Consider the following 244,124-nt stretch of genomic DNA (forward strand, 5'->3'; position numbering starts at 1 on the left):
GAGTCTTCCGAACATCAAGTATGTGCCATTGATTAGTGGTTTTATGACTTTTATTTAGCAAAAGAAAAGAAAAAATTGTTAGGAGTCATGTGAACGTCGAGCACAAACCATAAATTAGAAAATGTTATATGATGTGATATATATATATATATATATATTTAGAAACTGTTATATGATGTGATATATATAATGCCCACCTCCTCCATATGGGTGGGTATCACAAACATGGGACTTATTCCTATAATTATCAGGCGTATTAGGCATAATTATGGCCTCCCTCACATGGGAATAAGATGAACCTCACAAGCATGAGACCTATCCCTGTGAAGGAGCACTATATATACCATTACACATCAATTAGTTGTTTTATTTAGCAAAAGAAAAGAACATCTTCTTTGTACTTTTTTAGATTAAAATTCCTCCCTCCTTCTCCATCACCTATGTCTTCTGTCTTCTGTCTTCAGTCAATATTATCTCAAAAAAAAAAAAAAAAAAGTGGTCTAAAATACCACATCGGTTAGCTAGTGAGTGAGTTTTCGGTTTGTAAGTGCTAGTGTTGCAAGTTTTGTCTTTCCACTCCCTCTGTCCCCATCCTCTACGTCTTATGTCTTCTGTTTATATTATCTCCACACGCACACGCACACACACACAAACACACAAAAAAATCCAAATACTAAACATACATTTATGTCAAGTACATTCCAATAGTAATACTTGTGATTTGTGAAGGTTGCCATTAGTAATTATGATTAGGACTAGGTGGTTTTGGCAGGATGCATGAGAGTGCAATATCCACCCACAACCAAAAACAACCTAGCTCTACCAACATCGGAACTTGAATTTAACTATTGTTTTCTTATTAGTAATGAGCAAAGACTTATTAAAAGGGAAATGTTAATAAATACAGTAAAGATATCAGTTTAAGAATTATTTTTATAAAAAAAATTTATGAAAAAAGAAAAAATAACTAACTTTTTGGAAAATTTTTTATATTTTCCATAAAAGTGGAATTAAAACTTTTTAAAAATATTTTATTAACAAATTTTCTAAGGATACCTGGACTCAATAAATAAATAAATACTAATGGCTACTCATTTGTGGCGAGAAAAGACTTGAAACAAGAAGTCAGGTAGGAAAAGAACTCTTTTTTCTTCTTTTTATGAAAACGACAGCTAATCTGAATTTATGGTATAAGAAATGTCGTCCACCCATATCCTAACAGAAACTCTCTAGAGAGCCTCTTTAGCTATAGTACATGAGAAGCACGGTTACAACAGAAGACTCTTAATAGTCTTATTACGTTCAATTAGTGGTTTCATTGAAAAAAGAGTTTTATGGGAAATGAGCTATGGTTCACACATAAAACATGAATGTGATTTTTAATTTTATACAATAATAATAACAAATAATAATAATAATAAATCTAATCATATAAAAAAGAAGGGACTAAATTATAATTTGCACCTTTAAAATTTGGAATAATTCTGAATTTATCCCATAAAGTTTTAAAATTGAACTTGTATTCTTAACGTTACATATAGTTTGGATTAAAGTCCTACCATCAATGTGCTATAATAAGTTGTCGGTTAAGTATCAACTAAGCTCAAAACAACGTTGTTTTTTTGTTCAAAACTACATTGTTTTAAATTTTTAATTCGTAGTTTGCAATTTACACTCTTAAAGTTTGAGGTAATTTTGATTTCATACCCTAAAATTTCAAATTTTAAATCCATGGAACTATGTCATTTTAAGTTGAGATAGCACTTAATGAACACTTTATCAAGGCAAATTGATAGAATTACTTAAATCCGAATTATATATAATATTACAGGTGTAGATCCAAATTTGGAAACTTTAAGGCAAAAATCTAATTACCCCAATTTATTAAGATGAAAAAAAAAGTGTTGTTTCAGAGGACATATCACCCTTTCAATCGTTATATTTACAATTTTCTTTTCCTCTCTTTTTGAGACTCTTTCCACTGGTTTGAGGGAAACGTACAAATCAATTACATCTATTTTTCCAGAACAATCACTCAGTTTTTGTCTTTTTATCTGCTTCACATACCTCTGCATGCAGGAGTGCATGGCTCTTAAATGTTGTGCCGGACAAAGAAAACCAAGAAAATAAGCCCTCTAAACTCACTTGAATTATGAATAGTTGGTCGATACACCAATTGGAAAATCAATGAAACTATGAAAGCCTTTTCAGCTCTGTTTGTATATTCTATCTTACTCTCCTTAAGAACCTCCACTACACTAGACACCCTCACTCCAAGTCAATCTATAAGAGATGGTGAGACTTTGATTTCAGCTGGTGGAAGATTAGAAATGGGATTCTTCAGCCCAGGTAGCTCGGAAAGCCGATACGTGGGAATTTGGTTTGGGATGTCCAACGAGACAGTTGTATGGCCGGGTAGCCAACAGAGAAACCCCCCTTAAAAATTACCATGGAGTGCTCGAGGTTATCAACATGGGAATTCTTGTCCTTCTTGATAGCACAAATACTACTATTTGGTCATCCAATATATCAAGAACTGCAGGGAATAAGATCAACAATCCAACTGCACAGCTCTTGGATTCAGGAAATCTTGTTGTGAAAGATGGAAATATTAGTGACCCAAAGCTGCTTTTTTGGCAGAGTTTTGATTATCCTAGCGACTCATTACTATCAACAATGAAGGTTGGATGGGACTTAGTGGTCTAGATAGGTATATAACATCTTGGAAGAGCGCAGAAGATCCTGCCCAAGGTGAATTTTCAGGAGGGTTAGATCCTCGAGGGCTCCCACAATTAGTTGTTATGAAGGGAGACAAAATAAAGGTTAGACTCGGGTCATGGAATGGCCTTCATTTTACGGGGCTGCCATGGTAATGCCGAATCCATGGTTCAACTATGAATTTGTGATGAATGAGAGAGATTTATTTTGAGTATGAAGTCCTGAACAATTCTTTTATCTTGAGATATGTGTTAAATGTTTGTATTATGATTAAATTTACAATTTCTTAACAATTTTAAGTTTTTGATATAATTAGTAATTTATAATTTGATAATTACAACAATGGAGAGTATTAAATCATGGTTCTCCTTATAAAGGAGAATAGACAATGTCACCTAGGGGGAGAGTATTTTTATATTTATTTATTATTATTAAGTTCTTATTACTCGTGAATTACTATAATTTGAGGAGATTGGATTTGAATACTGGTTCTTCTTGTAAAGGAAAGCAAACAATTTCACGTGGGAGAGAGTGCTAAAATAATGTTAGATGTACTATTTTCTAATAACTTAAGTTTTTGGAGCAATTGGTAATTTGTTAGAATGAGAAAAATACTTGTTTTGAGAATAAACTTCTAACTTCTGAAAATTTTGTTTTCTCAAGGTATGAGTTAAACCCATCAGGCATTGGACAAGGATTTAAATGGGTGGATGACACCAAAAGTTGGGAGCTTGGAATTACAACCCAATTAGATGAGTGTGAAATGTATGCCCATTGTGGTGCATATGCTAGCTGCAATATCAATAAGCCTCCTGTACGTGCATGTTTGGAAGGATTTATACCAAAATCTCCAAAAGAGTGGAATTTAGCAAATTGGTCAGGTGGGTGTGTTCGAGAGACTCCACTAGCTTGCAATGACAGAGATGGGTTCCTCATCCATAAGAATGTAAAATTGCCTGATACATCTTCTTCTTGGTTTGATAAGAACATGAGTCTCAAGGAATGTGAAGAATTGTGTCTGAAAAACTGCACATGCAAAGCATATGCAAATTTAGATATTAGGAATGGAGGAAGTGGTTGCTTGCTTTGGCTTACTGACTTGGTTGATATAGTAGTACTCCAAGTGGGTGGGCAAGACATCTATATTCGTCAGACCGCTTCAGTACTCATGAGTATCCCCTTTGCTTTTCTTTTATTTTTTAGTAATTTTATTTTCAAGTAATGCTACGAAGACAACACTTTTTGACAACTTTTATTCACAAATATTACTGATATATTTTTGGAATACCATTAATTTTCATCTATGTTGTCAAAAGTCTTGTAACTTAACTAGCACATTTTAATGTTTTCAACAAAGACGTTTAGGAGTTAAATCCTCATTCCTCAATTTTAATTATTGAGTTGGTTTTTTTTTTTTTTTTTTTTTTTTTTTAAGCTTTCACCTATGTCCACTACACAACATTGTTATTATAAACTAATCATTACAAAACCACACGTTCTGTCATCATTTACTATGTAAAAAAAAAAATTCTTATAATTGTGCCAATGTAAATGTCCTTTATGTTTCTAATCCTAATATTTTCTTGGGATAATTATATTTTTCCACCCTAAACTATATCTTATTTTACACTTTGCCTCATAAACTATTGAAATGGATGAACGACTCCCCACATCGTCTATTTTGGTGTTGAGTTTATTTGAATGTAGTATTAAAAGACCAATTTACCCTATACTTTTTGCTTTGGAGGAAGGGGTAAATTGATATTTTAATAATAAATTTTGTTATACTTAGATAAAAAATGACAGTAGGGGATTAAGTGTGACAAAGTTATAACTTTTGAGGTCAATCATGGATTTTGATGGTTCAGGAAACAAAGCGTAAAATGGGGCATGGGCATATTAAAATTATTTCTATAAAACTCTATTGTTGTTACCGAAAGTTTCATAAAATGTCAAATAAGTTTTACCATGCATTTCAGAAGTTACCCTAAAATTAAAAAGAAGAGAAAAATATATATGGCACATCATATAGTATAAAAATATAAAAGAAAACACAAGAAAATTAATATGGCATATCATATAGTAAAATATATAAGTTTCTTGACTCTACTTTTGATCTTTCAGATCATATTGAGAAGAAAAGGCACCTTCACGTAATAATCATAGCATGCAATGCAATACTACTCATGGTAATGCTTGTACTGGGGCTGCTCTTATATGTGAGGAGAAAGAAACTTACAAAGGAAGGTAATTTATAAGACATGGATTCTTACAATTTTCTATGCATAATAATAGACTTTTAGCCTTATATAAGATGGTCAGCAATTTGCTTTTAACTATTCAATTGTTGAACTTATTTCTACTCAATAATGACTCCTTGTTTCAGGAATGAATATAAAATGCCAAAATGATTATAACAATGATGGTTGGGACGAAGATATGGAGTTACCCATCTTTGATTTGATAACCATATCTAATGCAACTCATAACTTTGCAAGATACAACAAATTAGGAGAAGGTGGCTTTGGATCTGTATACAAGGTAAATAACAACCTAACCAGTTGTTATTTTCTTTCCCAAACTTAACTGGACTTTTTCCTTTTAGGGTACATTGTTTGAAGGGCAAGAAGTAGCTATAAAGAGACTTTCAAAGAATTCTGGACAAGGATTCAATGAGTTCAAAAATGAAGTTATATTAATTGCCAGACTTCAACACTGCAACCTTGTGAAGCTGCTTGGTTGTTGTATTCAAGAAAATGAAAAAATGTTAATCTATGAATACATGCACAACAAAAGCTTGGACTCATTTATTTTTGGTTTGAACTCTGATCCTCATTATTGAATCAAGCACATTCATGTTTAGCCATTTCATATTTTATTAATGAATTATGTTGTTGAGATTTTAGCAGGGTATATATTAACAACAATATGAAAATCGACAGACCAAACAAAGAGTAAACTGCTTGATTGGCGTATGCGCCACAACATTATCAGTGGCATTGCTAGAGGGCTTCTTTACCTTCATGAAGACTCTAGATTGAGAATTATCCATAGAGATCTCAAAGCTAGCAATGTCCTACCAGATAATAATATGAATCCAAAAATTTATGACTTTGGCCTTGCTAAAACAATTGGCAGAGATCAAACGGAGGCTGATACCAAAAGAATTGTTGGAACATAGTGAGTATTCTTAAACTTCTTTTATAGTTTATGCATGGACTTTTTATTTTTTATTTTATTTTTACTTTATTTTTATTTTTACAATGGTTATATGCCTCTTGAGTATGCTGGATATGGATGAGTCTCTGTGAAAACCGATGTTTTTAGCTTTGGACTTTTATTACTAGAGATTGTGAGCCGAAAAAAGAGCAATGAATTGTGTAACTCTGGCCAATGCCTTAATCTTCTAGAACATGTAAGAATTAACATTGACATTCCACTATTTCAGTGATATAGGATATCTCCATTTGAAATGGATACATTTCATACTTCAAAATAAATATTATAAATTTAAAAAGTGTATCTAATACCATGTTATCAAAACTTTTATATAGAAAACACTTGTACAAAAAAAAAAATATTATTCTTGTAATGAACTCTCTGTTTCAAGTGAGTATTAACATGTGAAATCATTTGGTCATACAATGTTCATGTAATTCTAGTGTTCCAACAATATCTGGTTTTTGTTTTAGGCATGGGAATTATGGATTGAAGATAAGCCAAGGGAACTGATAGATGAATCCTTTATCTTAGACGACTCGTGCACTTTATTTGAAGTGTTACAATGCATTCATGTGGGTTTGTTATGTGTACAACAAAGACTGGAAGATAGGCCAAACATGTCATCCGTGGTTCTAATGTTAAGCGGTGACAATCCATTGCCCAATCCCAGGCAGCCAGGTTTTTTTACAGAAAAGGCTCTACTTGGAGAAGATTATTCATCAAGAAATGTGATCACCTGTACGGTGTTAGAAGCAAGGTAGTCTAGGTAGGTAGATCGAGTATCATCACTTGAGACTCAACAGCAAAAAGGAGTGACTGAAAAAGAAAGTTGCAAGGCGCTGCTGTTCATATTAGAAAACTGGAAATGTATGAATATGAACTTCATTGATTAGAGAGGAATATGACCTCTGTTTATATACAAAAGGGAAGAGCATAACTGCCACCCAAACTAATAACAATGGTAAAACTACATTTGTTTAGATCTATTTATTCAACTTTCACTTAATCTTCTTTTCAGTCTTGTCTTCTTCAGGCTATTGTTTCTTCTTTCTTCCATTATTCTGATAGTTGGCAACAGAACATACGGTTTAATATCTTTTGTTTAGAGAAATGGAGCCTTCATACCAAACGATATCATGTATAGTAAAACTCATGAATTCCTTGTCAAGTAGTGCTTATTTTCGCTAAACCTATATTGCTGAATTGTTCATCATTGTATCATACATGTTCCCTAGAAAGTAGAAACTGTTGGCCTTTCAAGTTTCAAACTATTATCCCCATTCCACATAAATCATCAATTCCTTAATTTGTACTCCTTACTGCTGATAATAATAATAAAAGCTATTAAATGATTATTACTTTCTTCCCTTTTTCCTAATTTCTTCTTGTGTCACACGCTTAAAGAGCTTTTTTTTTACCTGCGCTTGAAGAGCTTATGTTTAACGAAATCCAATGACGCATTTATTTTCCCTTTCAAAATAATTTTTTGCATTTAGGAAACTTACCCTAAACATGTTGCATGGTTCTAGTTTAAACAATAATTAAGCTCTGGCTCAATGGTGGAGTATAGTGTTTCTTTTTTTTTTTTTTTTTTTTTTTTTTTTTTTCCAAAAGTGGCCAGGCTAAATATATCAATAATTTTAAAGTAACACATATGTATAATTTATATTTAAAACATAGAATAATTACAATAAACCCACTTATGATTAGGCTATGTATACCCACTTATGTTTAGGCTGATTATAATAGTGTTTAGTTGTGGTTTGGATTTTATAGCTTTACTCATTTGAAGTAGGCTCTGTTAGGCATCCGTGAACTCACCTCATCTTTTCACAGTTAAAAACAGAAAAAACATAACAAAAACAAATAAATGAAGATCTAAAATTTAGGGTTGTGTAAAAGTTAAGAACACACCTCTTTCAACAACCATAACATATATTCAGACTCGTAAGCACATAGAACAACACACAATCAGCCACATCCTTCAACCCTCTGCACATTAAACCCAAAACCCACATAATGTAGATTGTTACATAACCCGAAACCCACATCTGAACTCATTTAGAAAGCAAACCCAAATCCCAGGACACAGAGAGAGAGAGAGAGAGAGAGATCAGCTAAGGTGGGGTTTGCATGATGTTAAAACGAGATGGGAGGGTGGATCGGTTCAAAGGTCAGAGGGAAAGAGAGAAGAAGACATGGTTGATGAAGAAGGACAGGATGATGATGGTGATGACGGTGAAGAAGTCGGGATTTTGATGCATGGGAATGAGGATGTTCTGACATTTTTCTCTTTCTCTCTTATATATCGAATCTAGTCTTTGTTTTAAGGGGTCAGAATCCAGTGTTTGCTTATATATCAAATCCAATCTTGCTTATATATATTCAAATCGTCAATGTGGACCTTTGCCTAGTGCAAAAATGCTAACTGGGTTTTGCTTAAATTTGTGAAATTGCTATTGGTTTGTTTAATTTGTGAAATTGTCATATTGGTTTTGTTGATTAATTTCTAAAATTGCTATAAAGGTTTTACTCAGTTAACAAAGATGGTTAAACAGGAGCTGTTACGTGTGAGGCTAAAAGGTGGCTCGGGCATGCTTTCTAGGGTTGTAAATGAGCCAAGCTTTGTCGAGTAGTGAATGTTCTGAAAGTTCAAAAACGTGTACAAAAACACCTTTGAACGTTTAGACCCCCAAATAACAACTTAATCAATTCAAGCAATATGTCAAACAACTAGTGTGCGGAAACTTAACATATGCTATCAAACGAAATTGATTAAATACTATCTAAGCCATAACAGATTAATATCCACAGCAGATAAATAAAAAGGCAAAGATAGAGAGGAAGGAAGATACAAACACAAAGACAACACGCGATGTGTTATCGAAGAGGAAACCGAAGCCCTCGGCGAAAAACCTCTCCGCCGCCCTCCAAGCGATAATCAATCCACTAGAAAATATAGTTGGGATACAAGGACAGCAATAGACCCTCCAAGCCTAATCTACCCAGTGCACCTAAGCCCTCCAAGCTTCTTGCTCCAACGAGGTTACGCCGAACCTTTTTCTTTTCTAGCTTCCCGGATTCCGCTACTAGACCGTAGCATCAACCAATGAAGATTGGTTCCTTCCTAACTGCTTCCCAGAAATCCAAACAGCAGTCTCACAATGATGATGATGGTGAGAACCTGGTTTGGTATAATGCCTCTCAAGGATTTAACAATGGAGAGGAAGAGAGTTGAGGAATTTGAAGAGTCTCTAAGGTATAGATTGTGTGTGAATCAATCTAGTTTTTCTTTAGGGTTTCTCTCTCAAAATTCTCTCTGGAAGCTCTCTTTCAATCGTGGGTAATAGGTGTATTTATACTGGAGTGGAGAGGAATGTGAAACGTCAGGTTTTTACAAAACAGGGGTGGCTCGCGGCTTGACCTCGCGGCTTGACTAAGTCGCGAGATCCAGTCGCGAGATAACCGTATGGCCAGTTGTCCTGTTTTGTCCTGTAGTGCTCCAGCTAGCATGACTGTTCATCTTCCAGCATGCTTGGCACGTGTGCAGCTTCTGGCGGCTTGCAGCCGCGAGTCACCTGCGAGTCCCAGCCGCGACACTCTGTTTTCTTGCACACTCTTGAGCAAACTTTACTCTATCTCACTCACTACCCTTACATCAAACCCACCTAAATACAGGGTTACTAAATGCTGAATTACAAGCAAATTTGGCACGAAATAAAGCCAATAAGATGGTTGAATGAATTCAACCTTACAATCCCCCCCTTTGGCTATTCCGTGACAAAACCCTAAAACAGACTCTAGACTTAACATGTGAGTTGGGAACAGTTGAACAAAACTCACTCACGCCTAACTCTAGAAGCTGTGAAGCACTTGAATCATATGAACATAATACTCCTGAAACACAACAATACACCATGATCATTGTAAGCAGAGAATTATAAAATGCATATGAAACAGGCAATAAGTGATCAAGCAAAGATGGAGTTATGAAACAAACCATGGCTTGATCAACTAAGTGAACACCACAAGGTAGTGATCACAATGCTCATTCACACTTGGAATGAACACAAGGACATACAAGTTAACAAGCACAAGGCAAGACACTTGTATGCTCAACACTCAACCAATGCATATCACACAAGTCATATGCATCTAGGAACAATCCTACAAGGGCACAAGAGTGACAGTACATAAACCAAAATGCATACCATTTAGATTAAAGTACTGATTTCAACATAGCATAAAGGCTGCATTAAGCAAGGTACATACCATAAAGCCTACAAATATGCATAAAAACATAACCCTAAAAGCTTACATAAGCACATGGGTACAAAACACAAACAACCTTGAATAACAGTTTACGGGTACAAAACACAAAACATCAACTTAAAGAGAAGAAGAATGTAAAGACACTCCCCCTTAGATAAAGACACTCCCCCTTTGATCATGCCTATCTCTCCCCCTTTTTGTCATGGAATAGGCTAGTCATCCTCTTCCAGCTTTCTCTGAATTTGATCCAGTTGAGTTTGAAGAGAAGTAAACTTCATATCCCACCGAGTGTTTTGATGGTGAAGAGAAGCAGTGAGTCCAGACATCTTTGTATTCAACTCGTAGACAGAGGAGACAATGCGATCAAGTTTCTCATCCAGGGAGAGAGTGCCAAACTGAGAGTCATTGTGAGATGCAGAAGTTTCTGGTTTGGCTCTCTTCCGACTATGTCCAATGCTGGCATTGAATGTATGCATGTTGATTGGACTTGGTTTGGGCATAGGGGATTCATCAGCCATTGGATAAATTCCCTTGAGCTTCAAGATCCGGGAAATGAGACTGCAGAAAGGAACGCATATCCGAGACTCAGTTCGAAGAACCGTTTTGTGCAGAACATGAAAGATATGAGCACAGATGTCTATTTCCACATCAGAGATTAGATCATGAAGAAATAAAGCCCGTCCAAGGTTCATATACCCAGTGCTTGACAAAGGATACAAATTGTGAAACATTACAATTGTAAGCACTCTCAGCTTTGGAGAGAGAGAGGAAACACTGATGGATTTGCCATTTGGCGAGAACTCCAAGTCTTGACCAAGACTTTCTTTAAGAAGCTCCTCATCAGGACAGAGATCATCGTAAACCGGCGAATGTCGGAAAATGGGTCTGTTGATGTGAAGAATTTCTGCCAGATATGCAGGAGAGACAGAAAAGCTCTTTTTCCGAACCCAGCACTTAAGTTCATCTCCTTCCACAATAGCGTTGGCATAAAATTCTTTTACCAACTCTTCATACGCGTCATCCGGATCAGAGAGAAGGTAATTCCAATCCTTGTGAGCAAACCATTTCGGAATGTCAGTGTCATGAAGTGATGGCTGATCCAAAGCTCTTTCTAGTAGAGGTTTGGCATGAAGAAAGAAATTCTCATAAGTCTGATAGGCTGCATATGATCTGAACCTGTCGGGATCGAATCTCTTTGATGAAGAGCGAGTCCCTTTTGGTTGAGGAGAGAGATCATCAACATCTATTACCGGTTCCTTCCCTTTGGAACTACCTCCTTTTACAGCAGCCTTTTTGAATGGTGACATGACCAGTCTGCATTATGAACAGGGGAAACGACAGAACACAATCCAACAAACTTTATTAGCAGTGGGTTAGGGGAAATGTAGGGACAATGTAGAAACCCTAATAGCTGGATGAACATGGACAGAAAATAGTAATGAGGGACACAAATTGCTCAAATTGAACTACACTTAATAAGGAGTCCAAAGAGAACCACATAATCAGCTGAAAAAGGACCCACATTCAACAACACAACAACAGGATACTACACAGGATCATAGAGAAACACGTCATTAACAGCAGATCAGACAAAATATTAGCTAACCCTAGCTAAGCACATGATGAAGAACAAAATCACCCAAAATAAACTAGCTCAAAAACAGAAACACAAACTACCAAAGGCTAAACAAGGACAAAGAGTAAAAGTTGAGCTAAAACCCATCACAAAATCACAATAAAATGTGAAAAATCCAGAGGGAAAACCATCACACCAAGTGAAATAGAGTTCAAGACAGAACAAACATACCTGTTAGTCGACGATTTTGAGTTGACAAGAGGCAAACAACGGAGATCGAAAATGGAGGCACGGTGAGAAAGGGTAAGAGCAAATGAGAAAGACAATGAACAGTCACAAAAAGATCGAGGGAAAAACAAAAAGTTTAAAAAACTGCCCCTGTATGTCTAAAACACGCGATTTTTGCGACTGAGACGAGTCGCTAAAAAGCCGCCAGATCGAGCCGCCAAAACACCCTAGGACTAAAATTTGAAAATTTTTCTAAGTGTTTTTCGCGACTGGAAGGTCTACCCGCGAGTAAGTCGCGAGCTGAGCCGCAAAAATCTCTAAGTGAACCTCGCGACTGGACCTTCCACTCGCGAACAAGTTGCCAAAAATGACCAGCGAAGATGCGACTGAGGCTCGCGACTTGACATACCCGCGACTGAGCCGCCAAAACAGGGCAAAACTGGAATTTTGAAAGTTTCAGATTTTTCAAACAAAATACTTTCCAAAATCACCTAAAACACTCAAAAATCTTTTTGCGCTTGAAATAGCAAAGATTGAGCATGTGAAAACACATTTCATCAAGTACAATCACACAAATGAATATGGCATTTATTGAACATAAACTTGTGTGTTGTGTGTGGATAACAACAATGAGATAGTCCGTCGTCTAATATGAAGCTTCAATGATCAATTCAACCAAGGCATACACAATTAGCACTAGATCATGTGACCTATCTCAATTATAGAAGTATGTATATATGACCTCCCACAAAACTTGATAACATGATTTGGAGCTTTACATTTGACTCCACTTTCAAACATATCAATTGACCTTTTTGATCTTTTGAGTCAATCACCTCTCATTGTGAGAGTGATATAGGATATTTCACTTTAATGAATAAGCCTTTGGCTTTTTGAATGAACAATCACTTCAATATAAGGTCGCTTACCCTTTTTCCTAGTCAAATACTAGAGTGTGCGACAGGCTTTTGCAGCTCAATATCTCTTTTCATTTGAAGATTTACATTTAGAGAGCTCTTTTTAGCAAAACAAAAATAAAGAGTGGGAAGATATATAGACACAAGTCTATGCAAGTCTCAAGATCAACAAAACCATTCACTAATCATTCATGACAAGTTTGAAGATCTATTTACAACAATCACAAAGATTTCAAGATTTTTCCCATAGTGATATAAGTGCATAAAGACAAGCAATGCTCGAAAATGCACAAAGCCATTAGCACAAAAGTACAAGGCAAAACAAGTTTTGAGACAAAAGCTCAACAAAGTCAATCAAGCTTTTTGATTTTCTATTTTTTTTATGTGATTTTTGGATTTTTGACATAAAATAAGAAATATGATATAACAATCAAAGAAAGGAACCGACAGAATTAATCAGAAGGACAAACAAACAATAAACATGTTGCACAAAAGGCTAACAAAGAAGTGTGTGCCACATCACAAGCAAACATATCAAATTATAAATATGTGAAGTACACAACACACAAGAGGATCAAGGAATTGTACCGACACCAATGGTCTTACGGAGTGATTCAAACCGTGGACCATCGAGAGGCTTGGTGAAGATGTCCGCCTTTTGATTGTCGGTGTGTATGAACTCAAGACACACAACTCTTTCCTCTACCAAATCCCGAATGAAATGATAGCGTATCTCTATGTGTTTAGACTTTGAATGCTGGACAGGATTCTTGGAGAGATTGATGGCACTGGTGTTGTCACAGAAGACACACATCGTTTCTTGAGGAATTCCATAGTCATGAAGTAATTTCTTCATCCAAAGAAGCTGAGTGCAGCAACTTCCAGCAGCGATGGATTCTGCTTCTGCAGTAGATAGAGACACTGAATTCTGCTTCTTGCTCATCCACGAGACAAGGTTGTTACCAAGATAAAAACAGCCGCCTGAAGTGCTTTTCCGATCGTCTACACTGCCAGCCCAATCAGCATCTGAATACCCAGCAAGACAATCATTTGAGTCTTTTGAATACCACAGACCATAGTTTGCAGTACCATTCACATATCGAATGATTCTCTTAGCAGCAGTCAGATGAGATTCTTTCGGATTAGCTTGGTACCTGGCACATACGCCCACACTGAAGGCAATGTCCGGTCTACTGGCTGTAAGGTAGAGCAAACTTCCTATGATGCTCCTATACAATGTAGGACTTACTTCAACTCCCGACGAATCCACATTCAGTTTAGTGGAAGAGCTCATGGGGATGGAGGCGTGTTTTTTGGAATCTAGTCCAAACTTCTTGACAATGTTTCTGGCATACTTTTCTTGAGATACAAAAATACCCTCCTTCTGTTGTTTGACTTGAAGACCCAAGAAAAATGTGAGCTCCCCCACCATACTCATCTCAAACTCCTTCTTCATCTCTTCAGAAAATTCAGTAGCACGATCTTCATTGGTTGCCCCAAACACTATGTCATCAACATAGACTTGTGCCACAAGGAGATAATCTTCATCATTTTTGACAAACAGAGTTCGATCTGCATACCCTCTCTTGAAACCTCTGTCTAGAAGATAATGTGTAAGACGATCGTACCAGGCTCTAGGCGCTTGTTTTAAGCCATAAAGGGCTTTCTTCAATCTTAGTACATGATCTGGAAAATGAGGATCTTCAAATCCTTTTGGTTGCTCAACAAATGCTTCTTCATTTAGATATCCATTCAGGAACGCACACTTTACATCCATTTGATAAAGTTTGAAATTCAAGGTGCACGCAATGGACATGAGGATACGAATGGATTCGAGTCTTGCCACCGGAGCAAAAGATTCATCAAAATCCACTCCTTCAACTTGAGTGTATCCTTGGGCTACTAACCGAGATTTGTTTTGAATTATTTCTCCATCTTCATCAGTTTTTTTTTTAAAAATCCATTTTGTGCCTATAACATGAACGTTCTCGGGCCGTGGAGCAAGTTCCCACACATCATTCCTCACAAACTGATTCAGCTCTTCATGCATTGACTCGACCCAATTCTCATCTTGAAGAGCCTCTTCAACCCTTTTTGGTTCAAATTGTGCAAGATAACAGTGATATGTTACATGATTGGCTAGCAGAACGTTTCCTTTCCTGAGGCGAAGACCGTCATCAAGAGATCCTATGATATTACTTTCCGGATGATTCTTGATAACTCTTGAAGATGGCCTTTTTGAAGTGGAAACTTCATCACTACGAGAGATAGGAGGATGGACTTCCGGAGGAGTAAGAGGGCTTGATGTTCTAGACATCGATCTCGTTTCCATTCTTGGGTTGATGGGAGTCGTTTCTACTTCTAGTATAGGTTCTTCTCCTTCTATATCTAAAGCTTCTACCTCAACATCGGCCTTTTTGGTGCTTGGCCCTTCTACATCATCAATCATTTCCACCTTAGGTAAGGCATCATCAATCTTGACATTTATGGATTCCATCACAGTTTTTGTTCTCTTGTTAAACACTCTATACGCTCGACTTGTAGTAGAGTAGCCAAGAAAAATACCCTCATCACTTCTCGCATCAAACTTCCCAAGATTCTCTCGATCATTTAGGATATAGCATTTACTTCCAAACACCCGGAAATACTTCAATTTTGGCTTCTTCCCATTCCATATCTCATAGGCAGTCTTTTTTGTACCAACTCGAAAGAAAATCCTATTGCCAATGTGACACGAGGTGTTGACAGCTTCTCCCCAAAATCTTTGAGGTATTTGCTTGTTAAGCAACATGACTCTTGCCATCTCCTGAATCACACGATTTTTTCTCTCTACCACTCCGTTTTGTTGTGGAGTTTTGGGAGCTGAAAATTCTCTTTTAACTCCATTCTTCTCACAGAAGGACTCGAATTTTGCATTCTCAAATTCCCTCCCATGATCACTTCTAACTTTGGCTATTGGAATCCCTTTTTCGTTTTGTAGTTTCTTGCACAGAATCTCCAACCTCTCACAAGCCTCTGATTTTTCTCTAAGGAAATCAACCCAAGTGTATCTTGAGTAATCGTCCACAACAACCATAATGTATCTCTTACCCCCTAGGCTTTCTGTTCTGGTAGGCCCCATTAGATCAACATGAAGTAACTCCAAGCACCGAGAGGTGGCTATCACATTCACCTTGTGATGACTTGCCTTAGTTTGCTTCCCCATTTGACACGCACCACAAACGGTCTTCTTCACTTTTCCAAACTTAGGAAGTCCCTCAACTACTTCAAGTTTTGAAACTTTCGCTACTTGTTTGAAGTTGGCATGCCCAAATCTGTGATGCCACAACTCCAACGTATCCACACGAGCACTTCTACACGATATGGGCGCCGTGGGAACAATTCCATAGCAGTTATCAGTAGTCCGATTTCCTTCCAAAACCTGAATCCCTTCTTCATTGATGATCAAACATCCCTTCTTAGAGAATTGTACCAGAAAATCATCATCACAAATTTGAGTGATGCTCAGCAAATTCGCCTTCAGCCCTTTTATGTACAACACATCTTTCAAAAGCGGCAAACCAGGTATCTCAATGGTTCCTTTGCCTAGGACTTGAGCATGGCTTCCATCACCAAAGGTCACATAGTCACCAACCTTTTCTTTGAGTATCTTGAACAGAGACTTATCCCCTGTCATATGGCGAGAGCACCCACTGTCAAGATACCACAAACACGCATTAAACACCTTCAAAGAGGTATGCACAAATAGGTTCACATGTGATAGACATTCTTGACCTTCAAACACAAACTCATCATCAGTTTTTATGCTTCTTTCAGTTTGATTTTTCATTTTCAGATTCTCAATCATCTCACACAACATTCTATTCTTTCTTTTATATTTCTTAATCAATGATTTAGATTCAGATATGCTACTGTGTAAGACATAATTCTGATTTTCTAGATATTCCAGCATGTGAACAAAAGCTCTAGCATGTTTCTTAGTTTTTAACAACTCTACAAACACATCAGTAAGACGCCTTTCAGACATATGCATAGAGTCATTTTCACAAACACTTAAGCTACAATTCAGCATGGTATAAACCAAAACAATCAATCACAACACAGGGGTCTAGGATCACACTAAGGTAATAAAACCACAACAAGTGTACCTGCTCTGATACCAATTGAAAGTTCAAAAACGTGTACAAAAACACCTTTGAACGTTTAGACCCCCAAATAACAACTTAATCAATTCAAGCAATATGTCAAACAACTAGTGTGCGGAAACTTAACATATGCTATCAAACGAAATTGATTAAATACTATCTAAGCCATAACAGATTAATATCCACAGCAGATAAATAAAAAGGCAAAGATAGAGAGGAAGGAAGATGCAAACACAAAGACAACACGCGATGTGTTATCGAAGAGGAAACCGAAGCCCTCGGCGAAAAACCTCTCCGCCGCCCTCCAAGCGGTAATCAATCCACTAGAAAATATAGTTGGGATACAAGGACAGTAATAGACCCTCCAAGCCTAATCTACCCAGTGCACCTAAGCCCTCCAAGCTTCTTGCTCCAACGAGGTTACACCGAACCTTTTTCTTTTCTAGCTTCCCGGATTCCGCTACTAGACCGTAGCATCAACCAATGAAGATTGGTTCCTTCCTAACTGCTTCCCAGAAATCCAAACAGCAGTCTCACAATGATGATGATGGTGAGAACCTGGTTTGGTATAAAGCCTCTCAAGGATTTGACAATGGAGAGGAAGAGAGTTGAGGAATTTGAAGAGTCTCTAAGGTATAGATTGTGTGTGAATCAATCTAGTTTTTTCTCTAGGGTTTCTCTCTCAAAATTCTCTCTGGAAGCTCTCTTTCAATCGTGGGTAATAGGGGTATTTATACTGGAGTGGAGAGGAATGTGAAACGTCAGGTTTTTACAAAACAGGGGTGGCTCGCGGCTTGACTAAGTCGCGAGATCCAGTCGCGAGATAACCGTATGGCCAGTTGTCCTGTTTTGTCCTGTAGTGCTCCAGCTAGCATGACTGTTCATCTTCCAGCATCCTTGGCACGTGTGCAGCTTCTGGCGGCTTGCAGCCGCGAGTCACCCGCGAGTCCCAGCCGCGACACTCTGTTTTCTTGCACACTCTTGAGCAAACTTCACTCTATCTCACTCACTACCCTTACATCAAACCCACCTAAATACAGGGTTACTAAATGCTGAATTACAAGCAAATTTGGCACGGAATAAAGCCAATAAGATGGTTGAATGAATTCAACCTTACATGTTCAAGCTCGGCTCAATAGCAAAAGTAGAATGTTCAACCTCGGCTTGAGCTTGATATAAGCCTACTAATAATATTCAAACTTGAGCTTGTTATAAAGTATAAAAGCTTGAGCTTGGCTCGGCTTGGCTTGGCTTGGTTCATTAGTCAAGCCAAGTTCGAGCTCTATATCAAGTTTTTGAGTTTGAAATCCAACACAAGTATATTATCAAACTTATACCAAGTTTATTATCTAGCCTATTTGGTTTGATGAGTGGTCTCAACTTATAATTAATTAAAGTCTTAGAAGAATATGAGTTTATATGTCAAGCTCATATCAATTTTAATTATTACCAAACTCATAAATAAGCCTAGACTCAACTTATTTTGTTACTTTTGTATCGAGTCTTGGTGTTCACAAGCTTGTTCATGAACAATATTTTTTACTCAGGCTCGGCTTGTTTATTAAACAAGCCTAAAACCAAAGCTTAACCTTGACTTGTTTATAAAAAAACAAACGTGAACGAGCTTTTTATCGAACCAAATCCAAGTTGTTTATGAACAGCTTGGTTCATTTACATCCCTATTGCTTTCTATGCTTGAGGACTGTAGAGTAAGAGAGACGAACATTATTCTGACTATAAATAGATCCGTAAAACCATTTATGAAGATCTGGGGTTTTGAATTTAGTGTTCATTGAAGATTTAAAATTTTCAAAATTTTTATAAATATCATTTTTAAATCTTGATTTGTTTATTTTTATGATGTGTTTTATATATGTTTTTAACAGTAAAATTCCACAAGTGAGTTATGGAATCCTAACGGAGCCTACTTCAAGTGGGTAGAGTAATAAAATTCAAACCACAAGTAGTTATTATTAAAACTGGACTAATTAACCACATGTGAATTTACTGTAATTACCTTTAAAACATACATGTGAGTTATGGAATTCTAATAGAACCTACTTCAAGTGGGTAGAGTGATAAAATCCAAATCACAAGTAGTTATTATTAAAACTGGACTAATCACATGTGAATTTACTGTAATTACCTTTAAAACATGTCTTTAACATGCTTATTATATATATTATTTTCATGTATATAATAAAATTCCATCATATCAGTTTTTATATAATTCAATATAATAATTTTTTTTAAATATTAATCACAGGTAATGTTTATAGAACTTTTTAAATCCAGTTTTTTTTTTTTTTTAGTTAATAAACTAAAGATTACACGTTAAAATATAATAACAGCTTTAAAAAAATTGTAATACTAATATGTTATCTTTGTCGAGAGAAAGTATATCTTATATCCGCTACATGTAGCCTCTCTCTCTCACAACAAATGGGTTCAATGGTATAATTTTCCCTTTGTTTGGGACTCTTTATTGTACTTCTTTGGTTTTCAATTTGGAATGAAAGTCACAACTTGGAATTTAAAAAAAGGGAAAATTATTAGGTATTCCCGGAGTATCATAAATGCGTAATCCCCCCTCTTACATGAATAGTGGGTCTCATCATGAATTTAATTAGTGGGACTCACCATTCATATGAGAGGAAGGAGTATGCATTTATGGTACTCCGAGAGTACACAATAATTTCCCTAAAAAAAGAAGAAATATGACTATTATATGACTGAAATTTAGGAGAGAGGGAAAGACCAAACCATGTCTAATGTCCAAACCTAAACCCAAAGTCAAATTAGAGAAAACTCCAAAGATTAAGGGCTTGTTTGGATTGAGAGGGGGAGGGGGAGGGAGTGGAGGGGAGTAGAGTAGAATTGGTTGAAAATATGCTAATTTTAGGACAAATCTACTCTACTCCTCCTCCCTCTCCCTCGATCCAAACGGACCACAAAGAATCTTCCGAACATCAAGTTTATGCCATCAATTAGTGGTTTTATGACTTTTATTTAGCAAAAGGAAGAAAAAAAAATTGTTAGGAGTCTTGTGAATTTCAAGCACTAGCCATCAATTAAAAAATATTATATGTTATGAGCATATGACATATATATGCCCCCTTCATATGGGTGGATCTCACAAGTATGAGACTCATCCCTATTATTATTAGATGTATTAATTATGTGTATTTAAGGCCTCCCTCACATGTTGATGGGGTGAACCCCACAAGCGTGAGACCTACTCCCCTGTAAGGGGGCACTATATTTAGCATTACACATCAATTAGTTGTTTTATTTAGCAAAAGAAAAGAACATTTTTTTTTTTAATTGTTTAGATTAAAATTCCAAATACCTAAACACACATTTATATCAAATAATAATACTTATGATTTGCAAAGATCCCAATTAATAATTATGATTAGGACTAGTTGGTTTTGGCAGGATGAGATCAGTGCAATATCCACCCCCAACCACACAAAAAAAAAAAAAAAAAAAAAAAAAAAAAAAACCTTAGCTCTTCCATTGTCGAAACTTGAATCTAACTATTGGTTACTTGTTTATTGTATTGAGCAAAGACTTATTAAAAGAGAAAAGTTAACAAGTAAAGACTTATTAAAAGGGAAATGTTAACAGATATCTTAAGTGTATTAGTTTATAAACTATTTTTAGAAACTTTTTATAGAAAAAGGAAAAAAGTAACTAATTTTTTTTTGTTACAACTTTTTATATTATCCATAAAAGTTTTATTAAAATTTTCTTAAAATTGGTCAATAACAAATGTTCTAACACTTTTTAACAAGACCAAATAAATAAATAATAAAGAAGAAAAAAAAATACTATTGGTTACTCGTTTGTGGCGAGCAAAGACTTAAAACAGCAAGTCAGGTAGGAAAAGAACTCTTATTTTTTTCGTTTTATGAAAACGATAGCTGTATGGTAAAAGAAATGGTCGTCAACCCACGGGCCACATCCCAACAGAATCTCTCTGGAAAGTCTCTTTAGCTATAGTACATGAGAAGCACGGTTACAACAGAAGACTCTTATTACGTTCAATTAATGGTTTCATTGAAATGAGAGTTTTATGGGAATGAGCTGTGGTTCATAGACGAAACATGAGTGTGATTTTTTTTTTTTTTTAATACAAAAAAATAAAATAAAATAAATCCAACATTATAAAAAAGAAGAAAGTAAATTATAATTTGCATCCTTAAAATTTGGGAATATGTTACATATAGTTTGGATTTAAATTCTTCCATCAATGCGCTATAATTTTTGACAAAAGTGATAGAATCAATGCGCTATAATGAGTTGTCTGTTAAGTACCAACTAAGCTTAAAACAAAGTTGTTGTTTTTTTCATTCAAAACTATGTTGTTTTAAATTTTTAATAATTAGTTTGCAATTTACACTCTCAAAGTTTTAGGAAGCACTTAACAAACATTTTATCAAGGCACGTGGATGGAATTACAAAAGTCCTAATTATATATAATATTACTGGTGCAGATCCAAATTTTAAAGATGAAAAAAATGTGTTGTTTAAGAGGACATATCACCCTTTCAGTCTTCTTGTCTTCACTTTTTGAGATTTTTTTTTCACTGGTTTGGGGGAACAAATCAATTACGCCTATTTTTCCAGAAAAATAACTCAATTCTGGTCGTTTCATCTGCTTCACATACCTCTTCTGGAGTGCATGGCTCTTCAATGATGTTCCGGGCAAAGAAAACCGAGAAAATAAGCCCTGTAAATTCACTTCAATAGTTGGTAGATACACCAATTGGAAAATCAATGAAAGCCTTTTCAGCTTTGTTTGTATACTCTATCTTACTCTCCTTCTTAAGACCCTCCACAACACATGACTGCATCACTCCATGTCAATCAATCAGAGATGGTGAGACTATGATTTCGCCTGGTGGAATCTTTACACTAGGATTCTTCAGCCCAGGTAATTCGGAAAACCGATATTTGGGAATTTGGTACTCAGTATCTAATAATGACGGAGTTGTATGGGTAGCCAACAGAGAAACTCCCCTTAAAAATCACCAAGGAGTGTTCAAGATTACCAACAAGGGAATTCTTGTCGTTCTTGATAGCACAAATACTACTATTTGGTCATCCAAAACATCAAGAACTGCAGGGAATAAGATCAACAATGTAACTGCACAGCTCTTGGATTCAGGAAATCTTGTGGTGAAAGATGGAAATGTTAGTGACCCAAAGACCTTTTTGTGGCAGAGTTTTGATTATCCTAGTGACACATTATTACCGTCAATGAAGATTGGATGGGACCTAGATAGTGGTATAGATAGGCATATGACATCTTGGAAGAGTATGGAAGATCCTTCCCAAGGTGAATTTTCAGGATATTTTGATCATCGAGGGCTCCCACAATTGGTTGCTATGGACGGAGACAAAATAAAGGTTAGACTAGGGTCTTGGAATGGCCTTCGTTTTACGGGGATGCCATGGTTAGTACCAAATCCGTTTTTCACGTATAAATTCGTGATGAATGAGAAAGAGACTTATTTCCAGTACGATGTCCCAAACAACACTTTTTTCTTGAGGTATGTGTTAAATGTTAGTATTATGATTACATTTACCATTTTTTAACGGTTTAAGTTTTTGAGATAATTAGTACTTTATTATAGTATCAATGTTTTTATTTTTTATCATTTTTTTATAATTTGATAATTACAGAAATGGAGAGTAGTAAATCATGGTTCTCCATATAAAGGAGAATAGACAATATCACGTGGGGGAGAGTAATTTTATCTATTTGTTATTATTAAATTCTTATAATTCGTTAATTACAATCATTTGAAGGGAATGGATTTGAATCTCGAGTCTCCTTATAAAGGAGAGTAAACAATTTTGCCTGGGAGAGAGTGTTAAAATAATAATTAAATGTATTATTTCTTAATAACCTAAGTTTTGGGGGCAATTGGTGAATTGTTGGAATGAGAAAAAATACTTGTTATGAGTATAATAAACTTCTAACTTTTGAGAAATTTTGTTTTCTCAAGGTTTGTGTTAAACCCATCTGGCGTTGGGGAAGGCTTTAAATGGATGGATACCACCAAAAGTTGGGAGATTGGAATTACAACCCAGGCAGATGTGTGTGAAAATTATGCCCATTGTGGTGTCTACTCTACCTGCGACATCAATAAATCTCCAGTATGTTCATGTTTGGATGGATTTAAACCAAAATTTCCAAATGATTGGAATTCAGCAAATTGGTCTGGTGGGTGTCTTCGAGAAACTCCACTGGCTTGCAATGACAGAGATGGGTTCCAAAACTACAAGAATGTGAAATTGCCTAACACCTGTTTTTCTTGGTTTGATAGCAAAATGAATCTTAAGGAATGTGAAGAAATGTGTTTGAAAAACTGCTCATGCAATGCATATGCAAATTTAGATGTCAGAAACGGAGGAAGTGGTTGCTTGCTTTGGTTGGCTGACCTGGTTGATATGGTAGTAGTCCAGGTGGGTGGGCAAGACATCTATATTCGTCAGCCCGCTTCAGTACTAGGTATCCACTTTGCTTTTCTTTTATTTATTTGTTTTTAGTAATTTTACTTTCAAGTAATGCTAATGAAAACAGCACTTTTGGCAACTTTTATTCACAATTACAGATATATTTGATAAGATTGGAATAACATTAGTTTTCATTTATGTTGTCAGAAATTTTGTAACTCAACTGACACCTTTTAGTATTTTCAATGGAGACGTCCACAGTTTAAATCCTCCTTCCCACACTGTAATTATTGGATTAAAAAAAAAATCACCTATGTCCACCACAAACAACATTTTTGTTATGCACAAATCATTACAAAGTCACATGTTATGTCATCATTTACTATGTAAAATAAAAAATAAAAAATAAATGTCTAATAAGTCATAACTGTGCCTAATGAATGTCCTTTATGTTTCTAATCCTAATATTTTCTAGGGATTATTATACTTTTCCACCCTAAACTATACAATATTTTACACTTTACTCTCTGAACTATTGAAATGCACGATTGACCCCCATGTTGTCTATTTTGGCGTAAAATTCATATGGCACATCATAAAGTAAAATATATATAAACAAAAAGGAGAAAAATTAATATGGTATATCCTATAGTAAAAAAATATAACTCTTTTGACTCTACTTTTGATCTTTCAGATCATAATGAGAAGAACAGGCACCCTCAAGTAATAATCACAATCACTGTATGCAGTGCAATACTACTCATGGTAATGCTTGTAGTGGGGCTGGTCTTATATTTATCGAGGCTGAAACATAGAAAGGAAGGTAATTTATAAGACATGGATTCTTACAATTTCATATGCAAAATAATAGATTTTTAGCCAAGTAATTTGAATATGAAGTCTTTGAACTAGAAGAAACCTCAGATAAGGTGGTCAATAATTTTCTTTTAACTATACAATTGTTGAACTTATTTCTGCTCAACGACTCCCTTACAGTTTCAGGACTGAATATAAAAGACCAAAATGATTATAATAATGACAGCTGGGATGAAGATATGGAGTTACCGATATTTGATCTGATAACCATATCTAATGCCACTCATAACTTTGCAAGATACAACAAGTTAGGAGAAGGTGGCTTTGGATCTGTATATAAGGTAAATAACAACCTAACCGGTTGAACTTTTTTTTTTTTTTTCAAAATTAACTGGATTTTTCCTTTTAGGGTACATTGCTTGGTGGGCAAGAAATAGCTGTAAAGAGACTTTCAAAGAGTTCTGGACAAGGATTCAATGAGTTCAAAAATGAAGTTATATTAATTGCCAGACTTCAACACCGCAACCTTGTGAAGCTACTCGGTTGTTGTATTCAAGAAAATGAAAAAATGTTAATCTATGAATACATGCACAACAAAAGCTTGGACTCATTTATTTTTGGTTTGAACTTTGATCCCTCATTATTGAATCAAGCACATTCATGTTTAGCAATTTCATCTTTTATTAATGAATTATGTTGTTGAGATTTTAGCTGAATATGTATTAACAACAATATGAAAATCAACAGACCAAACGAAGAGTAAATTGCTCGATTGGCGTATGCGCCACAACATTATTGGTGGCATTGCTAGAGGGCTTCTTTACCTTCATGAAGACTCTAGATTGAGAATTATCCACAGAGATCTCAAAGCTAGCAATGTCCTACTAGATAATAACATGAATCCAAAAATTTCTGACTTTGGCCTTGCTAAAACAATTGGGGGAGATGAAACAGAGGCTGATACCAAAAGAATTGTTGGAACATAGTGAGTATTCTTAAACTTCTTTTATAGTTTATGCTTGGAGATTTTTTTTTTTTTTTTTACTTTATTTTTATTTTTACAGTGGTTATATGCCTCCTGAGTATGCTGGATATGGACAAGTCTCAGTGAAAACTGATGTTTTTAGCTTTGGAGTTTTATTACTAGAGATTGTGAGCGGAAAGAAGAGCAAGGAATTGTGCAACTCTGTCCAATGCCATAATCTTCTAGGCCATGTAAGTATTAACATTGACATTCCACTATTTCAATGATATTAGGATTTCTCCTTTCAAAATGGATACATTTCATACTTCATATTAAATATTATAAATTTAAAGGTGAATCTAGTGTCATGTTATTAAAAACATTTAAATGACAAACACTTGTACAAAAAGTATTATTCGTGAAATGAACTCTCTGTTTCAAGTGAGTATTGATATGTGAAATCATTTGGTCATACAATGATCATGTAATTCTAGTGTTCCAACTGTATCTGGTTTTTGTTTAAGGCATGGAGATTATGGAATGAAGATAAGCCAAAGGAACTGATAGATGAATTCTTAATCTTAGACGACTCGTGCACTTTATTTGAAGTGTTACGTTGCATTCATGTGGGTTTGTTATGTGTACAACAAAGTCCAGAAGATAGGCCAAACATGTCATCCGTGGTTCTAATGTTAAGCAGTGACAATCCATTGCCCAATCCAAGGCAGCCAGGTTACTTTACAGAGAAGGCTCTACTTGGAGAAGATTATTCATCAAGAAATGTGATCACCTGTACAGTGTTAGAAGCAAGGTAGAGTATCATCACTTGAGACTTAACAGCAAAAAGGAGTGACTGAAAAAGAAATTTGCAAGGTAATGCTGTTCATATTAGAAAACTGTAAATGTATGAATATGAACTTCATTAATTAGAGAGGAATATGACCTCTGTTTGTATACAAGAGGGAAGAGCATAACTGCCACCCAAACTAATGACAAAGGTAAAACTACAGTTGTTTAGATCTATTTCTTCAACTTGCACTTAATATCTTTTGTTTAGAGAAATGGAGCCTTCATACCGAACGATTTCATGTATAGCAAATTTCAAGCATTCCTTGTGAAGTAGACACTTTTGCTGAATTGTACATCATAGTATCATACATGTTCCCTAGAAAGAGAAACTGTTTTCCTTTCAAACTATTATCCCCACTCCACACATACATCATCAATTCCTTAATTTTTACTCCTTATTGCTAAAAATAATAATAATTGCTATCGAATGATGATTACTTTTTCCCCCCATTCAAACTATTATTTTCATGTATATAATAAAATTCCATCATATCAGTTTTCTATAATTCAATATAATAATTTTTCTTCATTAAGTCATGTGTAAGTATTTTTTTTTTTTTTTTTATATAGAATATTAGTCACAGTTAATGTTTATTGAACATTTTAAATAAAGGTTTTATCTTTTTATTTTTTTGTAAATAAACCAAAGATAACACATTAGAATATATCAATATAATAATAGTTTCAAAAAACATAAAATGTTTTTTCTAAAATGAAGGAGTGTCCAAAGGCAACCGTCCATAAAGAATTACAAGCGAACATTCATATAATCCAAAAAATCAACATTGGAACTACATGACGACCCTGATCTAAGTATAATATTCAAACAAAGATTTCCAAAAAAAAAAGGGATAATTACAGAGATTTCATGAAAACTCTTCTTAATTTCCTCCAAAGATAGCTTTCAACAATTCCCCTCTCCATATCGTCCATATGAGACAAGGGGCAGAGTGGCTTGCCAGACACCTTGTTCTTGTGATGGCCAAAACATTCCTCTCCACACAACAAACAAAATCTATCACCTGCCTTCGCAACACAAGTATTACCCTGAAAGCTGTGAATACAGAAGACCAAACCTCTTTTGCTAAGAGACAATGAAGTAAAATCTGCTCATTGGTTTCACAACTGCACTTGCACATTAAACATCTTTTAACAACCACCATCTTCCAATGGGTGCTCCCATATGAACTCTGTAAGAGCTCCTAAATTAAAACCAAAGAATTACAGAATGATTTAATAGTCAAATTCAAATGAATTTTACACTATGCACGTAGTTGATCTTCACATCTACCTGCACCGGATATATACATATAAAATGCTCTAATTTCTCTCTTGGGAATAAGAACTAACCACTTACTCCAGTTTGAACATTTTGATCCCCAGTCCATACACAGAAGACAGATGATTTCCTGAATAATAAATTATGTATTAATATGGATTATGGAGTGAAGAGTCTAAATCTTGGTATTATATGATAAATTGTCTACTTTCCTCGGTTTTGCCTGCTTTAAGCAATAGCATTCAGACATGACAAAAAGAAAAGAGAAAAACATATATATAATAAAGTAAAAACTCTTACCATCTTGGTTATTCAGAAATCAGAACCCACTGAGACCAGCCGAGAAAGGCAGACAAGTAACACTGTACTTGTATCAAGCACCTAAAGAATAAAACATCCTTGTCAGCCTCGTAAATATTACATCATGAATCACAACCGCTTATAACCCAAATCACATTTAAAAAAAAAAAAAAAAAACCCTTACAAGCGCAAGCGCACAAACACAGCTCAATTATAACAATAATTATTTTATACATTGAATGTAATGCATTTTCCCTCTCAAAGTGGATGGGTCTTACAATTATATGGGACCCACACTTTGTGAAAGGGAGAATGCATATATAGAGAGCATACAAAACTCAACTATAGTAAATTAGTAAATAATCATCTCATGTAACAGATATATACATCATCTCTCTAACAATGTACGGGCCTCACAATGGGACCTACACGACACGAGAGATGCATAGAATAGCTTCTTCAACTATGGGCATCATTATAATCATAATCATGATCATGATCATATTATGACATACAAAGCAGCGTATGGTTAATGCCAAGTCCACTCTCTAATGCTTTACAAAACAACGTTCAATTTTGTCAAATCTAACGAATTCGGAAATTTTGAATCAGATCAAATAGTATTATACTCCACAAAGTCCAAAAAAATATTGCAACATTTTCAATAGTATAATAATGTTTACAATATTAATACTACAAAGTACAAACAAAACTTGGTGTGGTTAAAAACAAAAAACAAAACAAAACTCAAAAATTGCAGACGAACCAATCCGGATAGCTTAAAAGTTTAGTTTGGTTGCCAAGAAAATGTAGGAAAATAAAAGAAATACTCATATGAGTAGCACAATTCAACGACTCCGCCGGCTTTACATTGAATTGAATACTACGAAGAGAGTACTGAGGAAAATGAAATAAAGCCTATGAATAAAATGAGAGAAAATTCAGAGAGATAAAGATTGCTGAGATCTGAGAAAGAGAGCTTACCAGCTTGATCTACTTGGTCTTCCTCTTCTAAATTATAATTCTCTTTGAGAGAGAGAGAGAGAGAACGAAAACGAGTGGGAGATGACTATGAAAAAAAAAAAGATATAGGAGATTGGTTTTAATTATGGGCTTTTCTGGGCCTAGTGCTTAATGAGTAGCCGATTATGTTATCAATTGGGTGCACTTTAGCATGCAACCCAAATTTTTTGATTGGGCTATTTGTTTAACACAGTTCATCACATACATAACTTAGTGTATGTGTTAAATGGTGATTATATTACTTCTCACCAAGTATTGGTGGTGGTCCATGTGTAAATGATGTAATTCAACTATAAATTGATAAATGTGCAAGTTATAGCAAAAATATGTATGGAGTGTGATATTAGAATTATTTCAAAATGAATGGCAAAATGTGTGTCGCTATTGGACCCCATTATCTCTTGAGCCCACACACAGTGGCATCTCTGTCTGTCAAATCAAATCACCACCTTTCAATTGCTGACCGAGTCAAAGGCAGTGACAATTGACCAAGTAAGGTACAGGGTAAGTAGACTCTAATTCTGCCAATGCCGAAACTTGAATCTAACTAGTCCTTACTCGTTTGTAGTGACAAAGACTTGAAAAATCAATTCATTCAAAAGAAAGTTTTATGGGACTTGGAAAAGCAAGTCCTTACTAGTCGAAACCTGAATCTAACTGGTCCTTACTCTTTGGTGGCGAGCAGAGACTTTGAAAAGAAAGTTTTGTGGGAATGAGCTGTCAAGCCAGACAATAAACGAGATAGTGAATGTGATTTCTTTAATGTAAATCTAATCATTTAAAAATGAAAAGACTAAATTACATCTATTTTACCAGAATAATCTAGGGTATTCTCCTTCCCTCTCACAGAGGGCCCAATCCCTCTGTGAGAGGGAGGAAGTATACTCCCAGAGTATACGAAAATTTTCCCCAAGTTTGTCTTTATAACTGCTTCACCTACCTCTTCAAGAGTGCATGGCTCTTATACGTTGTGTTGGCCAAATTAAGAAAACCAAGGGAATAAACCCTGTAAACTCACACGATTAGTTGGTTGATACACCAATTGGAAAATCAATGAAAGCCTTTTCAGCTCTGTTTGTATACACTTTCTTGCTCTCCTTTTTAAGAACCTCCACTACACTAGACACCATCACTCCAAGCCAATTTATCAGAGATGGTGAGACTTTGGTTTCAGCTAGTAGATTCTTTGAATTGGGATTCTTCAGCCTGGATGGTTCGAAAAGCCGATATGTGGGAATATGGTTTGTGGTATCTAATGACACAGTTGTATGGGTAGCCAACAGAGAAACCCCACTTGAAAATCACCATGGAGTTTTAAAGGTTACCAACGAAGGAATTCTTGTCCTTCTTGATAGCACAAATACTACTATTTGGTCATCCAATACATCAAGAACTGCAGGGAATAAGATCAATAATCCAACGGCACAGTTATTGGATTCAGGAAATCTTGTTGTGAAAGATGGAAATATTGAGAGTCTTTTGTGGCAAAGTTTTGATCATCCTTGCGACACGTTATTACCGGAAATGAAGCTTGGATGGGACTTAGTTAGCGGTCTAGATAGGTATTTAACAGCTTGGAAGAGCGCAGAAGATCCTGCTCCAAGTGAAATTTCAGCAGGGTTAGATCGTCGAGGGCTACCACAATTATTTGTTATGAAGGGAGACAAAATAAAGGTTAGACTAGGGTTTTGGAATGGCCTTCATTTTAACGGGATGCCATGGTTAAGACCGAATCCATTGTTCAAGTATGAATTCGTGAGGAATGAGAAAGAGATTTATTACGAGTATAAAGTCCTAAACAATTCTATTTTCTTGAGGTATGTGTTAAGTGTTAGTATTATGATTAAATAATTAAATTTATCATTTTTTAATAATGTAAGTTTTTAAGATAATTAGTGATTTATCATCGTATACTTTGTTTTTATTTTTATTTTTTATAAAAAAAAATGATAATTACAATAATGGAGAGTATTAAATTTTGGTTCTTTTTGAGAATAGACAATGCCACGTGGGGGAGAGTTTTTTTTATTATTATAATTAAGTTCTTATAATTTGTTAATTACAATAATTTGAGGGGAATGGATTTGAATATGATACATCTTATAAAGGAGAGCAAACAATTTCGTGCGTGAGACGACGTTGAAATAATTATTAAAAGTAATATTTCCTAATAACTTAAGTTTTGGGGGTAATTGGTAATTTGTCAAAGTGAGAAAAATACTTGTTATGACTTATGAGTATAAATTTCTACTTCTAACATCTGAATTTTTTGTTTTCTCAAGGTATGTGATAAACCCATCAGGCATTGGGGAGGGTTTTAAATGGATGGATCACACCAAAAGTTGGGAACTTGGAACTACAACCCTATCAGATCAGTGTCAAAATTATGCCCACTGTGGTGCATATGCCAGCTGTAATATCAATGAGTCTCCTGTATGTGCATGCTTGAAAGGATTTATACCAAAATCTCCAAAAGATTGGAATTCAGCAGATTGGTCTGGTGGGTGTGTTCGAGGGACGCCACTGGGTTGCAATGATGGAGATGGGTTCCTCACCTACAAGAGTGTGAAATTGCCAGATATATCTTCTTCCTGGTTTGATAGGAACATGAGTCTCAAGAAATGTGAAGAAATGTGTTTGGAAAACTGCTCATGCAGAGCATATGCTAATTTAGATATTAGGAATGGAGGAAGTGGCTGCTTGCTTTGGTTTGTTGACTTGGTTGATTTAGTAGTACTCCAAATGGATGGGCAAGAGTCGCAAGACCTCTATATTCGTGTGGCCGCTTCAGTACTGGGTATCCTCTTTGCTTTTCTTTTATTATTGGGTCATTTTATTTTTAAGTAATGCTACGACAACAACACTTTTGACAACTTTTTTTAACGACAACTAATATATTTTGTTGTGCTTGGAATAACGTTAGTTTTCACTTATATCGTCAAAAGTATTGTAATTTAATTGACACTTTTTAATATTTTCAACGGAAATTTCTAGGATTCAAATCCCTCTCCCCATTGTAATTATTGGATTATAAAAATAAATTAATTAATAAAAAAATAACCTTTGTCTGCCACAAACAACATTTTTATTATGTCCCAGTGATTATAAAATCATATATTACATTATCAACTACTATGTAAAAGTAAAATAAAAATAAAATAAATAAAAAAACAATGTCTTATAATTGTGCTAATTGACGGTCCTTTACGTTTCCAAACTTCATATTTTCTTCTTTCCCCATGTGGAACAATATAGACGTATTAAAATTTTAAAATTGTTTACGTAATATGCACTAAGTAAAACTCATTTGCTGTTGCCAAAAGCTTCTTAAAATGCCAAACAAGTTTTACCATACATCTTAGAAGCTTACCATTAAAAGAAAAGAAAATTTCATATGGCGTAAAATTTATATGGCACATCATAAAGTAAAAAAAAAAAAATACAAGAGAAAAGTGAGGAAAATTAATGTGGCAAATCATATGGTAAAAAATATAAGTTTGTTGACTCTACTTTTGATCTTTCAGATCATACTGAGAAGAGCAGGCACTTCGGCCATAAAAATCAAGTAATAATCACAATCTGTAGTGCAACACTATTCATGGTAATGCTTGTACTGGGGCTGGTCTCATATGTAAGGAGGAAGAAACTTAAAAAGGAAGGTAATTTATATGACCTGGATTCTTACAATTTTTTATGCATGATAATAGATTTTTAGCCCGGTAATTTGAATCCGAAGTCTTTAAACTGGAAGAAACCTTAGATAAGATGGTCAAAAATTTGCTTTTAGCTATACAACTATCGAAGTTATTTCTACTCAATGACTCCCTTGCTATCTCAGGAATGAATATAAGATGCCAAAATGATTCTAACAGTGAAGGATGGAACGAAGATATGGAGTTACCGATCTTTGATCTGATAACCATATCTAATGCCACTGATAACTTTGCAATAAACAATAAGTTAGGAGAAGGTGGCTTCGGATCTGTATACAAGGTAAATAACAACTTAACCAGTTGAACTATTTTTCTTTTCCAAACTTAGCTGACCTTTTTCCTTTTAGGGTATATTGCATGGGGGGCAAGAAATAGCAGTAAAGAGACTTTCAAAGAATTCTGGACAAGGATTCAATGAGTTCAAAAACGAAGTTACATTAATCGCCAAACTTCAGCACCGCAACCTTGTGAAGCTGCTCGGCTATTGCATTCAAGAAAATGAAAAAATGTTAATCTATGAATACATGCACAACAAAAGCTTGGACTCATTCATTTTTGGTTTGAACTTTGATCCTCGTTATTGAATCAAGCACATTCATGTTTAGCCATTTCATCTTTTATTAATGAATTATGTTGTTGAGATTTTAACCAGGTATGTACTAACAATAACATGAAAATCGACAGACCAAACAAAGAGTAGACTACTTGATTGGCGTATGCGAAACAACATTATCGGTGGCATTGCTAGAGGGCTTCTTTACCTTCATGAAGACTCTAGATTAAGAATTATCCATAGAGATCTCAAAGCTAGCAATATCCTTCTAGATAATAATATGAACCCAAAAATTTCTGATTTTGGCCTTGCTAAAATATTTGGGGGAGATCAAACAGAGGCTGATACCAATAGAATTGTTGGAACATAGTGAGTATTCTTAAACTTCTTTTATGGTTTCTGCTTGGATTTTTTTTTTTTTTTCACTTATTTTTAATTTTACAGTGGTTATATGCCTCCTGAGTATGCCGGATATGGACATTTCTCAGTGAAAACCGATGTTTTTAGCTTTGGAGTTTTAGTACTAGAGATTGTGAGTGGGAAGAAGAACAAGGAATTGTGTAACTCTGGCCAACGCCTTAATCTTCTAGAACATGTAAGTATTTTCATTGACATTCCACTATTTTAGTGATATTAGTATATCTCCATTCGAAATGGATACATTTTGTACTTCAGATTAAATAATATAAATTTAAAGGTGTATCTAGTGCCATGTTATTAAAACATTTAAATGACAAACACTTGTAAAAAAAAATACTATTCATGAAATGAACTCTCTGTTTCAAGTGAGTATTAACATGCAAAATCATTTGGCCTCATGTAATTCTAGTGTTCCAACAATATCTGGATTTTGTTTTAGGCATGGACACAATGGATTGAAGATAAGCCAATGGAGCTGATAGATGAATTCTTAATCTTAGGCAACTCCTGCATTTTATCTGAAGTGTTACGATGCATTCATGTGGCTTTATTATGTGTACAACAAAAACCAGAAGATAGGCCAAACATGTCATCCGTGGTTCTAATGTTAAGCAGTGACAATTCATTGCCCAATCCAAGGCAGCCAGGTTTTTTTACAAAAACGGCTCTACTTGGAGAAGATTATTCATCAAGAAAGCTTGTAATGGCTTCAATAAATGAAATCACTTTTACAATGTTAGAAGCAAGGTAGAGTATCATCACTTAAGACTCGAGAGCAAAAAAGAGTGAATGAAAATGAAAGTTACAGGGTGCTTCTGTTCACAACAGAACATACAGTTTAATATCTTTTGTTTGGAGAAATGGAGCCTTCATACCATGTATGGAAATTCATGCATTCCTTGTGAAGTAGTGCTTATTTTCACTAAACCTATATGCAATTATAAGGATGGAGTTTGACACTTTTGCTGAATTGTACATCTTGGTATCATCCCCACTCCCCACTCCCCATGCATCATCAATTCCTTAATTTTTACTCCTTACTGCTAATAATAATAATAAAAGCTATTAAATGATGATTACTTTTTTCCTCTTTTCCTAATTTCCTCGTGTGACACACTGGAAGAGCTTATGTCTAACGAAATCCAATGACGCATTTATTTTCCTTTTAAGAATAAATTTTTGCATCTTAGAAACTTATTCCAAAGACAAGTTGCATGGTTTTGGTTTAAACAATAATTAAGCTCTTGCTCAATGGTGGAGTAAAAAAAATTCTAAGGAGACCAAGCTAAATATGTCAATAATTTTTAAATCCTTAAAATAACACACATATGTGTGTAATTTGTATTTAATACATGTCTTTATCATGATTTATTATATATATTATTTTCATGTATATAATAAAATTCCATCATATTAGTTTTATATAAATAATTTTCTTTCATTAAGTATTGTGTAAATATTAAAAAAATATATATTAATCACAGTTAATGTTTATTGAGCATTTTAAATAAGGTGTTTTTTTTATTAATAAACTAAAGATTACACATTAGAATATAATAACAGTTTTAAAAACATAAAATGTACTATGGATCAAAGGTTTGTCAAGAAACATTGGTCAATAAACACAATGATAATGGAACTTTGGGGACTCAAGGATGGTCTGCCTGAATATCCATAAGATTATCATTGAAGTAGATGCTAAATCAACTTGATATCCTCATTTCAGGTACTAACCAAGTTTATATGTCTAAAACTTTGAGATAAATTGATGAGGATACTTGAATGTTTTATTTTAACTATTACCTAGTAGTTGGCTGAGCTTTCCTATTTGGGGGCTCCTATATGAACTCTGTATGAGCTCCTAAATAAAAACTGAAAAATTACAAAACGATTTAAAAGTCAAATTCAAAAGAATTTTGCACTATGCACAAAGTTGATCTTTACATGTACTTTGGAATAAGAACTTACTACTTACTCCAGTTTGAACATTTTGATCCCCAATCTATGACTCTACATGCCTAGAGGACAGATCATTTCCTGAATAATAAACTATGAATTAATATGTATTATAGAGTAGAGAGTCTAAATCTTGGTATTATATGATAAATTGTCTACTTTCCTCTGTTTTGTCTACTTTTAGCAACATCAGAAATGACAAAAACAAAAGATTGAAACATATATATATATATATATATATATAATAAAGTAAAAACTCTTACCATCTTGGTTGTTCAGAAATGAGAACCCAAAGAGACAAGCTAAGACTTGTATTAGCACCTAAAGAATAGAACATCCTTGTCAACCTCATAAATAATACAACATGAATCACAACCACTTATAACCCAAATCACAAAAGGAACCCTTACAGGCACAAACACGCATATAGAGTTCAATTAATTATAGCAATAATTATTTCATACATTGGATATATGCATCTTTTCTTTCAGAGTGGACAGACCTTACAGTTATATGGGACCCACACTCTGAGAGGGATGATGCCTATATCAAGCTCACACAATGTCATTTAATGAATATATGTATCATCTCTCTAACAATGGACCCGCACGACACGAGAGACGCATTAGATACCTTCTTCAACTATGGGCATCAACATCATCATCATCATCATTATCATCATATCATGACATATAAAACAGCGTATGGTTAATTCCAAGTCCACTCTCTAATGCTTTACAAAACAACATTCAATTTTTTCAAAATCTAATGAATTCGGAAATTTTGAATCAGATCAAACAATATTATACTACACAAAGTCCAAAAAAAATTATATATATTGCAACATTTTCAATATTATACTAATAATTTTACAATATTAATACTAAAAAGTACAAACAATACTTGGTGTGGTTCAAAAAATACAACGAAACTCAAAAATTGCGGCCGGACCAATCTGGATAGCATAAAAGATCGTTTGGTTGCCAAGAAAATGTAGGAAAATCAAAGAAAAACTCATCTGAGTAGCACAATTCAACGACTCGGCCGGCTTTACATTAAATTGAATACTACGAAGATAATGAGATAAAATTCAGAGAGATAAGATTGCTGAGATCTGAGAAAGAGAGCTTACCGGCCAGCTTGATCTACTTGATACTCTTCCTCTTCTAATTTCTAATTCTGTGAGAGAGAGAGAGAACGAAAACGAGTGGGAAACTGTTATGAAGGGAGAGAGATATAGGATATTGGTTTTATTTATGGGCTTTTTTCTGGGCCATGCGCTTAATGAGTAGCGGATAATGTTATCAGTTGGGTGCTCTTTTGCATTCAGCCCAAATTCTTTGATTGGACAATTTGTTTACCTAAAAGTCTACGGTCACACACACTTAGCACATGGTGATTGAATTGTTCTCACCAAGTATTGGAAAAAGTATTTTGTATAGGTTTCTCAAAAAAAAAGTATTTTGTATAGAATACACCAATTTATCTATATCAAAATCCAATAAACGAGAAATATGTGTGTAAAAATAACTACCAACTAATACATGTCTTTCAATTGTTAGTGAGTTATTATTTTTTTCTAATATGTCTCACACATATTAAATTTTGATATTGCTGACTTGTATCATTTGATACTAAATACCTTCTTCGGGTCAAGGCAATCGGTGTGTAATGTAATTTAAGTATAGATAAATGTGCAGGTCGTGGTAAAGTGTGTCTTAAAATGTGGATTAAAATCAGGTGCAATTACTCCATCTCACTTACAAATTGTTTTTACAGCTCTCACTTTTTTTTTTTTTTTTACTTTTTATCTCTTTTTTTATATTTAATAGTGAAAGTTACTTTTTTTTTTACTCTCAATCTCTGTCATTGATAGCTATTTTATTGTATCCGGTACACCTATTCTCAATCTTAAAAAATGTGTGGTAGTATAATTATTCCAAAATGTACTGCAAAATGTGGGCCGCTAATGGATTCCATTATCTCTTTAGCCCACACACAGCGGCATCTCAATTCAAATCACAAGCTTTCAAGTGGTCACAGAGTCACCAGCGGACAATTGAGGGTAACTGGTAAGCAGACTCAAATACCACCAATGCCGAAACTTGAATCTGACTAAACTAGTGCTTACTTGTTTGTAGCGAGCAAAGACTTAAAAAGCAAGTCATTGAAAAGAAAGTTTTATTGGAAAGAGCTGTCGAGTCATGCACGAAACGTGATTGTGATTGTGATTTTTTAAATCTAACCATTTTAGAAGGAAAAGACAAAATTACATCTATTTTACAAGAACAACTACTCAATTTATATCTTTTTAACTGCTTCACATACTTTTTCAGGACTGTGCATGGTTCTTATATGTTGTGTCGGGCAAAGAAAATCGAAGAATAAGTCCTGTAAACTCACTTGAATGGTTGGTTGATACACCTATTGGAAAATCAATGGAAGCCTTTATAGCTCTTTTTGTGTACTCTTTCTTACTCGCCTTCTTAAGAACCTCCACTACACTAGACACCATCACCCCAAGTCAATCTATCAGAGATGGTGAGACTTTGGTTTCAGCTGGTAGAATCTTTGAATTGGGATTCTTCAGCCCGGGTAGTTCGAAAAGCCGATATGTGGGAGTATGGTATGTGGTATCTAATGACACAGTTGTATGGGTAGCCAACAGAGAAACCCCACTTGAAAATCACCATGGAGTTTTAAAGGTTACCAACAAAGGAATTCTTGTCCTTCTTGATAGTACAAATACTACTATTTGGTCATCCAATACATCAAGAACTGCAGGGAATAAGATCAATAATCCAACTGCACAGTTATTGGATTCAGGAAATCTTGTAGTGAAAGATGGAAATATTGAGAGTCTTTTGTGGCAGAGTTTTGATTATCCTAGCGACACATTCCTACCAGCAATGAAGATTGGATGGGACTTAGTTAGTGGTCTTGATAGGTATTTAACATCTTGGAAGAGCGCAGAAGATCCTGCTCCAAGTGAAATTTCAGTAAGGTTAGATCGTCGAGGGCTCCCACAATCAGTTCTTATGGAGGGAGACAAAATAAAGGTAAGATTAGGGTCTTGGAATGGCCTTACTTTTACGGGGGTCCCATGGTTAATACCACAGTCAAGTCGGAATCCATTGTTAACCCATGAATTCGTGATGAATGAGAGAGAGATTTATTACGAGGTGAAAATCCGAAACAATTCTATTTTCTTCAGGTATGTGTTAAATGTTGATATTATGATTAAATTTACTATTTTTTATCTGTTTAAGTTTTTGAGATAATTGTTTTTTTTTTAAAAAAAAATTGAAATAATTAGTGATTTATCATGGTATCAATGTTTTTATTTTTTATTATTGTTTTATAATTTGACAATTACAATAATGGAGGGTATTAAATCCTAGTTCTCCTTGAGAATAGACAATGTCATGTGGGGGAGGGTATTTTTATTTATTTATTATAATTAATTTCTTATAATTCGTTAATTACAATAATTTGAAGGGGAATGGATTTGAATCTTGATTCTCCTTATAAAAGAGAGCAAACAATTTCGCATGTGAGAGGATGTTAAAATAATGATTAAAAGTACTATTTCCTAATAACTTAAGTTTTGGGAGCAATTGGTAATAATTCAGAATGAGAAAAATATTTGCTATGATTATAATTGTATAAACTTCTACTTCTCACTACCGAAAAATTTTGTTTTCTCAAGGTCTACGTTATACCCATCAGGCACTGCGTTGGGCTTTAGATGGATGGATAACACCAAAAGTTGGGAGCTTCAACCTTCAACCCATTTAGGTGTGTGTGAAATTTATGGTCGCTGTGGTGCATACGCTAGCTGTATTATGAAGTCTCCTTATCCTGAATGTGCATGCTTGAAAGGATTTATACCACAATCTCCAAAAGATTGGAATTCAGCAAATTGGTCTCGTGGGTGTGTTCGTGGGACTCCACTGGGTTGCAATGATAGAGATGAGTTCCTCACCTACAAGAGTGTGAAATTGCCAGACACATCTTCTTCCTGGTTTGATAGGAACATGAGTCTCAAGAAATGTGAAGAAATGTGTTTGGAAAACTGCTCATGCAAAGCATATGCCAATTTAGATATTAGAAATGGAGGAAGTGGTTGCTTGCTTTGGTTTGCTGACTTGGTTGATATAGTAGTGCTCCAAATGGGTGGGCAAGACCTCTATATTCGTGTGGCCGCTTCAGTACTGGGTATCCTCTTTTCTTTTCTTTTATTATTGGGTCATTTTATTTTCTAGTAATCCTACGAAGACAACTCTTTTGACAACCTTTTTTAACAATGACTAATATATTTTGTTGTGCTTGGAATAACGTTAGTTTTCACTTTTATCATCAAAAGTATTGTAGTTTAACTGACACTTCTAAGTATTTTCAACATGAACATTTAGGATTCAAATCTCTCTTCCTATTGAAACTATCGGATTATCAAATAAATAAATTTTAAAAAAAAATCACCTTTGTTTTTTATTATGTCCCCGAATCATTATTAAATTATATATTACATTACCAACTACTATGTAAAAATAAAATATAAATTGAAATAAATTAAACAAACAAATAAAACGTCTTATAACTGTGCCAAGTGATGGTCCTTTACGTTTCCAAACTTCATATTTTCTTCTTTCCCCATGTGGCACAATATAGACGTATTAAAATTTTAAAAGTGTTTACCTAATATGAGCTAAGTAAAACTCAATTGTTGTTGCCAAAAGTTTCATAAAATGCCAAACAAGTTTTACCATACATCTTTGAAGCTTACCATTAAAAGAAAAGAAAATTTTATATGGCACATCATAAAGTAAAAAAAATACAAAAGAAAAGTGATGAAAATTAGTATGGCAAATCATATAGTAAAAAATATAAGTTTGTTGACTCTACTTTTGATCTTTCAGATCACACTGAGAAGAGCAGGCACTTTGGCCAAAAAAATCAAGTAATAATCATAATCTGTAGTGCAATGCTACTCATGGTAATGCTTGTACTGGGGCTGGTCTCATATGTAAGGAGGAAGAAACTTAGAAAGGAAGGTAATTTATATGACTTGGATTCTTACAATTTTTTATGCATGATAATAGATTTTTAGCCAGGTAATTTGAATCTGAAATCTTTAAAGCGGAAGAAATCTTAGATAAGATGGGTCAACAATTTGCTTTTAGCTATACAATTGTCAAAATGATTTCTACTCAATAATTCCCTTACTGTCTCAGGAATGAATACAAGATGCCAAAATGATTCTAACAATGAAGGATGGAACGAAGATATGGAGTTACCGATCTTTGATCTGATAACCATATCTAATGCCACTGATAACTTTGCAATAAACAAGAAGTTAGGAGCAGGTGGCTTCGGATCTGTATATAAGGTAAATAACAACCTAAGCAGTTGAACTATTTTCTTTTCCAAACTTAACTAAACTTTTTTCCTTTTAGGGTACGATGCATGGGGGGCAAGAAATAGCAGTAAAGAGACTTTCAAAGAATTCTGGACAAGGATTCAATGAGTTCAAAAACGAAGTTACATTAATTGCCAAACTTCAGCACCGCAACCTTGTGAAGCTACTCGGTTGTTGCATTCAAGAAAATGAAAAAATGTTAATCTATGAATACATGCACAACAAAAGCTTGGACACATTTATTTTTGGTTTGAACTTTGATCCTTGTTATTGAATCAAGCACATTCATGTTTAGCCATTTCATATTTTATTAATGAATTATGTTGTTGAGATTTTAGCCAAGTATGTACTAACAATAACATGAAAATCGACAGACCAAACGAAGGGTAGACTACTTGATTGGCGTATGCGCCACAACATTATCGGTGGCATTGCTAGAGGGCTTCTTTACCTTCATGAAGACTCTAGATTAAGAATTATCCATAGAGATCTCAAAGCTAGCAATATCCTTCTAGATAATAATATGAACCCAAAAATTTCTGATTTTGGCCTTGCTAAATTATTCGGGGGAGATCAAACAGAGGCTGATACCAATAGAATTATTGGAACATAGTGAGTATTCTCAAACTTCTTTTATGGTTTTTGCTTGGAGTTTTTTTTTTTTTTTTTTACTTCTTTTTAATTTTACAGTGGTTATATGCCTCCTGAGTATGCTGGGTATGGACATTTCTCCGTGAAAACCGATGTTTTTAGCTTTGGAGTTTTAGTACTAGAGATTGTGAGTGGGAAGAAGAGCAAGGAATTGTGTAACTCTGACCAACACCTTAATCTTCTAGGACATGTAAGTATTTTCATTGACATTCCACTATTTTAGTGATATTAGGATATCTCGATTCGAAATGGATACATTTAATGCTTCAGATTAAATATTATAAATTTAATTAAGGTGTATCTAGTGTCATGTTATTAAAACTTTTAAATGATAGACACTTGTAAAAAAAATATATTATTCGTGAAATGAACTCTCTATTTCAAGTGAGTATTGGCATGTGAAATCATTCGGTCTCATGTAATTCTAGTGTTCCAACAATATCTGGATTTTGTTATAGGCATGGACACAATGGAATGAAGATAAGCCAATGGATCTGATAGATGATTTCTTAATCTTAGGCAACTCCTGCATTTTATTCGAAGTGTTACGATGCATTCATGTGGGTTTGTTATGTGTACAACAAAAACCAGAAGATAGACCAAACATGTCCTCCGTGGTTCTAATGTTAAGCAGTGATAATTCATTGCCCAATCCAAGTCAGCCAGGTTTTTTTACAGAAAAGGCTCTACTTGGAGAAGATTATTCCTCAAGAAATGAGATCACCTGTACAATGTTAGAAGCAAGGTAGGGTATCATCAATTGAGACTCGACAGCAAAATGGAGTGACGGAAAAAGAAAGTTGCAAGGTGCTGCTGTTCATATTAGAAAACTGGAAATGTTTGAATAAGAACTTCATTGATTAGAGAGGAATACGACCTCTGTTTATATACAAGAGGGAAGCGCATAACTGCCACCCAAACTAATAACAAAGGTAAAACTACATTTGTTTAGATCTATTTATTCAACTTTCACTTAATCTTCTTTCCAGTCTTGTCTTCTTCAGGCTATTGTTTCTTCTTTCTTCCATCATTCTGATAGTTGACAACAGAACATACGGTTTAATATCTTTTGTTTAGAGAAATGGAGCCTTCATACCGAACGATATCATGTATGGAAATTCATGCATTCCTTGTGAAGTAGTGCTTATTTTCGCTAAACCTATATGCAATTGTAAGGATAGAGTCTGACACTTTTGCTGAATTGTACATCATAGTATCATCCCCACTCCCCATGCATCATCAATTCCTTAATTTTTACTCCTTGCTGCTAATAATAATAATAAAAGCTACTAAATGATGATTACTTTTTTCCCCTTTTCCTAATTTCCTCTTGTGTTACACACTGGAAGAGCTTATGTCTAACGAAATCCATTGACACATTTATTTTCTTTTTAAAAATAAATTTTTGCATCTTAGAAACTTTTTTTTAAAAATAAATGTTTGCATCTTAGAAACTTATTCCCAAGACAAGTTGCATGGTTTTGGTTTAAACAATAATTAAGCTCTTGCTCAATGGTGGAGTCAAAAAAAAAAAAAAAAAAAAATCTAAGGAGACCAAGCTAAATATATCAATAATTTTTAAATCCTCAAAATAACACACATATGTGTGTAATTTGTATTTAATACATGTCTTTATCATGATATATTATATATTATTTTCATGTATATAATAAAATTCCATCATTAAATAATGTGTAAATATTTTTAAAAGAATATTAATCACAGTTAATGTTTGTTAAACATTTAAAAAAGGTTTTTTTTTTTTTTTTGGTTAATAAACTAAAGATTACACATTAGAATATAATAACAGTTTTAAAAACATAAAATGTATTATGGATCAAAGGTTTTTTAAGAAACATTGGTCAATAAACACAATGATAGTGGAACTTTGGGGACTCAAGGATGGTCTGCCTGAATATCCGTAAGATTATCATTGAAGTAGATGCTAAATCAACTTGATATCCTCATTTCTAAAATTTTGAGATAAATTGATAAGGATACTTGAATGTTTTATTTAACTATTACCTAGTAGTTGGTTGAGTTTTCCTACTTGGGGGCTCCTATATGAACTCTGTATGAGTGCCTAAATAAAAACTGAAAAATTACAGAACGATTTAAGAGTCAAATTCAAAAGAAATTTGCGCTATGCACAAAGTTCATCTTTACATTTACTTGGGAATAAGAACGTACTACTTACTCCAGTTTGAACATTTCGATCCCCAATCTATGACTCTACATGTCTAGTGGGCAGATCATTTCCTGAATAACAAACTATGAATTAATATGTATTATAGAGTAGAGATTCTAAATCTTGGTATTATATGTTAAATTGTCTACTTTCCTCAGTTTTGTCTACTTTAAGCAACATCAGAAATGACAAAAACAAAAGATTGAAACATATATACATATAATAAAGTAAAAACTCTTACCATCTTGGTTGTTCAGAAACGAGAACCCACATAAACAAGCTGAGACTTTTATCCGGCACCTAAAGAATAAAACATCCTTGTCAACCTCATAAATATTACAACATGAATCACAATCACTTATAACCCAAATCACACAAGGAACCCTTACAAGTGCAAGCACGCATATACAGTTCAATTAATTATTACAATAATTATTTCATGCATTGGATTTATGCATCTTCCCTCTCAGAGTGGATAGGCCTTACAACTATATGGAACCCACACTCTGTGAGGGATAATGCCTATATCGAGCTCTCATAATGTTATTTAATGGATATAAATATATATATATATATATATATATATATGTCTATATCTATCATCTCCCTAACAATGGACCCACACAACGCGAGAGACGCATTAGATACCTTCTTCAACTATGGGCATCATAATCATCATCATATCATGACATATAAAGCAGCGTATGGTTTATTCCAATTTCACTCTCTAATGCTTTACAAAACAGCATTCAATTTTGTCAAAATCTAACGAATTTGGAAGTTTTGAATTAGATCTAATAGTATTATACTCCACAAATTCCCAAAAATATATATATATATATATATATATTGCAACATTTTCAATATTATACTAATAATATTTACAATATTAATAACTAAAAGTACAAACAATACTTGGTGTTGCTCAAAAAAAAAAAATAACGAAACTCAAAAATTGCGGATGGACCAATCCGGATAGCATAAAAGATCGTTTGGTTGCCAAGAAAATGTAGGAAAATCAAAGAAAAACTCATCTGAGTAGCACAATTCAACGACTCGGCTGGCTTTACATTAAATTGAATACTATGAAGATAATGAGATAAAATTCAGAGAGATAAGATTGCTAGGAGAGAGAAAGAACGAAAACGAGTGGGAAATTATTATGAAAGGAGAGAGGACATAGGAGATTGGTTTTAATTATGGGCTTTTTTCTGGGCCAAGTGCTTAATGTGTAGCCGATTATGTTATCAATTGGGTGCACTTTTGCTTTCGGCCCAAATTCTTTGATGGGACCATTTGTTTAACTAAAACTCTACGGGCAGACACACTTCTCAACGTTGATTGAATTGTTCTCACCATATGTTAGAAAAATATTTTGTATCAAATATACTATGTTACTTATATCAAAATTCAATAAACGAAAAATATGTATACAAAAATAACTATCAATTAATACATGTCTTTCAATTATTAGCGAGTTAGTTATTTTTTACTGACATGTATCATATTTATTGAATTTTGATATCGCTAGCATGATATCATTTGATACCAAATACCTTCTTGAGGTCAGGATGGTCTGTATGTAATGTAATTTAAGTATAGATAAATGCGCAAGTCACAGTAAAGTGTTTGTGAAAATGTGGATTAGGATCAAGCGCGATTACCTCATCTCACTCACAAATTGTTTTTACCACTCTCACTTTTTTACTTCTTATTACTTTTTTTATTTAATAGTTGAGATTGAAAGTTCCTTTTTTTTCGACTCTCAATCACTATCATTGATAGCTATTGTATTGTGTGTTGCTAAGGGATTCTATTATCTCTTTAGCCCACACACAGTGGCATCTCCGACTCTCAATTCAAATCACAAGCTTGCAAGTGCTCACAGAGTCACCAGCGGACAATTGGCCAAGTAAGGTGTACAGGGTAAGCAGACTCAAATACCGCCAATGCCGAAACTTGAATCTGACTAAACTAGTGCTTACTCGTTTGTAGCGAGCAAAGACTTAAAAAGCAAGTCATTGAAAAGAAAGTTTTATGGGAAAGAGCTGTCAAGTCATACACGAAACGTGATTGTGATTGTGATTTTTTAAATCTAACCATTTTAAACCACTCAGTTTATGCCTTTTTAACTGCTTCACATGCTTTTTAAGGACTGTGCATGGGTCTTATATGTTGTGTCGGGCAACGAAAATCGAAGAATAAGTCCTGTAAACTCACTTGAATGGTTGGTTGATACACCAATTGGAAAATCAATGGAAGCCTTTATAGCTCTGTTTGTGTACTCTTTCTTACTCTCCTTCTTAAGAACCTCCACTACACTAGACACCATCACTCCAAGTCAATCTATCAGAGATGGTGAGACTTTGGTTTCAGCTGGTAGAATCTTTGAATTGGGATTCTTCAGCCCGGGTAGTTCGAAAAGCCGATATGTGGGAATATGGTATGTGGTATCTAAGGACACAGCTGTATGGGTAGCCAACAGAGAAACCCCAATTGAAAATCACTATGGAGTTTTAAAGGTTACCAACAAAGGAAGTCTTGTCCTTCTTGATAAGACAAATACTACTATTTGGTCATCCAATACACCAAGAACTGGAGGGAATAAGATCAATTATCCAACTGCACAGCTCTTGGATTCAGGAAATTTTGCGGTGACAGATGGAAATATTAGTGACCCAAAGACGCTTTTGTGGCAGAGTTTTGATTATCCTAGCGACACATTCCTACCGGAAATGAAGCTTGGATGGGACTTAGTAAGTGGTCTAGATAGGTATTTAACATCTTGGAAGAGCGCAGAAGATCCGGCTCAAGGTGAAATTTCAGAAGGGTTTGATCGTCGAGGGCTCCCACAATTAGTTGCTATGAAGGGAGACAAAATAAAGGTTAGATCAGGGTCATGGAATGGCCTTTATTTTACGGGGAGGCCATGGTTAACACCGAATCAGTTGTTCAAGTATGAATTCGTGATGAATGAGAAAGAGATTTATTTTGAGTATGAACTCCTAAACAATTCTATTTTAATGAGGTATGTATTAAATGTTAGAATTATAATTAAATGATTAAATTTACAATTTTCTATAGGCTTAATATTTTAGATGCTTAATAATTTATCTTGGTACCAGTATTTTTATTTATTTTTAATTATTGTTTTATAAATTGATAGTTACAAGTTTACAACAATAAAGAGAACATGCAATGTCACATGTGGGAGATTATTTTTATTTATTATTATTATTGTTATAATGTCATGTGTTACATGTACTATTTCCCAATAACTTTAGTTTTTATGACAATTGGTAATTTGTTAGAATGAGAAAAATACATGGTTCAAGTATAAACTTCTAACTTTTGAGCAATTTTGTTTTCTCAAGGTATATGTTAAACCCATTAGGTATTGGGCAAAAGTTTAAATGGATGGGTAACACCAAAAGTTGGGAGCTTGTATCTGCATCCCAGTCAAATGAGTGTGAAAATTATGGCCACTGTGGGGCATACGCTAGTTGCAATATCAATAAGTCTCCTGTATGCGCATGTTTGAATGGATTTATACCAAAATTTCCAAAAGATTGGAATTCAGCAGATTGGTCTGGTGGGTGTGTTCGAGGGACTCCATTAGGTTGCAATGATGGAGATGGATTCCTCAACTTAAAGGATGTGAAATTGCCTGACACATCTTCTTCCTGGTTTGATTGGAACATGAATCTTAAGGAATGTGAAGAATTGTGTTTGAAAAACTGCTCATGCAAAGCATATGCAAATTTAGATATTAGGAATGAAGGAAGTGGTTGCTTACTTTGGTTTGCTGATTTGGTTGATATAGTAGTACTACAAATAGGTGGGCAGGAGCTCTATATTCGTGAGGCCGCTTCACTACTAAGTATCCCTTTTGCTTTTCTTTTTATTTTTGAGTAATTTTACTTTCAGTACTTTTGACAACTTTTATTCACAATTATTGACATTTTTATTATGATTGGAATAAAATTAGCTTTCATTTATGTCGTCTAAGTTTTGTAACTAAACTAGCATCTCCTAATGTTTCTAGTAGAGATATTTAGGGTTTAAATCCTCCTTCATCCATTTTAATTATTGAATTAAAAAAAAAAATCACCGATGTCCACCACAAACAACATTTTTATTTTGCACTAATCATTTCAAAATCACATATTATGTCATCATTTACTATGTAAGAAAAAGTTGTCTTATAATTGTGCCAAGTGAATGTTTTTTACGTTTCCAATCTTAATATTTTCTCGCGGTAATTACACTTTTCCGCCCTAAATTATACCTCATTTTACTCTTTACTTTCCGAACTATTGAAATGCACGATCAACCCCCATGTCATCTATTTTGGTGTTAAATCTTACATAATGTAATATTAAAAGACCAATTTACTCTCAACCGTTTGTTTTGGAGGGTAGAGTAAATTGGGTTTTTAATGCTAAATTTTGTTGGACTTAACCCATAAACAAACCGCGGGGGGTTTAAGTGTTACAAAGTTATAACTTTAGAAGGTCAATCTTTCATTTCGATAGCACTTGGAGAAAGTGTAAAATGGGGTATAATTTAAGGTGGAAATGTGTAATTTCTCCTATTTTCCTCTTTCTTCCTTCATGTGGCACACTTTAGGCGTATTAAAATTATTTCCATAATCTGCTATAAGTAAAACTCTATTGTTGTTACCAAAAGTTTCATAAAATGTCAAAGAAGTTCTACCATGCATTTCAAAAGTTACCCTTAAAAGAAGAGGAAAAAAAATTATATATATATATGTGACATATCACATGGTAAAAAAAATATAAAAGAAAAGGCAGGAAAATTAAAATTGCATGTAGTAAAAAATATAAGTTTGTTGACTCTACTTTTGATCTTTCAGATCATATTGAGAAGAAGAGGCACCTTCAAGTAATAATCATAGTATGCAGTGCAATACTACTCTTGGTAATGCTTGTAGTGGGGTTGGTCTCATGTGTGAGGAGGATGAAACTTAGAAATGAAGGTAATTTATAAGACGTGGATTTTGATCATTTCTTATGCCTGATAATAGATTTTTAGCTAAGTCTTTATAATAAGAAGAAACTTTAAATAAGGTAGTCAAACAATTTGCTTTTAACAATTTGTTGAAGTTATTTGTGCTTAATGACTTTCACACTATTACAGAAATGAATATAAGATGCCAAAACGATTATAACAATGAAGGCAAGAAGGAAGATATGGAGTTACCGATATTTGATTTGACAGTCATTTCTAACGCCACTGATAACTTTGCAAGTAGCAACAAGTTAGGAGAAGGTGGCTTTGGATCTGTATACAAGGTAAGTAACAACCTAACTAGTTGAATTATTTTATTTTCAAAACATAACTATAGTTCTTTCTTTTAGGGTACATTGCTTGGGGGGCAAGAAATAGCTGTAAAGAGACTTTCAAAGAATTCTAGACAAGGATTGATCGAGTTCAAAAATGAAGTTATATTAATTGCCAAACTTCAACATCGCAACCTTGTGAAGCTACTTGGTTGTTGCATTCAAGAAAATGAAAAATTGTTAATCTATGAGTACATGCACAACAAAAGTTTGGACTCGTTTATTTTTGGTTTGAACTTTGACCCTCATTTAATCAAACAAATTCATGTTTAGCCCTTTCATCTTTTATTAATGAATTCTTTTGTTGAGATTTTGGCCAGGTGTGTACTAATAACAATATGAAAATTGGCAGACCAAATGAAGAGTAAATTGCTTGATTGGCGTATGCGAAACAACATTATTAGTGGCATTACTAGAGGGCTTCTTTACCTTCATGAAGACTCTAGATTGAGAATTATCCATAGAGATCTCAAAGCTAGCAATATCCTACTAGATGATAATATGAACCCAAAAATTTCTGACTTTGGCCTTGCTAAATTATTTGGGACAGATCAGATAGAGGCTAATACCAATAGAATTGTTGGAACATAGTGAGTAATTACTAAGTATTCTAAAAAAATTTTATAGCTTATGCTAGGAGCTTTTTTTTTTTTTTTTTTTTTTACTTCTTTTTGCTTTGACAGTGGTTATATGCCTCCTGAATATGCTGGATATGGACATTTCTCAGTAAAAACCGATGTTTTCAGCTTTGGAGTTTTAGTACTAGAGATCATAAGTGGGAAGAAGAACAAGGAATTTTGTAACTCTGACCAATTCCTTAATCTTCTAGGACATGTAAGTAACATTGACATTAGTTCATTACTATTTCAATGGTATAGGATATCTTCATACAAAATTGGACACATTTCATACTGTAAAAATTATAATTTTCAAATTTAAAGAAATATTTAGTTTCACATCATTAAAACTACTAAATGACAGACTCATACAAAAATTATTATCTATGAAATGAACTCTCCATTTCAAGTGAGTCTTGACATGTGAATTCATTCGGTCATACAATACTCATGTAATTCTAGCATTCCAACAAAATCTGGTTTTTGTTTTAGGCATGGAGACTATGGATTGAAGATAAGCCAATGAAACTTATAGATGAATTCTTACTCTTCGACAACTCATGCACTTTATCGGAACTATTACGATTCATTCATGTGGGTCTGTTATGTGTACAACAACGACCAGAAGATAGGCCAAACATGTCATCCGTGGTTCTAATGTTGAGCAGTGAGATTTCATTGCCCAAGCCAAGCCAGCCAGGTTTTTACACTGAAAAGGCTCAAGTTGGAGAAGATTATTCATCAAGAATGCTTGAAGCGCCTTCAATAAATGAAATCACCTTTACATCATTAGAAGCAAGGTAGGATAACATCACTTGAGACTTGAGAGCAAAAAGAAGTGAACGAAGAAGAAAGAGGCAAGGTGGTGTTGATCATAACAGAGTGTGCGGTTTAATAGCTTTTGTTTAAAGGGATGGAGCTTTTACACTACAAGTTATGTGTGGCAAAATTTGTGTTCATTGTAAAGTACTGCTTATTTTCTTTAGGCTAATTTTTATTACAAACTCTTAATTTAACTGAAATCATGTTTTCAAAGTACGACTTCAGTTGACTTGGTGCAGTGTGTGCCACCACTCTTTTTGTTAAACCTTTTTTGATAAAAAGGGTCAGAAATATGGAATCTGACACTTTTTTGATAAACCTAATTGCAATTAGAATTATGGAATCTGACACTTTTGATGAACTGCACATCATACATGTTCTCTAGAAGGAAGAAACTGGTGGCCCATAAACTATTTTCGCCACTCTCCAACATTATCAATTCCTTCATTTTTACTCCTTAATTATTGCAATAATAATAAAAGCTACTAAGTCATGATTAACTTTTTTTTCCCTTTTCCTCTTGTGCCACATTTGAAGAGCTTATTTCAAATGAAACCCATTGACATGTTTATTTCCATTTTTAAGATAAAATTTCTACGTTTAAGAAGCTTATTCCTGCCAAGAGCCTTGTATAGCTCAATTGGCTTTTCCTCCTAGACAACCAAAATTAACACCCTTCCCAAATGTAAATATCAAAATAAGCTTATTCCCAATACAAAGTTGCATTGGTTTTGGCTTAAACAAGAATTAACCTCTAGTTTAGTGGTGGAGTAGAAATTTTTTTTAGAGGGGGACCAGTTTGTTGGATATATTTTAACAATTTACTTTTGTGATAAAGCAAAACGAAATAATACACAGATCTAAAATTAAATAGTAACACAAATAGATATGATAGGCAAAAGCAATAAACAAATACTAAATAATATAAATACAAATCTGCAAATACTTAAAGACTCACAGACCCAATACGTGAAAGGATGAACAATGCATAAAAGGATGAACAATTGAGATCAAGTCTTATGTTTTATCCAATCTCCTTAAAGCAGATTTCGCCCCTCACACTTTCACTGTGATGTTTTGAGACTCATGGATGTCTACCTTTCAAGATTAAATGATCTTTAGCACGAAAATGAAGCACACAAGGTCGTGCTTTGCGAACTACTCAATGCCTCTCTCTCTCTCTTTGACACAAAATGAATGAACAAAAATCTCACTGGAAGAGTTTTCTCTGAAAAGTTCTTTTTCATGAATGAGGGACAATGAAACTATACGTAACTTAAAACTGAAACACTGTTTCAAAGATAACTACTGTGCACAGACTAACTGACTCAATAGTAAAAATAATAAATATTATTACTAATTGGATAAGTGGGCCTAGCCCACATATGCCTAAAGCTCAACCCAATATCTAGCCCAAAGCTCATATTTTCTATTATTTCCAATGTGGGACTCAAGGATTTTCACCACTTATAATAACATATTCAAGTGAACATAGAAAACATCAATTTCTTATTCACTTCATCCTATTTTTCCAACACAGTTGAGTGTGTTCAATAAGAAATTCGAATTCAAACCTAGCTATACCAAAAACCAATTAATATCTTGGTTGAATGATAAAGTACAATCATCATAAAAGGAAAGCCAAGACAATTTTGGTCTCTAATTTTCCTTTTTTTTTTCTTTTTCATGTTCATGTTTGGGGTAAGAGGGATGATGGGGAAGAAACTTGTTAATTCATTTGCTTGCTAACAAGGGAAGTCTAACCAGTCTAAGAATATCTGTTCCACTATGTCTTACTTGGATAATATCAAGAGAAAAGAATAGCTAGAATTTTGATGGAATTGAGCTTCTATTGATTTCACTTATATCTCTATTTCCCGACAACTTTGTATGATTGTATGTGTATGCTAGTTAGTCTATGTTCTTCTTTCATCAAATTTGTTCTTCTAAACTTTGAGAGGGTAATTCTTTAGGAGTTGCTGTTGATCAAGTTGGATGGTTGTTGAGATTGATAGCAAGGGAATCAAAGATTTTTATCACTACACTCAAAGAAAAAGTGCAAGTGACAAGCAAAGAACTCACCTTTCCCGGACTTGCTTACGATGGATGCAGCAAGAACAAAATATATAACAAATGAATGTGACACACAAACAAACAAACAAAACCTTGTTCATATATATATACTACACATATAGGACCAACAAAAAAAAAAAAAAAAACTAGAAAATGAATTGAATATGCACCCAATTAGGTTCAGTCTTGAAAAAAATTGGAATGTGGTTTGGAATTAATTTCATACCATATATGATTCATTAGTTGGATAAGTTGAGTTTGTTTTTCGCAGAATATTGCGTTCCTAGTAGTGCTTCATTTTCCTGAACGATTGACAATTTTAATTGCCCAGACACCTACTAGTATTGCTATCAAATGCAATGCCACCCTCAGAATTTTAATCTCTTTAGACATTAACGTTGCCATAAATGTTTGAGTTGACAATGTTTAATTAAAATGCACTTTCCACCCTCTAAGTTTTAGGTTCTAAATTGGTTGATTTTTTTTTTGAGTAAACGGTAATACTTATTAAAACTTGCAATTTACATTTTGTAACTATTTTAATAATATTAATATGCCCTTCAGTAGTCACATTTATGTTGTTAACTCGCCTAAAAAATCATTTTCTCTTTCCTCTTTTTTTTTCTATTATTATTTTATTTTATTTTTTTGTTCTAATCGACTTTGATTTTGGGTGTGTTCACATCAAATTCTACTTTGGAGGCAGGGGCGGAGCCAAAGCCAAAGGTTTGAGGGGGCAAAGTTTGGACTTTAAAATACATATATATATATATATATATATATAAAATTGCAATATTTTAGTCATTAAGAGAGAGAATTCAGCTAATTTTGATATTGAGAACCCAAAAAGTGCAGTACTAGAACTTGATTTGTGTTAAAATTAAAAATCTTGTGTTTAATTGCTTATATTTTGTTTCATTCAAGTCCTCTATTCCTTGTATATATAAGCAAAGCTGCACTTTCCTTATTCATTTAATGAGAAATAATTTTCTCTCATCTTCATCTCTAAGTTTATCTTCTCATATGAGATAGCCAACAACATATATATGGGGTGTTGTGATGGCCCTAGTCATAACATGGCTCCGAGATTAATTTTTTTGGACTAATTGAACATTAACATTAAATATACCTATACCTATAGAAAATGTTTTCCCCAAAATCAAGGGGGGGCCCCTAGTCAAAGAGTAGCTCCATCCCTGTTTGGAGGCATCAATGACTTCACAAAAATCATGGTGAGGATTAAGAAACATCCTTCACTGAGACTTTCCAGTGATTCGAACTCAAAATCCTAGAGATCACGTGATTTGCATAATTTGGCGTTGAGGTCTTTGAGGACAGGATTAGGATGTTGGACTCTTGGACCCCAAAGAGGTTGGATTCATGGGCCTTATTGACAAAGACTTTTTCATAAGGAGAGGGTATTTGCATTAGTTATTCTAAAAAATTTTGTCTATTTTAGCACAAAAATCTACTTTTTTTTTTATTTTTTTTATTTTACACAATCATTTTTCAAAAGTTTGAGGTCTTTTTCATCTTGGTCTTTTACATTTCAAACTTTTCATTTTGGCCCTTCATTTTTTATTTTGTTTTCATACTGGCCATGTTATCCATTTCCGTTAGTAATACAATGACACCTAGCATTATATGGGTGACTTGTAGACAATACTTATAGTAGATTGATACTAAATGGCCAAATTACTTACAAAAATGGACTTATATGGATAATGTGTCTTAATGAACAACATTTAGTTGGCATTTAACATACTAGATTATTGACTGAAATGAACAATATAGGTAATATGAAATCATAAACAAATTTGAAGGAGAAAAATAAAAATGAAAAAATGAAAACAATTTTGAAAACTAAGGTTATGTTTGGTAACGGTTTTTGTTTTTTATTTTCAAAAACTTGTTCCTGAGAATATAAAGAAAAAACAAATTTCTTGTATTTTTTAAATAAAAAGCATGTTTGGTTAGCTAAAATTAAAAAAATAGTTTAAAAAATAGAAAATACTAAAATATGTTTTTACTAGGATTTGAACTATAATGCTAACTCATTAAATGAGACAGATTTATTAAATTAAATGCATGTTTTTATTTACTTTTGAAAATTAGAAACTGAAAACAACATTTTACATGTTTTCAGTTTCCTTCATAAATTGAGTTTTAAAAACAGTTTTTGTTTTCCGTCCATTTTGGGTTACCAAACAAATTTTTTAGTCTTAAAAAAAGGAATATTATTTTTGAAAACAAAAAATAATGGGAGAAAACAGTTATCAAACATACCCTAAAGGTGTACTTCTTTTGTGGAGAAAATAAATATGTATTTGAAATAACCGAAGAACTACTATTTAATTAGGTAATATTTTTACAATATGTTCATAACAAATTATAAATGAAATTTTTTCCTACTAATAATAGCTCGTCACTTAAAAAGCACCTTAAAAAAAAAAAAAGATAAAATTCTGCAAACCTACCCTGAGGTTTGTGATAATACCAGTTAGGTCCAGAACATTTTAAAACCCACCAATTTGATCCTAAAAAGACAACTTTGCCCCTAAACATACAAACTCTCTATTCTCTCTCGTCTCTCTCACTCTCAAACCTCTCTCTGACCGAAAATACCCAACCCAAATCTCTGAATCCAATAGAACAATACCAAAATCCCACTGAAGGTCCCTTGAAAATGCTACAAAAAAGCACATAAAAATCACTCTTTCAAAACCCATTAATCCGCTTGTAAACCCCATTATTATCTCCAGAAAAACCTAGCAAAAATCCTCATAACTTTGAATTTAGCTGTAAAAGGCCTTTTTCCCGGTTGACCCTCATGGAATCTGGCACAACCACAACCACAATCACGACCGTTGATCATGATCATGATCACAATCACGGCAGTGGCACTGCAATCTCAGACGTCCACCAGGACGTCATCAAGACCCACATCCTCACCAGGCTAGACGGCGCCACCCTCGCCTCCGCCTCCTGCGCCTCCTCTCACTTGCACGCTCTCTCCACCGAAGAACAGCTCTGGCGAGAAATCTGCTCCTCCATGTGGCCTTCCATCGACGACCCACATGTTCGCCACGTCATCTCCTCGTTCCCTGGTGGTTACCGTTCTTTTTTCTCTGATTCATTCCTACTCCTCCACGACCGCTCTCCGCCAAAGCATCATCATCATAACCGTTCGTTTCTGGCCTAGATAATCTCCGCCGTTGATGTTCACTACAAAGGAGAGTCTCATTTTCTCGAAGGTCCAAGAGAACGAGATCAAGTCCGATTGGTTTCACCGGTTAGAGAGAGAGTTCTAAGAGAGAAAACTCAGAGAAGAGAGTTGACAGAGAGGGAGAGTAACGAGACAGGAGAGAGAAAGAAGAGATAATAAAAATTAGGGACAAAATGGTCTTTTAGGATGAAATTGGTAGGTTTTAAATTGTGTTGGACCTAGGTGGATATTATGACAAACCTCAGGCTAGGTCTGTGTAATTTACCCAAAAAAAAAATTTGAGCCGATTATCTCTCTGGCCCAAACAGGCTCATCTCACGTGCCTCCCTCACTCTCCCACACAAACACAGCACAGCGACATCTCTGTCTCTCAAATCAAATCAAACAACTCTTTCAAGTGCTCACCGGCGGTGATAATTGGCCAAGCAAGGTTAGAGGGTAACTCTCTCTCTCTCTCTCTCTTTCTCTTCAGTTTGATTGATTCAAGTTATGGGTATCAAGATTTAGTTCAGGACTCAAAATTATGGGTCAAATCATAAAACTTTATTGACATTTTTAATCTGAAACTCTAGGGGCAAAAGGGGGCATAGGAAATCTTGATTTTCTCGCTTGTATCTAAGAATGAAATTAATGATTTTTAATCCATGATTGTTTGTTTAATAAATTTGGTCCTAATACATGATTGTCTTTAAAGGAAATGTGTTTTTGTTATTATTATTATTATTTTGATAGGTAGAAATGTGTAATATGTCTCAAATTAAAAGAATGTGAGCAAAGCTTAGGTAGAATTTGTCGATTTCTTAGGGTGCTGCAGTTTAGGTTGTCTAATTAAATTCGAAAAACATGATTGCATTAACCAATGCAGCACAAACAATGTTGTTGATAAGAACAACTAAATTCAATACAGTCATGTGTATGAATTTAACTGAGGAACCTAAGATTCATGTAATGTGCAAAAATTTATGTAGGGTTTTTTTTTTTTTTTTTTTTTCCTAAGATAGGTTCAGGTTCCTATGGCAACCTTAAGAAATCTGAAAATCAAGACAGGAACTTGTAAACGTATTGTTAAGGAGTTGCATTCGTATGAGAAAGAGGTTGAGAGAGAAGCTGCCAAAACAGCAGACATGAAAGAGAAAGGAGCTGACCCATACGACCTTAAGCAACAGGTATGATATGGCAGACTAAAAATCATACTTCAGAATGCATTGTTAAAAAACCTCAATTCCCTATTTGACTGAAGGAATGAGAATCTATTCATATTCAAAAGTATCGCCAACGACCTTTACATCAAATGGCATTTCTTGGTGTTTCCAATAGAGATGTTCAAGTTCAAATCCCCCCCTCCCCTACATAAAATGGATTTAAAAAGATACCTGTAGTATCCTACTTAGACTCTCTGCGGTTGACCCTAATTAATACATTTAGCATCCATAGCAAATCCCAAAAAAATTTGGACTAGTACTTATTGTTGTTGAATCCTACGTAGAAGTTCTCATTTTGTTGTATCTTTGAACAGGAGAATGTGCTTGCTGAGTCAAGGATGATGATACCTGATTGTCGCAAGCGTCTAGAGGCCTCATTAGCTGACCTGAAAGGAACTTTGGTATCGTATCATTATTTTCTCGAGTGCTTTCTGAATATCACCTTTTTATTGCTTCCATTCTAAGCATGCCACCTTTATTATATACCAGAATACATGGTAATTTTTTCATGCTATCCCTTTCTCCATAGCTTTCAGCAGTGGGAACATATAGGTTCAGTGCTCTAAATTTGTGATTTTAATGGATTATTTCTTTTAGGACTGGATAATTAGATTAGTGACACTGCCCTGCCCTTCTAACCGTGGGTTCTGGCACACGTAATTTTTTTCATGCTTTCCCGTATGTTGTTTTGGGCAATAACTATGGACACAGGCAGGTTGAAGGTTAATTCAATGAGATCATCACAATTTGTACTTCAGTGCATTAATGGTTGGGTTGTAGAGGAGAATGTTATTAATTCATGTTCTCCATGGCTTATGCACTAAGTATCGCAATAGGACTGGACAAGTAGATTACTGACTGTGGTCCACCCTTGTAGTCTGGGGTTGCAAGTTGCAACACATTTAAATGGGCAGGACTCTGGGTCAAGTGATTCTTGGCAATCAAATGTGTTTTAGCATCATCAAGCTAAAGGCTTCATCTATGAGATTGTTGCTAATTATAGACTCTTTATAGCATTGACCTTTAAGACTAGAGGGCTAAGGCAAGAAGTATATGAAAAACTGTGCTTTAAATGGATTGTGACCATGGGATTACTAACTCTGGTGACTGGTGACCCTTCTAATTTGTGGATTGTGACACATTTTGATGGGCTGAGACTCTGAAGTGATCACTTTTGTTCAGAAATGTCTTGGCAGGTCAAAGGACATTAAGAATTTATCATTCTCTCAATTTACATGCCTTTATACATACTGAAGTGCATCTTCTTGATTGGTATAAGCAATGTAGCATTTTAAATTAGGTTAAAATTTTAGATTTTCTGACCAGGTTTGGTTTCTTTACAAATATATTATTGGAAGGTAAAGGTAACTCCCAAAAGTGGCCCTTTTTTCAAACTTAAGTGTGTGTCTGCCGGAAAAGGTTTCTCTCCAAACTAATTTACAGAGAAACCCGTCAAACTCTGCCAATATCTTTTTATTGGATGATGTGAATTTTGAAAATGTAACCATTGAATTGCATGTTCTTATTATGTCCTCCATGCTTACAAAATTTCAAAAAGATCAACGATCAAAGTGATATCATCAATTAAATGTTTAAATTTGAAGTTTTTGTGATCTAAAATTATTCATAAAAAATAAGTATATTGATTGAATAGTACATAATATCCGATTTAAACGAAATTTGACATATGTGTTAAGAACATAAAGAACACAAAATCCAACAATTAGATTTTCAAAATTCACATCCAATATAAGAGAAGTTTGAAGGGAAACCTTGTCCTAATTTTAAAAGGGCTTTGCATTGGATAACAAGGAAATTTCTTGTTTAAGTGGTTTCATCTCCAGAATATGGAGCCTACTGGTGAGCACCTCTTGGTGTTTCTAAGGGAGACATCTAGAATTCAAATCCCCCTTCCCCACCTATTGAATTATACCCAAAAAAAAAATCTCCAGAATATGGAGCAATGAATAAGATTATTTATTTAATACATGAAAGGTAGGTTTATTTGTTTCCCACTTTTGCTTCTGACTCTTCCCTTTATGAGAGAGATGGGGAAGGATGCTGTTATACTCCATAACATTGAGTTGAAGTAGCCATTATTATTTATTTGCCAACTGAATTGCAAACTTTACAAGTGCTTTAGGGAACCAAAAGTAACAAGTTACTGTCATGTCATGTCTAAGTACTCCTGCCTTTGCTGGTGTTTGGTACATATGCTATGCTGTAGTTAGCCGCTAGCATGAATGTCTTTCCCCATTTATGGGGACTCATCATTCATGTAAATGAAGGATTAGTCAATAGAGTGAACTGAGTTTTATAAAATGCATTCTGCTTCATTTTCAGGCTGAGCTGGAGGAGTCAAACCAAAAGGAAGGCACGGAGATTGAGGAAGCAAAAAGCACTATAGTGGAGGTTGAACAGTTGTTTCAAACAACTGAAGCTTAATGTTGTGTTAATGGAGGGAGTTTGACTTTATATATAAGTTGGCCTCCCATTTACAGCCAGTTTGCATGGAGTGCATCTTGATGAGATTTGGAACCTTGCTTTTTTGTGAGCCTTATTAGTCTCTTGTCTGTTGTTGGTGTCTAAAAAAGTTAAAAAGATATTTTATGAATAGAATTTTCTCTTGCCAGATTTGTTTCTATTTGGCATGTTTACTTATTTTGTTTATACTATAAATCATATATGTTCCTTTTTGTTCCATTTTATGGGACCTGAGTGAGGGACAAGAAAACAATGGAAACTAACTTGGTTTACAAGAACAACCGCAGCGACTACCTAAAGTTTTTGTGTCATGTGATTTTAATTTTGATGTCAATATGTGGACAAAGCATCAGGGCTTCCTCTCTCTCAGCTGCTGATCATGGCTTCCTTAATCTGGCTGTTGGATTAACTAGTGAGTAGAGAGCGATTTTGAAAAAGAAAGAAAAACTGTTGGAGACCATAGTCTTTGAGAATACTTTCAAAATGATACCATTGATCCGCTTGGGATTAAAATTTCTGATTCTTGTGCATAGTATGACTTATGAAACCCTTCTTTCCCAATTTAGTAATTGAACAAACCTTGGAATTCATCAAGTTCAATCAGAATTTCAAGAATGTTCAAAAATTATTCCCCTGTACAATATATCTGTCCTTTTTGTAATCATCTTTGGCTGAAGAGCCGGCAGCAATAAACATTCTTCTACTTTGAACGCCTGAAAAGCAGCACAACACAATGCATTAAGCCCTTTCCTTTAGTTAGATGGGAAGCCCTTAGGTCAACACATCTAAGTCATACTCCATAGGAAATCAGGACAAACCATATTTCAGTTAACAAGATTTCAGTCCAAAATGCTCTTCGCTTAATTCTGCTCATATTGCAATAGAGTGGACAAAACATATTCAATTTTTTTGGAAAGAACTTAGTAAACAGGATATAAGAGAGGTTATCAATATGGATTACCCTACTCCCAGCAAGTCAACTAGTTACCTGTGTCCCAATTAGTTAAACCCTATGACAATCTGTTAATTCAGCCTTTAATAACTTTAAAAGTTTTGGAAATATCCTCTGTGGAAATATGAACAGCAACTAAGTTCACAACTTCTGGTGGATTTTGGAAAGAAAATACCACCCCCAGAAACCCAAAAAATGTACAAAAGCCCCAAGTGATGCATGGGCAGATTGCTCTCTTGCAGTCTGTAAATACTATGCTTGAGTCAAACAATTTTTGGAAGTCAGTATCTAATTAGGGAATCCTGTACAATGCCAAATATCCCAGCAATCATAGAAAAAGTATTGTGTTCGTGGAAATTAATCATCACAATTTTCTACATACATCACAAAGAATGGTGAGACCCTCTCTTGATCTTCCTACGGAAGGGCCTGCATGCCTCAATGCTGAGATCAACAGCTGCTGCAAGTGCCATGAAAATGGCAGCATCCTCCACACATGTTACATGTCGCATGGCCAGTTGTACCAATGGCTTGCTACTCTTCCCTTCCCCTTGCACTCTACAGCTCATGACAAAACCTCCAACAGCTAGAGCCAACGCTGCAAAGTCTCCACTGCTTTGCGGGCTTGGTATTGGACTTGCTGCTGCTGCTCGCATTTGTCTGTCAGTGTCTATGAAAAACTCCCCACCCTTTTCAGCATTGATAAAAATCTCAGACACGAGAAGCTCCCCTCCCTCTTGGCCATCAGAAAGAAGGCGAAATCGACAGCAGACAGAATCTCTGATGCCACGTTCACGCCATGCCTCAAGCTTTCCCCATGGCTGCCAACTCTCAGGCCTACAAATATCAGGGCGAACAATTAACCAAGCTCCTGGGTTGGACCTGGCCACCCAATCACAACCTGTTGCTGGCACAAATGGAGTTGTAATAAAGGCGGCGGCAACAGCCGAGCCAGAGAGATCATGTATCTTCACCTTCCACCCCTTCCTTTCTCTTCTCTCCATCTCTAGGTCAGAACCATCAGCAGAAACTGACCAGTAAGTGCTCAATGGATCCACCTGGGGTACCCTGTCAATTCATTATCATTAATCACTATCAAAAAATTAATGGAAAACAAAAGTTCATCCTACTCAATTACATGACTAACAGAGAAACGGAAACAAGAAAATAGTATAAAAATCCTTTTCATGCACAATATTTGTCACAAAAAGCAAGAGACCCATGGTTACATTTCCTGTTGTTCATTGGTGGTCAAATAAAGCATCAAGAAAGATCACTTCCCTTGCCAATTCTATATTTCTATTATAAGGAAGAAAAGTTTCGTGCTTCTTTCACTCAAAAGGTGCATGTCACCCAAAGTTCCATCTACCTTAAAGGAGTATCTCCTGAAACAGATGTAGCCAAAACTACACCATTCATAAAGCTTACCCATCCTACAAGAATCTAAAGCTAGCAAAGACCTTTTGAAAACTTAATAAGAATATTAAATTTTTCTCAAGATATCAATATTAGATACTCTCCACACTATAGATAAAACATTTGAAATGACACAATTATTAATGAAAAATAAAAAATATAATAATCTTCTTAAAATGTCCTTTACTCTTTATTAGAAATGGCACGACTTTTAATAATAATCTTTTCCGTATTATTTTTTTAAAAAGGATAATATAGAAAATGAAATATTCACTTTTGGAAAGTTTCATATATTTGGGATGACAACGGACAACCCAAAAAATTTTAAAAAAAAAGCTCTCATATATTTTGGCATGGAAGGTAATACTCTTATCAAGTTTGAAGGTTTTATACGACTGATCAAAGTAGAAGAGATCATGTAAATCATATCACCTTTCTCGACTAAACTTGCAACTGAAGATAGGCTGCTTAATGGAACCTTGAAGTTGAACTATTTGAGGACTCAATCTGGTCAAATCTTCAAACTTGAAAACGTATCTTGGATCAGGGTCCAGTTTCACTCTCAAATGAAGCTCTGCTCCTGGTCTTCCACATTCCTGCTTGCTTTTGCCAATACCAATCCAACCATTAAAAAGAATCACTGGCCTCCCTTCACCCCATTCAGGACCTACCTCCAGTTTAAATGTCCCAATCTGCTGCCTCTTGATGCCTACACCACAATGGGACCCCTTCCTTCCTGAAAAAACAGCAATCTCCAAACACGAATGACTGTTATAAAAACAGCCAGGTGCCAACAATGCCTTCAGATCAGATTCTTCAAGATAAAAGCTCGAGGCAATGCTGTGAGAATCATGTGTAACTTCAGGAGAGGTTATTAAGGGTACTGATGTAGTCTGCACGGGAAAACCTCGAAGACGAATTTCGCATGAACATGGCGAAGAGATTGCATGAATTCCAGAATTCACCGAGTTCAAAGCTGCTCCAGGTATCCTCAGCCACAATGAGCCTATAGACAATCTAATAAAAGCCTGAGGATCCATTATGGTCACAAATCTTTTGCCATTGTAGATCTATTCTTAAATAGTTCAAGAACCCTGTGGCATCAGGAGACAAGTGACAATTAGGCAGCAAACAAAAACTTCCATCTATGTTATCAGGTGTTCCCATTTAATGTTCCTATTCTTGAGGTGATAATTTTAACAATTTGCAGCAAGTAAGAAATACCCTTTATTAAAAATGAAAATCTAAAACAGAGAGGTGAAGAGGAGCCATCAGAATTGTAGTTCATAAAAGTAAAATGATGATAAGCTGATGTAGGATAAAAAAAAATAAAAATAAAAAGTCTTATTGCCAAACTATCAACATGTGGTCAGTTTGTTGAAAAATAGGTTACACTTTGACCAAAAGAAGAAACAGGTTACATCATTTGTGTGGAAATATACTCATACATAGATTATTTATGTATCTAAGGGCCCATGCATTGATATGAGTTTTGTCAAACATTAGGAATTTCTTGACCATTTGCACCAAACAAGCAGCCTATCAACTCATGCTAAATACTACTAATTTCAACAACCGAACAACAAATTACAAGGAGTAGCATCATCAATACAGGAAAACAAGAATTTGTTGTATGGGCCTCTGTCTGAACCTCTCAATCCAATGAAATAAAGAATCAACCAGAACCGATTAGAAAGAACACATTAACAGATTTTTAACATGCAACCAATTTTGTTCAATCAAAAGGTAACTTCTGTTTTGGCTTCTGCAAACATATGTATGAAAGATACTAAATGTGAACAAGATCTTGCTTTCTTGTCTGACATTCCTTTTGTTTATTGGCAACATTTAGATAGAAGAAAAGAATATGCTTAATAATTCCTTAAGAAAGAAAGATATCTTATCGAAATTAGGCACATCAGCTAGTTTCTCAAAGAAGGGAAGCTGTGTTAGAGCTAAAAATATTGATATCTAAGCAAGCTTAGAATCAAATCAGTTTTCGTCTTAGGTAAAACATTTCTTTTGACTTTTTTTGGAAGGGTTGGACTCAGCATACATGCGACTCCCCTCTTTGTCAAGATTTTCCATGCCATAAGTGGTTCCAATATATGTCTTTTTGTTGTAGGCATCTCATAATTTTCCTTGTGGGTATTATTTATTAAAATCTAGTAGTATTGCATTAGGTACTTCCTCTGCTTGCTTTTACACCAATATCACAAAGCAGGATTATGCTTATAGTTGTTTCATTAACATTGCTTTATTTTTCACACTTTAACTGGAACTTATATCCTATTTTGGAAGAATTGATCTTTTGCTCTTTTAAGTCTGATAACATGAGAAACTCAAATAAGCAAATGATCTAAATATGATCAGTTAAGTTGAGCTTTTAGCATAATCCATCCAAGTCCCAAACCAATAATCTCAGGACTTTCCTTTTCCTGCATTTTCTTTTCAAATAAACAGAAAATACAATTCTGAGAATTCAATTTGCACTTCAAATTATTTACAAAAGAATGACAAAATACTTATAAAATTCAACAAACTTTGGAGTGGTAAGTGGGTAAGCAACCAAAACATGCCAACAAAACTCTTGCACCCAAAAGATAATTGATATAAAAGGAAGTACTATAACTATAAGCAAAAAAATTTATTCAAACCAAGGTGTTACCTGTTGGCCCACATAGAAAAAAAATAATAATAAATCCTTCAAGTTTAGCTAAGAAATGAGCAACCCACAAATGAAATCCCAACCAAAAGTAGCTCACTACTTAAGCACAAACAAAAACCAAGAACAAACAGATAGCAACCAAAGTCAAAACCACATAACAAGCAGTTTGAAAAGAAAGAAAAGCAAAACTAGAAGATGATATGAAACTAAAACAAAACAAGAATAAATAATTAAAATAAATATATAAAAGACCCTTCAACTTACCTTTCTTCATAACAACATTTGAGAATTGGGGGCATGAGATCCTTGACTCTCTTTCCCTGTATCTAGCTCTAAACAAAGTGTTGGGTTTGGCTCTCTAAAGTCTACAGTAAATAAAAAATAATGTGGGAATTTCAATAATAGTAATGATTGCGGGAGGGATTAGTTGAACAAACAGATACAGTTCCCAAAATGAACTTTGTATTCCATCCATAACTATTACTATATAACTATTAAAGTTTTGGTAATTGAAATTAAACAATATGTCTCCTACTTACTTACAATGGGGATTATAATAATATCCTGTAGCCTGTGCACGAATCACAAGGACAACCCCACCCAAATCATCTCTCTCTCTCTCTCTCTCTATGGACTTTGGCTTCAACTTCAACCAGCTCAAGAAGGCTTAAAATCCTAATTTTCAAGACATTATAGGCAAACCTCTAGTATCTACTCCATGATAATCGTCTTTTACAGTCAGGCTAAGTCTCCAATGTAAGCGAGATTTGAACCCAATTCTTTACCAACTGAGCTAACTAAAACCCGCATAAATCTTGCTTCACACGAGCACAATACATCTCCCCATTCTCTTAAACTAGTTATACCCACTTTCCAAAATCCTAACCAAAAACAACCCATAACAGCCCAAAACAAATAATCAGCTCCCCTCTCTCACCTTTTCCTATATGGTTCCAAAACAACACAAGCAATCACCCACCCACTCTCCACTCTCATCACAACAACCATGAACTTTTGATTTTCACCTTCCATACAATACAAATTAAAAACGCTATTCATTCAAAGCATTTAACAAGTTCAGCTAAAGTGATCATAATTCAGATTCCTTAACTAACACATGGGATTTTCTCAAAAACTCCCATGTCTAAAAAAAAAGAAAGAAACATAAGTACTTCATTTTTCAGCTCTAGAGTTTACACTTTTTCCCACTCATGTTTAGTTCAGTTTCAATCAAAAACAAAAAGACTCACCTGTGTTTGTTCCCAAAGCGTCGGGTCGGGTCCTTGAGGAAACAAAAGGCTAAAGGTCAAGACCGTGGCGTTGGGTTTGAGCAGAAGTGGGTGAGTCAGAGAAAGAGCCAGAGCCAGAGTCATGAATGTGTCTGAGAGGAGTTGAATGAACAAGGAAGAAACAGAGAAGAAAATATTAAATGCAATAAGTAAAATATTTCACAACTGTAATGCACTCACATAATAATAATAATAATATTAGACACCTCTATTAAAAATGAGCTTAAAAGTACAGCTCAAAATAAGAAGAAGGAATGGGTTTTAGTCCTTGTTTTTAAGACTGGACCGGTCAAATAATTGAAAAATTTTATAGTCTTTTGTTATTATTACTCAATTGAAAATTTTTATGGTTGAATTGTTGATTTTTACCAGACCATATTAGACTCCAGTTTTCAGTGGAACCGACTAATGCAATCTAGTTTTTAAATTCATGATTTTAATTGGCTCAACTCCTAAATTTTTTGTATTTATATACCAAGTAATTATTACAGTGCAAATAGACAAGAAAAAAAAAAAAAAAAGGCATGTTCAAATTTGGTTCAATATTTCTTATTCAATAAACTGGAGTTTTTCTTATAAGTTTCCTTTTTTAAAAAGACACTAACTACTTAATTAACCTATTCTTCTTTAGTATATAGTAAAAATTATGATTTTTTTTTTTTTTTTACCTTTTCACAAATATATACTAATAATTAACAACTAAGTTTTTAGTTGAAATTATATTATTTGAGTTAATTAGATAAAAAAAATTTCATTTATGAACTTATAAAAACTGTATTCAACAACCTTGTATTGTTAATAATTATATATAATTTTACTACAAAATATATCATTTATATTATGAATAAACTACAAATAATAAGATGATATCTTATGAATTTATTTATAAACTTACACAATCTAATTTTAAGTCTATATAAGTATATTTATACATATAAACATTTAATATTATACTTATATATACTTTAATGGAGTCTTGTACTCACAAGCTTATTCATGAGTATATTATCATATCCAATAGTCAAATCTAAACTTATACTTGAACTTGACTCATTTACTAAATGAACAAAAATAAATAAGTTTTTTTCTAATCAAATCCTAAGTATTCCTTCTAAAAAAAAAGACCCTAAAAGTTCATAAACAACTCAATTTATTTATAGCCTTATTAAGATAGGCCCTCTAAGTTTGTTAATTTATGTGAATTTTTGTTGTATTCCTAGTTTTATTGGTTTCATATAGATAATTTTTATTAAAAAAAAAAAATCCTAAGTTTGATATAAAATTCCATATGTGACTCATTCTTTTTCTGCTTATTTAAAAGACCTAGTCAATACTAAAAATATATTTCAACTACAAAAATAGAACAACTGGGGATCCCCGTTGGAGATTAAACGAAAAAGAATCTTCTTGTTTTTGTTGAAAAAAAAAAAGAATCTTCTTAATAATTTGGGTTACAAGGACAAAAAAAATTTGTCTTTTAGAGGCAGCCCAACGTGCGACGGGAAAGGCCCGCTTTATTTTGTCTATGAATTTTTATTATTATTATTATTTGTCTATGAAAATATGACTTTACTTTTTAAAAGGAAAAAGAAAAGATCTGAGTCAGTCCACAAAGGACTCCCACAAAGTACCAAAGATAGAAGAACAGGTCTCCTGCCACATATTTTAGCACAATAAATGTTACAACTCATCATATAACGGACTATGATTGATAAAGAGATGATAGTGGGTCTGTATGAGAACAACCCTCCACCAACCACAACTCATCATATGAGTGAGTTGTGAGATTTGTTGTGCCAAAATGTGTGACACTAGACTTATTCAAGATAAAAAGGCATTTGGATTGGGTTAAGAGCTCCTAAACTTTGGGGTGCCCCTAACAAATTCCATATTTTAAGTTTCTACCAGAAAATTTTAATTAAAAAAAATTAGATTAAAAAAAAGAAGAAGGGAAAATTATATTTTAAACTCTATAATATTAGATGTAATTTAATTTTAAAAATAATAAATTACACTTTCCAATCATTCTCTTTTAATGGGGATTGATAAGGAAGAAAAATTGTTTTACAAAAAATTATTTACTAACTCAAATGATTGAATTGAATTTTTTTTTCAAGTGAATCAAATGGATTTCATATGTCTCAATCAAAATGACTTGTTAGGGAGGAGAGGTTGGAAAATAATATTTAAACTAATGCAAATATGTCCAACAATTATGAAATTGAAGAAATTTACTTGCATTAATCAAAGGGCGTGATACAAGTTACTCTTATTTACATTAAAGTAAAAGGCAGCAAAGAAATATAAAATAAAAAGTAATGTTACAGACATAAACTATTTTACAATATTTTTACAAACTGCTAATGTGACTTTAGCATTTTTTAAATAGTTATTGTAAGTAAAAATGTGATATTAGTAATGGACACATATTAGAACTAGTAAGAATTTGTCACATCAATTTGTAAAAATGTTGTAAAATAGTTTGTGTCTATAGCATTACTCATAAATAAAACTACAAAAACTGCGTGAATTCTAGGCTTTTGACCTTATTTAAAAAAAAAAAAAAAAAAAAAAAAAAATCTAGCAATATGTCTCTGTTTTGAAACTATTTAGGTCTGTATCCTTGTTTTGAAACTTGATTTTCTTAAAATCGAGTTTCAATGTAAAACTTGATTGGTTTAAAATCGAGTTATGCCAAATGAAACTTAAAAAAAAAAAAAATAAATAAATTGTGGAACTCAAGTTCGTGGAGCTCGAATTCCATTCAAGGAACTCGATTTCATGTAACTCAAGTTTCTTTAATGGAACTCGAGCTTCCTGAACTCGAGTTTCTTGAAAGGAACTCGAGTTCATGGAACAGTTCCATAATATATATATATATATATATATTTTTTTTTTTTTAAGTTTGATCGCCTATACTCGATTTTTTACAAATTGAGTTTTACATTGAAACTCGATTTTGAGAAAATCAAGTTTCAAAACAGGGACACGAATCTAAATAGTTTCAAAACAGGGATATATTGCTAGATTTTTTAAAAAAAATATAAGGGAAAAATCTCATTTGCTCCAAAAACAGCACTATTCATAGCATGAATAAAAGCAGACAAGTTGAAATAGTATTGATGTTGACACTTGGTACTTAATTAATTCCACAACCGAAAATAGCGCAATTAACATATTTATCAATGATAATAAAGGATTATCATAGTTACGAGAAAAGTCCTTTTAAATTGAGGAAAAATGGACCCATACCATTTTAGAAACGAAATCACATCACAAAATGACAAAATCAAATGCTAAACATAGATTTTCAATGCATCCAATGATCAAATCAACTCTTAAAATTAAAATAAGTACAAGCAAGAGCGCAACCCAAAAAAAAAAATACTAATTAAAAAACAATGGGAGAAGGAATGAACGAGTAATTATTAAATACTCTCAGAATACGATAACACGATACTTCATTCTCTCATAAGGAATCTAACTAATTAAACTTATGGTAGTATCCATGATAAATGTAAAATATGAGAGCACTACGTCACTTACTTTAAAAATATCTAATAATTATCTCGAGAAGGAACATACTTACCAGAGTCACCTAGAAGAAGATCGATGATTGGACAAAACTGCACTGGTCAACAATATATGGCCGGGGCTGATAATCAAATGGGATATAAAGTATAAACATATGGACAACTTTTCCCGCATGTGCATGCACGAAGCTGTGGGCTCCAAATTTGAACTACTCCGCTCTCAGGAACATGCAAAATGAGAAGGTTTTCAACAACTTATGGATAGTCTACTAAACAAAAAAAGTTGGAACATTTTAAAATTCAGAAATTGAAAGCTAAATAACAAAACTATGGGAGACATATGAGGATGTTGACTAAATACCATAGAATTCAGGTTTTTTAGAGAAGATATCTTATGTTTCACAGTTCACATACATGCATATCAGTTTCATACCACTATAATTTATAACGCGCACATACTATAACCGAGAATATATATATCCGATACATAAGATTATTATTAAAATCGTTGAAGGGTTAAAAGAATTTATTTGCTATTAGGTATCAACTAAACAAGTTATATTTTATATTCGTTAAAAAAAAAAAAAAAAAATTATAGCAAACTAATAGCCAAAGACCAAATCAAAATACTGATAGTCACGCAAGGACAGTCTGGCTCTGGCCTAAGCTGCTATGCCTCTTCTAAGCCAACCTACAATTTAAAAGCTTCAAAATGTTGCATGGCTTAATTATTTCTTTGTAAAAAATATAATTTAATTTGGACCAACCATCCCACCTACTCCTTCGGTATTTTATACGGTTATCATTTCTATATCAATATTATACATCCTTCAAGACTTGATTATCTGTTTCACATAGATTTTGGTATCTTATTTACTAAAGGCAAAACGAAAAGATAAAAATTCACTTATTTTTAAAAAGGTTAACTTTGTTATTTACTTAGTAAAAGGTGAGATAAAAAGCAAAAAGAGTTAATATTATCCAACACTAGTTTGAGACGTTATGTTTTCAGTATCTCTATCATTCGGTTTGAGATAAGTATGTAGAATAAGAATGTTACGTCTTTATATTATATTAATGATCTCTAAATCCAAATGTTATGAGTTATAATTCAACTTAAAATAAAACATTAACCGTGAAAATGTGAAATGAACTTTCTACATTTCAAGTAAAAAGACACAAATCATGTTTCTTAAAAAGACGAAATCTCTCTCTTTCACTTAGTGTGTGTTTAGATACCGCTTATTTTGCTAAAAACTGAAAACTTATTACTGAAAATAAAATAAAAAAATCTGAGTTACTATTCACTGTTGAAAACGCTGTAGTTTTGCCTTAATGTATTGTTCATGTCCCATAAACAGTGCAAAATGCACTGGTCAAAAAAAAAAAAAAAGGCAAAAAGGCAGAAACGTAGACATGTAGACGTGATCTAAACGAAGCTTTACTTTCTTTGGGCCTTGCATTTTTTGATAGGTTTAATTAAATAATAGATACACACTCCACTTTGGGCCATTTTTTTAAGGGTCCAATTAATGAATGCCCTTAAGGCATATATTAATTATTTATTTTAGAAAAAAAAATTATGAAAAATTGAAAATATTATCAAAAAAATTAGTCATTTTTTTTTCTTAAAAAAAAATTAAAATAGTTTATTAATACATGTTTTAAGTGCGTTAGGTAATAAAACCCTTTTTTTTAACCGGTGTCAATGTAATAATGGATATAAAGTGGCAGACCCATTTCAGCTAATCTGGGCTTTGACTTTGAGATCTGTGCCAATCATTGTAAATTTCCATGGATGATGGACCACACACACTTATGTAATTACTTTGGGCCTTATTTATCCTAGGTTTTAATGCAATAATAGACACACACGCACTTACTTTGGGCCCCTTCTTTTTTAATAGGTATTAATGAGAGTAATGGACAAAAACTGGTAGACCCAAAAATAGGCAAGGCTATGTTCAGTTAGGCTTAGACTTGGATTCCATAGGTTGTTTGTTAGATTGTTGGCTAGGCTCGGTTTCTTATATTTGGTTGCATTCTTGAAACTTAATCCCAAAAAAATTCTGTTAATTGGCTTACGTGAAAAATCATTTGTATTTCTTGTAATTCAGAATATTTTTATGAACAAAAATTTAATTCAGGAAAATATATCTCAGATGAATTTTTTTTAGAGAAAAAAAAAAAAAAAAAAAAAAAAAAAAAAAAAAATGGGAAAACATACCTCAAATTAAAGCTCTATGCAACTAATTTGATCTAAAAATGTCATTTAAAAAATTAAAAAAGTCTAACGTACATTTCAATTCCAACAAAAAAATGTTAAGAGACAAATGGATTTGAAACTATTATCTTTCACCATGCTTTCACTTTTCTTTTTTATAGGTTGTAATATAAATAATTTTGCTTTGATAGTACCATAATAAAGAAAAAGTTTTGAAAATTAAAAACTAAGTTTAGTGGCTTGCTTGAACAATGTCACAATGTTGATAGGTAAATGAATTCCTAGATCAAGAAACGAAGTTAGTGAATCAGTATTTTGGTCAAGCGAATATGAGTGAGGTGCACATACGCACGAGCAAGAGCTGGCTCAGTTGTTGCTTGAGTAAGATAGTAAGTCTGCCCAAGTAAGCTCATTCTTGCTTGATTAAGAAAATTGCAAAATGTGCGTTTTGCATAATTTTGGAGGAAAAAAAAAAAAGGGAAAGGAGGCTTATTTTTTTTCTTATTTTTGGTCCCTAACGACTAGTATCAACCAAAACAACATTTTAGAGAACTTATAATTTTATATCAATCACGGTGTTATTTCAGGTTAACATTTTCAAACGCAACTTTTCATTGATCACTATTCATCCATATTCACTTATTTACACATTTCAATGAATTTTAAAACTTTTTATAGACTCTGCAAACCATTAGAGTGAAATTCACAAATTCTCTAAAATTGCTATTTATATATTCAGTCTTAGTTAAATAAATATCTAGAGGTGATTTGCTTATAGCATATTAGCAAACTCAATCAGTGGAAACAAATATCATCTTTAGCAAAAAGATTTGATTGGTCCTCTACACTACAATTTTAAGTTTTACACTGATAAACTCCCAACATTCTTTCCTAATATTTCCTACGTAAAGTTGAGTTGGACACAGACATTTATCTCTCTGTCAATGCTGCATGTCCAACTCTTACGCACAACATCAACCACAGTCCCAAACCCAAAACTCAAATGCATTCTCTCCTGCCTTCACTCTCACTCTCACTCTCAATGCACCAATGTTCCACCACCACAATCACAGCCCAAATCCTCCACTCACTTACATGCCCTCTTAGAACCACTACTCAACCAAAACCCACCTCACATTCTCTTCTACGCACCCATTTTCCAGTTCTTAACTGGCCTCAGCCTCTCCAAACTAGGCCAACAAATCCATGCTCACTTAACCCTTCGTGGCCTCAAACCCAATTCCTACCTCGCTGCGAAGATGATAGCTATGTATGCAAGTTTTGGTCATTTTAACACTGCCATGACTCTGTTTCAAAAAATCCATCTCCCAACTGTTCGTTTATACAACTCTATACTTCGTGCTTCTGCTTTATATGGGTATTCAAAAACAGTCATTGATTTATATTTTAAAATGCACTCTCTTGGACTTAAAGGTGATAGCTTTACATACCCTTTTGTGCTCAAGTGTTGTGCGGACTTGTCGAGTAGTTGGATGGGGAAATGTGTTCATGGGATGAGTTTGAGACTTGGGTTGGTGTTTGATTTGTATGTTGGGACTTCCTTGATAGATATGTATGTGAAATGTGGCAAGTTGAGGGATGCTCATAAGGTGTTTGATAAAATGTCTGTGAGAGATGTTTCTTCTTGGAATGCATTGATTGCGGGGTATATGAAGGATGGGGAGATTTGTGTTGCTGAGGGTTTTTTTAGAACAATGCCGTGTAGGAATATTGTTTCTTGGACTGCTATGATATCGGGGTACACGCAGAATGGATTGCCTGAGCAGGCATTGTGTTTGTTTGAGGAGATGTTGAAGGAAGATTCAGAGGTAAAGCCTAATTGGGTAACTATAATGAGCGTGCTTCCTGCTTGTGCAGAGTCTTCGGGTCTTGAGCATGGGAGACGGATTCATGATTTTGCTAGTAAGATTGGTTTGGACTCGAATGCCTCTGTGCTGACAGCACTTGTTGCAATGTATGCTAAATGTGGAAGCCTCACTGATGCTCGTCAATGTTTTGATAGGATACGTGAAAAGAATTTGGTTACTTGGAATACGATGATAACTGCTTACACTTCCCATGGATGCGGAATGGAATGTGTATGGACTTTTGAGGACATGATCCGAGAGGGTACTCAACCGGATACCATCACATTTACAGGGTTATTATCTGGATGTGGCCATTCGGGCCTTGTTGATGTTGGCTTGAAATACTTCAACTGTATGAGCACAGAACACTCTATCAAACCAAGAGTTGAACATTATGCTTGTGTTGTTGATCTTTTGGCTCGTGTAGGGCGATTGGTGGAAGCAAAAGAGCTTATTGATCAAATGCCCATGCAAGCAGGACCAAGCATATGGGGTGCATTGTTGGCTGCTTGTCGGAGCCACCACAATTTGGAAATTGCAGAAATTGCAGCTAGAAAGTTGTTTGTCTTAGAACCAGAAAATAGTGGGAATTATGTCCTGCTTTCAAATATGTATGCTGAAGTTGGCAAGTGGGAAGAGGTGGACAATTTGAGAGCTCTTCTAAAATTACATGGCATGAAGAAAAGTACTGGATGCAGTTGGATGAGATAAATGGGAAAGCCTAGTTATTTCTTGGTGGAGATGCATCTCACCCTCAAGCGAAGGAAATTTATATGTTATTGGAGGCATTGCCTGACAAGATTAAGGCAGCTAGCTAAACTCTTGACACTAGTTTTGTTTTGCATGATGTTATTCAAGAGTAGAAAGAAAATCCACTGTGAAAAGTTAGCCATTGCTTTTGGGCTTTTAAACACCAGTCCTACTGTACTACTTTGTGTGACAAAAAACCTTCCAATTTGTGGAGATTGTCACGCAACCACCAAGTTCATATAAATAATATATGGACAGGAGATAAGACTGCCTACCATGACCTTTTCCAGACCTTGTAAAAGTGGGAGTTTTGTGCACTAGGTACGACAGGATAATTTTGAGGGATGTGAATCAATTTCATCAATTTACAGATGTATCCTGCTCTATGGAGATTATTGGTAATTAGCATGTTAAGAAGCAAGCCAAGTCCTTAGCTTCTTATGCATTTTCTATTTACTACTTCTCTGGTGATATGTTCGAATCATAACAGGACGCTTTTGCTCATCTTGCACCATATTTCAATATAAAATTCAAACTTTGACGTGGATGCCAGTTGCCAAAGGGAATTCTAATGTCAAAGTCCCAAAGTAGCTACGCAAAATTTCAAAAGTTTAGGCTTCAAGTTGAGCATTTTTGCTTTGGGAACTCATGGATTTCTTGGATGCTGACAGAAACCATGGCCCTACATTTAGGGAGCATTTTCCACATAATGTTGCTAATGGTTTTCAGGTATTGGTAGTTCTCAAACATCAGTATCTAGATTTAAGTAAATGATCTTATCTCTGGCAAAATTTCTAATATTGTTTCTTTCATTCTTTGCTGCATTAGCCTGATCTGGTGGCTTGGGAACATACACATGGAGTCCACATCCTTTATCTGTATCTTACACTCAAGAAGGTGACACTTGAAGCCAAATCATTAGTTCTTTTCGTAATATCTAACAAGTGTGCAGTCTGTATTTTTTGGAGTCCACGACCTTATTTGGATCTTACACTGAAGAAGGTGACACTTGAAGCCCCTCATTAGTTCTTTCGTAATATCTAACATGTTAGAATAAAGTGGCTCAACATAATATATATGATGCCTCTATTATTAACAAATAAATATTCAGTCTCTTGTGAAATTATGCAATATTTTTATGATGTAAGATATTGATATATTGAAATAGGTCTACTTGATTTAGTAGACTAAGATTATGAATGCATTCATTGTAGTCCTTGACTTGACCATATCCATCATGATGTAACCTATTCTGATAGGTACATTGTTGGACCATGATGGAAAGCAGGTGCAAGTTAAAATTGCTCAGACTATGGAAGACAATAAGGGCTAGTCTTTCGATGGTTAGTGCATAATAATCTCGGAAGTCCTTCCATAATGAGATTCATGCACATTGAGTATTGGCTTTAATAAATTTATCGTGTCAATACCAGTAACTTGAACTCCTATTAAAGGTGTTGTCATTATAGTAGTCCTGGATATGAACGATAGATGAATCCATGTATTAGCATGGAGTTGTAAAAGTAATAACACATTAATGAACTTCTTCATTAATGAATCTAATTAATAAAGTTGTTTATTAACAAATGTAGCATTTCTGTTACATGAAGTGTTATTACGATAAAAAGGATTTTATGGCTGGTCATGTCCTTTCTGAATATTATAAATATTGTCAAGGCCACACTTGCAAGGGGGTGTGAAAGAGAAAATAAAGCTCTTGTTAATCTTGACCAACTGGGGAGAGCATCCTGATTGCTTGTAAGGTCCTTGAATAACATAATCTAGTATGCAAATTTCTCACATCTTATTGTTGATTTTTATTACATATGCACATGATATAATTGTTAATTGATAGATGTATTATATTTGTTTCTCTTAAATTATTACTTTTTAAGTATAATTCCAACATAACAAGTGTGTTGTATCTATAAATTTTATTTTTAAAAATGAAAAAAATTTAAGGGGGATGAATCTTAGTCTTGGTTTGCCAAATTATTTGATATCTAAAACAGTATCAAAGGTTGAATATTAAGAAAGGTTTCTTCATGCCATGGCTCCAAAATTGCATTTTAATATGTTGGTGAATACAGTAATGTTCTTTATTGTAGATTAAACCTTTTTCTTTCTCTGTTTGGATGTTTAAAAAAGGAGGAGAGTAGAGAAAGGGCGGGAGTGTAATTCAGTTACCTTATTTGGAAGTTTTTTTAAGAAATGAGGGGTAGGGGTTTGGAGGGGTTTCAACTACCTCTAACCCCTCATTTTAATTCCCCCAAATTGAAGAGATTTGGAGGGAGAATAGAGTAGATAAATTATTGACCAAATGAATTTCCCAATTTACCCTTTCTAAATTAACAAAATTACAAACTGATTATATAAAATAAATTCACGTTATTATTCATGTTATTTCTCTCATCGGTCTCAAATTTCTCTCAACTCTCTCAGCCTTGAAGACTCCGCTGCCTCTCTCTCACACAATTTCTTCCACACTTCACGTTGTCTCTCTCTCACACAACTTTTTCACAATCAATCGTCTCTTACGCCTGGGTTTTTCTTTCAGAGGTAAACTTTATTTTTCTTTTTGTTTCATGGGTTTCTTTTGAGTTGGATCAAATAACTATGTTCTTAAAATTGTGATTTTGTGGGGGTAATAACATGTTATTTGTGGGTGGGTTTTGGATCTGATTGCTTTTTTTACTTGAATTTTAAAGCTTCAAAGTATTGCTCATAACGTGTTTGATAAAGTGCTTGAATGAGTCTAGATTATGAACTTGCATAAATTTGTATATTGTAGCTATATATGGATCTGTGTTTCTTGTTTATTTTTATTAGGTAATTTCTTGTTTTTTGTGAATGGGTTTCTGATTTGGGTTTTTTTTTTTTTACTAGAATTTTAAAGTTTCAAAGAGTTACTCACAATGTGTTTGATAAATTTTGGTTCCACTCTTTTACAATCATTTCAATTGCTTGATCATTTGTACACTAATAGTGACCTGATTGCTAAACTTCCTTGATCAGGGCCAATACAAAACTAGTTTATGCTTGTGAATGGATCTCAATGCCATTGAGGCACTCCAACACAATCTACAAGCCAGTTCAGTGAGTGATCGTTGTATCATACTTGAAGGAGATAACCAGATTACAGCACCTAAAGTACGTCCATACACTGATTTATTTTGTTAGTTAATAAATTCTAAATAGTCAAGCTGTAGCACTAGCATATCATGATTAAATTCCTATTAGGTTATTTTAAGTTAATGAAAATTTTCTTGTCTAGTGATGTAGAGAGGAAATTTTAACTGACAATGTATATTTGAAGGTCATGACTGATTAATAGATGTTGTCCTGTCAACTTTCCTATGTAATGTTTGATGAACATTATTATTATTATTATTATTTTTTTTTTGATAGGTTGATGAACATTTTTAAATGCTTGATTTGAACCCAATTTGGAAGACGAATTATTATACTTAGATGCTTCTTTCTTTTTCCTTTTTTAAGTCAAAAACTGAATTTAAGAGGTAGGCAACCACAACCCACTAATAGTTACCTAAGCCAAAGTCCGAGGAGATCTTCTGAGGTGTCAGTTGAATGTGTTATCTTTTGACACTTCAAATTAAATTTAGAAGCACATGGCCAATGGTTAAAACCTTTTATGGCTGGTTCGCAACAGATTATGAAACCATCCTTCGTTTATATAGAATACTGATGCAATGAGCTTTGGTGTATTGGTTTTAGAGATAGTGAGTGGAAAGAAGAATAGAGGATTTTATCATCCTGATCATGATTTCAACCTTTTAGGACATGTGAGTTTGAATCAGAAGATTTTCTTTCTTCGGATTGTTAAACCAATTATTTTCTTATATCTTTTTACCTTCTATATGTTACTGTTTTCATTAATTCGGAATTTTTTTAGGCATGGAAATTATGGAACGAAAACAGGGCCATGGAACTGATGGATGCTCTGATGGAAAAGCTGATACCTGCATCAGAAGTCTTACGATGTATACAAGTCAGTCTATTGTGTGTGCAACAACACCCTGAAGACAGGCCCCTAATCACTTCTGTTCTTTTGATGTTGGATAGTGAGAATTCTTCACTACCTCAACCAAAACAGCCTGGATTTTACACAGAAAGGTCTATTACAGAGACTGACTCATCATCATCAGGGAAAACTCCATATACTGCAACTGAATTAACCATTACAATGTTACAAGGTAGGTAGCATGGTGATTAGAACTCTGTATATGTTCTTCACAAAGCATACGTAGCTTTGTAGATTCAATTTATTTTCCTCCAAAATCTAAAATGTACAAGGGTTAGGAAGATATGTATTCTTTGGTTATTTCTATGTAATTGTCAACTCTTTATTTGTTGAAAATGAAGCGATTTGGAATTGATCACAATATACCTGTGAACCACTACCAAGCCAGTCAAAGCCTCCAAATACTCATTCTGTGATTAGTAGGACTAGCACATCACTGACATAATGAACAAAATCACAGGCAAATTAAAGCGACCTAACAGTTTCTATCTTTTCATATGTATTGGATTTTGTCCTCTGATATTGCAGCTTCAGTACAGTGGTTTAAGAAAAAAGGACTGAAGATTTTGAAGCCTTTTCAACCTATTATTTTTCTGTGCAGCTTGCAATATTTATTCTCACTGATCACGGAATAAGAATACCAAACTGGAAATTTTTAATTTCTTATAAGTCATATATTTGACAATAGTTATAGAAAGATATAGTCAACCCCTGTTTCTTGTTTTGAATAATTGTCAATTTTGTCACCTTATAGTTTATTGTCAACGAGGTTGAATTCTTGGAAAGAAATTATAAGGATCATGTGTTAAAAGTCAAAATTCAAAATTCAAAATTCAATATTTTGTTGATTTTTTCAATAAACAAATAAACCAAACATTTTTTTCCTTATTTTAATTATTATCAATTAAGGATGATATTTTTTTAGTATAATAAAAAAGTAGAAAAAATATTTAATCGTAGACCAATGTTGATTATTTAATTCACATCAGGAAAAAAAAAATTATAAAAAAAAATATTGCATGCTATAGTCATAATTATTTAATCTAACAAATTAATCATAGACCATTGTTGCAAGTCCATTTCAAATAGGGATAAATTTGTCTATTTAAATTATTTCCTCTCCTTTCCATTCTAATTTTTAAAACATCCAAACAAGAGAAATGACTAATTATTCTCTTACCCCTTACTAATTTTAAAAACATCCAAACAAGTTAGAGTATAACCATTCTCCTCTACTTTTCTCCGCACTACTCTCCTCCCCTCTACTCTCCTCTCTCTCTCTAAACTTCCAAACAGGCCATTACTTTTCTATTTTTGTAATGTTTTTCCTTTTAGTAGTTCTTCTTTAATGGTCTGTTTGGATTGAGGGTGAGGGTGAGGGAGAAGGAGGGGGAGTAGAATAGAGTAGAGTAAAGTAGAGTATATTTAGCACAAAATTAGCTTATTTTCAGCCAACTCTACTCTACTCTACTCTCCTCCACTCTCTCTCCTTTCCCCTTTCATCCAAACAGGCCATAAGTTTCCTCTATCTTGAGGTTGACAAGATGAATTAAGATTGAAAGCGTGTTATAGGTTCTGCTAATAAACTAGAACATCTCCCGATGTCAACACTAGGAATTAAAATCGAAATATTTTGCCTTGATCAGTCTAATCGCTGCTTCAATGAGTTCTAGCAACTTTTTTTTTTTTTTTGCTTGAATGAGTTCTAGCAATTGAGGATCAAATGGCCAAACAACAAAGTATAGGGGGACAGGCAAGGGCAACACCAGCAGCAAAATTTATATCTCAAGCAAGTGATGATACAACAATCCTTCCTGCCTTTGAATCCAGTGTTGGAAATATTTTCAGCAAAAGAGGGCTTTTAGCAATGCTGAAGTGCCCAAGTGGCTTGCAATCAGTGAAGGTGAAGACAGCATGAAAAGCATAGAAGATCTGATTGATATATTGACAGAGTTGTCACCATTGCCTAATTGTCAGATTCCATCAAGAAACGCCATAGACGTTATTGTGAAATGCACATTAGACGTCCGTCACCTGAATTTACTTACTTTGTACAAAGATCGTATATAAGGTACCATACCATCACTTTGTTTGTTTGTTAATTACCCCCAAAAACTTGTTGTACAAGGCTTGTATGCCCAAAAACTTAAAGCAGAACAAAGTTTGGATGGCTGATAAATATATAGTTACAACCTTTTATGGTGTGGCTTGTGGGGATGGATGAATGCAACTATGCAATGTCCCTAGGTTTCATGGGGAATAACTAGAATATTCCTTGCCTTTTTTTTTTTTTTTTCAGACTCTGTCCTTTCCCATCATTTTTGTTAGTTATCAATCGATGAGACTTGTAATTCACAATTAACAAACAAATTGCATCGATACTCCTTAAAACAAAAACAAGAACAAATGAATTGCATTCAGCTCAGTTAACAAATGCCTTGGTGGGCTAGTAGATCTGTCATTAGGTATAAAATTTTATCTCCTAGGTTTGAACGAAATTTCTCTAGAAAGAGATTACACAAGAAGATTCAATGTCTCCCTTATATCTCTTTTTTATGGAATTGGAAGTGTTGATCTCTAGGATTAAAAATGCAGCAACCGCCCAGCAATGAGTTTAATTTTAAAAATGTGTAAAATCACAGGACATAACTCATTTCTAAACAAATTATAGTGGCTTCTCATGTTAGAGAAGGTGATAGGTGACAAATTAAGTGTTTTGATTTTCGGTGTGGAATTATTAGTAGAAATTTGGGTAACTTAGTAAGTTTCTAGAATACTAATGAGAATAATTCAGTGATATCAATTTGCTTGATAAAAGTTTATGAAGTAATTCTCATAAAGAGTTTGAGAGGAGAAGATAGAGTAATAGAAATAGTCTATTGCTTGTTTGAATGTGTACTGTGCATGTGCACAACACCCTTGACAAAGTAATAGTTGTTGGTGGTCTGAAACCAACAACTATTAGTAATGGTCTGAAACCAAATGCCTAGCTAGTTATAAGCTTCAAACCTTACTAAAAGAAACCTGTATGTATGTGTGTGTGGGCATAAAGCCAATTATATCTCAAATATACTGACTCTTTGATTGTGCTAAGTTTTGCATTGGCATGGCCAATCTGGTATGATATTGATATATGCATTATGTTACGGACCTAACCGAATGAGTTTGTGATGCGAGCACCCTCACATGATTAGCCAACAAAGTAGTGACTAATATTGACAATAATGTGAAATCGCACAATTTGGTCAAGCTAGCTGCATTATCAGTACTCGAATTTACTTATATAATTCCTCTTTATTTATCAATAAGTTTAGAGATTTCCCATTGAACAAGAAAATCTCCAATTCATACATTTATAAATTAACTATATCATCTCTTTATTGTTCTTGGCTAAACAATTTTTTTGCCTTGGACCAATGTTGTTTAGGCAAAAGGCCTTTGACTATAGCAATCTAAGTTGTCCCCATAGCTTACTCCCAATATGTCACAATACCTCTTATAGAATCCGATCCTATCAGCCACCTTATCATTGGACCCATGGCCACATTCAAGCCCACCATTGATAATGTTGGTGATTACACCATAGCCTGGGACTCGACCAGCAGATGTGTCAGCAGCAGAAGGAGTCCAGCTTCCAATGATCACATTGTGGCTAGATGGCTTGTTTGCTTGTGGGGTCATCCAAAACCATATGGCTGTCTTGAATGAAATGGTGGGGTCTATGGCTACTAGATCTGGATTGTTTATGAGATCTGCTCCAATGGCATTACCTGCTTGACCGTAGTTGTAGTTGCTGATAATTGTCAATGAAATAATCAAAACCTCACAGTTAATCTTTTGATAAACAAAGTTACAAACCTCTTTGAGAGAGAGAGAGAGAGAGAGAGATTATGTTAGGGATGTAATACATTTTTTTTTTTTTTTAACTATTGACAGAATTTGTTGTGATTGATGTAACATCATTTACATCTAAGTCCTTCGTTGACACTAATTTTATGACCACTAATTAGTATTTATGAAATGTATTTTTTTTTCCCCTAACTTAATGACAAATTTATAAATTTATGGTTTTAAAAACTTACTGAGAGAGTTGGATAGGTCCTCGGCCATAATATTGTTTGCCAGATGCACATGGCCAATCTGTTGATGTACAATAGGTTTGCTTGTTTTCTTCGGTAATAAAGCAATATCCCCATGCATATGGCCATCTGGTGCACTTGACCACCCTCCTACAAAAAATATATATATTTTTTTTTGCAATAAAAATAAAGCCAATCCAACAAATTAAAATAAACAGCAAGTAACTTATTATTATGTATGTTACAGGTTTAGAGTTTGAGTCTAAGTCCATTTTACGTGCTATAACCCTAATTGTAATATAATTTGGTTAGTCTATTATAAAAACTAAGCCTGTATTTAGTATAACTTTAAACAAGTCTTATTTATTGGTAAGTACATATATTTGTTTTTTTCTTTTTGTGAACATACATGCTATTGAGCAAATGTTAAAGACACAACATTTTTCGCAATTATTAACCTAGTTTATTGTAGTTATCTCTGCATCCATATTGGTATAATTTTTATTATGTACCTGCAACAATCATGTCAATAGTTGTAAAAAAAATTATAAAAAATATTGTGTGAATAGACTTTTAACATTAACAACTTCAAAAGTACCGAAACTAAGTAACTAATTAACCTTCAAAAAAAAAAAAAAAGGGTAACTTATTAACCTGTGGTCTCATGAGAGGTTTGAGCTAAGAAAGCCGCAAGCTCCCTTTTACGTGTAGTGTCATCACCAGTTGTGCCAAAGCCATTGAAAGATTGGGCAGCAGCAATGAAAGCATTGTAAGTATAGAATCCATTACTTTTACACCTTGGATCGTTCCTATATTTAAGCATTTGGTCAAAAAGAGACGCGCTGATGAGGCTGCTAACATCGCCGCCACCGCCACCACTAGGAGTAGTAGGAGATGGAGTTGTAGGGGAACCACCAGGCGAACACTGGCTTTGGCAACCATTTCCACAGTAATCATTTGTGCTGCCACACCATCCAAATTGGCTACAACATAGCCCATTTGGACATACTGCACCCCCAGCCTGTGTTCCACATTGTTCTGCTGTGGTTCCAAGCAAGAAAGCAAAGAAAAGTAGTATCAAAGAAACGAGCTTCATTTTCTTATCTTTAAGAGCGTGAATGCAGCAATGTGATTTATGGAAAAGAATAGCATGGGTATGTAACTATATATAGGATTGGTGTTATGCGTTTTCCTCTTCTAGTTAAGTCAGAAGGCACAAAATATTCCACAGATGAGCCCAAACAAGAATCAACGAAAACTTAACAGCTCATTTGTTGTGAAAAGTCAAAATTGGATGGCCGAGACTGACTTTCAATTTCTAAGACCTTGACCGAGACTTGATAGTGGCTGAAACATGTTATTATGTTAACAATTAAAAGTTTGAAAAAAAGAGAAGTGGCTAGAAGGTGGGAAATTGCATGTCCTCTTCGTCGGCATATGTTAACAATGTTCAAGTAAGAAAAAAGTTCGAGTTTTTTTTGGTTAAAAAATTTGATGATGAATTAACGGTTCAGATGATTGATTGGTCAAATGGAAAGTAGTACAAGTAATTTTTTTTTTTCTTTTTTAATGAATAAATATTGATAAATAAATAAATTTATATATATATATATATATATTTGGATGTAGTGAGTGTGGGATGTCACTTTGTCTAATAGTGGAGATAATGGAATGTTATGCAATTTCTTTTTACGTGAAATGATGGAGTGATGTTGTATCTTCTTTTATTTGGTGGAATGTGTGAACTGGTGGAATATTGTATATTGGAATGATACACCACATTAGATGATAGAATGTACATAGGATGTACTATTTTGCATTATATATATGATCTTTTTTTTTTTTTTTTTACTGAAGAAGGTAGTATATATATGATCTTAGATGTGGTGAGAATAGGGTGTCCTTTTATCTAATAGAGGACATAATGAAATGTTATGGGATTTCTTTCTACATTAAATGATGGAGTGCAGTGGCGGCTCTAGGAATATTTTTTTAGGGTGGTCACTAAAAAATTTAGTAAAGTGATAACTTGAATATTTGATACAACTATAAGTCGAGTCACTAAGAAGAGCAAAATTGTTGCGACTGCAAAGCCAAAAAAAATATAATTGTGGCTACCATCAAGAAGAACTAACAACTACAATATTTTTCTTTGTACCATTTTTTGGGGAAAAATGAAATTAAAAATTATTTTTATTGAATAGGTTGAATGAGCTGCAAATTTGAATATTTAGCAATTTTTATCTTTTTGTTTTATAATAAGCTTTTTGTTGAATAATTTGATCACTTGATATTGTTTGGTCTTGTCTTGTTTTTGTTTGGTTTATGTTTGTTGTTATTTGGGCTAATATTTATTGTTGTTATTTAAGCTTTTTCTTTTTAATTTTATAAAAGGGATTAAGGATTATTTTTGGGGGGCGGAATTAATTTTGGAGTAATACTACATCCACAATATTTTTACAATAAATTTTATGCAAAAAGCTGTTATGTAAGTAAAAAAATAATATTATTATTGGGCCCAAATTAGAATTAATAACAGCTTACCACATTAGATTTATTGTAAAAGTATTTTGAAAATGTTGTTAATGTAGCATTATTTTTATTTTTGTTGAACCCAACTTTTTGTAATTCTCATGTCAGGGTGTTTAACATTTTTATTAGGGTGGTCACAATAAATTAATTTAACATATAATAATTTTTTAGTAAATGTATATATGCTTTTTTTTGCAAGTTAGGGTGGTCCTGTGATCACCTGGCTTGTATGTGGAGCCGCCAATGATGGAGTGATGTCTTGTCTTCTTTTGTTTGGTGAAATGTGTAATTCGGTGGAATATCGTATATTGGAATGATACACCATACTGTACATAGTGGGATGTACCATTTTGTAGGACGCATATTATATATTTATATTGAACAATTGATAAATGAAATATGGCAAACCTATTCTTCTTTATAGCTCTCTGTGTTAACATGGTTTGCACTTGCACTTGGCTCCATTCAGTGGCGGAGCCAAAATTTCAATTTAAGGGGGGCAAGATTAAAAAAAAAAAAAGCCTAAAATTATTAATCGATATTAATAATAAAATTATAAACAAAAATAATTGTCATACAAAATTTATTAAAATTTAAATAATTGTAAAATAAATAAACAATTGTAAAGCATTACTGACGATCAATCATCAAAGTAAGACATTAATCTATATACATCAAGTTTAGACATTTAATTTGATTCCTCAAAATAAATTGATAAAATAAATTTCAACTTTTCTTTCTTTATTCTTCTAATTATTTAAATTTTGGATTTATGATAAAAATCAAATTTTGAAACTATGAAAATGCAAGAAATGAAGGAGAAATAAATAATGGATGCTTTACAGCTTTAGTGTCATACAAGATGATATTATTATTATTATTATTATTTGTAAAGTTTGAGTTCCACGTGGTTAAACTGAAATGAAAAGAAAGAAATTTGGATAAGTAAAAAGAAAAGAAAAATTGAAATTGGTCAAAAGTCTAAACAAGTTTGGTAGTAGTGGCATTTATTTTGTGTCAAGCTCATTGTTTAAAGTGTGAGGAGTTGTTTGAGTAATATCACAAGATCTCACAATATTTTTACAATAAATTAAAATATCAATATATCATTAGTCAATATATATATATATATTTGTAAGGACTGAAATTGGATCGGACCCAATATAGGATTGGGTTTTAGCCCAAGAAGCCCAAACAATAAATTTATAGAGCGTGGATGAAAGAATTAGATCTACTCCATAAGAAAAACGATAAAATTCGCTAATTTAAGGCTACTAAACACAAGTAAGATAAGAAAGTCTGTCCTCGGAATGGCCTGAGGAGCTTATATTATATTGTCTTGTTTTTCCACAAAATTTTACAAGGATTTACAGTCTTATCGTAAAAATTACTTGATTTTTTTTTTTTTTCTGATCCCCTTTTTAGTGCATCTTCCCATGCTATATACTACAATCTTGGTGTCATCCCTATCACACACGTGTAGGTTAGATTCAGGAAATTTCTTCCTGTCCCATCCAACACCTCCCAGAACCATCAGCTAATAACTGTAAGGCTGCTTGGCCACTGTTCAGGCATCACCTCCACATTAATACGACCAGAGAATTGGTTGAGAGGCATTTAATGCGGAGGTAGCAACTTTTTAAAGATATTTGTTGCCCTTCTCCTTTCTTACCCTTTATCCATCGTCCAACCCTTAGTTGCAACGTAACTTCGAAGAAGGTCCATGATGATATGGCACTCTTACTGACCTCAGACCCTTGTTGCCGAGATGACTTTTCTCCTCGGATATTCGTTGAACTTATCTTTTATTATCTCTACTCTTTTCTTTACTCCGTTCCCCTTATAATCTCATCTGGACATCCTCGGATGGTCTAATATCCTCGGATTAGGCCATAGGCCCAGTTAGTACAGACTTAATAGTACCTCCTGATTAATTGGTCCCCACAATATCTATTTTGAGATGCATCTCAACTAAAAATAAGAGTGTTTTGAAAATATTGTGAAAATTTGTTGCATTTTAAAACTTTCTCAAATAAAAAATTTGTATTTTATTATTTATTTATTTATTTCATGTTAGGGATATGGTTTGCTTTATAGAAAAATATGGACTTTTTTTGGAGGAATTAGGGGGGGCAGGTGCCCCCCTCCCCCCCAGCCCCCCTCTGGCTCCACCCCTGGCTCCATTGCCTGCACTTTGGCCAAAATGGAGCTTTAGCCTCTTGTTGGTTAGTTCATTTCAGTTATGGAAAGGAAACATATATGTGGTTGTAGTTCATGCCTTCAAATTCTTGAATAGACAGGAGGAACTCATTCGACAAAATAGTAGACTCCCAAAATTTTTTATCAAGGTTTCAAAATGTCAATGTAGTGTGCATTTGGCATTGGAAAGGAAACATATATGTGGTTGTAGTTCATGCCTTCAAATTCTTGAACAAATAGGAGGAACTCATTCGACAAAATAGTAGACTCCCAAAAAATTTTATCAAGGTTTCAAAATGTCAATGTAGTGTGCATTTGGCATTGGCTTAAAAAGCCAACTTTTTTTACTATTTAGCTTATTTTTGCTACTATTTATGAGTCTCATTATACTTTTTGGTACTATTCATAAGTCCTACTGTACTATTTCAGCTACCTTTTAGCTTTATCTACAGTATTTTCAATAAAAAGTTTTCAATTTCAACTAAATAAGCTATTTTCAAACGGACCCATAATAATAGATAATAAAGTGGCAAAACCATTTTAGTGGATTAGGATCCGGTACAATACCAATACCTAGGGTATTGCACTGGATGCAATAACAATGAACGGTTGAGATTGAAAATTGTAAAAACTAACTTTCAATCTCAACCATTAAATAAAAAAATATTGAAAGAAGTAAAAAGTTAAAGTTAAAAATTTTAAAAAAAATTGTGAAGGAAGTGCTGTAATTGCATGGTGCAATTGCTTTCTCAATCCCATTTCAGCTAATCTGGGCTTTGACTTTGAGGACTGTGCCAATCATTGTAAATTTCCACGGATGATGGACCACACACACTAATGTAATTACTTTGGGCCTTTTTTCCCCTAGGTTCTAATGCAATAATGGACACACACGCACTTACTTTGGGCCCCTTCTTTTTTAATAGGTATTAATGAGAGTAATGGACAATAACTGGTAGACCCAAAAATAGGCAAGGCTTTGTTTAGTTAGGCTTAGACTTGGATTCTACAGGTTGCTTGTTAGAGCATTCACATCAGCTCTTGTATAATTGTGTATAAATGTGTAAAATACACATTTTGACCGTTTTTACACATTTTGAAGCAAAAAACACACTACATCAGTCCAGCTAAAATCATGCATAATCATCTAAAATTTTCCACGAGCTACAGTACCCGTGTAAATTTACACGGGCATTGTAGCATGTGTATTTAGTTTTTTATTAATTTCCGTTCGCACCAATTTTTCTCTCTCTTCTCCGTGCACAACGACCTCAACGGAAAAACAAACAAACCCAAACAGGAAAAAAAAAAAAAAAAATCCCAAACGGAAAAACAAAAAAAAGACAGATCGGTGCTTAAACCAACACAGAGATATACTTGCTAAAAAAAAAACCCAAACGGAAAAACAAACAAACCCAAACGGAAAAACAAAAAAGAGACAGATCGGTGCTTATCTTCACGATCGGAGCTCGTGGGTCTCGCTTGGTCGGAGCTCGTGGGTATGGGTCTTGATCGGAGCTCGGAGCTATGGATCGGTGTTGCTGTGGATCGATGCTTGTGATCGGAGCTGTGGATCGATGATCGAAGCTGTGGATCGGTGCTGTGGATCGGTGATCGGAGCTGTGGATCGATGCTTGTGATCGGAGCTGTGGATCGATGATCAGAGCTGTGATCTGAGCTGTGATGATGTGGATTGGTTTGTGACCGAGAGGGAGAGAGATGAGACAGAGATAGACCGAGAGGGAGAGACCGGGTATGGAGAAAATATGAGGGACTTGAGAGAAATCAGAAAATATGAGGGATGGAGAGATAGAAGAGAGAGAGTGAAATCAGAAAATATGAGGGAGAGGGAGAGAGAGCGCGTATTAAAACCGGTGAGGTGAGAGAAATAATAAAATAATTAAGTAAATTGATTATTTAAATAAGTGGGGTGATAGAATAGATGAACTGATGTGGGTGTTTTGTAAAAGTGATAGTGTAAAATAGAAAAAGTAGGTTTTTGGTGTAAAATAGACGGAATCTTTTAAACGAGCTGATATGAATGCTCTTAGATTGTATGCCCAAAAAACTTAAAGCGGAACAAAGTTTGGATGGCTGATAAATATATAGTTACAACCTTTTATGGTGTGGATGGCTGACAAATGATGATACAACAATCCTTCCTGCCTTTGAATCCAGTGTTGGAAATATTTTCGGCAAAAGCGGGCTTTTAGCAATGCTGAAGTGCCCAAGTGGCTTGCAATCAGTGAAGGTGAAGACAGCATGAAAAGCATAGAAGACCTGATTGATATATTGACAGAGTTGTCACCATTGCCTGATTATCAGAGTCCATCAAGAAACGCTATAGATGTCTGTCACCCGAATTTACTTGCTTTGTACAAAGATCGTATGTAAGGTACTTGTATGCCCAAAAAAACTTATAGGAAAACAAAGTTTGGATGGCTGATAAATATATAGTTACAACCTTTTATGGTGTGGCTTGTGGGGATGGATGAATGCAACTATGCAATGTCCCTAGATTTCATGGAGAACAACTAGAATATTCCTTGCTTTTTTTTTTTTTCGAGCTCTGTCCTTTCTCATCATTTTTGTTAGTTATCAATCGATGAGACTTGTAATGCACAATTAAAAAATAAACTGCATTGATACTCCTTAAAACAAAACAAGAACAAATGAATTGCATTCAGCACAGTTGACAAATGCCTTGGTGGGCTAGTAGATCTGTCATTAGGTATAAAATTTTATCTCCTAGGTTTGAAGGAAATTTCTCTAGAAAGAGATTATATCTCTTTGTTATGGAATTGGAAGTGTTGATCTCTAGGATTAAAAATGCAGCAACCGCCCAGCAACAAGTTTAATTTTAAAAATGTGTAAAATCACAGGACTTAATCACTTCTAAACAAATTATAGTGGCCTCCCATGTTAGAGAAAATGATAAGTGAAAAATTAAGGTTATGTTTGGTAACAGTTTTTGTTTTCTATTTTCAAAAACTTTTTTTTGAGAATATAAAAAAAAAAAAATCCTTGTATTTTTGAAATCAAAAACATGTTTGGTTGGTTGAAATTAAAAAGATAGTTTTTTGAAGAAAAAAATAGAAAATGCTAAAATATGTTGTTACTAAGATTTGAACTCTAATGCTAACTTATTAAATGAGATAGATTAATTCATTAAATAAATGTGTATTTTCATTGACTTTTGAAAATTAAAAACTGAAAACAACCTTTTGCATATTTTCAGTTTCCTTCACAATTTGAGTTTTGAGAACAATTTTTGTTTTTTGTCCTTTTTGGGTTGCCAAACAAGTTTTCTAGTCTCAAAAATAGAAAATTATTTTTGGAAACAAAAAATAAGGGGAAAAAACAATTACCAAACATACCCTAAGTGTTTTGATTTTCAGTGTCGATGTATGAGTAGATTTGGGTAACATAGTAAGTTTCTAGAATACTAATGAAAATGATTCAGTGATATCAAGTTTCTTAATAGAAGTTTATAGAAAGTAACACTCATAAAGAGGTCGAGGAAAGGAGAAGATAAAGAGTAATAGTAACAGTCTATTGCTTGTTTGAATGTGTGTGCATGTGCGCAGCGCCCTTGGCAATGTAATGGTTGTTGGTGGTGGTGGCAATGGTCTGAAACCAAATGCTTAGCTAGTTATAAGCTTAAAACCTTGCTAAAAGAAACTTGTATGTATGCGACTCTTTGATTGTGCTAAGTTATGCAATGGAATGGCCAATCTGGTATGATACTGATATATACATCATGTTACGGACCTAATCGAATGATTTGTGATTTGAGCACCCTCACTTGATTAACCAACAAATTAGTGAATAATATTGACAATAATGTGAAATCGCAAAATTTGGTCAAGCTGGCTGCATTATCAATACTTGAATTTATTTAATATAATTCCATTTTATTTATCAATAAGTTTAGAGATTTCCCATTGAAGAAGAAAATCTCTGATTCATACATTTATAAATTAATTATATTGTCTCTTTATTGTTCTTGGCTAAACAATTTTTTTGCCTTGGACCAACGTTGTTAATTAGGCAAAATGACTTTGATTATAGCAATCTAAGTTGCCCCCGAATGCTAGTCTCTCCCAAGTAGGAGCTTTCTCTCACACATTCCGTGTGGATTCTTCCTCCACCTCCATGTGGTCTTCTCCACCATCTTTGGGTGGGTTTCTCCACCTCTGTGTGGGCTTTTCTCCACCATTACGTGTGGGTCTTCTCCACCCGCTCTTTTGTGGGCGCTTTTCTAAATTTTCTGAAAATCCCTAAATCTAAATCCCAAAAATCTCAGTTACATATCAACCATCTACCATCCCATATCTTTCTCAATTAGCCGCTTATCTTGTCTGCTGGTTTTAGTGCGGGCAACACCAGTGAAGAAACTCAATCATCGGATTCAGCAAGGAAGTGGGTCGGCATCTGATCAAACAAATCCCGGTTTTCAACTTGGAGCTTATCTCTCTCGCCGAATGAGCAAAGCTCTTCTGGAGAGTGGGTCTTCTTGGTCTGGGTGGGTATTGATCTATTGCTAATCGGTACTCGGTGGCTTTTCTGTCTGATGCAGCTGCTACGAAGATCATTTGTGGGGCGATTCACCGACATTTAAGGGTAATTCTGAATTTGGCGTGATTTGGCCAGAGGCAGTGAGTTGTTTTTATGATTTGTATTTCTTTATTGCTTCTAGGGTCTGAAATTTGGGATTATCTCTTTGTTTGGTTCTGTTTGATGTTTTGTTTGTTTCAATGAGCATTTTTACTCCTGGTTGGATATGCTTTGTATGGATTATGGTATGAAAAATCCAGAAAGGTCACACCACTAAGAGCAGTGAATTCCTTTGTTGGAACTGTCGGGGAATTGGGAACCCCCGAACAGTTTTTGCGCTCCATGACTATATGTGACGCTGGAATCCCAAATTAGTTTTCCTTTCTGAAACAAAAATAAAGAGTAGACGTATGGAGATAGTAAAATACAGGTTGGGTTTTTCGAATGGATTAATTGTTCCTAGTAGGGGTCGTAGAGGTGGTCTTGCCTTGCTCTGGTCAAGGGACACTAATTTAGAAATTAAAAGTTTTTCAGATCATCATATTGATGCGGTAATTACTGAGTCAAGCAATGATTTTTGTGGAGGTTTACAGGGTTTTATGGGCATCCGGAGACCCATCACAGGGAAGAATCTTGGAAACTCCTCTCTCTTCTTAATAGTCAATTTAATATTCCTTGGTTTTGTTATGGCGATTTTAATGAGATTCTATTTATGAATGAAAAATCAGGGGGTGTCTTTCACTCTCAAAGCCAAATGGATAGCTTTCGTTAGATTGTGAATTTGTGTGGCTTCAAGGACTTAGGATATTGTGGCCCTGATTATACTTGGTGTAATATGCAAGAGGGGTGTAACAGAATTTCGCTTCGCTTAGACAGAGCCCTAGCTACCTCGGAGTGGCTTGTGCACTTCAAGGATCCGAGAGTGCATCATCTAGTTGATTCAACTTCTGATCACTGCATTCTCCTCACCACCAACTCTCCTTTCCCAGTTTGTAAACGGAAGCGCCGTTTCCATTTTGAGGCTATGTGGATCAATAGGGAAGATTGTAGAGAAGTTATTCAAGAAGCTTGGAATTCTGGCACCTTTGCGGCTACTCCTGAGGGGGTTGCATCCAGTCTCCAAAAATGTGAAGCTGCTTTAATTAACTGGAATCAGAATGTGGTGGGCAATATTCAAAAGAAAATTCATGAGAAAAAAAGGGCTCTCAATTCTCTCACCATGGAAGATAGTGGCACTGGGGGGGCTGAAATTAACCAGCTTAGAAGAGAAATTAATGATCTCTTAGACAGTGAAAAGACCATGTGGAGACAGCGCAGCAAGGTTCATTGGTATAGGGAAGGGGATCGAAACACAAAGTTCTTCAGCAGCTTCACCCAACCAAAGCGTCGGGGCTTGATGGTATGTCTGCAATCTTTTTTCATAAATATTGGGATATTGTAGGGCAAAGCATCACAAACATGGTTTTAAATGTTTTGAACTCAAATATGCTCATAACTGAAATAAATAAAACCAATATTGCTCTCATCCCAAAGACCAACTAGCCCTCCAAAATGGCAGAATTTCGCCTAATCAGCCTCTGTAACACCACATATAAGCTTGTTTCAAAAGTCCTAGCTAATAGACTCAGACCTTTCCTCCCAAGTATTATCACTGAAAATCAAAGTGCATTCATTCCGGATCGTCTTATTTCAGATAATGTCTTAGTGGCATTTGAATTCATGCATTATTTGAATCACAAAGATGATGGGAAGGAGAATTACATGTCAATCAAATTAGATATGAGTAAGGCTTTTGATAGAGTTTAATGGAATTTTATCAAAGAAGTTATGGAGAAAATGGGTTTTGCTAAAAAATGGGTGGACCTTATAATGCTATGCATCTCTTCTGTGTCTTAGTAATCATTAATGGAGAGGCATGTGGAAACGTCATACCCACTAGAGGCATTAGGCAAGGTGACCCCCTCTCCCCTTACCTTTTTCTTCTTTGTGCTGAAGGTTTTTCAGCGCTTATTCATAAAGCTGCCCGTGATAACCAGATTAGTGGAATGTCCATTGGTAGGGGATGCCCAAAAATCACTCATCTCTTCTTTGCTGATGACAATATCTTTTTCTGCAAAGCAAAGGAGCAAGAGTGTCAGAAGCTTGTCGATATCCTTAATAGTTATGAAGCGGCTTCGGGGCAAAAAATTAACACCGACAAGTCTTCTGTTTTTTTTCAGCCCAAACATTCCTCAAGAGAGAAAGGAAAGCATTCTGAATATCCTTGGTCCAATGCAAGATTCAAGGCATAACAAATACCTGGGGCTGCCTACTATCATTGGAAAATCTAATACTCAAGTGTTTACAGAACTAAAGGATCGAGTGGCTAAAAAGCTTGCTAGTTGGAAGGGGAAGCTTCTCTCAATTGGTGGGAGGGAGATTATTATCAAGGCGATTGCCCAAGCAGTGCCCACATATACAATGAGTTGCTTCCAACTCCCTAAAACTTTATGCAAAGACTTAGAAAATATGATAAGGAACTTTTGGTGAGGGCAAAGAGGCGATGAGAACAAAATCACTTGGGTCAGCTGGAAGAAGATGTGTAAATCAAAGTTTCATGGAGGGATGGGTTTCAGAAACATCCAAGCTTTCAACCTAGCCATGATGGCCAAGTAAGGTTGGAGAATTCTCTCCAAACCAAACTCTTTGATGGCTCGGGTTTTTAAAGCTAAGTACTTTCCTTATGATGATTTTCTAAATTCTAAAAAAGGAGGCAGTCCCTCGTATGTTTGGCGGAGCATTCATAATAGTCTTGGAGTAATTAAAAAGGGAACAAGATGGAGGGTTGGTAATGGTCGAAGAATACATATTTGGGATGACAAATGGTTGCCAACACCAACTTCTTACAAGGTGATCTCTCCTCAATCAGATTTTGGTGACTACCCAATGGTTGCCTCCATTATTGATAATGACACTAGGTGGTGGAAAGTAGAAGCAGTCAGGTCCATCTTCCTTCCTTTTGAAGCCAGCACAATTTTAAAAATCTCCCTCAATTATAATCTCCCCGAAGATAGCCTCATTTGGATTGGCAATAAAAGGGGAGTTTTTACAGTCAGAAGTGCATATCACATTGCCTCAAGCTTAGTGGACTCAAATGAGGAGGGAGATTGCTCCTCTCCTGATTCTAGAATTTGCCTTTGGAAGCGGATTTGGCATCAGAAAATCCCTCAAAAGCTCAAAATCTTTGCTTGGAGGTCTTGTGTAAATGGCCTCCCAACCATGCTCAACTTAAGCCATAGGGGTGTTCATTGTTCAAGTTTTTGCCCTATTTGTGATAAGGCCTTGGAATCCACTGCCCATGCCCTTCTTTTATGTGATCATGCCAAGCTAACTTGGGCAAAGTGGCACAATTGCCCAGTTGATGTAACTTCCTCACCTAGGGACTTAGTGGATGTTGCCTGCCTTGGAGTTTATTGTGAAAGGATCTCCTCATGATTTGGAACTTTTCTTTGCTGTGGCTTGGTCCATTTGGTGGAACTGCAACCAAGCTATACATGAGGATTCGGGTTCTACACCAAGTCAAGTCTGGGATATGGCAAACAGAATTTTACATGAGTATAAAGATGCTTGCTCTCTCCTTGCCCTCTCTTCAGCCCCTTCTCCAATGGCTTGGCAAGCCACTCCCTCGGGCTTTATCAAAATAAACACTGATGGCGCTACTTCAGATGGCAGCCCTTCCTGTACAGGTGTGGCGATTCGGGATTGTCGTGGTCGCCTTATTGCAACTTCAAGCAAATTACTGCCATCAACATTCTCTGCCGAGGTCACAGAAGCTTTGGCGCTGCAAGATGGTGTGTTGCTTGCTTTGGAGCTAGGCATCTCTCATGTTATTGTCGAATCTGATGCCCTCTCAATTATCCAAGCTATTAATGAAGGTGTTTTGGACGGTGAGTTAGGTCACATTGTGCAGAACATAAAAGACATCTCTTCTTCTTTTTCTTGGTGCTCTTTTCAACATTTGAAAAGGAGTGGCAATAGAGCAGCCCACAAACTTGCAAGAGCAGCTAGAGATTCAAGTGTTACGCAAGTTTGGAAAGGTGTGTGTCCAAGCTTTGTGGAACATATTATCTTGAAGGAGGGTTGTGCGTAGCTGCTGTTATTTGTTTTCTGCCTACTGTTGTTCTGTGCTTGATGTAGCTCTGTTTTGTTCTTTGTTTCTGCCTTGTGTTTTCTCATCCAAAAAAAAAAAAAATCTAAGTTGCCCCCGTAGCTTACTCCCAATATGTCATAGTACCTCTTATAGAACCCAATCCTATTAGCTACCCTAGGATCAAACCCATGGCCACATTCTTCCCCACCATTGATAATGTTGGTGATTACACCATAGCCTAGGACTCGACCAGCAGATGTGTCAGCGGCAGAAGGAGTCTAGCTTCCAATGATCACATTGTGGCTAGATGGCTTGCTTGCTTGTGGGGTCATCCAAAACCATATGGCTGTCTTGAATGATATGGTGGGGTCTGCGGCTACTAGATCTGGATTGTTTATGAGATCCATTCCAATGGCACTACCTGCTTGACCGTAGTTGTAGTTGCTGATAATAGTTATTGAAATAATCAAAAACTCACACTCAGTCTTTTGATGAAAAAAAGTTACAAACCTCTTTGTGTGTGTGTGTGTGTGTGTGTGTGTGTGTGTGTGAGAGAGAGAGAGAGAGAGAGAGAGAGATTATGTTAGGGACATAATACTTTTTTTTTAACTATCGACATAATTTGTTTTGATTAAGGTAACATCATTTAAATGACACTAATTTACATCTAAGTCCATTGTTGACACTAATTTTATGACGACTAATTAGTATTTATGAAAAGTTTTTTTTCCCAAACTTAATGACAAATTTATAAATTTATGATTTTAAAAACTTACTGAATGAGTTGGATAGGTCCTCGGCCATAATATTGTTTGTCAGAACTGCATGGTCAATCTGTTGGTATACAATAGGTTTGCTTGTTATTTTCTGTAATAAAGCAATATCCCCATGCATATGGGCCATCTGGTGCACTTGCCCATCCTCCTACAAAAATAATAAATTTTCATTTTGCAATCAAAATAAAGCCAATCCAGCAAATTAAAATAAACAGCAAGTAACTTATTATTATGTATGTTAGACAGGTTTAGATTCAGAGTCCAAGTCCATTATACCTACTATAACTCTGATTGTAATATAATTTGTTAGCTACTATAAAAACTAAGCCCATATTTACCTACTATAACTCTGATTGTAATATAATTTGTTAGCTACTATAAAAACTAAGCCCATATTTAGTATAACTTTAGACAAATCTTATTTATTGGTAAGTACATATATTTGTTCTTCTCTTTTTGTGCACATACTTGCTATTGAGCAAATATTAGGGACACAACATTTTTCACAATTATTAACTTAGTCTATAGTAGTTATAGTAATTAACATTGCTTTCATTTGCATTCACATTGATACAATTTTTATTAAATACCAACTGCTACAATTATGTTAGAATAGTTGTAAAAAAAATTATAAAAAATAGTGTGTGAATAAACTTTTAACAATAACAATTTCAAAAGTACTGAAACTAAATAGCTATATAACTATTTTAGCTCCACCAAAACACAAAAAACCACCATCTAGCAGTGGAGCTATAGCTATTTTTTTTAGCTTCATTGCTACAGTGCACATCTATAGATAGATGTGCACTGTAGCTGAGAGCTAAAAAAAAATTATTTTATTAAATTTCTTCTCCTCTTTCATTTAAAAAATATTTTCTCTTTCTTTCTTTTTCTCTCTCCAGCTTCTCTTCTTTCTTCCTTTTTCCTTCTCAATTTTTTTTTCTCTCCCTCATCTACTCTCTGCTTTGCCAATCTGTTCTGGGTTCATCTTCATCGCCGTCCCACGTCGCCAACCCATCTCACCCAGTCTTTCATCACCAATCTTTATCTTCATCACCGTCCCACATCGCCGTCCCACGCCGCCAACCCATCTTGCCCAGCCCTTCATCACCGATCTTCATCTTCATCGCCATCCCACGCCGCCGACCCATCTCGCCTAGTCCTCCATCTCACCGCCAATCCAAACTCCATTGCTGACCTAAGCTTCATCGTAGATCCAAGCTCCACTAGAACCGCCTTCATCGAACTCAAGAGTGCCGTGGATTTCGTGGTTAGCTGTGGCTGAATTTCTTGGTGGCAGTTTGGCTGGATTTCATGGTAGCTGTGGGTGGTTGTTCTTGGTTGGCCGTGGCGGTGGATCGGTTTGTGGTGTTTTTATTGTAGTGAGATGGATTATTTTATTATAGTAGATATATTATTTTATTGTGTTAAAAGCTAAAATAGATCCACTGCTGCAACATGTGTGTAGGTAAAATAGATAAAGTAACTTTTGGTAAAGCTAAATAGCTAAATATTTAACTCCACTGCTGTGGATGTTCTAAGTAACTAATTAACCTATGGTCTCATGAGAGTTTTGAGCTAAAAAAGCCGCAAGCTCCCTTTTACGTGTAGTGACATCACTAGTTGTGCCAAAGCCATTGAAAGATTTGGCAATAGTTATGAAAGCATTGTAAGTGTAGAATCCATTACTTTTACATCTAGGATCGTTCTTATATTTAAGCATTTGGTCAAAAAGAGACGCCCTGATGAGGCTGCTAACATTGCCGCCGTCACCACCACTAGGAGTAGTAGGAGATGGAGTTGTAGGGGAAAAACCAGAAGAACACTGGCTTTGGCGACCATTTCCACAGTAATCATTTGTGTTGCCACACCATCCAAATTGGCTACAACATAGCCCATTTGGACATACAACACCCCCAACCTGTGTTCCACATTGTTCTGCTGTGGTTCCAAGCAAGAAAGCTAAGAAAATTAGTATCAAAGAAAGGAGCTTCATTTTCTTATCTTTAAGAGTGTGCATGCAACAATGTGATTTATGGGAAAAAAAAAATGGCATGGGTATGTGACTATATATAGGATTGGTGTTATGGGCTTTCCTCTTCTTATTAAATCAAAAGGCACAAAAAATTCCACGATTATGGAGCTGAGAAGTAGTTATACATAAAATAATGTTGTACGTCAATGATAAGTCTAGAGTAATGCTACAGTTACAAACTATTTTACAATATTTTTACAAAATATTGATATGACCAACCTTTTATTGGTTTTCATCTAGACCCACCATTAATATCACTTTTTCATTTACCAATAATTGCTCACTGCATTAGCAATTTATAAAAAAATTTGTATCTCTAACACTATTCACGAATCTAAAATGAGAATCAATAAAATCTTTTTTCTTGTAATCGAATCAATAAAAACTTAACAACTCATTAACGACTTGTTTATTGTGGAAAGTATTGTGTAGGATTACTAAGTAAAAATAGGTTGTCCAGACTGACTTTTCATGTTCAAAAACCTTGATGACCAAGACTTTTTTTTTTTTTTTTTGGGTTTTTTGTTAAAGACCTTGACCAAGACTTGGAGAAATTATACAGTCCTCTAGTGGATTACGTTATTTATCCATCATTCCATTAAAAAACTCTCATTTGTTTAAAATTGTTGAATCAATAATTAGTTTATGTTTTAAAAAAATTTCTAACTCAACAATTTTAAACAGATGAGAGTCTTTTAGTGAAATGGTAGACCATGTCACTTGTCTACTGTGAAGACCTTATAATTTCTCCAAGGCTTGATTGTCGCTGAAACATGTTATTATGTTAACAATGAAAAGGTTGTAAAAAAGAGAAGTGGCTAGATGGTGGGAAATTGCCCTCTTCGTCATCAATTTTTTTTTTTTTGGAGCTACTCTTCGTCAAAATATGTTGACAATGTTCAAGTTGGAAAAAACTTCGATTATTTTTTTGGTTAAAATCTTTGATGATGAATTAACAGTTCAGATAATTGGCAAGACCAATTGGTATCCGCCTAGTCATGCCTAAATTGCAGTAGAGTATTTTTAAGTGCTTAATTTTTTTGGATATACTTTATTAAACACTAGTGTTAAATAACACAAACTATTACGCTAAAGTGGTGAGTTTAATTTACATTTTCAATTTCGAAATTATGAGTTAAGACTTACTATTTTAGTGTTATTACACACTTTTTTTTTTTAATGAATAAATATTGAATATATATATATATATATATAGTGAGAGTGGGATGTTATTTTGTACAATAGTGTGGATAATATATGGAAAGTTATGGATTTTTTTTTGCATGAAATGATGAAGTGATGTTGTGTCTTCTTTTGTTTGATGGAATGTGCAAACTAGTGGAATATTGTATATTAGAATGATACACCACATTAGATAATAGAATATACATAATGAGATGAATTATTTTGTAGGATGCATTATGTATATATATGTGTGTGTTCTTGGACGTGGTGACAGTGGGATGTCGCTCTATCTAATAATATAGATAATGAAATGTTATGGGATTTCTTTTTGCATAAAGTGACGAAGTGATGTCTTGTTTTATTTTGTTTAGTGGAATGTGTGAACCGGTGGAATATTGTATATTAGAATGATACATTATAATGTACATAATAGGATATACTATTTTGTAAAACGCATTTTATATATATATATATATATATATATATATATAGAGAGAGAGAGAGAGAGAGAGAGAGAGAGAGAGATGAAACATGGTTTGCACTTGCCCTTGGCTCCATTGCCTGCACTTTGGTGGCCAAAATGGAGCTCCAGCCTCTAGTTGATCAGTTCATTTCAGTTATGGAAAGGAAACATATATGTGGTTGTAGTTCATGCCCTCAAATTCTTGAACAGACAAGAGGAACTCATTCGACAAATTTTTTTTATCAGGGTTTCAAAATGACTTATGCATGGGATAGTCTGGCTCTGTACTTAGACATGGAAAACGTAAAGAAAAAAAAAATGATGGGGTGAGAGAGGCTCGAACTCTCGACCTCAGGATAACTCAGAAGCTATGAGACCTACGCGCTAGCCAACTGCGCCACCACCCCGAAGTTGGTTCTGGCTGTAAACTTTATCAGGATACTTTTGCTCATCTTGCACCATATTTGAATATAAAATTCAAACTTTGACGTGGATGCCAATTGCCAAAGGGAATTCTAACGCCAAAGTCCCAAAGTAGCTACGCAAAATTTCAAAAGTTTAGGCTTCAAGTTGAGCATTTTTGCTTTGGGAACTCATGGATTTCTTGGATGCTGGCTGAAACCATGGCCTCTACATTTAGCCTTTAGGGAGCATTTTCCACATTATGTTGCTAATGGTTTTCAGGTATTGGTAGTTCTCAAACATTGGATTTAATTAAATGATCTTATCTCTGGCAAAATTTCTAACATTGTTTCTTTCATTCTTTGCTGTATTAGCCTGATCTGGTGGCCTGGGAACATACACATGGAGTCTACATCCTTTATCTGTATCTTACGCTCAAGAAGGTGACACTTGAAGCCCAAATCATTAGTTCTTTTCGTAATATCTAACAATTGTGCAGTCTTTATATTTTTTGGAGTCCACATCGTTATTTGGATCTTACACTGAAGAAGGTGACACTTGAAGCCCATCATTAGTTCTTTCGTAATATCTAACAAGTGTGCACTCTTTTTATTTTTTGTAGTCCACATCCTTATTTGGATCTTACACTGAAGAAGGTGACACTTAAGCCCATCATTAGTTCTTTCGTAATATCTAACAAGTGTGTTGTCTCTAGAAATTTTATTTTAAAAAAATAAAAAATTTAAGGGGGAGGATTCTATGTCTTGGTTTGCCAAATTCTTTGATATCTAAAAGAGTATCAAAGGATGAATATTAAGAAAAGTTTCTTCAGGCCATGGCTCCAAAATTGCATTTTAATCTGTTGGTGAATACAGTAATGTTCTTTATTGTCGATTAAACCTTCTTTTTTTTTCTTTTCTATTTTTGTAATGCTATTCCTTTTAGTTGTTCCTCTTTAAGTTTCCTCTATCTTGAGGTTTACAAGATGAATTAAGATTGAAAGTCTGCTAATAAACTAGAACATCTTCTGATGTCAACTAGAGTCACATTTGGTAGTCTGTAACGATAATTATATAGGAATATGAATAAGTATTACAAAAAATACAAGATACTGTAATGTAATACTTATTACTATTTATTTATTTGCTAACAACACAATTATAGGAAATATCTTACTCATATAATTATATTTCCTAAAAATAATACTTTTTAAATTTGAAAGAGAGATTAGTTATTGTTTTGTGATTTTTTATTTTCATATTTGTTATGTGCATATGAAAAGTTTGTTTATTTAAAAATATATTAACTTTAGAATTTAATATACCTACTAAAAAATAGCTATTACAACCATTTTTAAAAATGTATCAAAAAAAAAAAAACTTCTTTTAAAAATGAATAGTTATTCATCATTTTAAAGAATAGCTATTCTTAAAGAATGAGTATTCATTGTAATAAAAACAGAACAAAACTACTGAATAACTAAACCATAAGATTAACTATTACATTACAGTGCCTATTACAGTCTATCAAACGTACTTTAGAAATTAAGATCGAAATATTTTATGTGCCTTGATCATTCTAATTTTTGCTTCAATGAGTTCTAGCAACTTTTTTTTGTGCTTGAGTGACTTCTAGCAACTGAGGATCAAATTGCCAAACAACAAAGTATGGATTATGGAGAGACAGGCAAGTACAACACCAGCAGCAAAATTTATATCTCAAGCAAATGATGGTACAACAATCCTTCCTGCCTTTGAATCCAGTGTTGGAAATATTTTCAGCAGAAGAGGGCTTTTTGAAATGCTGAAATGCCCAAGTGGCTTGCAATCAGTGAAGGTAAAGACGGCATGAAAAGCCTAGAAGACCTAATTGATATATTGACAGAGTTGTCATCATTGCCTGAATATCAGAGTCCATCAAGAAACGCTATAAATGTCTGTCACCCGAATTTACTTGCTTCGTACAAAGATCATATGTAAGGTGCTTGTATGCCCAAAAAACTTATAGCAGAACAAAGTTTGGATGGTTGATAAATATATAGTTACAACCTTTTATGGTGTGGCTTGTGGGGATGGATGAATGCAACTATGCAATGTCCCTAGATTTCATGGGGAATAGCTAGAATATTCCTTGCTTTTTTTTTTTCGAGCTCTGTCCTTTCTCATCATTTTTGTTAGTTATCAATCGATGAGACTTGTAATTCACAATTAACAAATAAACTGCATTGATACTCCTTAAAACAAAACAAGAACAAATGAATTGCATTCAGCTCAGTTGACAAATGCCTTGGTGGGCTAGTAGATCTGTCATTAGGTATAAAATTTTATCTCCTAAGTTTGAGGGAAATTTCACTAGAAAGAGTTCACACAAGAAGATTCAGTGTCTCCCTTATATCTCTTTGTTATGGAATTGGAAGTGTTGATCTCTAGGATTAAAAATGCAACAACCGCCCAGCAATGGGTTTAATTTTAAAAATGTGTAAAATCACAGGACTTAATCATTTCTAAACAAATTATAGTGGCCTCCCATGTTAGAGAAGATGATAAGCAAAAAATTAAGTGTTTTGATTTTCAGTGTGGATGTATGAGTAGAAATTTGGGTAACATAATAAGTTTCTAGAATACTGATGAGAATGATTCAGTGATATCAAGTTTCTTGATAGAAGTTTATAGAAAGTAACACTCATAAAGAGGTTGAGGAAAGGAGAAGATAAAGAGTAATAAAAATGGTCTATTACTTGTTTGAATGTGTGTGCACGCGTGCAGCGCCCTTGGCAAAGTAATGGTTGTTGGTGGTGGTGGCAATGGTCTGAAACCAAATGCCTAGCAAGTTATAAGTTTAAAACCTTATTGAAAGAAACTTGTATGTATGCGACTCTTTGATTGTGCTAAGTTATGCAATGGCATGGCCAATCTGGTATGATATTGATATATACATCATGTTACGGACCTAAACGAATGAGTTTATGATGTGAGCACCCTCACATGATTAACCAACAAAGTAACTAGTGAATAATGTTGACAATAATGTTAAATTGCAAAATTTGGTCAAGCTGGCTGCATTATCAGTTCTTGAATTTATTTAATATAATTCCTCTTTATTTATCAATAAATTTAGAGATTTCCCATTGAACAAGAAAATCTCCAATTCATACATTTATAAATTAGTTATATAGTCTCTTTATTGTTCTTGGCTAAACAATTTTTTTGCCTTGGACCAACGTTGTTAATTAGGCAAAATGACTTTGATTATAGCAATCTAAGTTGTCCCCATAGCTTACTCCCAATATGTCACAGTACCTCTTATAGAAACCAATCCTATCAGCCACCCTAGGATCGGACCCATGGCCACATTCTTCCCCACCATTAATAATGTTGGTGATTACACCATAGCCTGGGACTCGACCAGCAAATGTGTCAGCAGCAGAAGGAGTCCAGCTTCCAATGATCACATTGTGGCTAGATGGCATGCTTGCTTGTGGGTTCATCCAAAACCATATGGCTGTCTTGAATGATATGGTAGGGTCTGTGGCTACTAGATCTGGATTGTTTATGAGATCAGCTCCAATGGCATTACCTGCTTGATCGTAGTTGTAGTTGCTGATAATAGTCAATGAAATAATCAATAACTCACAGTCAGTCTTTTGATAAAAAAGTTACAAACCTCTTTGAGAGAGAGAGAGAGATTATGTTAGGGACATAATACTTTTATTTTTAACTATCGACATAATTTGTTTTGATTAACGTAACATCATTTAAATGACACTAATTTACATCGAAGTCCATCATTGACACTAATTTTATGACCACTAATTAGTATTTATGAAAAGTATTTTTTTTTTCCCTAAATTAATGACAAATTTACAAATTTATGATTTTAAAAACTTATTGAGTGAGTTGGATAGGTCCTCGGCCATAATATTGTTTGCCAGAAGCGTAGGGCCAACCTGTTGGTGTACAATAGGTTTGCTTGTTATTTTCTGCAATAAAGCAATATCCCCATGCATATGGGCCATCTGGTGCACTTGCCCATCCTCCTACAAAAATAATAAATTTTCTTTTTGCAATCAAAATAAAGCCAATCCAGCAAATTAAAATAAACACACTACAAAACGCGGGGGCCTTGGGCCGCGTTTTTTAAGCCGTGGCCTACAGCAAGTAACTTATTATTTGGTATACCCGCTATATAACACTTACTGTAATATAATTTTAGGATTAGCAACTATAAAAACTAAGCCCATATTTGGTATAACTTTAGACAAATCTTATTTATTGGTAAGTACATATATTTGTTATTCTCTTTTTGTGAACATACATGCTATTGAGCAAATATTAGGGACACAATATTTTTCATAACTATTGACTTAGTCTATTGTAGTTATAGTAACGTTGATACAATTTTTATTATGTACCAACTGCAACAATCATGTCAGTATAGTTGTAAAAAAAAATTATAAAAAATATTGTGTGAATAAACTTATAACAATAACAACTTCAAATGTAATGAAACTAAGTAACTAATTAACCTGTGGTCTCATGAGAGGTTTGAGCTAAAAAAGCCGCAAGCTCCCTTTTACGTGTAGTGACATCACCAGTTGTGCCAAAGCCATTGAAAGATTTGGCAGCAGTTATGAAAGCATTGTAAGTGTAGAATAATCCATTACTTTTACATCTTGGATCGTTCTTATATTTAAGCATTTGGTCAAAAAGAGACGCGCTGATGAGGCTGCTAACATCGCCGCCACCACTAGGAGTTGTAGGAGATGGAGTAGTAGAAGAACACTGGCTTTGGCAACCATTTCCACAGTAATCATTTGTGTTGCCACACCATCCAAATTGGCTACAACATAGCCCATTTGGACATACTGCACCCCCAGCCTGTGTTCCACATTGCTCTGCTGTGGTTCCAAGCAAGAAAGCTAAGAAAAGTAGTATCAAAGAAACGAGCTTCATTTTCTTATCTTTAAGAGTGTGAATGCAGCAATGTGATTTATGGAAAAGAATGGCATGGGTATGTAACTATATATAGGATTGGTGTTATATGCGTTTTCCTCTTCTAGTTAAGTCAGAAGGCACAAAATATTCCTCAATTATGGAGCTGAGAAGTCGATACATGTGAAATAATGATGTCAATGATCTGCTAAACGAGAATCAATAAAAGTGGTCGGCCGAGACTGACTTTTCATGTTCAAAGACCTTGACCGAGACGTGATAGTGGCTGAAACATGTTATTATGTTAACAATGAAAAGGTTGAAAAAAAGAGAAGTGGCCAGAATGTGGGATTGTGCGATATCGTGCCCTTCGCCAAAATATGTTAGAGCATCCGGAGCAGCTGGTGCAAAAATTATGTCATTTTGCTACATCAAATACCTACTTTATTATTTTACCACATCATTTTACAACATCTTATTTATCAAATGTTTTATAATTCAATTATATACATTAAAATAATATTTACTACACATTAAAATACATTATTTTGGTTTATCACATTTGTCCGTACCATTGCAAATTTGCAACGGTACGGACACAAAATGGTATATGTGCCAAATATATGCAACATCTGCTAGGGAGCTATTTTTTGTGTTTGGTGTGGAATATGTGCCAAAAATTTAGCATTTGGTACATATCCTACATCTATTGTGAGTGCTCTTAACAATATTCAAGTAGGAAAAAAGTTCAACTTTTTTTTGGTTAAAATATTTGATGATAAATTAACGGTTCAGATGATTGATTGGTTATATATATATATATGAGAGATATGTTATATCCATAACATTTTTACAATATTTTTACAACAAATCACATGTGGTTAGTTGTTATTAGTTCAAATTTAAACCTAACACTAAGATTACTTTTTTGTCCCAACAATAACAATCAGTAACAACCTGCCACTTAAGATTTGTTGTAAAAATAATGTGAAAATATTGTGAACATATCATTTCTCATATATATATATATATATATATATATTCTTGGTTGTAGTGAGAGTGGGATGTCATTTTAGCAGAGATAATAGAATGTTATAGAATTTCTTTTTGCAAGAAATGGAGTGATGTCACGTCTTCTTTTGTTTGATGAAATGCGTAAACCAGACGAATATTGTATATTGGAATAATATACCACATTGGATAATAGAATGTATAAAGTAAGATTATATATATGTTCTTGGATGTGGTAAAAGTGGAATATCCTTTTATCTAATAGCGGAAATAATGGAATGTTATGGGATTTCTTTCTGCATGAAATGATCAATGGAGTGTTGTCTTGTCTTCTTTTGTTCGTTAGAATGTGTAATTCGGTGAAATATTGTATATTAGAATGATACACCATAGTGTACATAGTAGGATGTACTATTTTGTATGACGCATTATATAAATTGAGAAATGAAACATAGCAAATCTACTCTTCTTTATAGCTCTCTGTGTTAACATGGTTTGCACTTGCCCTTGGCTCCATTGCCTGCACTTTGGCCAAAATGGAGCTCTAGCCTCTAGTTGATCAGTTCATTTCAGTTACGAAAAGGAAACATATATGTGGTTGTAGTTCATGCCCTCAAATTCTTGAACAGACAAGAGGAACTCATTCGACAAATTTTTTTATCAGGGTTTCAAAATGACTTATGCATGGGATAGTCTAGCTTTGTAATGTAAAAAACAAAAAATGATGGGGTGAGAGAGGCTCGAACTCTCGACCTCAGGATAACTCAGAAGCTATGAGACCTACGCGCTAGCCAACTGCGCCACCACCCCGTTTATGGTTCTGGCTGTAAACTTTATATAATTAACTATAACGTTGAGAATCTTTTGGCTCATTTAATACAACTTCGGATGGCAAAAAATACTTAATTAAACCCAAACCACCATTACTAAATTAATTAGATATTACCACCAATTAGATTATATATTGTCATTGCAAAATTGTCCACACGTAAAATTTGACTTGGATTATAATGTATGTTGCTTCTTCAATACCTTCTTGCATAACGTCCTCAATTTTTTTCCTTCCTAGTAATATTTCTGGCAGGTTGGATTCCTTATCGTAGATTTTTGTGGGCATCAAAGGAATCGAAATCTCATTCTTGTATTCTTGAAGCCTCGGATTTAATCTCAATCTATGGCCCAAAGGTCTAATGGTAGATTAGGCTTTGGACTAGGCTTGCAAATGTCGTGCTAGTTCTGAATCTTCTGATAAAGACACAGTAGCAAAACCGATTGAGATTAGCTGAAATTGAGAGTTGAAAAAACAATTAGACATAATTAATGAAGAAAAGGGCATGATAAGAAAAGGCATAGGAAAAGAGATGTTAGAAAAAATGGAAAGACAAAATAATAACACTCTAAAGCTTGCTAATATAGAAACTACTAAAGAAGTTAGATATAGAAAAAGATATAAAAAAAGAAAGAGACATGATAAGAAAAGAGAAAGAAAATGATAGTTTAGTAAAATTAGTCAACAAAGAAGAGAAAAATAATAGTTCCAAGAAAAGTAATAGTTTAAAGGAAGAAATTAATGAAAGACTAAAATCAATTGAAAGATCTATGACATACACTCAAGATAATAGTTTAATAGAATTAACTAAAAAGATAGAAATTTTAAATTCACCCTTAGAAAAAAGAGACATAGTTGTTCTAGATATTACTGAGTCATCAGATAATGAGAAAACTGACAGAGATACCAGAGATGTTATTTGTCATAAATATAAAGGATATGGACATACTAAAAAACAATGTGACCAACATAATAAAATTGTAAAATGGATAAGTGAATTAGATTTTAAGAAAAACATAATAAATGAATTAATGAGAATATTTAACGTTAATCAAAAAGACATAAATCAAGTTAAGAAAAAGAAAGAATTAAAGTCAACCAAACCACTTAGGATTTGTTTGGATATCGCTTATTGTTGAAAACCGAAAACACTGTAACAAAATAATTTTTAAATGTGTAAATAGTACCGTTGGACCCAATTTTAAAGAAAAATTTGCTGAAATCCGTACTTATGAGTCCTGTGAACAATGAATGGGACCCACACAAAAAATGCAGCCCATTCACAAACACAAACGCGTTTTGTATCAAACTAACACTTAAGTTAATAATAGAAAAAGGAAACAAAAGGACATAATGATGAAATTGATAAACAACCTACCTAATCACTTAAAAGATAAAACATACTATTTACTAAAATTGAAAGATTCTATAGACATACTCATTGCTTGTATTAAATATAATAAATATGGACATCATGTTACAAAATGTGGTAAAAAAGAAAAGGTTAAAAACGAAAAGATTAAAATAAAACAGGAAAAAACAGACATAAAACCGGTAACCATACAGATTTTTGGAAGCAAGTCTCTTCTAGGCAAATTATTCCTAAGTTCCCAAAGGCCTAAATAATTTTCTCGGTTATGCAGAGATATCAATAAGTTCATGGAGCTGATGAGTGACGAGTAAAGAGATATGCTACAAAGTTGTAAATGGACCCAATATTAACATATGGGAATACCGGTGGATTCCCAATGCAGTTAACTTTAGATCAAAGCCAAGAACTGGTACAGTTGTAAACTTCTATTTGGTTGCTGATCTGATCTTATTGATTTTAAATCCAAGCAGTGGACTCATTCCAAATTGAGAGAAGCTTTTTTGGCTCTCAAACTATTGCTAAAATATTCAATATTCATATTCCAGCTCAAGAAAGAAAAGATCAAGTATGCTGGGCATCCATTCACCCAAAAAAAAAAAGAGTATGTTAAGCACCCAGCTCAAATGGATAATTTTCTATTTGGTATTGAGCCAATGTTTAATAACAAGGTTAGTGCGGTCAGTTTTACTTTGTCTATATACAGCCTTTATTTTTTTTCTCTTTCAAAGTGATAGCCGGTATAGAACAATTATGGTGATTCAACAACTGGAACGGTTGAGTATGAACATGTGTAACTTTCCACCCTAGAGCCATTGTCTTTGAACTTGGTCCAGGAAACTCTCCAGGTCTGGAACAGACTTTGCCTGCATTCAAGTGACCACAGCAAATGCATATGTGAGAGAGAGAAAGGGAAAGTCCACAGTGGGATCGTACAAATGTGTTAGCTAGCACGGAAATCGTTCAGAAAACATTAAGAGTGGCAAGCTATAGATTATGCATCCCTAAGAGATCACTTACTATTTTCATAACCTCTACTAAACCCAGAAGAAGCTTTGTAATAATTAATAAGGACCAAAAGCAGCTAAAGCCAGAACCGAGCTATTGAAAACAGAATGATTTACATTTTTGTAGGCATCATGTGCTTTAGGGTTTTGATTGAAATTAAAGAAATTTGATGTTTTAAGCTAAGAATTAGATGCTGATTGTTCATATTGAAAATAACAACCAATTCTAGATGAAACTTAACAGAAACACCCCCTCCTCCCCCACACCCCCCAAAAAAAAAATAAAAAAAACCGAAGAAGAAAAAAGAGTGCTATAATTATGCTTTTGTAATTATCAGCCAACAACAAAAAAGTGAAATGATTTCAACCATACCATCTCAACATAGATGAGAGAAAGTAGGGTAGGTAATAATTATCTTACAAACATTTAGATAGCTACTGTAAAATGTGACAGATCTTGCATATAAATCTAAAATGATTAAGTTCCAAAGGATAGATTCGGATGATCATGCATGATTGACAAAGTTGGGTATATTTAATGAAATTCAACACAATGCTTATTTAGTAAGGGCTTCCATATATGATATATCTATTTATGAAAGACCAAATATCCTGTGATAATAAGCTGAAGAAGGGAAAGTAGAAACTTAAAACTACCTCTCTGTTTGAATACTCCTCTTTGCAAGCATGAGTGTTAAGAACACAGGAACCATGGCAGCACACAAATGCTTGAGCGTGTGCCCACTGACAATATGATGTGTCCATTCATAAATCACTTTATCGGCTGCTTCTTCCACCTTAGCTAGAAGATAAAATACTGCATGCAATGAATTAGAGTCATACTCAGCATAGCACAAGCGTTAAGAGATTTCAGTCATATAGAAAAGGAAACTAATTGTTGAAAAACACAAACCTGCAGCCCAAAGCCAGTATGAGGAATGTGTGTACATTGGAGGCAACAAGATAGCCATCACAGGAATGGCAATGCAAGGAACAAACTGAATCAGGGCATATGGGCGGAGGTCATCAAAAAAACTGCAAAAACAAATTCCAGCATTACACACTCAACTGGAAATACAATTAAAAAAATAAAAATCTCTAGATATCTGATTTTTCCTTTTTCTAAAATATTTTTTTATAGAATATAGATAATAAAAGGCACTAAAATGGGGTGCAATTGAATGACACAGGTGGTAGGCAAAAAGGATCGCTTCAAAAAGAATCTAGAAATATTTTTGAAAATATTATATGAAATTAAGAATCTAGAAATATTATATGAAATTAAGAAATCTTCATACAATATCTTCCAATAATTTTTTTTTTCAATTATTTTGAAAATATTCTTTAAGGGTTTCTTAATTTTTTTGCCAAAATCATAACTCATTTTACTGTAGAAAAGAAAGCAAGTCACTTCACAATATATATATACACACACACACATACATGCACATATATTATAAGTAATAATATATTAAAATTCACTAATATAAGGCAGGACCAGACATAGCATATAGAAAGTTTATTGGAAATCACCACCCTATAGAGCTTAAACCAAAGAAATAAGTAATGTGCTTGCCTCCAATACAAAATACTTATTATGCCTGCCATAAGTAGTGGTATGAGGGAGATTGTTCCCTTCCTCTCATCAATCCTTTCAATGATAAAGATCGACATTACTGATGTAAAGGCAATGGTCATCTGTGTTTGTCATTAACAGCTAATACATCAAAGTTGAAATAATACCGTATAAACATTTTTTTTTAAACAATTTTCTGTGAAACTGAATTTCTTCATCACAAGAACAAACTTACTGGCAAGCGATCCCACACAAGACGAGCGTCATTTGGCTTGAGATGATAGTATGCAGATCCAAAAGCAACAGCAGCAACACCAATGTAAAAACATGTCCAACCCCAAAGCTCACCTTGCATACTTTTCATGTAAATAATGAACCATGATCAGTACTTACAAGCCTAAAAAAAATTCCTTTAGGATTTCTTTTTGTTTTTTAAGCTCATTGGGGAATGTATTAAAATGATAGTTAGAAAAACCAAATTACCTCAGCTTAAAATAGTTCCTATAATAGCGAAGTACAAGCCCTATGACACCAATAACCAGGAATGGAAAATTTGAAACCACATTTAGTGTATTAGGAATACCTGAAAAATTACACACAAAAAGCTGTCAGTTGTAACATTTTTTTTACTGATAATCAAGCTTAGTCCCAACATTTTTGGTCAGCTATGGATCCTTGATGTAGTGGATCCATTAATAACAACAACAACAACCAAGTCGGCTGGATCCATTAACGATAAAATGAATAAATTTTGATTTTAAAAAGAGAGGAGGAGGGGGGGCGCTAAAGTTTAGGCTCTGTCAACCTACCACAGCCCTCCATCATTTCTTGGGCTTGGATCCATTCATAATAAAGTGAAATTAAAAAACCAGTCCCCATGAAGGATAGGCAAAATTAAAAAGCTTCTTTTTTTGTGTCGTGAAACCTCACCAAGGCAGGGTCCTTTGGACCCACCCACCCCTAGAGAGTAAACCCTGGATACATGCAATTGCTTGCGAAACACAAATATCAAGTAAGTGAGGGTGTATTGTGAGCAATTGAACCAAGTCACTCCAGTTGGAGTGGGATTGTCCACTAGCCTCACCAATTGGCCCACACCCTTGCGGACAAGCAAATCAAACGAAACCCTCACCACCAACACCACCCCCCCCCCCAAAAAAAAAAAAAAAAAAATCCCCAACCCCATCCCACCCCCTCTTCTATATTCCAAAATTCTAAAAATTCAAGAAAACATGAGCATCCTTTGATAGGCCCAACGCATACCCACTAAATAATTAGTTAAATTGATGTTGGTCGCTCGTAACACAACCAATAAGTATCAAGAGCCTTGTAGCTCAACTAGTTCACACCTCTTGGTGTTTCCAAAGGAGACATCCAGGGTTCAAAACCCCTCTCCCAACTATTGAATTATCACAAATAACACAACCGCTAACGCTCCATTTTTTTCAATGGAAAACATTACGTAAAGATAGTTTTTTTTGTTTTTCAGTGTTTGGTAGCATTAGAAAAAATGAGTTAAAGGAAAACTATCTTTGGTCAACATAAAAAGTATGGCTTATTTTTATAGATTGTTTTCCACTAATTTTTTTTGGAAAACAACTCTATCTCACAGTAAGCTAAATAAAGTTAAAAGATTGTTTTTCAACTTATTTAAGGTTACGACCAAATATAGGAAAATCAGATAGTTTTATAGAAAAAAAATTTTGGAAAATGACTCATTTTCTACAAAACATTATTGCTGAAACAAACAAAGCGTCAATGAAAAGCCAACCTATTCAACATACAAATACTGTCAGAGTTTTATTTTAACACTCTTTAAGGCTAATTGGTAGCTAAGTCACGGTAGGTTTCTTGACTCTCACTGTTTAATGTTTAATGAACATGAACATTTAAGCAAAGGCTTGCTGTAGTAGCCTGACAAAGGCATAAGCCACACAAGAAAAGGGCTATGCATTAACTAGATAAGTCAATGCCTTCATGGAAAATTATAAGGCTCAATGGCCAAGGTATGAAGGCGTTAAAATAAAAGGTCCATGCCACTACTAGATAAGAAGCATAAAACAGGTGCTAAAATAAGGTTTTCAAAATAGCCCCGAATATCTTTTTTGAGTTCTAAAGTAATTTATGGTCACTTTGCCAAGAGCCTTGTAACTCAACTGGTTGGCACCTTCTAACATTTCCAAAAAAGACATCCAATGTTCAAATCCCCTGTCTCCCAACTATCAAATTATCAAAAAATATTTTATGGTCACTTTACAATAAATGCAACTTACAAATGCCTCTTAAGACTTTGAATATAAGTGTATAACGATAACCACAAATGCCCTAGCCCCCACAGAAGTTTCTATGTTAAACACATTTTTTAGCTCCTTTGAATGAATGTCGACATTTTTTTGTTCTTTTGCTTTTTGTTTATAAGAAATTTATAAAAGTGCCAAAGATTATGCAAACCATATACACGGGCAGTTTACCAAAGAAACGAGCCATAAAAGGTAGCTAGTACCAACACTTAAAATTAAGAAAATCTATCACGTTTGATCATCTGAAAAGTCAACAGCAAGATCCCAGCAACGACCAATGCCAGCATCAACAAATATTTTCCAAGCAGCAGCTTCAGTCATGCATTCGTGAATAGTAAATTTATTGACACTCAATTTGGCAACACATCCTAGCCATACTAAGACACACTTGTTAGCAGGTTTATCGTCACTTTCATCTTCATCTTCCTCTTTTACAGCAGAAGCCCAATCTATGAGTTCAAGCATAAGCTATCCATACCTCTTTATGGACTTGTTTCCACCTTCAACATCAACAACACTAATACCATCATAAATCACAGCACATCCACACAAGCGGTTCTCTTGGGCATTAACATCAATTATGAAGCAAGTCTGTGGATGTGACAGATCATTGATCTTATAAACCAATACAACGGCCTCCAATGTATTCAGCTTATCAAAAAGCTTTCTCTCTTTCTTTTCCCGGTGCTCAGCAGGAGTGGCTTTGCAAGCAATATTCCTATCTATGTGAGCTTGCACATGTTCAGCAGCTTCACTCCTGATTCTGTTTTCAAGCCTAGTTGGATATTGGGTTTGCTTCAGAGCCAAGGACTTTACTTTCATCAGATTGCTCATTTTAACTTTTGGTTTAGGAGGCTCAATCAGGCCTTGTCTAATTACGTCCTGCCTGTCTTTCTCCCTAGCCAAACATCGCTCAACTGGGCGAGGTGTTCAACATAAATAGTGATATTCTCCATCTTTAGTTTATTTTTCAATATCAGGAATTGGGTCCGGTTTTTCTTCGGTTATAACTCTCTGTGCTACCTCTATCAAATTTGGATTAATATCACTAATTCACCTTCTGCTCTTTCACGTGTGCTTCTCCAAATTCACTCTTAAATTTAAAATGCTCGGCCTCTTTTGCCCACTTGCCTTCTTCAACAAATTGGAAATTCATCCTCTTAGGCCTCAAAATCTTAGTTTAGTTAATACCCATCTCCTAGCATCAAAATGAGGATTTAAATCTGGATCAACATCCAATTCAGGTTTCAGAACGTGAAATTCTCTCTCTCTCTCTCTCTCTCTCTCTCTCTCAAACGGAATCAACAACGACAGAAAAAGCAGTTCAAATTACACACACACGCACACATATCACCGCCTATAAATGCATCACAGCCCATATATATATGCAAAAATATTCTATCATAGGTTACACAAATAAATAAAAGAGAAGAAGAGGAAATTGATGAAGAATTAGGAACCCTAAAAAAAAGAGAATAGTACCGAAGAATTCGCGAGTATCGGCGAAATCGTGGTAAGCTTGATTCTGAGGAATGGCTGGGGTCACGAACATAAGCACCACGAAGCACACAATCGCTACTACCCATACGTAAACGGTGCGTTTCCTCATTTCTCACGCTGCGCTGCACTGCACCGCTCTGATAATTGGTAAAGATAAGAGAGACAGACAGAGAAAGATAAAAGTGTCTGATGCTGAGATTGACTGATGACTTGTTTTTTATTTTGATTTTCGTTTTTGAATTTTGACATTTCTGCTTCCTCTTTTATGGACGGGTATACGGGTCGGGTTTAATTATGTAGTCAAACGGTCCAAAATCCAAACCACAACGCCCGGGTTACTATCTCATGTTAGCATTGTATCCGGTGGAGCATAGCTGTCACATGTTGAATATGCACTCAACATTATTTATACTAAAGTGGCCCCTCCATCAATCCATGTGAATGATACCGTATCTTTTGCTCATCCTATAGGTAGGACGCTTCTCTCACAAGTATGCATAGGATGAAGACATAACATAAGATAGTTTTTCTTATGTAATGAGCATAAAAGATAAGCCTACATGGTCTATCAACCTAAAAAGAATGCCTACAAAGGATAATCAACATGCACGTACACATTTATTATGACTTACCTATCGTTACTTGTAATTAATATAAGGTGATGATTGGACTATGTGCAATTATGAGAAATACATCATAAGACTATGCTCTATCATTAAGGATCTGTTTGGTTGAGAAAATAGAAGAGTGAGAGGATAAAAAATGTAAAGAGAATAGAAAAGTGAAAGGATATAAAAAATTTTAATTTCTCTCATTTATGAGGGTGGAAAAGTGAATGAATAGAAATTTTTTTTATTTTGTTGAAAATAAAGTTTGTATAAATGGATTATCATGTCCTTATTAAATAAAATAAAAGGTAATACATTATACTTTTTTTAAAAAAATTATGTATAGATTGACACTAATTAAAGTAAAAAAAAAAAAAAGCATAACAAAATGTTAAAAAAAAAAAGAGAAAAAAAAACCAAAATTAATGAGAAAATAAACATATGAACGCTAAATAAAAAAATTAAAAAAAATAAATAAAACAAAACAAAACAGCGCATCCAAAAAAGAAAAGTAAGAGGCTACGTTCAGACAAAAGAAAAGAAGAAAAAAATAATAAAAAATAAAAACCATCACATCAGTAACAAAGAAAAAAAAAAGTCAATAAGTCAGTAAAAAAGGGAGAAAAAGAAAGAAGGGAAAAAAAATAAAAAGCCAACACATTCAAGATTTGTTGGTGAATTTTAAGGGTATTTTTGAAAGTTCATTTCATAAGTTTCTTCTTCTCAGTTTTCTCTTCATTTTTTAGAGAAAGTTTTTTTATGGGTCAGGAGAGAAAACAACTGAATCCCACTATTTATTTTCCTTCCTCTTTGCCCAACTAAAAAATTCTAAAAAAGTTTTCTTTCTTATTTTCTCTCCAAGGTTTTTCATCCTTCTTATTTCACCTCCAAACAAATACACCATAAGGATGCGTTTGGATACCGTTTATTTTGCTGAAACTAAAAATTTATTATCAAAAATACAGTAGATAAAGGTAAAAGTTAGTTGAAATAATACAGTAGAGTCATGAATAGTACCAAAAAATACAGTGGGACCCATAAATAATACAAAAAATAAATTGAATAGCAAAATAATTTTAATTTTTTATCCCAATACAAACGAATACTAAATCAATGAAATGGCGTGTTAAACTCAACTTTTCATGAAAACAAAGACAAAGACATTATAAATACCCCCATCAAAACAAAGACAATAGGTATGCACTTCTTATTCCAACACTTTGCCATTTCTCATTGAGCTTGTCGTATGTTTTTCTTCATGGACTTTCTCATTGGAGTGTTTTTTGATCAACCTCACTAGTTGGTCTCAAACTTAGTGAGAAGGCTATTCTAATTTTGAATGCTACCCACCCATGAATCCTAGCATGTCCAATCTCTATATCAAATGTAATCTTTATTGTAGTTATTTGTTTTCCATTTCACCCACCTATATTTTGGCTCCTATAGGGGATAATCATAATCCTATAGTCTATAGACACCAGCTTGGGAGCTTCAGCAATAGGAATGTTAGGGGACTTTTACCTCACGACAGTGACACATGGCAAGATGAATATTGATGTTTTTTAATTCTCGTCACTCATCATTGGCTCGTGTCATGTGTAAAGATTGTTGTTTTTATTTGTTTCAATATTTGAGAAAATCAAAAATTATTTTTGGGTGAGACGTTCTCACACCATTTGCTCACGCAAAATACTGATATATTCTTCAAGCTCACAATTCATTGTCGACTTGTCCACTTTTAGTCAAAACCATCTGCAACCATTTGAGATGGGTCAAATCAGTTGAGTGGGTCAAGTTAAACAAGTTACTAATCACCCATTATGAGTGGATACTTGTGAATGAAATTATTTATACATTCAGTGTATTATGTATTCATATCAAATAAAACACTCTGTTTGTTTTTATGATAATATTTTTTAGAAAAAGAATTATTTTTCAAAAAGTATTTTATATAAAACTATCTCGTTTTCTTTATTTGGAGCAATCTTAAATGAGTTATAAAAAAAATAATAATAAACAATCTTTTAACTTCCTTTATTTAACTTGTTATGAGATGGGTTGTTTTTCTAATAAAAATTAGTGAAAAACAATCTCTAAAAATAAGTCATATTTTTTTTATTGATTAAATTTAGTTTTTCTCTAACTCATTTTTCTCGATACTATCAAACACAATAAAACCTACTCTTATTAGATAAGAAAGCATACCACATATTGTGGACACTTATAAATAAAAAATAAATAAATAAATTCTATAGTTGTGGATAACATATTTATATCACTCATTATTAACGAGTGAGTTACACTTGGTTCATATGCATTAAGGAGTGAGTTTAGATCTTATATCTCTCACAGTTGGCGCTTGTGTCTAGTGGCCAGTTCCATTGAACACGTTGCGATGCGAACATATATCCGTATCCCAACGTATCCTTTAATTTTTAAATTTTTTTTAAAATTATAATGAAACCTATATCCTTTAAATTTTTAAGAAGACTATAACTTTATCTTTTAATTAGTTAATAAAAATTTATTTCTCTCTAAAAAAAGAGAGTGTTGTGTTAAAAATAAAAAGAAATGGTGCTGGCATTATATATCGTGTCTGTACAAACACCACGCGTGGACCCAACACACAACAATGGTCCTACGTAGAAGACCCTTTTTTAAAAAACCTGTCCTATACTATACGCCACAACAAAACCCCAAAAAAAAAAACCACCCTTAAATACTAAGCAAAGCAAAACCCAAAAACCCTCACACAGGCATAGCAAGCAGCCTCTTTCTCTGTAACCAAAAAAACACAACACACAGACACAGACACAGACACAGAGAAAGAGAGAAAGAGAGAGAGAGAAACAAAGAAGGAAGAAATGGCTCAGTCTTTGGAGCTTTTGTTGATACAATTCTTGATGCCTGACAACGATGCTCGGCGGCAAGCGGAGGAGCAGATAAAGCGGCTGGCGAAGGACCCACAAGTGGTCCCTGCGCTCGTGCAGCACCTCCGCACCGCCAAGACCCCCAACGTCCGCCAGCTCGCCGCCGTGCTCCTCCGCAAGAAGATCACCGGACACTGGGCCAAGCTGTCACCTCAGCTCAAGCATTTGGTCAAGCAATCACTGATTGAGAGCATCACAATGGAACACAGGTTTTTAACTTATTTGGAAATTGTTGTTGTTGTTGTTGTTGTTGTTTCTTGTTATGATGAATGTGGGTATGGATTTGATGGGTTGTTTGTTTTGAATAATAGAATATAAAGTCTTAGTGACGCAACTAAGAATTGGCATGTTATGATTGGTGTTACTGGAATCAGAAATGGCATAGGGACAATATTTTTCACAATGGCTGACATGGCATATTGTGAACCTAGTAGAAGTTATATTGTTCCAATCACAATGGATCATGTTAGGAGTTGTAGTAAAATGTTGCTATAAAGCTATAAATGCTGTGTCCTTAGCATTACTATTTGACTTGGATTGTGGACTTCTTTGGTTATGAAAAGAAGCACTTTGTGAAAGTGATGTAGCTCCAATCACAACAGATCGTGTTTGCAGTTTTAGAAAAAAAGTTGTGTTCTTGGCATTACTTATGTTTTTTGTTCGGTTTAGCTGATTGAATTCTCCTTTCTATGCTGAATTGTGTATATGGGTATGATTGATTTGAATTGTGGACTGAACTCTCCTTTAGTGGGTTGTCTTTGGTTATTGCATTAGACCTGAATTGCGATATTCTGATGAGTTTTGTGATGAAGTAGTAAGAGTTTGGAATTTGACAGGATTGGAATTTCTGATTGAGTTTAATTCTATCTGGCTGTACTTATATGTGGACTAAGTTAATGGGTTTATATCCCACATTTGGTTGATTGGGGAAGTTGAGAGCTGGAGAGAGACTTAAAGTTTGGATTCTCATTTCATTTTATTTTGTGCTTGGTACAACAATTTGGCTTAGTTGAGATTCTATGTGATGTGATTGAGGGTTCATCTTGAGGTTGTTGATGGCTTCTACTTGATTGGAAGCTTATTTGTTTTGCTTGTAAAATGATGAATAGAAATTGGGCATTTAATTTCTTGGTAATTTGTAAACTCACTTTGTTCTGTTTACTGGTTCAATTGGACACTTGAATGAGTTTTCACTGTGATACCCCTTGATTATATTTGCATTCAGTATTGGTCATTTAGTGACTCTTTCATGTCTGATCTTAGTTTTAATACATTTTTGAGGCCTTCAGTTTTTATTTTTGATTCCCAAGGAGAGCTAGGGAATACAATTCAAAATGGTGAATCTTAAGGAAAATTTTCTTTAATGTTCTGGAGACAAAGAAGTTGCTCAATTGTTCATCTCTAACGGCCTTTTTTCTTAAGACTTATCTATATGTGACCTATTTTTTAAAAAACTTGTCATTTCTGCTTTACCCTTACTTTGGGGTTTGTTAAGTTTGAGTATCGCCTTTTCTACTGGTTATTTGATATTTGACTTTATTGTATTCGTAATTTTTTTATTAGTAATAGTGCTTCATTGAAAAAATTGGAAATAAACTAGGAACTAAAGCACACAGGTAGTATAATCGTAATTGTTTTTCTTTGGAATTTTGATATGATCTTGTTGATTCTGTTGCTGCAGTCCGCCAGTGAGGCGAGCAAGTGCAAATGTGGTCAGTATCGTAGCAAAGTATGCCGTTCCGGCAGGAGAGTGGCCTGACTTGCTTCCCTTTTTGTTCCAATGTAGCCAGAGTGCACAGGAAGACCATAGAGAAGTAAGCTTATGACTCTTAAAAGCTATCTGGTTGCACTTCCTAATTATGGTATTTTTAACTTCTTCCATAGCTCATCATTGCTATCTTGTTGCCAAATCGGACCTCTTCAAACACTCATCCACATATTTATGGTTGCTTTGATTGTCTAAATTTGTTGGAGGATATTAACCTTGATGGGATAATCTTGTATAGACTTCAAAATTGGGGTTTTGTTTACATGTGGTGCCAGTTACAGTACTTAAAGTTACTCACAAGTCACAACTCTTGTTATCAGCAACATGTTTTAAATACAATCATAACCTTAGACAAGATGGTACTGTGCAATAGGTAGTTAGGAGCTATGTACATATATACAGCATGATCAAATTGATGGCTTACATGAAGTTAAACATGCCATATTTTCCCGACTGATTGAAATTTAGGAAATGATTTTGTGTGTGTGTTTTTAATTCATAAAGAAGAGCTGTGAATTTTTCATTTCTCCATTTCTGTCCAACTGTAATATCATTCGTGTATTTAATAGTATTTAAATGTAGGGAACTTGCTAAGAACTTATCTCCAAGGTCATGATTGTAAAGTAGTGAGTTTAGTTAAAAATGTATATAGCAATGCTTTATCACCCATAAGTTCCTTACTTATTTAAGGACATACTTGTCATGAAACCCCAACTTTATTGCTTAATGGGATAAATTATGGTCAAATCTGTTTTTCTTTATTCTTAAACTACCATGAATATTTTTCGCTCATCTTGCATGAAGTAGTATTTTTTCAATAAAATTATTTTTACCTATAAAAAAAAGAATTTTTTTGCTCATCAATCCTTGATGTTTCTTTTTGCTGTGAATTAATTCATATGGATGCTTGCTCCTGGTTCGTATTTACCAGGTTTAATAGACTAACTTATATGGTTGTTTTGGTTTTGGTGGTATAAGGTGGCATTGATCCTTTTCAGCTCTTTAACTGAAACCATTGGGAATAGTTTTCAACCTCATTTTGCTGATTTGCAAGCTCTTCTATTAAAGTGTCTACAGGATGAGACAAGCAATCGTGTTAGAGTTGCTGCTCTCAAGTAATTTAAAAGTCCTTTTTGTATTCTTTTCGACATTTATGGTGTTCATTCTGTTGTGAAATAGTAATATCATATGGTTGCTTACTATAATTTTTTGCCTGTGTTACCAGAGCAGTGGGATCTTTTCTAGAGTTCACTAACGACGGGGCTGAAGTGGTGAGTTTGTAATATAATATCTACTTGTAGTTTGTGGTGCTCATTTGTTCCTGCTTTTGTTTCAATTTGTAATGCACATTCATACTTTGGAAAGAATCTGTCTATCCATCTGTTTTTACTTGATCAAGTAGTTATAATGTGTGTGCTTGAATTATACTTTTTTATTTTTTGAGAAACAGCGTTACTCACTCTGATGACTTGCTTTGTGTGTTATCTTTAATTCAGTTCTGTGTAATATCTGAGGTTATGCATTTCTTGGTGCTTTGTGTGCTGCGATCACAAGAAGCTTTCAGCAGGCTTCTAGAAAGGACAGCAGAAAATTATATTAATGCTGAAAGATGAAATGCATATTTAGTAATTTGCATTTGTTGAGCATAGTATCAAAACTCAAAAGTTCATACTCTAAATCTAACATTAAAATTTGGCATTAAGATAAAATTGATTCCTAAGTGTGTACTAAAATATGTAGCCGTATTAAGTTATAAATTTTAAGACCTTTTACTAAAAATAGTATAGACATTCACAATTTTATGGTCATAATGCAATTTGACAGGTATTGTATATCATTTTTCATGTGAATTAAATGGCAAGTATATGAAACTGATGTACACCAGTAATTTCTGAAATGGTGGACTATGGTTATGGGCCATCCTGTGGATATCGGGCATGTATACATAGAAAGAGATTACTGGCTTTGCCTTGTTGGATTAGACAATTGCTTTGGTAAGCTTCTGATTATGGAGAATCTTTTGAAGAAGTAATTGTTGATTGGTATTTTGTGTGCAAAAATTGTGGGGAAACGGTCAACCATTTCTTCACTCTTTGGTTGTAAGAGATCTATAAGGTCATTTGTGTTCACCTTAAGCATGAGAGAAGTTGCTGTGTGTTGGAAAGGGCAATTTGGGAGTGGGCATGGCTGCAGTTGTTTGTTCTGCTTTGTATTGGAAAGTGCTTCATGTGGTGTATTATCTGGGAAAGCATCTTGGGCTTTGATGAGGTTGGACTCCTCTAGAAAGCTTAAACTTATGTTTGTGATCACTCTCCTGCGGTCATGTGTTTTCAATTGATATTCATATCTCCCCCTTCTTTTGGAAATTCTTGGATCTTCAAACTTTTGGGATGTAACTTTGGGGTGTCCTTTGGATTGGACACTAACCATCAAGACACCTCATGCCTGTCTCAAGGCATTAAAAAGACAACACTTCATATAATAAGATACCTGAGAGAGGGGGGTGGGGGAATCGGTGGGTGTTTCGGCTTGGAAAAGACATGACAAGCTTGGGGTTGCAGCTGCGTATGATGCAGTGATGGCTTGTGAAAGTAAGTGGAGACGGCATTAAAAACGTGCAATAAAAATAATGTATTCGATCAGAGCAAAATTGTTTTGAGCCTTGGCATCTAAATTGATAGTGATCCTTTGCTATATGAAAAATTCAGTACGGTTCTTGTAGCAATGCTTTTTATTATTCCCATGCATGAGTGATATACTATTATAGATTGGGAGGCATTGAGGATTCTTTAATTGCTAATCAGTATTAGGGTGTATGCATGGATCTGCAACTTTTTATTTTACCTTAAGTTTGATTCTATTGCCAAATTACCTTATATTTTTGGCTGGCATGAATTAGATTCTGATTTTTTTTTTTTTTTGGGGGGGGGGGGGGGATTATGAATATGGGACTGATACTATTTTTTATTGTGATTATTATTCGAACTTTCATAAGGTTTTATTGAAGGATTTGGTTTGAATTGAGGTTAGGATTTGGGGATATGGTTTGCTTTTGGGAATACTTGCTGTGGACCCATCGTGTTGACTTTTGTATATATTCAATATGGTTAATGTGCAAGAGGTGTTGGGTTTTGAATTGCCTTGCCATGCTTATGATTGGTTGCTCTCTTATGACAATGATTAGGACTATGTGAAAGGACAAGAGCAAAGTCTGTATTTGACACTGCAAAGTTTTCAAATAATGAAGTGGCTTGTTTTATTGAAATGGATTTGTATACTTATTCTTGATGTTTATGCTTTCTTGGATTAGCACTTCCTATGCAATGTTTACTCTTCTTGGATTACAGGATTAGTGCTCTGTATAATGTCCATAATTAGAATTGTTTATCAGGAACTTGGTATTGCGTTATATAATTTTCGTTGTGAGGCTGCTGGTCTTCCTGGACAGAAGGCTGCTTGTAGAATGAACTCCAAACAGAGTAGAAATTATCTTGTAGTGGATGGAAATTGGAATTGGTTATGGGATAAACCTGCCCATTTATTGTGGTTGTCTGATTTTGCTAGTAATAGATTCTGAGTTGAATAGTCTTCAACATCAGCCATGTATTTGAGTGTCTTATACCTTAGATACTAATTTTGTTGTCATATTTTTTACTCTGGTTTTGAATTTATGTTGGCTTTTATCCATCTTGGATGTACATATTAAGGAGGTTGGATTTAGTTTTTACAGAATGAGGTCAAAGAAAGACAAATACAACCAAACATGGATGACATAATGAGTTAGAATTTCATTATTACGACACTGACAAAATTCTTGTCTGAGATCAGTGTGTGCAAACTTGTTAATATTGGAAGGGAGTTATTTCAATTCTAAGATCATAAAATGAAACTTAGAATGGCATTATGGGGCGAGCCCTCATATATTTAATGGATGTGCATTTTTTCTTCGGGTGCTTATAATGAACCCGTGTTCCACCAAAGTCTAGAATCAACCATGCCCTTGATTCTTCTCAAAAAAAAAAATCATACCCTTGATTTGTTGTGAGAAGCCTAACTTGATTCTGTACATATGCTGGTTTGGTCCTGGACTTTGATAATTGAATTTATTATATAATTTAGAATTTCATGGGTGTCTGCATAGGCCTAATACCAATGAGCTCTATCTTAAATGGCACCTCCTCCCCCTTATCTTGTAGTTTCAAATTTCAAAACCTGTTGGCTGCATGGTTTACCAATAAAAGAAGTATTAGTGTTAAAATATGATGTTATATTCCTTTGCTGCTACTTTTTTCAGTGGAACTAATTTTCTGGTTTTTGTGCAAATCTTAGGTTACATGAGCACGTGTGATTTATTTATTTTTCATGATTTCTTTTATTATGTTGGTGGCGAAGCTTTTTGCAGCTCAGGACTGCTATTTACTCCTTCATTCTCTTTTGGGCTTCATTAAATTATATGATACCTGTGCAGGTCAAGTTTCGTGAGTTCATTCCTAGCATTTTGCACGTATCAAGACAGTGTCTTGCCTCTGGAGATGAAGATGTAGCTGTAATTGCTTTTGAAATCTTTGATGAGCTGATTGAATCTCCTGCACCTCTTCTTGGTGAATCTATTAAATCCATTGTGCAGTTCGCCCTTGAAGTTTGCTCAAGTCAAAATTTGGAATCCAACACACGTCATCAGGTAGGAAGGATCATAAATCTATTTCCTTGTTTTTCATATTTTAGTCAACCTAGCTAGTTGGTATAAAGCTTTGTTAACTGTTGATTTTGCTCCATTTTATTGCTCTTAAACCTCCTGGGTATTGTAGATACTTTGCTTATTTCTTATGCTTTGTTCAATTTATCAGGCTATTCAGATAATTTCATGGCTGGCAAAGTACAAGTCCAATTCCCTTAAAAAGCATAAGTTGGTCATCCCTATCCTGCAAGTTATGTGCCCTTTGCTTGCAGAATCAACTGATGGAAATGAAGATGATGATCTTGCACCAGATAGAGCTGCCGCTGAAGTTATTGACACTATGGCTTTGAATCTTCCAAAGCATGTGTTTGCCCCTGTTTTAGAATTTGCTTCTTTGAGTAGTCAGAATGCAAATCCAAAGTTTCGGGAAGCTTCTGTAACTGCTCTAGGTGTCATTTCAGAGGGTTGTTTGGAGTTGATGAAAAATAAGTTGGAGCCTGTTCTTCATATTGTCTTAGGGGCTTTAAGGGATCCCGAACAAATGGTTAGAGGGGCTGCATCATTTGCATTAGGTCAGTTCGCTGAGCATTTGCAGCCTGAAATTGTATCCCATTATGAAAGTGTTCTTCCCTGTATCTTAAATGCCCTTGAGGATGCATCTGATGAAGTAAAGGTAAACATAGAAAAAGTGTTGAATTCTGGGGTTAATTATTTGTAAATTATTGTCTGAGCACAACTCAGTCTTTTTTTTACAGGAGAAGTCATACTATGCTTTGGCTGCATTCTGTGAGAACATGGGGGAGGAGATCCTTCCTTTTCTTGATCCTCTGATGGGCAGACTATTGGCTGCCCTCCAAAGTAGCCCTCGAAATTTGCAGGAGACATGCATGGTACGAAGATGTATCTTATATGCTTTAAAGACTTACATTATTGGTTTGAATATGGTTTGATAACCCTCAAGGTTCATGTTCTTGTCTTTAAGTGTTAATTTTAAATTCCATTTTAATTTTCTTGTAGTCTGCAATCGGTTCAGTTGCATCAGCTTCAGAGCAAGCGTTCCTTCCATATGCTGAAAGGGTTCTGGAGTTGATGAAAAATTTCATGGTGCTTACCAAGGATGAGGATCTCTGTTCAAGAGCAAGGGCTACTGAACTAGTTGGAATCGTTGCAATGTCTGTAGGAAGAACGGGGATGGAACCGATTCTACCGCCTTTCATAGAAGCTGCAATTGCAGTAATTGCCTTGGCACATCTCTTTGACTGGGATTGTTGTCTTTTCTAGTACTTAATTTTGTGTTTCATTCTCAGGGTTTCGGATTGGAGTATAGTGAGCTTCGGGAGTACACCCATGGATTTTTCAGCAATATAGCAGAAATACTGGCTGATGGCTTTGCACAGGTGTGGATTTATATAATATACTTTTGTGGATTTTATTTTGCCTATATTCATGGGTGAATATTTATGTTGGTAAACAGTATCTTCCTCATGTTGTGCCTCTGGCATTTGCTTCCTGCAATCTGGATGATGGCTCTGCAGTGGACATTGATGAGTCTGATGATGAAAATATTAATGGATTTGGTGGAGTTTCATCTGATGATGAAGCTCATGATGAGCCAAGAGTACGAAATATCAGTATAAGAACCGGAGTTCTTGATGAAAAGGCAGCTGCTACTCAGGCACTTGGCTTATTTGCAGAACACACAAAGATTTCTTATGCACCGTATCCTTTCACATGTGTTATATATATATATATACATTTTTTTTTTTATCTCATGATTCTATGGGTAGATTACATCTTTGTAAATAAAGAAGTATTTTTTTGGGGGGTTTCTTAACTTTTTTAAGCTATTTGGAGGAGTCACAGAAAATTTTGGTGAGACACTCAGGCTATTTTCATGAAGATGTTCGGCTTCAGGCAATCATAGGTTTAAAACGTGAGTAGTAGCTATCTGCTTGTGGCAAAATTATTTGTAAATTTCATTTAACCCAAGCATCATCTTGTCATAATCAGGAGAGCCTCAACTCCAACTCTTTGTCTTATGAACTTATGGTTTTGTGATCTGAAGTCTGAACCCATTTGTACTCTCTCTCTCTCTCTCTCTCTCTCCCCCCCCCCCCCCCACCCCCTCTCTCAAAAAAAAAAAAAAAAAAGGGAAAGGAAAGAATATATTCTTGTTCAAACTCATGAACCTGTATGAGAAGTGAGTGAAGATTTTATATCGGGTGTGCTAACAGGTTTATATTTAGTGGCGATTGTATTCCTATATAATCTTGTTACTTGGGATAGGCAACTATGTTTCCAGGTCATTGTTTCATTGTCTTGTCTTAACTTTACTCTCAACTATATGGGATTTAATTCTGTAATTAATAGAGAAAGTGGTAGATGCTGGTAAACTTTATAAGTCCAATTATTGTGGCACTTTGTACTTCGTGTGTTTCAAGTTTGTGTATGAATCTATAGAATGCTCATATTGGAATTAATTTTAATTGCAGACATATTAACAGCAGCACAGGCGATCTACCAGAGTCAACATGTTAGTCTGCATCAGAATCCTCTCTCTCTCTAATTTTGATTCTTCTACTTGCCAAACCATGGCATTAATTTGTCATCTGGATTTTGTTTATTAAGATTTTGTGGAGCTGTTTATTTGCCAATATTGGTTTGATCTAGATATTAGTCGATAAAGAACTATCTAGTTGTCAATGCTTTTAGAAGCAGCCTCTTCAGATTTGCAACTTCAGTTGAAAGCTAGCTTTGGTTTTGTTACTTTATGTCATTTTAAATCCCATAGGTGGAAATATATACTACTGAAGTGATCACAATCTTTGTCTCGTTTTGCAGGAAGGACTGGCAAAAATAAAAGAAGTTCTTGGTAAGAACATGATGTAGGAATGATAAACATCTTAGCTTTGAAATTGCTGGCCTGGCTGGATTTCTATTTTTCTAGCAGTAGTAGAAATCTTATAGTGCCTTTTGTAATCTACAGATACTGTGATGAATATTTATATCAAGACTATGACTGAAGATGATGACAAGGAAGTTGTCGCTCAAGCTTGTATGAGCATAGCTGATATCATCAAAGAATATGGATACGTGGCCATTGAGCAATGTGAGTTAAATTTTGCTGCCTTCATTTTGCCTTTTGTTCATAGGAATATATCTGATGCAAATGAAATGACATAGTTGGAACTTACCTTTTGACGTAATCTGATTTCAGACGTGCCTCGGCTTGTTGATGCTACTTTGGTATTGCTCCGAGAAGAATCTTGTTGTCAGCAAGAAGAATCTGATGGTGACATTGATGATGATGATACCAAACATGATGAAGAGCTTATGGATGCAGTTTCTGATCTTCTTCCTGCATTTGCCAAGTCCATGGGTTCTCATTTTGCACCTATCTTTGCAAAGTTATTCGATCCTTTAATGAAATTTGCGGTAGGTTAGCATCCGATTTTGTGGTATATGTAGTTGCATTTCTATGCTATCGTTTCTTTGTGTTATTTTCTCATTGTTTTAATTATTGGAAAATGCAGAGAGCTTCACGCCCTCCGCAAGATCGTACTATGGTGGTTGCTTGCCTCGCTGAAGTAGCTCAGGATATGGGTCCCCCAATTGCTGGCTATGTCGATGTAAATTTTATTACTCTTAAATATTTGACTGCAATATACTTTTGGTCCCTTAAATGTAAAAAGTTATGCCTTAGTACTGGAAGATCTAAATGCCACCAAAATAGTCCTCTGTCCATCAATTGTTCACTCTTTCTCTCTCAACTCACTTCCCTTTTTATCTTTCATTTTCTCTCCCTTGAAAGTGAGATAAAAAGGCAAGAAATATTCAAGGCCCAAACACAATCATGTGGAAGAGAAGCTTGGAGCTTTCAAATTAAGTCCCAAAAACCACCACTAACACTCACAAGCAACAATGACCGTGGGTGCAGGCATAGGTGTGGGCGTGTGCAACATGGGTATACCAGGAGTGTGGGTGTGCATATCGGTGGACCGTTAATGGAGGCTGGAGCACACTGGTGAAGGAGTGTTGTGGTGATGTGATATCCCTGAAAATATATGGAGGGTTGGAGTGAGGTGATGAAAAGTGGGTGTTGGTATGTGACGGAGTATTAAGGGAGTATGAGGAGGGCTTGCTGGTTGGGAGAAAAATGTAGAAAGACAGCTTCTGATGAAAGAAAAAGAGAAAAAAGTGAGAAGTGGATGAGATGCAAGCCCTATGCTGGTGTGTCCTTGTTTGTCATGCCTACGACCATGCCAGCTTTTTAATGTGTCACATCATCTCTAGGTCTGCCACATATGCATCTCCTTTGACAGCTGATAAATGGAATGACTAAATGCTACTATTTAGATATTTTGAGGAAAAAATTGAAACTTTCAAATTTCTGAGATGAGGATAAAACCTAGGCCTAATTCTAGGGACCAAAAGTGTATTTCAGCTCACATTTTTTTTTTCTTCTAATTTTTGGAACATTAATGGTGTCTAATTTGTGACTCTAATTGCATATGTTTCAGCGAGTGATGCCCATAGTACTAAAAGAACTAGCTTCTTCTGAGGCAACTAATAGAAGGAATGCTGCATTTTGTGTTGGAGAGCTGTGCAAAAATGGGGGCGAGTCAACTTTAAAGTATCCTTCTTAGTAGTCATGTTGCTTCTTTTTCTTCTCCTTTCCTCTCTCATACCCTATTTGGTAGTTGTAAATTTTAATTACTGCGTGTTGTGGGGTCATCGGATTTTAAGTGGGGGCATACATAGTCTATGATTAGTCTTCTACATTTCTTTATTGGAATTGAATCTCATCTTCCCTAGAAACTTTCATTGCCATTCTGTAGCTTTTTCCTTTCATCAGTACTAGATACTATGGTGATATATTGCGTGGACTTTTCCCATTATTTGGGGAATCAGAACCAGACAATGCTGTCAGGGATAATGCAGCTGGCGCTGTGGCAAGGATGATAATGGTTTATCCTGAGTCCATCCCCTTAAACCAGGTTTTCTTCTGGTTTCTTCTTTTAGGAAAGGAAAACAATGAATTTGTACCATTACTCCTTATAGCTAATTATTCCTTTTATGTCTGTCCATGTCCTGGTTACTTTTCTCAGGTCCTTCCCGTCTTCCTAAAAGCTCTCCCCTTAAAAGAAGATCATGAAGAGTCCATGGCAGTCTATAGTTGTGTATCTACTCTTGTTTTATCATCAAATCCCCAGGTATTTGTTTCATTTCCTGATTGCAATGTAAAGTTGGCTAACTAGTTGTTTAATATTTACTTCTCTCAAGAACTGATGTTTTTGCTTGTTTGTTTTTCTCTTTTGATGCAAAGCAGATCCTCACTCTAGTTCCTGAGTTGGTTAATCTATTTGCTCAAGTAGTGGTGTCCCCAGAAGAAACTTCTGAAGTTAAAGCTCAAGTGGGAAGAGCTTTCTCTCACTTGATTTCTCTATATGGTCAACAAATGCAACCCCTTTTAAGCAACCTTTCTCCAGCACATGCTAATGCACTAGCTGCATTTGCCCCAAGAAGCTGATACCTAGTCGAAAAGTTGTCATTCTTTCCCGTCATGTTGACTTCTTTGACTTCCAAATTTGTTTTTCAAAGGGGATTTTGTTTGTTATACCTATTTTTTAGTTTGAAAGTTGTGGGACCTGAAAGAAGTTCATCATCTCTACCAGGTAAGTGTCTGATATGGGAAATTACAAATGATTGGCATAAAAAACATAAAACCTGTATTAGATTTCCCAAAAATTCTGTTAATATATGTACATTTGGTTCTAAATGTCATTGCTTCTACTCTTGATTTGATATGTTAGAAATTGAAAACATTCCTGAAAATGTTGACCAACAAAGCTTGAAGTTTACAGTCCAAAATTGATTATTTTGTCTCAGTATAGCATTGGAATTTTATTATCATGTCTTTGGTGGATCGTAGTATGCAAATAAGACCAATCACTTAGTTCTATGGACATGCTTAAAATTGGGGTCTCTAAAATTATGCTTTATTGTAGTGCTGTGTTTCCATTTAGCAATATCACGTTTTATTCTTTTAAATTTCATCGTTACAGCAAACATATATTCAGAAATTCTTGCTCGTTTTTGCAGGTTATTGGTCCTGCTGCTGATTCCAGTGCCTTCTCCATTTTTCCTGTGTGGAGACACTGCCTTTTCTTCTAGTTTCACAATATTTAAAATATTCATTTTCTTTCAAAATTTATTGTGTTTTACTTGGGTTTGGCTCCTGTGTTATGTTCTTTTATTTATTATTATTTTTTGTTGGGGGTTTGTATATCACAACAATGCATCCAATTCTCAATTAGAAGAAGTTTTTGTATATTTTTCATGTGTGCAGTTTCAATATATTTTTTTTATCAGTAATTTATTGAGGGAGATTGTTGGTTTCAATTGCCAATAATAATTTTGTAATTCACTGTTCTTAGATAAATCATATCATATGTTGAGATTGTTTTTTTGGTTACACCGTCCTTTTCTTTTTTGTTCTTTTGTTTGATTCCTGGAATTAGACTTAGAGTTCATTTGGATACTGCTTATTTTTATTTTGTTGAAAACTGAAAACTGAAAACAATAAAAATAATAATAAAAAAGTTATTGTTCGCACGGATTACAATTCATGTGCCTAAATGCACTGTTCATGTTCCATAAACAGTGCAAGTGTGCAATAGGCGTTGGTTTAACCACAAAAAAAAAAAAGAAAACGCAAGCCAAAACATTTGAATCAAAACGCATACTTAGTATCTGTTTGGTAAAGCAGTTTCAAAGTGCGCTTTTCAAAACATAATTTTTATAAACTTCACTCTTTTCTTGGTATATTGTTTATTTTTCCCCCTAAGAATGTCCTTTTCAAAAAGTAAAAAATAAGTTATACTAACTGAACAATAAGGATATTGGTATTTGGCACCAATTGCATTTTCAAAAAAAGTAAAATATAAGTTGCACCAAAACAGACACTATGGACTTCGATAAATCCAATACATTCTCAAGTGTATTAATACACTCGTTTAATCATACATTGTCAGAAGCATTTGTATTAATACAATTTAACAGTTGATTGAACTTGTTGGCTTTGACTTTGGTCAAATTCTTTGAGAAAATGCATGAGTAACACGGGTCAACATCTCAAATGGTTAATCTCTTCCAAAAGAACTCAGATATCAACATCATTGTTTGAGCATAATAAATAATAATGCATTTTTCACAGAGGTATTACCACGGCGTGACCGAACGTTAATATGAATGGGCTTCATTATTTTGGGTAGGGAAGAAAATTTAAGATAAAATTTATATAATTTTACTTAGTTATTTTTATCAAATTAGGAGGATATTATGTATTAATTTAATTTAAAATTATAGTATATTTCTTATTCTTGAATGGTGAAACAATAAAGATAAAATCACGATTCCGTTCGTCCTAACTACGTGGTTTAATTGTTCAAGATACATGGTCAACCATATACCAATCATTCATAGATGAAGTTGAGTTTTATATGGTATTATTATGATAGAAATTTAATACTAGGGTTTGTGGTGTTATTAGAATAGAATACAACTCCTAAAAAAAAAAAAAAAAAAAAAGAATAGAATACAACTCTGATATATGATGGTTTGGGCTGCAAAGGGTGAGATATTGTTGCCTTTATTGGGGTTGAGTTGAAGGAAGCCATTTTGATGGTGATGGGATGAAGGAAGAGAGATGGAAGGAGGTGAATTTTTATTAAGAAAATTTGATTAATTTATATTTTGTGTTTATTTCTTATAAAGCACTTCCTTTTTCTACTATTCTTGTAAAACGATGTGTTTGGATTGGTTAAGGGGAGTTTATGACAGATCATGATGGAATTACAACATTGATATAGATATTATAATGAAGGGTGCAATTTATATGTTTTGGTAGTTGAAGGACCAAATTGATAACGCCCTATAAGAGTGTGCAAAAATGTATTTTTTCCAAAAATAATAATTTAAGAGCATATTAAATATTTGGCTAAGTTTTCTACCAAGAACAAGACCTAGATCAAGTTTGTAGATGGTTCCCTCCTTCAAATGAAGTCAATTTCAATGTTGATGATGCTGTGACAAATACCTTCACTACTTTAGCTATAGTAAGCTCGAAATGCTTTTAGTGAGATACTTATAACTTGGACAAAACATAATGCCTTGTGTGACCCTTTTCAGGCCAAAGCTGCAGCATTCCTTTGGGCATTACAGATTGTAAAATTTGAGGTACTTCAGAAGATTATTGTGGAGGGAGATTCTAAACAAAGTGTTGATGCTTTAAATTCAAGTTTATCTTCTACTGAGTGGTCTACTTCCACCCTTTTGTGTAATGTGCTTGAACTTAGCAAATGATTTTTCTAGTGCGTTTTTAGCTGAGTTAGGGGAAATGCTAATTGTATTGCACATTCCCTTGCTAAATTTGCTGCTGCCCATAGGCTTTTTGGATTATGTAAAAAGCACTCTCTTTCTCTTGCTGTTGTTGAGCAATTGAGGAAAGATGCTGCTTTTCTTGTTATTTAAACGAAGATTAGGTATTAAAAAAAAAAAAAGATCAGCTGTAACAAGCACTCTTCTTTTTTTTCCTCCCCAACCCCCCCCCCCCCCCCCCCCCCCCAAAAAAAAAGATTTTATAAGTGCATCTTGGCTTCTTTTTTTTTCTTCAATATATTTAGGTGTAAATATGTACAAATTCTACTTAATAACAAACAGATCTGCTGTAGCACTCCTGCTAAAGTAAAATTAATTAACAATGACAATTTTTTTTTTTTTTTGCCCTTTTCTTTTAGGCCTATTTTAATTTAAGAGGCCCAGCACATTTCGTATAAAGTTATGAACTAATAGATAGTCTAAAGAGGTAAGGGAGACAACTGTTCTTGATAGTTCAAAATCCTAAGCCAAAAATATTATTAAAAAAAAAAAAAAAAAAAAAAAAAAACATCAATGATATTCAGATGTTTTCAAAATTGCTAGTTTATTTCACTAATGAGTATAAATTAATCATTGCATTCATAATTAGAACTGTAGGGACACGATTTTCGTTAACCCGGTCCTGGACGATCAGGCCCTGGTTCAAGAAGTCCCACACAATGAAGTTTGTAGAGTATGGGCTGAAGAACTCGGTTCCAGTTGGCTCAGACGGTTTGTTGCATGTCCTTAGTGGATGTAGAAACGTAAATCAAGAAAATGGATGTGAAAGTGGAAGTTTTATTCATTGACATGCTTTCATACAATGACTTCTTACGTTTCTCTCGTCTCCCCACCCTCTCTCTTTTTTCCGTCCCCTCTTTCTGGGGGACTCTTACATATGATATAGGCCCTCTTTTATCATCTAGGCCCTACACTTGTTGATCATCCAAACCCCCACTTGAGCACCTGTCTCATCAGACGCCCTTACCAGTTCTTTGTGAGTTGCGGTGACCAAGGTAACACTGCTCAGGGGTCTTCTCTTCATTAATGCAGCCAGGAGAGTAGTTGTGGTGCATTTAATGTGGTGGTGACAGCCTTTGCTGGGATATTTTGAGCATTCTTTCTTTTTACGTATTTGGAGTGAGGGCTACAGTAACTAGGATGCATCATTGATCTGGATTTTTGGAATGTCCGAGGAGAAATTACTCCTCGGACGTGTTTTTTTCGCCCCAGTTGGCTTGGGCAGGGATTATGGGCCGCGACGTCTCCTCGGACAGAATCGTCCTCGGACGGGCCCAAGGCCCAGCCAACTTGTTATTCTGGGCCGGTCCCCACAAGAACAATTATTTTGTATGTAGTAATTTAGTTTTGAATTTTAATATATTTTTTATTTTTTAATGGTGATACATTTTTTTCATGCTTTGATCCACAAAAAACCCATAAATGAAAGTGAGTTTTTTGGTATTATTATAACAGTTGTAACTAATTTATACATTTTTAAAATATTTTTCCTTTAAAAACAATGCTGTTTTTGGATTGGAGAGATAGATGATCATGACAAAAGCATGACATTGACATCAATATTATAATAAAGGGAGCAATTTATAAGTTTTGGTAATTGAGAAAACAAATGGATAACTAGGGTTATATATGAGTTGAGCAAGTATTAAAAGTTTAAATTTTTTTATTAATTTTATTTCAAATACAAGCCAAATTTAAGCTTATTACCAAATTAGTAAGTTTAATTAGTTCATTTTCTTGTCAAATAAGCTTGAATTTGTTCATAAAATATTTAATTAACTTTCTTTTCCAATATATAGTAAACACATCCACTAAATTCTTTTACCCTTTTACAAATATATATTATAACAATTAATAAATTGTGGTTAAATTATATTCTCTGTGATGATTAGATAGAATAATTTTCTTTTATGAAGTTGGAAAATTTTGATTGTCCAACCTTGTTTTGTTAAAAATTATATATAATTTTACTATAAATAGACTATTTATGTGAGGCCCGAGATCTGAGGTCCCAGCCCACTTTATGTTAAGGGCCCAAAGCCCAGGCCGAGGAGCCCTATTGCCGAGGATGTGCGATGAAAGCCCCTTGAAGACCCAAGGATGTGGCCGAGGACGAACTCACGCTCAACACTTCACAAAACGCTTGTAGAAAAGGACAAACTCAATACAAGGGCAGTACAAGGGAGAAAGCTGCCAACACCGTAATGTGGAGCCCTGCGTCTGACAAGTCCATACTCCAGACCATGCTATTTAACTTTTCCCAACCACCCCCCAACCACTCTGACGTATGGATTGATAGGATGGGTCATTACTCTAAAAAGGAAAAACGGACACGTAGACGAAAAACGGGAAGTAAACACTGGTATAAAAGGGGGAGAGGGCCAAGGGGGAGGGGGGATCCAAGAAAAGAGGGAGAAGAATGGTGAGAATGCGATGCTCCTCGGACTTAGTCCGAGGAGTCAAACCCTTCAAGCTACATCGATGTAAGGCTTAACTATTCAGGCCAAACCTACTTTTGTATGAGCTCTTGTAAAATCGGGACTAGACCGTTGCCCGGCAACCAAGGCCTTGCCTTTCGAACCCACTCTCTATAAATTATATTGTTCGGGCCCTTTATATATGAGCCCAACGTCATTCTTAGGCCGTTAAAAATCGTGTCCCTACAATTTATATTATCAATAAACTATGAATAATAATTTAATATCTTATAAATTTATTTACAAACTTACGCTATCCAATTTCAAGTTTATATAAGTTTATTTTAAACATTTATACATATCTTATATAATATTATACTCTCGAGTTTGTTCACGAGCACATTATTATTTTTGAGCTTGATTTGTTTAATAATTGAGTCCAACCTTATGTTTAAGTTTAATTGGCTCATTTATTAAATAAACGAACATAAACAATATTTTTTCACTTACCAAACTCAGAATATTTATATATAAACATCTTGGTTCATTACAAGTCTTGAAAAAAGATTGTTGCAAAAATAAATTTTAATAGGATATTAAATATCTTGGCTAAGTTTTCTACCAACATCATAAGAAATTTGTTCCTTACATACTGGCTTTTTTCTAAAGTTGAAGATATAAATGAATAACTTTTCATCTTAAACTGTAAGATTCGTTGTAGCATATTGAGTGAAGTCTTAAAGGATCACTGGCAATTTGGGTTTGACGCTTGGCACTGTGAATCTCATAAGATTGTCTTATGAGAATATCTCTCACAACATGTGTGGATCTTACACTCTATAAGAGAGTTGTCTCATAAGATTTTTATGATGAAATGCTCTCTCCAAATTTACAAGAGATGGGTGAGTGGAACTGTTTGTTATGACAAAAATGTCACATTAGTTTGTAGTTGTTTTGTACTCAAGCAATTCTCTTTCAAGATTCACTCTAAAACTTCTTTTTTGTATTTTTGCTATATGTAAAATAAAATAAAAAATAAAATAAAATAGTAACTGCAAACCTTTGCAGAATCTATTGAATTTACATATCCTTTGTTTTGGGTAAGTCAGTGAAATTTTTTTATAGCAATCAACATCAAGGAATCAACACAACCAAGAAGTTACCTTCTCTTTTAAAACTGCAATACATTCAGCTCCAAGTGAACTTCCACCCATCTGCGCATACAAAAATATGATATATGAATGAAAATTCAAATCGAATTGAAGTACCTTCATATCACAATAAGTTCTTTATTTTTGTCTTGTACTTGACATAAATGGCGCGTTTGGTTTGCTATGATGTTATATTACACCGTAATATTACATTATTGTAATCTTACATTAATATAATCTCAATACAAGAATACAACATTATATTGTTTAGAAAAATGATTAGATTAAGGTGGTGTGATATATTTTGTAATTTTAGATAATGGTAATGTTAGAAAAAATAAAATAAATCGAAAACTTTAATGTCACATCATCGCAATGTGCATCACATTAATGACACATCACAACGAAACAAATAGCCCAAAGAAAACATTACAACCCCTTTGCTTTTGTACATAAATATTAACATATTGGGGATAGCCCAACGGGGAACTCTTTCACTGATCATTCCTTTGAAGTCTAATTTTTACTCTTAAATATGATTGTCGCTTATCTTATTTGTCACTTAACCATCATAACTAAAAACATGTCTAACCGAAATAAAAAAATTAAAAAAAAAAAAAAAAAATCTTTACTATCCAACAAAAGGTTATATTTCACTAATTTGTAGTGAAATGTTCATTTGGAATTAAAAAAAATTAAAATGAAAAGCAAAGCGATATACAACATGGGTGTCCAATGGATTGTTGAGAAAGGAATGTCATCTTTTTCTCTTTTAGTTTCCAATATGCTATTTATTTTTTCTTTTTATATTCTTTCCATAGTCCCACTACACCTTTTTAGGGTTTTTGCTATACAACAAACACAATTTTTTAACAACCGGAATGAAAATTAGGAAAATAGAAGAAATGTTGTGTACCAAATATTTTCTTAAGTTACATATATATATATATATATATATATATATATATATACGTATGTATGTATGTAACTGTAAGGACTCAATTCGTGATGACCACAAAATGATATTGGGTTCGCATATAAAAAAGGCCCAAACAATATAATTTGTAGAGCGTGAGTTTGAAAAACTAGGCCTTGGTCACCAGACGGTGGTTAGTAGTGGTGTTCATACAGAATTAAATCATGTTCGTTCGGGGAGTCCATCTCCTCGATATGGTCTGGGAGGCTCTGGTTCTTGGCCTTTTTTCCCAGCCCCCTCTTGGTGTATCAGTCTTCACATTATATAACCCTTCTTGGCTGATCCTGGCCTTCCACCTGTTGATCAGACAGGTGTCTATTCAAGTATCTATCCCGTCAGTCGCCTCCCCTTACTTTTTATTAGTTGCAATAACCGAAACCACACTGTTCAGGTGTCTTTTCTCATTAATATGGTTAGGACGTTTGTAGACGCATTCAATGCGGAGGGGACGTATTTACCTTGAACCACCTCCACACCGTACCCCCCACGTGGGTCCCATTCTACTCGCCTCTTCTCCTGGGGGCCTTTTGGAGGCTGCCTTTGATGATATGTCACTCTTCCCTTCCAAGTCTTGGGATGCCGAGGACAGGGTCATCCTCGGCTGCATCTCTAGACTATTTGGTCTTTTCCTACTCGTCCTCGGCAACTACTCTCCTCGGCACGGGCCCTGGGCCCTAGTGGAAAGTGGGCCGGGTCGTAAGTTCTCTGGCCCCACAATAACTTAAGAAAATATTTAGTACCTAACATTTCTATATATAGAACTTTTTTGAAAATGTTTGAAGTATATTATTATACGTTTAAATACTTTATATCAATTTATTTTCTCAATTTAGTCTTAAGTAAAAAAAAAAAAAATTTATTTCAAATTTCTTATATTTAGAATACTCTTTAATTTCTCAGTTAATATGTTGGTGAATATATATAGTTGTACTTATTACTTGATTGTTAAAAAGAAAATTTTAGTAATAATAACGATTATTTATTCTCTACAAATTCTTTTATTTTGTGTGACAAGTAAAAGTTTCTTTCAATTGCTTATCTATTTTATTAATTACATTAATTAGTAATTTTTTTAATCATTTTGCCTTCAACATTGTTTTTTAATTTGGCTCTACCATTGCTATGAGGAAAAAGTAAAACTAAATATGATTAGGGTTAATAGAAAACCATATGTATAAGTCACAATTTTAATTTTTGATTTATTCAGAGCATCCTAACTTGCAATATCTATGAATCATTTTCAATTTTGATAGGATTTATAGCCAAATTTTGCGAATTTTTGGCCCTCTAAAAATGTTAAATATTAGATTGGATTTGGAATTGTTCGAATTAACCATGTTAGTTATTTTAGTTTGTTTCGAGTGACTGTTTTGTTTTCTTATCTGTGAATGCTATATCCCCAAATCACAATATCATTTAATAGTCAAAATTAAGCTTAAGCTTAATCTTAATTCGTTTGTTAAATAAATGAATATAACAAGCCATTTTTTTCTTCCATAGATCATAGGAGTTGGAACAAATCAGTTTTACAGTCCTAAAACTCCGAATAAGTACCAATCTATAATTTCATCATTTAATGTTTACCAACAATGCATGGGCATATGAATGATCTCAATACATTTACAATCCTAAGAGCTAAGACTTAGGACCCTGCTAACTATTTCGAAGTTATTATGATAACTTCATCTTTAATAAAAATGCATGCGCAGTAACGGCATAAGTTAAAGGCGCAGGTCCTAGTGTCATAGGATTTGAGCTGTGAAATATAATTGTTGGTCAGTTCGAGCTAGCAGTAGAGGTGTATACAACAGTTAGTGGGGCTAACTCATTATATGTATGATGCTTCAATTATCTACTTTAGGGTAAGCCTAAGCATCTAAATGGGGACTGAGCTAGAAATTTATTCTTGGGTGGCCAACATTTAAGACAAAAATGAAATAGTATGAAACTCAAAGCTTACGCAAAAACACACGCATGCTAACACATAATTATGTATGCCTTTGGAAACACCAAATGAATAATTACTTTTAGAAGCTATCATTAGATCAATCTCTCAATAAACTTACAAAAAAAATTATGTATATGTTGTTATTCTGCTTGAAAAAATTAGTGAATTTTTTTTTGTTAGATATTACTACGGCTGAATAATTCTTAATTTGAGATATGTTTCATATAAAATTAAAGAGATTAAGCATTCATATAGTACCTGTAATATTTTTTGAGCTTATTTATGAATTATGAGGTATGTTTTATTTATTGAAACTTATGACCTCTCAAACATTTAAATTTAAATTTTGAAAATAAATAACTTCATTTACCACTCACAATACTAACAAACTTGTTCAATACACTAAATCCCAAGCATATATATTTGACCCGCATATATCAAATCAATAGCCCATAGACCAATCAAGAATCATTTTTAAAAGTTTATAAAAAAAAGAATCAATTAAAAAAAATTATCATTTCCAATCAATCTCTTAAAAAACTTACTTATAAATCAAATTCTCTTTAAAAACTCGATTTTATTTTTAATGACATCTCATATGACTTTGCACTCTTTCTTGTCACAAAGATCAACAAACTAAATACTATAACAATAAATTGAAGAAAAAAAATTCTGAGTAGTCAAGAAAATTATGAAAACTATGCATATTGAATACAATGAAAAGTGCATTGTTGAAACTAAGTTGACAAAGCCTAAAACTCCTTCAATAATATTTTATCACTCATACTATATATATATTAGAATCTCATACTAAATAGATATTCTACTTTGAATTTGACAATGTATTTTCTTTTGTTACATACCTTAAAAATATAACATTAGATTCCTTAAAAAAATTGTATTACAACCAGTAAACAATTTTCGTAAAAATAATGAATTCGACTATATGAGTAGGCTTTTGTAAAATTTGTATAACCTATTGCTAATCTTATTTTTTTTATGAGGTGCTATAATTTTTTTTTTTTAATTCCTTAAAATACTAGGTTTTTTTCTTTCTTTCTTTTAGGGGCCAATTCATTTTTGTTGTAGGCTAAACTCTTAAAGCTTTTAATTTTGATTAAAAAAAAACACATACAATTTATTGAAAATTATTGAGGCTATTGGAAGCCATTGCCCTCCTTTGGTCAATATTTAGCTTTGTCCCAACACGTAAAAAACTGTACCTAAAATTTTCCCTACTAAAGTAGGATGACAAACAAATTAAAGACATACCTCAACATGTAAATGGTAGCTGGAACTATCATCAGAAATATGGAAAGTTGAAGCACTCTTAATGCACATGTCTTCTGCTTCTAGATTCCTTATCAAATTGGAAAGAACATCTTCTCTATCTTTTTGCAAGCATATTTGTATGATCACTTGGCCTTCTTTAACTTCATGCACAGAGACTGTGGGAGCTTGAACTTTTATATGTAGGGTTTGATCGAGATTTTGCTGGTTTTCAAGTGCTGATAGCATATCCTTCTTCCTGAGATTTAGCTTTTTTATTTCATTTTCTAGTTCTGGAACGTAGTCAAGAATTCTATCCATTATGACTGGCGCACTCCATCTCTTCTGCAATATATTCAGCAAAACACGTACTGAGAGAAACCATATAGCAAATGTGCCTTTTTTTTTTTTTTTTTTTAAGTATATACTATTATATATACCTTAAGGAAATTAATATATATATATACACACACTTGATAGAATACAACTATAATAATTTTCTTGACAGCGATATTAGAGCCACTATAAATTTTATTTCATAAATCTTATAAATTAACGTGTTATTAATTACAAAAATATATATATATATATATATTATATTATTAAAATGATACTAATTACATTTTTTATCATGCCAATTTATAATAAAAAATTTGCTAAAATTGGTAATAACTTTGGCACTTTGTTTACTTCAGCACATGATGTTAATGTAAAGACACAATGCAGGTCAAAATGTTTAATACTCCTCTTATCACCTACAAATGTTATCCTTTAATGAAGCTAATTAATCTTTAATTACTAAGTGTCTATCTGGCTACTTTATTACATTGTTTAAAAGTGATCACAAAAGTGAGTTTAAACAAATAAATTAGTATTAAACAAGCGAAATTATTTGCTTAAAGCCATTTTTTATGTCAACTTTAAGTAAATAAACCAGCAGCAGATAAATGCTACCAAACCCTTTTATCGGCCAAATTGCCAAAGCTCTAAGAATAAATAAAAAGAAACTTCCTGAGAGCAACTGATTAAACATAAATCATTATAACTGAACTGATCAATAAAGCTAACATTTTTTTTCCTTATTTATTTATCCAAAAAAGAAAAAGAAGAAAGAGGAAACTGATCTTATCCTAAATCTTATTATTTAATTGATAGATAAAAAATTTCTTAAAACTATCTATTGTTAGCTTGTAATAGGCCATGGTCCTTGAAAACTATAAACTGGTACCATATAGGAGAGAAGATCATGGGTTTTACCATGAGAGTCAAACAAAATTTGATGGTTGCCTAGTGTTAGAGATATCAAGGTCTAAGGCTTGAGTCCTTTGTAATTAATTAGTCCAGTTTTATGTACTAAGATCTACTTTGTAGTGCCATACTGCAATGGACTTAGCCCTTAGGCCTTGATATGACTAACAGGTAGTGATTAATTTGAAATTGTTATCCAATTGAAAGCTCAATAAAGGGGACATTGTGGTTGTGACTCCACCTTTGATCTTCGAGAATCAGGTAGCAATGAACCAAGGGCAAGGTAAGAAGAATTTAGATTTTTCCTCCGTACTCTCTCTTTAGCATTATGGTCTTGTTTCTGAGAAGCTGACCCTTCTTCTGCATTAGGTTCCACCACCTTTTTTCTAGGTTGTATGCGATTTATACCATGGTTTCTCTCCCTAGTCCTCTTAGAGTTGAGACCTTTTCCAGACATTACTTTCTCAGTACTAGAATCGACCAACAGTACTGGAAGTTCTTGATCAAGAAGCATGCTTGAATCCAGTGCACAATTAGTGTCATGATATACATTACTTTCTTCTGGAAATGGCCATGGATCATTTGAAGCATCAGGAATGGTGGACAAGTTGTCATCTTTGTGGAAACTGAGACCATTTTCTTGTAACCCCTCATCAATATTATTTCTTGATTCCACCAATGCTGAATGTTCTTGAGCAAGGAACACGCTTGGATCCAACACATCATTAATGTTATCTGCAATTTCACTAGGCTTTGATATGCTGCTTTCTCCCAGAAGTGGCCATAAATTATCAGAAGCTTCAAGAACCACACATACAAAACTGTTATCTGTGTACTGGGGAAGATGTGGAAAAATCGACTAAAAATCATGTGCTCTTTCTTATGTTGAACTTTATATTCCACAAATTGCAGAATGTTATGCGTCTGATTTTTTCCATTTTAAATTTTAATTAATTACTTTACAAGGAAAAAAAATTGTGATATTACGATTAATGGAATATAAAGTGAAACACTCAAAATAAGTTAAATAATTTTTATTAAAAAAAAGTTATACATTGTTATTGTTGATGTTCCCAAAAAGGTTTACATGATATATATTTTCCAACCAAAGAAAACACCCCATAAATCTAGTTCAGTAAAACCATAAAGGAATTTTTATTTGACTATCACAGACATTATTGAGAAAATATTAGCTGTAAAATATCTGAAACCCTAAAAATAAAGCTTTCACTTGGAAGATGAAAAATATGGAAGAAATCTATATATACATCACTTACTTTCAAGGTAGAGCGGGTCATCAAGTCCAGGCCATGCATCAAGGTGATCCATTGTCTTTTTTCATATCTCACAGCCCAAACTAAGATTTACATCAACGTGTTTCAGTGCATCCACTAAATGATTCTGACTTAAAATAACCTGTTAGATTTATACTTTGTGTCTTGTGTAGCATACACAGATCATGAAAAATGATTTGCAATTTAAACCAATTAAGTTCTGACAAAGTGAGAAACCCCATTTTCAAGTAATGTTTTAACAAGAGTACAAAGTGAAGTTTGTGATCATAATAAATCCTTTTGAAATAATAGCAAAAATCTCTCAAACTCAAAAGCACCATTATGTTTAAGAATGAAATGGAATTTACATAAAAAGGGTTCATTATAAGAAAAAAAATAGAGAGGCAAGCAAACCTAGTTAATGGAAATACAAATCCTATAACAGGAAGAGAGAGAGAGAAGAAAACATATTTTCTAACTATAATGATCAGGAGGACAAATTAGGTAGGTACCTCTTATGCATCATGTACACATCTAAAGTCTGTACTGCACAAACCACAAAGTCAATGTACTACAGATGAAAATGATAGAGTTTTTGATGATGGACAAAAGAGGGAGACAAAGAGAGAGGTAAATGGGGTTTTCAATAAGGTGTCCATGACCTAGAGCCAAAAAAGTATTTAAATAAGCATAGTATTAGATAAGAACCTAATCTTTTGGAACCTTTACATTAAAAAATTGCTTTGCTCAATAGGCTCTAGGCTCTCTATGGCATATACCAAGGAAGATATAAATAATGCATATGATAAGTGTTAAAGGACAGAACGCAGTTCCTTTGAAATCTTTACATTATATTATATATATAATACTACTATCTCTGAAGTACAATTAGCCATTTATATGCAAGTACAGTGCTCTCATATGTAGTAGTACAGGCTTCTTCCATAACCCCTGATTATCCCTTTACATTGGGGAAACAAACTGTGATGAGAATGTTACTTTGTGTATGATTTTAGATACTCATGATGGGTGCCAATCTTAGATGACACTGGCGACTACTCCCTCTTTCATTCTTTGATTTTAGGGTTTTATGTTAAGATTTGATGCTATTCATTCCATTTTATGAAACCATATTCAAGCTATATATTATTATAGAGAAATAGACAGGTTTTGGATCCATTCCATGTGGCTCAAAATGGAAATAGTCCATTCAGTTTTCATGAATCTTAAGGTGCATATGGTGCCACGTCCTATAAAATTCTATTCCTCCATTAAAAAAAAAAAAAAAAAAACGATCTTAGGTTGATCTAAACTTTATAACTACCGGATTAAACATCACATATGGCCAAAAGTAATGGTTAATTAACAATTATCACAACCATAGTAATAATCACCACAATCCAAAGCAACAAAAAGAACACATGGATTTTGGTGACAACACGGAAGACTTTTGATGAACTCTTCAAAAGAAAAACCATTTTGGGGTATCCATTCCAAAGGAAATTCACATTATATATAAATGAAACATTTACAATTGTCTTATTCTCACAAAACTTTTTTGTAGACTAGTCATGACTTGTGACCTCAATAACGTTTGCCTCTCACTACAATGGCTCCAAAACTTTGGAATTCTTCAATAAAGTTTCGTCCACAAATGAACTTGTTCACATCAACCTCGAACTCCGACTCTCTACAAAACTCTTTGGAGGGACCCTACCAAACTAATAGGAGCACTCTACAAAAGACTTTTATTTTGATTTCAAAGATCCACATACTCAACAGCATTGGGGAGAAGCTTGAGCCCTCTGAGTTCGACGAGTGGATTTGAAAGGTATAAGTCAAGTCAAATGGAGGATTCTATATGAGAACTTTAATGTCAATATCAACAATAATTGTGGATAGACTAACTCGAATCAAAGTGTTAGATGACACTATGGTTCAAAATTCAAAATTAAATAAAAAGACTTGATACAGGAGCATAGTGGCAACTTATGTGGCAGCCATATAGGCGACATGTGTCATTTATTATTTTTAAATCCATTTGTCTTTTATTTATCTTTATTATTTGTCAAAGTTAATTATAAGTCTTGTTGGTAGTTATTCCAAACTAATAAATCTGATCATAGGGTGATGTGAAGTCGGAAAATTATTAGGTACTTTCGGAGTACCATAAATGCGTATTTCCTCCTCTCACATGAATGGTGGGTCTCACCATGAATTTAATTAGTGGAACCCACCATTCATGTGAGAGGAGGGAGTACGCCTTTATGGTACTCTGGGAATATACAATAATTTCTCTGTGAAGTCAGTATAGGGAGTTGTCATTTGTATTTAAAGTTATCAAGCATTTAGTGTAAGCATTTATTTCACATGCAATGGTTTCACCTATAATTATCAACAAGAAATCAGAAGAAGGGAGAAGAGTTTCTATTCAAAAAAATTATTTGCATGTGTCCTTGCTTTGGAGTTGAGTGATTTCTCCTAACAATCAAGTGTGTGACTTGGCCGCGTTAAGTGACATTCATGATTAGTAGCATTGAGTGACATCCGCTAGGTTTAGTGACATCGTAGTTCCTAAAACTATTTATCTTCTCATTAAGTTAAATCTTTGATTTAGCCTATCTAGGGCCTACATCAAGACCCTAAACCTAGAGGGTGTAATTTACAAATTAGTCTTAAAATGTTAGTCCAACTAAAATTATATTACTAGACGTTTCAAGAATTTTAAAATAAAATTTATTATCCATTTTAATTGTTTTAGTTATGTTTTAATATGATAAAAGTCACACCTTAATATTGTGTTTTAATATAATAAAGTTACATCCTATATACTATATTTGTGCCAAGTAATCTCTTGCATATAACATTCTACACTAGCATGAGAACTACTTCCATGTAAAGGAGGCTATATCTAATATTTTGAATGTACATAGAAAAAAATATTATAAGGCTATATCTAATATTTTGAATGTAGATAGAAAAAATATATGATAAGTGTGATGCAACATTCGAAATATTAGATACTATTAATATTTATAAGATGATAAGATGGGATGTGTTTTGATTGGGATCTGATCAGAATGGGACCTTTTAGTCTTTGTTTGGTTTAAGACAATGAGAAAGAATGGAAGAGAAATAACTCACTATCCTTTGTTTGGTTGGAAAGATACAGAGGAGCAAAAGGAAATGTGGGAAGCAATGAATTCCATGGGTCCTACCAATTTTTTTTCCCTCCAAATCTTTAAAATTAGTCCTATACCTTTAGAAAGTTTTGAAATTTTTTTTTTTTTTTGGTGAAATTACTTTTATAATCTCATAATTTTTTTGGACTAAATAATCTCATAATTAATTAGGGATCAAAATATTATTTTACCCTGAATAACATATTATTATTAACTATTATGTAACCCGTGCTTACGCATGAGAATGGTAAATTGTAGTGGTGCTATTAATGTTAGTTTAAATTATTAAATATATAAGACATTAATTCGGCCAGGATATTTTGAGGTACCAAAACGGTTTTTCCTTGCAATTTTCAGAATATTGGTTATGTCAAGTTTCCCATTACACTGTTATTACATATATAATTTTGAAAATTATTATTGAATACTACATATATATAATATCAATTTACGATCACTATTCATAAAATTCTACTAAATACAACACAAAATAAAAGAATAAATTGATCCAATAATATCTCCTAAATTGAATGGACCATACATTGTCATAGTATATTACATAAATGATTTATAAATTTAAATTATTTTTAGTTACACAAAAAATAGCTCATAAATATAAAATTAATCAAACTCTTTCTTCCTCTAATTTTATATATAGAGTTAGATATATGATTAGGTTTTTTTTTTTATGATTTATTTATATTAAATTAGGGATGTTTATCCCACATTGGTTGTGTATGTCTAGTGTCCGCTATTTATAACCCCAATCTATAACTATAAAAATTAGGTTATTTTGTAGTTGTACTCTGGTTATGTGATATATTATAAACCCGGTTTAAAATACTATTATTATTTTCATGTGTGTTCTAATAAGTATTACTATTGACTAAAAAAAAAATATTGAACTCTTTTTCTACACTGAATTAATTCACTTGGTACAAAAATTAAAAAACTTAAATTAAATGTAACACGTGATACAAAATTACACTCTAATTGAAATCAAATTTTTACATTAAATTAACCCACTTGGCATAAACTTTAAAATTTTAAATTAGATAGAACATGTGGCACAAAATTAGACTCTAATTGAAATCTAATTTAAAATCTAATTGGATTTTCTCTTAGGTTTGACTATTAATATATATATAGACTAATATGTAGCCTTGTGTATATATACGAATACAATTAAAAATGATCACAATTATACAGTTAAAATTATACTTTTTTATTATTATTATAAAAGAGGTTCAAATTATACATAGTATTAACTTACATTTTTTTAAAACCATACATTTTTAAAATAAGTAACGGTTTCTCATTGTGTATATATAATTGGTTTTAGACTTTTCAGTTTTTGCACCTAATAATTCACTTGCCACAAAAATTAAAAACTTAAATGAATATGTGGCGGAAAATTGGACTCCAATTTTTGGACTCTTCGATTTTTACACTCAATAAGTCACTTGGCATAAAATTAAAAATTTAATGGGATATGTGGCACAAAATTGAAAATCCAATTAAAATATAATTATATTTTCTCTGAACTTTGGCTAATAGTATGTAACCCGTGCTTATGCACGGAAATGATAAATTGTAGTAATGCTATTGATGTTAGCTTGAGTTATTAAACATATAGAACATAATTTAACCAAGACATTTGGAGGTACTAAAATAATTTTTCTTTGCAATTTTCATGATATTACGCCAAGTTTCTTATTACATTGCTATTACGTATATAATTTTAAAAATCAATATTAGATACTACATATACAATATCAATTCACAATTATTTTCTATGAAATTTTACTAAATATCACACAAAATAAAATAATAAATCGGTCAAATTGTATCTCCTAAATTAAATGAGGATAGGTGTATGAGATTGTTCAGCTCAATTACAATTTGTTATGTTTAATATCTTCGCATACAAAATATCTGAATAGAAACGATATAAAAAAATATGCTCATTAGTTCAGAGAAAAAAAAATAGCAAAAATCTAAACAATTTAATTTGCATAGAAAGCTAACAAAAGCAATTTTCAATTTTGATTCTAATTAAATTTTCTTTAAACTTTGGTTTAATATATATATAAGACCTAGTTAGTAATGGACCATACATCATGGTAATTACATAAATGACTTATAATTAAATTTGAATTGTTTTTAGTAATATGATTAGGTTTTTTATGGTTTATTTATATTGGACTTCTCTTTTTCTATACGAAATTAACTCATTTGGCACAAAAACTAAAAAAACTTAGTTTAGATGGGACATGTGACACAAAATTAAATTCTAATTGAAATCTAATTTTTACACCAAATTAACTCACTTGGTACAAAAATTTAAAATTTAGATTAGATAGGGCAAGTGGTGCAAAATTAGACTCTAATTGAATTCCAATTTGAAATCTAATTGAATTTTCTCTCAGTTTTTACCTATTAATATATAGGCATAAATGCACTTTTACTCTCTACATTTTAGCTTTTTTCCATTTTGGTCCCTACATTTTCATTTCACCACTTTTAGTTCCTAAACAAATTAACGCATGTTATTTTAGTCTTTTTTGTCAGTCAACAGACTGAAATAACTGAGGTGACTCACGGAGGGATTAAAATATTATTAAAAATCCACTGTGGCACTCATCACTCATGCCACATAGGTTTCCGCCCTTTTATTTGACAGTAATTTATATATAAAGAAAGCCACATCAGATAAAATAAAATAAAAAATTCTAACCTTCTTAAGTTTTTAACAGATTTAAAATTGAAAAAAACAAAATTAAAATCCAAAAATACATCAAGATCTATGTTCATCTTCAACAAGAACACAAAAGAACACAAACCCAGATTTTAAACATAAGAACACATGCCCAGATTTTCTTGCATTTTCTTGCCCTTTCTTGTCAACCAAACACAAGCACAAATCGATCTCCAGCAAGAACACAAACACAGACCCAGTAGCAGATTTTCTTAGACCACAAAACCTAGATATACAAAATCACAACTCAAACCCAAAATTTCTCATCTTTCAATCAACAACGAAACCTCCAGCAAATAAAATTCATAAACCCAGAAACCAAATTCATAAACCTAGAAAATTCAGCATAAAAACACCATAAAAAAAAAAATCATAAATTCCAAAACCCCCATCCTCAAACCTAAGCAAAATCATTTCTCAATTCTTTTTCAGTCTTTGTTTGGTTGCCAAGAAAATGAAAGAATAAAAATTTGGACAGCACCATCAAAGTCCATTCCATCTAAACCCAACTCCAATAAAATCCAAATAAAAAAATTTATCTAAACCCACTCGGTTACATACACATTTACATATAGAAAACATTTACACGATTTGCAGCACAGATCTTTATTCCTAGAAATTCGAACCCAAGTCGATCCACTACCACACAAACAACCACACCCACCTTAGACTGCCATCTAGAACCACCATATGTCGATTCATCACCACACAAATAGCCACACCCACCCTAAACCACCTTCCTAAATCACCCCAAGCCGATTCGCTCCCACCCAAACAGCTACACTAGATCCGAAACCACCAAACCCATCACCAAATTTGTTGCAACATTTCCTCCTCTCTTAGGCACCACTACCTAGGGTGTGGGTTTGAGAGGGTGAGGTAGACAACGTGAGATTTGGCCTAGTGAGAGAGGTGAGAGAGGAAAAGAAAGTTTGTTGAGAGAGAGAGAGAGAGAGAATTTACACAAGTTTAAGAGTCTAAGCCGAGTGGGTTTTGGGTCTTCAAATTGTGTGTGTTTATTTTCGTGTTTGTTTAATTTCTAAGAAAAACAAATAAAAAATGTTGTATAAAACAAATTCTCTTACTGTGTTTGTGATTAAATCTGGGTTGTTGTTCTTGTTCTTATGTTCTGGTGTGTTCTTAATGTATTTTTTTAATTTTTAACTCATATTTTTTCTTTTGTTAAAATTGAGAAATAAATATTTTGAATCATAATCTTACGTGGATGGGGTGATAAGTGCCACGGTGGATTTTTAATAATATTTTAATTCCTCCGTCAGCTACATCAGATATTTCCATCTATTGACTAATGGAAAGGACGAAAATAATATTGACTAATGGAAAGGACGAAAATAACACGCGTTAATTAGTTTAGGAACTAAAATTGGTGAAATGAAAATGTAGGAACCAAAATAGAAAAAATCCAAAATGTAGAAACTAAAAGTACATTTACACCTAATACAGATTCTTTTATTCTCTCTACTTTCTCTATCTCTAAATCCAAAAGATACAAAAACAGATTCTTCTTTCTCGTTTTCTTTCCCTCTTCCACCCGACCAAACATGTTGTCAAAGAATTTCCCACTCTCATACAAAACAGTAGAGTACTATAGGAAGGAACATATAATTTTGGTCAAAACGAGTGAAAAAGTAAAAACCCATTGACCTTTTTTCTTATTATATTAATATAATCCGCATCGTTCGAAACGTGTCTTGAGGGAATAGGATAGAGAGTAGAGAAAAAAGTGAGTCTAGAGCTTTTGAAGTTTTCTGTCACTCTCTCGGGAAAATTCTCCGTCTGGAGAGACAGAGAGATGGATCCAGAGCAAACGTTCATACGGGTGCAAGAGCGGTTCTCACAGATGGTGAGACCCAAACTGAGAGCTGTTTTGGAGTACTTGTACCTCTTCATCGCCATCACTTTGTTCTGTATCCTTGTTGTTATGCACGCCAATTACGTTCAACAGGTACAAAAATCTTATTAATTTTCGATCTTTAGGGTTTTTTGTTGTTGTTGTTGTCGTTGTTCAATTTTCAATTTTCAATTTCTATTTGCCAATTTGTTTGTTTTTTTAAACTCAATTTCTAGTTGATTGCCAAATGAATCAGTGTTAGGGTTAGAAAGAAATGAAAAACTAGACCATTGTGGTTTCTTGATATTCAAGTAGTCCTAACAGTTTGAGAATTGAAACCACTTGAATATCACGAAACCACAATGGTCTGGTTTTTCATGGAGAGGTTGTTGACTCTTGATTGCTACAGTTTTTAGTAACTTAATACATTATCTCAACCAAATTTGAAAGTTCATTACATGTGCATTCCAAGTAATATTGGAAGGGACACGAAAGAAAAGAACAGATCCTTGTTCATAAGGCTTTACCTTTTTTTATTATTATTGAAGTTGTCATTACCACAGTGTCTTATGATATATGTTAGTGATCCACTGTAATGATAATGACTGGAAACTAAACATTGACTCCCCTGTTCAAGTATATATGTTTATCAAATTGAGAAATGTATGTCTTGCCATGGTGCTTTAACCAAAATCTGTGCTTTTGCATTTGAAGCCTGGCTGTTCTAGTGAGCTCTCTGGACCTGAAATGACAGAAGCACAACTCATCCAAATTAAGGTAATATATTGTCTTTCATTTCTGATAGGTTAGCTTTATTTGTGTGTTTCTGCAATGTATTCCCTCTGCCTAGTTACTAATGCTCTGTATGTTTCAATGGAAAACCCTACGTGAAGATAGATTTTTGCATTTTCCTATGTTTGGTAGTATTAGAAAAGATGGGTCAAAGGAAAATTATCTATGGTCAATGGAAAACCTATTAAAACCATGGCTTATTTTTTAGAGGTTGTTTTCCACTATAATTTTCCGGAAAACAACTCTATCTCATGTCAAGCTAAATAAGGGAAGCCAAGAGATAGTTTTTTGAATCATTTTAAGGTCGCCACCAAACATAGGAAAATGAGATAGTTTTCCAAAAAAATACTTTTTGGAAAATGATTCATTTTTCAATAAACGTTAACATCAAAATAAATGGAGCGTAAATGGGCTTGGTATCATCATGTTTATCTCCCTTTGGACTTTGGGAATTTTCATCCTTCCAGATCATATACTTTCTCAATCTGCGACTAGTTGATGTTGGCTAACAACAGGGTGTTGCAACTATGTCCTTTGTCATTGTAGTTTTATTAATTCTTTATTAATTTCCCCATTTCTTCATGGGAAATAGTGAAAATATTGTGGTGTAATTTGTTGGCATTGATTCATACGTAGCTATGACCTGGTTTTCAGGAATTTCTGTCTATATTGCATTCAAGTTAATTTCTTCCTAGGACATTATCAATTGTTGTTTTGGAGGTTTTTGTAGATATCATTAATACTTAGTAGTTGCAACGTGAGTTTAATGCTTATTAATTAGATATTTTGTGTCTGTGGTAGATTTCTTTGTTAACTCTCATATTTTTTTTGTTCCTGGTGAAAAATCATAAATTTTAATTTGAAAATTGTATGTATCACTTTTTTTGAGATCTATGGTGATCTATTTTGTGTGATTTACTGTGCATTTGACAGATGATTTTGGTTTTGTTTCTTAAGTTGGCCAAGCAGTCATGTTTTGTAACCAATTTTTTTTTACTTTGGTATAGATAACTAGTGCAGGGTTGTGGTCGCACAATGAGTCTGAATCTAATGCGATTGATGTTCCTGATTTGAATACCGTGACGAATAAATTGGAAAATGCAAATGTGGATGGAGATGGATTGACATTTTTGGCTGCAAAATTTTGGTTAAATTGGGTTGGTTCTGGTACTAGAAGGAGCAAACTAGCCTGGAAGTTCTGGAAGACTGACACCGAGCTTCTTGAGCATCAAGCAGAAACTTCAATGAGTTGTCAAAGCTCTATGCCAACAGTAGATGACACAGTCATCAAAATTGATAAAGAGGAGCGGCGTAGTTTCCCTTTATCTGCCAGAGAGACATTTAAAGCAGCAGTATTTCATTTTGGCAAAAAGTGGTACAAGCGTCTGTTATTTATTTGGCGACATGCAGTGCAGCTCATTAGAAGTTTCTGGAAGTTGTGGGTGAGTAGATGAAGAAAATGTTCTTATCTGTAGCTAGATTATTATGTATTCAATACAATATCCCCTTTTTTTTATTACTGAATCATGGAAGTTTCTGCTCGCTTTACTAGGAACTATTTTAAATCACATTTTATCTTAAGCAGCACTTTAATCGCTCTTGAGTACTTTACTTTGTCATTTTTGTTGTTTTTGAGATTTTAGGTTTCCTTTTAAAATATGAGCATGTGTTCTGTTGTAGTTATCTGCCTCTGGGTCTGGGTACTTTCTAGATGTTGTGGATCATAGAATATAATGATCCTATAATTTATATATTGTCTCAATTCTTTTGATTTGTCTTTTTCTGGGTGAATATATGTGACATTGTTTTAAAATGGTCTTTGTGTCCATTTGGTACAGCTTAATTTTTAGCTTTTCTGAAAATGGGTTGTTTGATTACTTATAAAAAAAAAAAAAGCGTTGTTTGAAAAAGCTAAACTTAAAAAGGTGAGGTTTTAAAATGATGTACTTTGAAAAAGTCTGGTTTTAAACTGCCCTCCCAAACAAGCACTTAGTTTCAACTTTATTGATATATTGATGATACACTTGGAGAAGACATAAACTATCGACTTATCAAAAAAAGATATACTAGGAGAAGACATGAGGCTAGATACTGGTCAATGCGGATGCATGTACCCTGAGGCTAAATCTCCACATATTTTTTTGTATTGGAAAATCTCATATATCTATCAAGAAGTTCTGCTTAGTTCAAATCATGTCATCTTATTAATTTATTAAAATTTGAATTTCTTTTTAAAAAAATTCTAGTCATACTAAATGTGTGATGGAAGCCCTCTATTGGTCTTCATACTCATAACAGACAGGTTTTAATATTTCTTGTTATTATCAGCCAGCAGGACTGACTGGTGGCTTCAATATTTGATGCAGATGTTGTTCAGTTACTTACAAAAAAAAACTGTCTCTCTCTCTCTCTCCCTCTCATATTTTTCCAAACATGCACTGTGAAAGTTGCTTGGTTTCTAAATGCATTATAAGGAGAAACTTATACTGTACCATATTTGATTTATTGTATCAAGGCCAAGTCTCTATTTGCTGAATTTGAAATTTCAAGTGCAGAATCTTGCAGGTATAAATTTAAATATTGATATTCCCAAGTGGTTGCGTATACTTCATTTGGACAGGCTTAACTCATATGCAGGTAAATGGAAATTTTTTTAGTTCTCCTCATTTACTATCATTGTGTTGCAGAATTATAGTGATTATGCAAAAATTGAAAACTCTTAGGTAGAACTGTAGTCTCTTAAAATTTATTGTCCTCACTTGGATGAATGTGAGTCCCTAGTAGCCATGCTGACTGTAATTCTAGAATGCCAGTTTACTATATTGGTGCTCAATCTAACTTCAGCTTTTTGGTTAGTTGGCAAATCTTTTATACTTACAAAATACAACGGGGACAAAATCCATTGAAACAAGTTTATTTTGGGAGTTCATTTTTATTATTTTTGCTTAGCAGCATTCTTTAGGGCTGCCAAGAGCATCTTTGGGTGATTTGTAAAAGGTTTGGGTCAATAATTACATTTTACCCCAATTATGATCTTGCTACATTATTCACTGAATATCTGTACTGAAGCATACCTAATTATTTGGGTGGGACCCATCACCCAACTGACAGTTAGACCATTAGAGAGATATAGAGAGAAGATATTCAAGTTTGTTTGTTCCCTTTCTATTGGGGGAGGGGGAGGGGGGAGCTGGGAAAGTGTTAATAATAATTTTTGTTGCTAAGTAGAAAGTGTTAATAATAATTGCTAAGATAATTTTCTTGGTAAGGACTGTAGAGGTATTGAACCACCTTGTTTTCCTATTGTGATCCTATTGTGATAGAAGTTTAATAATAAAAAATTCACTTTGTTGATTTCCTAAGTTGTGCTATATATTTCTTGTTTTTTGCTATTACTTTTTGCATCTGTTTCAGTGCATTCGCTTGAGAAGAGAATCAAAGCATTTGAGCCAACATATATATACACTATGGAAAAGGTAATCTTTTCACCAAATTTGATTCCTCCTTGCAATTCATGAAATTTGTCTGCATACTCTGCTGTGGTTTTCTAACATCTAACATTTCAATATTCTAATAAGCGCTTGTCCTGCAGGGATATTTTTTGCTACCTGAAGAAGCAAGGTCTCGCCATAATATTCATACCGTTAACATTAGCATATCAGCTCGACATTCCTGTTTTGGTAACAGGTTATTTCTTCTGAACATAACTCTTTTTTGAATTGAGCTTGGAAGTGGCAATTTTTCTGTCTAGAGCCTATTTTTGCTTCAATTATTGGTTTTTAAGTCTTGATTCATAATTCTGATATCAGTCTGTTTCAAAATTTTAATTTCCGTGGACCTTTATATATGCTTTCCATGCCATGTGCTTCCTCCAATACTGGAACTGGGGCTGCCTTTCTGTAGTATGAAACTTAGAATACAGATTGAGAATCATCTGTGATTTAAACTTTAAAGCTTTTCTTTTTGTTGACTAGCTAGAGCCACTGAGAACAATTGTGTCAATGCCTGTTTAGGAAGATAATGTACTGGCATTCTTCTAGGAATAAATACAAAGGTTCTAACTTCAGTATACCATTAGTGTGCATGTTTGAGACCAATTGAAAGCTTTACACAGCTTCCTTACAATTTGGTAAACTTGATTATGTTTTAAACATTTTTGTCTAACATTTGTTGAACTTTATAATTTGAGGTGTATGCATATTTGTAGAGAGTCGAATGTAAATGGATATTTTCTTATTACCAGGTGGCAGCAACTCCTCATTAACAGAATCGTTGGATATGATACTATTTTGATGAATAGTTTATTGACTTCTACTGGTCAAGGTGACATCCCATTACAAATTCATTTGTTAAATTTTGTTTTCTGTACGTATTGCAAGAGTTTTTTCATTCTCACACTATGGGTCATTGTATTATACCCTCGTGTTATCTAACACTTCATTATTATTTTTCTGTCATTTTTGAATTGGTATGTTTCTAACCGTTGCCAACTTGTCATATGATCTAGTAGAGATTTTTTTATTGTTTAATTTTGGAAGTCAATTGTATTTTTATTCAGTTGGATTTTTTTTTTTGGGCAATATTACTTAATTAGGTTATTAAAATTTTATTTAATTTCGTTTTAAATTAAATAAAATTCTTTAATTTCGTACTTATCAAAAAAAATATATATTTATTTAATTTCGTAGAGTCAAGTGGTTTTTTTTTTTTTTGGGAAATTCAATAGTTAGGTTTTCTAAGTCAATTAGAACTTGGGTTAAGTAGTAGCATTCTATTGAGTACAATTTTGTATTCAAAATCTTACAGTGCTTGATTAATATAATTTCTCTTGAAAATTTTCCAGTTGTTTGGTGCTTACTCCTTGATTTTCTATTTCGTTTGGTGTTGACTATAAAAAACAACTCTTGGTGCTGTCTCCTAGGTTATTTTTATTTTCTTGTTATTTATTTTATTGTAGTTTGGATAAGCAATGGAAATTTTGTAGATATCGGAAAAATAGTCACCCAAGAATATAGGCAGTATACAACTGGGGACTATACAATAAATCATGCAAATTACATAAATCTATCAAATCAAAAACTTCAATTATGTTATTGCATTAGTTTTAGTTTTGTTGAAACTTTTCCCAATTTTCTAAAATTTTTATATTTTAATTTAACTGTGACAAGGGCACAAACTACATGAATTTTTGTTGGTATTGTCTCGTCACTGTCGCCCTTGGTTCACGTACTATTTGCCGTCAAAACTTTACCAGACCGATGGATCAAGATTAGGATGAATAATTTGCACAATTGATTATAATTCCATACGAATATGATGATGTGGTGGAACACAAGGCGTGTTTGTTCTCAATGCTATTAAAGATGATTCATGAGATTTGGGCTTTCTTATTTTGTTTGGGACACGGCCATAGGCAAAATTTTGACAACAAACAATCTTCATAAGAGAGGTTTTGTTGTAGTGGACTGGAGTTGTTTATGTAAGTCAGATGGTGAATCTGTTAGCCATCTATTGCTGCATTTTCCTACTGTTTCGGAGATGTGGGCTTTCTTATTTTGCATAGTCGGGCTTGCTTGGTTATGCCAAGTTCAGTTGAAGCTATGTTGGAGTCTTGGGGAGTTTGTGGATATGTAAAAGTTTGGAGGGTAGCTCTGGCTTGTCTTATGTGGTGTGTTTGGGTGGAACATTATCGCCATCCGTTTGAGGGATAGGAGCTATCTTTACGAAATCTCAAGTTTCTCTTTTTGAAGACTTTCTTCAATTGGTTATCACAATCTAGTACTCTATCCATGTTTTCTTTGATGGAATTCCTAGATTCCTTATGCCCTGCCGTTGATTGGCTTTGACTTTTTTATGCTATGTATTCTTTTTTACTTGCTGTCTTTTTCTCATTGTATACTGGTATGCTTTTTTAACTTTTTAATGAATTGAACTTGCCACAAAAAAGAAAATAAGAAAAAAGACAATTCTTGAGTTGAAGCAAGTTTCACTTGCAAAAGTTCTTATTCTTCCACACTTATAAATTTGAGGATGAGTTTTTTCTAATTAAGGGAGACGTTCGAAGAAATTTTATTTTAATTTAGTTTTATTCAATTTTGGAATTCAGTTGTATTTTTATCGGTCAATTGGATTTTATTATAGATATTAGTTAATTAGGTTATTATTATTTTATTTAATTTCCTCAAGTCAAAGTTATTTTTGTAATTCAATAATTAAGTTTCCTTCGTAAGTTAGAATTAAGGGTTAAGTCAGTAATTTATATAAGCACAATATTGTACTCAAAAGTTTACAGTTTGCTTGATTAATAAAATTACTCTTGGAATTTTTCCAATAGTCTAGTGTTGACTCTAGCTAACCCTAACTACTGACTCCTAGGTTTCCTATCTTGCTTGGTACCAACTCCAAGAAACCCTAGGTGCTGAGTTCTAGGTTATTTATATTTTTCTGTTCTTCTATTTTGTTGCTGCATCCGTTTTGGTTTTGTATTGCATTACTTTCTTTATTTGTCCTTATTGCACTAGTTCAAAACTTCAAATTATAATGCTTATGATGATGATAATTTTCTCTTTATATTTAAATTATTGAACTTGTGTATGGTTTGTGGCAGTTTTATACATTTTGATTGACCTATCTTAGCTGCGTTAATTCCTTCTTTTATTTTTTGTAAGTAATATGAAAATTGTTTTAGAAAGAGGAGAACCTAATTATATAATAGATTGAAAATAATTGCCTAAAGAATCACAATTGAACGCTTTAGTTCCTTCTAAATGTCTTTGATGATCTGTGGTTGGAGTGAAGCATGCTTGAATTGAATTGTATGCAGTGAGGTAAATGAATGCTAACTCTTTAATCAAACCTTTGATGGTTGGTTGGATTTGATCCATCTGTTTTGAATTATTATTGCACATTGCCAATGATATAAGCATGAATAGAGTCAATAATTGGGTTAGTGATCTGTTCTATTTTATCTAAGCATGTTTTGGTACTTCATTGCAGGTTATCTGTACAATTATCAAACAAAGGAGTTTTATAATCTTAGTTATGCACAATTACCCCCAGAAGGTCCTGCAGGATTTGGAGGTTTGTTGAGCTATGCCTTCTATATGCATTGATGGAATGTTTTTATACTTATACACTAAGGTGGCAATATCTGATTGCAAATGTCATTATGCATTTCAGTTTGGGTAATTAATAATGAGTGAAGGCACTAATGAAGGTTTCCTTTTTTGTATGGACTGTCTTTTGGGAAAATTCTAACAGTAAATATTCCGATAAAATGAGTGATAATAATTGTGGACTAGTGCTACTTATCAAAAAAGAAGAAGATAATTGTGGAGTAGTGCTGTATGTGACTGTGTAAATGTAGTGGTGAGAATGCAGGATCATTTGCCACCACATTGCACAATAGCTGAGTAGTTGTGGACTTTTGTTTTTGTGTTGGTTGGAGTTAAATGGGTGATGATGACTACTGGGTTCAGAAGTTGCTTCAACATTGGAGGAGGAGACCTAAGTCTTTTAGACAGAGTATGGAATGAAGTATTAGTCTCATGTGGACGTGTGGAGAAAATGGAAGGATTAGGAGGACTTCTGAGGGGGAAGGAACTCAGTTGAGAGAATGCATCTTTAGATGAGAGTGGACCTTCTAGTATTGTAGTTTCTTTGTGCTTTTTATATGCGTGAATTACCTAGAGGAGAGAGTTGAGCATATAACCTGTATACATGAAGTTTTTCCTTGATTATTAAAATGAAGATTAGGCTGGTCAATAAAGTAACCCATTGAATCCTTCATTACCTTGAATAACTATAGATTAATAGAATCTCAACTCTAAGATTGAAAGGCAGGGTACTGACACCTGAAGCACTGAGTCAGATTTCACTGAAGGATGAGTTGCTTCAAGATTTGTAAACATTTAGAGTTGCTTATTCTGGCATATTGTTAGGTAAACAAGCTAATATTTCGTATTTGTTTTTATTATTGTTATTGTTATTCTTATCTGATGCTGGAATGGAAGGGTACTGTTGGATTGTGGAGGACAGTTTGAAGAACATGGAAAAATTCCACTTGATTTTGAAACTTGAGGAACAAATTGCCAATGAGCTCTAGCTGAACCAACACCTTGTTCCCTTGCAAGTGCTTGGTGGAGGGTGAGGTTGTGGGTTGGGCGTGTGTGTAACTTACCTTGAGGGACGAAATTGACTTGATCTTGAAAGTTGAGAAACGAAATTGACACAATTAATAGTTGAGGGACATTAATTTTGAAAGTTAAAGGACAAAATTGACACAATTAAATATAGAGTTTCAAAATTGTAATTGTGACATGTACAAGGACCAAAATTGTGGTTTGGCTGAAATAAAATCAATTTGTGTCAATCATATGATCATTTAGGTCCAATGAAATCAATCAACATCAATACGTTCAATTTTGTGTCTGCACCAGCACATATATAATGACTCACTCTCTCTCTCTCTTTTCTTTTTTTGACCCTCAGACAGGTCCCTCCACTTGGGAGGGAAGTGCCATTTGGCATATAGGGACTCTTTCTTGGGCCTGTAGTGTTAAGGCTCCTAAAACCCAAACCCAATAGCAGACTCCTACTGAATAATCTAGATCAAACTGAATCATGAAAATTATCCTAACTATAGAAGTATGTACAAGATGTTTATGAAATTTCAAATGTTTTATTGCACTTGCACATGAAAACAGCTATGATTCTCAAACAAGTGACCCAAATTGGAAGCAATGTGAGAGCCTTTAAAGCCGTAGCCGTAGGGCTCTTGCTTCAATTGGACATGGCACGTGGACCCTGCTAAATAAACTTTGAAATTGACAAAATTGCACAGTAGCACACATATCAACAACGGATCAATCTTCCATGGCCGCATTACCATCAAAACCAGTGTTTGTTTTTATACTGCAAACAAAAAGCAAAGAACTTGAAATTTTTTTCAGCAAAATGAACATTTAAATTGACAAAAGTGCACTGTAGCACACATAACCACAACAATTCAATCTTCTATAGCTGCATTACTAGCATAACCAAAAGCATTTGTTCTTTCACTGTAAACAAAAAGTGAAGAACCTGAAATTTTTTTTCTGAGGGACATTTAACTGCATGCAGATTGTGCTCTATTTTTATGTTTTTTCCTTTTTTCTGGATAGAAATTGTGCTGAACTTGTGCCATTCATCTGGTTTCCATGCAGACTACCTTGTGACCAAGTGTGGTGTACTTATGATGTCGCTATTTGTGTTCTTTACTACCACAATGTCAGTTTCATTTACATTGAGAGAGACACAGACCCGCATGCTGAAGTTTACAGGTTTGTTTAACCCACCCCTTCCCCCCTCTCTCCCACTGCCTCATATACACAAATTCTGTCATTCAGTCCATTGAACCATCTCAGTTGAATATATATACTTTTTGTTTGAAATTGGACCTATTTTGTCATCTCATGTGTTGCAAGAGGGTTTCAAAAATATCCTCTTGCTGTTGGATTTCTTGATGGGTGAATCTGATGGATACAAGGATTGAGGTGGCACATTATGAGGGTGCCACAATAAATCAAGCTTCTTCTTGCACTTCCTTAAAATTCCCCTTTTGTCAATTTATTGCAGTGCAGCTTCAACACCATGCTCGACATCGGCTTCCAACATTTCAATTGATCTTTGTGCATGTAATCGAATCACTTGTCTTTGTACCGGTAAGCATTCATTTTTATTTTATTTGTATGCATATCTACCAAACCATTCTCAAATTGTCATAAATTATTTCTAGTCTTCTTCTGCACAACTAGTTTGATTTTTACAGGTCTTGTTGACTAATAGAGTTCTATATTGGTTTTTGCAGATTATGATTGGTATTTTGTTTTTTCTGTTCGAGTTTTATGATGATCAGCTGTTGGCTTTCATGGTTTTAATTCTTGTCTGGTTGAGTGAACTGTTTACCCTAATCAGGTATCTCTCTCTCTCTCATAAATATATAGCCACTTTTTTGCTATGCATGGTATTCTTGTACATGTGTTTGGTTGAGAATGCATATATGTGGGCAAGGTAGCCTATCTAATTGCTGTGTTGAGCCCCACACACAAAAAAAAATATAATAATCTCAATCTGAGCAACAGCCTGTTGGGATTTTTTTCAAGATTAATTTTTTTACTTTATTCGATGTGGAAGTTTACGGTTTGTAATGAGACAGGTTGGTTCAGTTTATGCCATAGGTGAGTCAGAATTGTGGTTAGATATTAATATAGACATTGTTTGGATTTCTTGACTTATTGGGTATGGGTTGGGTTGTAATTTTCAGCTAGGCTAAATGAATATGTTCACTTAAAGGCAAAGTTACACTTGGTCAAGACTAAATTTGGGGCAGTGAAGTGGGTTGGACTGTGATGGAAGTATGGAACGTCATGGTAACGGTATTTTAACTCATAAAAAACCATTACTGGTCCAATAGAAAATGCCCAGATAAATTTGCTTTGCTGCAATGATTGACTATTTTCTTTAATGACCATAACATGGGTTATTGTGGCCCAGAGGGGCAACAGATGAACCCTTTTTGAAAATCCTCTCCGACTAATTGCCCTTCCACCTAGCATCTAATATATTTTCTGTGTGTGTGTGTGTCTGCACGTGTGTCTGCTCACAGGTGTATTCATGTAACATGCTGTTCTAATATGGTTTGCTTGCTAATGTCTTGCAGTGTCCGGACACCAATATCAATGAAGTTCTTTCCTCGCTTCTTTTTGCTCTACTTTCTGGTTTTTCACATTTATTTCTTTTCCTATGCTTATGGTATGGGCCTATCACTTTTTGGACTTATTTCTGTTTCTGGTGGAAAGTCTAATTTTTCTCATAAATAATTGGTTGGATAATTTCTCCAGGTTTTTCATATTTGGCTCTCTCTACAACAGCAGCATTTATGCAGCACCTAATTCTCTACTTCTGGAACCGTTTTGAGGTAAGCATTATGGTATATGCCTCCAAGTATGGGTTTTATTTTTTTTTGGTGACATATATCCATTGGCTTTATTTTAGTCTTATGATAAAGCCAGTAGTCACTATAAGTTTGCAATTGCATGAAGATGATATAATTATTCAACTTCTCCCTTTGTGTGGACTGTTTTCACTGCAAATATTTATAGGCTACAGAATCTGTAGTTAAAAAAGAGCCGGGCTTGTTTCTCATTTTTGTTTCTGGTCAATAGGCTTGTCCTTTCGCATCTTCACTTTAAGCCATCATTTATGATTCTTCTACTGCAGTTGCCAGAGGATAGATATTTAGCTGCTAACAAACAAGATTACTTTTGGAACATAAAGAAATCGGTATAAAACTTTCACAACTTCAAAGTATTATAATGGTTGTAAATACATCTCAGGTCCCTGCTTTACAAAGGTTTATGCAGCACCGTCGATCACAGCTTCAGCAGCCTCCAGATTTCCACATTACCTCCTCAACCATCCTTGCGTCGACTTTACACATCACAAGATTGAATACAAGGAATCCTGGTCCAGTTAACACGGACCTGACAACTGGGACTGGGTTGAGACCTGGGTCCAACCCAGCAATGCCAGCAACTGGAGAAATGGACATATCCGGGCTTCAGGAACAATCAGAAAGTGAAAACAGAGCAGAGAACCCTCTTCAGCAGGCAGATAATGGTCCCAACCCTGGGGCAATGAATGCATTCAGTTCACTTTTGTTATGGATCTTAGGAGGGGCCTCTTCTGAAGGCCTCAACTCATTCCTTTCCATGTTCAGAGATGTGAGAGAGCAAGGACAAGTTTATGCTGAAAACCGCGCCAATCAGAATGTGCGATAATGCTGGAACATTACTTTGAAGCGGATTTCTGTGCTGCTTTGTTAGTTATAGATTGTAATATATGTTCATGTTGAATAGTATAGCACAGGGTTAACTGGATGTACTTGTCTGTATAGAAATTATATATGGATATGTTACAAACATACAGTCAACCCTCTTACTTTTGTCCTTAGGAGATGGAAAAAAAAAATAATTAAAGAAATATATCATGTGAGATTGTGAATATTCATTAGTCATTACCTTATATCCAGTTATCAGAAATACTCTGTTTTGCTTTTCTCAGTGGGGCATATGGTTAGTATATCAAATTGAATGTTAAACGAAGATATCTACCCTTTTTTTTAAAGATGGGTATAGTGGGCAGTGGAGGTGGGTTTAAACCGCAAACATGTCCCTATTTTGAAGAGGAAAGCTCCCAGGCATTACTACTCGGAGGATGTTATTAACCAATCGCTGGCAAGAAGTTTCGAATCAATGATCTCATGGGTATGATGAGGTTTTAGGAACCACTTAGCCAATCTATTGGAGTTTCTAACATGGTATAGTTAATACAATATATTAGATTTTCTAATTAAACTATATATATATATGTGTGTGTGTGTGTGTGTGTGTGTGTGTGTTTTAAATTTTGTAAGAATTTTTTTTAAGGAAACATAATGCATTTACATTTAATTATTATATAAGGTGAGATATTTAGTGAATAATGTGATGTGTGGTTGGAATTTGTTTATAGTATTCCCTACAAATGACACATCTGCTACACATTTTGAATGACCTAAAGAAGAAACCGATATAAGTAAATTAATTACTTATATTAGGAGGAAAAAAAAAGACTTTAACAAAAAAAAATGTAATTTTATCAAGAATATATCCATATTAGGCTGAGAATGTGACATAATTGTTAATAAAGCAACTCTTCTTTTTACACATACCTATCCTCCCTAAACATTACCGAAGTGGATCGAACAGACCAAAGTGAATTGAATGGATGGGGTGGACTGAAAAGATTGAAATAGAACTAGTGGATCAAAGTAAACCAAAGTTAACCAAAATGGACTAGATGAATTGAAATGCTACGTTAATGTGATTCAATAAGAATATAGAAAGGTTTTAGATATTAAATAAATATAGATGTCAAAACTCAAAGGCTTACATTTTCTGGTGAAAACACCTTATACTTGATTAAATTGTTATCTTTATGCAAAAGCTTGCATTTTCCATTGAAAATATAGGAAGTTTGCTAAAGGATTTTAAGCTAAATTATTATTATAATTATTATAATTTTGGTTAAAAAGTTTTATGTGAGGGGAGGCTACCCCATACCAGGGTCAGGGCAAGCCGCAGACCTCAAAGAGGACTTACATTGGACTTATAGATCGCCCACAAAGAATGACTGTTGGCAACAAGACTCGAACCTACGCTTTTTGGACGAAACATTTAAGCCTTACTATCTAAACCAAACTCCATTGGCTTAAACTAAATTATGCACTTCAACAAGTAATTATTCAGTATTTTTTTCAATATCTAATAATTTTCACCTTTGTTTGGAAGTGATTTAAATTATGAGATGAAATATATAATATTTAAGAAAATATTTTTAAAGGAAAGAATTTAAATCCCTCCACCTCCTCTCAACCATGATGCATAAAATTAATAATATACTCCAATAATAAGATAAATCATTAAAATTAAAACAAATTCCTTCACAAACACAAATTTATTATTATTATTATTACTATAATTTTGAAAAAATATATAAAAATAAAACATTCACAGTAAAATAGTTCTTCTCTAATAACAAGGAGAGAGGAGGAACACTAGTTTTTCTGGGTTTCATTTTAGCTTCATTAGAAGAATCGCAAAGTCCAACGATCCCAAAAATGGCAACAACAGTAACTCTCCCATCGATGATTATTCCTCGGAGTTGGAATTCGAAACTTTCTTCTCCACACCAAAACGGACCGTTTTGGGCCAAGAAAACACCCTCGATTTCTAGCACTCTTTCTCTCTCATCCACAAAAATTAGCAGAAGCAGCTCTTCTACTACCTTGCCTGCTGCCTTGCCATTCGATCTCTCTCCTCCTCCAATCGATCACGACTTCCTCGTAAGTAGTAGCCTCATTTTCACTACATGCCTACATTTTTTTTGTGCCAAATTTCATATATATATATATATATATTGAAGTGACCAAAAGTGTATTTATGCTTCCAAAATTAGGATTTTTATTTGTGGTAATTTAGAATTAACAGTTTTTAGAGTAATTTCTCTCAAAACATTTTTTTTCTACTTCTTGTATTATATATGCAATTCGCCCTAATTAATTATTGTTACACACACTGAGTTATACACTGTTGTGCACACTTTAACTGAAGTGAAAACACGATTTCAGACTGTGTGTAACTATCACCACTCTATATGCAATATTGTTCACGAGTGTGACTAATGTTTTTTATGTATATGCAAGCACTGAGAACCTCATCGCTCAACTAGCACTTCCTGATATTTTCAATGGGGTGTCAAATTTCAAATGTATATATACTAGTCAGTAATCCGTGCAGTGCACGGCAATGTTTAAATATGAAATTTGATAATTATTAATAGGGTATTAAAAAAATATGATAAGTCTCCATTTTGGGAACCGCTTATTTAACTTTTTACTAAAAGTGTGCTGAAGTATACTTGTACTTTGAAAGAGTGAGGTTTTTAAAAAGCTGTACATAAAAGTTAAAAGCAAAAAAATTGGCTTATAAGCCAATGCTAAGCGGACACGTAGTAAGATTCTAATGGAGGGTTTTAATGTAAAATATAATTTAAAATCAATTAAAAATATGTACTATTAGAATAATGACATGTAAAATTTTGAGGTCTCATAAGTTTATGTGGAAAGATTTCATGAGGTGAACCAAAAGTCAAACATTTTTATTTTTATTTTTATTTTATATATATTATATAGATATTGTGTACGTATGCATGCATGTGTTACTTATATAATATTAATATTGTACAATATATAAAAAAAGAAAAAAGAAAAAGAAAAAGATACCTTTATCTGAATTGGAAGAATGGTTACCAAATTTTAAAATTTTGTGAATTTAATGAATCAAATAATGCCGTAGGTTTAATAGCTTGAATCTTTGCAGGATGCTCTGACACTTTCAGGTACAAAGGTTTCGGATGATGGGATTGTTGAAACATTTGACAATGATGATGAAGCATTAGATGCGGTTGATAATGGGGTTGTGGTGCGTATTTGATTTGATCATAGTTCTAAACCTCTGCTCATTTTCCTCTTCTGTTTCTTCCTCATGCTATTGCTTAGTTTGGTTAACTTTGTGAAGGAAATGGTTCTTTGTATATGATCCTCCAGCTTTGTCATATTCGTGAATTGCATGAGTGCATTTTAGCTTCACATATTACTGAGTTTTTAAGACATGACAAGTAGATGCACATGCAAAGAGTATTGATTTTTATACTTTGCCATTGAAGTTGCATTATCAGATGTCATTTTTTCCCTTTTAAAAGGTTTTTATTGCAGAGTCTGGTGCAGATAAATTCTGTGTTGATTTTTAATTGGTATTTTATTTTGGTAATTGTGAATAAGAAGAAGATTTAGTCATGGTTCCATTATTTGTTCTCTGATCAATTAGACATAGTTGTGACAAAACTTGGAAATATGTTGAACATATTCACCATTGAATACCCTAGCAATAGATTTTAGTTAGTGTTAAGCAAGACACTCCACTTAGTTTCCCGAAACAAATATTTGAAGTGCTCTGAGGAATCCATGAATAAATAACACAATGTAATCTAGCTCTGGGCGTGCCAAAGCAGCTAAAACTATCAGGCATTGATGGTCTAGGCTTATGCTTGGGCTTAGTCAGCTGGTTCAGCTAGTCACAGCTCATAATTATTTGCTAAGTACAACTCTGTGCTTATTATGTAGTTTCAAATAATTTAATCCCTGCAGCTGTTGTGGAATATTTTTGATGACATTGTTTACAAGTTTTATAAGACTGAAAGCAGTCTTTGAACTTATTTCTTTTGGTAAGCTTTTAGCAATCCATTGTGTTTGAGTTTTGACTAATCTTGATCATGTAGCTTTGGCTTTATGGCTTGATTGTATTTCTTTTTGTGACATCTGACATCTGACATCTTAGGTTGTGGACCTTTCACATTATGGCCGGATAAGAGGTACATTTTCCTTTCATGTACTTTCCTTATCATCATCATCATCATGTTAGCTAACATGTTGGTATTATTATCAGACATATTAAGTATTACAAGTTCAGAAACTGCCTTATTTAATAATTGACATTTTTCACCGTCATCTTTGCATTGAACTCGTGGTTTGTTTTTTCATATTATTAAACTTATGATGTATTTTTTGATTGAATGCTTGAGGTTTACCATTCTAATTTATCTAAAGCTCATGTTTGTATATGGTGGTTCCATTCTTTTGTTTTTGTCTTTTTTTCTTTTTTTTTTTCTTCTTTTTTTTTTTTTTTTTTTTTCCCTTTCTCCTATGAATAATATGGATTCAACTGACATGAAGTTAGTGGAGAAGACCGTATCCAGTTTCTTCACAACCAAAGCACTGCAGATTTTGAATGTCTTCACGAAGGACAGGTAAGTTTTGTTAGGATGTGAAATTATTTCTTTGCATTCATAGAGTTCCTACTTATATCAATACAAATTTACAGGCTTAAGTAACAGGATTTCTCATTGAAATCCGTAGGGATGTGACACTGTTTTTGTTACACCAACAGCTCGGACAATTGATCTTTCACATGCGTGGATCATGGTAATCTTCATCGTTCTCCCGTGGCTGATGGCTTTCTTGCAATGTAATAATCTTAGTATTTTGTTAGCTGATTAGAATTTTTTTTGGTTGCTTTTGTTCACAGAAAAATGCAGTTTTATTAGTAGTTTCACCAGTGACGTGTCAAAGTATAACTGAAATGCTGAACAAGTAGGTGCATCTTGTTGAGTTGTATTTCTTCTTGTTATTATTTACTATTAGTAGTAGTAGTAGTCTTTTGTATTGCAAATAAGGATAGTATTTGTTATGTCCAGCAAAAATGTGGTTCAATGGCTGTCAATAAAAATATACAGTGGGCTTTTGACAGATTAGATGATACCAACAGAGTACAATGTAGAAAAAATAATTCATCCATGTTGTTGAATTAAGGTCTTGTTTAGTTGAGTGAATACATTTTTTTTATGAAACTTTTTTCCCCCTAAGTTATTGTCTTGTGTTATTAAATCTTCTGCTCACTATATTGATATCAAGAGAAAAGATTCATGCAGTAAACCTTTTATGAGGAATTCAATTGTAGGTACATATTTCCCGCTGACAAGGTCGAGATTCAAGACATCTCCAAGCAAACTAGCTTATTTGTTTTGGTTGGACCCAGAAGCAATCAAGTAAGAAAGATATGAAGTTCTCGTATATTGCTAGATATTTTTCCAGCATTCCATTTGATGCTTTTGAAGCTTTGAATTTGATGAGATTAATGATTGTAATCATGGTGATCAGGTAATGGAGGGGTTGAACCTTGGTGATCTTGTTGGACAACCTTACGGCACACATCGACATTTTAGTGTATGCTTCAATGATTTTCTGGACTGTTTTATGAGCAATTTGTGCTTATTAGTTTATTTTCATGTGAGAATTACTAGACATTCTCTCTTACCTCATTTCGCTGGTCAAATGTATTTATGCAATGAATTCTGTTACAATTTTCATCTGATACAATATATGATCATTATTGTAGTCAATGACTTGATTTTGGAGTCTGAGTGATGCTATATATATATATATTCATTTTAAGTTGACACATAATTCAGGGATCTTTTTTTTAACATAAAATGGTTCTGTTCTGTGTGTACATCAGTTTTCTAGTGTGATTAATAAAGCATTTATGTTACGACCAACCTGGGGAAAATTACATGTTACATCATTGTAATTTGCCTCATATGACAATTTTTTTGATGTGACAAATGATGTGTCCTCAGCCCATGACTTAACTCCATTTAAAAATTGTATTTATAAGTGTTAAATTCTGGCTTGGAGTAAATATCTACAGAAACCAATAGCATGATTTAACACTTTGTCTTTTAACAACTTCTGTACTGAAAAAGGTTAATGCTTGTGTCTTTTAACAACTACTATACTAAAAAATTATAATCATTCAAATTACAAGTTCACAATTAGAATAATGCACTATGGAAGTATAGGAAGCCAAGAACAGCAGCAATTTATTGTGCAAATTTATCATTTGCAAATGATCTTAACCAAAATCCTTTTTCAACTTGCAGGTAAATGGAATGCCAGTTACTGTAGGGGTGGGAAATGTCATTTCCGAAGAAGGTTTTTCTCTGTTGTTGACACCAGCTGCTGCTGAATCAGTCTGGAAAACCATTCTTTCTCTGGGTGCTATCCCAATGGGCTCTAATGCGTGGGAAAAACTAAGGGTTCTTCAAGGTGGAGAATTCTTTATTGCGTCGATTGGCTTGCATGTTTGTATCTATATAATATGAGAATGGAATTTCATTATTGCAGGTAGGCCGGCTCCTCAAAAGGAACTTACTAATGAATTTAATGTCCTAGAGGCTCATCTCTGGAATTCCATCTCTCAGAACAAGGGTATTTAAAGTTTTAACTCCTGTAAAATCATTTACATAGGACAAGAAGATGGGAGGTCTAATTCCAATCTTCTCAGGGTGTTACAAGGGACAGGAGACTATATCTAGACTCGTAACATATGATGGAGTCAAGCAGAGACTTTGGGGAATTCGTCTATCAGCACCAGCAGAACCTGGCAGCCCCATCACAATTAATGGGAAAAAGGTACAAGTCATGATTCATAGAAAAATAACCCATATAATTTTTTTTTCTCGCTTATACTGTGTTTGGTCACTGAAGAAAGGTGAACAAAGAAAATGGAATTAATTTGCCGATTAGGTTTCTCATTTTATGAAAGCTTTGGAAACAAAATATCCAATCGACCACCTAAAAAAATTAGTTAGTTTATTTAGTTTTCTTCTTTGAAAATCAAAAGATAATAATATGCTAATTTAATTAGACTAAGTTTATTCAAAAAGCAGATGGATTTTTTATGCAATGGTGGTCTTTTAACAATTTTTTGTTAGGATAAGTTCATAAAAGAGGGCGTGGGGGGGCGCTAATACATGGGAAGTATACAGAGGAAAAGTTCAAAACTAAAGGTTTAAAAATTAAAAAAAAAAAAAAAAAAAGACAAACAAGCCGTACTCTCTTCATGGCTCTTGCACATAAAGCACCAATCCATAATAAATAATGCATATGTATATAATTTTCATTTCTGTTCCCTTTAAGCTATTACTCTTTCTGGGTTAACATGCACTGTAGGGTCGCATCTGCAGGGAAAAAACTAATAATAATAAAGGGGAACTTCATGGTTGTAATATATTTGTGAACTTTGTGCAGGTGGGAAAGATAACAAGTTATGCATCTGGAAGAAAAGAATCTGAGCATTTTGGTTTAGGCTATATCAAGAGGCAAGCTGCTTCAGAAGGAGACACTGTATTCGTTGGAGACGACATCACAGGGACAGTGGTGGAAGTTCCTTTTCTTGCACAGCAATGCCCACCATCACGTGGTTCAAGTTCTTGAGGTACAATTATCATGTAGATTAAGATGAACCCCTATTTTTTACAGATTGTTATCTGATCTCATTTTTCACCACTATCAGATGTAAATGTCATTTTTTGATGGTGATGACTGATGATGGCAATGGTGAAGATGTTTGATACTTGGTTCCTAGTTCTTGTTTTTAGTCCTTAATCAGGTCTTGAAATATGAAAGTAGGAAATGGTAGGGAGTGTAGGAGTGGTCTTTCTGCCCCTTGGACAGTGGGTTTTCTTGTCTTGGCTAAAAGTAGTATGGTAGATTGGTTTAAAAGCGATTTTTTTTAAAAACGTGAAAGCTACTCTGATGTCTAGAGCACTTGTTTTGCTGCTCGATTAGAGATATGAGGTTTCAAACATCAAATGTCGATTGGACTAAAATGTGATGTCTTCAATTTCTGACTCCTCTCCAAGCAAGTTATATTACTGTTGGAATACATCTCTCTCTCTCTCTCTCTCTATATATATATATATAGGCAAAGCTAAGAGAAAATCCAATTAGATTTCAAATTGGAATTCAATTAGAGTTTAATTTTGCTCCACATATCCCATCTAATCTAAGTTATTAAATTTTTGTGTCAAGTGAGTTAATTCAGTGTAAAAATTGAATTTCAATTAGAGTTTAATTTTGCGTCACGTGTCCCATCTAATTTGAGGTTTTTTTTTTTTTTTTTTTTTTTTTGTGGGGTCAAATGAGTTAATTTAGTGTAGAAACAAGGAGTCAATATAAATAAATCATTAAAAAAAAAAAAACTAATCATATATGTAACTCTATATATAAAATTAGAGGAAGAGAGAGTTTGAATGATTTTATATTTATGAGCTTTTTTTTTTTTTTTTTTTGGATAACTAAAAACAATTCAAATTTATAAGTCATTTATATAATATACTATGACTATGTATGGTCCATTACTAACTAGGTGTGTGTGTGTGTGTGTGTATTCTTTTTTAAACTAAATTTTAGAGAAAATTTAATTAAACTCAAAATTGGATTTTGCTTTTGTTAGCTTTCTATACGAATTAAATTGTTTAGATTTTTACTATTATTTTTTCTGTGAACTAATAAACATATTTTTTATCCTGTTTTTATTCAAATATTTTGTATGCGAAGATGTATATTTTTTTGTTTGAGAAAAAGATAAATATTGAACGTAGGAAATTGTAATTGAGCTGAATGATCTCATGCACCTGTCTCCATTCAATTTAGGACATACTATTTGACCAATTTATTATTTCATTTTGTGTTATATTTAGTAGAATTTCACATACAGTAATTGTGAATTAATAGTATATATGTAGTATCTAATAATGATTTTCAAAATTATATTCGCAATAGCAATGTAATGAGAAATTTGGCGTAACCAATATTATGAAAATAGCAAGGAAAAACTATTTTAGTACCTCTAAATGTCATAGTCGAACTATATCCTATATGTTTAATAACTCAAACTAACATCAACAGCACTATTACAATTCATCATTCCCGTGCATAAACACAGCTTACACACTAGTTACAATAATTTTATGTGTACCCATAAAAGTTATCAAATTATATACATTATTAATTACAAGGCACTAGGACTTGAGTATTAATTTCCCCTCTCTCATTTTTTTGATAAGTTATTCTAAGTAAATCTCAATGCCATAAAGAAGGGATAAAAACAAAAAGAATAAGTTTATGATCATCAAGTACAATCTTGTAGTATTCTACATGCTTGAGCTCGTTTTTCATCACTCAATTCTGTGGGAAACTGAACGAGAAACTTGATTCGAAGATCACCTCTCTTTCCTGGGTCTTTAGGATTTGGCATGCCTTGGCCCTTAATAACCTTTTCATAGCCAGGATATATGATATCATCAAATGACAATGTCATCTTATCACCTCGAAATAGAGGAACCGAAATTGAGCAGCCAGTGAGAGCACTGAGCAGAGGGACCTCAACTCCAATTTCCAAATCGTCACCGTCCCTTGTAAACAAAGGGTGTCTTTTTTCATCTATGGAGAAGATTATATCTGCTGGTAAGTAGCGTGGTTTCTCATCACCCTTTCCCTCAAATGTGACCTTAGTTCCTTTCTTCCATCCAGGTTTTACTTGTATCTTCAGTACCTCCTCTTGTTGGACGATCATCCTGTCACATTGTGCATCATTATAAGAAAAAGGCAATAACAATGACACAAACACAAAAATTTTTGCATCTTGTTAAGTTGACAAATCTGTAATTAGTACAACATCACTTTCACGAATACAAATCCTCTGTTCCATATTTTGTATTCAACTTTATATTCCACCAATCATAACTTGTCATGTATTTATTTTTATTTTTATTTCATTTTAAACTTTGGTTATTTTATAAGGAAAGTTAAACAAGTATATGACAAGGTGTGATTAGTAGAACATAAAGTAGAACACAAAAAATGGTACAAAGGATTTGTATTTGTTAGGCTTTTATCAATGCTTGTTTTAATTTTGTTTATTGATTATTATGATTAATTTTATTTGCTTATGTACTTCTTTTTGAAGTATTGCTTTTACCAAGTACAATTGTACTTATACCAAGCTTATTTTTTTAACTAAAATAAATCCTAGAAAATAAGGTATATCAAATCAAGCTTAATGAGCCTTGTATTCAAGAAACTGTTCCTTTGTTCTTCCAATTCAAATCAACTTCATTATGAATCAAAACACTGCAGTTTGAATAAAATCATTCATTGTCTATAGAAAAGTAAATGATTTAGACCCATGATAGAACCATTTTTTTATGTAATCAAAGTTTTTATTTTGGCAGGATTAGAAAACATAGATTATGCATAATATATGATGCATGATATACTTTGATTATGTCTCTTATAGGTTAAAACAAATGAGAACATAGGAAATGATTGATTAACTAACCCGGTATTTGTGATGACATCTCTATTGATCTTGATCTTCTTGACGCATCCTTCAAACAACTCCTCAAGAGTGCACTTGAGCTTCTTCTCGATGGGTGGAGGTTTTTTAAGTGCAGTTGATTGCGAGAATATGATCGGGGTGCTGCTCCTTCGGCTGCTCGTATTTCTTGATAGAGAAGGCACGGGGCTTACTGGCTTCTCGGTTTCTGGTGATCTCATGTTTCTTAATATAGAGGCTTCTGTTTCCGAGTTGCTCCTCCTGCTTTTACTTCTTAATAGATTGCTTTCTGTTTCTGATGGGCTCCCTCTACCCATATCTCTTGATACCATAGGGAAATCAGTCTCTGATGTGCTCCTTCTACTCATACTTCTTGGTAGTGGGGTGGAGTACCTTCTTGTATTTGGAGTACTAATGTTTGTGACTGAACGTGGGGTTGGTGTTTTGCTTCTTCTTCTACTTGCACTCCTTGAGAAGAGGGAAACTCTGCGTGTGAAGAAGCCATCTTCATCATCGTCCTGATCTTGACGAATAAAATCCGCCAGTGTTGTTGAATCGCTAGTTGTTCTTCTTCTTTCTTCATCATATCTTCCATTGACAACCTAAAAATGGAAGAAACCCAAAATAAATAAAAATCCTCTCTATACAGAAACTACAATGAAAAATCCTATGTATGTAGAAGCTAGAATGAAGAATCCTGTATACATAAAACTAAAATGAAAAATCCCATATAAATAGAATCTAAAATTCTAAATGCTCTCCATAAAATTTTGAAGGTCTGTTTAAATGCTGCTTATTTTGCTGAAAACTAAAAATTTATTGCTAAAAATACTATAGCAATTTTTTTTTTTTTATTGCTGAAAATACTGTTCACGCGTTTTTTATCACTTGGCTAATCCATGAAAAGTGCCATGGGATCAGTCAAAAAATTGCAAACACACGCAAACACACACTAAATGTTGTCTTCAAAATAAAAATCATATCTGATATCCTATTTTTAGTGTTCCAATTTATATTACCCCAAATCTCAATCATACCAATAGCATTCTTTTTCCCCCATATAAAGTAAATAAAACACTAAAATTGGAATAAAATATTTGTATTAGTTACTTAGTGCACAAAACTCTCAATTCTACCTTTTATCCTAATATTTTTTTTACCAGCTGGAAAGTACTTTACTTGTTATCGCATTAAAGCTCAAAACCTTGAAAATTAAAGATAGGGCTTTTGCTTGAGGCTTTATTTATTGTTAATGAATATTTCATTGAAGCTCAAACAAAATTAATCCAAATTTTATATTGTAAAAAAGAAATTACAAGTTTTTAGCCCCAGAATTCAATTTTCACCCAATTTTTATGGTGTAAAAAAAGAAAGTACAAGTCTCTAGCCCTAAAATTCATAAAATCCAGAAGTAAAAATAAAATTCCTTCTGGGGTCAAATACCCCAAATGAAAATTTGGGTTAAAACAGAGATTTAATAACCTATCTCGTTGATTTAATTTTGCATGGATTTAAGAGAAAGATGCATGAGAAATTGTATGTTTACGTACCTTATAGGCTTCATTCTTAATGCCTGGTGATCTGGCTTCAACTTCTGTTTTGCTTATGGGGCTTTTTTCAGAATGAAATTTATTGAAAAGGGATTTGTATGCTTTGCATAAATCTTTCGAGATTGTGAGGATGCTATAGGGATCAGTCGAAGGTGAACGTGGAGGGTCTCCCATGAAAATAGTGAGAGAGAAAAAAAAAAGGTTGAGGATGAAACCCACAAAAAAAATGTGATCAAAAAAATGAGAATCAATGTGTGTGGAATCAAAGATGAGAGAGAGCCTCTTGTTTCCCATTTATAAATAAGGCAAATGTTGGGTCATTTTGTTTCTCAATTAGTTGTTTCTTACATTTATTTTTGCTATATTTAGATGTAGTTGGAGCTCCAAATTTTGTTTCCTACATTAATGTATAAAATTTGTTATGTCATGTCTAACTGACCAATTTTTGTTACATGTTACTCTGTAACAACCAATTTTTTTGTGACTAAATGTAAAATCACATGCACTAAATTGTTTAAAGTACACAATTTTTTAACAGTTGTCTATGTGACAGTGTGACATTGCCTGTGAGACAGTGTACATATGTGAGCAAACCAATTAATTTCCATAAATTTACATTTAAAAACCCCAAAAGAAAAGAGTGGCATGCCCCAAGCCTCCCTAATAAGTAAGTGTAACAAATTTAATCTTCTTTTCCTTATCTTTTTTTTTTTTCAATTTTTATTATTATCTATTTTGGAGTGGGGACAAAAGAGAGAGGTTATAATATGGCCACTCAATCTCATTGATCAAACCAATATTATAAATACCATTTTGGTATGTTTATTAAAATGAATTGGTGTGTTCAAGCACGATTGTGAATTTCATTTTGTTTTAATAAGTACGGTCAAAATGATTCATTCTAATCACAAAATTGGTACATTTAACATCATACTTTACCTCACCTTACTTTTTAATTTGTTTTGATTTGTTGCAGTCAATATGTGTCTCAGCTTCTTCTTTTCTTTTCCCTTCCTATCTTCATTTCTTATCTTTAAGAATTTATATTTTTATCTCTTCTTTAATTCTATTCTCTCCTCCCCACCAATGGAAAAAGTTGTTGCACATAGAAAAATTAATTGGAAATAAATACTTCAAAGAAAATACTCAATGATTGAAGTTTAGTGTCATCTTATACAATATAATTTAAACCAATTTAAAGCAAGGTTATCGATTCTGTACCATACCGGCCGATACGATCGGAATATACCGTACCGGCCAGCAATCCGGTACGCTCGACCCCTCTGTTTCGTATTGGAAAAAATACCGGCCGTACCGGCCTCATACCGGCCAATTTCGGGCAATACCGGTCGGTCGTACCGGTCGGTACAGAAAAAGGTTTTTTTTTTTTTTTTTTTTTCTTTTAAGTTTTGTAATTTTTGAATTTTTGTTAGGACAGAATGATAACTTATTTGCATTAACTTATTAATATTATTTGTTTTTTTAGTATGCAATGGTAACTTTTAAGCTTTCTATTTTTTTTTTCCCTTTTAATTAATACTAAAGTTTAAAACCATGAATAATTAGTTCTAAATTGAGGAAATGTTTTATGGTAAACTTTTATATTTATTATAATATATATACACAGACACATACATACATACATACATACATACATATATATATATATTAATATTTATTTATAAATATAAAAAATAGCGTTAAACCCGAAACAGTACACCGGTATTGATTGGTATTCGAAATATATAGTACCGGTGGCCAAACCGGTACGGTCTCGGATACGGTATTGACATCCTTGATTTAAAGGGAAAATTCTCCACTTCTTCAAATCGATTAGAAGAGAATTCCTCCAATCTATTTAAAAGTAATCCTACATATGCTTTTAGTCACATTATCTATAAATTATGTAACTTGGTTCAGTTACTTAAATATCACGCAATAAAGATGACGTGGATTATTTTCTGATAAGTATTCAAGAAAACTTTATCCCTTGACTTCCCAATAGGGTAATGCCCAAGATGTTTTTTCACAACTTGCGAATATGGCAAGTTATGATTGGTATAATATAGAATTTTTACATGGATCCTTTATTCGGCATCATTTTTATTATATATCAATTATAACATGTCACTTTAGCAATTATTAAAAGCGAGAAAATTATGTAAAAGCTCCAAGGTTTATACCATATTTTAGATTAGGTAGGTCTAAGATTTTTAATTTTGTTAATTTATAAAGTCTCAAACTTACGAAACAATTCAATTTGAATTTTCTATCTATTTGTGTTATTCATTTGACTTTGTGTTTTACCTAGGTATCAAGTTTCAATTTTTTGGCAATCACTTTCTTACTTTAAGTGAAATTTTTTCCTCTAAACGAAGCTTTCTTTTTTTTACCCTTCTAATCAATAATTACCAAATTGATTTATGAATAAACTCTATGTGAAATGAAGAATTTAATAAATAATTTTTCACTTTTTTTTACTCTATTACTAGAATTGATGGAAATAAATAATATAAATTGATAAAGGTTTCAAATTGAAATGGTATTTTAAATTAGGACTTTAATTGAGAAATTTAAAAACCTTTTGAAAAATGGTATATACACAACTTTCTAAGTAATCTCAAAAAAAAAAAAAAAAAAAAAAAAAAAAAAAAGAAGTGAATCGTTTAGGTTGCCTTACATAGCAAACTAAAAATTGAGGCCCACATAGCATATGGGTAATTACTGCTGGGCCCACACTAGTTTTCTTGCTGGCTAAGAAAATGCAGACACGAAAAAAAAATGAAAATGGGAAAGAGGTTCACATTTTCACAGCCCCAAAATCACGAAAGCCATAACGGCAACGCCAGACAACATTTTAAACTCTCCATTTCCATCTTTCTCAGCTACCAAACAAAGCTTACACTACACTCCACATCAACATCGGTTTCCTCGAAAAAGCTACAATCTTTGAGGATGTCATCTGGTATGTAAATTCTTTTTTATATAACAAGGCAGTTTTTTTTATTCTAAACTTTTAGTTAGTTTGTTTGTTTGTTTATTTTCTGGGTTGTGGTTGATGTGGAGGTTTATTTTGTTTCATGGCTTCCAATGCAGAAAGTGAGGACACAGCTATATCAACCTCGTAAGTATCTCTAAACATCTTTTCACTTTTTTGTATGTGCAAAATGTGTGTTGTGTTTGGTTGCCAAGAAATGGTGTGAAAAGGAAAGAAATTGAAATATATCATGAGTTACATGTCAAACACAAAAAATCTAGCTCAATCGGTAAAGTTTTTTGTTGTCGAATAAGGACTTGTGTTTTAAATTCCACCTATGAAAAAAAGAAGCAAATTGGTGCTTTGGAGTGATGTTAAAGAATGCATCATATTTATTGAACAAATACACAAAAGAATGCCTTAATCTCAACTAAATATTTTATTTAGTTATTATATTATTTGGGGTTTGAGAAAGTAAAAGTTTTTTTATACTTCTAAAATGGAAAACCATTATAATAATGATTTACTAATTTGCAAATTACCTTTCTTGAAACCCACAAAAGTGAGAGTTTTGTGTATTGGATATGACCTTAATAAGAATGTAAAAAATGTCTTTTTTATCTGTCCGACTTAATAATGGGTAATGGGTATCTTAATTTATTGTTATTATTATTTGTTATATATGAATGAGAATTTTATTTAGAACAAAGAGGTAGAGAATTTTCAGCTCAGTGCAACCAAACTAGCAGCGTTGCTATAAAACAACTAAGTACACTCTACTGACTTGGGTGTCTTAATTTCAGGCCAAAAACCTTGTATAAAGATCCTGATGATGGGAGGCAGAGATTTTTGCTCGAACTTGAATTTGTTCAGTGTCTAGCTAATCCTACTTACATACACTGTAAGTTGGTTATTTTCGTGTGAAATTCACTTGGTATGGTAGTGGTGTTATACTATAGGCATAGAAAGCACCCATTTGGGATCCACAGATTGTGGTTGAATGATCTTGTATATGCCTTGTATATATATCTTGAAAATATTTATATCCAAATGAAATCCATACCTTATGCATGTGCAATTAAAATCTGTATGGAATGTCAAATTCTTTAGTGAAAATAAAGAATCTGTTTTAGATCAGTATAAAGAGCATTACTAGGCATTAAATGTATTTCAAGACTGAAATGGTTAATCAACTTCCTGTTTCTGATTGAATCAAAAATTGACCATCAGTCACATTAATCTAAAACTTTTCCTTGCTATTTGAACCAAATTACAGAGCCATGAAGTGTTGATTCTTCGTTGTACACAATGTGGACAATAAACTCATCATTGCATCAAACATACCACCCTCCCCCCCCCCCCCCCCCCCCCACCTCTTCAATTCTGTTGTCAGGATATCCAGATGATGCCTTGGCTATTTGCCTTCCTAAGCAAGTCTTGCATTTATAAGTATAGGTGATATGACTAGCTTAGGTAGTGCTTACTTGACAGAAAGGAACTTCTATAAGTACCTTTACTGCTTTCAAGTTTTTAAATAAAAACCTATCGATTTGTGTGGTGAAAGATGGAAGCAGAGAAAGTAATGTGCTTGTATTGCTTCTCACTCACATCTTCCTTTAAAAGGTAATTGTGATAAAGCATAGAGATCATTAATATGGATAATTTACTTAATATTTGTCAATGGTGGTAGCAGCCAATTCAGAAAGTAATTACAAAGGCATTTTGTCTTGTAACATTAGTATGATGTTTATTCTATATGCCAGTTATTAATACTTAGCCTTTTATACCATATATGCCATGCACTTGAGAATGTTTTTCATTTCTGATGCAGATTTGGCTCAAAATCGCTATTTTGAGGATGAAGCTTTTATTGGCTACTTGAGATACCTTCAATACTGGCAACGACCAGAGTATGCAAAATTTATAATGTGAGCTAATTCTACTTATCCAATGACTGTAGCATTAGGCTCGAAATAAAGCTGAGCAACTGCTTATTTTATTGTCTGATTCTGTCGATTAATGGTCTTATATATATCATTATATTGTGACATCCAAATACATATACTTACTTACTAGGATTGTATCAGGTATCCCCATTGCCTGTACTTTCTCGAACTTCTCCAAAATGCAAACTTTCGCAGTTCAATGGCACATCCAGGCAACAAGGTTAGGATCTGACTTTTTGGATACCAGTTGCGGCTCTAGGAATATTTTTTAGGGTGGTCGCTAAGAAATTTAAATTACCACAATATTTTTATTGGTACAATTTTTTAAAGAAAAATGAAATTAGAAATTATTTTTATTGAATAGGTTGAACAAGTTACAAATATTTACTTTTTGTTTTATAATAGGCTTTTTGTTGAATAATTTTTTCATTTCTTGTTGTTTGGTCTTATCTTGTTTTTGTTTGGTTTATATTTGTTGTTATTTGAACTAATATTTATTGTTGTTATTTAAGCTTTAAAAAAAACAAGGATTAAGAATTATGTTTGGAGGCAAAATTAATTTTGGAGTAATGCTACGTCCACAATATTTTTACAATAAATCTCATGCAAAAGGTTGTTATTGGTAGGTAAAAAAATAATATTAGTATTTGGCCCAAATTAGAATCAGTAATAGCTTACTACATTAGATTTGTTGTAAAATTATTGTGAAAATGTTGTGAATATGGTAGCACTACTCTTATTTTTGTTGAACCTAAATTTTTGTAATTATCAAGTCAGGGTGTTCAAAATTTTTATGAGGATAGTCACATTGGGTTAGTTTAGCATATAATATTTTTTTGGCAAGCATATATATACATTTTTTTGCAGGTCAGGGTGGTCCTGTGACCACCCTGGCTTGCATGTAGAGCTGCCACTGCTGGACTGGACACCCACCCCACTTATTTTGTATCTTGAGCAACAGAGTGGCTCTTTGAATTGTATTGTTCAGTAATGGTTGTATATTTGTTACCTACTGAGGATCAAATTGAGGGTTTCATTTACTTAAGTAGTTTATTTGTTGATGTTGATTCCATTATATGGCTTAATCTAGGGAACAAGTGGTCACTTAAGTTTTGCAAAAAGAATGATAAATTCACTTTTAATTCCTGACTGAGAGAGAGAGGCAACATGATGCTATCATGGCCACAGAGGTGTCTGTTTACCCTCGACCTAGCTAAGGAATGAAATTACGCCTTCTCCCCTGCACCACACCACATATCATGCACAAAAGGGAAAATAAATAATAATAAATTGAGTTCCTGGCTATTGCGTTCATATAGTTATCTATTATGGTCTATAGGTAGAAAAATGTCTACCTAATCAGATAAATGCATTGGCAAACCTTCCTTCTTTGTTTCTTTTTTTCCTTTTAGTTGCTAAGTTTTGGCGCAATGTCTTAAGTGCATCTCTTAAATCTCAGACATTTATATCATTAGATGTCACTTGTTGGTATGTATTTAGAGAATAATGAATTTGAGTTTCTGGGTTGAAATGAAAGTGACTTATAAGTTATAACAGTCAATGAAATTAAATGTATTTTTCCATTTGTATTGACACTATAAATTTTTTCATGTAAATTAGCTAATGAGTTTGAAAATTATCTGGAGTTGGCAGGAGTTGGTGCATAGGCAGCAATTCTACTTCTGGAAGAGCTTTAAGAACAACAGGCTGAAACACATTATATCAAAGTCTCAACTTCAAGCTGCTGCTGCGACTCCAGCTTCTGTTTCTCCACCATCCACACCACCTACAGCCATTGCTGTTGTTTCTCCACCATCCACACTTCCTACAACCATTGCTGTTACTGCTCTTATTGATCCTCCTGAATCATCCATTGCTGTTACATCCAGCCCAACTGCTAAAGTACAGGAGATAAGTAGTGGGGTAGATAGATAGAGGAAGCATGGTTCTTATCTTTAGTTTAGCTAGTTTAGGGGAAAACTTTAACAATGAATTTTCTATGTTACCAATAGTCTTGTAGCTCAGTGGCATTACATGTTCTCTTTATGGAGAACTTGGTTCAAATCCCCTCCCCCACTTATTGTAAGCAAAATAAAAAGTGAATTTCCTTTTTTCTTTTAGTTAAATGAAGCTGTGTAAACCCCCAGTTATACTGATTCTTATATGATTTCATTACAGGAAAGAAGTTTGACATATGCTATCATCTATCATGAATATGTTGGATGGAATACATTAATGAAGGGCCTTTTTCCTTTTGTCAAAGAAGGGAAAAGAAAGGGAATAATAATTTTTAAGGTAATACTTCCTTTTCTTTGGGTTCAAGTTGAAGCAGGATAGGCACTGATTCTAAATGAATTTTGATACTTGTAACCAGAATTCTCAAGATTTCTTATAAGTGTATTGAAGGTGTTAGATAGATTAATTATCATTTGCATATGCTCACTCAGAAGTGGTGAATGTTATTTTAGTGTGTGGTGTTACAACTTGCGTTCCCAATAAGTTTAGGGATATAACATTTTTTCATTATTTTCACAATTGCTTACATAACTTATTATGATTGATGCACAATAAAAGTAGTGTCAATAGTGGGCCCAAGTGAAAGTAGCGTTGCTCTACTCACAACAGACCATATCAATATTGTGAAAAATATTATATCCCTAACATTACTTCTGCCCCCACCCCCCTTCTCCCAAACAGAAATAATAATAATAATAATATCCAATTTGTTATATAGATAGGCATGTGCTTTTGCCTTTGTGGATCTCTTCAATTAATGATTGGGACTATTGTAAGCAATGCTGCCGGTACTATTACATGAAACAAGGTATCAAAAATATCAATAAGTCTCGAGACAAAAAAAATAAATAAATAAATAAATAAAATAAATCACAATTGTTGATGTGGCAAGTTATTTTTTGTAAGTGAGAAAGTGATGTCAGTGATAGATTCAAATAAAAATAAGTAAAAACTTGTTAAATCGAATGGTATGAAAAATACTGTGGAAATTGTTGCTCGTAGCATTTCCACCAAAAATATTTGAAATTTTTTTTATTCAGTAGTAAATTTTGGTTAGTTTAACCTGTTATTAGTCAATTAGTTTTGTTTTGTTTTCGTGCTGAAACGCACTTACTATGGATGGAAAATTAGTAAGAATTAAGAAATTCAAAGTCACCCACATGGCAAAAGAAGTCTTCCACTCAAACTAAACATGGCCCAAAGTCGAAAGCAAGGGAAATATTTTCCCATCAAAACTTCAATTGTCAATAAGTTAGGTCCAGGAATGATATAGTATATTGGAAGACCACTATATACCAGTTTCTTTCATGATTATCACAAAAAAATAATAAATAAAGAAAGAAAAAATACGAGTTCCTTTCATAGTTGTTACCCCTTTGGTGTCAAAGGTTTTTTTTTTTATTTTACTTTATTGGGCAGTATAACCTCCATGTGTTTGACTTGGTATGCGATAAGTTCATTGAATCCATTGCTAAATTCAGTCGGCACAAGTACTTTCCTTTCCTCATTTTTTTATTTTTATTTTTGTACCATTTGGATAAAATGCTAACGGGTAGTTTCTTTCTATTTTTGTTGTTTTTGTGTATGTGCGATTCAAAGCAAAGTCTCTTATTTGATGACAAGATTTTACTAGTTGAATTTATTGGATTCTTGATTCATCTTTCCCCTTTTGGCTTTTGATGAAGGCAAGTTATTTTAGTTTTTAGACTATTGATTTAACCTGACGGTTAATTGTTTAGGTTTGTGACAAATTAAATATTTTGCTATTATTTTCCGTTGGAATCTAATTACAAGATGTGAGCATGATTTTTGTCACATAACATCATCAGGTGGATATTTAAAAATGACAAAATCTTGTCGTTTAACTCCCCTTCTACAAAAGTGTATTAACACATTTATTGACTTTTCGATAGAGGTGTATGATCCTTTTCTGTGAGATGCAAATAAGCAATTCTTTGTGGTCCCTTATCTACCAAAAAAAATGAAAGACCATTCTTTTAAGTCCCATTGAACACGATTTATTTTTAGTGTCTGTTTGGATACTGCTTATTTTGTTGAAATTGAAATCTTATTGTTAAAAGTATTATAAATAAAGGTAAAAGTTAGTTGAAATAGTATAGCAGGGCCCATGAATAGTATCAAAAAAATACAATGAGGCTCATAAATAGTAGCAAAAATAAATTGAATAGTAAAATAATTTTAATTTTTCATTAGTATTTGATTTTAGTGTGTGTTTGGTATTTAATTATAAGCTAGCTTTTTACCTATTTTATGTACTGTTTGTGGGTTTTACGTTACTTTTTATCTTTACATTATTTTAAATAATTTAAGTTTTAGTTCTTTGAAAATAAGCAAATCTTTAACTTTTTGTCTCAAATTATGCACTTAAATTACTAAAAATAAGCAATTTTTACTAATCTACTTTAAACAAGTTACTTATTTAAAGCAAATATAAGTAATCCATTATCTATCAAATAGAAAAGTATAAGGGGTGTTTGGTACATGTTTTTAAACAACAATTTTCAATTTTTAAATAATATTACACATATTTCCACACACTTTTTTACCTACATGTATTTTCACACATGTTTTTAAATAACAATTTTCAATTTTTAAGTGTATGTATCAAACACCCCATAAATATCTAATTTTACCCCTCTGTCTCTTCTTTTAAATTCAAATTCTTACAAAATAAAAAGGATTAAAAGTATATAGCTTTTTCCTTGCAACCATAACACGTTTTATGTGTTATAACCATAGCCCATAGCCGGCCTTAACAAGTAATAAAGACAGACTATGGTCTGTTTGGATATCGTTTATTATTAAAAATTAAAAACTAAAAATACTGTAGTAAAATAATTTTTAAATATGTGAATAATACTGTGAAATCTAATTTTAAAGTTATTTTTATTAAAAAAAAAAGTATTTATAAGACTCATAAACAGTACACAAAACCCATATAAGAAAAAAAACGCATAACGGAAGTGCAATACGCGCTTCCCAAATAGAGGCTAACAAACAAAGAATGATATCTTTTTTTTGTGAAGACCAAGGAAAGATATCTTCAAATCATCAAAAATAATAATGATGATGATGCGTCCTCAACCAGTGGACAAGGACATCCCATCAACAAAAGCTTTAATTTGTTACGTTGCTGAAAGACTTTGAAATTTTACCAATTATTCTACTTATTATCATATAAATTTTTAAACTTTATCTAGTAAAATTTGGATAAAAATTATTTCTTTCATTTTTTTTTTATAAAAGGAAATTTCTAGTGTTTTATTTAATGTTACATTAATCACAACTAGACATATATCATTTTTTCTTTTTCTTAACTTATAAAGTATCCAAAATTTAATATGAAAAAAAAAAAAAAAAGACCTGACATATAAAATGACATTTGTCATATATCCTAAAATTAGTATTCATGAATTGGTCTAGTTAAGTCAAAAAAATCATATGTTTATGAACAAATTTTGTTTGTAGTCTATGGTTACAAACTCTCCCTATATCTTTATATTTGATGTGAATTTTGATAAATTAAAAGATAAAGTTTAGCTATAAAATAAGTTGCAATATAAAGTTACAACGTTACTCAATAAAATAAATATTACTACATATTTTGAAAATTTAACCATTGAATTGCATGTTCTTTACACTCTTAATACATATATAAACTTTTTTATTAATCGGATTTTATTTACTATATGATCTATAAATTTATATTTTATGCGTAATTTTAAATTACAAAAACTTACAATTTAAAAAATTTATTGATGACATAGCGATTGGTCTTTAATTTTCTAAAATTTTTGCAAGTATGAGGATATAAAAAAAGGAAATAATTTAACGATGAATTTGTCAAAATTTATATCCAATAAAAAGATATAAAGTAAGGTTGTAGCCATATGTTACAAAAAATTTTGTAACTAAATTTTGTCATTTGACAAATTCATTATTAATTAAATTTTCTTATTATATTCTCTACACATACAAAATTTCAATAAGATCAAAAATCAATAATTATGTTATCAATTCAAATATTTAAATTCTAAAATTTTATACTCTTAAATTATGTATAAAAAATAAATTTATCAATTGAATAGTCAAAACTATTTAATTTGAACAAAATTTGATAAGAACGTTAAAATCAAAAAAGAAAAAGTAATTCAATAAGATACTAATTCAAAATATATAACAATAATAACATTTTAGTGTCGTAATATGTTTATTTACTTTTGCAGCATCGCCATGGAGTGAAATCCACTAGATCCTTCCTCAGCAGAATCGCCTGTTAAGAAAAGCTGGTAGTAGTAGGTAAACCTTGTACGTCCTCCAGAATACCTCGGTGGAGTAGTAGTTTTGACTTCTTACGCAAAACAAAGCACCACATGTCCAATAAGTGTGACACTGACACCATTCCAGCAGCCACAGATGAACTGCTGATAAGCCTGTGTGTTTGACCAAAACTGAGTCTCCTCTCTCTCTCTCAAAAAAAATCTTAAACTGGCTGCCACCCCTTTACAGTTCTAGACTTCTAGTTAATAACCCATATCTCTCTGAATCAGAATCCACACACCACAACCATGAAGAATCTTGTTGCTAATTTTGGGTTGTTGCTTCTTTCACTCTTATTATGTTGTGTCTCTTTATTAACCTCAGCAGATTCAAACACCTCCGCTACATGTCCAATGGATCTTAGCTATGTCCTAAGAATCCCATGGAACCAATCCCTTTGCCAAAAGTTGCAGCCCACAGAAAATATAAGCGTCACTGCCGAAAACGTAACCACCACACAATCATGTTGTCAAACCCTCTTGTCCCTCTTTGGCATAGGCCTTGCCCAACACCTCAAAGAAACCTCACTTTTCAACCTCCCTGACCTCCCAACTTCCACTTCTTGTCTCAATGATTTCCAATCCAAAATCACCGCACTTTCACTCCCCACCACACTTGTCTCCTCTTGCTTCTCTCCTGTTCAGTTTGTGATTTCACCAAACATCTGTGCCCACATAGAGACTACCAAAGATTGGGTCAATGAGCTTGGACCCACTAGTGCTTTGGACTCAGGTTGCAAGTCTGACCTCACTGATCTCACTTCCTGTGATGCTTGTGTCTCAGCTGGGTACCAGGTTCAGAAAGAATTGCTTGCTATAGATGGTAATACCTCTCAAGCTAAAGCTCTAGATTGCTTTTACTTTGCTGTTCTTTATGCTGCTGGTATTGTTAATGCATATGGACCTGAGAGTGTTGGTGTTATGACATGTCCTCTTGGTTTACAACTTAATTCAGAAGAGGGTTCGGGGGATAAGGGTCATTCAAGGCTTGTTTTTGGGTTAACAGGAGCTGGGGTTGCTGTTGTGGTTATGTCTTGTTTGTTGGGGATGTATTTTTGGTATGATAGGAGGTGGAGGAGGAAGAAGGGTGAGGGGTCTAATTTGAGGTACGGTCATGATTTGGAGGAACAAGGGTCTAAGTTAAGAGTGAGGCCAAATACCGGGTCAATCTGGTACAAAATTGAGGAGCTTGAGAAGGCGACTGATAATTTTTCGCAGAAGAATTTTATTGGACAAGGTGGATTTGGAATGGTTTTTAAAGGGGCCTTAGTGGATGGGACTGTGGTTGCAGTGAAGAAGGTTGTGGAGTCTGATTTTCAAGGAGATGCTGAGTTTTGCAATGAGGTTGAGATTATTAGCAATTTGAAGCACCGGAATCTTGTTCCACTTAGAGGGTGTTGTGTGGTTGATGGGTACGAGGAGTATGATGAGAGGGGAAGTCAAAGGTACCTTGTATACGATTACATGCCTAATGGCAATCTTGATGATCATTTGTTTCCGTCGGGTGCTAGTGGAATGGGGAAGTCACCATTGACATGGCCTCAAAGGAAGAGCATAATCTTGGATGTTGCGAAGGGGTTAGCTTATTTGCACTATGGAGTGAAGCCTGCAATATATCATAGAGATATCAAGGCCACAAATATACTTCTGGATGCAGATATGAGAGCAAGAGTGGCAGATTTTGGGCTAGCAAAGCAGATCAAGGAGGGTCAGTCTCATCTCACAACCAGGGTGGCTGGAACACACGGGTACTTGGCCCCGGAATATGCACTCTATGGACAGCTGACTGAGAAGAGTGATGTTTATAGTTTTGGGGTGGTGGTTTTGGAGATAATGTGTGGGAGAAAAGCTCTTGATTTGTCATCAGGATCACCACGTGCGTTTCTGATAACAGATTGGGCTTGGTCTTTGATAAAAGCTAGAAAAGTAGAAGAGGCTTTAGATGCTTCTCTGTCGAAAAATGACGATTCTGTGAATTCAAATCCAAAGAGCATAATGGAGAGATATGTGATGGTTGGAATTTTGTGTGCTCATGTGATGGTTGCTTTGAGGCCAACCATTTTGGATGCACTTAAAATGTTGGAAGGAGATATTGAGGTACCGGCAATTCCAGATAGGCCAACGCCTCTCGGGCATCCATCGTTCAGTGGCAATGGTAAGAATTTCAGCATATCACCAGCACTAAGTGGGCCACAATTAAATAGCAAGGACATGCTCAGGTAATCAAGAAAGTTATAGTTTTAACAATTTATGGACTGCTGAAAGGTTGTAGAGATGTGGAAGCCATGTGCATGGAGGCCATTCCTTGCATGGATTTATTGTGTTATAGCAGTTAAATGCATATATTGGTCATGACCAAAGAGCATTATACTGGTTCTAGGAGGCCATACCAGACTATATAGGTGAAGGGTTGGCTATATTCATAAAGTTGTAAGGCAATGTTGATAGCCAAGGTATATAACTCCTGAAAATAGAGGCAAGTAGACTTAGCACTTAGCAGCACAATCAAGGAATTTGAAGATGGGCATGAGCAAACAGAATCTGTGCCAAGAAGCAAACTTAACTTGGAGGGAAAACGAGAGAGAATTCGGAATTCAACAATTAGCTTCTTTTCTTACAACTTTTTACTTTAGTTTTTGCTTTGTTTCATCTTTTGTTTGCCTTTTAGTTTGGTGACCCCACCCACGTGACAAAGCTTTAGAAAGGACAAAACTCAAAAATATGATAAGAGTTTGAAAGACTTTGAAATTTTACCAATTATTCTACTTATATTAGTGTAAATTTTTAAACTTTATCTAGTAAAATTTGAATAAAAATTATTTCTTTCATTTTTAGTTTTTTTTTTTAAAGGAAATTTCTAGTGTTTTATTTAATGTTTCATTAATCACAACTGGACATATATCATTTTTTTCTTTTTCTTTACTTATAAAGTAACCAAAATTTAATATGAAAAAAGACATGACATATAAAATGACATTTGTCATATACCCTAAAATTAGTATTCATAAATTGGTCTAGTTAAGTCAAAAAAAGCATGTGTTTATGAACAAATTTTGTTTGAAGTCTATGGCTACAAACTCTCATTATATCTTTATATTTGATGTGAATTTTGACAAAAGACAAAGTTTAGATATAAAATAAGTTGTAGTACAAGGTTAAAATTTGATTCTATAAAATAAATATTACTACATATTTTGAAAATCTAACCTTTGAGTTACATATTCTTTACACTCTTAATACATATGTAAATTTTTATGTCAACCAGATTTTATTTACTATATGATGTATAAGTTTATATTTTATGCATAATTTTGAATTACAAAAACTTGCAATTTAAAAAATTTATTAATGACATAACTATTAATCTTTAATTTTCTAAAAATTTTGCAAGCATGAGAATATAAGAAGAAGAAATAATTTAAGAATGATTTTATCAAAATTCATATCCAATAAAAATATATTAAGCAAGGTTGTAGCCTTATGTTACAACTAATTTTATAACTAAATTTTGTCCTTTGACAAATCCATTATTAATTAAATTTTCTTATTATATTCTCTACACTTACGAAATTTCAAGAAGATCAAAAATCAATAGTTATGTCATCAATTCAAATATTTAAATTCTAAAATTTTATACTCTAAATTTATGAATAAAAAAATAAGTTTATAAATCGAATAGTTAAAGCCATCTAATTTAAACGAAATTTAACATGAACATTAAGAATATAAAAAACATGTAATTGAATATAGATACTAATTCAAAATATATAACAATATTAACATTTTAGAGCATCTCCAATAGTCAAGCTATTTCTATTTTTTCTCCAAAAAAGTCACTGTTCACACAAAAAAACCCCTCTATCTCCATTTTTTTTTTTTTTTAGATTTGCTACAGTAGCTCTCCAGGCCTGGAGAGCTACAGTAGCTCTTTTGTCTGGAGAGCTACTGTAGCTTATGCAAAAGAGCTACAGTAGCTCTTTTGGCTGGAGAGCTACTGTAGCTTATGCAAAAAATATTTCCCCTTAAAATAATACCGGTTGAATTTAAAAAAGACTTTTTTCTCTTTCCTCACTTTCTCTCTCCTCTCATGGCTACAAATACAACCATCTTTCTTTCAAACATCTCTAAACTCAAGCATAATCAAAATACAAACTCAAAAACATAATCTTAAAATTAATCAAACCACAACAATAAAAGCAAAAAAATTCTTACTCTCATAAAATTGATATAATTTAAACAATAAATAAAAAAAAATAAAAAAAACAACAACAACAACAGATCAAGAACAGAAGAAAAAAAATAGAACAACAACAAAAGATCAAGAAAAAAAAAAGCTGACCTAACAAATCTAAAAGCAGAAACTACAACTAATCAAGAACAAGAAAAAAAAATAGAAGCTGATGTGACCCCTGGTTGCATGCACTCCGCAGTGAGGAGGAGTAACGGTGGTGGTGTGGTGAAGCAGAGGCGATTTCTCCTTTCTCTCCATACGTGTCTATGTGTGTTTGAAGATAATGACACCAAAAGGCAAGCAAAATTATATGAGACGTATCACAGAAAGAGCTAGAGAATTTATGGAATCAAGTAGAAAAAGAAAAAAAAAGTAGAAAATGAGAGAGCTGGAGAAAAAAAGAGAGAGGAGGGTTCTGGAATCAAGTGGAAAGTAAAGGAAAAAAAAAAAGAGAGAGGAGAGGATGGAATCCTATGGGTACGTGTGTGTGTGTGTGTATGTGTGTGTGGGGGGGGGGGGGGACAAAATGCAAGAGAAAAAAAAAAGAGAGGAAACGTAAGGTTGAAAGAAAGGTAAAGAATAAGAAATCACAATTTAAAATTACTATCACAATATTTTCACAATAAATTTTATGTAATTAGTTAATATTGGTGAGTAAAGATATAATTTCAGTAGTAGGTTCAAATTAGAACTAGTAATAACTTTCCATATAATATTTTGTTATGATTTTTGTAAAAGTATTGCAAAAAATAATGTAGATGTAACACTTTTTGTTGAAAAATATAATTGTTGAGAATGAATAAAGAAAGAAAAAATAAAGATTAAAAAAGAATAAAGAATAAATAAAAAGTAATATTTAAATAATATGAAAGAAGGATAAAAAAATCTATTAAAAAATATATTTGAAAAACTAAATTGATAAAAGATAAATATCACAATTCATTAAAAAAAATTTCCCTCGTAGTTTACTAGAGATGCTTTGTAATATGTCTATTACTTTTGCCGCGTGAAATCCACTAGATTCTTCCTCAGTAGGATCGTCCGTTACGAAAAGCTTGCAGTAGTTGGTAGACCTTGTACGTCCGATAGAAGAATAACTCGGTGGAGACTTCTTTAACAAAGCACCACATGTCCAACAAATGTGACACCGACGAGAAAGTATATTATATTTCAAAAATACTAATTTAATATTTTTTAGATATTTTTTATTTAATCAATGAGTGATATTTATTTCAAAAAAATTATATAAAATTATTCTAATAAATTAATTATAATTTTTTATACTATAAAAAAATAAATTAATCATTTATTAGATAATTTAATATGATTTTTAAAAAAATATATCACTTATTTATTAAGTACAAAAAAAAAATTGATATTAACGAAACAAAGTACACTTTGTCAGCAGCCATAGATGAACTGCTGATAAGCCTGTGTGTTTGACCAAAGCTCTCCTCTGTCTCAAAAAATCTTAAACTCTTGTAAGAATCATCAATGGCTGCTACCCCTTTCCAGTTCTAGTTAATAACCCATATCTATCTGAAATCAGAATCCAAGCACACACACCACACCACACCACACAACAGCCATGAAGAATCTTGTTGCTAATTTTGTGCTGTTGTTTCTTTCACTCTTATTATGTTCTGTCTCTTTATTAACCTCAGCAGATTCAAACACCTCCGCTACATGTCCAATGGATCTTAGCTATGTCCTAAATATCCCATGGAACCAATCCCTTTGCCAAAAGTTGCAGCCCACAGAAACCATAAACGTCACAACTGCCCAAAACGTAAACCCCCCACACTCATGTTATCAAACTCTCCTGTCCCTCTTTGCCATAGGCCTTGCCCGACGCCTCAAAGAAACCTCACTTTTCAACCTCCCTGACCTCCCAACTTCCACTTCTTGTCTCAATGATTTCCAATCCAAAATCACCGCACTTTCACTCCCCACCACGCTTGTCTCCTCTTACTTCAATCCTCTTCAGTTTGTGATTTCACCAAACGTCTGTGCCCACATAGAGAGTACCAAAGATTGGGTCAATAAGCTTGGACCCGCTACTGCTTTGGACTCAGGTTGCAAGTCTGACCTCACTGATCTCACTTCCTGTGATGCTTGTGTCGCAGCTGGTTCCCAGGTTACGACAGAATTGATTGCTATAGATGGTAATACCTCTCAAGCTAAAGCTCTTGATTGCTTTTACTTTGCTGTTCTTTATGCTGCTGGTATTGTTAATGCATATGGACCTGAGAGTGTTGGTGTTATGACATGTCCTCTTGGTTTACAACTTAATTCAGAAGAGGGTGGGGATAAGGGTCATCCGGGGCTTGCTTTTGGGTTAACAGGAGCTGGGGTTGCTGTTGTGGTTATGTCTGGTTTGTTGGGACTGTATCTTTGGTATGATAGGAGGTGGAGGAGGAAGAAGGGTGAGGGGTCTAATTTGAGGTACGGTCATGATTTGGAGGAACAAGGGTCTAAGTTAAGAGTGAGGCCAAATACCGGGTCAATCTGGTACAAAATTGAGGAGCTTGAGAAGGCGACTGATAATTTTTCGCAGAAGAATTTTATTGGACAAGGTGGATTTGGATTGGTTTTTAAAGGGGCCTTAGCGGATGGGACTGTGGTTGCAGTGAAGAAGGTTGTGGAGTCTGATTTTCAAGGAGATGCTGACTTTTGCAATGAGGTTGAGATTATTAGCAATTTGAAGCACCGGAATCTTGTTCCACTTAGAGGGTGTTGTGTGGTTGATGGGTACGAGGAGTATGATGAGAGGGGAAGTCAAAGGTACCTTGTATACGATTACATGCCTAATGGCAATCTTGATGATCATTTGTTTCCGTCGGGTGCTAGTGGAATGGGGAAGTCACCATTGACATGGCCTCAAAGGAAGAGCATAATCTTGGATGTTGCAAAGGGGTTAGCTTATTTGCACTATGGAGTGAAGCCTGGAATATATCATAGAGATATTAAGGCCACAAATATACTTTTGGATGCAGATATGAGAGCAAGAGTGGCAGATTTTGGGCTTGCAAAGCAGATCAAGGAGGGTCAGTCTCATCTCACAACCAGAGTGGCTGGAACACATGGGTACTTGGCCCCAGAATATGCACTTTATGGACAACTGACTGAGAAGAGTGATGTTTATAGTTTTGGGGTGGTGGTTTTGGAGATAATGTGTGGAAGAAAAGCTCTTGATCTGTCATCAGGATCACCCCGTGCGTTTCTGATAACAGATTGGGCTTGGTCTATGGTCAAAGCTGGAAAAGTGGAAGAGGCTCTAGAAGCCTCTCTGTCAAAAAATGACGATTCTGTGAATTCGAATCCAAAGAGCGTAATGGAGAGATATGTGATGGTTGGGATTTTGTGTGCTCATGTGATGGTTGCTTTGAGGCCAACCATTTTGGATGCACTTAAAATGTTGGAAGGAGATATTGAGGTACCGGCAATTCCAGATAGGCCAACGCCTCTCGGGCATCCATTGTTCAGTGGCAATGGTAATACTTTCAGCATATCACCAGCACTAAGTGGGCCACGATTAAATAGCAAGGACATGCTCAGGTAATCAAGAAAGTTATAGTTTTAACAATTTATGGACTGCTGAAAGGTTGTAGAGACGTGGAAGCCATGTGCATGGAGGCCATTCCTTGCATGGATTTATTGTGTTATAGCATTTAAATGCATATATTGGTCATGACCAAAGAGCATTATACTGGTTCTAGGAGGCCATACCAGACTATATAGGTGAAGGGTTGACTATATTCATAAAGTTGTAAGGCAATGTTGATAGCCATAGTATGTACCTCCTGAAAATAGAGGCAAGTAGACTTAGCACTTAGCAGCACAATAAAAGAAATTGAAGATGGGCATGAGCAAACAGTATCTGTGCCGATAAGAAAACTTAACTTGGAGGGAAAACAAGAGAGAATTTGGAATTCAACAATTAGCATCTTACATGAAGGATTCCTTATTTTCTCATATATTCTTCCTCGTGTGAAAATGTAAGGACTAGGTGGGATCTCACTGAAAAGGAAATTCACTTGTAACCTTGCTATCAGTACTTTTACATATTGAATTGTAAAATTTTTTGGTTTGTTTTCTTTCTTTCTTCTTCTTTATGAAGCTTCCATTGGCTGTGTTGTTGTGTTGACTTCAAGAACCATTTGTCATCAAAGGGAAGTTGCAAGCTTAATGGTTGTTGCATTTCACAGGTTTGCTGGAGAGAGTTGAGCACTTCAGTAGGGTTTGAGTACTTGGAAGATTTCACACTTCCACTTCTTTCTTCGTGTAATAGGTTTTTTGTAGATTAAGGAAATATGTAAAAACTAAAACTGAATTTAGATAGCAGTTCAAGCTTGTAAAGATTCTGTATTGAAATGTACATACAAGGTTAGAGTTTTCTCTATTACCATGAATTATAGATTGAGGCTTGGATAGCCTGCATAAGTAATCCTCTGTCATTTGGAAATGGAAATCATTGAACACTTTGTTGTAGTGCTGCAAGCTCAGTAGGTTTTTTTTGTAGAGAAGGGTTTTGAGAAAGAGTTTTTCCTTCTCTTTTATTTTTTCAGTTTTATAATGCAGTATAGAAAAACCCCTATATCATTTTAATCAATTTCACAGGTAAAATGAAAGCCTGGGGAGATGGATGATGATTAGAACAATGAACGAACCCAAATATTTATATGATTAAATTGTTTGTATTCCCATCAAATGCTTAAACAAGTGAACATCAAGTTGAATTTGTTGTTGAGCAGAAAGAGAAAACATCAAGCACTTGGAATTCAAAAGGTACTTCCCTCCTCCTGCTTCTTCTTCTTTTTATTTTTTCATTTTTTATTTTTGGTAGGGGGTAATCAATCACAGGGCCAAATCTCACATTTCAAACAACAATTTTCATAATGACTTAGTTAAAAAGTTTTAATAATAAGATAATGTTTGTGACATTTACTCTTGAAAAAATGGTGGAAAACATGAGGTGTTATTTTTTTTTAATAAGTGGTGGAAAACAAGAGTTTGCATTTGTTTTATTGCATATTTATATACATAGTTTTACTTTTCAAGATTGATGAATCAATTGGTTGCATTGTTGACGTGGACAATGAACATATGCAAAAAGGATCATCAAATAAACACTGGTGTAGTGCTTGACATTGATCCTTCGATGCTTAAATCAGTGAATAATTATGTCTCCATATATATAGAATCATTAATCAAAGAGAGAGAGAGGGTAGTTTTTTTGTGATTCAAATAACTATGTGTACTTTTTTTGTCATTTTCTCTTCTTATAAAGAATCTTTATGGCTTGGTATGAGGACTGTTTCTTGAATGATTGTTGTTGTGGTTAATGAAGACTATATTCAGTCTGCTATAATGGAAGAAGATAGTTAAGTTAGTATAAGGATTATAGTTGACCTTCAGAAGCAGAATAGAGAAGAGACCCATGGAGAATTGCAGTGTTAACTGCTGATACACTAAGGTTGGCAAAGCTTTCACAAAATATTCATTTCAGCTGGGTTCCCAGATCAGCTAACAATGCAGCACATAGTTTAGATTCTTGGTCTCTCTTAAATCGTTTATCTGGCTCTTTGCTTTAGGCTCTGTTTCGTAGGTTTTTTCTGATGTTGTGTTATCTGAGCATGCATTTTGTTGTATTTCATCCTAGCTTTTACTCTTCTGTTTTACTTTAATAAAATTCTTATAGTTATCTATCAAAAAAGGATTATAGTTAACCATAATTAAAAAATAATAATAATAATTTGAGTAGGATTTCTTTTTAATTAAAAAAAATGTTCGGTTAAAGAAGATACAATATGAGATGACATCAACTTTTTATATAAACTTCAAGAAGAGAGTCTCATTTGCCAGTTTGAGGAGTGTCATATCTCCTTTTTATATAAATCTCAAGGGAGAGAGTGTCATTATTGCTCTATTTGAGGAGTGACCTATCGTGAAGTCCAGAAATATTGTTTGTATAAGTGTAACTTAAAAAAAAAAAAAAAAACACTCGTTTTATACTTTATATAAGGCATGTTACCAGTACTATCAGACACACTTAATTTTATAACAGGGCCTTATCCCTTCTTCCTGTGTGTGTGTTAAAAATACGTAATATTCTTAAAAGAAAAAACAGTGGGTTAATCTCACATTAAAAAATGAGTGTGAGTAAAAGAGATTTAAAGCTTGTACTATGTATTCAAGAATTAGGCACTTTTGGATATACACAAATGTCAATTTCTTTAAGAGATTCTCCCATCTTCCTTTGTGTGTGTGTGTTAATAATCGATAAAAAAAGATTAGTCCATATAAAAATCGAGTGTAAAATTGTATGTCTATTACTTACAGTCAATCACATCAATATATTATGAAATTGGGTGTAAAATTACGTGTACATAAATTTTTTTTTCGAGCAACGTTTTTATGTAATCCAAATTGCAGGAATTTTTATGCAACAAACAATACATGTGACCTAGTTGCATAAAAATCTTTTTCCTTTTGACTTTTTGATGGTTGTAGCTAGGGCTGTCCAAACCCAACCAGAGCCCGACAATCCAACCAAACGGCCCGACATCACAACCAGAGTGGCTGGAACACATGGGTACTTGGCCCCAGAATATGCACTCTATGGACAGCTGACTGAGAAGAGTGATGTTTATAGTTTTGGGGTGGTGGTTTTGGAGATAATGTGTGGAAGAAAAGCTCTTGATTTGTCATCAGGATCACCACGTGCGTTTCTGATAACAGATTGGGCTTGGTCTTTGGTAAAAGCTGGAAAAGTGGAAGAGGCTTTAGAAGCTTCTCTGTCGAAAAATGACGATTCTGTGAATTTGAATCCAAAGAGCGTAATGGAGAGATATGTGATGGTTGGGATTTTGTGTGCTCATGTGATGGTTGCTTTGAGGCCAACCATTTTGGATGCACTTAAAATGTTGGAAGGAGATATTGAGGTACCGGCAATTCCAGATAGGCCAACGCCTCTTGGGTATCCATCGTTTTGTGGCAATGGTAATAATTTCAGCATATCACCAGCACTAAGTGGGCCACGATTAAATAGCGGGGACATGCTCAGGTAATCAAGAAAGTTATAGTTTTAACAATTTATGGACTGCTGAAAGGTTGTAGAGACGTGGAAACCATGTGCATGGAGGCCATTCCTTGCATGGATTTATTGTGTTATAGCATTTAAATGCATATATTGGTCATGACCAAAGAGCATTATACTGGATCTAGGAGGCCATACCAGAGTACCAGACTATATAGGTGAAGGGTTGACTATATTCATAAAGTTGTAAGGCAATGTTGATAGCCATAGTATATACCTCCTGAAAATAGAGGCAAGTAGACTTAGCACTTAGCAGCACAATCAAAGAAATTGAAGATGGACATGAGCAAACAGTATCTGTGCCAAGAAGCAAATTTAACTTGGAGAGAAAACAAGAGAGAATTTGGAATTCAACAAGGTTTGGATCTGACTTTCTGGACAGTGGACTGGACACCCACCACACTTATTTTGTATCTTGAGCAGCAGAGTGGCTTTTTGAAATCGAATATCTTTTTACTTGGAACAACTAACTGGTTCAGTAATGGGTGTATATTTGTTACCTACTAAGGATCAAATTGATGGTTTCATTTACCTGAGTAGTTTATTTGTTGATGTTGATTCCATTATATGGCTTAAGCTAGGTAAGTGGTCACTTAAGTTTTGCAAAAAGAATGATAAGTTCACTTTTAATTCCTGACTGAGAGAGAGAGGCAACATGATGCTATCATAGCCACAGAGATGTCTGTTTACCCTCGACCTAGCTAAGGAATGAAATTACGCCTTCTCCCCTGCACCACACCACCACACATGCACAAAAGGGAAAATAAATAATGATAAATTGAGTTCCTGGCTATTGCGTTCATATAGTTATCTATTATAGCCTATAGGTAGAAAAATGTGTACCTAACCAGATAAATGCGGTGGCAAACCTTCTTTCTTTGTTTCTTTTTTTCCTTTTAGTTGCTAAGTTTTGGCACAATGTCTTAAGTGCATCTCTTAAATCTCAGACATTTATATTTATTAGATGTCACTTGTTGGCATGTATTAAGAGAGTAATGAATTTGAGTTTCTGGGTTGAAATGAAAGTGACTTATAAGTTATAACAGTCAATGAAATTAAATGTATTTTTCCATTTGTATTGACACTATAAATTTTTTCATGTAAATTAGCTAATGAGTTTGAAAATTATCTGGAGTTGGCAGGAGTTGGTGCATAGGCAGCAATTCTACTTCTGGAAGAACTTTAAGAACAACAGGCTGAAACACATTATATCAAAGTCTCAACTTCAAGCTGCTGCTGCAACTCCAGCTTCTGTTTCTCCACCATCCACACCACCTACAGCCATTGCTGTTGTTTCTCCACCATCCACACCTCCTACAACCATTGCTGTTACTGCTCCTATTGATCCTCCTGAATCATCCATTGCTGTTACTTCCAGCGCAACTGCTACAGTACAGGAGATAAGTAGTGGGGAGGATAGATAGAGGAAACATGGTTCTTTTCTTTAGTTTAGCTAGGTAAGGGGAAAACTTTAACAATGAATTCTCTATGTTACCAAGAGTCTTGTAGTTTAGTGGCATTACATGTTCTCTTTATGGAGAACTTGGTTCAAATCCCCTCCCCCACTTATTGTAAGCAAAATAAAAAGTGAATTTCCTTTTTTCTTTTAGTTAAATGAAGCTGTGTAAACCTCCAGTAATACTGATTCTTATATGATTTCATTACAGGAAAGAAGTTTGACATATACTATCATCTATCATGAATATGTTGGATGGAATACATTAATGAAGGGCCTTTTTCCTTCTGTCAAAGGAGGGAAAAGAATGGGAATAATAATTTTCAAGGTAATACTTCCTTCTCTTTGGGTTGAAGTTGAAGCAGGATAGGCACTGATTCCAAATGAATTTTGATACTTGTAACCAGAATTCTCAAGTTTTCTTATAAGTGTATTGAAGGTGGTAGATAGATTAATTATCATTTGCATATGCTCCTCAAGGGTGGTGAATGTTATTTTAGTGTGTGGTGTTAACAACTTGCGTTCCCAATAAGTCTAGGGATATAACATTTTTTCATTATTTTCACAATTGCTTACATGACTTATTATAATTGGTGCAGAATAAAAGTAGTGTCAATAGTAAGCCCCAGTGAAAGTGGCGTTGCTCCACTCACAACTGACCATATCAATATTGTGAAAAATATTATATCCCTAACATTGCTTCTGCCCCCACCCCCCTTCTCCCAAATAGAAATAATAATAATATTTAATTTGTTATATAGATAGGCATGTGCTTTTGCCTTTGTGGATCTCTTCAATTAATGATTGGGACTATTGTAAGAATGCTGCCGGTACTATTACACGAAACAAGGTATCACAAATATCAATAAGTCTCGACTCTCGAGACAATAAATAAATAAATAAAACAAAAAACAAAAAACAAAAAAATTCACAATTATTGATGTGGTAAGTTATTTTTTGTAAGTGAGAAAGTAACGTCAGTAATAGACTCAAATAAGAATAAGTAAAAACTTGTTAAATCGAATGGTATGAAAAATGTTTTGGAAATTGTTACCCATAGCGTGTCCTCCAAAAATATTTGAAATATTTTTTATTTGATAGTAAATTTTGGTTAGTTTAACTTGTTATTAGTCAATTAGTTTTGTTTTCGTGCTGAAACGCACTTACCTTGGATGGAAAATTAGTAAGAATTAAGAAATTCAAAGTCACCCACATGGCAAAAGAAGTCTTCCACTAAAACTGAACATGGCCCAAAGTCGAAAGCAAGGGAAATATTTTCCCATTAAAACTTCAATTGTGAATAAGTTAGGTCCAGGAATGATGTAGGGTGCGTTTGTTTCCAGCTGTTGCGTTTGCGTTTGTATCTAGTGCCTTTTTTTGGCTGGTCCATAGCACTGTTCATGGACCAGCAAAGTGTTAAAAAAGGGTGAACAGTCATTTGTAGCAATAAAAAATATTTTGTTATAGTAGTTTTAGCAATAAATTTTTAGTTTTCAACAAAATAAACGATATCCAAACGTACACATAGTATCTTGGAAAACCACTATATACCAGTTCCTTTCATAGTTGTTACCCCTTTGGTGTCAAAGGTTTTTTTTTTTTTTGGCAGTATATCCTCCATGTGTTTGACTTGGTATGCGATAAGCACAATGAATCCATTGCTAAATTCAGTCGGCACAAGTACTTTCCTTTCCTCATTTTTTTATTTTTATTTTTTTAACCATTTGGATAAAATGCTAACGGGTAGTTTCTTTCTATTTTTGTTGTTTTTGTGCATGTGCAATTCGAAGCAAAGTCTCTTATTTGATGATGAGATTTTACTAGTTGAATTAATTGGATTCTTGACTCATCTTTCCCCTTTTGGCTTTTGATAAAGACAAGTTATTTTAGTTTTTAGACTTTTGATTTAACCTAAGAGTTAATTGTTTAGGTTTGACACAAATTAAACATTTTGCTATTATTTTCCATTAGAATCTAATTACAAGATGTGAGCATGATTTTTGTCACATAACATCATCAGGTGGATATTTAAAAGTGACAAAATCTTGTCGTTTAACTCCCCTTCTACAAAAGTGTATTAACACATTTATTGACTTCTCGATAGAGGTGTATGATCCTTTTTTGTGAGATGCAAATAAGCAATTCTTTTTGGTCGTGAATTTTTTTGTGGGACGCAAATAAGCAATTTCTTATGGTCGTAAAAAGTAAAGAGATATTGCCATGAGACTTGTCTAAAGATATATATATATATGTATATATATATATATATATATATATTTTTAATAATAAAAAAAGAAGAAGAATTAGACTCATCTAAGTTAGTCATTAAAAAAGCTACCCCAATTTTTTGATCAAGTTCAATTTCAACTACATGCCATTGAAGTTGAGAGCACAAATGCGACCATCCCTTATCTACCAAAAAAATAAAAGACCATTCTTTTAAGTCCCATTGAACACGATTTATTTTTAGTGTGTGTTTGGTATTTGATTATAAGCTAGCTTTTTTACTTATTTTATGTATTGTTTGTGGATTCTGCATTACTTTTTATATTTACATTATTTTAAATAATTTAAGCTTTAGTTCTTTGAAAATAAGCTAATCTTTAACTTTTTGTCTCAAATTATACCCTTAAACTACTAAAAATAAGTAATTCTTACAAATCTTCTTTAAACAAATTATTTATTTAAAGCGGATATCACTAATACATTATCTATCACATAGAAAAGTATAAATATCTAATTTTACCCCTCTCTCTCTCTCTCTTCTTTTAAATCCAAACTAACTTGTAACTCCATACATATGCATGGATACACTTAAAAATACACAATAAAATGCATAATATAATTCCTATATATATAATTTAAATATTATTGATAGTCATTTTTATATTTTGTTAACTCTTTGAAAATTTTTGTAGGGATATTATTAAGTATAAAATGTAAATTGTACATGTTTTTTTTTTTATATAAATTATTGTGAAGAACTTTTTTTTTTGTTTACAATTCATTTACCTAGACTCTTTAGTTTTTGTACTTAATAACTCACTTGGATGAATATCTGTTATGTGGTCCCACATTTAATTCCAAAATTAATAAATAAAACTCTTTAAGAATAAATAATTTAGGACACATGGCGCAATATTGGAACTCTAATTTAGAATTTTAATTTAAGTTTCTCTCAACTTTACCTATTATTTTATATATATATATATATATATATATATGACTTATAAACTTGAATTGTTTTCAGTTCTACAAAAAAGGCTCATAAATATAAAATCATTCAAAAATTATGTTTTTTATGATTTACTTATATTGGACTCCTCGTTTTTTTACACTAAATTAACTTATTTGGCACAAAAAATTAAAAAAAAAAAAATTAGATGGGACACATGTCGCAAAATTAAACTCAAATTGAAATCCAATTTTTACATTAAATTAACTCACTTGACACTAAAATTAAAAAAAATTAGATTAGTTGGGACACATGGCGCAAAATTAGACTCTAATTGAATTCCAATTTGAAATCTAACTAGTAAGTTGCCCGTGCGATGCACGGATAATGTTATAATATTTTATGTAAAATGATTTTGAAGAATGTTGTATATGTATTATAACATAATTGTTACAGAACTTTATTAGTAATTAGTGCATCATAAAAAGTTTCAATTATAAATTGCACACACATATCTATTATAATTATTCAATTGAAATAATGAGAATTTTTTTTTGTGGAGGAATATTATAGAATAAAAGTTGATATAGAATGTGTCTTTCTTTTTTTTCCTTAATTCTAAAATAAAATACACATTTCAAACACCTACAGTCAATCACATCTACATCATTTACAAAGTCCACAAATTCACAACTTCCGCCCTTAAAATTAAAATCGTAATTGCCATTGTCACTCAATATAAAATTCAAACCTCCCTTCCTTGATTGTAGCCAACTCATACGGGTTAGGATTAGATGAAAGAATAATGTTAGAACTAGGTAGATATCATCGAAAAATTGAAACTAAATGACATCGTTTTTTGTCTATGTGTATTTGACTTGGGATGACATGAAAGACTATGGGTAGGTATATATAAAGAGGTAGAAGTGTAAAGGGTGAAAATAGTGCATTAAAATGCAAAAAGTTTTGTGTGTATGTGTGTATTTGTGAGAGATGAAAAGTCTTAAAGTATTGAACCAAATGATACAAAGAATATTTATTTTTTAATTAGAAAAGTCTTGAAACAATGAACCAAATGAAAAAAAAAAAAAAAAAAGTCAATATTTAATTTGTTCTTATTTCTGATGTGTCACTTGAGAATATTTCAATTCTCTTTGTATAGAATACGTCACTTGGCAGAACTTCATACTTTCCCATATAAGGTCTCTGCTTGGATAATTTTTTGATATTTTATGTAAGACGGTTTTGAATAATATTGTTAGTAAAGAAACATATACATTTTGAGATATTAAAATTAGTTTAGTAGTTTTGCTGTATATTTGTAGCCTTCTCAAGGTAAGATTAATTTTCTAAAAATCATGAAATTAATCAAAGATAAATGCAAATGAGTAACAGGACCATGAAAATCAAATAATTTGTGTTGTGTTTACATATTTCATACCATAAAATGAAAGTATGTCAAACTCTCTCACCATCTTCTACTCATCGATAGTGTGACATTAAAACATGATGTGGGCAAATGTGTATGCATGTATCTTATAGATGATTTAAAATTAAATTATGGTAAAATATGACTCTACATTGCACACCAAATATTCTCTTTACTTATATAATTGGATAGTCGCTCTCTGCCTCTAGGGATAGCCACGCTATTTCCTAAGTTAGTGGAGCTTTCTTGTCCTTGTCTCAGTACAAGTCTTTTGTCTCCCTTAGTGGAATCTCTACGATTTTCTTTCCCCTTTACGTCAAACATGGACAACCTTGAAAACATGTGGAACAAACTCTCGCTTTTGGACTCAGAAGAAGATGGGATTCAATGCACTGTTGACTCTTTAGCGCCTCGTCTCCTACTTGCTGCAAAATTTCTAACGAAGAGGTTGACAAACATTGAAGCTGTTGCTCGCACTTTCAAACCCCTATGGAGAACACAGAGGGATTTTAAGATGAAGGATATGAGGGAAAATGTGATGGTTTTCGAGTTTGAGGATGAATGCGACCTTGAACGAGTCCTGGAACACGAACCTTGGACATATGACAAGCACCTGGTGATTTTTGAAAGGGTAATAGAGAATGTTCCCATCTCAGCCTTATCTTTCAAGCTCATTACTTTTTGGATCCAGATCCATGACCTTCCAATGCACAGCATGACTTCAACAATCCGTGACTCCATTGGAAACTCACTTGGGATGGTTCTTCCAATGACGGACTCTGAAGAGGAAGGTGGGAAAGGTAATTACCTAAGGGTGCGAGTACGCCTGGACATATCAAAACCACTTAGTCGGGTGCGAAAAATTTGGTCTGATGGTAGAGTGGTTGGATGGGCTGCACTGAAGTATGAAAGACTACCAAACTTCTATTATTGGTGTGGTCTAGTGACTCACGACGAACGGGACTGTGAAATGTGGCTTCGCAGTAAGCGAACTCTAAAAAAGGAAGACCAACAGTTCAGTGCGTGGATGAGAGCAGAAGCCGACTTGTCGTATCGGAAAACATCTTTGATCGTCAATGGTTCATGTCCAAAAAAGGCTGCTCCACCCAAAGGGAAACACACTCGGGCTCCTTCACAGGCAACTGAATCATCTGGGGCTCAATCCAACACTGTAGGAACGACGACGGCGGCAATACCATTTCCGGTGGCGGCAGAAGCTGAAACGGAAGGCGGTGAAGGTAACGTTCAAAACCCGGATTTTCAGCAACCATTAAAGCCTATTGATGATGAGGCCCGTTACAACTCTTCCCATCCGTTGGCCATTGATTTCACCTTCCATATTGGGACAGCCACTTTCAATGCTAATAACACACCCAAACCGAGCAGCCATGCAAAACAAACCATAGGTCAGCCAAAGCCCAATACAAAAGCCCGAAACAAAACACCCACTCACCCCACACATGGGCCAACTTTAGACACCATCCCAGCAAGCCTTTCCGCCCCAACAGTCAAACGTGAAACCCCTAGCAGTGACCCAAAAGGCCCACAAGCAACATGGAAAAGATTAATTCGTAACCCAGAACTAGGTAACCAAGAGGTGTGCATGACAGACTCTGCCTCTCGCAGAGAACACTTTGAAACAGAGGAACTGCGACCAACAAAAAGACAAGCCTTGGTTGCCGACGATGACTACCCTCTTCCTGCAACGGTGGTGGCTGTTGATCAGCCCCGCCGAACCCAATGAATTGCATAAGTTGGAACTGCCGTGGGTTGGGGCAAACACGTGCAGTTCTCGAACTCACCGAATTGGTGAAAAAACACTCCCCAACAATGGTCTTCCTCATGGAAACCAGAGCTAAGGATGACTTTCTGAAGAGGCTTTGCACAAAGCTTCAGTTTGACAAGTGGTTCATTGTACCAAGGATCAACACAGGGGGTGGCCTAGTTCTATATTGGAAAAGCAAGATTGACCTTCATGTACTTAACTCTACACCGACATTCATCGACGCAGTAGTCAACCCAGGTTTGGATGACACCTGGCGATTTACAGGTTTTTATGGGAACCCTGTAACAGCCAACCGGGAACATTCTTGGGCACTACTTAAACACCTCTGCCTACAAATAGACCTCCCTTGGTTATGCGTAGGCGATTTCAACGAAATTGTCAAAGCGGAAGAAAAGATGGGAGGCGCAAGCAGACCGGAGAGACAAATGGTTGCTTTCAGGGAAGTGCTGGATTTTTGTGGTTTAAGGGACCTTGGTTTTGTGGGGTCTCCATTTACATGGTGCAATAACCAATTCGATGGGGTAGTAACGTGGATTAGGCTTGATAGGGGAGTAGCCACACCAGCATGGTTTCAATTATTTCCAACTGTTCGGGTTCACCATATTGCCGGATCCTTGTCAAACCACTCACCTTTATGGGTGTGTTCTGATGATGAAAACATTCGCTTCTATAAAAAAAGGCGACCTTTTAGATTTGAAGCAGTATGGATGCGAGATGAGAGTTGCAATGGAGTTATTCAAAGAGCATGGGAGAGTAACACAACGGGTTCGCCAATGGACAAGCTGACACAGAAAATAGATGGGTGCCGAACAAAATTACAAGTTTGGAGTAGGCTGCACTTCGGTAATATCCGCAGGTCACTGGCTAAAAAGAAAAAACTTCTTGCTAAGGCAGAGGCGATCTCAAAGCTGGGAGGAAATCATGAACAAGTAAGGATTTTAAGAGGTGAAGTTTATGAACTAATGATTAAAGAAAATTGTTTGTGGCAGCAAAGATCAAGGGTGGAATGGTTGAAGTCAGGGGACCTTAATACAAGTTATTTCCACAGCCGAGCAACTCACAGAAACCGGCGGAATTTTATTTCCAAGTTAGTGATGGATGATGGTGCAAGTGTGGAGGATGAGCAGAAAATTGGAGAGGTGCTGGTTGACTATTTCAAGAGCATTTTTACTTCGGCAAATCCCTCAAATTTTGATACCATTTTGCAAGGAATTGATCCCAAGGTCACTCTATCAATGAATGCCGAACTCACCAAAAGCTTCACGGCAGAGGAGATTGAGCAAGCTCTCAAACAGATGAAATCCATGACTGCGCCAGGCCCAGATGGTATGCCACCCTTATTTTATAAATCTTATTGGAATACTGTGGGTTCTAATGTTATTAGTGCTACTCTTTCAGTCCTAAATTCAGGTACCATGCCGCCACATATCAACCACACCTTTATATCCTTAATCCCAAAAATAAAAAATCCAGAAAAAGCCAAGGATTTTCGCCCCATTAGCCTATGTAATGTTATCTATAAAATCATATCCAAAACCATAGCCAACCGCCTCAAAAAAATCCTTCCAAAACTGGTGTCTGAATCCCAAAGCGCCTTTATGTCAAATCGCCTCATATCAGACAATATCCTTGTTGCTTTTGAAACACTACACCACTTAAAAAATAAACGAAGAGGAAAAACAGGTTTCATGGCCCTTAAACTTGACATGAGCAAAGCCTATGATAGGGTTGAGTGGAATTTTTTAGAAAAACTTATGGCAAAATTGGGGTTTGATGAGAAATGGATATCTTTGATTAGCACATGTATTTGATCTGTCTCCTTCTCGGTGTTGGTAAATGGGGAACCTCATGGTTTATTTCAACCTCACCGAGGCCTCCGCCAAGGAGACCCTTTATCACCTTATCTGTTTAATTTATGTGCAGAAGGCCTCCATTCTCTTATCAAACAAGCAGAAAATGATGGCTCAATTAGAGGTGTATCTCTTTGCAAAGATGGTCCCAAAGTCTCCCACTTATTCTTTGCTGATGACAGCCTTCTCTTCTGCCGAGCAAATGAGTATGAGTGCCAAGCTGTGCTGGAGGTTCTTGAGAAATATGAACAGGGTTCGGGGCAACAAATCAATCGAGATAAAACCCAGATTTTCTTCAGTTCAAACACGGCAACAACAATGCAAGAAAATATCAAAGGGCTGCTTGGAGTTTCGACGATAACCCAATATGAAAAATATTTGGGTCTCCCTTCACTTGTGGGTCGAGGTAAAAAGCAGAGTTTCAGTTATATCCGGGAAAGAATTTGGCACAAAATACAAGGATGGAAGGAAAAGTTATTATCACAAGCTGGAAAAGAAATCCTAATTAAGGCCGTGATTCAAGCTATGCCAACTTTTACCATGAATTGCTTCAAGATTCCAAAGGTTTTATGCAAAGACATTGAAGCCTTAATTCGCAAATTTTGGTGGGGATACAAAGGGGAAGTGCGCAAAATTCATTGGGTTAGTTGGAATAAATTATGCTTACCAAAGAACCATGGTGGTTTGGGCTTTAAGGAGTTGGAGCGGTTCAACCTTGCTCTCCTTGGAAAACAAGTCTGGCGGCTAAGTCACAATACTGACTCCCTTTTTTACAAAGTATTCAAAGCCAAATACTTCCCCAACTGTTCAATTTTTGATGGGGGGGTTAAGAGGAAGGGATCATATGCATGGCATAGCATTCTGTCAGCTAGAAGCATGGTTCAAAGAGGTTCAATTTGGCGAATTGGCAATGGGGAAAAAGTCCGCATCAGAGGTGACAATTGGCTCCCTGACCCGTACTCAAGACAAGTTATATCTCCTCAAAAAAATTTCCCAAACTGCACTCATGTCTGTGCATTAATAGATGAAACGATCCCGTGTTGGTTGGAAGACAGAGTTCGCGATGAGCTTCTGCCCCATGAAGCTGAAGCTGTCCTCAGTATTCCTCTCAGCAAACGCAGGCCTGAAGACTCTCTTATTTGGCAGAGGACGAAGAATGGAGTGTACACTACTAGAAGCGCCTACCGTATGCTAGCAGAGATAGACACCCTGTCCAAACCGGGTCAGTCAAACCCAGCAGCAAGTAATGGTATCTGGAAGCAAATTTGGAGCCTTAATGTCTCTAACAAAATTAAACATTTTTTGTGGCGGGCTTGTGGCGAAGCACTACCTACAAAGAAGAATTTATGCAAACGAAAAGTCATTTGCAATGCTTGTTGTGAGAGCTGTGGGAAGGAAGAGAAAGACACCATCCATGCGTTATGGGAGTGCCAAGTCCTTAAGGAAATCTGGTGGGAGATTGATATTTGTCGAAGCAACTTGTTAACCCGATTCACTTGCTTCCGAGACCTCCTTACTGGAATTTTCCAAGTCCAAGAACCAAAACAAGCAGAAAGGTTCGCTTATGTGGCCTGGGGAATTTGGACGAAGAGGAACACAGCTAGAATGGGACAAGTGTCCACGCCATACCAAAAAATCTATGCGGAAGCAATGGATAGACTGCAAGAATTCCATGCAGTGCAGGTTGAACAGCCCATAACAGTCACAGCGGTTGAGCAACATCGGTGGTGTCCACCTCCATCTCCTCTGCTCAAAGTAAATTTCGATGGTGCGCTTTTCATGGACTCGTGTAAGGCGGGCATCGGTGTAGTGATAAGGGATTCAGCGGGGAAACTTATTTGGGCTCTGTCAGAAAGGATTCCACTACCCAAAACAGTTGAGGATGTTGAAGCATTGGCTTGCAGGAGAGCAATTGAGTTTGCACTGGAAAAAGGCTTGCAACAGGTTGTCTTAGAGGGAGACTCAGCTACTATCCTAAATAGCATTCTGGGGGGCTTGCCGTGCTTGGCACCTTATGGGAATATTATTGAGGATTCCATCATTTTGGCTTCGCAACTTAGTCACTGTTCTTTCTCCCATGTTCGTCGCAAGGGCAATGCGGTGGCTGACAAGCTCGCAAAATTAGCCAAGCATCTTAATGTACCCAAAGTTTGGTTGGACAATATTCCTAGTGATGTCAATTCTCTTGTAGTTATTGACAGCAATTCTGTTGAAGTTTGAATAAAAGTACTGGACGGTTTCTCAAAAAAAAAAAAAAAAACAAAAACAAAAACAAAAACTATCCAACCAAATTACTGAAACCTATATCATATTTAAGCCCCTAATTTTAAAAAGAAAAAAAAAATCCGAAGGGGTTTCGACGTCTTGATGGTAGTGGAGGCCTGTATAACAGAGGTGATGACCTTTTAGATTCCTATTTCTCTCTCTTTCAAATGCTTTGACAGTCTCAGGTCTTTTATTTTGGTAATATATAGTGAAACAATATGTTTTATTTAATAATCCACAATATTTTTGTGTCTCTCTATCTTTCTTCATGACCTTATCTGGTTAGTTGTTACTAAACTTAATTATTATTATTTTTTTGCTTTTTTAAAAACACTAAAATGGTGGGTATGCTAAAAGACATGAAGAATAGAGACATTAATGAGATAACAGTAAAATAAGTTAATGTGAACTTTTGCTTAACAGTAAAAGAAACTTAACGATTAAAAAAAGCTAAATGCAAAATTAGAGATAAAGTTTAGAGTGTTTAACATATTTTAAAGTAATAACATGAAGCAACACATTTTTTCCAATTCCAAAAAATATTTATAGTTAGTTTTCAATTAGAATTATTTAATATACTAGTGACATTAGATAATCAGTTACATTATATGAGAAGCTCACCTGGTGTTGGTGATGTAGAGAGATAGAGCCAAGAGAGGGTGTGTTAGACTTATCCCAAACTCAAATGATATGTATAGGTTCCTCATATTATTATGAACTTTTTTTTAGAATCACAAAAATTAAAAGTTATTCACGATTTGAGATAGATTAAGGAGAGAATCAAGCACAAAGGCATAATCCCTCGTGTGTGATGTGTGTGTTTGATTCAAATCAAAAATAAAAATATAATTGTTCCACATTGCTTGAGAGAGTGTATTGTGGTATGCTTTTGTGTTAGATTCATTCCCTCTCCTTTGCTTCTATGTGTGATTGTTTCTCAAAAGAAAGAAAAAAAAAAAGGACAAAAAATCAAAATGATAGAATGATAGCATACTGGGGAAACAAGTATAAATGTCAACAAAAGAATTGTGGAAGGTTTATGAACAAAGAAGGAAAAAAAATTGATTTTGCATCTCCTTTTTTTTTTTCCCTAATATCAATATTCATGTCAAAAAGAAATAAAAAATTGAAGTTTATATGATGTGCCAAAACATTAGTATGGGGGAGGAATTTGTTCCTGGCCACCTGCAAGCTTGATTGTCCTCTTTGGGGAGCCAAGCCCACAAGGTTTTGTCCTCAGTATCGACTGTGGGAAGACTTTGAGTGCAGTCCCATATCAGCAAGAGATGCGCCCCACCAATGCCTTATAAGCTCTTGGAGCGTCAGCATGGTGTACCACTACCACACATGTGCGTAGAGTTAGCTGACGCTCCAAGAGCTTATAAGGCATTGGTGGGGCGCATCTCTTGCCGATGTGGGATTGCACTCAAAGTCTTCCCACAGTCGGTACTGAGGACAAAACCTTGTGGGCTTGGCTCCCCAAAGAGGACAATCAAGCTTACAGGTGGCCAAGAACAAATTCCTCCCCCACAAAAAGGCGCTTTTGAGGGCAGTGCCCATTAAAGGTATTGTCCGCTTTGGGGTGGGTAGGGCTGACCATGTCCGACACCCACACAGCTTTGTTACCTCAAACAGGGCACGCCTCCCCACTGATTGATAGCATGAGGTAGCAGTTCTTAGCTTGCTCTACGCACATGTGTGGTAGTGGTACACCATGCTAACGCTCCAAGGGCTTATAAGGCATTGGTGGGGCGCATCTATTGCTGATGTGGGACTACATTCAAAGTCTTCCCACACTCAGTACTGAGGACAAAACCTTGCGGGCTTGGCCCCCCAAAGAGAACAATCAAGCTTGCGGGTGGCCAAGAACAAATTCCTCCCCCACAAAAAGTGTGGTAGTGGTACACCATGCTGACGCTCCAAGAGCTTATAAGGCATTGGTGGGGCGCATCTCTTACCGATGTGGGACTAGGGTGTCACAAGGTCAAAGCACCCCAAAAATCCCAAACCCCACACTTGGTACTGAGAACAAAACCTTGCAGGCTTGGCTCCCCAAAGAGGACAAATAGCTTGCGGGTGGCCAAGAACAAATTCCTCTCCCACAATTAGTATTTTACTAATCTAGCCAAATCTTGTGCCAAAGAGAAGATGTAACAAAATTCACCTATGTTTATGATTTGCAGAATATGACACTTGTGCTAGATGGAAGCATATATAAATGCATTGCGCTTATTTTTCCTGAAACCAAACTGTTAAAATTGGGAGATTTTTTTTTTCAATTATCTTCTGGTCACAACTTAATTTAAAACACAGAAAAACAACCACCAGCATATTAAAATTTGAACCTTGAAAACTCATTCAACCACAAAGTCTCCGTAAAATTTTGGACTAATAATGGGAATTAGAAAAACTTACCCCCACGCTAAGCAATATAGAAATAACACAAAACATGGTTAGTTTTGCTTAGAAGAATTTAAGCTCTATATATGGGAAATTAATATTAGGAAAGTAAGATAAAAGGGCCTCTTCATTTTCATTGATATAATGGGTATGACATGAGAGAACAAATTGTAATAAAAAAAGTAACTTAAGAAAGAGAGAAAAAAAAAAAGTAGCAAGGATTTGGTAGGATGTGTGGGCTTCAATTGTTTGGTTCCACTCGCCACTGCCATGCCTGCAAACCAGCCAAATTAGATCAAAGCAAATAGTTCTTTTGGGGCTTTAATTGTGGAGAGATGAAGATTTAAGGCTATAAACTTTTAAGATGGTGCAAAAGAAATATGAGTTACGTTTGGTTGGTTAGTCCATTTAGGGGAAAAAAAAAATCAATCACATAGCAAATCATCAAATATTGTTGAAAGCAGCCAAAGGCACCCACCCAAGCAACATATCAATATATCAAAAGAAATAGAAGAGAGATAAAAAGATAGAAAAAAGGTCACTTACAGTTGTTGCCTAAAAAATAGTCAATGAGTGGGAGAGATCTTGGTGATTTGGTTCCAAGCCAACCTTGCCATAGGTAAACAAACGTCACAAAATTGAACAAAGAATTAGAATTGGGTTTTAATTTTTAGGTAAATACAGTGGTATATTTTTGTTTCTGGCAATACAGAGATGAGTTTCTAATTCATAAGGAAACCAAAACACCAGTAATAGGGACTACCCAAGATAATAATTGAGGGACCTCAACCATCACAAACTGGCAAAAAAACTCCCCTTTCTTCTAGATCATAATTTGTGTAAAATAAATGAAATGTTGAATTGGCACCTTAACTCTCTCATTGCAATGAAAGCTTCATAATAGACTCGTTCAAATGCTTACAATTAATCATTAAATAGATAGATAACCACTTGATAGAACCAGAATTGAATGAAAGAAATCTCACCAATCTTCATTTCTCCTATGAGCAACACGTGAAATAACTATTTTTCATTCACCAACAATCATGTAGTCTAAATCCTAAAACTTCATAGCAATTTGAACCAACTGTGGAAAAAGATAGCTAGCATAATCAAAAGAGACAAAAGAGAAAGTACCTTTAATATAAAGGCTTTGAAAGCCTTTTCAGAATTTGGGGTTGCAATTGCTAATAGAAGAAAGCCCAAGATTTGCTGATTAGAGCCAAAAGTGATGGGATTTTCAATAAAAATTAATGCCATAAAATACCAAATATTTAAACATTGAATTGGAGTTGTGAATCCAAAAAGAACAAAGTTGTCAAACAAAGCAGCTAGCACAGGGAAAACCAATTACACATGGATAGACACGTCTAAAGCTGATTACCCACAAATCCATTGAAAAAAAAAAAAAAAAAAAACATGGGAGGAAAAGAGGAAAAACTGACCTTGAGTTGCTACTGGTAAAACAATGAGAGAGGAAAGAGAGATTGGAAATCTTAAAGTAATTTAATACCAGGTGGCAACTGAAGCATCTGAAGAATTCAAAGAGTCGGGTGAAAAGGGATGTCATATTATTTATTATCATTAACTGATCCTTATCATTTACATAAGCTATTAAAGATGGGCTTGGTTATTTCCTATGAATGGTGTTTGAATAGTAGAGAAGAATGGGGTGAAGAAGTTAACGTGAAAGGCTAAACGTAACATTAAAGAGCCACATGGTAGGACCTCATGCTTTCTGGCATGAGGTCTCTGCTTTTATATATATATATTGATATTGATTGATTGGATTTTCTCTCAGCTTTATCTATTATTATATATATAGATTCTTATAAAATAAAAAAGATTAAAAGTATATAGCTTTTTCCTTGCGACTATAATGCGTTTCATTAGTCGTAACCATAGCCCATAGCCGGCTTTAACCAGTACTAAAGTAAGACTAACAAACAAGGAATGATATCATTTTTTTTTTTTTTTTTTGAAGACCAAGGAATGATATCTTCAAATCATCAAAAATAATAATAATAGTAATGATGATGATGATGATGATGCGTCCTCAACCAGTGGACAAGGACATCCCATTAACAAAAGCTTTATTTATTTATTTATTTATTTTTTTTGAGAAACAAGACAATGATTTTTATTAATCAACAGAAGCTTCATTCAGTAACTACAAGATTTTGGACATCACAGGGGATGCCATCAGACCAATAGCTTGGACAAGGGGAGTATTTGGCTAATTTTACCAATTTACCTGCAACTGCATTCCCCTGTCTTTTTACATGTGAGAAAATGCATGAGACAAAATTCAAAGCTAAAGCTCTAATGTCCTCTACAACACGGCCAAAGAAGCTTAAACAGCTTGAGTCTGAATTGAGAGCCTTAATGATTGTTTCGGAATCGCCTTCAAAAACCACTTCCTCTACTCCGATCTCCAAAGCAAATGAAATTGCTTTCTGCCGGCAATAGCCTCAACGTCATCAACTGCTGAAGGGAGGTGAATTCTGTCCGAGAGTGCACTAATGACTTGACCACTTGAGTTTCTTATCACCACGCCAATGCCCGCCATTTGGAGGTCCTGGTATATAGCACTATCGAAATTAACTTTGCAATAAGGATTCCGAGGTGGCTTCCTGTGGATAGGGTCAAAGGTTGGCATCTGAACCATTGAATCTGGATTCGCTATCTTGGTTGGGATTTGAGCAAATTGGTACTCCTTTAGGCGATCAAGCATGTCTCCATAAATCTTATCATATGGAGTACAGGTAATCTTCAATCTAGTATCATTTCAATTATGCCAAATACTCCATGCTACATAAGCAAACCTCTCTGCTAGAAGGTGTTCATTGCTTCTTGCAATCCCAATCCATAAGTCTCGAAAATCCACAAATTGCATAGCAAGCTAATTCCTAAGCCATGGCTCTTCCCACTAAACTTCTTTATTCACCTGATAACCCCACAGTGCATGAATAACATCCTCAACACCATCATGACAAAGATCACAGTTAGCACTTCGAGTTACTTTCTTGGTAAATAGGTTTTTCTTTGTAGGGAGGGATTCACGGCATGCTTGCCAAATAAAATGTTTAATTTTATTTGGAACGTCTAAATCCCAAATTTGTTTCCAGGAGCTACTGTGAGCCAATGGGTTTGATGGTCCTAAAGTAGGAGTTTCAGTGAGCATTTTATATGCACTCTTTGTCGTATACTTCCCAGACTTAGTACCTGCCCAAATGAGTGTGTCAGCCTGTCAGGGGCTTGCCGTGAGCTGAGAGGAATCCCAAGGATGGCTTGGGCCTCATGGGGCAAAAATTCTGCTCGCACTCGTTCTTCATCCTAGTGAGGACTGTCTTCATCAATGAGTGCACAGACCAGAGCATTGTTGGGCAGATTTTTCTGTGGAGATATAATTCGGCTTGAAAACTTGTCAAGCAGCCACTTATCACCACGGATGTGAACCTGCCTCCCATCTCCAATACGCCAAATTGAACCCTTTTTAACAATTTCCCTCGCCTTAAGGATACTTTGCCATGCGTAGGACCCAGAAAGTTTCACGTCATTGCCCAAGATAGAGCAGGTGGGAAAGAACTTTGCTTTGAACACCTTGTATAGCAGGGAATCAGTATTATGAAGGAGGTGCCAAACTTGTTTACCCAATAGAGCAAGGTTGAAATTTTCAATGTCTCTAAACCCCAAACCCCCTTGAGACTTTGGTAAGCAAAGCTTGTTCCATGCTACCCAATGGATTTTTCTGGCCTCCCCCTTATACCCCCACCAAAACTTGCGGATCAATGATCCAATGTCTTTACAAAGGCTCTTGGGGAGCTTGAAACACCCCATGGTGAATGTTGGTAGTGCTTGTAGGACTGATTTGATGAGGACTTCACGACTGGCATTGGACAAAATTTTTTCTTTCCAGCCCTTGATTTTACTCCAAACTCTCTCCCTAATGTAGCTAAAACTTTGCTTTTTTGCTCGGCCAACAAAGGATGGGAAACCCAAGTATTTTTCATATTGGGAAACCGCCAAAACTCCAAGCAATCTAAAATTCTGTTTTGGGTGTGTTGCTCCGTGTTTGTGCTAAAAAACAATTGAGTTTTGCCCCGGTTTATTTGTTGCCCCGAAGCTTGTTCATACGTGGCTAAAATGTCCAACACCATTTGGCAATCTTTAACACTTGCTTGGCAAAATAACAAGTTGTCATCGATGAAGAACAAATGGGAAACCTTCGGCCCTTCTCTACATAATGACACTCCACGCAATTTCCCACTGTTTTCTGCTTGTTTGACTAAAGCATGGAGCCTTTCTGCACATAATAGAAATAAGTAAGGTGATAAAGGGTCTCCTTGGCAGAGACCCCTACTAGGATGGATCAATCCTCATGGTTCTCCATTTACCAAAATAGAATATGACACAGTTCGAATGCAACAACTTATTAAAGAAATCCATTTGTTGTCAAAACCCAAGCACTCCATAATTTTTTCTAGAAAATTCCACTCCACCCTATCATATGCTTTACTCATCTAATTTCAAAGCCATTAATCCCGACTTGCCATTTTTCTTATTTTTAAGGTGGTGTAAGGTTTCAAAGGCTATAAGGATGTTATTAGAAATAAGGCATTCAGACATGAAGGCATTTTGAGTTTCTAACACAAGTTTGGGAATGATTTTCTTGAGGTGATTTGCAATAGTTTTGGAGATAATTTTATATATGATATTGCAAAGACTAATGGGGCGGAAGTCTTTAGGGTTGGCTGGAGATTTTATTTTTGGTATGAGGGAGATAAAAGTATTGTAGGGATGCGTTTTGGACCCTAGACCCAAAGTATGATTGGATGCAAGCCTAATAGGCCCAATACAATGAATTTGTAGAGAGTAGGTTGGAAAACTGGGCTCTAATGAATGAGATAACAATTAGAATAGATTTTAAAAGATAATCAAATAGAAATGGACTGGAGTTATCTAAGTAAATTTGTCCTCAGCACAATCCAAGTAGGTCTGTTCTAGTATATATTGATTGAAAATGGTTACAGATATAGTTCAAGCTACTACAGTGCTTTCTCTTACAAATTCCTGATCCCCTTCTCTCATTGCTTCCTTCTTCTTTATACTCTTTTCTGTTTTCATCTCCATCCTTCACGTGCAGGTCAGATGGTTGGTCTTGATACTTGTCCCATCAGCACCTTCCTAAAATCTTTAGGTAGTAGCTGTAAGGTTGAAAGCCACTGTTCAGGTATCACTTCCACATTAATGCGGCCAGAGAGTTAGCTGCAGAGCAATTAATGCAGTGGTAGTAACTTTCCCCTTAGATATTTTAGGACTTCCCTCTGTCCTTTATTTTTGCAATGCTTATCCGTGCCAATAGAACTTCCTGGAACATCCCCCTGGACGTAGACCACCTATTCGAACCTCGGCTTTGGTTAGCCGAGGTGACATTTGTCCTCGGCCTACCCTCTCGTGCCATTATGACCAAAACTGACCTCGTCATCTACTAACACGGACTCCCTTGATAATGCTTACTCCTCCTTGAACGATCTCTAATCCTCGGCATGGGCTTTAGGCCCAATACATACATGGATAATAAGCTCCCGGGCCCAATACCCCTACAAGTATGATTTATATATGTTGAAAGACTTTGAAATTTTACCAATTATTCTACTTATTATCATGTAAATTTTTAAACTTTATCTAGTAAAATTTGAATAAAAATGATTTCTTTCATTTTTAGTGTTTTTTTTTTAAAAGGAAATTTCTAGTGTTTTATTTAATGTTTCGTTAATCACAACCGGATATATATCATTTTTTTTTCTTTTTCTTAACTTATAAAGTAATTAAAATTTAATATGAAAAAAAAGACATGACATATAAAATGACATTTGTCATATATCCTAAAATTAGTATTCATAAATTGGTCTAGTTAAGTCAAAAAAGCATATGTTTATGAACAAATTTTGTTTGTAGTCTACAAACTCTCCTTATATCTTTATATTTAATGTGAATTTTGACAAAGGACAAAGGACAAAGTTTAGCTATAAAATAAGTTGTAGCACAAGGTTACAATTTTACTCAATAAAATAAATATTACTATATATTTTGAAAATCTAACCGTTGAATGGCATGTTATTTACACTCTTAGTACATATGTAAACTTTTGTGTCAATTGGATTTTTTTCACTATATGATCTATAAGCTTATTTTTATGCATAATTTTAAACTATAGAAACTTGTAATTTAAAAAATTTAATGATGACATAGCTATTGATCTTTAATTTTTTTTTTTAAATTTTGCAAGCATGGAAATATAAGAAGAAGAAATAATTTAACGATAAATTTGTCAAAAATCATATCCAATAAAAAGATATTACGTAAGGTTGTAGATTTATGTTACAACTAATTTTGTAGCTAAATTTTTTCCTTTAACCAATTCATTATTAATTAAATTTTCTTATTATACTCTCCACGCTTACAAAATTTTAAGAGGATCAAAAATTAATTGTTATGTCATCTATTCAAATGTTTAAATTCTAAAATTTTATACTCTCAAATTATGGATAAAAAAATAAAATTATAAATCGAATAGTCAGAGCCATCTAATTTGAACAAAATTTGACATGGACGTTAAAAATTTAAAAAACATGTAATTCAGTATAGATACTAATTCAAAATATATAACAATATATATTTTTTTAATATAAGATATAATTTCTACTTTAACCTAATCGAAGTGTATATGTTTGTGAAACTCTCTCCTATAAACCTGAACTCTGACCCTTGCCTCCACACCCTATAAGTATTTATACTTGTAGAGTGATCACCGTATCAAATATGTGCGGTGAAAAAATATACATTTTAGTGTTGTAATATGTTTATTTACTTTTGCTACATCGCCATTGAGTGAAATCCGCAAGATTCTTCCTCAGCACTCAGCATGATCGTCCGTCAAGAGAAGTTTGTAGTAGTAGGTAACCTTGTACGTTGTGAGAGTGCCTTTTTCGGGATACTCAAGCCCAAGGATCCCGGGCCTGAATGAAAAGGAAGGATTTGGTGGACCGGGCCTTGATTCACCGCAGCTAACGAGCTGTTTAAGAATCAAGTGAATGCAGAGAATACTCCTGACAATATACAAAAAGACAACAAACAAGAATATCGAAGAGTACCAAAATTAACAACGTAAGTTCAGAAGGAAACAAAGCAGGGTTAGCAAAACGATAAAAAAAGAAATAGTACTGTGGGGATCCTGGGAATTATTAAGCAGTGTTTCATTAATAAGTTATCTGTTTTGATTACAGAAAGCTCACTAGGACGTGATACAAGGTCCAATCAAGCTCAAAAATTGCAGTCTTGAATGGCTATTTCAGCCTTCAAAACTTGCAAAGTTTGATTCTCGTTAAATCCGAGTATGTGCAATAGTGGCCTTTACAGGATATCGGGAAGCAGTATTTGTTCTTCCCTTAGTATTTTCTTTCTGCATAGATTTTTCTGATGGTTCTTCCTAGAGAATTTCTTCTTTCTTGTGTTTCTTTTTTTTTTTCTCGTTGCCTTCTTCACAACCCGTCCCCTCCTTTTATAATGGAGTTTTTCTGGGTGTCCCGGGTTCCCCTGTTTTGCTCTTTTGTAAACAGAGCATGTTCTGTCCCTGTCGCCTCGGTAAGTCCCTTTGCCGTTTTCTCTCATTCTTTCCTTCTCTTGGTTCTGATTCCTTCGAAAGCTTCTGGTTGGCCATCCTCTTTGGGACGTGCTGAGGTATGCCCTTCTCGGCATCCCCATTTCTGGCGTATTCTTCTTTTCCCTTTCTTTCCTATTTGGGCGGAATCCTGTTCTGCCATTTTTGAAAGTCATTCGTTGCCATTCTTCTTCCTTGTCCTGGTTCCCCGAGGCCCTTTTGCTGTCTGTGCCATGAGAGGTCACTCGCGTTTCTTGTTTTTTTCTTTTCCTGTCTTCTTTCTACCGATCTGTCCCAGTCTTCCTTTTTATTTGTGCTTGAAGGGATTTGAGGATCCTTGCTTCTTTATATTTTGCCGTGGTCTCTTTTTGGGATGCTTCTTCCTTTTCTGGGTTTCAGGATCCTCTGGGCCTTCCTTTTATCCCCCATGGGTCATTCGTGCCTATTACTTTGGGCTTAGCCTGAGATTTTTCCTTTTGGGCTTGACTTGTTCTTCTGTTTTGGGCTTATTTCATTATGACCCTTTTTAGACCTCAACATTTAGCCTCCCGAGCTCGTGGGTTGCCTGAAACCCACGCGTGAGTGATTTATGTTTCCTAAGATTTTCGTGGTATCCCCATTTTTTCGTCTTCTACTGGGTTCCCTTCCTTTTTTACTTGGGATCCCGACCCTTTTCTGCTGCTTTTAGTCACCTCCTTTTTGCATGTTGTATTCCCTTATAATTATTACCTTTTGCAGCTTCCTCTTTATGCGGAACGTGGCAGTTGGGTATTTGAGGTAAAACTCCTCTACCCACTTTTCTCGTTTCCCGTTATTCCTCATTAATAACTGCTGATCACTTCAAATTAAATTTATTGGCAACTGGCGCGTCTTTCCATAAACTGTTTTCCCCAACTGCTATTTGCGCCTTTATTGTAGCCGTTTCACCTTATCACTTTGCTTCTCTAAGTTTTTCATTCTTTGTGTTTCTCTTTCTTTTTTCTCTTCTTCTCTGTTACTCTGGTCTTCCTCCCTTTCGCACTTTCAATCTTTTTTCTTCTCAGAGCGCGTGTTGTTTCGATGGCTTCTTCTTCTTCTCGAAAGAGGAGAGAGCGTACTCCCAGTCCTTCTGAGGGTGAAGGTTCTTCTGGTTCTGCTCCGAGTGATTCTCACGAGGTTACTGAACGTCCGGCCTTCCCTTTACGGGATCCTTGGTATTCTCTCAGTTTATTTTTCCCTCATATATCTCATGGTGAGGCTCCTCCATCCCCTCACGTTTGGATGTTTTCTGGTCAAGCGGGTTTCGCTGGTTCCACCCAAGTTCCTGACCCTAGAGAGATTTTTGATCTCCATATCAGACAAGGAATCCGAGAGGCGGTTCCTATTTTCTTTGATTTTGTTCCAGGAAAGATTCAGGGCTGGCCTATATGGGTAGACAAGGAACTGTCTGATGCTGAATTTGTGGGTCGTTTGGAGCGCGCCGGTATCCTAAAGGCAGTGGCTATTTCCAGAAACCTTGAGGGCTTCAGAGACGCCAAAGGGCTCAGGCATCTGGTACGTCGTTGGTGCCCTTCCCTTCATACTTTTTTCTTTTCTACTGGTGAATTAACAATCACCTTAGAGGATGTGGTTAATAACTTCCTCCTCCCAGTGTTTGGTGAAGAGAATCCCTTTGATATTAACCTTTCTGGTGAGGATCTCGTGGTAGAAGAAAAATTATTTGGTCACTTCGGTGGTCGCGCCGCCTCTTCTGGTGGTAAGCCGGCTAGGATGGGGAGATGGGTGATGACCCTCTCTCGTGAAAAAGATAAGGAAGTGAGGTGGGCCGGTTTCCTGGCTTTTTGGCTTAGTAAGTTTTTGTTTAGTGAGTTCCCTGGGTACGGAGTTAAGTCTTCGTTTTTTCCGTTGGCAATCAAGTTGGCTCGAGGTACCCAGTATCCTTTGGCCCCTCTGTTTTTGGGTCACGTTTATTCTCAATTGGACCAGCTTCATGGAGATGAGGCTGAGGGTGATTCTTGTTATGTGATCACTTCATCTCTTCATTGTGCTATTCTTCAGATTTTCATGTGGGACCGTTCTGCAGCTACTTTGGCTAAGTGCAGGAATTTGAAATTTGTGAAGGACAAGTTCCAAGGATCCCCCGACATAGTGAAGGGTCTTTGTGGCAATTCTACTGATGCCTTTCCCATTATTTTTCGTTAGATTAGCTTGAAAGGTGGCGGCCTCAATCTTGTGGAGTTGTTTGACCAAGCAGGGAGCTTATATTGGAGATCCCCTCGTGAGTTTGGTCCTGGCTTTGCGTGTGATTCTGTGTTGTCTTCTTTTTTATCTTCTACAGGTAATACCTTTGACTTGCGCCGTGGTGATGAGGGCAGTCTGGCTTATCTTGCTTGCATTAGCCCCTCCTGGCTTCCTGTGCCTTCTTCAAGTGGCCCAAAATATACTCATTATTCAGCACACCGGGTGCTCCGGCAATTTGGTTTTGATCAGGACATTCCTCCAGTTTTTAAGGATGTGGTGCCATCCCTTCCTTCCTTGGATTCTTTCTTGAGGCTGCAGGCCTTTTCTTATTGGTCACGGAGGAGCCCCCAATTTGCAGTGCCTAACTCCCAGAGAGGAGTCTTTGCTTCTAGTGGCTATACCAGTTATTGGAGAAGAGTACAAAAGTCCTTTGTTGATTATGTTGGCACTGGTACAGTTTGGGATGCCCTAAATCCTATCATTGTTTCTGCTCCGACATCCAATAGACGTCTATCCCTTCCTACTGCTGGGATTGTTTCTGCTGCTGCAAGCAGCAAGACTGGGTTTGCAGAGTGGCATGCCTCCAGGGGAGGTTGGGTGGCTTATGGACAGGATTTTCCTGAGACCTGGCTGGGTGATAGTCTCATCATTGGTGCTTCCTCTGGGGTGCCCATCAAAAGGGGTGCAACAGAGACAATAAGTGCTGCCACTGCTCCGAGTAAAGGTAAAGATGTCAAGTCGAAGAAAATGAAAGCTGCTGATGTTGGCGAAAGTACAGGGGGTGTGGAGATAGGCTCTGAGGCGAAAAGAAGGAAAACGGGGAAATCTCAAGCACACTTGGCATCTCAGGAAGGCAAGGATGTCAGGGAACCTTTGGTTTCAAGGACCCAGAAGAAGACCAAGGTAGAGTCTTCTTTTCCCCAGGTTCCTGTGACTGCTTCAGTCCATGGTTCTTTAGGATCCTCTGGTTTGGTATCCCAGCCTCCTTTAGGACCCTCTGGGCGTACTCGTAGTAAGCAAAAGACTTCCAGAGAATCTGTAGAGAGAGAGAGAAGGGCAAGACTTCTTTCCTTCTTCTCTTTTTTTTTTTTATTCACCTTGTTGCACTTGTTTCTATTTTGCTGACGAGTGGTGATTTCCTTTACAGTCCAAGCGCAAGTCTGATCACAAGACGGGTAAGAGCCAATCTTCTGGAGACGACGTGGTATGTGTTCCCCCTTTTTCTTTTGTTCTGACATTGTGTTGTCTGCATTTCCTGCTGTTGTGTTTTTCTCTCCCTTTCTTTTTGACACTGCCTTCTCCTCTTCTTCTTCCTTTAGGTGGAGGTATCCCCTCCTATGACTGATAAGGCTCTGGGGGAGGAAACTATCACAGCTCTTTCTGTTGTTTTTCCTGTTATGGGGGAGGAGCCCCCTACTGATGACCCAGCCGAGGAAACTGGGCAACCAATGCAAGGTTCCCAGGATTCTCAGGATCCCAAAGCTTCTAGGATCCCGTCATCTCAAAGTCCCCATCTTGAGCGTACTCCTAGTCCTATCAGGACTGTGTTTCCTCAGTCCTTGTCAGATAAAGGTGCTTTGGGAGACACTCCTTTATCCAAACAAACAGGTAAACCTTGTTTCCTTGGAATAGCGTTATATTCTACTTTCTTTTCCAGTTTTTCTTGAGTTCCTCCTTTTCCTTTTCCTTTTAGGTCAAGCCAGTGAGAAATCCGCTCCAGTGTTGCCTCTTCTTTAGAATCAGAAAGCTCAGAAGGTGAGTGCAAGCTACTCCCATCGTGTTTCCTTTTCTTCCCCCTCCCTTTTTTTTTTATATATGGCGAAGCCCCCTGCATCTATCCCTTCTTTTAGCCACTTTGCCATTGGTCCTTCACCTTTTCTTCAACTTGCCTTATGTTCCTACCCAGAATCTTCGGGGAAGTCAGGAGATCAGGAAGAAGAGGCTCTGCCCCAAGAAGCTGGAACCGGTTTGTTCTTCTTTTTCTCCCCTTTTTTTTTTTAGACTAAATCCGTTCTTCCTTTTCTTTTCTTTTCTTCTTTTTTTTTTTGAATATTGATACAGGCTTTGCAGGTTCTGAGCCTGTTATTCCTGAAGGAATTGTGAGACCTATTCAAGTTGCTGACCTTCGTCCAGAGCAAAAGGCTGCAAGTCCTCCTGTCTCTGCAAGTGGTGACACAGTGATGAGGGATGTCTCGAAGATGACTGCCTCAGATCTTGATTCAAGGCTTTCTTCTTTTCTGGCTCGCTTTGATCTCTTGGAATTCAACAGTCTTCCTGACAGCCACTTCCATGTTTTTGGGTCTTCCTATGGCAGCTTCCTGCGTTTCTCTGTTCCTGTGGAAGGCCTGCCGCTGCTAGAGAGTCTGCTTAAGAGTCACGGGGATTTTACCAGCGGCTTCAGGGGAGGCGTTTTTCTAGGCAATATTTTAATGGAGTTGCTGTGTGCTGTGCTGATTTCCCTAAGGAATTCCTCTATAGATTCCTTGTCTGAAGAAAAGCTTCTGGAGTGGAGAGGGGTGGTGCAAGACCTTCTAGAGGCTAAGTTTAATTTGTCTTTTCTGCTGGATCACTTGCGTCTGCTGGCTCATATGCTGTTTCAGAGGCAATCATTCAAGAGTATAGACACTGAGATAGCTGCTGCTGAGGAAGCTTTGGCTCGTGCTCACAAGGTTTTACAAGACTTGAAGGTCAAGCGGCAGAGGATCCTTGCTACTTTGGCTGTGCCTGTTATTTCTCCGGATGCCTCCCTGTTGGCCGGCCTCATTCCTTAGCTTTTTTTTTTTTACATAAACAATTTGGGATTGTATAAGTTTTTCTTTTTGAACATTGTTCTGCTCTTTGCTTTCTCTTTTGTGTTTCAAAACTGCTTCTTTTTTTTCTTAGTATGTGAATCTGCCTTTTTCTTTGGTATATTGCCTTTTCTTTCCTATGGCTCTTTTCTTTCCTGAGTCCTGGACCATGCTCTTCACAGGCTTCACTGTAAATTCTGGTCCAGGTACCCGGTAATCTATTGTGCAAGTACTGAACTGGGTACACTGGTATCCTTCCCTATGTACATATTTTTCTTTTTGAGACACGGTCCCAGTTCATGAACTTTGACAGGTTCCCCTTTTGCCAAGTGCTAGGCTAGGTATCCTAGATATTTTACTTTTATTCTGTGATCCTAGACCTATGCACTTGGGACTGTTTGTGGGATATCTGAAATTATTTGTGAGGTGAATCCTGGGCCATATGTAAAAGGGTATTACATACTCTCCCCTTTTTTTTTTTGACTCAGGTATCCTTCCTTAAATTTATCCAAATTTGGTTTTTTCTGCAGTATTTAAAGAAAAACTTAAATGTTGAAGAAACAGGAATTTCATTAAAACATGGTCATTTTCAAGGAACAAAGAAAAAGTCTTTTGGTGCAGTATTGACCACAAAGTGTCAATCTATCACATGTTCCTGAACAAAATTATCTTAGACCAGAATTCATGATAAAGGCTGAAAAATAAAAAGACAAAAATAAAAAGAACTTAGCAGATAGTGAAGTTGGTGAAAGGACCCTAAGGTACCGGGATCCCCTTGTCCTTATGCATAGTATTGCTTCAGCCATTTCCCGTTTATGGGCTCTGTCAGGACTGTTCCATCTTCTTTGGCAAGGTAATAATACCCACTTTCATGAGCTGCATTGATGATGTAGGGTCCTTCCCATTTTGGGGTGAACTTGGAAGGCCCTAGCAGGTTCCTCCTCACGTGCTCCGCCATCCTTAGCACTAATTGCCCTTTAGTGAACACTCTTGGGCATACTGCTTGTGCATATGCTCTGGTCATTCTTTGCTGGTATCTCTGGCTCCTTTTCTTAGCCAGTTCTCTTTCTTCTTCTACTCCTTCCAGATCTGCTAGCCTCTTTTCATTGCTTGCGTCCTCACTTTCTCCCTGGTTTTCCTCCAGAACTATCCTTGGTGTAGGAATGACTAACTCCACAGGGCTGATGGCTTCTGTTCCGTAAACCAGGGAGAATGGGGAGAATCCTGTGGCTGTCTTTACAGAGCTTCTACATGCCCAAAGCACATCTGCCAGATGGTCACTCCATTTTCCTCCATACTCATGCTTCATTTTCTTAAGGATTTTTAATATTACCCTATTAGTAGTTTCAGCTTGGCCGTTTCCTTGTGGGTAGTATGGGGTAGATTTTCCATGCGGTATGCTTCAATTAATCCCTTCATATCTTTGTTTATGAATGGGGTTCCATTGTCGCTGATCAATCTTCTGGGGATCCCGAATCTTGTAATGATGTGGTCTCGAATGAAATTTGCTACAGCTGCTCCAGTAGCTTTTTTCAAAGGGATGGCCTCTACCCATTTTGTAAAGTACTCCGTGGCTGCCAGGATCCATATATAACCATTGGATGGAGGATTTATGGGTCCTATGAGATCGAGCCCCCAAGTATGAAAAGGCCAGGGCATCGTCATATCCTGTAGGACATTTGGGTGAGTGTGAATTGCATCTCCTAGGACTTGGCAAGCGTGACATGTTTTGACCAGCTCCTCAGAGTCTCTTTTCATCGTTGGCCAGTAATATCCCAACAACAGTAACTGCTTGTACAGCCTTCTCTTTCCTGGATGACTTCCACAATCTCCAGAGTGCACCTCTCTGACTACTTCTCTAGCTTCCTTTGGTCCCAGGCACCTGAGGGGATCCCTATGGTATCCCTTTTTGAATAAAATGTCGTTCTGCAAGAAATACCTGCACGCTAGTTTTTTGAGCTTGTGGGCCAGTTCCCTGTCAGTTGGCAAGATCCCCCGAGCCAGGTATCCTATGAAAGGAACCCGCCAATCTTCTGCAATAAACACCGCGTAGCTTTCTTCTTTATCAATTGCCAAACGACATTCCTGGCATTTCCCCTGTATGATTGCTGCTTCCTTGTCCATATCTGGCCAGTAATACCCCATGCGTTGCATCCTTCTGTATAGGCTGACTTTTTCTGCAACTCCACATGCTTGGGCATGTAATTCTTCTAGTTTTGCCTTTCCTTCCTTCTTGGTGATACATCTGGACAGTATTCCTCCTGGCAGTCTTTTATACAATTCTCCTTCTATCTGAGTGTAATCCATTAGTTCTTTGATGTTCCCTCTAGGGCTTGCCTCTTTCATCCTTTCTTTGATTTCGTCCCTCCAGTCCCACTGTTTGGATTCCCCGGGGTACATCCCTTGGAGGATCCTTACAATGGAATGTTCCTGCCTTCCTATTTTTATCAGCGTACCCCTCCCATTAAATGGTATTTGGGATCCCAGGGTGGCGAGAGTATCTGCAAACCTGTTTTCACTTCTTTGAGTGTATTCTATGCTGAAGGTTTGAAATTCCATCTCCAGCCTTTGTGCCCAAGTCCTGTAGGCTGCTAAGCTTTGTTCCCGTAATGCAAAGTCACCTTTCACTTGGGAGACTACAAGATTAGAATCTCCCAGCACTCTCATATGTTTCACTCCTATGCTGAGTGTTATAGTCAACCCAGTTAAGTATGCCTCATATTCAACTGCATTATTAGAGCATGAGAAACCAAGCTTGAAGGACAGGGGCATGATATCCCCATTTTCGCAGCTTAGTACAATTCCTACCCCATTTGAACTTGCTGTAGCTGACCCGTCAAACCTCATGGTCCATTTCTTCCCTGGGATCTCCATCACTGCTACCTCACCAGGGATTTCCTCGCTCAACGGGCCTTCTTCCTTTCCTGGGAATTGAGCTAGCAAATCTGCTATGGCCTGACTCTTGACAGCCTTGGGAGTTCTTACACCTATATCATATTGTGAGAGCAACACTAGCCATTGTGCTATCCTTCCCGTGAGAAGGGGCTGATGTAGGAGCGCTTTTATGGGGTGGGACTTGGTTACCAAGAGGATTTGGTGAGTTGAGAAGTACCTCTTCAACCTTTGGGATGCATAAACGATCACTAGGCAGGCTTTCTCTATTCTGGGGTACCTGGTCTCGGTATCCTTGAGTGTTCTGCTTACATAATATATGGGCTGCTCATTTCCTTGGTCATCTTCTTGTGCCAGCAAAGCTCCTATTGCCTGAGAGTTTGATGCTAAGTATAGCAAAAGAGGTCGCCCACGTACTGGTGCCTGGAGGGTGGGCAGATGATTCATAATACCCTGAATTCTTTGAAAAGCTTCATGCTGCTCTGTTCCCCAGGTAAATTCATTTCCTTTTTTCAATAGTTTGGATAGGCCTGCTGTAGCTGAGGCTAAACCAGGCACAAATCTCCTGATATAGGAGACCCTTCCCAGGAAACTTTTGAGTTCCCTAATAGTAGTTGGTCTTCTCATCGTGGCAATAGCTGTGGCCTTGGCTGGGTCCACGCTTATGCCTTTGTGATGTACCAGGAACCCAAGGAACTTTCCAGCAGACACTCCAAAGGCGCACTTCATGGGGTTCATACGTAACTTGTATTTCCTGCATCTTTCAAAGACTTGCTCAAGTACTTGGAAATGTCTTGTTCTGGTTTTTGACTTGACCACGATATCGTCTACATAATCTTCCATCTCCTCATGCATCATGTCATGGAAAATGGCTGTCATGGTCCGTTGATACGTAGCCCCCGCATTTTTGAGGCCAAAGGGCATTATAGTGTAGTAAAAGTTCCCAATCGGAGTTCTGAATGCCGTCTTCTCTGCATCTTTAGCTGCCATGCGGATTTGGTTGTATCCACTGTACCCATCCATAAACGAGAACATTGAATTTCCTGCAACTGAATCTACAAGGAGGTCGATATTGGGCAAGGGGAACTCATCTTTAGGACATGCCTTGTTCAAGTTGCGAAAGTCTACACAGCAACAGATCTTACCATTTTTCTTCTTCACAGGTACAATGTTGGAAAGCCATTTTGGGTGTTGGATGGGTTTGATAAAACCAGCTGTTAGTAATTTCTTGACCTCTTGGACTATTTGAGCTTCTACCTCAGTGTGGAAGACCCTAGCTGGTTGGACTACTGGCTTCATCCTTGGGTCCACATTAAGAGAATGGACTACCAACTCTGGGTCTAGACCTGGCATCTCATCATAGGTCCATACAAACACATCTCTGTATTTTTGAAGCAAGGTTATCAATTGTTCTCTTTCTTGAGCCACCAATTGACTGCTAATGAAGACAAGTTTTCGGGATCCTGGTTCTGTTCCCAAGTCTACTTCCTTTAATTCTTCCTCAGGTTGAATCTGGGCCTCCTTAACTGGTTCTTCTGAGATTTCTTCTTGGGCCATCATGCAGCTTGGTGGTCCAGGACCTTCCTGCACAATGCATTCAGGTCCCGCGCACCTTCACAAACGATAAATTAGCCTTCCCCCAGGTTCCCGCACCACCACACATTCTCGGGATCCTGAAGAGCTGGGCTCCCTCTTTTGTCTTTTTCTTTCTAGAAGGTTTCTCAGGTCACGGGTGCCCCTTCCTCCTTCTTCTTCTTCTAGGACAGGTGCCCCCGGGGTCCCTGGGGCGGGGTTCTCATCATCTGGCTCCAACTCATCATAAAACATCGTTTCTGTAAAGTTCACTTCTCCCTGGCTGAAAGGATTATGATTGGCAGGGATCCTTATGGGCCTCCCATTCAGTCTCCCTTTAATGCATTGATGGAACGTGGATGGAATAAGGCGATGTTTATGAAGCCATGGGCGTCCCAGCAACACGTGATAAGAAACTTCTGCATTAATCACATGAAATCTTGTCAGAGCTACTATCGGCCCCACCCTTAAGGCTAGCTGCACGTATCCTTCTGTTGACTCTACTGATCCTCCAAATCCTGTTATCTCTATGGGAGCCCCCAGGATCCTTCTGTCAACTAAGCCAACAGCTTCCAGGGTACTTAAGGCTATGAGGTTGAGTGATGCCCCCGTATCCACCAGTGCTCTTCTGACTTGAATGCCGTTTATGGTGGCCATTAGATAAAGGGGTCTACGGTGGTCTGGGTGCTCAATCTCCATGTCTTCATCAGTGAAGGTTATTGCATTGGTCGTTTCCAGGAAAGCTCGACTAGCATGTGACTCAGCTGTAAAGCATTCCATCCCTGAATCTGCTGCTATGCTCATGAGAGACTCTGTGGCCACCCTCCTTGCTTCTGGTCCGAATCCTAATTGATTGAATAGTGACCTGAACTTGGGATTCTTCTGGAGGGTCCTGACTGTGCTCGGGTGGAAGGATCCTTCAGATTCTTCCTGCTTCTGCCGGGTTCCCGTGTATTACCACTGCTACCACCCCTTTTCCTTTGTGGTTAGGCAAGGGGTTCCTCTGCACTTCCGGCTCCTTCTGAGTGAGCTCCAGGGTTCCTTCTCTCAACTTTTTGTGGAAGAGTCTGCGAAGGGTCCAGCAATCCTTGGTGGAGTGCTTGACATAATTATGGATTCTGCAAAATAAAGGGTTCTTCCTTTCTTCTTCTATTGGTGGCCTGGACACAGTGAATGGCCTGACAACCCCATCTCCAATCCACTTGTCTAGGACATGGCTTAACTCTTCAACTGTACATGGGATCACTGGTGGTTCCTCAAACACCTTCCCATCTGGTCTCTTCCTTTTCTCTCCTGCTGATGCTGTCATAGCTTGGGATGCGGGCAGCCTTTTTGTTCTCATGGTTTGCGCCGTCCTTCTAGTTCTCTGTAGCAGGTCAGCAAATTGTGTGATACATAAATTTTCAAGGTTGAGCCTGTAATCAAAAAGCATGTTGGCTATACAGGTTTCTACGAGCTCCTTTTCTTCATGGTCTCCATAGCAGTCTAGGGACACATCTTCGAATCTTTTAATGAATTGAACAGGATCTTCTCCAGGTCTCTGCCTCACCATTTGCAGGTTCTGGAAAGTGATTTTGTCTTCACCAGGGTAATATTTGGCACTGAATTTTTCCATCATCTCATCCCAGGTTTTGATGGACCCGGGTCTCAGTGTGGTGTACCAAGTGTATGCCCTATCCACTAAGGATTTGGCGAATTCCCTTAAACATAATTCTTTGTCTCCTGCATAGGGGCCCATAGTGTGGACAAACCTACTCACATGTTCCACGGCACTTTCATTCCTTCCATCGAAAGGATGGAACTTTGGGGGTTTGTACCCCTTAGGGTATGGTTTGCCAAGAAGTTCTGGAGGGAACGGGGGATCCCGAGAGAATTGCTTGGGGATCCCTGAGAGTTTTTCCCTTTCTTGCTCCAGGAGGGCATTGACGTCTGCCAGTGTCAAGTACTGAGGGTTGGCCCTTCCTCCCACTGCTGACCCTCCTTCTGGCTGCGTCCCATCTTGGTGGCCAGTAGGGGGAATATTGTCTCTGACTTCCTGTGTCCTGCCTTCTTTGAGAAGACGAACTTCTTGCTCCAGATCCTTTAACATTGCTGTCATTCTGGCCATTAGGTCTGGTTCCTGCCTTGTGTGTCTTTGTTCTGACACCACCTCCTGTTCTACCAAGGGTATCTCACCTCCTTGCCTGGAGACTTCCTCGTTTTCTCCTACAGGCTCAGAGGCCGTAGGTGGCACATTAGTTCCCTTGTTGTTTCTTTGTCTTGGAGGCATTCTCTGTGAAGGGTTGCTTCTTCCTTCTTCTTTGCCCAGTCCCCAGCGGAGTCGCCAAAATGTGAGAGTGCCTTTTTCGGGATACTCAAGCCCAAGGATCCCGGGCCTGAATGAAAAGGAAGGATTTGGTGGACCGGGCCTTGATTCACCACAGCTAACGAGCTGTTTAAGAATCAAGTGAATGCAGAGAATACTCCTGACAATATACAGAAAGACAACAAACAAGGATATCGAAGAGTACCAAAATTAACAACGTAAGTTCAGAAGGAAACAAAGCAGGATTAGCAAAACGATAAAAAAGGAAATAGTGCTGTGGGGATCCTTGGAATTATTAAGCAGTGTTTCGTTAATAAGTTATCTGTTTTGATTACAGAAAGCTCACTAGGACGTGATACAAGGTCCAATCAAGCTCAAAAATTGCAGTCTTGAATGGCTATTTCAGCCTTCAAAACTTGCAAAGTTTGATTCTCGTTGAATCCGAGTATGTGCAATAGTGGCCTTTACAGGATATCGGGAAGCAGTATTTGTTCTTCCCTTAGTATTTTCTTTCTACATAGATTTTTCTGATGGTTCTTCCTAGAGAATTTCTTCTTTCTTGTGTTTCTTTTTTTTTTTCCTCGCTGCCTTCTTCACAACCCGTCCCCTCCTTTTATAATGGAGTTTTTCTGGGTGTCCCGGGTTCCCCTGTTTTGCTCTTTTGTAAACAGATCATGTTCTGTCCCTGTCGCCTCGGTAAGTCCCTTTGCCGTTTTCTCTCATTCTTTCCTTCTCTTGGTTCTGATTCCTTCGAAAGCTTCTGGTTGGCCATCCTCTTTGGGACGTGCTGAGGTATGCCCTTCTCGGCATCCCCATTTCTGGCGTATTCTTCTTTTCCCTTTCTTTCCTATTTGGGCGGAATCCTGTTCTGCCATTTTTGAAAGTCATTCGTTGCCATTCTTCTTCCTTGTCCTGGTTCCCCGAGGCCCTTTTGCTGTCTGTGCCATGAGAGGTCGCTCGCGTTTCTTGTTTTTTTCTTTTCCTGTCTTCTTTCTACCGATCTGTTCCAGTCTTCCTTTTTATTTGTGCTTGAAGGGATTTGAGGATCCTTGCTTCTTTATATTTTGCCGTGGTCTCTTTTTGGGATGCTTCTTCCTTTTCTGGGCTTCAGGATCCTCTAGGCCTTCCTTTTATCCCCCATGGGTCATCCGTGCCTATTACTTTGGGCTTAGCCTGAGATTTTTCCTTTTGGGCTTGACTTGTTCTTCTGTTTTGGGCTTATTTCATTATGACCCTTTTTAGACCTCAACATACGTCCTATACAATAATAACTCAGTAGAGTAGTAATTTTGACTTCTTCTTTTTTTTCTCTCTCTATGGCCTTTGGATTAACGGCCCTCTGACGTTGCCATCTTTTCCTTCCCACTGCTCAATGAAAGCACCCAAATCTCTATTTCATTTCCACACTCCATTCCAACCGTTGGATGAACTGTAATCTCTCTAGCTACAGTGGTATGAGTGGAATTTTCTAAATCCATAGATATTGATTTGACATTTTGAGGAGGGGTGGTCTGTACCTCATCTCCTCCTGATATTACTAAATTACCCTTAGTAACTCTCTCACCTTGACATGCTGGTTGGTTTGGCCAACGGCCCCAGCCATTTCTAACTGGATTTTTACGTCTAGTTACAATCATCCACGAACCATAGTTAGACTCTGGCGTGCCTGGCGAAAATGGGTAATTACCCATAAAAAACAAACTATATAGTTAGTAGTGCCGGTTTACAAACTATATGCATTTTTAGCAACTCGAGCCTTAAAGACTCGATTTTGGGCTCCTAACATGGAAATCGAGTCTCTAAGACTCGACTTCTAACCAAAAATAAAATATTAATGCAACCCAAAATGCAGAAACAGCGGAAAAAAACGCAGAAAGAAAGAAAAAAAAAAAAAAAAAAGAAAGAGAAGAAGAAGAAGAAATGGAGATCAGCTCAAGCCGACCCAGGCCGCACCAGATCCAGGCCGTGAGCGACCAAGTCGCCGCGCGACTGTTTCTGGTTTTTTTTTTTTTTTCTTTCTTTTCGGATGAACACATTCTTCTCTGGGTTTTTTTTTTTTTTTTTTTTCTTTCTTCTCTGATGAACCATTCTTCTCTGGGTTTTTTTTTTTTTTTTTCTTTCTTCTCGTTGCGGTTTTCTTTTCCTACTGCCCTTGTGGTTTTTTTTGTTTTGTTTTTAAATGTAAATCGAGTCTTAAAAACTCGATTTCCATGTAGACGCCACCTGAAAAAAGTGCCACATCAAACGCAAACAACCCATGAAAATCGAGCTTTAGAGGCTCGATTTAGGGGCCCAAAATCGAGCCTTTAAGGCTCGAGTTGCTAAAAATACATATAGTTTGTAAACCGACCCTACTAACTATATAGTCTATTTTTTATGGGTAATTACCCATTTTCGCCGGCGTGCCTTCAGCTTTCCTTTCATTGGATGGTGCAGGAGTATTATCCTCCTTGACTGTTTCGGCCACCTTGGGAAGGATTTGGTAGCTACAACTCTCTTTCTTATGTCCAATTCTTCCACAACAGAAGCACAGAGAGCTAATTCCCTCGTACATGACCCTCTGTTTCAACCTTCCAATTTTAATAGTGTAGATTAAGGGCTTATCCCAGTCCACTTGGATACATAATCTTGCATAACTACCTCTAGAACCAGTAGCCGTGAATGAATCAATCCTCAGAACAGGCCCAAGTGCACTGCCAATCTCCTTCAGTACCATCGCATCATAAAATTCAATGGGTAATTCTGGGAGTCTTGCCCATACTGCTACTGATGTGAACTTTGCCTCTGAAGCCTTGAAGTATGACTCCCAAGGCTTGATAGCTAGGAAATGCTCCCCCACAAACCATGGTCCTCCTCGAAGCACCTTATCATAATCTTCATTGTCATAAAATTTGATCAAGAAGAAGTCTTTGCCTAAGGCTACACAGTCCATCTTTCCCTTAGGATTCCACATGGCATTGATCTTGAGAGTGAGGTAGCTGAAGCCCACAGACCTTCCAAACACTTTCACTATCAATGTCTTGGACCAAGGGGCTCTGATACGTGATTTTGTTTCTCTGGACAGTGAAACCTCCACCATTCCTTCAGATAGCTGCTCCACTTCATCGTCTGATACCTCAGCATCTTCAATGTCCTGTTCAAAACGAAATGCCTGTGCATATGCCCCTGGAATATCCCCTATCAGACTATCCTTGTAGCCCACCAATTTGCGTGGCTGGGAGAAAGCTCTTTCCTTGCTATTATCTTTCAGCTTTTTAACGTTCCTTTCCAGTAGCTCGTCCTCCTCGCTGGAACTTTGTGTTTCTCTTTCAAACTCAACCTCCATCGTCTCTTTCAGCGTGTCGTCTAGCGTAATTTTGACTTCTTACGCAAAAGAAAGCACCTCATGTCCAATAAGTGTGACACTGACACCATTCCCAGCAGCCAGAGATGAACTGCTGATAAGCCTGTGTGTTTGACCAAAACTGAATCTCCTCTCTCTCTCTCTCTCTCTCTCTCTCTCAAAAAATCTTAAACTCTTGTAAAAATCATCAATGGCTGCCACCCCTTTCCAGTTCTAGTTAATAACCCATATCTCTCTGAAATCAGAATCCAAGCACACACACCACACCACACCACACAACAGTCATGAAGAATCTTGTTGCTAATTTTGGGTTGTTGCTTATTTCACTCTTATTATGTTCTGTCTCTTTATTAACCTTAGCAGATTCAAACACCTCCGCTACATGTCCAATGGATCTTAGCTATGTCCTAAGAATCCCATGGAACCAATCCCTTTGCCAAAAGTTGCAGCCCACAGAAACCATAAACATCACAACTGCCCAAAATGTAACCACCACAGAGTTATGTTGTCAAATCCTCTTGCCCCTCTTCGGCATAGGCCTTGCCCAACACCTCAAAGAAACCTCACTTTTCCACCTCCCTGACCTCCCAACTTCCACTTCTTGTCTCAATGATTTCCAATCCAAAATCACCGCACTTTCACTTCCCACCACACTTGTCTCCTCTTGCTTCCCGCCTCTTCAGTTTGTGACTTCACCAAACATCTGTGCCCACATAGAGACTACCAAAGATTGGGTCAACGAGCTTGGACCCACTACTGCTTTGGACTCAGGTTGTAAGTCTGACCTCACTAATCTCACTTCCTGTGATGCTTGTGTCGCAGCTGGGTACCAGGTTATGAAAGAATAGATTGCTAGACATGGTAATACCTCTCAAGCTAAAGATTGCTTTTTCTTTGCTGTTCTTTATGCTGCTGGTATTGTTAATGCATATGGACCTGAGAGTGATGGTGTTATGACATGCGTTGTTGCTGTAGAATTTAATTCAGAAGAGGGTTCGGGGGATAAGGGTCATTCAGAGCTTGTTTTTGGGTTAACAGGAGCTGGGGTTGCTGTTGTGGTTATGTCTTGTTTGTTGGGGATATGTTTTTGGTATGATAGGAGGTGGAGGAGGAAGATGGGTGAGGGGTCTAATTTGAGGTACGGTCATGATTTGGAGGAACAATGGTCTCAGTTAAGAGTGAGGCCAAATACCGGGTCAATCTGGTACAAAATTGAGGAGCTTGAGAAGGCGACTGATAATTTTTCGCAGAAGAATTTTATTGGACAAGGTGGATTTGGAATGGTTTTTAAAGGGGCCTTAGCGGATGGGACTGTGGTTGCAGTGAAGAAGGTTGTGGAGTATGATTTTCAAGGAGATGCTGAGTTTTGCAATGAGGTTGAGATTATTAGCAATTTGAAGCACCGGAATCTTGTTCCACTTAGAGGGTGTTGTGAGGTTGAGAGGGGAAGTCAAAGGTACCTTGTATACGATTACATGCCTAATGGCAATCTTGATGATCATTTGTTTCCGTCGGGTGCTGGTGGAATGGGGAAGTCACCATTGACATGGCCTCAAAGGAAGAGCATAATCTTGGATGTTGCAAAGGGGTTAGCTTATTTGCACTATGGAGTGAAGCCTGCAATATATCATAGAGATATCAAGACCACAAATATACTTTTGGATGCAGATATGAGAGCAAGAGTGGCAGATTTTGGGCTTGCAAAGCAGATCAAGGAGGGTCGGTCTCATCTCACAACCAGAGTGGCTGGAACACATGGGTACTTGGCCCCAGAATATGCACTTTGTGGACAGCTGACTGAGAAGAGTGATGTTTATAGTTTTGGGGTGGTGGTTTTGGAGATAATGTGTGGGAGAAAAGCTCTTGATTTGTCATCAGGATCACCACGTGCGTTTCTGATAACAGATTGGGCTTGGTCTTTGATAAAAGCTGGAAAAGTAGAAGAGGCTTTAGATGCTTCTCTGTCGAAGAATGACGATTCTGTGAATTCGAATCCAAAGAGCATAATGGAGAGATATGTGATGGTTGGGATTTTGTGTGCTCATGTGATGGTTGCTTTGAGGCCAACCATTTTGGATGCACTTAAAATGTTGGAAGGAGATATTGAGGTACCGGCAATTCCAGATAGGCCAACGCCTCTTGGGCATCCATCGTTTTGTGGCAATGGTAATACTTTCAGCATATCACCAGCACTAAGTGGGCCACGATTAAATAGCAAGAACACGCTCAGGTAATCAAGAAAGTTATAGTTTTAACAATTTATGGACTGCTGAAAGGTTGTAGAGACGTGGAAGCCATGTGCATGGAGGCCATTCCTTGCATGGATTTATTGTGTTATAGCATTTAAATGCATATATTGGTCATGACCAAAGAGCATTATACTGGTTCTAGGAGGCCATACCAGACTATATAGGTGAAGGGTTGACTATATTCATAAAGTTGTAAGGCAATGTTGATAGCCATAGTATATACCTCCTGAAAATAGAGGCAAGTAGACTTAGCACTTAGCAGCACAATCAAAGAAATTGAAGATGGGCATGAGCAAACAGTATCTGTGCCAAGAAGCAAACTTAATTTGGAATTCAACAATTAGCATCTTACATGAAGGATTCCTTATTTTCTCATATATTCTTCCTCCTTGAGTTAAAATGTAAGGACTAGTTGGGATCTCACTGAAAAGGAAATTCACTTGTAACCTTGCTATCAGTACTTTTACATATTGAATTGTAAAATTTTTTTGGTTTGTTTTCTTTCTTTCTTCTTCTTTATGAAGCTTCCATTGGCTGTGTTGTTGTGTTGACTTCAAGAACCATTTGTCATCAAAGGGAAGTCACAAGCTTAATGGTTGTTGCATTTCACAGGTTTGCTGGAGAGAGTTGAGCACTTCAGTAGGGGTTTGAGTACTTGGAAGATTTCACACTTCCACTTCTTTCTTCTTGTAATAGGTTTTTTGTAGATTAAGGAAATATGTAAAAACTAAAACTGAATTTAGATAGCAGTTCAAGCTTGTAAAGATTCTGTATTGAAATGTACATACAAGGTTAGAGTTTCTCTGTTACCATGAATTATAGATTGAGGCTTGGATAGCCTGCACAAGTAATCCTCTGTCATTTGGAAATGGAAATCATTGACCACTTTTTTGTAGTGCTGCAAGCTCAGTAGGTTTTTTTTGTAGAGAAGGGTTTTGAGAAAGAGTTTTTCCTTCTCTTTTATTTTTGCAGTTTTATAATGCAGTATAGAAAAACCCCTATATCATTTTAATCAATTTCACAGGTAAATTGAAAGCCTGGGGGGATGGATGATGATTAGAACAATGAACGAACCCAAATATTTATATGATTAAATTGTTTGTATTCCCATAAAATGCTTAAACAAGTGAACATCAAGTTGAATTTGTTGTTGAGCAGAAAGAGAACATCAAGCACTTGGAATTCAAAAGGTACTTTCCTCCTCCTGCATCTTCTTCTTTTTATTTTTTCATTTTTTATTTTTGGTAGGGGGTAATCGATCACAGGGCCAAATCTCACATTTCAAACAACAATTTTCATAATGACTTAGTTGAAAAGTTTTAATAATAAGATAATGTTTGTGACATTTACTCTTGAAAAAATGGTGGAAAACATGAGGTGTTATTTTTTTTAATAAGTGGTGGAAAACAAGAGTTTGCATTTGTTTTATTGCATATTTATATACATAGTTTTACTTTTCAAGATTCATGAATCAATTGGTTGCATTGTTGACGTGGACAATGAACATATGCAAAAAGGATCATCAAATGAACACTGGTGTAGTGCTGGACATTGATCCTTCGATGCTTAAATCAATGAATAATTATGTCTCCATATATATAGAATCATTAATCAAAGCGAGAGAGAGGGTAGTTTTTTTGTGATTCAAATAATTATGTGTACTTTTTTTGTCATTTTCTCTTCTTATAAAGAATCTTTATGGCTTGGTATGAGGACCGTTTCTTGAATCATTGTTGTTGTGGTTAATGAAGACTATATTCAGTTTGCTATAATGGAAGAAGATAGTTAAGTTAGTATAAGGATTATAGTTGACCTTCAGAAGCAGAATAGAGAAGAGACCCATGGAGAATTGCAGTGTTAACTGCTGATACACTAAGGTTGGCAAAGCTTTCACAAAATATTCATTTCAGCTGGGTTCCCAGATCAGCTAAACAATGCAGCACATAGTTTAGATTCTTGGTCTCTCTTAAATCGTTTATCTGGCTCTTTGCTTTAGGCTGTCTCGCAGGTTTTTACTGATATTGTGTTATCTAAGCATGCATTTTGTTGTATTTCATCCTAGCTTTTACTCTTCTGTTTTACTTTAATAAAATTCTTATAGTTATCTATCAAAAAAGGATTATAGTTAACCATAATTAAAAAATAATAATAATAATTTGAGTAGGATTTCTTTTTAATTAAAAAAAAATGTTTGGTTAAAGAAGATACAATATGAGATGACATAAACTTTTTATGTAAACTTCAAGAAGAGGGTCTCATTTGCTAGTTTGAGGAGTGTCATATCACCTTTTTATATAAATCTCATGGGAGAGAGTGTCATTATTGCTCTATTTGAGGAGTGATCGTAAAGTCCAGAAAATTTTTTTGTATAAGTGAAACTAAAAAAAAAAACACTCGTTTTATGCTTAATATAAGGCATATTACAAATATTATTGGACACAAAGGTTTAAAACTTGTGCTGTGTATTAAAGAGTTAGACAATTTTATAGTTTAGATTCTTGGTCTCTCTTAAATCGTTTATCTGGCTCTTTGCTGATATTGTGTTATCTAAGCATGCATTTTGTTGTATTTCATCCTAACTTTTACTCTTCTGTTTTACTTTAATAAAATTCTTATAGTTATCTATCAAAAAAGGATTAACCATAATTAAAAAATAATAATAATAATTTGAGTAGGATTTCTTTTTAATTTAAAAAAATGTTCGGTTAAAGAAGATACAATATGAGATGACATAAACTTTTTATGTAAACTTCAAGAAGAGGGTCTCATTTGTTAGTTTGAGGAGTGTCATATCACCTTTTTATATAAATCTCATGGGAGAGAGTGTCATTATTGCTCTATTTGAGGAGTGATCGTAAAGTCCAGAAAATTTTTCTGTATAAGTGAAACTAAAAAAAAAAACACTCGTTTTATGCTTAATATAAGGCATATTACAAATATTATTGGACACAAAGGTTTAAAACTTGTGCTGTGTATTAAAGAGTTAGACAATTTATAGTTTAGATTCTTGGTCTCTCTTAAATCGTTTATCTGGCTCTTTGCTGATATTGTGTTATCTAAGCATGCATTTTGTTGTATTTCATCCTAACTTTTACTCTTCTGTTTTACTTTAATAAAATTCTTATAGTTATCTATCAAAAAAGGATTAACCATAATTAAAAAATAATAATAATAATTTGAGTAGGATTTCTTTTTAATTTAAAAAAATGTTCGGTTAAAGAAGATACAATATGAGATGACATAAACTTTTTATGTAAACTTCAAGAAGAGGGTCTCATTTGTTAGTTTGAGGAGTGTCATATCACCTTTTTATATAAATCTCATGGGAGAGAGTGTCATTATTGCTCTATTTGAGGAGTGATCGTAAAGTCCAGAAAATTTTTCTGTATAAGTGAAACTAAAAAAAAAAACACTCGTTTTATGCTTAATATAAGGCATATTACAAATATTATTGGACACAAAGGTTTAAAACTTGTGCTGTGTATTAAAGAGTTAGACAATTTTATAGTTTAGATTCTTGGTCTCTCTTAAATTGTTTATCTGGCTCTTTGCTGATATTGTGTTATCTAAGCATGCATTTTGTTGTATTTCATCCTAACTTTTACTCTTCTGTTTTACTTTAATAAAATTCTTATAGTTATCTATCAAAAAAGGATTAACCATAATTAAAAAATAATAATAATAATAATTTGAGTTGGATTTCTTTTTAATTTAAAAAAATGTTCGGTTAAAGAAGATACAATATGAGATGACATAAACTTTTTATGTAAACTTCAAGAAGAGGGTCTCATTTGCTAGTTTGAGGAGTGTCATATCACCTTTTTATATAAATCTCATGGGAGAGAGTGTCATTATTGCTCTATTTGAGGAGTGATCGTAAAGTCCAGAAAATTTTTTTGTATAAGTGAAACTAAAAAAAAAAACACTCGTTTTATGCTTAATATAAGGCATATTACAAATATTATTGGACACAAAGGTTTAAAACTTGTGCTGTGTATTAAAGAGTTAGACAATTTAATAGTTTAGATTCTTGGTCTCTCTTAAATCGTTTATCTGGCTCTTTGCTGATATTGTGTTATCTAAGCATGCATTTTGTTGTATTTCATCCTAACTTTTACTCTTCTGTTTTACTTTAATAAAATTCTTATAGTTATCTATCAAAAAAGGATTAACCATAATTAAAAAATAATAATAATAATTTGAGTAGGATTTCTTTTTAATTTAAAAAAATGTTCGGTTAAAGAAGATACAATATGAGATGACATAAACTTTTTATGTAAACTTCAAGAAGAGGGTCTCATTTGCTAGTTTGAGGAGTGTCATATCACCTTTTTATATAAATCTCATGGGAGAGAGTGTCATTATTGCTCTATTTGAGGAGTGATCGTAAAGTCCAGAAAATTTTTTTGTATAAGTGAAACTAAAAAAAAAAACACTCGTTTTATGCTTAATATAAGGCATATTACAAATATTATTGGACACAAAGGTTTAAAACTTGTGCTGTGTATTAAAGAGTTAGACAATTTTATATTTTATATAAGGCATATTACCAATAATATTGGACACACTTAATTTTATAACAAGGACCTTATCCCCTCTTCCTCTGTGTATGTTAAAAATACTTAATATTCTTAAAAGAAAAAACAGTGGGTTAATCTCACATTGAAAAATGAGTATAAGTAAAAGATGTTTAAAACTTGTATTGTGTATCCAAGAGTTGGGTCTTTTTGGATATATACAAATGTCAATTTCTTTAAAACATTTTTCCATCTCCCTGTGTGTGTGTTAATAATGGATAAAAAAAGATTAGTCCATATAAAAATCGAGTGTAAAATTGTGTGTCTACTACTTACAATCAACCACATCAATATATTATGAAATTAGGTGTAAAATTACGTATACATAATTTTTTTTTTTTCGAGCAATGTTTTTATGTAATCTAGATTGTAGGAATTTTATGCAACAAACCATACATGTGACCTAGTTGCATAAAAATCTTTTCCTTTTGACTTTTTGATGGTTGTAGCTAAGGCTGTCCAAACTATACCAGAGCCCGATAACTCGGCCAAACCGCTCGATGCCGACCCGATTCTTGCCCGAACTAAAGGTCTAGTTGGTCGGCAGCGGGTCTCCATTTTCAAGAACCGACATCAGCAGGTCAAGTGGCGAGTTTCTTCTCCAAAACCTGAGCCACCCGAACTCGACCAGAGTTATAGACGAAGTTTGGCCAAATTCGACTAGACCAAGCTAGATTTGGCGAGATCTCGACCAAATCTGGTGGGATTTAGCCAGATCCAACCAAATCATAGCAAATTTCAGTGAAAATTAGCAGATTCCAACGAAAAATTCATAGATTTCGGCGAAGTTTTGTAGATTCTGACAACAATTTCCAGTTTTTGGCGACAATTTCCAATATTTGGCGAACTTTAGAACCGACTCAAGCTCCACCTAAACTCGAAATCGAAACTGATTTGACCAATTGACACCGATAGTCGGTTTCAAGTCCTTCTGCCCTTCACCCGACTTGGTGGGTTGGGTCCAAAACTGACCCAACCCGACACAACCCTAGTTGTAGCCAATGGCTATAACTTCCAAAATAATAATAATAATAATAATAATAATGACATTGCTACATGATTTGAAAATCTAATAGTTAGAATGCACGTTCTTTATATTCTTAATACGTGTGTTAAATTTCGTGTCAATCGATTGATATTTACTAATCGATTCATAAACTTATTTTTTATGCATAATTTTAGATTACAAAAACTTGAAATTTAAATATTTAATTGAGACATAGCTAATAACCTTTAATC

The 244,124-nt window shown here is 34.8% G+C and overlaps 15 protein-coding genes, 1 long non-coding RNA gene, 2 other non-coding genes and 5 pseudogenes across 34 annotated transcripts; 15 read left to right on the forward strand and 8 right to left on the reverse strand.

Moving 5' to 3' along the window:
• The first annotated feature begins 2,195 nt into the window (after positions 1-2,195).
• On the forward strand, positions 2,196-6,701 carry LOC115974016 (annotated as a pseudogene).
• A 15,113-nt stretch (positions 6,702-21,814) lies between these two features.
• On the forward strand, positions 21,815-34,491 carry LOC115974017. The gene is made up of 16 exons (XM_031094244.1): positions 21,815-22,636; positions 23,096-23,601; positions 24,241-24,369; positions 24,543-24,703; positions 24,772-24,982; positions 25,110-25,347; positions 25,427-25,577; positions 25,851-26,137; positions 29,884-30,594; positions 31,060-31,574; positions 32,302-32,436; positions 32,616-32,770; positions 32,838-33,048; positions 33,175-33,412; positions 33,488-33,638; positions 33,903-34,491. Exons 1-16 carry the CDS (start codon positions 21,861-21,863, stop codon positions 34,212-34,214), a joined length of 4,887 nt encoding a protein of 1,628 aa, XP_030950104.1. The 5' UTR covers positions 21,815-21,860; the 3' UTR covers positions 34,215-34,491.
• A 628-nt stretch (positions 34,492-35,119) lies between these two features.
• On the reverse strand, positions 35,120-36,625 carry LOC115974823. The gene is made up of 3 exons (XR_004088015.1): positions 36,552-36,625; positions 35,683-35,740; positions 35,120-35,500 (listed from the first exon to the last, which is right to left on the reverse strand). It is a non-coding gene; the product is annotated as an uncharacterized LOC115974823 (long non-coding RNA).
• Positions 36,626-37,698: 1,073 nt separating this feature from the next.
• Positions 37,699-50,695, forward strand: LOC115974018. Its single transcript, XM_031094245.1, has 16 exons — positions 37,699-38,633; positions 39,129-39,637; positions 40,339-40,473; positions 40,654-40,808; positions 40,876-41,086; positions 41,213-41,450; positions 41,529-41,679; positions 41,948-42,235; positions 45,831-46,705; positions 47,052-47,557; positions 48,554-48,676; positions 48,838-48,992; positions 49,059-49,269; positions 49,393-49,630; positions 49,724-49,874; positions 50,150-50,695. The coding sequence occupies exons 1-16, from the start codon at positions 37,858-37,860 to the stop codon at positions 50,459-50,461; spliced, it is 5,034 nt and encodes a 1,677-aa protein (XP_030950105.1). The 5' UTR covers positions 37,699-37,857; the 3' UTR covers positions 50,462-50,695.
• Positions 50,696-55,150: 4,455 nt separating this feature from the next.
• On the forward strand, positions 55,151-55,958 carry LOC115977480 (annotated as a pseudogene).
• A 109-nt stretch (positions 55,959-56,067) lies between these two features.
• Positions 56,068-59,676, forward strand: LOC115977481 (tubulin-folding cofactor A). Of its 4 annotated transcripts, none has more exons than XM_031099353.1 (4): positions 56,068-56,208; positions 56,780-56,944; positions 57,295-57,381; positions 59,324-59,641. In XM_031099353.1, the coding sequence occupies exons 2-4, from the start codon at positions 56,792-56,794 to the stop codon at positions 59,423-59,425; spliced, it is 342 nt and encodes a 113-aa protein (XP_030955213.1). In that variant the 5' UTR covers positions 56,068-56,208; positions 56,780-56,791; the 3' UTR covers positions 59,426-59,641. The 4 variants fall into 4 exon arrangements, with proteins under 4 accessions (XP_030955213.1, XP_030955210.1, XP_030955211.1 ...); XM_031099350.1 differs by having other exon boundaries at positions 56,088-56,216; XM_031099351.1 differs by having other exon boundaries at positions 56,116-56,216; positions 56,776-56,944.
• Positions 59,677-60,531: 855 nt separating this feature from the next.
• LOC115977479 lies at positions 60,532-65,934 on the reverse strand. Of its 2 annotated transcripts, XM_031099348.1 has the most exons (4): positions 65,751-65,934; positions 64,765-64,865; positions 62,265-62,926; positions 60,532-61,484 (listed from the first exon to the last, which is right to left on the reverse strand). In XM_031099348.1, exons 3-4 carry the CDS (start codon positions 62,870-62,872, stop codon positions 60,800-60,802), a joined length of 1,293 nt encoding a protein of 430 aa, XP_030955208.1. In that variant the 5' UTR covers positions 62,873-62,926; positions 64,765-64,865; positions 65,751-65,934; the 3' UTR covers positions 60,532-60,799. The 2 variants fall into 2 exon arrangements, with proteins under 2 accessions (XP_030955208.1, XP_030955209.1); XM_031099349.1 differs by lacking the exon at positions 64,765-64,865.
• Positions 65,935-72,362: 6,428 nt separating this feature from the next.
• Positions 72,363-78,576, forward strand: LOC115977478 (pentatricopeptide repeat-containing protein At5g56310-like). 5 transcript variants are annotated; one of them, XM_031099342.1, is made up of 5 exons: positions 72,363-74,893; positions 74,993-75,166; positions 76,607-76,723; positions 77,180-77,314; positions 78,078-78,575. In XM_031099342.1, exon 1 carries the CDS (start codon positions 72,491-72,493, stop codon positions 74,123-74,125), a length of 1,635 nt encoding a protein of 544 aa, XP_030955202.1. In that variant the 5' UTR covers positions 72,363-72,490; the 3' UTR covers positions 74,126-74,893; positions 74,993-75,166; positions 76,607-76,723; positions 77,180-77,314; positions 78,078-78,575. The 5 variants fall into 5 exon arrangements, with proteins under 5 accessions (XP_030955202.1, XP_030955203.1, XP_030955207.1 ...); XM_031099343.1 differs by having other exon boundaries at positions 74,993-75,061; XM_031099347.1 differs by lacking the exon at positions 77,180-77,314 and having other exon boundaries at positions 78,078-78,576.
• LOC115974020 (G-type lectin S-receptor-like serine/threonine-protein kinase SD1-1) lies at positions 77,210-80,124 on the forward strand. Its single transcript, XM_031094246.1, has 4 exons — positions 77,210-77,314; positions 77,863-77,967; positions 78,078-78,378; positions 79,916-80,124. Exons 1-4 carry the CDS (start codon positions 77,210-77,212, stop codon positions 80,122-80,124), a joined length of 720 nt encoding a protein of 239 aa, XP_030950106.1.
• Positions 80,125-81,469: 1,345 nt separating this feature from the next.
• Positions 81,470-105,515, reverse strand: LOC115977482 (annotated as a pseudogene).
• Positions 91,063-98,483, reverse strand: LOC115977483 (annotated as a pseudogene).
• Positions 100,484-100,568, reverse strand: TRNAM-CAU. Its single transcript is given in 2 exon segments — positions 100,484-100,519; positions 100,531-100,568. It is a non-coding gene; the product is annotated as a tRNA-Met (tRNA).
• Positions 105,516-107,230: 1,715 nt separating the features above from the next.
• TRNAM-CAU lies at positions 107,231-107,315 on the reverse strand. Its single transcript is given in 2 exon segments — positions 107,231-107,266; positions 107,278-107,315. It is a non-coding gene; the product is annotated as a tRNA-Met (tRNA).
• A 1,906-nt stretch (positions 107,316-109,221) lies between these two features.
• LOC115977484 lies at positions 109,222-115,324 on the reverse strand. The gene is made up of 7 exons (XM_031099354.1): positions 115,069-115,324; positions 111,770-111,869; positions 111,522-111,642; positions 111,287-111,408; positions 110,624-110,745; positions 110,368-110,527; positions 109,222-109,569 (listed from the first exon to the last, which is right to left on the reverse strand). Exons 1-7 carry the CDS (start codon positions 115,193-115,195, stop codon positions 109,455-109,457), a joined length of 867 nt encoding a protein of 288 aa, XP_030955214.1. The 5' UTR covers positions 115,196-115,324; the 3' UTR covers positions 109,222-109,454.
• A 3,064-nt stretch (positions 115,325-118,388) lies between these two features.
• LOC115977486 (importin-4) lies at positions 118,389-131,401 on the forward strand. 3 transcript variants are annotated; one of them, XM_031099355.1, is made up of 21 exons: positions 118,389-118,833; positions 120,306-120,438; positions 121,371-121,507; positions 121,618-121,663; positions 124,861-125,073; positions 125,240-125,743; positions 125,826-125,960; positions 126,088-126,303; positions 126,378-126,467; positions 126,545-126,789; positions 126,915-127,003; positions 127,563-127,603; positions 127,912-127,942; positions 128,057-128,179; positions 128,288-128,505; positions 128,604-128,699; positions 129,591-129,703; positions 129,932-130,067; positions 130,179-130,283; positions 130,400-130,745; positions 131,173-131,401. In XM_031099355.1, the coding sequence occupies exons 1-20, from the start codon at positions 118,559-118,561 to the stop codon at positions 130,598-130,600; spliced, it is 3,147 nt and encodes a 1,048-aa protein (XP_030955215.1). In that variant the 5' UTR covers positions 118,389-118,558; the 3' UTR covers positions 130,601-130,745; positions 131,173-131,401. The 3 variants fall into 3 exon arrangements, with proteins under 3 accessions (XP_030955215.1, XP_030955217.1, XP_030955216.1); XM_031099356.1 differs by lacking the exon at positions 121,371-121,507 and having other exon boundaries at positions 118,746-118,833; XM_031099357.1 differs by lacking the exons at positions 129,932-130,067; positions 130,179-130,283; positions 130,400-130,745; positions 131,173-131,401 and adding an exon at positions 129,008-129,363 and having other exon boundaries at positions 129,591-129,676.
• Positions 131,402-151,237: 19,836 nt separating this feature from the next.
• Positions 151,238-164,445, forward strand: LOC115977487 (membralin-like protein At1g60995). 2 transcript variants are annotated; one of them, XM_031099358.1, is made up of 14 exons: positions 151,238-151,698; positions 152,299-152,361; positions 153,384-153,818; positions 154,932-155,013; positions 155,791-155,852; positions 155,969-156,063; positions 156,620-156,699; positions 159,373-159,456; positions 161,580-161,696; positions 161,992-162,077; positions 162,224-162,330; positions 163,076-163,167; positions 163,257-163,333; positions 163,752-164,445. In XM_031099358.1, exons 1-14 carry the CDS (start codon positions 151,546-151,548, stop codon positions 164,193-164,195), a joined length of 1,977 nt encoding a protein of 658 aa, XP_030955218.1. In that variant the 5' UTR covers positions 151,238-151,545; the 3' UTR covers positions 164,196-164,445. The 2 variants fall into 2 exon arrangements, with proteins under 2 accessions (XP_030955218.1, XP_030955220.1); XM_031099360.1 differs by having other exon boundaries at positions 154,932-154,941.
• A 1,536-nt stretch (positions 164,446-165,981) lies between these two features.
• On the forward strand, positions 165,982-172,269 carry LOC115977488 (putative transferase At1g60990, chloroplastic). 2 transcript variants are annotated; one of them, XM_031099361.1, is made up of 13 exons: positions 165,982-166,300; positions 167,337-167,438; positions 168,354-168,387; positions 168,749-168,822; positions 168,932-168,997; positions 169,101-169,165; positions 169,533-169,620; positions 169,733-169,798; positions 170,515-170,680; positions 170,759-170,842; positions 170,919-171,046; positions 171,665-171,851; positions 171,930-172,269. In XM_031099361.1, the coding sequence occupies exons 1-12, from the start codon at positions 166,076-166,078 to the stop codon at positions 171,848-171,850; spliced, it is 1,284 nt and encodes a 427-aa protein (XP_030955221.1). In that variant the 5' UTR covers positions 165,982-166,075; the 3' UTR covers position 171,851; positions 171,930-172,269. The 2 variants fall into 2 exon arrangements, with proteins under 2 accessions (XP_030955221.1, XP_030955222.1); XM_031099362.1 differs by having other exon boundaries at positions 171,665-172,269.
• Positions 172,270-173,174: 905 nt separating this feature from the next.
• LOC115963183 (chaperone protein DnaJ) lies at positions 173,175-176,540 on the reverse strand. The gene is made up of 3 exons (XM_031082106.1): positions 176,306-176,540; positions 174,759-175,357; positions 173,175-173,994 (listed from the first exon to the last, which is right to left on the reverse strand). Exons 1-3 carry the CDS (start codon positions 176,477-176,479, stop codon positions 173,550-173,552), a joined length of 1,218 nt encoding a protein of 405 aa, XP_030937966.1. The 5' UTR covers positions 176,480-176,540; the 3' UTR covers positions 173,175-173,549.
• A 2,536-nt stretch (positions 176,541-179,076) lies between these two features.
• On the forward strand, positions 179,077-200,831 carry LOC115977491 (mediator of RNA polymerase II transcription subunit 31-like). Of its 4 annotated transcripts, none has more exons than XM_031099365.1 (7): positions 179,077-179,270; positions 179,402-179,429; positions 180,086-180,183; positions 181,114-181,210; positions 181,370-181,448; positions 200,057-200,371; positions 200,582-200,831. In XM_031099365.1, the coding sequence occupies exons 1-6, from the start codon at positions 179,087-179,089 to the stop codon at positions 200,336-200,338; spliced, it is 768 nt and encodes a 255-aa protein (XP_030955225.1). In that variant the 5' UTR covers positions 179,077-179,086; the 3' UTR covers positions 200,339-200,371; positions 200,582-200,831. The 4 variants fall into 4 exon arrangements, 3 of the variants coding, with proteins under 3 accessions (XP_030955225.1, XP_030955227.1, XP_030955226.1); XR_004088559.1 differs by lacking the exons at positions 200,057-200,371; positions 200,582-200,831 and adding exons at positions 182,882-183,310; positions 183,407-183,728 and having other exon boundaries at positions 179,217-179,270; XM_031099367.1 differs by lacking the exons at positions 200,057-200,371; positions 200,582-200,831 and adding an exon at positions 182,882-183,421 and having other exon boundaries at positions 179,217-179,270.
• Positions 187,597-190,406, forward strand: LOC115977490 (probable receptor-like protein kinase At1g11050). The gene has a single exon (XM_031099364.1). It carries the CDS (start codon positions 187,834-187,836, stop codon positions 189,805-189,807), a length of 1,974 nt encoding a protein of 657 aa, XP_030955224.1. The 5' UTR covers positions 187,597-187,833; the 3' UTR covers positions 189,808-190,406.
• Positions 193,213-196,217, forward strand: LOC115977489 (probable receptor-like protein kinase At1g11050). The gene is made up of 2 exons (XM_031099363.1): positions 193,213-195,373; positions 196,024-196,217. The coding sequence occupies exons 1-2, from the start codon at positions 193,404-193,406 to the stop codon at positions 196,040-196,042; spliced, it is 1,989 nt and encodes a 662-aa protein (XP_030955223.1). The 5' UTR covers positions 193,213-193,403; the 3' UTR covers positions 196,043-196,217.
• Positions 200,832-205,296: 4,465 nt separating the features above from the next.
• LOC115974021 (uncharacterized protein At4g02000-like) lies at positions 205,297-206,718 on the forward strand. The gene has a single exon (XM_031094247.1). The coding sequence runs from the start codon at positions 205,297-205,299 to the stop codon at positions 206,716-206,718; it is 1,422 nt and encodes a 473-aa protein (XP_030950107.1).
• Positions 206,719-235,639: 28,921 nt separating this feature from the next.
• Positions 235,640-238,807, forward strand: LOC115977492 (annotated as a pseudogene). The gene has a single exon (XR_004088560.1). The product of XR_004088560.1 is annotated as a probable receptor-like protein kinase At1g11050 (transcript).
• The last annotated feature ends 5,317 nt before the right edge of the window (positions 238,808-244,124 follow it).

The sequence above is a fragment of the Quercus lobata genome, chromosome 2, assembly GCF_001633185.2.
Source record: "Quercus lobata isolate SW786 chromosome 2, ValleyOak3.0 Primary Assembly, whole genome shotgun sequence".
Taxonomy (NCBI): Eukaryota; Viridiplantae; Streptophyta; class Magnoliopsida; order Fagales; family Fagaceae; genus Quercus; species Quercus lobata.

What these genes read in the sequence shown, in the direction of transcription:
- LOC115974017 (XM_031094244.1), top strand. Translation starts at nt 21,861, where the DNA reads ATGAAAGCCTTTTCAGCTTTGTTTGTATACTCTATCTTACTCTCCTTC. An exon ending in TCAGCCCGCTTCAGTACTAG is followed by an intron (nt 23,602 to 24,240) that starts GTATCCACTTTG and finishes TTGATCTTTCAG; the next exon opens with ATCATAATGAGAAGAACAGG. An exon ending in TGTGGCCGCTTCAGTACTGG is followed by an intron (nt 31,575 to 32,301) that starts GTATCCTCTTTG and finishes TTGATCTTTCAG; the next exon opens with ATCATACTGAGAAGAGCAGG.
- LOC115974018 (XM_031094245.1), top strand. Translation starts at nt 37,858, where the DNA reads ATGGAAGCCTTTATAGCTCTTTTTGTGTACTCTTTCTTACTCGCCTTC. An exon ending in AACAATTCTATTTTCTTCAG is followed by an intron (nt 38,634 to 39,128) that starts GTATGTGTTAAA and finishes TGTTTTCTCAAG; the next exon opens with GTCTACGTTATACCCATCAG. An exon ending in AATAGAATTATTGGAACATA is followed by an intron (nt 41,451 to 41,528) that starts GTGAGTATTCTC and finishes TTAATTTTACAG; the next exon opens with TGGTTATATGCCTCCTGAGT.
- LOC115977481 (XM_031099353.1), top strand. Translation starts at nt 56,792, where the DNA reads ATGGCAACCTTAAGAAATCTGAAAATCAAGACAGGAACTTGTAAACGT. An exon ending in CATACGACCTTAAGCAACAG is followed by an intron (nt 56,945 to 57,294) that starts GTATGATATGGC and finishes ATCTTTGAACAG; the next exon opens with GAGAATGTGCTTGCTGAGTC. An exon ending in CTGACCTGAAAGGAACTTTG is followed by an intron (nt 57,382 to 59,323) that starts GTATCGTATCAT and finishes CTTCATTTTCAG; the next exon opens with GCTGAGCTGGAGGAGTCAAA.
- LOC115977479 (XM_031099349.1), bottom strand. Translation starts at nt 62,872, where the DNA reads ATGGATCCTCAGGCTTTTATTAGATTGTCTATAGGCTCATTGTGGCTG. An exon ending in TGCAAGTTTAGTCGAGAAAG is followed by an intron (nt 61,485 to 62,264) that starts GTGATATGATTT and finishes ATGAATTGACAG; the next exon opens with GGTACCCCAGGTGGATCCAT.
- LOC115977478 (XM_031099347.1), top strand. Translation starts at nt 72,491, where the DNA reads ATGCTGCATGTCCAACTCTTACGCACAACATCAACCACAGTCCCAAAC.
- LOC115974020 (XM_031094246.1), top strand. Translation starts at nt 77,210, where the DNA reads ATGGATCTCAATGCCATTGAGGCACTCCAACACAATCTACAAGCCAGT. An exon ending in ACCAGATTACAGCACCTAAA is followed by an intron (nt 77,315 to 77,862) that starts GTACGTCCATAC and finishes TCGTTTATATAG; the next exon opens with AATACTGATGCAATGAGCTT. An exon ending in ATTTCAACCTTTTAGGACAT is followed by an intron (nt 77,968 to 78,077) that starts GTGAGTTTGAAT and finishes GAATTTTTTTAG; the next exon opens with GCATGGAAATTATGGAACGA.
- LOC115977484 (XM_031099354.1), bottom strand. Translation starts at nt 115,195, where the DNA reads ATGAGGAAACGCACCGTTTACGTATGGGTAGTAGCGATTGTGTGCTTC. An exon ending in ATACTGGCTTTGGGCTGCAG is followed by an intron (nt 110,528 to 110,623) that starts GTTTGTGTTTTT and finishes CATTGCATGCAG; the next exon opens with TATTTTATCTTCTAGCTAAG. An exon ending in AGGAGTATTCAAACAGAGAG is followed by an intron (nt 109,570 to 110,367) that starts GTAGTTTTAAGT and finishes ACTTGAATGCAG; the next exon opens with GCAAAGTCTGTTCCAGACCT.
- LOC115977486 (XM_031099355.1), top strand. Translation starts at nt 118,559, where the DNA reads ATGGCTCAGTCTTTGGAGCTTTTGTTGATACAATTCTTGATGCCTGAC. An exon ending in AATCCAACACACGTCATCAG is followed by an intron (nt 125,074 to 125,239) that starts GTAGGAAGGATC and finishes TCAATTTATCAG; the next exon opens with GCTATTCAGATAATTTCATG. An exon ending in TCATAGAAGCTGCAATTGCA is followed by an intron (nt 126,304 to 126,377) that starts GTAATTGCCTTG and finishes TTTCATTCTCAG; the next exon opens with GGTTTCGGATTGGAGTATAG.
- LOC115977487 (XM_031099358.1), top strand. Translation starts at nt 151,546, where the DNA reads ATGGATCCAGAGCAAACGTTCATACGGGTGCAAGAGCGGTTCTCACAG. An exon ending in AATCACTTGTCTTTGTACCG is followed by an intron (nt 162,078 to 162,223) that starts GTAAGCATTCAT and finishes TGGTTTTTGCAG; the next exon opens with ATTATGATTGGTATTTTGTT. An exon ending in ACTTCTGGAACCGTTTTGAG is followed by an intron (nt 163,334 to 163,751) that starts GTAAGCATTATG and finishes AATACATCTCAG; the next exon opens with GTCCCTGCTTTACAAAGGTT.
- LOC115977488 (XM_031099362.1), top strand. Translation starts at nt 166,076, where the DNA reads ATGGCAACAACAGTAACTCTCCCATCGATGATTATTCCTCGGAGTTGG. An exon ending in CAATCGATCACGACTTCCTC is followed by an intron (nt 166,301 to 167,336) that starts GTAAGTAGTAGC and finishes GAATCTTTGCAG; the next exon opens with GATGCTCTGACACTTTCAGG. An exon ending in AAAACTAAGGGTTCTTCAAG is followed by an intron (nt 170,681 to 170,758) that starts GTGGAGAATTCT and finishes TCATTATTGCAG; the next exon opens with GTAGGCCGGCTCCTCAAAAG.
- LOC115963183 (XM_031082106.1), bottom strand. Translation starts at nt 176,479, where the DNA reads ATGGGAGACCCTCCACGTTCACCTTCGACTGATCCCTATAGCATCCTC. An exon ending in TTAAGAATGAAGCCTATAAG is followed by an intron (nt 175,358 to 176,305) that starts GTACGTAAACAT and finishes TTCCATTTTTAG; the next exon opens with GTTGTCAATGGAAGATATGA. An exon ending in GATGTCATCACAAATACCGG is followed by an intron (nt 173,995 to 174,758) that starts GTTAGTTAATCA and finishes ACAATGTGACAG; the next exon opens with GATGATCGTCCAACAAGAGG.
- LOC115977491 (XM_031099365.1), top strand. Translation starts at nt 179,087, where the DNA reads ATGAAAATGGGAAAGAGGTTCACATTTTCACAGCCCCAAAATCACGAA. An exon ending in GACACAGCTATATCAACCTC is followed by an intron (nt 179,430 to 180,085) that starts GTAAGTATCTCT and finishes TCTTAATTTCAG; the next exon opens with GCCAAAAACCTTGTATAAAG. An exon ending in GAGTATGCAAAATTTATAAT is followed by an intron (nt 181,211 to 181,369) that starts GTGAGCTAATTC and finishes GGATTGTATCAG; the next exon opens with GTATCCCCATTGCCTGTACT.
- LOC115977490 (XM_031099364.1), top strand. Translation starts at nt 187,834, where the DNA reads ATGAAGAATCTTGTTGCTAATTTTGGGTTGTTGCTTCTTTCACTCTTA.
- LOC115977489 (XM_031099363.1), top strand. Translation starts at nt 193,404, where the DNA reads ATGAAGAATCTTGTTGCTAATTTTGTGCTGTTGTTTCTTTCACTCTTA.
- LOC115974021 (XM_031094247.1), top strand. Translation starts at nt 205,297, where the DNA reads ATGGACAACCTTGAAAACATGTGGAACAAACTCTCGCTTTTGGACTCA.